The following is a 288,358-nucleotide window of genomic DNA, read 5'->3' as shown; positions in this document are numbered from 1 at the left end:
CTCCCACCCTGGGAATCTGCCCCCAAAGAAATGAGAGGACATTCCATAAATCCAGCAAAAGAAAACAGGTTAGGTAACCAATGCCGAACTACTCAAAGGCCTATTACATAGCCACAGTTAGGAAGACTATTAGCAACAATGAAATAACTATTTAAGGAAAAAAATGCTACATTATAGCTATATTGACTACAACTATGGGAAACACAAAAGAGACTAGAGGGAAATACCATGGTCCCAGCGGTGGGGCAGGGCACCATTCCACAACACTTAGGTCTGGGGCTGGGTCCCCCCACTGGAACCTGCATGACCAAGAGCAAGTGATCTGGGGCCTCGTTCTCTCTTCAGTGAGATGAGATGATTTACTAGTGCCAGTCTCGTGGGGCTATTGTACAGACAAATGATATGTAAAGCACTCAAAATAGCATTTTACACACATACACACACACACACACACGGTAATATGCAAGGATTGGTTATTATAAGAGAATTACTAAGAGTTTTTTCCCTATTTTAAGTACAGACACATATGAAAATTGAAATCCCAGCTTCATCAACTTACTATGTGTATGACGTCGGCAGGCCATTTGACCTCTCTGTACCTTGGTTTGCTCCTTTTTTTAAATATGTATGTATCTATGTATGTATGTATTTATATTTTTTACCTTGTTTGAAACTAGCCCACATGCTACAGAGCTTTGAGGCCAGCTTCAGTATTACTTTCCCTCCTTTTATGACCACCAAGACTGGGGTTCAGATCCGATAGGAAAGGGAACCGGGGGGTGGTTTGCTCCTTTATGAAGTGGCAATAGGAACGGGACTGTTCTGAGCCACAGAGCCCTCGTGCCGGTGACTGCCCTAGCCATAGCTGTCCACGTGACACCAAGTTTTAAACTCTCATCCAGTGTAACGCTGAGAAGACTCATCTAAGGTTCTATTTCCATAGGATTTAGGGTGCCTTATGAAATGAGCTGCTCTCTCAAACACTAGAAACAATCAGTATACAAGCAATTTATCATCATGTACTCAGATGTCATATCTGAATTTAAGGGATCTTTTAGAAACAGCTTTTCAAAAAGTTTGTATAAATTACACATCTGTTTTCTACCCATCTGTGTCTTAAAACTAGACTAGAATCAACTTGGGGGCAAGGACAGTGTTTTATATTTCTTTTGGCTCTCACTAAACATAGCACAGTGCTAACCAACATTTTAAAGTTCACCTGATGCATCAGCACAGAACTGAAGCTAAAGAAGCTTCAGTTATGATACCTTCTAACATCTGCCTTACCCAGAAAACACTTCTTAAACCACTTCCGAGTCTTTCGGTGAAGTCCGAGGTCCCAAACGCCAGGGTGTTTGACTCTTGTTTTCCCATCAGTTGCTACTTGTAAGGTCACACTTAGCAATTCTAGTTTATTCTTCCCATCCCAACACTCTCCTCTTGAAGTGTGTGAGCGCGCCTGCAGATGACAGAAAACCCACCTTCTTAGACATGCGGGAACCAGGAGTTTTCTAAGACTCATCGGGAAGTCCTGTTTCTGCCTTTTATATAGTTAGATTGTCCCACTCATCATTCCACCAGAACACATCATGTTTCAAACTGGATCATTCCCTTAAAATACTGGGTTACCTGCTTGGGGGCGTGTGAGAGGCAACCAATCGATGTTTCTCTCCCTCTCTTTCTCCCTCCCTCCCCTTCTGTCTAAAATAAATAAATAAAATCTTTTTTAAAAATACTGGATTATGTTCTGGTAGTAAAAGCAAAAATAGTGAATTCTACTGGATATTTTGCATTGCTTTACTGGAATACTAGTTAAAACACCAGTTTATAATTTTTTACACATTTAACAGTTCAACGAATGCATGATTCTTGGACTGCAGTTGTAAGTCGACTCTTCACTGGAGAGTGAAAACATTATGAAATCGCAGCATTAATTTCTGAAGCGAAGGACTGAAACTCCTCTTTCCAACTTCCTTCAATGCCTCCCTACTCCGCATGCTCCTGCTCTTGTCCTGGAATTAGCCGCCGAATGTTCTCAGTTCGAATGGTAGCATACATAATAAAACTAGTTAAAAAGAACAAGGAAAATACAAGCAGCCAGTCCACGTTTTTTGTCGTCGTGCTGGGAAGAGGGCCCACTTGGTCAGCTTGAGTTACCACCACATTTTTCTTGGCTTCTATACCTGCAATAGAAATCACTTGTTTCCAATCAGATAGAAAACACACCCGCTGCAGACCTTTCTGAAGTACTCTGCATGACACCCAAAATGACGTGCAGTCTTAAATGCCACACTGATCTATCCGGGATGGGTCTCGCTCGCCTATCGGTGGAGTCTGTAATTCGCCTTCTCTCCCTGTCAAAGGAACAGGAATCCATGCAGCTGCTCTAAACTAAAACACTAGAATTTCTGTGAGCTCATAAGATGTTAAGAGCTGTCTTTTGTTCTCTTTTTATTTGTTAATTTTTAGAGGGAGAGGAAGTGGGGTGAGAGAGAAACATCAATTTGTTGGTCCACTTATCTATGCATTCATTTGTTGCTTCTCGTACGTGTCCTCACCAGGTCAGGTTTTCTTTTTTTTAAATGAATTTACTAAAAGAATTGTTAGCACAAGTAACAATTGGGATCGGTGATTACCGATTTTATTTGTATCCTATGTTTTCTTTAGAACATTGAACAAAATAGCTCCCCCTCTCCATATCAACCTGAATGGCAAGACCTGAAATAGCTAACCACCTGGTACAAAGCCTTCTCCTATGAGGCCACTCAGCTCTTTGTTCTTTAGTGTTAGATATAAGTAATTACATGCAACTTCATATATATGGAAGGTATGTTATAATTTGTGTTTATTTCCAGGGAATATACTTCAGGAAGAAGATGGATGTTCATTATTGAGGTGTTAAAGCTTTTGAGGAGCAGACTTTCCTAATGAAGGAAATTTCTTCAATATACAATGCTCAAACTTTTACAGAGTAAAAAATAAGGCCATCTGGTTTGGCAAATATTAAGGAATTAAAACAGCATCTACAAATGGATTAATAAATGGAATGCTATCCAGGAACAAAAAACATAACACAGCCATACACAACAGTGCAGATGGATCCCACAGATACAATGGGGAGTGAAATAAGCCAAACAATCCATACTTTGTCTCCATTGATATAAAGTTCAAAAACAGGCCACACTAGTCTATGATGTCAGGAGTCAAGACAGTGGTTCCCCCTGAGGAGGGCAGGAGCAGCAATGCTGGGGGCGGGGGGGGAGGGTGAGGCTGGTAGTGTTCTCTTTCTGGATCTGAGTACTGGTTACCCAAGGTGTTCACTTTGTGAAAGTTCATCACCCAGTTCACTGCTGACTGATGTGTATTTCTGTGTAAATATTATACTCGAATGAAAAATGGGTTTAAAAAGGTATCTACAGGTGCATGTTATGAGAATTTTGTCTGAATAAAGCACTCCATTTTTTTAAAGGCGTCTTTAAGCATACGAAAATTACCGACTCGTGGCATGCGGGTTGGGAGCCGTTCAGCAGGCTCACGACAGAGCACTGGAAGAGGAGTCTCGCCTTTGACAGCAATCTTGACCCCTTCACTCAGGGTGACAGCGGATCAGAACTCACAGAAGGCTCGTCCCCCAGCAATAAAATGTCTTCGTCTACAGCACATCACTTCTACGTACCTGTCTGATTAAAAATGAAGATCTTCAGTGTCTCCAGTGTTCGGTCTGTGTGATTAAATCTAGCCATCGGTTTAGCTCCTTGAAATAACAAGATGTTAGGAACAGCTACAGTGCCAAACCTGGTAGACAGGCTATGAGAGAAAGTCAGAAAACCCAAATTAACAGCGGGCATTCTCACACAGTGACCATATGAGAATCGATGGCAATAAACGAGACAGGATCTGATATTGCAGAGAGGTTTCTGACCTCCACGCAACATCAGAATAGACTTTCTGATATTTAAACTTTAGACTTGCCACTTCTGGCCTCTTTCCTCAGGGGTCACGGTTGGAGGCATAAGTCCCTAACTTCCAGATCAAAAATTTCTAACTCAGAGACAAAGCACAGTGTCAATTCACTTGACAGAAGGCATTTCAAACTCTCCAGAATGCCCACCTCCACCCCTCATAAAAGATTCAACTTATGGGAAACACTTAGTCTGGTAAGCTGGCAATAAGGGATCTATAATCTAACAAACATACCAGCAGCTCACAACTAGGGCGGATGACTGAGAAGCAATGTGACCTGCGTGGCTCCGCTCTGTCCACCTTTTCGTAACACAGTGCAGCGTGGAGCTCTGAGTCAGAACCCTGGGGTCAGCCTCAGTTCTGCCTCTGGACCAGGTAATCTGTGTAACCTGCAGATCACCTTTCCTCTTCAAGCCTCATCTGCCCCCATTGTAAAATGGCGATGTTGGACAATCAGGGTTTTTCTTTCGTAGACATGCTTTAACTTAAATATTAATAGGAGACAATCTCGCGTCCCACACCGTCCATCTGAGAACAAGTATCCTGTCTTCTCCATAATTAAGGCACCATACTAGACGCGGAGAAGGATACGTGCACATGAGAGAACAAAGCAGGTGCAGGGAATGGGGGACGGTAGTGGGGGGTCAAAGTACCAGACCCCAAACCAAAAAGTTCTGAGCAGGTGCTGGAGCTCCCCTGACGGCCTGGAGACAGTGGGGAGGCCCAGTCAAAGCTGGACATTGAGCTGGACCATCCTTCCCATCAACCTGTTATCTTAGGCCAGGCCACTTAGATCTACTTCCCTGATGCCCTGGTGAAAATGACTAATTTGTCGGGCAGTTTTCTTCTTCGTGAGCCATTTCAGGTCAACACTGGCAGTCACCCACACCAAAAGTCCCCAGAGCACAGGTCATCAGGTCTTACTCCATTTCTACCACGAACCCGACCCTCGCCCGACTTCCTGCATTTGCTCACACACAGCACTCTGCTGTGAGCGGCTGAGGGGCGTCTGCTCTAGAGCATGAGGACCACATGCCGCCGGTAACCCAGGCACCGGCAGAGGCTGAGGGAAACGTGTCCCATCTCACCAGAGTCCTCAGGAACTGACCTTACCGAGCACTTACAAAAGTCAAGAGTCCACTCGACAATATAAAACAAATATAAAACGGGTAAATGTCACTTTAAAAGACTAAATTAATTCACTGAATTAATTTATTGAATGTCTAGTAAGGAATATTCATGCAAAAATAAATGTAAGAAAGGAAAAGGAAGAAAAGGAAGAGAGAGAAGAAAAAGAAATCGTAAATAAACATAGAACTGGGGTGCCAAGAGTTGGGCTGTCAGGGCTGGGGACCTACACTGTAGATGAAAGTCACAAAGGAAGATCCTACTTGTGATCTGATTCTGCTAACTGATTCTGGCCAAGATCCTAGAAAGTCCTTGGGCCCCTCCCCTGGCATCAGGCAGAGCCACCTCCACCTCACGGAAACAGCCCTCCCTCCTCAAAAGGGGCCCCCAGAACGGCAGCCATCCGCTTCCTCAGTCAGTCGACACCCCTCACTCCTCACTCACACATGCCTTCCCTCTGCAAAGCTCACGCCTACCTCCTCTGCTTTTCACTGAACTAATTACCACCTCCAAGTAACCGCCACTGTCATCCCAAAGGATGAGTCGGACACCAACAAAGGGAAGATACCTGCTATGCTGAGATGCATCCAGGGCCAAAAAATGAAGAGCTGGAAATGCCCGGGGCAGAGCGTTAAAATGAGGAGCCAAACTGGCAGAAAATCGGCACCAAGGCGTGTAAAACAGGACTAGCGTGCAATCACTGCCGTTGGGGTCTAGAAAATCCATAAGGTCCTGCGGTAAAAGAAACAAGAGTTAAAGTCGGCAGTCAGTGTACCTGTTCTGGAAGGACACGCAGGAAACAGGAAACACCGCTGCCTCCGGGGAAAGGAGGTAGGAGCAGGGGTGGGAGGGGGACTGTAGTGCACCCCGTACAACCTTCTGTATTTTGAACCATTGCATCCACATCAATCAACAAAAAAGTACTATCAAATGACAAGTTACAAACTTTCCTCTAAGCTTTCTTAATATTACTATGCAGCCTTTTAACTATTTTTCATAATTTCTCCATTCAAATACTCGCAGGGTACAGGCCACCGTCCCAGCCCTGAATTCTGCATTTCACACAATCTGATAGCACTATGAAAGCACTGTGATCTCAGGCCCAAACGATCATCTCAGTACATCCAAGTCTATACTAAGCAGTTGGATCAATGTATTTGGCCAAAGGTGGGTTCAAGTCAAAAGTGCACCATCCCTGTCCAGGCTGGTGTGGCTCAGTGGATTGAGTGCTGGCCTGCGAATCAAAAGGTCTCAGGTTCAATTCCCAGTCAGGGCACATGCCTGGGTTGCAGGCCAGGTCCCCAGTTGGGGGAGTGCAAGAACCAAATGATTGACGTTTCTCTCACACACTGAAGTTTCTCTCCCTTTCTTCCCTCCTTTCCCTCTCTCTAAAAATAAATTTTAAAAATCTGAAAATAAACAAAAAAACTTTCATCCACCACCCTCAGACTGCTTATATTAAAGCACTCTCTCCTTCATGCCACTCCTGGTCATGTGTGTGACACCTGCCCCACCTGTGAGACAGGTCCCACAGAGCTTGGCACGGTGCTGACCAGGCCCTGAGGGCAGGATGTGAGGCCAGGGCTGACCCTGCTCTTAGAGGAGTTATGTGTGCTCGACACACCTTACCTGCCCTCATCTAAAAGAAGCAGTCACAGCTTTCAGATCTCGGACTTCCCTGTATTCCTGTGCTATCTGACATAAGTATCTAACAGGAAACTGCCAGTCCTCATCACCTGAGCATTCTCTGGGGAGTCACTGTCTACCCAACATGGCTTGGTTTGGGACAACTGTCTCAGCAGTCTCTCAAGAATAAACACTGGATTCACAATCCAGATTGTTTAAGTGGTTTCTGTTACGATTCTGATGTCCACCTGGACTTCTGTCATGGGGCTTGGTGGTGAGACTACCCCCAAAAGCGTAACAGACACTAGTTATTTCTCCCCCTTTCCCTATGAAGATCGCAGGGAGCCAAGTCCATCTTCACTGATTCAGCCACTGAACACCATCCTACTTACAACATGATCAAGATCACCACCCCCTTTTGAAAGCTGATCGAGAATCCTGAATCATGAAATCAATGTGCTAAAAAGGAGAAAAGCACTAAGTCATTTTTTTCTTACTTGTGACATATTTAAAATTTTCAGGGTGAAATTTTCTATTCCAGTGACGTTTCTTTCCTCGCAGTTGACCTTGGGGGATTTCTGGCTGTCGGTGTGATTGGAGTCCTCGACAGGGGCCGGGTCGGCTTCGGCTGCTTCTGGCTCCGGGTAATCCTCCTCTTCCCTGTCCGGGAAGTTGGCTCCAGCGCTGTCCAGAGAAAAGAGGTGCTCCCGGAGGCTGCACCGAGAGTCCTCGTTCCCTCCAGCCCTGCAGGTGCCGTCGCTGGGCTCCGAGCTCCGTTTGCCTTCGGCTTCCCCAGGAACCACAGACAGCATCACCACGTGGTCGCCTTCAGTGTCCAGCCCCGGCACTGCCCCGGCCTCTTCTGCTGACGTGTCCGGGCCCATCAGGCCATGCGAAGGCTCCTCTTCACTCAAGTACACTGCCCCCACATGGAACGGGGGAGCCTGCTGCTCCTCTGACCATAAGTCACCATGTTTCTTCTCTGCAACCGAAACATGCCAGCATGTTCAGTCATATTCGGATTCCAAACATGTAAACCCAAAAGATTTACAGTTCTCCTCAAATACGACATTCTCCCTACAGAAAAAAAAGCTACCCTTCCCATTAAACTACCAGAGAGCCCCCCACCATTCTCCAGGCCCTGAAGAAAGCCTCAAGGAAGAGCTAGACTAATGAACGCCAAATATGTAAGAGGACAAGCCCTGGGCAGGTAGCTCAGTGAGTTAGAGCAGCCTCCCGACACACTGAGGCTGCAGACTGTCTCTCTCTCTGGCCAGGTCCCCAATTAGGGGTGTGTGAGAGGCAACCGATCAGTGTCTCCCTTGCACATGTTGCTCTCCCTCTCTTTCTCCCTCCCTCCACCTCTCTCTAAAAATAAATAAAAGTTTGGACTTCCAGCCAAGATGGAGGTGTAGGTAGAAAAATATGTCTCCTCACACAACCCAAGAAGGACAATAACAAATTTAAAATCAACCAGAACTGACAGAAAATCAAACTGTATGGAAGTCCGACAACCAAGGAGTTAAAGAAGAACTATCCATCCAGACCAGTAGGAGGGGCAGAGATGCACAGGCAGGCAGAGAGGACTCGCAGTGAGGTGGCAGCTGGCAGACCCAGCACAGTGGCAGATTGCGGAGCGAACGGTCCCACATTCATGGGCAGATATACCAGGAGGAACACCTGGGGAATGAGACAGACAATGCAACCAGGGCTCCAGCGCAGGGAAATAAAGCCTTAAACCACCGATTAAAAACAACCAGTGGGGGTTGTGGCAGCAGCGGGAGAAACTCCCAGCCTCACAGGAGAGGTCGTTGGAGAGACCCTGGAACGCACACAAACCCACCCACCTGGGAATCAGCACCAGAAGGGCCCAATTTGCTTGTGGGAAGTAGGGGAAGTGACTGAAAGCAGAGCAAGTGCCATTGTTCCTTCTCGGACCCCTGCCCCACATACAGTACAGCATCACAACACAGTGTTGTGAGTTGCCCACCCTGGTGAATACCTAAGGTTCCACCCCTCACTACGTAAGGTGCAAAAAAAATGGCCCAAATGAAAGAACAGATCAAAGCTCCAGAAAAAATACAACTAAGTGAGAAAGGGATAGCCAACCTATTAGATGCACAGTTCAAAACACTGGTAATCAGGATGCTCCAGGAACTCACTGGGTACTTCAACAGCATAAAAACACCCAGGCAGCAATAAAGGTTGCATTATGTGAAATGAAAAATCTACAGGGAACCAACAGTGACAGGAAGGAAACCAGGACTTGAATCAACAGTCTGGAGCAAAAGGAAGAAAGAAACATTCAACCAAAACAGAACGAAGAAACAAAAATTCAAAAAAATGAGGCAAGACTTAGGAACCTCTGGGACATCTCTAAACATTCCAACATCTGAATTATAGGGGTACCAGAAGGGGAAGAGGAAGAGCAACAAATTGAAAACTTATTTGAACAAATAATGAAGGAAAAATTCCCCATCTGGCAATGGAAATAGACTTCCAGGAAGTCCAGGAAGCTCAGAAAATCCCAAAGAAGTTGGACCCAAGGAGGAACACTCCAAGGCACATCATAATTACATTACCCAACATTAAAGATAAGGAGAGAATCTTAAAAGCAGCAAGACAACAGGAGATAGTTACCTACAAAGGAGTTCCCATAAGACTATCAGCTGATTTCTGAAAAGAGACCTTACAGGCAAGAAGGGGCTGGAAAGAAGTATTCCAAGTCATGAAAGGCAAGGACCTACATCCAAGATTACTCTATCCAGAAAAGCTTTCATTTAGAATTGAAGGGCAGATAAAGTGCTTCTCAGATAAGGTCAAGTTAAAGGAATTCATCATCACCAAGCCCTTATTATATGAAATGTTAAAGGGACTTATCTAAGAAAAGGAAGATAAAAAACACGTATAGTAAAATGACAGCAAACTCACAATTATTAACAACCACACCTAAAGCAAAACCAAAAGAAACTAAGCAAACAACTAGAACAGGGACAGAACCACAAAAATGGAGATCACATGGAGGGTTAGCTGTAGGGGAGTGGGGGGGGGAGATGGAGGGGAAAAGGTACAGAGAATAAGTAGCATAGATGGTAGGTAGAAAATAGACTGGGGGAGGTAAAGAATAGTATGGGAAATGTAGAAGCCAAAGAACTTATATGTACGACCCATGGACATGAACTAAAGTGGGGGAATGCAGGTGGGAGGGGGTGTGCAGGGTGGAGGGGAGTGAAGTGGGGAAAGTGGGACAAGTGTAATAGCATGATCAATAAAATATTTTTTAAAAAATAAATAAAAATAAATTTTAAATTAATTTTTAAAAATAATTTTTAAGTCAAAAATAAATAAGTGGACAAATACATACCTTCAAGCAAAACCTACCACTTGCCATGTGAATTATAAACAAAAGCATTTCAGTACATATATCCAATTGTGAAAATATTATACAAACATTTTAACATTTCGTTTGATGAAAATACCCAAGAAAATAATGACGGCTCTACAGAAGACTCTATTATGGCAAAGCATTGTTGCACACGTCATAACAGTTCTGTGAGATGGGCGGGACAAGGGCCATCACCCCCACTTAACAGATGGCCAAGCGAGGCGCAGAGAGGTACAGCACAGTGCCCCATGGCACGCAGCTAGCAAGCTGCAGAGCCGGGGTGGGAGCACAGGAGTGGCAGCAAGGAGAAAAGGAAAACCCTCCTCCCACTCTGGAGCCACTAGCTGGGGCCTAGGTAACATGCTCGGGTACGGGGAGAGTCCCGGGCAGGCCTGTATGTCCATGTAGCAAGCTGCACTCACCTCCATAACAAAGACTCCTCCTCTCCAACCCTCATTGACTCAACAACAGCTACCAGACCCCGTGCCAGACACCAACTAGAGCAAACCAATGAGCCCCTGCTGCACTCACATAGGCTCGCCTTGTGGCTGGGGAACCACCAGCTGGGGAATGAGCTCAGCCAAGCCAGCAGCATGTTGCCAGATTATAAATGACCAACTAGCTTCAGAGTTGGGTAGGGGTCTGGGAGCTTTCTAAGGTATGCACACTTGTACAGGGTCTTAAAGAATATTCCCATAGAGATTGGCAGGATCATTCAGTGATTCAAAAAAATCCTATTTCTGGCTAAGATGGAATATTGGGGACCAGATTTACCCTTCCTCCTAAAGTAACCCAAAAAACAGTCAAATGTGTGAAACAACAGTTTCAGAAGACTAGTCATCCAGCAAAAAGGCCAGTGATCCCAAGAAACAGTCAAGCGAATGAGAGCCCTGCAGCTGAAACAGCTTACTGCCTGAGGGCATCGCCACCGCTGCGTGGGGGAGGGGACATACGCGGAGCCCGGTGGACTCACTGAGGTGAGGAAATGGAGCTGAGGGGAGCAGACCAAGGAAGCTGGAGTTTGCAGGGGACAATTCTGAGGATGGAAGAGCTGCAGAGCAGGGACTCCAGAGATATGCACAGGGACCCCTCAGGTGTACTGGTCAGCGCCTGCATGTGACTAAACTCTCCAAAGCCAGGGGAAGAACCACCCCAAAGGATTAGAGGCAACAGTATCCAACATTCACACAGACCTGGAAACAGTACCTGTACCCAGCAGCTAGATGGAAAAACCTCCTATTTCATGGGGCACTGGGTGGAGTACACAAAAGGACTCACCTCGGTAGTGGAGCACAATTAACCCTGGAGTAAGTACAGCTCTGCTCCCATCTAACAGACTTTAAAAGCATGGATCGAATTGTTTTCAGCAGTTTAATTTTCAGAGGTTGACCTTAACTGTTCTGCAGAACAAGACTCTTGAACATTTATAGGGATACTAAAATATCCATCAAGGTAAAATTCATCTCTAGCATCCAGCCAATGATTTTCAGGCAAACAGAGAAGCAGGAAAATTACCCAGAATGACAAGAATAATCAACCAACTGAAAGTGGCCCAGAATTTTTACCAATATCGGATTAGACGAGGACCCTGACAAGTACAGCTCAGTTGGTTGGGTGTCATTCCACAAAGCAAAAGGTCCCCAGTTCGATTCCTGGTCAGGGCACATGCCTGGGTTGCAGGTTTGGTCCCTGGTCAGGAGTGTGCAAGGGGCACAACTGATTGATGTTTCTCTCTCACATCAATGATTCTTTCCTTCTCTCTTTCTTCCTCACTTCCTCTCTCTCTAAAAATACATACATACAATCTTAAAAAAAAGAATTATTAGACAAAGATATTAAAGCCATAATTATAACTGTATAACAGGAGTTCAAAAAGTTAAGTAGATATAAAGACATAAGATTTTTTTAAAACACCAAATTATACTTCTAGTGATGACAACTACAATGTCTCAAATGAAAACTGCACTGGATGGGATTAGTTGCAGATGAAACATTACAGAAGAAAAGGTAGTGAACGTGAAGGCATAGCAACAACAGAACCAATCCAAATGAAACATGCAATGGGAAAGTGTTCGGAAAAAAAAATAAGAGCATCAGTGAGCTGTGTGACAATTTCAAAATGGTCTTATGTACTGATAATTGGGGTATCTGAAAGAAAGTAAAAGGTGGGGGTGGGAGGAGGGACAGAAAAAGTATCTGAAAGAATGATAAGTATAAAGTACTGTAAAGAAAATAAAGTACCAGAAGGGAAAAAAAAAAACTACAAGCCTAGAATTCTAGAATCTTCTGATCCGTAGTCAGACGCGTTATCCATTGCGCCACTGGCCCGCACCTCAGCCTAGAATTCTATACCCAGTAAAAATACCTTTCAAAAAACAAAGGCAAATAAATATTTTTTCACACATACAGAAGATGAAAGAATTCATCACCAGCAGATCTCATGATGAGAATTTTAAAGGAACTCCTCCAAGCAGAAGAAAAATGGTAACATATGGAAATATGGGTCCACACAAAAGAATGAGGAACACCAGACATAGTAACTACGTGGATAAATACATGCAATTCTTTCTGAAAGTCTAGCAATGAAGGGGGAGAATAAAAACAGGGTGGTTGCTACCGGCAGACAAGGGGCTGAGGGAGGTTTCTGTTCTGGTTTTTACAACATAGGAGAAACTTAAGGATGTATAGAGCTGACGGGAGAGCATGTCAGGAGGGAGAGGGGACACTATAGGTTAGATACGACCAAGTACAGGACTTGGGCAGCAAAGAGGGGCTTTGACAGAAGAGGGTCAAGTACCTCTGTCACTATGACCTGGAGAAAGGGCTGGGGGCCAGTGCAGGGAGCTCTGAAATTTGGCGCGAATGGGAGCCACAATGGAGGTCTTTCTGTAGCCTTTGTTGGATGAACATGTGCTGCCTGAATAATCAGAAAAGCAAGCAAACAAACAAACAAATTAACGTGTTTGCTGCATCGCTCCACAAGACAAAGCAGGAAACGAAGCCAGAGAGGTGAGGAGTCTGGAGAAGGACAAAGGGTGAGCAACTGGAGAGCCAGCCCGACTCCCAAATGCCCCAGCTGTGCAGAGATCTGCTCTCTCTGAACCTAATCAACATTCCAGGGCCAATAAGTAAACAGAGAATGCCAATATCCTAGGAGAACCTCAGGAGAAAAAAAATCAGGGTACAAATTAGAATCTGGTTCTCCCTGATCAGCCTCAGCAAAAAAAACAGACAGCTGTCCCCCAGAGAAAAGCAAGAGGGGGTCTGAGTGATGCAGAGAGCTGGCATTTTAAATTTGGGACTGTAGTTTTCCCTCCCTGTGAAGACGTTTACATAGACAGTACAGACCAGGGAAAAAACCTTATGGCCTCAGGGACCGTTGTTTCCATTTAGGTATTGGGAGAAAGAAACTGCTGAATTGCTCCACACTGAGACAGAAATGGCCTACCACTCCAGAGCCACTGAACCATCCCAGGGTAATGCACTTTCAAAAGAGACTGCTTCCGACCCTAAACAAGCTGGGTTCAGCTTGATCTGCCCATAAGTGAAAAGTACTGCATTACTGGCAGCAAGGAAGAGGTCTGGAGAGCAAGGGTGGGGGCACCACGTCCACTCTGCCAGGGAGCCCGGGCCTAGGCCAGCTCCTTCACGCTGTGCAGCTTTTCTCAGAAGGCTCTCTACCAGCACCAGGGGTTTTGGGGTTTTGGGGTTTTTTTTACAATGGCTTCTGTGGCAGGGGAGCCACATGTGGGAGTACAAAAATACCACTGAAACACAGAAATTCACAGGGATACTGTGCAGATTAAATGAGAACAGATGTGCACGGTCCCTAGCACATAGTAGGACTCCATAAATGGCTGCAGTGATGATAGAGATGATGATGATGATATGATTGATGTTGACAATTCAAAGAGACAGAAGGGCACAGCAACTAAGTTGTATTAATTCCTCTGCTAAATACATTTTGGATGCACCCACTTCTCCCATCCCCACTGACACCCCTCAGCCCAGGCCACAGCCGTCTCTCACCCAGACAACTGCTGCGGTCACCTAACTAATCTCTGAGGCTGGCCCTCTATCTCCCCCTCCACACGCTGTTCCGCACGGTGGCCCACGTGGAACTGAAAGTCAGAGATCAATCTGACTGTGTCGCTCCTCTGCTGAAGCCTGTTCCGCACCCGCCTGCCGACACAGGAGTCTGAGCTCTGGAGCCTGGATACCAGGCCCCTCATGATGCGGCCTCTGCCCGCACACCCTGGGCTGGTGCCCCCGGCACTTCCAGCCCCTTCCTTCCTCAGAACTGCCCTGAGGGTGGTTTCTCTGCCAGGAAAGCCCTCTGCCCCCTCTTCTGGCCAATCCAACTCATCCTTCGGCTCTCACCCTGAACTTCTCCTTGTGAGGTGAACTTCACCTTCCCTTGCCCTCACACCAGAGGGGCCTCCCACTACAACATCGAGGAATGCCCCGGAACTCCCCTTGAAGCATTTCCACTCTTGTAATTGACTTAATTATTTATAATCATTTAACACCCACCTTCCCCATAAGACGGGAGGCCAGGCCTGCTTCTCCGTCTGGCTCAGTGTCATGCCCTCAGTGCCCAGCACAGCGTCTGGCACCTGAAGGCCACTCAGTGCGAATCTGCTCGCTGCCTGTCTAGCGAGGACAGGCCTGGGTGCACTGAAGCCAGGAGTCACCTCCTGTCCCTTGACGCCTGTACAGCACTGCTGCCTCCAGCTGTTAATCTGCCAGTGGTGTCCTTCATAGAAAAAAACCCTTGGAATCAACAGGGTGAAAAAGGTGAAGGGATTGGGACCTACACACTGGTCGTCACAGAATGGTCCCAGGGATGGAGAGCACTGCACAGGAAATAGAGTCCGTGATATTGTAATAACTCGGTACAGCGCCAGGAGGGCACCCCCTGACATACCAGGGGGACCTCTTTGTAAAGTATATGACTGTCTCACCACTCTGCTGTACACCTGAAACTAATACAAAATAACTGAATGTAAACACTAATTGAAAAATAAAATTTTGCCCTGGCTGGCGTAGCTCAGTGGATTGAGCGCAGGCTGCGAACCAAAGTGTCGCAGGTTCGATTCCCATTCAGGGTACATGTCTGAGTTGCAGGCCATGACCCCCAGGAACCACACATTGATGTTTCTTTCTCTCTCTCTCTCTCTCTCTCTCTTTCTCCCTCCCTTCCCTCAAAAAAATAAATAAATAAAATTTTTTAAAAAAGAAAAATAAAATTTTTTTAAAAAGCCTTGGACTTTCAGCCACCCTGAAAAAAAACCCAGCTGGTGAAGGTTCCTAGGTCGTCACCCCATTCGTGGTCCAGCCGTGGTGACCAATGACCGCCCCACCACCCACAGCTGGCGTTATCCTCAGATCTACGAGAATATGGCCCTGACTACCAAGCAGACTCACTGAATGCAACACTAAGTCAGTCCCCTGAATCAGCCAAGAAACAGAAAGCACACTCAACTTGGGCAATTTGAGGAAAGCTTAATAAAGGGACCACCAACATGGGGCTGGGTGTAGGGAAAACACAACCAATGGTAAGGAACTCCGGCACCAGTAACAGCAAACAGCAAGCCAGTTACCACTCAGGGGTCTTCCTTCTGAGGCCAGAGGCAGAAAGAGTCACAGAACCTTCAAACAGCAAGGACAGACTTCTAGAAGCTGTGACTTTCAGTGGAGGGACACAGCCTACCTGTGACAACCGCTGAGGGAGGGAGCTAAGCGAATCGGTACCCCAACCTCTCTTTCCCCTCATTCCAACCCAAGGGAAGACAGAAGGCAGGAGAGACCATACAGGACAGCCACTCCCGGTACAGAGCAGGATGGAGAAGACTTGAGAACGATCTGGGATCGTTCCCAGACGTAAGATATCCAGCACGTGCTGTCCCCTCTCTGAGGCTGGGGGTTAACTGTAGTGACAGACCTTTCACTGTGAAATCAGACAGGCCTGGGCTTGAATTGTGGCCCCTCAACTCTGGCTGTTTCATGTTGGCAAAAGTTTTATTGATGCTGAGTCTCAGCTTTCTCATCTATAAAATGGGGACGATAACAACATCTACTTCATATGCATTTAAAGATTACATAAGAGGCCCTGGCCAGGTAGCTCAATTGATTAGAGCATCCTCCCAATAGCCAAGGTCACAGGTCAGGGCACATACAAGAAACAACCAATGAATGCATAATAAGTGGAACAACAAATTGATGTTTCTCTTCTTCTCCCTTCCTCTCTCTCTCTAAAATCAATAAATTTTAAAAAATTAATAAAGATTAAATAAGATGATGTTTGTAAAGCACGAACGCAGCAGCTGCCACATAGTGAGTGCTTTCATTAATGGTAGTTATGTTACTATTCCTGAACCTTCTCTCCCTGCTTAGCAAGCCAGCAGCCCTGCCTCCACCAGGACACCCAGGCAAAGGAAAGACCTGCCCATTCCTGTTCTGAATGACAAGCAAGACCAAAGGGTGTGGACTTCAAGAGGCCTGCAAGGAGTGGAGTGAAGAGGCAATCAGAGGAAGGACTCCACTGCTGGAACCAGCAATGCCTCCAGGGTGGCTGCCCCGCCCCCCACCTGAGGGGCCCAGAGAGCAAGCAGCAGGTTACCCTGGGGTGGGGGCTAGGAGGGGTGGGACCTGAGCTAGAGTGGCCTTATTTATTTTTGAATCCTTACCTGAGGACATACGCATTAATTTTAGAGAGAGGGGAAGAGAGGGAGAGAAACACAGATGTGAGAAAACACCCATGGGTTGCCTCTCATGGACCCCGAACTGGAACCAACCCGCAACCCAGGCACGTGACGACCCTATCAAGAATAGAACCCTCAAGGGTGGGCGATGCTGGAGGGTTGAGGTGTGGAGGAGAGATAAAGGAGGAAAACTTGGGAAAACTATAATAGCATAATCAATAAAATATACTTTAAAAAATACAAAATTTTAGAAAGAATCGAACCCTCAACCCCTCGGTACGCGGGACGACACCCAACCCAGTGAACGGCCGGCCTGGGTAAGAGTGGCCCTCTTAAGAAGGTGGTAGAGCTGGGTGCAAAGTAACGCACGGGCTTTGCAAGTCAAAGTGACAGGTTGGGCCACTCTCCAGCAGTGCAAACCCGGGCAGAGGACCTGGCCTCCCTGAGCTCGACATCTCCTTCAGTAAAACCGATACACGAGCGAAGCCTGGCCCGTGGGGACGGTGGGCGACTACATGAGGCAGGGATGGAAAGCGCCAGCGCGGTTCGGGGCTCCCAGTAAGGGCGGCGCAAACGCCAGCTATTCGTTATGATTATTACCATAATAACAAAGCGCTCCCCAGAAAAACAAAGTGCTCCGATAAGCGCTTCTACATGGTCACTCCCGACCGCCAGTCTTCGGCTGAGGGGGCCTGAGAGTGGCCGGGTCACACCCGGGGATCCCCGCCCAGCCGTTGACCCCACTGAGGACCGCGCGTGCGCGCGCGTGGGAGGGGGCCACCAGGGGAGCGAGGTCGGGGCAACGCGGGGAGAAGAGTTCGCAAGAGGCGAGGCGAGGCACGCGCTGCGGGCCTTCGCGCAGGTAAAAGACCATCGGCCGGACAGTCCTCCGCTTGGCCCGGTCATTTTGCGAACGTCCACCTGACGGCCCTCAACCGCGGCCCCGGCTCGCACTCACCCTCCTGGCTGCGGGCGGGAGACTCCAGCAACCACAGCAGTACCAGCCACCAGCGGAGGAGCCCCATGGTGCCGGGCGGCGGCGGGGACCACCACCCAGACCGAAGGGAAAGCGGCGCGCAGCAACGCGAGACGCGCTCTCAGAGGCAGGAGGGCCGATGGGGTACAGTGCGCGAGCACGGGCGCGGTCCGCGCCGCCATATTGGAAGCTGGCAGCGCACGCCATCTTGGTGTCGGGCGACCTGCTTCTGGTTTGTGGCCTGCGGAATGGTCTCAGGGATCTTCGGGAGCCAAGCACCAGACGTTACAGGTCGTCTGGAACTTTTGTGGCCCCCATCTCCTGGGCGGGGTTCCAGCAAAGACCCGTGGCCCGCTTTCCTCAGGGTCTAGGTGGGGCCTGGCTGCTGGCAGCACACACTGCACCTGCTGGGTGCTTTATTGTTGGGCCAGGAAGGCAGGAGGCCTCCTCCTTCCAGTGCCCCACTGCAAACCCTCTAAGCTCCTGCTCTACTGGTGCTACCCTACTTGGGGTTGCTGGGTAGAGTACAGGATGCCCCGATAAGTTTGAATTTCACAGGAATAACGAATAGGTCTTTACTGTAAGAGACATAATGAATTTCAAGTGTAACTGAATGCCCCCTAATTTTATTTGCTACATCTGGCCGTCTTAACCCTACCTGTCTACTCAGGGCAGGAGGCTTTAATTGGTTTTGTGGTAAGAAACATCCAAACCAATAGAGAATTTTTATGAGTCTATTTGAGCTAAATTGACAACAATTGCCAGGAAGCAAAATCTCAACAGATTAAGAAAATGCTCTGCAGAATGGCAGTTTTGCAGCTTATGAGGGGGTGTACCCCTGAGAAACTGGAATTATCTTGTAGGGGTCGTGCGCCTTGTAGCACAGGCTTCTCCTGCTAGGTGAGCGCTCTGGTAACCCATCTGTGTCAGTGTACCAGCTAGTGGTGTTGTGAGAGGCTGCCTTTGGCTTCAGTGAATTGTTTTTTTTAAAGCCTCAGCACATTGGCCCATTTCATGATGGGTGATTTATAAGCGCACCTGGCCACACCATGCTGAGTGATCAGAAGTTTTTGACAAAAAAAAAAAAAAAGACACAACCCTCGTGCCCAATCTCCCCTATTCACTTAATCTTACCCCTGAAAACATTTTTCTTTTTTGTTTCCCCAGAGGAAAACAAGTCCTGGCAGGGAAACATTTTGCTCATGTGGAAGAGGTAAAACAAAACAAAACAAAAAACAGCAGAAGCACTAAAAGGTGTCAAAATCAATGAGTTCAAAAACTGTTTTGACTAGTGAGGAAACAAGTCTCAGTAGGTATATTGTGTCAAATGGCGAGTACTTTAAAGGTCATTGAATTTTAAACATGTAAGAATAAATGTACAATTTTTTGCAAATAAATCCTGGGTCTTGGGGGTCCCCCCTCATATTTTTACACATTAAAATAAAAGGAGAAAAGGTAAGTTGAGTTACATGAAATTCATTGGTGGTCGATTAGGGAGTCAGGAGAAAGCAAAGCCAAGAAATGTGAGACTGGATCAAGAGTGAAATGGAGACACATATTTTTGGTTAACGAGTAATACTCACCACGCTGAGATGGTACGTAGAAAACAAGGTACCATGAGGGGGTTCTGTGATCTCGTGCTCTGGTGCAGTGGGTGTGCCCCAAGGGGTCTTTTTCACTTAAGGTGAAGACTGACCTTTGTCAAGGAAGCTACAGGCCTAGAACGTGACTACTGTCCATGATCCACTTTTAGTTAGTAATTTTTATGTTCAGACCACCCTATGTGATTACAGTCTCTGAGTCTGTAGGGCCACCATGCTGGCCTTTCCTGAGCATTTCAGGTTTAGCGCGTGGGTCCTGCAGGAGATGAAGCCACCTGGAGCATACAGCTAGGACGGGGCCCAGAGTGGAGGAAGCATGGGTGCGGAGGAGAGATGTGCAGCCAAGGAACAGGGCTGTGCATCCCAGAGCAAAGTCACAGTGGGGGAATAAAGAGGATGACCCCCCTTGTCAGCAGATAGGGGGAAGGCCTCCTAGAAAAGAAGAAGGCAACTTTTAAATCAACGTGAAGAGTGTGGCTTTCAAACTTGCTTTAAGAGGTTGAAAAAACAAATAGATTTCGAAGATCTTTATATCAAAGCAATAGTAAGTATAACAATGTTAAGAACCTGGGTTGCCTGAGTAACCATAGTCCCCTTGCACCCATCCCAGATTGTTGGACCAGAAAGCTGCATCATCAACCTGCCCCCGTGGATGATTCTTATATTCTAAATAGGTTGGTCGGAGCATCATCCCTTAAGCTGAAAGGTGGCAGGTTCAATTCTCAATCAAGGCACATGCCTGGGTTGTGGGTTTGGTCCCCAGTCGGGGCATGTACAAGAGGCAACCAATTGATGTTTCTCTCTTGCATTGATGTTTCTTTCCCTCTCTCCAAAATCAGTGAGTATGTCCTTGGGTGAGGATTAAACGTACATAGATAGATAGATAGACAGACAGACAGCATGCTTTTGCTGTAATAAATTCTCAGGCAGGTCCAGGAGTATCCGAGATGATGGACAACACGGGTGACAGGGCCCACGGTTCTAGAGCTGATCACTACAGCCATCATTTCGCTACCTCCCTCCCTCGCACCCAACAGTGCAATTACAAATGTTTCCTTTGTTAACTTGCTCTCTCCCCGTTCCTCCTCCATGTCCAATTTGAAGGTGCACAAAAAGCCAATAGGACAGAGAAGTAAGGGGATTTAGGGTTAATGAAAAGGAGGCTGATTTGAGTTATCCAGACACTCCAACATGGATGTCCTACTGTTACTATGCCTTCCTCTTTTCCGAGTCCTTCCCCTCCCTGTGTTTGTCGGCTCTTTGGAGAGGTACACTTCCAGATGTTGAGATCGTCGTCGTTCAAGAACTTCCCAGTAAGTGCAGTCAACGGGAGAGAGTGCACGTTTGACTGTCCACCACCAGGTGCCACATGCACTTATTTTGGGGGAAAAAATTGCCTTCAAGCTTGTCTTGAAACTGATTTTATTTTCGAGCGTTTTTTTTTTTTGTGGGGGACAGGGGAGATGGGTAACAGTTGACATTATCCCTTTCCTTTGGCTGAAATGAGTTCTTTGCCCCAACACCATAGGGCCTGGGACTGTTCATACAAGAGGCTGGTAACAGTTGGGACTGTTAGGCACAGCCACACAGTTGCACTCCTGGTGTTTTTTGTCCCTCTCAATATGTTTGCCTAGATTATTTTTTTTTATTTTATTTTTTCTTACAGCATAGGACCTCACAGACTGAGGTTACCCTCCACAATTGATTTTTTTAGATTTTATTTATTTATTTTTAGAAGGGAAGAGAGGGAGAGAAACGTCAACGTGTAGTTGCCTCTCATGTGGCCCCTACTGGAGACCTGGTTTGCAACCCAAGCATATGCCCTGACTGGGAATGGAACCAGCAACCTTTTGCTTCACAGACCCATGCTCAATCCACTGAGCTACACCAGCCAGGGCTGCCTAGATTATTTTAATGTGGTAACTCATGAGGACCTCTCTTCTTTTTCTCTCTTCCTTCCTCTCATGTCAGTGGACAAGTATTTACTTTCGTTTTGATTACTGTGGCAAAGTGTATTTTCCAAAGATTGCAGCAATAGCATGCCCCATCCCACATACTGTTCTGCAAGTAAGTTTGTTACAGGGTGCAGCCAAGAGGGGGGACCCCAAATAGGCATTTGAAATGGGGTCCAGAACTTAAGGTGTCCAGGAGATTTTAAGATGTCTTCACCCCCATTCCCCAGGTGTGGGCTGGGGGAAGAGACACGTGGAGCAGGGTCTTTGAAAGCTGTTTCTCATAGCAACAGCCTTGCAGCTAACCTCTGGTGTGGTCATTTAACATATCTATAGCCTTTGGCTGGTCACTTAGATATGTTAAATAGGTGTGGCCAGGCTCAGAGCCAAGGGAATGGAAGTAACTTCCCCACCAAGACGTAACTTGCGGGGACAGGTCCCCCGAGTTACAGCGCCTGCGTGGGAGCTTGGAGATGATTGGCTCCAGGACATGGGGCCACACCTGCCCAGACTCATGATGGCAGTCGAGTAAAGCTGGAAGGGTATGAGTTCTGGCATGTGAAGCCGAGTGTGGGAGGAGTCGGAAATGGGGCTGCAGAGGAAGATTGGCGCGGGGATTTAAACCCAGATGCAGCAGCCATTGGAGAGAACCACTCGGCCTTGACAGAGTGGAGACTCCCGCAGCCCTGAGAGGGGGAGAACCATGCAGCTGTGGAAGGGCAGAGAGGATCACAGCCATTAGAGAGAGAGAACCACACAGCTTTGGCAGAGTGAAGACCCCCGTGGCCCCAAGAGAGAGAACCACACAGCCTTGACAGAGTGGAGACTCCCGCAGCCCTGGGAGGGAGAACCATACGGCTGTGGAAGTGCAGAGAGGATCACAGCCATTGAGCAGGGGGAGTACCATGCAGCTTTAGCAGAGTGAAGACTCCTGCAGCCCTACTTGAGAGAATCACCATGCGGCTTTAGCAGAGAACCGCCACTCAGCTTTGGCAGAGTGGCGACACCCCCCCTTGCAGCCATTGCGCAGGGGGAGAAGCACGCGGTTTTGGCTGAATGGGGACTCCCGTGGCCCTGGGAGAGAGGACCACGTGCCTTTGCCAGAGTGGGGACCCCCGCAGCTTTAGAAGGGGGAACCACCACCTGGTTTTAGCAGAGATCCCGGCAACTCAGCTAAGGGTGCCGGGAACCCAGGGAGGTCTCCCAGTCGAGATGGAGTACTAACTGGGAATAACCAGAGGATTGCCTGAGCCATAGACTTCTATTTCCTTTCCTGAGGTACGGTACTCTGGACTGGGCAAAGGGGGAAGGAGGGAAGGACTGTGTCTGTTTGTGGGTCTTTTAAGGGACTTTAGGATTTTTTGATAAAGACATTAGGTCACTACTTTAAGTTTGTATAGCATTAAATAAACATTTCCTTTTCACGAATCTCTGGCATTGAGAGACATCTTTCCTCGGGTGGCAGACATGACAGACCTGGGGGCTTTTTTTTTCAATAATAGTATATCGTCCCAGGCACCCCCCCTGTTTGTTCTGTAACAGTAGTTGCAGAAACTACCATTGCCTGAAACTAATACAAAATAGTGTTGAATGTAAACTGTAATTGAAAAAAAAATTTTAAGTATTACAATTTTAAAAAAGAAGACTGCTATCTAGTATAATAACAAGCTTAAACCTCAACTGTAATAGGAGACCTTTACATTCCCACTGTGGGTGCTAAGCCTTTGGCGTTTGTGTTGTCACTCACACGGTTTTCTCCCAAAGACGTATTTCCTGTTTGACTTGCTGGGAAACTGAAGCGCAGAGAAAATGGCTCGGTGTCACGTGACGGGGAGTTTCTGACAGAGCTGAGGTTAGAATGCCAGTTGGAATCCAAGCAAGACTTTTTATATTAGGGTGTATACAATCAGTACCTCATTTCAAGTGATATCATACTTCATCAATACTTTTGTAATAGCTTATGTAAATAAATATTAGATTTCAGGAAGTTAATTGTATTTAAAAGCTAATGAGAAGGACCCTTCTCAAAAGCTCATGAGGAGGGATACTCCTCAGGGATACTGGAGAGAGGACAATGTCTGAGAAGTGGGGAAAGGGATCCAGAGAGGAAAACATGGAGAGGGAACTAGCTCCTCCATTGGAGCAGGAGAACAGGTGAACGCAGATCAGCCATTTTCTCCGTAAAGAAGAAAGGAGAGCAAGCCTGGTGTAGTACACAAGTGTCTAAGGAGAGTGGAAATCTGAAATAACCGAAATGAAGGATGGCATGGGACCTAAGAATACGCAAGAGCTCCCTGGGAGCGTCGGGGGTGCAGCCGTGGTTGCAAAGCGATCACAGTGGCCAAGGGCACAGTCAGCGTTCTCCCCCAGCAGCAGGCAGCAGCACAGGAGTTCACGGTGGCCAGAATTAGCCCGAAGTTAGTATTTTGCCAGGCTTGTGTGATGGAAAGACTAGGGTCAAATTAGTTGAAAATTATGATACTTGCTAATGTTTGTCAGGATAGTCAAGTCTTACCATTATTCCTAAAGAGAAATTTCAAGAGTTGGCCATTTCTTAGGTTCATGAGTACTGGGTAGAACCTAACAATCATTATAGTCAGTGTATTCGTCAACTACTGTTGTGGAACAAATTACCCCAAAAGATTGTCTGGAAACAGTAACCATCATTTCTCATTGAGGTGGGCTAGGAATTCAGGAGCGGCCTGACTGGGGCTCCATCCACAGTCCAGATGGGGCCTAGGGCTCCAGTCAGCCGGAGGCTTCGTGGGGGCGAGGGTCTGCTTCCAAGACAGCAAGTTGACGCCGACCGGACCGTGGGCAGAAGCGCCAAGCTCATAACCACAGGGATCTCCCCGGAGGACTGTTTGCATGCTTGTGACGTAACAGCCGTCTTTCCCGGGACCAAGTGAGCCACGCAAACCCGCAGTATCTTGTACGGCCTAGCTTCAGAAATCACATGTCCTTATTTCTACAATATCCTGTTGGTTACATGATGTAGGAGCGGACTGCCTAAGGGACTACCCAGGTTTTTATGTCCTTGTATCACTACCAGGAAGTGAGGATCACCACGAGACGTATGGGAGGCTGGCTTACCACAGCTGAGTAGGAAGATTTGGATACCTATACTGTTAACATTTGATGATGTTATAAATAATATGACAATTAAAGAAACCCTATCCAAGCCATTACCTAATGGCTAATTACCTACTTATCTAATATGTTCTTCCTTCCCTTTTTAATTCACTGAATCTGATTTTTTTTTATTTTTTTGAGAGGTACTTGAGCTTAAAACAGGATTTCAGAAGTTGTTTAGAAAGCGCAGAATCCTAAAGTAATGAAGAAATTCCTAAATTATAATTCAGTTTACTGTTTGACACTGTATCCCATGTAGCATTTGAAGACACTGATTCACTAACCCTACCTTCAAAATATTAAAACTGACATCAAAATGATGACTACAAAAAGGGCAATAGACCACGTATCTTTTGTCCTAAAATTAGTGCATGCAATTCCCACGTAGGAAGATAAAATCATTCAAGTGCTGGAAGTACCCTTACAGCCAAGCTTTCCAAGTGAGCATGCCTGCATCAGCTGGTGGTCCTCTTCTCACCCTGCTCCAGCCCCACTCCAGGTAACCTTCGGGTCACTGGAAGGTTAATGGAGTGTCTCATGATACTGCCTGGCATTCTGCTACTACCAACACCGAAATGCCCTAATCAATGGGAAAATTTACAAGCTTAAAACTTGAGCATTTGTTTTGATTTTATTAAGATACTTTGTTAAAAGACCTTTTTAAAAAAATGTTTTATTTTTAGAGAGAGGGGAAGGGAGGGGGAGAGAGCAAGGGAGAGAAACAACCATGTGGGAAACATCCACCAGTTGCCTCTCATAAGGCCCCAAATGGGGGCCCAGCCTGCAACCCAGACGTGTGCCCTGGCTGGGAAATGAACCAGTGACCTCTTGGTTTGCAGGCCTGTGTTCAACCTACTGAGCCACACCAGCCAGGGCTAAAAGACCTTTTTGAGTGTATAACAAAAACTAAAATTATCATACTATCATATGCCAAGTGCTGGGTTAAATATTTTATTATATATCCCACAAAGTTCTTAAAATATCCTTGCCATAGATATGTTACACATTTTAAAAATAAAGAAAATAGCCCTGGCTGGTGTAACTTGGTTGGAGCATCATCTAGTCAAATGAAAGATTGTATGTTCAATTCCCAGTCAAGATACATATCCAGGTTGCAGGTTCAATCCCTGGTCAGGGTGCTTATGAGAAGGCAACCAATGTTTTTTTTTTTCTCTCTCAGAAATGAAAAAATGTCCTCAGATGAGAATAAATAAAAATATATAAAGCAAATAAAATACTAATTTGCCTAAGCTCTCACATTAAATGACATGTCCTGAATATGAACCCCAACTCAAACTCTGTCAGTATGCCCAATTACCCATAAGTAGTATTCTCATTTAATTATCACCACAAGCCCAAAGTTTTTTCTGAAACTTAGAAAAATTAAGCAACAACTTGAGAAAGGTCATAAGCTAGTGAGTGTGCAGGGACTCAAATCTAGGTCCACCTCTAAATCCAATGTATTTTGCTACAAACATAGAAAAGTGGCATATTACAGATATAAAATTAAGATGAACCCAACAGGCCATGGGAATAGGTGGGAAGTGCCCTGGAACAACACTTACCAGTATTCAACTTATCTATTCAAAATCAGGACTCAGACATAGGTCAACAATATCTGGTTTCATGTGAGCGACTGCAACAAAAATATTACTTCAACTACTGTTAAGAGAGTAAGCCTCTCTCCAAGTGCTGCTTGTTTGCGCTGGAAAGCCACTGCAGGGCGCCGCGGCAGGGGTGAGAGAGAGAAGGAGGCTGGGAGGATCCTCTGCCAGCACAGGGCACTGGGTGTAAGGAAGACGTCCATGTGCAGGAAGGACTGCAATCTGAAAACAAGAGGAATATGCTCAGTGGTATCTCACACTTCTGACGCCTGCTCAGAGGGATGCCCTGGAATTCCTTTACTAGAAACATCTCAGACTGAAACACAGCACCTCAAACCAGTGCCTTTCGATTTTCTTTGCTTTCCTTCCTGACCCCACCTCTCTTTCTTTAAGTATCCTTTGTTTACAAAAAAAATTTTAATGTGTCATCATAAGGATTCTTACAAATAGTTTCTGTATTTTGTAAGACAGCAATTTTTAAAAATAGAGGACATTTCTTCTAAATCACATACACTCTAAAATTCAAGACAGCTTCCCTAAATTGCCTTGCTGAGTCAGAAGACCTTTTTGTGAGTCTGGGACATTTTATCATACTAGGGGTATGTCAAAAAGATTAAGGAGCCAAACTGGTTTGTACTAGCCAAAGATGGAACAATTCGAGCATAAGAATAAATAGCAATAGCGAGAGATACTTCACATTAGAATCCATGAATTCATACTGACATAAAAAATGTTTTTTAGGACTTCCAGACAAGATGGAGGCATAGGTAGACACACTGTGCCTCCTCGCACAACCAAAAAAAGAACAAATTTAATTAATAACAAAAAACAACCAGAACTGCCAGAAAATCAAACTATGGGAGTCTGACAGCCAAGGAGTTAAAGAAGAAACATTCATACAGACCGGTAGGAGGGGTGGAGACGGGCAGCTAGGACAGAGAAGACTTGGGGCAAGCAGTGACTGGAGGACCAGGGTAGGTGGGTCTGGCTGTGGCTGGATGACCAGGTGAGGTGGCGGCTGGCAGATCAGGCGGTCCCACATTCACGTGCGGATAAACTGGGAGGAACAACTGGGGAGTGAGACAGACCTCATAACCCAGGACCCCAGTGGGGAAATAAAGCCTCAAACCTCTGACTGAAAACATCTGTGGGTGTTGTGACAGCGGGAGAAACTCCCAGCCTCACAGGAGAAGTCCATTGGAGAGACCCACAGGGTCCTAGAACATACACAAACCCATCCACCCAGGAATCAGCACCAGAAGGGCCCAGGTTGCTTGTGGGTAGCGGAGAAGATGACTGGGAGCCAGCAGAGAGCAGAGCAAGCACCATTGTTCCCTCTGGACCCCTCTCCCATGTACAGCACCAAGACACAGCATCATGGTTTGCCCTGCCCTAGCCAGTACCTAAGGCTCCACCCCTGACTACGTAGCAGGTGTGCCAACACACACACACAAAAATGGCCCAAATGAAAGAACATATCAAAGCTCCAGAAAAAATATGACTAAGTGGTAAAGAAATAGCCAACCTGTCAGACACATAGTTCAAAACATTGGTAATCAGGATGCTCACAGAATTGGTTGAGTATGGTCACAAAATAGAAGCAAGAGTGAAGGCTAGGCAAAGTGAATTAAAGGGAAATGCACAGGGAACCAACAGTGATGAGAAGGGAATCAAATCTCAAATGAATGGTTTGGAGCAGAAAAAAAAAAATCATTTGACCCTGGCTGGCGTAGCTCAGTGGATTGAGCGCAGGCTGGGAACCAAAGTGTCCCAGGTTCGATTCCCAGCCAGGGTACATGCCTGGGTTGCAGGCCATAACCCCCAGCAACCGCACATTGATGTTTCTCTCTCTCTCTCTCTATCTCCCTCCCTTCCCTCTCTGAAAATAAGTAAATAAAATCTTAAAAAAAAAAAAAAAAGAAAAGAAAAAATATTCAACCAGAACAGAATGAAGAAACAAGAATTCAAGAAAATGAGAAGAAACTTAGAACTTCTGGGACAACTTTAAATGCTCCAACATCTGAATCATAGGGGTGCCAGAAGGAGAAGAGGAAGAGCAAGAAATTAAAAACTTATCTGAAAGACTAATGAAGAACTTCCCTAATCTGGCAAAGGAAAAAGACTTCCGGGAAGTCCAGGAAGCTCAGAGAACCCCAAAGTTGGACCCAAGGAAGCACACACCAAGGCACATCATCATTACATTACCCAATGTTAAAGGTAAGGAATCTTAAAAGCATCAAGAGAAAAGGAGACAAAGGAGTTCCCATAAGACTGTCAGCTGATTTCTCAAAAGAAATCTTACAGGCAAGAAGGGGCTGGAAAGAAGTATTCCAAGTCATGAAGGGCAAAGACCTCCATCCAAGATTACTCTGTCCAGCAAAGCTTTCATTTAGAATGGAAGGGCAGATAAAGTGCTACCCAGATAAGGTCAAGTTAAAGAAGTTTCTAGGAAGGGTTTTTGTGACTGACCTATAGTTACTAAAATAAATCATGATGAGTTTCATTTTCAGCCATTCTAAGCATGGCATACTGAGGATGCTAACACGATGTAGTTACTGTTTTTCTTCATGCAACAGAGGAAGTACAACAGCCACATTGTGTAGCTCCCAACATGATTAAAAGCCAATGTTATCACAATAACATTGTGGGAAATTCATCTAAAAAGTAGTCTAAAGCTTAGGAATAGGCAGATGAACTGTAGCTTCACTGATTCTGTGCTAAAATTAATTAGCTAGTTTGAGAGATAAAGTATGCTAAAATGTCAACTCAGAATGAATAAAAACTGGCACCACATTGTTTAAGTTCTATGTGTTAAGGCATTTGTTTTCTACCAGGGATTACTTGAGGGTAGAGACCGTGCATTATTCAGTACGTGAGCTGCCACACTACAGTATGTGCTCAATAGTTACTGAAGTTTGTTGACTTTATTAGGCTAGCCGAAAGCTTGGGAAAATTACTATTTAAAATGGTTTTTTACTTAAAGCACAATCCAAGAAAAAAATATAAGATCCATGGTCATTAAAAAATGTGTAATATTTACCATTCCCATACTTAAATAAAGTAGTAAACAAGTTGGTTTTAAAGTAATGACTTTATTAATAAATATACATCCATATGATGATGTAGATACAAATCATGAACACTACTCCATTCCCATACACATAATTGCACACGAGTAGCTCAAGTTCATGGACATAAAAACATACACAGTATCTATTCAGACTTTTTACAGCAGAGGACAGCGTGCTTATATCAGTTAATTGGTAATTATTTTCTCCATAGTTATCTGTGGAAAAAGGAAACGGTGAAACTTAAAGAGTCAAAGTGGTCTGATTACTATAAATCACACGATTTACTACAGCATTAAATTTTCCAAAAATTAAATACATTGTATGTGAGAGCACAGATTTATCTATTTGGAGGTGAAGGGGGGAAAATAAAGATTTAGATACACCCTAGAGTTTAATAGGATATAGTTAAGCTATAATAAAAACAGAAACCTAATAGCATTAAAATATTTTATGTCCAAGGAAAAATGTTTTCAACAACTGCTGTGAATTCTTTTATTTTACTATAAAGGGATCATAAAATTTTACTGCATATAGAGACAATGACTGACAAAGTAGCAGTTATCGTCAACATCCCCTGAATTATCTTTTAAAGCTTCTTAGAATATAAAAGAGGTGTTGTTGTTTTTTTTTTCTTTAGCTCATACACTGGTTTTTCTTACACTGGATGTAGTAAGTGGATTCAGATATTTTTTCCTCCTTAATCTCTATTCTTATTTCATGAAAATATACATGTAAAATTTATACCAACATCAGTTTGGAATGAATATTGCTTTTATTACTCTAACAGATTTTTTAAAAATTAAATAAAAATATAAAGAATTTCTTAATTGAAACAATGATTTTAAAAAGTCCCAATATTAAAAATTAAGCCGGTATTTTTCTTCCAACACAACGTGCCAGTATTTTTTTAATATCCAGTGCAAAACTCCAAAGACAGTATCAAAATCATCCCATACTAAAGATTAGTTATGCAAGGTTATATTTGTCAAAAGATGAAAATTTCATCTGCATTATCTCATTGGTTAATATGAGAATAATAAATAAGGCATGTTAAAACATTTTTTAAAAGAAAAAAGTAAAGCAAATTTATTTGACCAGCAGATCATTTTCTGACCAACAGTTTTAATATAGCATAGTGAAACCTATTTTGTGAAGAGAATTATACAATATAAAAGTAGCAATTCACCTTTGAAGAATCATACTGTGGGAAGAAACGTCCAGTTCTCCCCAAGTGATTATATTAAAGTATAGGCATTTGTTTACATGCTATTTCAGTGTTTATCATGACGAGAGACAGTGTTACAAAAGATGCACAATGTAGTCTTTAGATTATAGAGAAGTAAAAATATTTTATATTTTAAGACTTCATGTTATTACTTAGATGTGTCTTTTTTAAAATTTAACCTTTATTGTATTTTTTATCTATTACCGTTTAGTCCCTTATACCCCCTCCCCCACAGAGGAGTTTTTCTCTTCAGCATGGCACCGATAAACTGTTCACAAGGAGAAAAGGAAGTAGGATCAGGAGATGCTCACCAGCACACAGATGTAATAAACAGTCCATGTAACTGACATGAACAGAAAATTCAGCTTTCTAAATGATAGTATCCATTCACTCCCTTTTTTTCCTGGGACACAGCTCCTGATTTTAATAAACACTGTTAGGAACATACTTCCTTGATTTCACCATTTCATTAAACATGTATAAAAAATTCAGTATACAATAACACACCTGCGTTACCTTCTGACACACAGCACAGCACCACTGATTGGATGTGCTGGAGGATGAGGAAAGGTGCAGGGAAATGAACGTAGGTAAGGGCAGGGAGAAAGGGAAGGTTATGTGTAACAAAATCAGGAATCAAAATAAACCGAAAGGACAACATCAAATGGACATTCTAAAAAACACAACATGCAACCAAATTTACAGTAGAACATTTAATCAAACAACTGTACTCGGGAACTCAAAGGAGGATTTCTAAGCAGTCAGCTGCTGAACATCACCTTGAAAAATGGCTAACTGACATCATAAAAGTGGATAAAACATATGAATAAAGATGTAAGCATTTGTGTGTGTCAGAAGTTATACTGCTTTGAGTAAATTATTAAAATTTTATATTTTAAGCTTCTGCAAGAAGAAACTCATGTAGCAATTTAGCTGCCAGAATGTAGCAACTGATTGCAGTCACCCAACATTGTTCTCTATGGTTTGTGCAAAGTTAAAACTGCTGAGGTCACTGTCTCAGATGCCAGTGCACATACAGTTCCCACATACAACGCAACACCTCTTACTGTAAAGAGCAGCACAAATGTCCTGCTCATTGTGTCAGGCATCCCTGGAACACCTGAAGGCTTGCTGCTTTTTTCCTGACAAAAAAGGTATGAAACATGACATCCATTTGCAATCAGAGTCTGCACTAACTGAGAGCAAGCCCAAACAACACAATATGCGCCTTTTTAAACTTTTAATTATTTTAAAAGTTTTGGGGTCCTGCAAATCTACTTTATAATCTCAGAAGCATTTTAAATTGCAAATATGTACATTGTAACTTTGAAGTTCAGTGGAATTTTTTTCAAATCCAAAATTTGTAATAGTTTATTTAGAACAAACAGAATAAATAAAATGTGTATTGATAATAAAGAATATTACTTTCAGAAAGAGGGCAAGAGAAATTTCCTCCTGTCCTTACTATACATATCTACCTGATATTTTTTTTCTTTTCTAACTACCTTGCTTCTAGAGCAAACACTGTTGGAAAAAAATTTGGGGTGGAGGGGTGAAGGGAGCCACAATTAGATTTTTAATAAAACTAACCAACATTATTTTTTACATGTTTCATGCATAGGTTGATTCCTATATTTCTTAATATTTGTGTTCTGACAGTCAGAAAACTGCTTGTTGTTTGTATCAGTTTTACAGCCTTCCATTCAGTTCGTGTCCAAACCTGAAACCATAGTAAGTGCTAATGCAACGGGATGATTTCTCAGAAAAAAACTAAAAACATTCTGAATATATGAGTAATAATAATAAATGTTTTAAGCATGTTTAGAAACTAAGTATATGAAAAACAAAATGTAGTGAATATAGCTCCATGCAAACCTTAAGAATGTTTCTTTTTCTATTATATTACATATGCTAGTCTCAGAATGCATCGTATTTCACCAATAATGTAATGTGCAGTTTTTATTAAAAAGCTTATTTTTTTTGTAAATATGAATTGTTTTGTAGTGTTCAGTATATATGATCTTAGGCAATTAAAAAATATACAACCTATCATTGCTGAAAAGCAAACACTAGATAATTCCTTTTGGAACAATGGTTAAATCAACTAATGCCATTTAGATCAATAAATAAGAAGCTGCGTAAACCTAGAACATTAAAAATAAAAATTTTAACATCTAAAGTCTATGTAAATGCCAAAGCATACAAATATCTGTGTCTTGTCTCATGAAAATACCTGTTACAAAATTTCACAGCCACACTGCTGTGGTTCAGTGGACTGAGCGCTGGACTGTGAACAAAATTTCACAGCCATACTTCAACCAATCCTGAATCATTAGTTTGTTTTGTTCCATCAACTAAAAATACCTTAGATATTACCTTTAGTATATTGTAGGCTTACTTCACAAACTAATAGATATAATGGTTTCAGTTGTTTAGCACATGAAGCATCTATTTAGAATAGTCCAAAAGTAGTAATGAAATATGAGATATAACCATACTCTAAAGAAAAAGCAAAAATGATTTAGTTAGGTGTTACACTTGAACCTATGTACAAATTCAAAGCCACTGCTCATGCCCTGAGTGCGTCGGTCAGCATATGGCGGTTTTTGAGCAAAAGCAGGGTAGGGGAGAAAACCACTCAAACAAACAAGAAAACAAATGTGGAAAGTCCAGGCCAAAAAATCATGTATGTCAAAATAAAACCAAGAAGCTTTGGGATTATTCACACTCTCCCTTTAAACCTGGCCCTCCTTTCCTGCCTCCTTCACTCATTGGGCGGCTTGACGTCGCTGCTGTTTTCCTCCACCCCGTGCACTGCTCTGCCATGCATCATAGGGTAAGGAAAAGCAGCAGTGCCACAGCCATAACTAAGATCGGCGAGACGGGACAGGGCTTTGATGCTACCTGGAGGTCTCCCTGGGCTGACTTTGTATCCCGCAGCTTTGGTTGTACCCAAAGGTCTGCCTGGACTTGTCTTAAATCCAGCTGCTTTGGTGGTTCCCAGGGGTCTGCCTGTGCTGGTCCGGTATCCTGCTGATTTGGTAGTTCCAGAAGGCCGGCCACGCTTACCAGACCGATTGAGATTTTTCTTTTTCTTTAGTTCATCTTTTATCTCTATGCTTCTGCCACTTGTAGTCTGCAAGTGTGTTTCATTTAATGGGTCTGGCCTCTGACAAGCCATTGGTTTGTGGCTGACTGTGTGGCTGTATTTGCTTTGCTGGGAGGAGTATATGTCAAACTGATCGGCAGCTCTCATGGCATCTTCACTGAGGCAAGAAGGCTTGCCGGGCCCACAGAAAGCCGGATTACTGCTGGCGACGGGATGCATCATCTTCTACCAAAAATAAAATACAAATATGCATAAACACACATATATAAATATGTATCTGTATGACAGCATTCAGTAGGAAAACAGTCTGTCTTCCAACAACTATGCAGGCTACCTAAAATTAGGCTGAACAGGCAGGACTCCAGACCACTTATAAACAAACACACATCAGCAGATTCAAAGATACTTGTTTTTCTCAGTTTAATCACAGGTAGAGACAAACGTCATACAAACTCAACGATAATACTGATATAGTAGCTATAATATTCTCTGCTTAGGAAATTAAAATGTGCATGGGTAGAAAATAAATCTGTTATATTCTGTAGGAATATATCCTATATTCCTATATAGTCTATATCCTCTTTTCTTTTAGACCACTAAACCCCAAAAGGATAACAGTAAAGACAAGAACTCTTATTAACATGATTCTTTCTTTCAGTTTGCCTAACGTTCTTAGAATGTCTGTCTTTGGCCTTTTATTGTATTTCTCACATGTACACTTCTGATCTGGCCAGTTTCCACAACTTACTCATCATTACTGCAATTTATTATTTATACAGAATCCTGAGTGTATGTTACACTTTACAAAAGATGGAATGTACCAAACAAGGAATACAATCTCTTGGCCTAATGTCTGGACTCCCTTCAAACTACTCTATTCAAACTGAAGGCAGTACCAATATAAAGGGTAACAAAGGTTTCCATTAGCTAAAATGAATGAACACTTACACAAACAATTGAGACTTATATTATAAAAATATGGGTAAAAACCATAACCAAATACTTTTTATTTTGAAGGTATGGTTATTAAGACAAAAAGCTGAATGTACAACACTGCTTTCTCCCTTGATCACAAATAGGATATGGATATGTTTCCCTCACAAGAGCCCCGTGACACATAGTCCAAAGTCTCTGTTTTGTCTGTGAGGGCAACCCTGTGATTTGTTTTCTCTTTATAAAGGCAGTATTACCACCACCACTGTAACAAGCCAGGCCTGACAGCCATATCATTAAAACACACAGAAAATGAAGAGTTTACAAAAAAGATAAATATATGGGTTCCAATTCAGATTTAGAAAAAGAGTCTCAAATGTACATGAAGGCCTAGCCCCAAGTTGTTAGGTATTTCCTTATACCCTTACTACATGCAAAACTGCACCAAAACCTCACAAAAGTAGTTACCTCCCAGAGGCAAAAAAAAAAAAACCCAGATAATTAATGTGAGTCAAAACTTCTGTAAATTTATTTCAATGTATAAAGGCCAAAGGAAATGGGGATCAAGTCACATAATTGAATTCTGTTAAACTACTGAGTATTTGCTGAAAATCATCAGATACAGAGCTGTTAGCCAGCTGGCCTAAAGTCTTAACTATCAAGGAAAAACAATGACAATGAGAAACCACTTGTTTATGACAGAAGCCTTATAGACTTCAGAATAATAATGAGCTAAACACAAATATAAAGGAGTAATTCTTCACTCATTCCCCAGGGATACAGTGAGAACTAGATTACTAATTATCACTAGCTCAAATTCTAATTTCAGATGAGAAATAAGGAGAGATCATCAAGATGTATTCAAAATGTATTAACATTAGCTGAAAGTTAACAGTTTTTGAGCATTTTCTACGTGTCAGGTAATAGGATTACACTTTGAACATTACCTGATTTAATCATCACCACAACTCTTATGAGGAACACACAATTACTAACTCTGTTTTACAGAAACTGAGGCAGACTGCAGACTTCAGCAACTTCCCAGAGTCACACATTAGGAAATGGTAAAGCCAAATACGAATCAAGATCACCTGCCTTCAGAACCAACAATATCAGTATAGTGTAAAACTATACCAGGGTTTCTCAACAGTAGCACTGTTATTTGGGTCAGGTAATTCCTCATTGTGGAGGGTTGCCCTGTGCATTGTAAGATACTAGCAGCATCCCTGGCTTCCATGCACAGATGTTAGTAACTACACCCTCTTCTTTCTCCTCCCAATTTCTAACAACCAACAATTTCCCCATACATTGCCAAATATTCCTTGCGGGACAAAATCCACCCCCTACAATGAGAATCCCTCAGCTATACTAAAATGAAAATACAGGAGTTAATTTAAAATACTCCTGTTTAAGTTTTTATCTACTTCTTTAGCCCCTACCTATTCACACATTCACAAAACCTTTCTGTTGATAAGATCTATAAAGTGAAACAGCTTTGCTTTCCAAACTGAAGAAAAGCCAATATTGGGATTTGTGCAGGGACCACCCACAATCTTCTTCCCTCCACATTATAAGCTAATTGAAGAATATGCACAGGCATTCGATAGGAATCAAAACACTAGTTTATTTCCAATAAAGATGGAATCAAGATCAATCACAAATACAAAGAAAAACATACTCAGACTTTTGAGCAGAATATTGTAGGAGAAAAGGTGACCCCTTTTTCAATTTTATTATTCAGAAACCACCCTTCTGGAAAGCTCTAGTGAAGAGGCAGAAAGGTCCAAATTCTCTTCCACAGGAAGCACTGCCAGTAAAGGGAGAAAATTTTTCCCCCTACAATCTGTTTCACTGTTTTATAGTTCATGCCTTTTAAGTTCCTATCACTCACTTACCAGTATCTTTCCTCTGGACCCTACTTAAACTTCATTTTGTCTTAATATATCAGAACATTTACAATCTATTAGCATTCAGGATATATAGAATCTCAACTTAACATTTATGTTAGAATTTTATTTTATTTGAAAACTCTTATGAGAATCTATTTGAGCCAAACTGATGACATAAGCTGGAAAGCAAGATCTCAAATGCTCCCACATGAACACCAGGCTTTTAGAGTCAAGATGCTGTTAGACGTCCTTTATTCAGAAACCAACCAACACTGGGAAAACAACAACAACAACAACAACACTGAAAAAGTAGTCCTGTCCTGACTGGTGTGGCTCAGGTGGTTGGGTGTCTTCCTGCAAAGTAAAAGGCCTCGGGCTGGATTCTGGGTCTGGGAACAGGCCTGGGTTGCAAACTCTACCCCCTTCTCCCCGAGGCCTGGGAGAGGCAACAGTTTGAGGTTTCTCTCCCTCTCTTCCCTTCTCTCTAAAAATAAATAAATAAAATCTTTTAAAAAAAACTTTCCCAATTAAAAAAATAAAGTAGTCGTTCAATTAAAAAAAAAGTACCCTTCCCCAATTCCTTTAGCCTTTTCCAGAAATGTATGCATTTGGTTTGTATTATGTTAATTTACCTCTGACAAAGCTCGCATTTACTGAGGACCAACCCCGTGAAAAACAATATTCTAAGCACTAATACAGAAACTAGGAGCAAAGCTGTTTATTCCAACAAAAAGACAATGACACACGGACTTAAAGTACATTTCCAAGGGCAGTTTTCTATATGTTCTGTATTTTCCTTCCCCGCTACTGCCAAGAAAGCAGTACAGTATTTTGCTTATTCCATAACTACGGAACAAACTGGGCCAGAAATTTATTTTAACAGTTACCCATGTAAACAGTTATCTCAAAAAGGAAACAGAGCTAAAGCCAATCTTTTTCTACTTTCAGATTTTGACCTGTTAAGATTGCACCATTAGATCCTTGTGTGTGTAAACTATTTACATGGGAAGTGTAAGTACGCCGTATTTGTATATACAGGCATTAATCCTACACTTAACAATCCTTCCCTACTCCCACTTCAGGGCTTGCCAGCTCACTGTTCTTTCTTGAAGGACTCTTCCCACACTACATACAGAGTTTACTGAAAGTGCCCAGAGCACATTTCATACGTCGGAATTAATACCACTTTTCTAGAAAGTTTGGACTTAATGAAAGACAAGCATTACAGAATACACTGTGTGTGGACTACCAACAGTTAATTATCTATTAAAATAGTTCACTGAATATAAGGGAGCCAACTAAGCGTCCACATATTTTAACTATGACTAAGTTAGAATTGTTAAAGCATACACTAAATTTTGCCATCCCTGGAGTTGTTCTGATGGTGTGTGTAGCCCCTAAAGTCTTCCCGTGAGCTGTTCTTTATGAAATAACTTCTTTCCCTCCGCTTGAGGGGTGGCGGTCAGTACTGCTAACGTGAAGAACTATATTTTTAGTAACTTTCAAAACATTCATGAGGCTTTCTAAACTCGGAGAAAACCTTCCTTTTGAGAATTCCAAGTTCTGCCCTCTTCCAAAGATCCAACGTCACATAATTCTCAGAGATTTATTTCAGATCATTTGGCTTTGTACAATTGTACAGGATCATACACGAATTTAAACCTCTAAATCAAAGTCCATTTGTGACTCACCCACCTCAATCACCCAGAAAGTCCACGCAGCAAAGACCAAACAAATGCCAATAGCTCCGCGTCCTGCCCACCACGGAAAGTTTTGACACTAGGGCAGAGCGTATAACGGCCTCCTTTGTCTTCTTTCCACTCCTTAATTGTGCCCCACGGCGCAGTTTCGCCGCTGCCAGAATCCTTAGCTGACAGCAGGCCTTTGGAAACGTAGTACCTGTTGTGCCTGAAAGTGATTATTACTGTATTAGCAATAACAACTTTGCAGACCATACACGCCCACGCTGAAAGAGAGAAAGGGCTGTGCGCCCTCCATAATCGAAACCTCCCGCCCGCCGAGTGAGCACTCAGAGTTGTGCAAGCTGCAGAAGTCCACAGGCCACTCCATCGCGACGTCCCAGTCGAAGAGGGCTGCTGATTTCGACCTCTGAGAGAAAAAAGGATGACCCTTCCCGCCCGCAGCAAAGGAATTTCCCCCCATTAATGGCTCCAAGCCCAGGGAAGGGGAGGCTACGGCCAGGGCCCCTCCTCTCTCTCCGGGCTAGGCCAGAGCTCCTCCTCAGGCGCGGGTCCGAGACCTCGCCTCACCAGCTGGCAGGGCCCCGTTCTCGCCACCGCCTAGACTCCTACTCGAGAGCCCGCGCCCGCGGCCCCGACTCTACTCCCAGCCGAGCTGACAACTCCCCGCACGTCCACCTACCTCAGCCGCTGGTAGCCCGGCCCCTCAGCGCGCCCAAGGGCTGCCCATCGGCCGCGAACCTCACGTTGCACTACTCCCTTCCAAGCCCGCCGCCTCTGCACTGCAGGAAGAGCCCAAGGCAGAGTAGCAGGCAGTTAGGGCGGTGGCGGCGCCGTGGAGGATGGCTCCAGACTCCGGCTGAGGCCACAGTTCAGGGTCCTGCCCGGACGCCAAAGAGGCCAATACAGCCCCTTACTGAGAGGGGGCGGGGTGGGGCGTGCGCGAGCTCGCGTGGACCACGCACGCGCACGCACATCGCGAGATCCAATCTCCCGCCGACTACCAGCACGCAAGCTCAGGGGAAGAGCTTGGGGGAAGTAACCGGGAAGCCAGGATGCGCTTGCGCGTCGCGGGGACAGGCAGGAGGCGGGGCTTAGGCTCTAGCGTCTCAGGGTCTGGCAGACAGGAGCTGCAGCCGGGTTGGAGGAACCCAGCAAAAGGGAAACAACTTCAGTGAGTTGTTTCACCCTAATTCTGTGATGCTAAACTACTACTGACCCATTCCTCAGATTACAGGATTAGTAAATAGTGTAGTCAAGATTTGAATCCAGCAGTCTTTCTGGCTTTTGAGTGCTGTTGGCACAGATTTATTTTCTTATTGCTAGGCGCTGCTCCAAGCATATTCAAGACTCGGCCTCTGCCCTGTAGCTGCTTATGTGTGGGTAGAGTGAGACGTCCACCTGCAAACAAAATAGAAGTACCAAATAATAGGTGGTGTTTGGATCCCTGGGGTCTAAGATTATGTGACAATGAAATGCCTGGTCTTGTGGGACACCCTATAAAGTTTTTACACCCATGACCTCCTCAGAATTGCCATATTCTTCATTTCATCATCAAAGGATGAGACAAAAAGTAGTTTGCTTACAAACTCGCCCATCCTTTTACATAGTTACGTATGTTGAGATCTCTGGCATATCAGTCACCCCATATAAATCACTTAGCAGAAGGGGTTAGTTTCCCCAGTTCTTCCTTCCATGAATTTGATTATGTCAGAGAGGCCAGTATCTAGAATTAGGAAGGCTGCTGAGAGGAAGACATTTGATTAGAAGTGCAAAGAGGCTAGAGGTGGGAGCCTGTCCTTTTTGCCCAATCAGTGTTTGAGGAGATGATTCTCAGCACCAAGCTCAAATATGACCGCAGAGCAAGTTCCTTGGCCAAGTTCTACTGTCAGTCGGAAAGAAAGGAGGAGCAACTTTTCTGGATGAACACACAAGCCAGGAGCCAAATCAAATTCAGTACATAAAACAGGCAGGCCCATTCATTTTCTGGCAGGCAGCGTTCCATAACTTGATTTTAAATCATTCTAACTACTATGAAATACCAGAAAACAAGACTGGTCATACTAGTATTACTTACATATAAAATGAAAATACCCATATGTAAAACAGCTAAAATGTGTACACATTAGTTTAGGGCATATTAAATATCCTTTCAACAAACTTCTTTAAAATGTTCTAAGCATGGCTTCTTTTTTAAATGGAATTTGAGAGTGCATTGTTGTTTCCCATACCACATCACTATTCCAGATCCATAACTCTTAACTTTTATCTGAAATAGCATTTGTATATAAAACCATGTAACAGAAACTTTTGTATTAACAAGGTCAAATGATTTACAAGCCCAGTGGAGAAGAAGCCAAAGTAACAGGGAGGTCAGATATTCCAGGGTTTGAATGCCATTTTGCCATTTGACTCCTTTGGTACCTTGGACAAATGACTGCTATGAAGATAATGCCCTCCTTGAAGAGGGCTGTGCAATTAAATGAGCTACTAGGTGAGTATAGCTGTGATTTTAAATTCTAGGTCTACCACTTCCTAGCTGTATCACTGTGGATAAGTGATTAATCAATTCAATGCAACAGGTATTTATTCAATGCAAGGAACCACATAATGCCATTTCAGATAAAAAAGAACTAAGGTTCAAAACATATACTAGGAATACAGGATAGACATGGTCCCTGACCTCAAGAGGTTTACATTTGGTGAGGTAGATGAAAACTCAATCAGTATAGCGTTAAAAGTGATCTGGTGTTTTCTGATAATTGTCTCAGGTTGGTCTTTTTTTTTTTTTTAATTTTAATCATCAGGTTGGTCTTAATGAGGCACACAATACGGATACAACGTGCCCCTAGTTCTGGAAGTAGAGGTTTTTTCGTGAGCATAGCCATTTATCATCACTTCAGTTGCAACAAGAGCACACTTTTCAATCTCACATTATGTGACTTACCTCCCATTTCTTCTTCAAAAGCATGCACACTTGCCTTGACCAGCGTGACTCAGGTGGTTGAGCTTTATCCCTCGAAGCGAAAGGTCACCAGTTGGGTTCCCAGTCAGAGCACATGCCTGGGATGCAGGCCCCGTCCTGTCTGAAGCTTGTGCAGGAGACAGCCAATCGATGTTGCTGTCAGACATCAAGGTTTCTCTCCCTCTTTTCTCCCTCCCTTCCCCCCTCTCTAAAAATAATAAGATCTTTAAACAAAAATAATATACACCCTTGTAATACAATTTGGACTCAAACTTTTTTTCCCTTCTCCAATAGCTTCAGCCTGGCCCAGGGCAGGCCAAGCCATAAAGACAAATCACCAGTTAGTAAGATTTCTGAGTAATAAACGGTCATTGTATATGTGCAAAAGGAAGGATAGAAAAAGAATTTGTCTGGAGCTGAGAGCTGGCTGCCTCTAAAGACCTTTCAAACGAGGCGACAAGTGTTCTTAAATACTTTAATTTCAAGTGAAAAATATACAGATAAAAAAAAGGAATCTCATTTTCTAGACTTTAGTGCACCACTGACTGTCCTTACCAGGTACATGGCTTGTAAAACAATTTTGAAAGTTACAGCAATATTGCAAGATATCATAGGAAAACCCACTCCCATTTACCCATTGCAGTGATAATAGTACCAATATTTACTGAATGCTTACCACATATATGCCAGACATTGTCCTTCTATGCTTTAAGACTTTCTATGTTATTATTTCACCTCATTTTCACAACTAAGAAACAGGTATAATACTCTCATTTTATATACGAAAAAACTGAGATGTTTCAAAGCACTTAAGCAACTTGCCTAAGGTTGTCCAAGTACCTCCCATACATGAAAATTGATTTTTAATTGTGTGTATGAACAGTTGTACCAGTACTGTAACAAAGTATTATACACGATATATTTTGTAACAACACATCATAAAACCTACTAAAAAAATGTAAAGGATGATTTTAAAATAAATACAAATAGATGCTCTGGTGTAGTGTTCCGGCTTTCCAATGGCTTGCTGTACGTGTGCCCCACTTTTGAGACCCCTGCTTTGTATCCGGGAAGTCAAAATCCAAGAGCAAAAGAAAGTGAAGATCATCAGTTGTTTTCAAACTTGAATGTGTATCACAGAATCATTACCACCCCAGACACACTAATAATAGCAACAGCAGACCAATAAACAGTTACAGAGGAACTTATGCTCTCTTTGAAGTTCCCAGGCATGCACTCTGCTGTTCTCTCCACCAAGCTTTCCGAATCTGAAACTTGGGCCTGGGATGGCTTTTGGGATAGAGAGGACTCTTTTCCAGAAATCCACAGTATAGTTCTGGGAATCTCAGCTCCCAGAAGGCTCTCTTAGTCAAAGGCATGGAGAAGGAATACTCCCTTCAAATACCTTTGCACTGGCTGGACCCAGGCACCTGAGAGCCTCCGAGGAATTCAGGAATAAAGACCAAGGACACGTGAACATCCAGCGCTGCTAGAAGTGCCTGGAATTGATAGGCTGCTAAAAATCCATCTACTACAAAGTGCCAAGTTCAAATGATGTGCTTTTTCTGTGGACAAAGAGCACATTTCTCATACTGAATTCTCACATGTTCTTTATTATATAAATAAGAAAAACTAAAAAGAAACTAAGATTTAAAACATGTATTACCAGGATCTTCCAAATATTAAAAATGATTAGGATTTTTAAAAATTCTAAACTCTTTTACCATAATACCAACAATGTATGAGAGAGTAACTCTGAATTACAGTTCTCCAAAGGGGTTCAAACTTTTCATTTCATAGTTTTCCCCTCCACAACAGAACAAGGTTAATAACAAAGTTAAAATTTCTTTTTGAAGGCTGGAGCTTCAAAAGCATGAACTCCTATAGGCTGATGCCATATTTGGAAGAGAACAAGCTCAAGACAAAGAACTGAAAGTAAATTCTTCACCAGTCATATGATTTACAGTAGGTACTTACCATACAAATATAAACTAAGCGATAAGGCATTAAAAAGGTGAAACCATTGATAATTGTGGCAATTTTGCAAAGAATACATTTGTTCACATTTTTTCTTCACATTTCTACTTGGATTCTTGCCTGAGGAAAATTATAAGTTGATACAGAACTTACAATCTTGTATCAAGTATCTGCAATTGGTAACATGTCAGGGAATTATTTACCTAGGGAGGGAACTGTAGCCACCAGACAGCTGGGCTAAGAGACTGTATTTTTTATTAGGCAGTGTGAACAAAGATGTTGGTTGCTAAACTCCAAGTTAAAAACCCCCCTCAACTGAGATTTTATTAAGGTGTTCTGATGGTTACACTTAAACAGAATATAAAGTTAAGATAGCCTGTCTACCCCTCCAGACATACTCATTTATTTGCATTCTCTTTATATTTATTCACACAACATTTTTAAACATTAACTTCCATTTTCAAGTAAACAAATACTTTCAGGGGGAAAGCTTTTCATGCCAGAAACATAAAGTATAAGAAAATGTCAATAAATTTCAATTCTTATTTAAAACTATGTACCAAAATGTGAAGAACTGGTTGCTCCAGATTCAAATTTAAGAGGAAGAGTATTCTCATGCACCACACTGGGCTAGCCTCACAGAGCCCCTGCCTACTCTGAACATGCAGCATCATCTACAAAGCACTGAAATGGAGCATTTTACTATAAATGAAGTGTAGCCTTTTACCCTCGAGTTCATTGCAACCACCATCCCTCCTCCCCAGCTCCTATCTAAAGCGAACACTGTGTTATCTGCCATTAAATGACTGTAGCAGATGGGTTTATAACACAAAACAGGCAGCACAGGGAAAAGAGTTCACACACAGCCAAGTTACACACCTGGAGGCTGGGCTCTCTAGCTTGGGATTCTTAAAATGCTACTGTGTTACTTAGGAAAGGGCCCCACTGCCGGCTTCATGGGAATTATATAATCTTAGGCATTCAAGAGCTGGCTCAACTCAGACAAACACCTCTGTATGTGGAGGGGCTGCCTGCTCGAAGGAACCATCACACTCACAGGTGCACTGTGCCTGCCAGCTGAACACCAATGTGCACCAACAAGGCTAGTAAGCCCTGAAATATAGCAAATGATAAAGTGTTCAAAGGGAGCTGGAGAGAACCTAGCCATTATCATTTAATTCTATACTTTCATATCCATGCTAAGAGTGTCACTGTGGGAAAACACCAACTGGCACATGAACCAATTACTTCCCCTATAGCTTATCTGTCTTATGCCAAATACAAATATCATCAAAGACTAAGAGATTCTTTAAGAACATATTTTTGAATAAAGCTGTATATTTAGGGTAGTAAGTTGCCAGAATTTGAAAACAAACACAGCCCTGACCGGTGTGGCTCAGTTGGTACAGCATCATTACGTAAAGCAAAAACCCTGCAAGTTCGATTCCTGAGCAGGGCATATGTCTGGGTTGTGGGTTCAGTCCTGGGTCGGGGCACATAGCAGAGGCTACCAATCGATGTTTCTCTCTCACATTAATGTTTAATTCCCTCTTTCTCCCCCTCCCCTCTAAAAATAAAATAAGTAAAATCTTTAAAATAAACATAGAATACAATACTTTGCTGCCATGACTACCAATATAAACAAATTCAGATAAACAGCAGAAAACATTTCAGCAAAGATAATTTTAGGAAAATACAGACTGAATCAACTTTATTTTATAAGGAATTTAGAAAATATGACCAAATACTCGTATTTTGTTAAAAACAAATTATATGTCATTCAAATTTTAAAAATCAAGGAGTTGATGTGACACTAAAAATGTAGTAACAGAGAAATGTGTTTCATTTTAGAACAAAATACTATCAATGGTTTATAACAACTAGATATACAAACATAAATTAGTAATGCTAAAACGATGTAAAACGCCAAATCTCAAAGTGATCCAGCAGGCTGAAGGAGCACCAATTGTCACCAAGGCAGGACTGCCACATGTTCTGCCAAAGAAAACAAACTAGCACGAGGGAATAAAAATAAGAAAATAAATAAGCTGTGGGGGAAAAGGAGCCCAAGATGCCTGGAATTTTAGAGTAAATGATTTATTTGGTTCTACTGACATGTTTTTTCTGTTTTCTTCCCCTAGAAGGACAGTGGATATGTGAGGCATCTAAGAATATTTCCCAGTTATATTGTAGTTTTTCAGTAATGATACTATATATTGCAGAAATAATGATCAATACTCGTCACTTTAACCACTTAATGTACTATTAAATTGATTTAACAGCAATACTATACTTTCATTCTTTTTATTTTCTTTTCTAAAAACTCCAAGTTAAGAGTATTCAAAGGAACCATCTCTTAAGAAATATGTCTATTTAACTCCTAAAAATTTTCTCTTCTTAAAAAAAAAGAAATGACAATAATATAAAGTTGTAATATACCAGGAGTCTTGAAAAGAATATTAGATAATCCAATTACAGCAATTTAAATTAGAATACTTCAGGGAATATATTTAAGGGCTCAAAATGTAGTTTATGATTTCTTGTGAACTTAATTTGACTGAGAGGTGCTTATGTCTAAGTCTAAAACATGAGATCGTGATGTTTGAAAATTTTAAAGAAAATTCACAACCTACACAATAATCCTAAAGAAAAACTATAGATTAAAATCAGCAGGGTGTTTATATGTACATATGTATAAACAAGTATTTTCAGGGGAAAAAAGGAATTATATTAGTATTTACAGACTCAAATCACTTTTAAAATGATTAGAAAGAGAGTTAGTAGCTAGGTATGGAACCAGAGGTTGTGAGGGGAACCTAAAAGTAGTAAATACTAAACTCTTTGCAATGTAAAGAAATGCAAAAGACTCTTATACTACAAATCTTTAATTTTACAAAACCAAAAAGCAATCCAACTATTGCCCATTTATGATGATAAAAATTGAAACAAAAACTCTGAACCCATTTTATAAAAATTCTATTATAACATTCTTAAATCCAGTTCATATTGTTCCACTGAGTTAAGTCAGATTTAAGCTCAAGGAGGACACAGAATTAGACAGAAGTTTGCTTTCCTGAAGGGATGATCACAATTTCAGCACAAGAGGATGAGATGAACAGCCCCTTAGCAACCTGTGTACTTTATTAACTTCAATAGAAAGTCCAAATAGTTCCCTTTTTTAAACTTCTGCAACACTACCCAGATATTTAAAATGTTAATATTTAGGCTTTACAATAAAGGACATCATACTCTGAAAACAGGCCTGCTTTAAATATAGTTTGATAATTCTAGGGGTACTTACTGCAAGAAGATTTCTTTAGCAAATACTGGTTTCTTGTATTTAAAAAATCAGCAAGGCGGAATTTTAAAAATCTTAATTTACAACACAGTGTAAACTGCAGACAACAGCTGCCACACATATCGTGACCAGCACAGGTACAGAGTTTTTCCAGGTGTTTTATAAGACTTTATATCTTCCCTTATTTGTTGGTTGGTATGAGTTTTGCTATAATAGAAATAAAAGATACATGGTGAGAAAACGTCCAAGAAAAAAGAAGCATACATTAGCCCTGGCTGGAGTAGCTCAGTGGATTGAGTGCGGGCTGGGAACCAAAGTGTCCCAGGTTCGATCCCCAGCCAGGGTACATTCCTGGGTTGCAGGCCAGAACCCCCAGCAACCGCACATTGATGTTTCTCTCTCTCTCTCTCCCCCCCTCCCTCCCTTCCCTCTCTAAAGATAAATAAATAAAATTAAAAAAAAAAAAAAAAAACTAAAAAAAAAAAAAAAAAAAGAAAGAAAAAAGAAGCATACATTAAGGAAATTTCCTTTACAAACTACCAGGTATTTAAAATAAAAACGTTACTATTATATTACACAGAGGCAGAAAGGACTGCTCAACCAACGAGTCAATTCTGAGTTCACACGATGACTCCTGGACAACGTTTTGAACTAAGAGTGGCGGCATTGGGTTCTTTTTCTACCACTCATTGATGGAACAGCCTTAAGCACTTGATTTAAAGGTTATTTTTCTTCTTCCTTCTTGTTTTGTATACTTCTATTCTTTAAACTTTTTACCCTCCCCCAAAGAATGTTCTATACAGAGAATTTAAGAAAAGGCCTCAAAAACACATTCTTAGAGAAAGGATAACATTTCCTTTCCAAGGGTCCTCATCCCAATATACAAACTGTACAGAGAGTTTATAAGCTTCAACCAACACTAAAGACACTAAAGGGATGTCCTGCCTCCTTTGGAAAGCTGGTCCATGAAAGGTGCCTTTCCAAAATAAAATAAAGTCCTTACCTAAGTGTAAAAACACTGACAACACCTGTACTGGCAAAAAAAGAAAATGTAGAGAAACTAAAATTTTCACACAGTGCTGGAAGGGGTGTAAATTAGCATAACCACTTTGGAAAATGATTCTGTAATACCAACTTAAAGCTTAAAGCTATAGGGTACTGCACATACTGTATAACTAGCAATTCTACTTCAAGGTTTTATAACCAAGAGAAAAGTATCCTGGTGTGTATCAGAGAGACATGGAATAAAATATTTATAGAAGCATTATTCATAAAAACCAAAACCTAAAATAACCCCAAATCCAATATACAAATAACTGTATGTTCACACAATTAAATACTATATAGCCACGAAAAAGGAGTCACTATGATTTCATGGAATAAGGACTGGTTTCCTAAAAGTAATGTAGAGTGAAAGAAATTAGATACTAAAGAGTACAAAGCATTTGATTCCACTTTACATGGAATTCAAAAATAGGCAAAACTAATCTATGATGTTAAAAGCAATTGTTGCCCTGGCTGGTATAGCTCAGTGGACTGAGCACAGGCTGCAAATTGAAGGGTCACTGGTTTGATTCCCACTCAGGGCACATGCCTGGGTTATAGGCCAGGTCCCCAGTGGGGGCCACACGAGAGGCAACCATACATTGATATTTCCCTCTCTCCTTCCCTTCCCCCTTCTCTAAAAATAAATGAATAAAATCTTAAAAAAATAAGTGAGAACACTGTTATGGGGGAGATGAACAGTGAAGAGGGGCCTGAGGAGGGATTCTGGGACACTAGTAGATATTCTACATATTTTGGTATGGATAGTGACCACAGCAGTGTGCTTATTACTTTGTGAAAATTCATCAAGTTATGTTTATGATTTGCATACCTTTCTCTATGTTATAGTCTAATAAAACATTTATTAAGCGTAGCTCAGTGGATTGAGAGCAGGCTGCGAACCAAAGTGTCGCAGGTTCGATTCCCAGTCAGGGTACATGCCTGGGTTGTAGGCCATGGCCCCCAGGAACCGCACATTGATGTTTCTCTCTCTCTTTCTCCCTCCCTTCCCTCTCTAAAAATAAATAAAATCTTTAAAAAAAACCCACATTTATTAAAACAACAAAATAAGTCCTTGAGGTTTTCACTCACCAGCCGGATCAGCTCTTCTTTAATAAGCCTGGTGATCTCTGCCTTCGCTTTCTGCACAGCCAGTTCATTGGCACCTGGTAATCAAGTGGAAGCATTATTCGTTATCACTAGAATCACACCGGGAATTCATCCATGTCATGGAGAGCCACCAGGGATACTATAGATGACTTTCAGGACATTGTGCTGCCTGCCAAGATAGCCTTTCATTACCCGGAACAGCATTTACATTATATAATGGCTGCTTATAGTTCTCACCCCTTCTAGAGCTTCAAATGAAACCAATGAGGTCACAATCACATGCAGTCTTAAGAATTCTTGGTATGTTGATTAGGGAGAGTGAAGAAAAGATGATTAGTAATTTGTCCAAAGAAAATAAGAAAAGTTAAAGGGAAATATAACTTTCTTGGTTCATTTATTTAACAAATATTTATTGTACATTTTCACATTATATTCTTTAAAGTCAACAAATGTTTCAGAATGTGTCATCTGAGCAAAGTCTTAAAAATGAATAGAGAACCCACTAAATTAAAGGAGAAGAGATGGCATGGAGAATATTTTGCAAAGAGAATCACATGTGCAATGGCATGGATGGGGAAAGGCATGCTTAAATACTGCAGGTAAGAGAAGTATATCATGGCTGGAACAGAGTGGGAAAGGATGTGGCAAGGTAGCCAAGAGGCTGAGGCAAGCTGGAGACATTCATTCACACAGTTACTAATTCAAGAAACATTAAGTGCCCATCACGTATGACATGTTGTGAGAGAGTCATTATACAAAGAACTCTGCTCATTAGCCTTATAGACCACTAGAAAAACAACCTTGTAAAGGTATTACAACCAGACAAGTAGCTAGGAAGTAGTCTGCCAGAATAACTTTTAAGTATCACTTCTTCCAAGCAGCTTTCCCCAACTTCCACTGTTAGGTGTTTTCTCCTCAGTGCTCTCACAGGATTGTGTTCATACCACCATGAAAGTACATCTTTTTTTGGTTGAATGGACAAAATGTTTTTTTCTGACTAGATGTGAATAGTAAAGAAGAGCTACAAAGTAACATGCTGAAAGTTGAGCAGAAAGTAAAATAAGAATAAAGAAGATACTGAATCCAAGAGAAAGAACAGGTGTTATCAGCAGTAATGATGGACAAAATTCAATTCTGAGATCACTGTAGTTGAGGTGCTCCTGGGACATCAGCTGGAAAAGTCGGCGATGCCAATGGAAATACGGACCAGTAGTTCAGGAGAGCTGGAGATCAGGGAACCATCAAGGGGACGTGTGAAGGGATCTGGGGCCCAGGACAACGACACGAAGGAGGTACGTCTAGATGGACAGCACAGTGTACACTAAGAGGAAAAGACCTGGACCAAAGAAGTAGACTAGGGATTAAGAACTGGGAGTGGCATGTCGAAGAATAAAAGAGGCCCTGATGGGACTGGCTCAGTTGGTAAGGCATCCTGCAAAGCAAAGGGTCACCATCTGATTCCCGTTCAGGGAACGTGCCTGGGTTGCAGGTTCAGTCCCAGGTCAGGGTGGTGTACAAGAGGCAACCTATCAGTATTTCTGTCTCATATCAATGTTTCTTTCCCTCTCTTTCTCCCTCCCTCCCCTCTCTCTGAAAATAAGTAAATATTTAAAAAAAAAATAAAAGGAATACTGGGCTTGCAATGCATTGAACTGTTATTTTAATTATTCTATATAAGAAAAAATGAGGAAAATAATTCATGAGAAATGGGAAAAATTTCCAACTTACTATATGTGAATAACCTTGTTGACCCCAAAGAGAAGGAAGGAGGGGGGAGGGGAGAATGGGGAAGAAGAGGAGGAAGAAGAGGAGGAAGAGGGAGAAGAAACGATTTAACAACAGGAAGGAAAGGGCCATAAGTACAGCTGCGAAGTCACAGCAACGTATCTAAGTCCTCCAAGCTCCGCCAGCAACCAACCACGCCATTTTAAAGCTGTGGGCACTGGAAGGGAAGAGAGGGAGATGAGATTGAAGACCAAGGGTAGAATCAAGAGCCAAGCCAGACTGAAGATTACACCCAAAAAGAAATCAAGAGGAAAATATGCTGTTTGGCATGAGTTGGTGTGAAGCTTGCTGATATTCTGTGCTATTTTAAAAAGAAGGAAAGTGACTCTCAACTAGGCTCAAATGGAAGAATGACTTTTCTATTTTAGTTAAAGCCTGACCATTTGGACCAGTTTAAATTTCTGACTTACATAGCTTCTTTAGGTAATAGGTTACATATGTTTATAAGCTGCCATGAAAAAGAGGCATTTCCTTTCATTGGTCCTAAAACAACTCTGGCTGCTTTTAAGGGATTCTCCACTAATAAAAAGAGGGTCACAAAACAGGCTATAAATTATACAGGGTGGCTAGGCATGTAAGTCCTTCCTGTTCTCCTTCCCGCTGCCTGGTGGGAGGCCTGGAGCTGCCGAGCCTACAGAGCCTCTAAGGAGCCAGGCGGTGGGGTCCCTCCAATTACAGAACGAGAAACAGATGACACCAGGCTCCTTCCAACACCTGTTTTCACCCTATTAGTGTTCGGTTGATTTGGTTGGAGTTTCAAAATCTAAAAGATCCTTTAAATTCTAATCATCTATGAAAATCTGCACAGATTTAGATCATTTTAATTACTAATCCCCAGCTCCTATGCGGCATCTATGTCTGTAGAATTTTCAAGATTCATTTTTGACAAGGTTATCTTTATCCTGGGGAGGGGGTGCTTGGATTATAACAATTAGACGTTATTTCCTGAGTTGACAGCGAAGAGAAGTGACCAGAACCACTCTAACTGGATGGAAAGGTCCACAGAAGCTGTGGGCTTCTCGTATCATTTCACTTTGTAGTGTAGGAGGTGTGTTCTGATAAAGTTATATGTAAACTGAACTTTGATACATTAACTATACTACATTAAACAAGCATAATTACCTTTAAATTAACAAATTACATAGAGGATCCTTTTTCAGAGCAATCATGTTTCTGATTAACCTCTTAATAAGGCAGGAATTTAAAATATTGGTTTTGCTTAAATACCCATAATACTCAAGCAGAGGCCAAAGGCTGACTCCACGTATACCAACGATTTTGTCATCAGATTCCACTGCATGACACTTTGTTTCCGCCCTGCATGGGGCCTAGTGAACAGAGCGGTAAGGGCAACCTGTCCAGTTCCAAATGCAGAAACATCAGTGTCATTTTCTCTCCTTGAAAATCTGGGTGCCGGCAACCCCCCTATATTTCTACACAATAAAAAAGTGTCACATGATTTAGAAACACACTGAGTGACTAGGAGACTAAAAGTCTTTCCGGATACACAAAAAGGGTGCCATTTAAAAACATGACTTGACCCCTGGCTGGTGTGGCTCAGTGGATTGAGCACCGGCCTGAGAAACAAAGGGTCACAGACTCAATTCCTGGATCAGGGCACATGCCTGGGTTGGGGGCCAGGTCCCCAGTAGGGGGTGCGTGAGAGGCAACCACACCCTGATGTTTCCCTCTCTTCCTCTCTATCCAAAAAGAAATAAAATCTAGAAAAAAAAAGAGAGAGACTTGAAATAGATATGAGTCAGTTTATCAAAGTCACAATCATAAAATATTAAATATGCTGATTTCTCATTCCACTTCCTTTGTATACCATTTAAAAATTTGTATGAATCTTATTATGCAGTAATGGTAGAATGGCAAAAACATGGAAAACATAATGGCTGTGTTTGATTTACCTTGGCCACAATTCATCGTTATTAATTTTAAAAAGTACAACAATGAGAGTGACACTGGTGAAAACGGCAGAGCAGCCAACTCCAAAAGCCTGCTCCTCCACAAAAGCAGCAAATAAGCTTGCACAGACTATTAAAATAAACCTTATCAGAACTCTGGAAACTAATCACAAGTTTACAACAAGCAGGCAAGGACTTATTTAAAACAATAACAACAGATGAACCTTAGTAACCACTTTTCAGTGTTTTAACTTACTCTGGCCCCATCAGGCAATTCTGGCCAGGAAACCGTTTCTATTTAGAGGTAAACTGGATGAACACTGCACACGTCTTTATGCTAAGAAGCCACACAGAAACAATTTGAGATCACTAACTAAAAGCACAGTGACTAACTAGGCACAGTCCTAATTTGGTTTTTGTTAAATTCTCTTTGTTTTTGGCCAGAAAAGAATCAAACCCTAAAAATAATTCCTAATATATAATTAAGTCATTTTAGTTAGTATTTCTTTCCTTTACTTTCATTTACTTTAGGTAAAGTAAGAAACTTTACCTAAAGTTATGGTCTTCACAAAAACCAAATGAATCCCAAAATATAGTAAGAAAACAATTAACTAATGACAAATCTTTTTAACAATATACTTTCAATGGATCTAAATCAACTTCCATTGATCTTTCTAACAAAATTTAGAGCCGCGCTAACCAATACAGTAGCCACCAGCCATGGTGCTATTTACATTTAATTTTATGAAAACTAAATGACATTCAAAACTTCTGAGTCACATGGCCGTATTTCAAGTGCTCCGCAGCCATCACAGTGAATTCTATTGGACAGTGCTGCTGTAGAGAGATCAAATGGATAGATATGCCTGTCAAATAGTATTTTGTGTCCTGAAAACGAGTGCCTACAGGCCTTAATCAAACGCATTATTTGGAAAACTTACCGTGTGCTGGGCACTGGGAATACAGAAGGTAACAGTCACTGCACTCTGGGCAGACAGACACGACAAGCGTGAACACACTCTAATTTCCATGTGGTAAGCACAGCGAGGGAACACAAAGCAGGTGAAGAGTCACACAGAGTGTGAGGGGCACCCAAGCTGAGGCCTCCTTGTCAGAACTGACGTGTATGATTCAGAAGCACCGGCCTGGTGTCTGAGACCATTTAGGCAGTAGGTCTGCAGACCCCAGGCTCACAGGACCCCACTGTTCCAACAACAGTGCCCAACAAGAGGTAGTCCATTAGAAAGATAAAATGGACCTAGCCGGGCCACTTGAAGTTTTTGAGAAAAATGTGCAGATTAAGTAGAAATGAAGGGAGGCAGATTAATCTACTAGCGGAGGAATAACACATTAGGAAAATAAATCAAAATGAAAAGTATCTTTTAAATTTATACATGAATACATGAAATAAAGGTTAAAAAGCAAACCAGATCACTCTTAGTTAATGCATTATTTATATCCTTTCAGTTATGGTATTAATTGTCCTCTTGTTAGATTTTTAAAGGTCTGCACAAACTTTTATGGGCATAATTTCAGAGGCAATATTTGCTTAAACATTCATTAAGTGGACTATTAATATAGTTGATTTACTTTCTAACCTAAACTTTGGCCAGAATGTTCAACTTAATACAAGTATAAACAGATTAATCCTTAAAAGAAAAGCCCTTTTCATTTAGTTATTTTCAAATTTGACTTAAATTATCAAGACTGAAAGAGTCCCAAACACAGATCTTTCACCTTTGTATGTGTACTTAAACTTCTAAATAAAATACGAAACTTCTAAAATATTACTCCCTATTTTTTAGAACTGATTTCACATTCTCTCTATTACATGTAAGTCAACCTTGAAACAGAATCAATAGTACATACTTTCAATTGCCAAGTAAATTTTCCGCTCTCCTTCCTTGGGTTCCTTGCCAGGTGGGAAGTATGTTCCTCTGATTGTAATTGCAGCTTCAGAATATTCACTGATTCTCTGCAGAGCTTCCTTAGAGGTAACTTTCCACCTAGCAGTCTATAAAAGACAGGGTGGGGAGAAAAATCACTTCATAACAGGATTTAAAAACTGAGTGTACTGACAAAAACTGGGCTGTCTAAATCATAATATGGTCAATGTTACCATTATAATTAACACCTTTATCATAAACTAACTTATACCCTAATGTCCCTAGCCCTGGCTGGTGTGGCTCAGTGGCTTGAGCACTGACCGAGAGCTAAAAGGTTGCCAGTTTGGTTCCCAGTCAGGGCATTTGCCTGGGTTTCAGGCCAGGTCCCCAGTTAGGGGTGTGCAGGAGGCAACCAATCAGTGTATCTCTTCCACACTGCTGTTTCTCTCCTTATCTTTCTCCCTTCCCCTCTCTCTAATTAGTAAATAAAATCTTAAAAAAAAAATCCTAATGCATCCAGAACATAGTCATAAAAATGGAGTTTCTACTGCTGTCTTCCCCATCTAAATAAAAAAGTAAAGTAGCTATTTAAATGTTCATGGCACTTTGTAAAATACGATTTTCTAACCACTATGCTATAAACCTGAAACTAATACAATACAAATATTGACTATAAACTGTCATTTTTTCAATAAAAATAAATAAAATAAAATGTTCATGGGTTTTAAAGAAGGGACTTTCACTCTTTGAAGCAAAATTTTCTACTCTACAATTTTTAAACTTGTTACTTGCCTGTGGGAAGTCGTTGATCTCTAATTCTTCCTCATATCTCTTAAAAGATTCATTCTGTCCACCATCCTGTCTCTCCTCTTCCTGTTTCTCCAAAGGCACATAATTGAGCTTGGCATTGATCTTCTCAGCAAGTTGCTCTGCAATGGTTTTTGCAGACACAGTGGGAGCCAGGATGGTGCCACCTCTGAGAATTGCATTGGTGGCTTGTTGCATCACATCCTGCAATTAAAGGAGGCCTACTGTCAAATCTCAAGTGAGGGCAGAGACAAGATCAGGGACCCCACCAGTTACTCTCCGGAAAGCCATGAACTAAAAGCATCTTTTTAATGCAGGGTCCTCCTGTATGTACAGTTTAGTAGTACACACTTGCAAGTGACAGTCTGACATACCTCCTTTACTTTGATGAGAAAACTACAGAACACTCAACTCTTCTGTTAAATAAAGTTCTACTGGATCATAGATAATTAAGCAACACTTGCTATTTAACACAGTATATTTCTAAAATCATTTACATGTTTTGGGGCTCCCAAGAATTTTCTCTAAAATAGATTGTCCGCTACCACCAAGTTCCTTCTCTCCCCACAGCCCAACCCAACACTTAGTAAATTACAGTAAATGACTTACTCAGGACCTTTTTGGTTTTTAATTTGAACTTAATTTTGCTATACGCCTAACATGTTCAGAACGCTCCTGTGGGTAATACATGAATCATACCTCAAGATTTTCCAACAACGGTGAAAAGCTACAGCTATTTGATTTCTCCAGTAGAGTCATTAACAGTAATAATCCCAGAAAATTTAGGTCCTACCACCCCTGTTCTCAGGGGAGACATGGGCTTGGGTACAGTAAACACTTCATGATAAGTCAATGGTTAAACAAAAACAGATGCACAGACCAGAGGAACCAAGCCTGCTTGTGGCTGCCTCGCTCGGTCAGTGCACTAGCCTCCGGCTTGGTCATCCCAGCTTAGCTGCTACAGACCTCAACGTATACAGCCTGCTAGACAGAGGGCCTCGCAGGTTCCTAGACCCGAAAATCTTCAAAGTACTGTTAAAATTAACAAAATATTCTTTGGGAACACCGTGAAAATCTATCTTTAGTTAAAAATTTAAAAAGCTCCAAAGAGAAAGATAACATAAAATATTTAACACATTTTCTGCTGTTTAAATCCATGTTAGTTAAGTCGTGTAACTAACTTGGTGTTTGCACTTCCGAGGAATTGCTTGTGTGCCCTGAAACCACCCAGTAAAAACAGATTGAGAGAAAAAGAGAGTGATTTCTTTAGCTTCTGTTAAGAGCGATCAGAATCACACTTTAAAAACTCTCCATGGCTAACATACTCAACAATCAGGCTTTCAGAATAGGAATTAAGACCTTAGTTAACCAACTGGAGAAATCACTCAAATGCAATAATCAAAGAATTCTGTATTCAGAATCTTAAACTTTCATTCACTCATTGTCTAGTGGACTTGTTCACTTGTGCTAACCTTAATTCCTAAAAAGCACTTAAAATCAAAGAGCTTATGGAAAGTACTGACTAAATCTCAGAACAAAATACTTAATACCTGAGACTCAATGCCCAAATTTTTCTGAGCATTGATTCTAAGAGCCAATCTCTTGGCAATTTCTAATTTCTCAGCATTTCCTGCAGTTGGAGCAGGAACACTAGATGTTCCAGGAGCAGCCATATCCTTCACTCTCTTCTTTGAATTAAACATGCTTTCGATTTGCTCGTCAATCTAAAAACGAAAAGAAGTTAATAGAAATGAGATTAAAAATACCAATTTATGTATACCTACAGCAAATAATAAAAAGTATTTCTACCAAAAGTCTGGTTATATTTATGTTAATTCAACCACACAGATCAACAGGAAAATATACCAGCTGTTGATTAAGAGTAACAGGTTTCATTTAAAAAATCCATTGTCTATGGTGAAAAAAACAGAAAATAGATATAACGCTGCATGAACCACTTATGCAGACTCCTAAGTGGTCCAGAAAATACATCCCAGTTCAGCAAATAAGCAATGTGTGTTGTCAAAGCAGAGCAGCCAATATGATGCATCTAAGATGCTCCACAGCTTGGGCCTTGAAGGCAAATTACACTGCAATGAAAGAAAGGCAATAACTTGAGGCCAAAGATAATTAAAAAAAAAAAAAAAAAAAAAAAAAAAAAAGTCAATGACTCTCAGGGGGATTGGTACATGTTCCTACAACGAGGCTCCCAAAACTCTTCCCAACTCCTAAAATGCAACTAGATTTGCCTTAAAACTTGAGTAACAGAATTAGAAAAGAACGTTTTACTGCTTGATTCATTTGAACCAAGAAAGATAGAAAATGAGAGTTGATTTCCCCATCAAAGCAGAAGCAATGCAGAAAGCCTCCGCTCTCCAGGAATCACACGATTCCTACAGCGACTGAGCAATCCTCGGGCTTGCCACATCTACCAGGTAAACTGTTCACGTGTCCTTTTAAAGACGCCTTTCACCAACGATGATGACTGGCACTGCCAACCACAGAGACGTAAATCCCTTTATATACTCAGATTAGGCTAATAAAGCTTTATCTCCTAGATCACAAGTCAGAGGATATTTTGTTCAAGGTTTAAAGTTAACTAAATTTAGAAAGCCCTTTCACTGAAATAGCTTCTTTTTAAAAATATTTGTTATCTGCCCTGGTTGGTGTAGCTCAGTGGATCGAGTGTGTGGTCCAGCCAACCAAAGGGTCGCCGGTTCTATTCCCAGTAGGGGCACATGTCTGGGTTGCAGACCAGGCCCTGTATGGAGCACTCGAGAGGCAACAACACATTGATGTTTCTTCCCCCTCTTTCTCCTTCCCTTCCCCTCTCTTTAAAAATAAATAAATAAAAGTATTTTTAAACATTTGTTACCTAATAAGGGATTTTAGTTATCAACTACTTTCAAACTTACCATTTAACTGAGTAAAACAGCATACATAGCATTAAAATACAAAACAAATGCATAAAAGCAGGAATGGAGAATGTGTATGCTGTTAGCTGGTTGGGTTAACTTTACTTTGGACTTTATTCACTTCAGTATTGTTTTAATTTTTTAACAACAGTATATATCATTTTAATAATCAGAGAAATAAACATATTGCATTTTGAGGTTTTAAAAAATGTTCAAAGTGACAAAAAAATGAGGTGTAAAATCAAGGCCACAAATTCTTTAACACTCTTCCCTTCAAGAAGTGGAGCTTGTCCTGGAGTGTGGGCTGGACTGTGACTTGCTTCTAATGGATAGAATGAAGTGGCAGCGCTGGTGTGTGACTTCAGAGACTAGTCATAAAATGCACTCAGTCTTCCTCTTTGGTCTCTCAAAGGTTCACTGCTCTGGGGGAAGGCCTCTGCCACACTGTGAGGACATGCAGGTGGGGGGGGGGGGGGGTGGCAGTACAGAATGGAAGCATTCTGCCGACATCAAAGTGAGTGAGCCATCTTGGAAGAATATGGTCCCGCATCACTGCAGCTGGGACAGCAGCCTGATTGCCACCTACGCGACTCCCAGCCAGAACTACCTGGCTAAACTGCTCCTGGCTCGCTGACCCTCAGGAACTGAGACAATAAATGTTTATTGTTTTAGCCAACTAAGTTTTGGACTGGCCACTGCAGATGACTAAAACACTGACTTAACTGAACTTCAGTCAATCTGCCACACTAGAAAGAATGGCCTGGCGTTCATGCGAGACCTGGGTTCCAGTCCTGGCTGCACCAAACAGTCAGCGCAGTCGTGGACTAAATACTTTTCTGGGCCTCAATTTCCTCAAATGGCAAGAACAGACTGAATTTCTGATTTCCAAAAGTATGTTCTAAGCTGAAGTTTAACAGAGTATGTCAAAAAAATGTTGTATGATCAAAAGATCAAGTATATTGAAAAATTTCTGGGTTAACCAAAGTTAAATAAGCTTCTTTAAGGACTTTTCACATCCTTTGATATGCTGATGCCACTACTAGTGGTATATTTGAGGCAGATTTTCCAAAATTCTTCCATGATGAAAACATCTTCTTAGATACCCTTTCACTCTTTTTTATGAGTGAAACATAACAGTCTGACAAACTTGAAAAAAAAAATTTTTTTTCTACAGCTCAAGCTCCTGGGGAGTCAGGATTCCAAAGAAAATTCTCTGAAACCTTCAACCTGCTAAGTCCTCAATATCCCTCTTCGCTGATAACAAATAATTCCACAAGCTAAGAACATGGACTTGAAAGTAGAATGCAATGAGTACAGGTCCCGACTCATTACCATAACAGCTATAAATCTGAAAAGGTTATTATTTGTTCAAGCCTCAGCCCCCTCAATGATAAAATGGGACTACTCGAGTATCTACCTCTCGTAAGGAAGTAAATAAAATAATCCGTGGCACAGTGCATGGCATTTAGTAGCACTCAGTAAATGTTGACTATTATTATTAATAAGGATGTTCAATAACAATTTAAAAAGATAAACATTAGCACCAATGCTACTAATGGTATGGGGAGCCAGGCGCTCTGACACACCACCACAGCGTGTGCAAACTGGTCCACTCACCTTGCTGGAGGATAATCTGACAATGTTTTAAGGCCAAATTAGAAATACCTTTTAGACTAGTAATTCCTTTTATACACTCATCCTCAAGACTGAATCTGATGAATGTGCAAACTTAAATGTACAAGGATGAAACAATGAGGTATAGTTTATAAAGGACAGGAGATTCCAAATAATAAATACATAGAAATAGCCTATATATTAAAAAATAGGGGTTTGATTCATTAAATGGTAGAACATCCATAGAATAGAATAGTGTGTAGTCATCAAGAATAGTGTAAGAGTGAATGTGCTACAAAGGGGAGATTTCAACATAAGGCTGTTATGTAAAATAGGTCATAAAGCAGTATGACCTCATTTTTATGAAAATACAAGCACATGAATGTATATGCTCACATCAGAAAAGGCTGGGAAGAGTACAAATCAAGGTTCCCAGTAATTGGCTATCTCAATAAGCACATCATAAGACTGCCAGAGTGTGAGGAACAACTGTTTCAAAAGGCAAGGACGAGGTTTAGCACAACACTTACATCGACTGCAGCGTCCTCATCATCCGAATCTTGCAGACCCAGAGCTGCTTTCTGTAACTTCTTCCTCTCATTAGCCAAAGCTTGTTCTGTTTCATCAAACTTGAATCCCTTCCCAGAGAACCCACTGCTCTTTTTAATTATTTTCCCTTCCTTTCAAGAAAAAAAACAAAACAAAGTTAATGTCATAGTAAAAAAATTTAGTGTTCAGGAATTTACAGTAATTAAATATCCTTCAGGGAGTAGTAGTATGCCAATTTAACAAAAACACTTCATCTAGCATGTGAGAAAAAATAAGATCCTTAGGTAAGCTACTCAAAATACTAAGATGAAGCAAAAGGACTTTGTTTTCACTTTTTTCCTTTTTTAAAAAGATAAATTAAAATAATTCTTTCAAGATTTATGAGTGTTAAATATTCAATATTTAGGACACAATAACGATTTGCATTAAAATGGGAGTTCAAAAACTCACAGCTTTCTGCTGGTCTTTGAAATCACTCCAAAGCTTCTCTAGGTCGGGAGGCACCGCAGTCCCTGACAATTCAAGAGCTTTAATGATGTCACCAGCATAACGAGCCTGATCTTCTGTGATAAAAGTATACGCGTAACCCTAACGGACAGGGACAGTGAAACTATTAGGCACCAGCGAGGTGAATCCTACTTAGATCACAGATAAATCTAAATCACCCAATAAATCTTTTTAAGACTGACTCCTTACTAAAGAATTTTAAAAACCATAAAAAGTCCTATTAAATTCTTTAATGTTTGAAAGTGGAATATCTAAGTTTAATATTTAAAAATGAAGTAAGCAAAACCAGAAAATCTCTAGTTTCTTATGCACAAGTAGAAATGTTATTTTACATAAATGTACAATTGCATTGTCATAGATAATTTTCTTTAGTATGGTATTTTCTTTCCCGTCTTTGCTTACAGTCCCTTCCTCCACCACTGCACCACTCTACCTCAGCTACCATACCAACCTCCTAGAATGTAGCTGTCCATATAGTTTATAAAGTTTATTTTTAGAGAGAGGAGAAAGGAGGGACAAGAAAAGGGAAACATTGATGCAAGAGACAAACATTGATCAGCGGCCTCTCATACGCACCCCAATGAGGGGCCAAATCCAAACCTGCAACCCAGGCATGTGCCCTAACCAGCATCAAACCAGCAGCCTTTCGCTTTGCGGGATGATGCCCAACCAACTGAGCTACACCTGTCAGGGGCCCAAATTTTTAAAGACAAATAAAATGTACACAAGCATATGTGTGCCCTGGCTGTTGTGGCTAAGTGGACTGAGAGTCAGCGAGCAAACCAAAGGTCACCAGTTGGATTCCCAGTCAGAGCAACATGCCTGGGTTTCGACGCCGGCCACCTCCTCAGCTGCCCTGCAATGCCGTGTGCTCTCCCCTTTGTGCTCTCTGGTCTGGGCTGTGCCTGAGGCTTCTCAAATAAAGTCATGTATAAAAAAACCACACACAAAAAAGAAGCATATGTGTGTGTGTATATGGTGTATAATGGTTTTATATAAAAAAGTGAGTGATTTTTAAAAATTTATTTTGTAACCATCTTGCAAAAATGAGTCAGCTACATCATCTCCTTGGGGTCCTCTAAAACCTAAGGCTTCACATGTCCCCAGCAGCTTTTGGTTCAGGCAAAAAAAGACTGGAGTTAAAGTACAAGACTTACAAACCACAGATTGCCATCTTTACAAAATACTCTGTCTCTACCACCAAATTGTTATAAATTTCAAAACATGGTTTATTATTTCAGCAATATCTAGTCACCAAATTTGACCCATGGTCTGCTTCTATACTGCCCAAGAGATAAGAATGGCATTACATTTGTTTAAGTTTGTACACACCTGCACACACATATATGACAAAAAACATACATGACCTCAAAAGGCTACAATTTTTTAAAAAGAATTTTTAACATTTTAATACAGTTCATATCAGCACGTGTGGTTCATTTCAGGTCCTTTACTGCCCAACCTGGGGCAGGGACTACTTCAGTTTCTCTGCCTTCTCATCATCTATGACAACCAAGGTATAAAGGGATCTGCTGCATCAAACTTTGAACTTCACATTATCCTCACTTTTTCTTGATCTTGACAGACCTGGCATCCTTTCACCTAGCTTGGGAGCAAATAGTCCTTGATCTCCTTAACTTTGTGAGGCATGGCTATGAAGGGTGGAAAGCACATGGCCAGAACCTCATATGACCCCCTACTCCCCACATACTCCCCTCAAGAGTATCAAGCCCTGGCCGGATGGCTCAGCTGATTTTCCCATAAACCAATGTTACGGGCTTGATCCTCAGTCAAGGCACATACCTAAGTTGCGGGTTTGACCCCCAGGTTGGGATACATACCGAAGGCAACTGATCAATGTTTCTTTCTCTCTCCCTCCCTTCCTCTCTCTCTAAAATCAATAAACATATCTTCAGGTGACAATTTAAAAAAAAGTGTAAAAAGACGCTTAAAATGCTACAGTTTTTACTATCTGGCCATTTACACAAAAAGTTTCCCAAATCCATAGAATAACTCAGGTTAAAAGAATAAATGCCATCATTACTTATTAGCTGTGTAACTTTGGGCAAGTAATTTGACCTTTATGTGCCTCAACTTTTCACAACTATTAAAAGAGATAGTATTATCAAACCTCCAAGGGAAGCTGTGAAGATGAAATGATAAACATAAATAAAGCACTTCTGTCGGGGCACTTAATCAGCACTCCATATACAGACCCTAGTACTATCAATGCCATTATTGCTTCCGCGTGCAGAAATGACTAGGGTAGGGATACCAACTATATCATCATCAATGTTTCCAACAGCAGAATATTCTGCTCCTTCAAAAAGAATCAATTAGCTTCCCCCGTCCTTCCCTTCCTCCCTCCCTCCCTCCCTTCCTCTCTCCCTCCCTCTTTTCTTTCCTGCCTTCTCACCCTATCTCACCCACCTGCCCATAGCTCTCTTCCCTCCCCTTTCCCCCACTGGGGGAAGGGGGGGGGGATGAATTAGACCTATATACTTAACCAGAATACATGAGTCAAAAAAACAAGTGATATGTATGTATGTATGACAAGAGGGGAGATTAGTGTGGGTGTGAGTCTATTTTATGATTCCACATTTTTTTAAAAAAGCAATGAAATATTCTGATTTATATACATGAATGTATATAAAAACTTTCAGGCAGGTAAAAAATCCTAAAAGGGGACACAAACAGTTAACACCATCTAACTATAGACAACAGCAAGGTATCCGGTAATTTTCAAGATATTTAGACATTATAATATTAACAATACTTAGACAAATATATGTACATAAATGATGAACACCTCAACTAATCCTCATACTTCGATGACTGAGGATTTTCAAAATGTTCCCATAACTGATTAATTACTCCTTAAAATAATAAACACTTATACTTTAATATAATAAAAATCCATCTAAATTTTTTTTTTACTTTGTTGCCTGCTCTTCCAGTCCGTCCTGCTCTGTGCACATAATCTTCATAATGGTTGGGGCAGCTGTAATTTACTACAAGAATCAGATGTTTCACATCTAGACCTCGGGCAGCAACAGAAGTGGCAACAAGAAGCTTGCAGGTCCCATTCTTAAAGTCATTTATGATGCTATCTCTGTCATATTGATCAATACCTGCAAGTAAGTTATACATAAAGAGTTGTAAAGTCTCATGTTCAAATTAAACTTTCCACTTTCTCTGACACCCAGAAAAAGGATTTAAACAGGAAGTAAAGGACAAATCCAACTTATAATGACTGCACATCCAACAACTATATGTAGAAAAAACACTAGAGTACTGGCAAGATCAAAGGCTACTGCTATTAACTCATTTATGAATCTTCTAAATCTGCCCCTGCTTGCCTGCTTTCGTGTATATAAGGCTTATAGTTGCAGAAGCCCAATCTCAGATTCACTACCTTATATCTTGTTTGGGGAGCAGCTGAAGTAAAGGCAGGCAGACTGAGCCTATATTGACAGGATTTAGATCTTTTTCCTTCTGCAGGTTTTATAGAGACTTGTCACTCAGTTTTGTCCAAGGACCAGAAGCAGAATCACATGGGGGCTTGTTAAAAATGCAGAATGACAGATTCTGCCCCAAATTACTGAAATCAGATTCTGCATTTTAACAAGATATTTGGGTGACTACATATGCACATTAAAGTTTGAGGTATACTGGTAAAATTTACCCAATAGGATTTCTCTTAAACATGTTATCTCAAGAGCCTCAAACTAAGACGATATGCTCTGCTCAAGTTTATAGAATTCTATTTTGTTTATTTATTTTAAACTTGGTGGAGGGTGGGAAGGGCCTGGGTGGGCAGTCAGGTAGGGAAGTCAAAACTTGAGCAGAAATACAGTCTTACTAACAAGAAACAGAAGAAAGAATTCAGGACAAACTCAGGACTAGAAGAGAGGATAAACCCCAGAAAAAACAGAGTGGCCACACTCAATTATGTATAAAAATGCTGTCCAAATATCTGATCCCTAAACTACATATTCATGAAACAGAAACCAAGTAGCCCAGTTACGGCTAAAAAAATTAATAAAGATTTCTGATACCGCCCATTACAAAAAAGATTTGAGTTTGGAATATGGGTCCAACCAAGTTGATTTCCTGTTTAAAAAAACACAATTCCCACTCACATAAATCCCAATATATTTAATAATGGTGGTATTACAAAGAAATTAAAATGTTACTTTAAAATTTCAATTAAATCTCTAACATGAATGATGAAAACCTCTAGGTAACATGATACAATGAAAAAAAAACGTAATTTTAATTTCAATTCCTCCTCAGCTGATTAATGGCTATGAAATTGGGCCAAACCAATGTATTGTCTTATTTTACTTGAAAATAGAGTAATAATAATAGTACTGCTATAAATAAAACTGAGACAGATGATATAAAATTTAGTTCTAAATTAAGAATACAAACTAATTATCATTCAGTACACAAAACAGTACCTGGCCAAGTTAGGTATTTCATGAAACATTACCTCCATGAAGAGACATGCAAGGGTAAGATGCTCTCATTAAGTCTTTCAGAAGACCATCAGCATGCTCCTGCTTATCCACAAATATAATGACAGATCCAGATTCTTGATAATGGCCCAGAAGCTCAAGTAACTTCAAGAATTTCTTTTCTTCTTCAATCACAATCTGAAAACACCAAATTAAAGTTAATGGAATAAAAATGCAAATAAATCTCTTGAACAAAAATACTCATTTTATTTGTGGCAAACGGATAAATGACAACACTTTGCTAAATACCAGAAAGAATTAGAAAATTTTTTATCTGATTTAGTAAATCAACAGGACAAAAAAAATTCTAACTTTCAGAGAAGCAGCAGCTTGCTAATGTGGACAAATGGTCCTTTGTTCTCTAACTTCACACACTTTTAACCAAAGAATTAGACACCTATGTGACATTGGTAACTACCAGCCCACCACTTCTGGTGGGAGAAACTACAGGAGTATTTTAAACAGTCAGTGTCTTAAATAGCAAATATTCAAGTGTATCTGGTAAATGATGAAAAGGCTGCAGCTGATGTACACAATTTAATTTTGAAATGATCTGCCTGCATCACAAAGAGTGATCTCAAAAGGATCACACACTGCCTAATCATCGGGGGAACTGAGGATATTCTAAGGATTGTACCCACCACTTGTTGCTCCACATCCGAGCAAACCACACTCCTGCCTCCAACCTGCACTTCAATGGGTTTACTCAGGATTCTGCGAGCCAAAGCCTCCATAGCTCTGGGGAAAGTAGCTGAAAACATAACGGTCTGTCGATCAGGACGGACATTATCCACAATGCGCATGACCTGAGGAAACATTATAAATCAATATGGTGAGTGTGGTCTCTAAAAATCAAATGATGTTAAAACCAAGCAGAAGAAACTTTTGAAAAGATCTGTTCAGTGATTTAATTTGCTCCTCTCAGTTTTCCTCTCCCAAGAAATGACAATTCTATCCCTGGCTGGTGTGGCTCAGAAGACTGAGTTCCAGTCTATGAACCAAAAGGTCGCTGGTTCGATTCCCAGTCAGGGCACAGACCTGGGTTGCAGGCCAGGTTCCCAGCAGGGGGCACACGAGAAGCAACCACACATTGGTGTTTCTCTCTCTCTTTCTCCCTCCCTTCCCCTCTGTCTAAAAATAAATTAATAAAATCTTTAAAAAAAAGAAAGAAAAAGAAATGATAATTTTAGTTATCCACGTGTTTAGGACAAAAATCTAGGTGCCATCTTTGACTCCTTCTCTCCTATTTGTCACACACCCAACCCATCAACAAATTCAGTAGTCTCGATCTTCAAACTGTATCTAGGATGCAACCATTCTCCATTCAGTACCACTGTTTACCTTCATTTATTCAAAACATTTTCAATGAGCAACCATTATGTGCCAGGCATTTTTCTAAGTGCTTGAAATAGGCTATAAAAACAGACAAAAACTTGTGTTTGTGGAGTTTATATTCTAATAAGGAACAAAGATCAATATATTAAGCGTCAAATGGTGACAAGAGGTACAGAAACAAAACAATGAACTTGGACATACTGTTGAGGGGATGGGATACAGGCACCTAAGGCCTCAGTGCTTACAGAGCCCTGGAGGAATCAAAGTCCTGGGATTCCCTTCATGACTGGTATAAATGAGAAAAAAAAGACCTAATGAGAGTTTCAGGCAGGTAATACTGAGTGGTCAGAAACTGGGAAGGGTGAAGGCCTTGCCAAGAATATAAAGAATTTTAGGATCATATTTTCACTCTAATCCAAGATGATACAAAATCTGAGAAAAGGACAGTCCTACCCACACACTTGGAAATCCTGGGTTCCTGGCTAAACCTCGACCGGCTCTCACCTCACCTGTCCCCTAACAGGTCTCCCTGCCTTCACCCGACCCAACCTGAAATCTCTTCCCCATCCATACTCCAGTGCTTTCAGTTAAAACTATTGGTTGACCACAGACATTTACTTTTCTTCCCTTGAAAAACTCTGTAAAAACAATACAGGGGATTTTTTAAAAAAATTAAACAAATGAAGACAGAGAAGACAGGAAATGGTAACGACATTTTGATTAAATGGAATCTGACTTAGCCAACCCAAGAATTCTGAATACCAAAATGAGAAAGGACTCGACTTTTTGAGAAGCAGTTCCCTCACATCCAGCCTACCATGTTCCTCTTCTTCCAGAGGGTCACACTTCACCACCTAATCCACCTAATTTTTGCATAAATCTGAGTCACCTTAAATCTTCTTTAATGCATTACAGAAGTTCCATAATTTTCTCCAGGTATATCTTACATAACTTTTATCAGGTTTATTTTTCATTGCCTTTGTAAAATACATTTTCTAACTTCCTGGGAAAATAATGTAAATGATTTTGTTTACTGACTTTGTATCCAGAAACTTTACTGTTTTCTTATCAATTCTAATTATTTATCCATAGATTAGTCTGAATCTTCTACAAGGGTGGTGTACCTCTACTTTCCAAACATTAGATTCTTTTACTTACTTGCTAGGACCTTCTCCAAAACGTTGACTGTTAAGTATTTTACATTGATATTTATCTCCCTCCCTTCCACCCTCTCCAAAAAGAAATACAAAAAATTAAAAATAAAAATTTTAAAAATGCCTTTTCTACATTGAGATAATGGTATGCTTTTTCCTCTATTCTGATAATAGGGTGGACCATGTTACTTGATTTTTCTAATATTAAATTGACCTTGCATCCAAGATACTGACTTCAATATGCTATATAGTTTCCTAATATATTTTTTAGGGTCTTTGTGTCATTGTACATGAAACTTATATGATGTTATCAATATTACACTGTCCTAATTTAAAAGATTGGCCATTATAAAAAGTTTGTGTTTCTTAAAAAGTTAACTTTCTTAAAATATATTTTATTGACTATGCTATTACAGTTGTCCCATCCCCCCCTTAGTCCTCTCTGCCCTGCACACCCCCTCCCACCCGCATTCGCCTCCTTTAGTTCATTGTCCATGGGTCATACATGTAAGTCCTTTGGCTTCTACATTTCCTATACTATTCTTAACCTCTCCCTATTTTCTACCTATTATTTATACTACTTATTCTCTGTACCCTTTCCCTCTCCATGACCCACCCCCGCCACTGATAACCCTCCATGTGATCTCCATTTCTGTGATTCTGTTCCTGTTCTAGTTGTTTACTTAGTTTTGTTTTGTTTTTTTCTGTTTAGGTTCAGTTGTTAATAGCTGTTTGTTGAGTTAAACATAAATTTTCAGGGAACCCAGCAATTCTACTCTTGGATATCTACCCAATAGAAATGAGGAAATAAATCTCCACAAAGACATGTATGTGCATGCTGATGGTAGTAATATTCGTAACAGCCAAAATGCAGAAACACAAATGTTCATCAGCTGGCTAATGGCTAAATGAAATACGACATAGACCCAAACAAAAGTAACGAAGTACTGACACATGCTATGACGTAGATGAGCCTCGAACACAGTATACTAAGGGAAAGAAGCTAGATGAATATGCTATGATCCCATTTATGAAATGTCCAGAAAAGGCAGATCTATAATGACAGAAAGCAGACCAGTGTCTGCCTCGGGCTGGGGGTGCAGACGGAAAGTAACTGAAAGTGGGCAGGAGCCAGCATCCCAGTGAAGAACATGCTCTGCCACGGGCCTGTGGTGACGGCTGCACAGATCTGTGTGCACGCTAGAACTGCCACACTATACACGCATACACAGGTACACTTTATGGTATATAATTAGACTTTAATAGACCTCTTTTAAAAATAAAAGATTACAATGATGTTATTAATTAGTGAGCATTCCCTCTTTTTCATACTTTAAAATAAAGTATAATTAGGAATATAATTATTCATTCCATGAATGTCTGGAAGAATTTGCTAGTAAAAAATAATCAGGCACTGGTATTTTCCTTGTGGGAAAACTAAAAGTTTATTTCTTTAATAAATGTTAAGACTACTTCAGTGTTCTTGTTCTTGAATCTGTTTAAAGTTTTCAAATACACTGGCATACACACACACACACAAGCCAACATGGAGAAAATACATTTGCAAGGAGAAGAAAATTCTAAAAAACCTAGTTCTACCTTCCATCTGATTCTTCAATTTCCTCTACTCACTTTCTAAAACTGGACCTTTGGCTCTACTCAAACACATGTAAGAAAAGCATATTTAGTATCTGCCCCCTCCCACAAACTAACCTGTTTCATCTCCAAATGTTTATCTAGTCTTTTGTCACATTACACTCAGATCAAGTTCTCCACAGCTTCCCTGAAGAATAAATTCAGTATTCCTTTCTCTTTTTAAAAAGATTTATTTATCTACCTATTTATTTATTTATTTAGATTGAGGGGAAAGGAGGGAAAAAGAGAGGGAGAAACATCAGTGTAAGAGAGAAACACTGACAGGCTGCCTCTCGCACGTGCCCCAACAGAGGACCGAACCCACAACGCAGGCATGCGCCCTGACGGAATCGAAACGTCAGCCTTTCACTCTGCAGGAAGACATCCAACCGACTGAGCCACACCACAATGATTCTCTCACGTGACAGACTTTTTCCAAAGCATTAAAGGATGCCATTAAGTTCTCTACTCCAAGTTAAACATTCCTCACGTGGCTCAAGTGTCACCATACCCTGTTTACTCTCTTTTGCACTCCTCTGTATCTCACTTAGAATGTGGCCCTTAAACTGAAACACAGTGCATGCACTCTCACGTGACAAGTAATACATTTTTGGAGCATACATAAATAACTGAAAAGACTGAACACAATTTTAATCTTATCCCTTTCCAATATCCCATTTCTATTACTGCAGTTTGTGATTTAAAACAATTTTTGGCAATTCATATTGCTCTTAACAAAAATTTCTAGCATCTTTTAACATGTATGTCTCTAAGTTTATAGCACTAACATTTTGTGTTTGAGCAAAGAGCATGTGTGAGGAAAATGCAAGTCAGGCAAATGCTTCAGGCCTGAGACTCTGCATCTGGAGAACACAAACACGTGCTGACTAGATCATGAGGTAGTTGAAAGCATAAATTAAAGCAATTTATTTGGGAGTACAATAAAACTACAAAATACAAAATTTGAAAACTTAAGCTTCTTTTATTAGCATTCTAATTTTACTGATGGTTTTGATTTTTTAATTTATTGATTTAGAGAGAATGGAGGATAGGGAGAAAAGGGGGCGGGGAGAGAAACATCAATTTGTTCTTCCACTTAATGCTTTCACTGGTTGATTCTTATATGTGTCCTGACTGGGGAATCAAACCCACAACCTCAGTACATTGGAACGATGCCCTGAACAACTGAGCTGTCCAGCTGGGGGCCCATGATGGTTTTAGATGGCTAAGGAAAGCCTGCACAAGTACCTCCTAATGAGTTTTATGGACAATTAAAAACATAAACATCTATTTCAATTTCATATGCCCCCAACCTACTATATAACCACACAACAGAAATGTGTGTGAGAATTTTAGAGATCACATGAAAATTTCATTCTCATGGTTGTTTCATGGTTTATTTTACAGTTCAAAACAGTAAGGAATTTAATGATTACCTGTGGTTCAAAACCCATGTCAAACATTCTGTCTGCTTCGTCTAAAACAACATACGTCACTCTTCGAAGATTTGTGACCCGACCTAAGACAAGGGGGAAATAAAGACAAAAGGAAAACTAAAAATCAGTCACAATTCATTTTACTGCTACCAAGAACATTAAAAAACTGTAAAGGGAACTAAAATGCCTGACATAACCAGAGGGGCAGGTTAGGTATCTTTAAACAGTGAAAAGAAATTCTGGTCTAAAATGTCTTAATCTAATGGCAAGTACTTTCTGACAATGGGTATATGAGGCCCTTTAGTTTGTCAAACTCGTCTCTTGCATACCATCATAGGGCCTGAAGAACCTGTAAAATTCAGAAAACAGCCCTCTCCAAAACACATCATAAAACTAAGACTGAGATGAAGCATCGAGCCACATCAGCCATTATCTGACAGCACCACCTAGGAAAAAACATATTAGAGATTACAGCGTATGTGTGGAAAGCAAGTTCCAGTGCCAACTATTTCAGAAGCAGAAAACCTTTCTTTATATTACCTCATAACCTACTTCGATATAGTCAGAAACTTCTAACGGGCATGTGAAAAATTAACAAGAAGCTATGCAACACATTAGGTAGCTAACATATCGCACAAAAACTAAATACCAAAATGTATCACATAGATAAATTTTTCTACACAAAGATACAAATTCAATTTTATTAAGTACTCCCACTGGTTTAAATACATGTGACAGGCTTCTTAGCCAGTGAAAATTAAATACATAGACAGAAAACCCTTTCCAAATAATTAACACAGGCACTTCTATCAATTGTTGGATGAATCACCTAGCAAATAGATATTAAATATAACCAAAAGGACAAATAAGGGAAAAGGGTAAAATTAATCAAGATGAATTTCAGGAGGAGACTGAATCAATGCAGCATTGAGAAAAAATAAGGGATTATTTCATCAACATTCAACCCAAAACTTTTCTTATGCTGTCCAAGCACGATGACTTATCAAACAGTTTTGCTGTCACTCTGCCAACTTCACACAGAACTAGAATTAAATACATACAGAAACTCCAGCAGAATGCTGTCAGATACATGCACTACTCGGTTTGTAAAACTCTATTGTGTATTTACTAACTACTGCAAAAAAACCTTTGGAAGCATTTTCTCTGAAAAACAGAACTAAGCCCCAATAAATGCTTTCTAATATTTAAGTATTCCATACTACCATTTGCAGCCCCAAGTAATTTTGCAAGGTTGGGAACAGCATTAAATTACCTACCTTTGATGGTTTAAGTCTCGGAAGCCCAGTTCTATAAATCTTGAAGGGCCTTTCTCCACAGAAGTTAAATAATGTCAACAGTTTAGTAACAGTTTTGATAGGGAATAATTTAACAAATCACAACATTTGAGCTAAAAACATGCAGTATTTACAAAAGATATAATTTCTTGAAGCTGCAATATCTTAATTTATCCAGTATTGCAAGAAAATACTAGCACCTGCATAGAAAGTCTAAACTTGACAACGAAAGAAAAGATAGGCCCCCACCCTTCTGAAAGGAAAGTTAGGCTAAACTTGGATAAAGAATCCATGGTAAGTGCTATAAAAAGGTCAGATGGAGTTAGTTTTCAAAACAAATTTTCATTTAATTTGTAAACGTATTATGAACACTTACAACAATTAGCTTGTTACAATACAAATTTTAAGATATTACAGCTTTAAGAAGAAATGTAGAAACCTTTAGATGGTTTCTTCTATCTGTTGTGATTTAACAAAAATGTATAGAATTCAAAAAGGAGAAATGAGAAAAAAAATTCCCAACTTACCACTGTTAGCTGCTAACATGTCAATCATTCGACCAGGTGTACAAACAATAATTTCAGCACCTCTTTTCAGTTCAGCAATCTAATTAAAAAAATAAAAGAACTTTTATAATCTATTTATCGCTAGTGCTTGTTTAAAGAGATTTGAAAATATTTCCAGGGTCTTTGCACAGCTCCATGAATTAAGAAACTGAGGTCTGATGAGAAGCTTCCAAAGCTTCCGATTTACTGTATCAGAAGGCTGAAGTACTACTAACATGTAGTGGCAACATGACCACATGATGTTGTAACTTTGAAATCAATGAAAATCAGAGCTTTTCACCAATTTTAATTTGACAATCCCTCAAAACCAAGAAGGAACTTGAGATAGCAGTAAATAAAGCAATTATAAGGTTGATATTTTTCTTTTTTAAAAAGAGATTTCTTTTTTTAGAGAGAAGGTAAGGGAGGGAGAAACGGAGAGAAACATCAACCAGCTGCCTCTTGCACATGCTGCAACAGGGGACCCAACCCACAAAGCAGGTGTGTGCTGTGACCGGGAATTGAACCGGCGACCTTCCCTCTGCAGAACAACACCCAAGCAAGTGAACCACACCAGTTAGAGCTATAAGATCAATGTTTTTCAAAATGAGAATTGTTTCCATCAGTGATTCATGAAATCCACTAAGTCCAACCAGTATTTTAAAAATGAAATAGAATGAAAAATATCAGTGTGTTAAGAGTATAAAACTTCTGTGTGACTTCTTTATAAATATACTAATCATGCATGTCCCAGGTTACTTTGTAAATGAAGTTCTTACAATAGGCTGTGGTCAAAAACACTGACAAAGATAAACTTAGAAAACTAAGATCGGGTGTTTAAAATAGCACTGGGCTAAGAGAAGCACACTTTCTTAAGGTGTGTTCTAGAGCCTGAGAACCCAAGTCCTCAGAAAAGGTTTTGTGGTTAACTAAATTCAGAAAGTGCCATCTAATTTAACCATTTTTCTAGCAATACAATATATTGTACATAAGCACATTAAAGAGGAAGAAGTCTTGCGAGAAAGAAACTTGTTTTAATTTTGTATAATCCACCATTTCCAAAACTTATTTGATCACAGAATGAACCCAGTTTCTTTCTTCTAGTTAAAGCAAAATATCCAAGGACTATAATTTTTAATTTATTGGTTTTAGACAGACAGAGGAAGGGACAGAGATAGAAACATCCATTCGTTGCTCCACTTGTTTATGCATTCATTGATTGATTCTAGTATGTGCCCCTGACCGGGGATCGAACCTTCAACCTTGGTGTATCAAGACAAGGCTTTAATCGATGATGGTCATTCTTTAGAACACACTTGGAGAAATGCCATATTAAACAGTGAGTGAAGGTATGTTTAAATAATTCTTCCTGAAATCATTTAAGAATTCAGCTGAAACTCTGATATTAATGCATGCCGCTCATCACCACCTTTCAAAGATGTCACATAAATTAGAGAAAACACATGGCATCCAGAAATCAGAAGACCTAGGTTCCTAGACAAACTACACCTTGTTAACCTAAAGACTCTGGTCAAAGTACTTAACCTTCCTGAACATTTCCTTACTTATAAAATGGAAAAACTATCTGCCTTCCTTGAGCGAAGACAAAGAGAAATGAGAAAGCTAAGGTATTAGGAATACTAAAAAATTCCAATATATAACCTATTCATAATTCATTCTTAGTGTTACTTTCATATCTCATTGTTTAAGATTTCAGAAGCAATCACTGTACAAAACACTAAAGCGAAACATCACATTATTAAATCATTCAATTTAAGAATAAAAAAAGTGAATGTCCCTTTCATAGCTACCTGCTCACTGATTCCTGTTCCTCCATAAACACAGACCACTCTCAGCCCCAAGGTCTTGGAAAACTTCTTGCACTCCTTCGTAATCTGTAAAGCCAGTTCTCGAGTTGGCGTCATGATGACAGCTGAAAAGAGAAACATGTCCAACTGCCTAACCACCAAAATTCTTGAGAGGCCATGTTTTAAAGTGTTAAATTTAACTCCTGCAATAAAATTTACATCTATTGGTCTAATTTTTCTTTTTGTTTTGTTTTATGCACCTCTGAAAACCCTGTTTCAAAAGCTTTACCATAGTAGAGATTGTGGTGAAGGATAGTTTTAAGTAGATTTAAGAACATGCTATAGGAAGATAAATTAGTTGAATGCCTCCTCAACCATCAAGAAAATACTTGGCTGAAAGAATGCAAGTCATTCTCAACTGCAAACCACAGAGCAAAGAGAATCAAGCAACTCACTGTGCTGCAGAGCCACTCCCGGTTTCTGGAAACAACCTTGGTCTGAGGGGCACAGACAGAGGAGAAATATACTGTGCCCTAAATTTCCAAGAGAGAAGCTGGTAACAACCTTCCAAACCCTACTCAGATTTGCAAAAGAGATCTTTGCCAAATGAATCAAGAAATCTGAATTGGAAGACCAAATATTGAATGTAATGCTGGCACTATAGCCTTTAAGGCCAAAAAAAAAAGAGAGAGAGAAAGAAAGAGTAAATACACTTCCCTACAATCTTCTATGTTGAGTTTATAAATCCACTGATATTGGGCTAAAAACAAACCTCAACATAAATAAACAGATAGATGCACAAGGAGTCTACCTGCCGAGTCAGAGTTTAAAAACTGAGCTGTGCCAGGAGAGGCTGTTTTTGTACTTCTGAGATGTCACTCCAGAGCTCTGAAGATTCTCACTCCACCTGCTGGTAAGGGGAAATCAGCCCCGAAGTGCCAAATTTATAAAGGAAAGGTATACATAAAGATATCTTTATTGTTTAATTAAGAACAATATAATGTGTCAGGTCTTTCTGATTAACCGACAACAAAATTGTTATCTGAAAAAAATTTAATGGAAGAAATTGTACCTATTGGCCCCTCTCCTTCTTCTAATGACCTCTGATCCATGATATGTCTAAACATGGGCAACAGGAAAGCAATAGTCTTTCCACTTCCGGTCTTGGCAATACCAATCAGGTCTCGTCCAGACATTATAGCAGGAATCGCCTGAGATTGGATTGGTGTGGGCTTTTCATAGCCATGCCTTAAAAAGAAAACCAGAGGAAAACAAGGTAAAAATTGAGATCTCTTCAGCTATCAAAGTTCCCTAACAATAAGGTTTTCCAAAAATGTGGTATATCCATGCAATAAAATATTATCTGGCAAAAAGGAATGAAGTCCTAAGACACTGTATGTACATCCTGGCCGCCCTTGGAAACAATTATGCTGAGTAAAAGAGGTCAGTTACGAAAGACTACACTGGTATGCTCGCATTTATACGAAAGGTCCAGAGTGGACAAATCTAATGAGACAACAGGGTCGTGGTTGCCTAGGGAGGGAAAAAGGAAGACGATGGACTACTAATGTAATGGACACAGGTCTCTTTAGGGGATGATAAAAATGTCTAAATTAGTTAATGGTGAGAACTGCATAACTCCACAAATACATTAAAGAATCACTGAATTGTATACTTTTAAGGATAAATTTTGAAATGTAATCAATTATCTCAATAAAACTGTTTAAGAAAAGATGTATTTTTCTATTAAGAGTAAAAATATAACCAAGGAGTATTTGTGTGAAAGGATACTTTTAAGTAGCGAGACTTTATAAAACGAAAACAGCCACTACACACTTACTTTTTCAGAGAATTTAAGATCTTCATGGAAATGCCACACTGGACCCAAGACTTAATTGGCTTGGGGCAACCTTTTCCCTTGACAGTGATGCCCTCCATTTCCAACCGGAAGACATTCACCTCTACAAAACAAAATCCAGACGAAAAATTCTTAATTATAGTTCTATTATTAGTGTCTCCTACTTTCAATGAGGCATGATAACATTAAGAATCCACTTTTTTTTTTCCTTAGTGCTACCACAGATTATTCCACAGAAAAGCACTGAACAGCTCAGAGAGGCAGTTAAAGCAATTACTGTTGCAACCAACTAAAGATGAAAAGAAGTATTCCTATTTCTACAATTGGGTTTTTCTTTTATCTTAAATTCCAACAGCAATAAAAGAATAATCATTGACAAATAATATAATCGTCTTCTTCTCCAAGCAAGAGTTGCCTGGATTATCCTTATTCTACCAGTATTAGAGATTCACATTGGTTCCTAACCCCCCAATCCCAGAAGGAAAAGCCTAACGATATGCTGTTTGCTAACTTCCCATGAAAAGTATTTTCAACCCTAAAATTCTCAATTATATGAGCCAAATTTTTCATTTTTTTAATACTTTCAGAAATACACGGATTCCTCACAGCTCTGAATTTTTACAGATGATTTTTCCACTCTCTAGAATGAATTCTTGCCTTCTGATTTCCCCTCTCAATTCCCCAAGTGCATGAGGCAATTCCCCCAACTCAGGTATCAACTCACAGGTCTATCCACATCCCTCCCAGACAAAAAAAAAAAAAAAAAAAAGAATATTCTCTTCTGTTCCCACAATAACCAATATATGAATAAAAGAATTTTACCCTCTTGAGACATTTTTGCCAGTTCTGGAACTTCAACATAAAAGTTTTTCCTGAATGGTTCATATTCAATCTTTCCATGATCTACCGGTTCCAGAAGCTTTCTCTGTTTTGTCTGATAGCCTGTGAGGGCTGTCTGCAGGTCAACTTCTTCCTCTTCTGAAGAATACTGTAATATAAAAAAAGTAAAGCACTAAATCCATTTCTATTTTCTCCTTATTGCAATCAACATCCCATAAAGCTTTTAAAATCCTCCTCTCCTACAAAATGTTCTTTGGCTTTTACTTTTTTAATTCTGAATTTTTTAAACTTAGTATCTCTTTTCTTTCCCCTTGTTGAAAGTTGCATGAAAAGATAAAGCTAAATAATAAGATAATCTCACACACAGCTTTAATCAAGTTTTGCTATAGTTCCCTATATAAATCTTAACAACACAGGTTAACAGGAAGAAATTTCACTGTCACTTCATTTCTTCTCTCCCTATCATGTGTCTGAGGTGAGCTGATGAACCTCAAGATAGTGAACATACTATCAAAAAGTGAATCAAAAGTGAACATACAGCAAGAGGTCAAGGTGTCAGAATGTTCTACAGCTGGATATTCAGCCACTGGTAAGAATGGCAAGAATTCTTGATAGTTGTCTGCATAACTGAAAAGCCCATCTCCATCTCCAGTACCTCCTAGTAAATATCCACACTTCCAGGGCAGTATCATGAACAAAGTCAAAATTAACCAAAAATTACCTCCATGGCATCCTGGTCATTCTCCATCAGCTCACCTTTCTTCTTATCAGCGTCTACAACTGCTTTTTTGGTTGTCACAACAGTGACAACTTTTGTCACCGTTGGCCCAGACTTCTAAAATAAAAAAGGAATGTAAGATATTTTGCAAAGCTGAAACAGAAATCATACACCAACGGAAATAACTGTCACAATTTATAATTTGAATTAACTTAATTATTAGAGGCCATTAAATAAAAAAACAAAAAATAGTCTGTTTTCTCCTTATTTGTCTAAATTTTACAGTGTAATACATCACATTGTATTTTATAATATGTTAAAACAGGGTAGGCAAAAAGGTGTAGACAGTTGTTTGTATGGAAAAAGTACACTGGTTATGATTATTACAATAGCTTTATTAACTGTGTTTCATGTGCTCACAACTGTACATTTACTTCTGTCAACCCTATATATATGTAGTTTATTGTACTTGTAATTTATATATTACGTAATATAATTTATTTTAAAAATACTACTAAATGGTACTTTTCACTTATTTGACAAGCAAGACACTATTCTAGGAGCTTAGGATAAATCAATAAACAGGAAAAGGTCACTGCTCCTGAGGGGCTTTCATTTTAGAAGAGAAAAGGGACAAATAGTAAACATGATGAAAAATTAAATTATATAATTTGTCAAATGGTAATAACTGGTATTTAAGAAAGAAAAAGACTCGGGTAAAGGGGAGAGGAGTGTAAAAGGTGCACATGCTGGAGGCCCGGAGAGGACCTACTGAGAAGGCGACAAGTGAGCAAAGGTGCTAAACAAAGACAAGATGATGAAACGTTTACACTGGAAATTCACCAGTATCTCTGGTACTTAGAAAAAGTACTAGCATTTCTGAGATGGGAGGAGGACACAAAAATATTATAAAGCCACTGAAGTCACTGAGGTCAATGCAACAATCAAAATCAAGTTATCCAATCAACAAGGAATATAAATCTTCAAAAATAAAATAAAATTCCGTACCTTTTCATTTCCCCCACCACCTTTTACACTTCTCATATTAAACTTTTTTACTTCCTCTTTCACTTCTTCCATGTAAGCATCTAATGGATCTAACTCCTCACCCTCCATTTCATTTCCTTCCTTTTCAGCTTCCGCAGGATCATCTTCATCATCTAAAATATTAGAAAACATTTTCTTTGCACATGTTTCCAAAGCAAACACATTACAGTCAGACCGTACCCCGCCATTCTCTCACTACCTAAACACCCTCCTTCCCAGGTAACTCTGGCACACTGTAGTTCAAATACACTTGAAAGTCTTTAAACCAAGCATGCATTAGTTCTGAATAATAAAAGAAATAAATTATAATAAATTACAAATTATTAAATTGAAGCAAAAGAGTATACCTAAAAACATGAATCTCTTAAGGGAATGCTCTTTTCTGTTACCTGTACACACTATTCAGGAACTTACAGCATATGGCACTGTTTCCAACCAGCAAAGCAAACAAAGCCCTAAATGATTCCACATAGCTCATCTCAAAGGACTTAATTATATTTTTACTGGGCACAACTGGAGGTGTTTAATTGCAATAAGAAGTATCAAATTTCAAAAAAAAGTCCTAAGTGAGCAAAACGTAAAAATGAATTTCCATAATGTAATATAGAATTGTACACCTGAAACCTATATAGTTTTATTAATGTCACCTCAATAAATTCAATTTAAAAAATGAATCTCCAGTATTAAATCTTTTTAAAAAATGTATTTTTTTCAGATTTCTAGCGAAGATGGAGGCATAGGTAGATACCTTTGTCTCCCTACATAACCAAAAGAAGGACAAAAACAAATTTAAAATAAAAAAATAACCAAAACTGCCAGAAAAGCAAACTGTATGGAAGTCTGACAGCCAAGGAGTTAAAGAAGAAATATGTATCCAGATGGGTAGGAGAGGCAGAGAACAGAAGTTAGGGCAGAGACAATTGGCAGCAAAGCAGCACCTCTTGGACTGAGCAGGTGGCAAGGTGGTGGCTTACAGACTGGGCAGGTGGCAGCTGGCAGAATAGGTGGTCCCACTCTTGTGTGCAGATAAAATGGGAAGAACAACTGCGTAGTGAGACAGATTGCACAACCCAGGGTTCCAGCACAGAGGAAATTTAGCCTCAAACCTCTGATTGAAAACACCTGTGGACGTTCTGGCAGCAGGAGAAAATCCCAGTCTCATAGGAAAGTTTCTTGGACAGACCCACAGGGTCCTAGAATGTACACAAACCCACCCACCAAGGAATGAGCACCAGAAGGGCCCAATTTGCTTTTGGGTAGCGGAGGAAGTGACTGGGAGCAGGCAGAAAGCAGAGCAAGTGGCCTTGTTCCTCTTTGGACCCCTCCCCTACATACAGCACTGCAATACCAGTGACGTGGGTTTCCCTGCCCTGGTGACCACCTAAGGCTCCACCCCTTATTAGTAACAGGGGCACAGAGACAAAAAAGCAAGGCCCAAATGAAGAACAGATCAAAGACCCAGAAAAAATACAACTAAGCCGTGAAGAGACAGCAATCTATCAGATGCACAGTTCAAACCACTGGTCATCAGGAAGCTCACAGAATTGGTTGAATATGTTCGCACATTAGAGGAAAGAGTAAAGACTATGAAAAGTGAAATAAAGGGAAATGTACAGGGAACCAACAGTGACAGGAGGGAAACTGGAACTCAAATCAACAATATGGACCAGAAGGAAGAAATAAAGATTCAATCAGAAAAGAATGAAGAAACAAGAATTTTAAAAAACGAAGAGAGGCTTAGGAACCTCAAGGACAAATTTAAATGTTCCGACATCTCAATCATAGGGCTGCCAGAAGGAAAAGAGGAAAGGCAAGAAACTGAAAACTTACCTGAAAAAATAATAAAGGAAAACTTCCCCAATCTGGCAAAGGAAAGAGACTGACAGGAAGTCCAGGAAGCTCAGAGAAGTTGAACCCAAGGAAGCACACACCAAATCACATCATCATTACATTACCCAAGGTTAAAGATAAGGAGAGAACCTTGAAAGCAGCAAGGGAAAATGAGACAGTTACCTACAAAGGAGTTCCCATAAGACTATCAGCTGATTTCTCCAAAGAAAACTTACAGACAAGAAGGGGCTGGAAAGATGTATTACAAGTCATGAAAGGCAAGGACCTACATCCAAGATTACTCTATCCAGCAAAGCTTTCATTTAGAATGGAAGGGCAGTAAAGTGCTTCCCAGATAAGGTAAAAAATCAAGAGTTTACCATCACCAAGCCCTTATTATATGAAATGTTAAAGAGATTTATCTAAGAAAAATAAGATTAAAAAAATGAACAGTAAAATGACAACAAACTTGTAACTATCAACAACTGAACCTAAAAAAACAAAAACTAAGCAAACAACTAAAACAGGAAAAGATTTACAGAAATATAGATTACATGGAGGGTATCAGTGGGGAGGGAAGAATGGAGGAAAAGGTACAGGGAATAAGAAGCATAAATGGTAGCTTCAAAATAGACAGGGGTAGGTTAAGAATAGTATGGGAAATGTAGAACCCAAAGAACGTACATGTATGACCCATGGACACGAACTAAGGTAGGGGAGTGATGGTGGCAGTAGGGGTACACGGTGGAGGGGAATAAAGGAGAGAAAAAATTGGACAACTGTAATAGCATAATCAATAAAATATATTAAAAAGAAATGTATTCTTTTTATTTACTGACTTTATTTTTAGAGAGAGAGAGAAATATCATTTGTTGCTCCACTTACTTATGACTTCATTGGTTGATTCTTGTATGTGCCCTGACTGGGAACCAAACCCACAACAATGGCATTTCAGGACGATGCTTAAAACAACTAAGCTACTTGGCCAGGACCCCCATATTAAATCTTACAATTACATTACTAGATATCAAACTAAAAACTGTGTCTGCTAAATATGTTTAACTGTTTTATTTTTTTAAAGATTTTATTATTTTTAGAAAGAGGGCAAAGGAGTGAGAGAGGGAGGGAAACATACTGATCATGCGCCTCTCATACTCCCTCGGCTGGAACCTGGCGCCACAATCCAGGCACATGCCCTGACTGGGAATCAAACCAGTGACCTTTTGGTTTGTAGGCCAGTGTTCAAACCACTGAGTCAGAGCAGCCAGCGCTAATTACTTTCTTTCAATTACCTTTCTTTAAAGCACAGAAAGAAAAACTAGTAACACATTCTTTATTCAAGACAATCTAATCATCTTTTTATATAAAACATCATCACCACTTAAAGATACAACCCATTCGTCCATGTAATCCACTCATAGTGAACTTTTAGAGGAAATGAAAAATTCACACGAATTTTCTCAGAAAATGAGGCAAAATTCCACTTTCCCAGAAAATTCCACATTCTTCCTTTCACTAACAAGTCACAATCAGATATGGAGGGGAAATGTTTCTGTTTTAAGTCATAAAAATTCAGAGGAGAGACCTGAAAACATGCCCTTCCTTTACCCTCATTACTAACATTCCTATTTGTAGTAAAAACTAAAAAGCTATTTACTGCAGTGCTTGCCCTCTTGGGAGCAGGCCCACGCCTGTCCCCCTCCTGCCCCTGGTGTCTTACCCCTGCCTTTCTCTCTCCTGAGCTCCAAGGGCCCTTCTCCTGCCCCTGAAACTTGTTTCCTGAGCCCACACAGCCCAGCTTGCTCACTTCTACCACCACTGTAGTAACTTTCTCAATAAACTCTCTCTTATAATTTGGAAAAAAAGCTATTTACTGACTATGCCTGTAAGTGCCCAACTCTCCACTCTGAAGTAAAATCAGTTATCCTTTATAAACACTACTTTACAATTTTAAATGTAACTTATGTATTAAAAAGGGGTATCGAAAACCTCCATATGAACCAAGCAATTCCAGTTCTAGGAAGACACCCAGAAGAACTGAAAGCAGGGACGCAAACAGACCCTTGCACACCAATAGGCACAGCAGCATTATTCACAACAGCCGAAAGGGTAAGTGACCCATGTGTAACAGATGAACAGGAAAAGAAAGTGTGATATGTACCGTGTGTGTGTGTGTGTGTGTGTATACAAAACATACGTAAGTGTTGTTGAGCCATAAAAAGGAATGGAATTCTGATACATGCTACAACATGGATGACCCCTGAAGACATGATGCTAAGAGCAACGGAAGGAAAACTACTGTACGATTCCACTTTTATGAGGTACCTAGAATAGGCAAATTCACAGAGGAAGAAAGCAGAATAGAGGTTACCAGGAATGGGGGCCAGAGGCAAGGCAGGGAATTATTGTTTAACAGGTATGGAATCTGTTTGGGATGAAAAAACAATTCTGGAAATGAACAGTGGTGATGGCTGTACTGTGAATGTACTTAATGCCATGAACTATACACTTAAAAATGGTTAAAATCGTAAACATTATATTGTATATGTTTTTCCACAATAAAAGAAAAATTACTTTAAAAATACCAATATTAAAATTACTCATAATTCTAGAATATTCTACATGAATAGAGGTAGGTTATTAGTCTAACGAGTGAACATACCATCATCATCTTCTAAACTCCATTTTTTCCCCTGTTTCATCTCTTCAATTTCTTTTTTCAGTTCCCCTATGTTTTCCATGGCCTTTTTGCGTTGCTCTTCTCGCCATTTTTCTACCCTTTCTTTCCGCTTTCTCATTTCTTCTTCCAGCTTGTTTTGGTCAAAGTTCTTTGGGGGAAAAAAAGAGACAGAGGAGAGCAAGGATTAACAATTTTACTCTAAGTGATATTCCAAATATTTTCTCCAAAGTATAAAAAAAGGAAAAATATAGATGTATATACAAACTCCTATGTTTAGACCAGATTAAGACAACATATCTTTTAAATATATCCATGAGTACACCAGCAAAAGGAAACCAGAAAAAAAGCATCTTCGACTGAGAAAGCAGACAGACTTCAAACATCATAAATTAAGCTCATTTTAGTTGCAAGCCATATGCACACATGAATTCAATTTCTTGCTCAAAGTAGAAACTACCTGACTTATCAAGCCAAGTACTGTAGTTATTGGTTATCCTCAACTTTAAATCTCTGCCAGGGGTGTCCAACCTACAGCCCAGAATGGCTATGAATGGGGCCCAACACAAAATTGTCAATTTATAATAAAAGCTATGAAATTATTTTGTGATTATGTGTGACAATGTATTTCATGCATGGCCCAAGACAACTCTTCCTCCAGTGTGTCCCAGAGATCCCAATAGGTTGGACACCCCTCGCTTCCAAGACTGCCTACATAAAAAGCAATTTTCTATTAGTGGGTAAATAGGACTTACTAGTCAACATGATTAAGAATTTTGCCTGGCTGGCATAGCTCAGTGGATTGAGTGCGGGCTGCGAACCAAAGTGTCGCAGGTTCGATTCCCAGTCAGGGTACATGCCTGGGTTGCAGGCCATGACCCCCAGCAACCGCACATTGATATCTCTCTCTCTCTCTCTCTCTCTCTCCCCCTCCCCTCCTCCCTCCCTCCTTTCCCTCTCTAAAAATAAGTAAATAAAATCTTAAAAAAGGAGCATATTTATAAAAAAAAAAAAAAAGAAAGAAAGAATTTTGAGGGACTTCTGGCCAAGATGGAGGCATAAGTAGATACAGTGTGCCTCCTTGCACAACCAAAAGAAGGACAACAACAATTTAAAAATCAGAAACAACCAGAACTGACAGAAAATCAAACAGTATGAAAGTCTGACAACACATCCATTCAGACCGGTAGGAGGCTAGAGTCAGGCAGGTGAGCAGAGAGGACTCAGGGCAAAGCACAGGTGGAAGAATGCAGCTGGCAGCTGGCTGGGGGGGGGGGGGGGAGGCCACCTTCACATGCGGATAAACCGGGAGGAACAACTAGGGAGAGAGACAGACCTCACACCCGATGGCCCCAGTGGGGAAATAAAGCCTCAAACCTCTGACTGAAGACACCTGTGGGCATTGTGACAGCAGGAGAAACTCCCAGCCTCACAGGAGAGTCCATTGGAGAGACCCACAGGGTCCTAGAACATACACAAACCCACCCACCCAGGAATCAGCACCAGAAGGGCCCAGTTTGCTTGTGGGAAGCAGGGGAAGTGACTGAAATCCCACGGAGTGCAGAGCAAGAGGCACTGTTCCCTCTTGATCCCACATACAGCGTCACAACACAGAGACGTGGGCTGCTCTGCCCGGTGAACACCTAAGGCTCCGCCCCTTATATATAGCAGGCAAGCCCAGACCACTGCCCCCCCCCACAAAAAACAGGCCCAAAGGAACAGGTCAAAGCTCCAGAAAAAATAAAACTAAGCGACAAGGAAATAGCCAACCTACTGGATGCACAGTTCAAAACACCAGGATGCTCATAGAATTGGTTGAATTTGGTCACAAATTAGATGAAAAAATGAGGGCAATACTAAATGAAATAAAGGAAAATGTACAGGGAACCAATAGTGATGGGAAGGAAACTGGAACTCTAGTTTCCAGAAGGAAGAAATAAACATTCAACCAGAAAAGAATGAAAAAAACAAGAATTCAAAAAAAATGAACAGAAGCTTACAAACCCCCAGGACAACTTTAAATGTTCCAACATGCAAATTATAGGGGTGCCAGAAGAAGAAGAGGAAGAGCAACAAATTGAAAACTCATTTGAACAAACAATAAAGGAGAACTTCCCCATTCTGGCAAAGGAAATAGACTGCCAGGAAGTCCAGGAAGCTCAGAGAGTCCCAAAGAAGTTGGACCCAAGGAGGAACACACCAAGGCATATCACAATTACATTAGCCAAAGTAAAAATGAAGGAGAGAATCCTAGAAGCAGCAAGAGATAAGGAGACAGTAACCTACAAAGGAGTTCCCATCAGTCTGTCAGCTGATTTCTCAAAAGAGACCTTACAGGCAAGAAGGGGCTGGAAAGAAGTATTCCAAGTCATGAAAGGCAAGGACCTACATCCAAGATTGCTCTATCCAGCAAAGCTTTCATTTAGAATGCAAGGGCAGATCAAGTGCTTCTCAGATAAGGTCAAGTTCAAGGAGTTCATCATCACCAAGCCCTTATTGTATGAAATGTTAAAGGAACTTATCTAAGAAAAGTAGATTAAAAAAAAAACATGTATAATAAAATGACAGCAAACTCACAATTATTAACAACTACACCTAAAACAAAAACAAAAGAAACTAAGCAAACAACTAGAACAGGAACAGAATCACAGAAATGGAGATCACATGGAGGGTTAGCAACAGTGGAGTAGGAGGAGGAGAGAGGAGGAAAAGGTATAGAGAATAAGTAGCATAGATGGTAGGTAGAAAATAGACAGGAGGAGGGCAAGAATAGTATGGGAAATGTAGAAGCTAAAGAACTTATGACACATGGACATGAACTAAAGGGGGGGAATGTGGGTGGGAGAAGGTGTACAGGGTAGAGGGGAGTGAAGGGGGAAAATGGGACAACTGTAATAACATAATCAATAAAATATATTAAAAAAAGATTAATACTCTTAGGAGATAGCAAATCATTGTCATGGCCATAGTCAGAGACTTAATTAAGGATTAAGCACTATATAAATCAAAACTTACCATGTTACAATTATAGACAGGTATGTAAATATACATGTAAGAAACAGGCAAAGACATTTCAAAATAGTATTGGTGATGGTGTTTTGGGCACCTGGGATTATAGAGAATTACTTCGGACTTTCCACTTATCTTATAGTATGGTTATTTAATGCACATATTTTAAAAATAAATTTAGCACTGATCAGCATGCTTCCAGCCAGCTGAGTGCCATCACACAAAGCAAAAGGTCACTAGCTGCATACCCAGTCAAAGCATATGCCTGGGTTGCAGCCCAGTCCCCCATTGGGGCACATGCGAGAGGCAATCCATAAATGTTTCTCTCACACATCAATGTGTCTCTCTCTCTCTTTTTTCCCCTCCTTTCCCCACCCTCTAAAAATAAACAAACAAAATCTTTTTAAAAAAGATTTTATTTATTTATTTTTAGAGAAGGAAGGGAGGGAGAAAGAGAGAGAAACATCAATGTGCGGTTGCCAGGGGCCATGGCCTGCAACCCAGGCATGTACCCTGACTGGGAATTGAACCTGCAATGCTTTGGTTCGAAGCCTGAGCTCAATCCACTGAGCTATGCCAGCCAAGGCAACAAACAAAATCTTTAAAAATAAAAACAAAAAGACACACAACTTGAAATAATAGCAATTACCTCCAATTAAAATGGTAAAAATTTGGGAGTAAAAAGGAGAAAACTGTATTTGAACAATGATTAAAATAAAATAAAGAAAAAATAGAAAAAAATGGTAAAAATTAAAATTTTCAATTCTCAGTTGGCAAAGAAGGAAACAGACATTTTTCATATGTCTAGATCTTAAGAAAATGACAAGTTTTTTAAAAAAGATTTATTTATTTTTAGAGAGAGAGAGAGGGAGAAAGAGAAGGAGAGAAACATCAGTGTGTGGTTGCCTCTTTTATGCCCCCAATTGGGGACCTGCCCCGCAACCCAGACATGTGCCCTCACTGGGAATGGAACCAGTGACCCTTTGGTTCACAGACCAGTACTCAATCTACTCAGCCACATCAGCCAGGGATATACAACTTTTTTTTAAATGGTAATTTGATACCACTTTACCTATGCTATATTAACAAAAGACGTGTACAAGAATTAATGAACCATTGTTTATAACTTCAGACTAGAAACAACCGAAATATCAAAGGTAATCTTTCTACCTTTTTCAATAAAACACTATAAAAGCATTAAAAACAATTTTTTAAATAATAATAATGGGAGCACTGGCTGGTGCGGCTTGAGCGCAGAATGTGAACCAAAGTGTTGCCAGTTTGATTACCAGTTACAGCACAAGCCTGGGTTGTGAGCCAGGTCCCCCAGTAGGGGGCGCTCGAGAGGCAACCACACGCTGATGTTTATCTCCCTCCTTCTTCACTACCTCTCTCTAAAAATAAACAAATAAAATCTTTAAAAATAATAATAATAATGAGCTATATCTATACATGCAGTTACAGAAAGATGTCTAATTCACAAGCAACTGAAAGCAGCAAGGTATTCTATTTATAAGTAAGATGATGGGTATATACTGTTGCTTATTAAGGCTTTATATGGTGATAAAGTAATTTACATTTTAAAAATAAACAAAAGCAAGATATAAAATGGTGTATATGGTATAATCATAGTTTGTAAAATGTGTATAGATATGCAATTTTTTTCAGAAAAAATTTCATGGAAACTATTAATTTTGTCCTTTTACCTTATGTATGTTACATATTTAAAAATAAACATATAACATTAAACAGTAAGAATTTGTCATTGCAGAAACAAATTTGAATGATACAATTATTTATGTTAGTAAACATACACCAGCATCTTTTTCTTTTTCATCCTCCTTGTCATCTTTGTCTTTTTTCTTCTCTTTCGAACCTTCTCCACTATCTGTTTTCTCTCTGGACCGAGACCTTCTATAAAAGAGAGGAGGACACATTATCTATTTGTGCTTGGAAACATTCATTTTAAAATAATGTTACAGACTTCTACTTTACTTTTTAAGTAAGAAATAAACTTTCAATAGTCAACTGCACTGTTATACTCTATTAATACACACCTTGGAAATATAATGATAAATTAATGCTATGACTGTAATTACAAGTATTATTAAATATTTAGAAATTCACCCAAGAAAAATCGGACATATATAAAAACTACAAAATTTAAATAGGAGGGGTAAAATTTAACAAGTGAAAACACATACCAAGATATTAATATTCTACAAGATATTTTTATATGTAATATTTTAAATTCCAGTAGGTTTGTATGTTGACCCTACTTACGGTATCTTAAAATGAATAAAATTTGATTTTAATATTATCAAACTGGTTGAACCCCCCCACCCATTATTATTAGTGCTGTTTAAAGTACCTAAACTCGGCAGTAAAAAAGGAAATTTTATCCTTTGCAGCAGCATGGGTGGACCTGGAAAGTATTATACTAAGTGAAGTAAGCCAGTCAGAAAAAGACAAATAACATATGATTTCACTCATATGTGGAATCTAATGAACAAACTGAAGTAACAAGCAAAATAGAGACAGACTCAGAGAGCAGGATGACAGCTGTTGCGGGTGAGGGGGGACTTGAGGGGAGTGAGAAGATGAGGAAAGAAAAAAGGAAAAGGAAGAAAGGGAGGCAGAGAGAAGAAAAGAATAGGAAAGGAAAGAGAGAGAACGACTTCCGGCAAGATGGAGGAATAGGTGGACGCACCGTACCTCCTCCGACAACCAAGATTAGAACAACAATAATTTACAGACAGAATAACACTCAGAACTGACGGGATTTATCTGAATGGAAGTCGGACAGCCAAGAAGTTGAAGTAGACCCGTTCATCCAGACTGGTAGGAGAAGATGAGCCCGGCAGGCGCAGGGCTGGCGCCGGTCCGGCAGGGCGCGTAAGTCGGGGAAAATTTTGCGCGAAATCGGCGCGATAGCCACCCGGGGCGCAAGAACGCAGCGGTGATCCCTGAGCACGCAAGCTGCGGCTGGTGGACCCAGTAAGGCAGTGATTGTGGACCAGGGCAGAGCTCGCAGCCCAGGATCCCAGAGAAGGGTCTGAGCCCAGGAGAACGGAACTACTGCCATTGTTCCCTCCCGTCCCCGCTCCCGCTCCCACCCCTGCCCCCACATATAATGTCACAATCTAGCGACTGGGGTGCCCAGCCCTGGTGAACACCTAAGGCCCCGCCCCCCCACCGTAACAAGAGCGACCAGACCGGAAAAAAAAAAAAAAAGGAGAGAGAGAGAGAGATATGTCTCCAACAGAAGAACAGATCAGTCCCCCAGGACTCATCCTTTTGAGCAACCAAGAAATAGCCAATCTATCAGATGCACAGTTCAAAACACTGGTGATCAGAAAGCTCACGGAATTGGTTGATTTTGGGCGCAAATTAGATGAAAGGATGCAGGTTACCATAAAAGAGATGCAGGAAGATACACGGAGGAGAGCCAACAGTGAAAGGAAGGAGTCTGAGTCTCAAAACAATACAGTGGACCAGAAGGAAGATAGAATCAACCAAGCAGGAAAGCATGATGAAATAAGAATTCAAAAAAATGAGGAAAAGCTTAAGAGCATCCAGGACACCTTTAAACATTCCAACATCCGAATTATAGGGGTACCAGAATGGGAAGGGGAAAAGCAGCAAATTGAGCACATATTTGAACAAATAATAAAGGAAAACTTCCCCAATCTGGCAAAGGGAGCAGTCTTCCAAGAAATCCAAGAAGCTCAGAGAGCCCCAAAGAAGTTGGACCCAAGAAGAAACACACCAAGGCACATCATAATTACATTAGCCAAGGTAAAAACGAAGGAGAGAATCTTAGAAGCAGCAAGAGATAAGGAGACAGTAACCTACAAAGGAGTTCCCATCAGACTGTCAGCTGATTTCTCCAAAGAGACCTTACAGGCAAGAAGGGGCTGGAAAGAAATATTCCAAGTCATGAAAGACAAGGACCTACATCCCAGATTGCTCTATCCAGCAAAGCTCTCATTTAGAATGGAAGGGCAGATAAAGTGCTTTTCAGATAAGGTCAAGTTCAAGGAGTTCATCATCACCAAGCCCTTATTTTATGAAATGCTAAAGGGACTTATCTAAGAAAAGAAGATAAAGAAAAAACATGTATAGTAAAAGGACAGCAAACTCACAATTATTAACAACCACACCTAAAGCAAAACCGAAAGAAACTAAGTAAACAACTGGAACAGGAACAGAATCACAGAAATGGAGATCACATGGAGGGTTAGCAGCAGGGGGGTGGGAGGAGGAGAAAGGGGGAAAAGGTACAGGGAATAAGTAGCATAGAATGTAGGTTGAAAATAGATAGGGGGAGGGCAAGAATAGTACGGGAAATGTAGAAGCTAAAGAACTCATAAGTATGACACATGGACATGAACTAAAGGAGGGAACGTGGGTGGGAGAGGGGGTAAAGGGTGGAGGGGAGAGAAGGGGGAAATGGGACAACTGTAATAGCATAATCAATAAAATATATTTAAAAAAAAGAAAGGAAAGAGAAAGCAAAAGCAGGAGAGAAAGAACAAACTCACGGACATGGCCAACAATATGGGGCCTCCTGGGAGGATGGATGGGGCAGGCGGAGGAGTGTTATGGCAGGATGAACGGTAACGGAAGAGACAGACTTGGGATGGTGAACACACAATATGGTGTGCAGATGATGTGTTGTGAGATTGTGCACCTGAAACCTGTGTAATTTTGCTAACCAGTGTCACTCCAATCAGCTCAATAAAATGGAAAACAATAAAGTACCTAGAAATCTCTACAGATTTGATGAAAATACCCAGAAATAAGTAAGATATTCTCTCGTACAAACTTTTAAAAGGTTTATAATTTTGGCCTTTGTCCTTGATCTGCATGGAAATGCTTTTTGTGTGCAGAATGAGGCAGGCAGTCCTATTTCATTACAGGATACCAAACATCCCTAGCGCCACTTACTGAAAACCTTTTTCTGCCTGATCACATTACCACCATGATGTATCAAACAACCAGGTATGTGTGGATCTGCTTCTGGGCTCTTTGTATGGTCCCACTAATCTATTCATCTATCCCTACACTGTAACCACACTATCGTAATTTCTACAACTTTATGACAAGTTTTGGTATCTTACCTTCAGGAGTGTTAATGCCCTTTGCATTTCCAATTTTATAATCAGTTTGTCAAACACTTTTCTATTCATGTCTGCTAATAACTTTTAACCATGAACACATGTTGGAAGTTAATACAACACTTTTCCTGAATCTCCTGAGACAACCATGACTTTTCTCCTTTCATCTTATTACTACAGAATGTCACTCTGATTTTCTAATGGTAAACCAACCTTCCATTCCTAGGATAAATCCATCTGGTTTATGATTGTTATCTGTTTTAGAGGATTCAGGATGCTAATCTGTATGTTAGGTTGAATACAGACTAATTTTCTCTTCTCATACTGACCTTTTCAAATTTAAATATCCATGTTCTCAATTCATAAAATAACTTTTTCTTAAATATTTGTTTATTAAAACTATCATTACAGAGTAAAGCGACACACCAGAGTAAGAAAATATATTTGCCACTCATATAACGGACAAAAAACAACTACCCAGGATATTTAAAAACAAAACGAAAATTCTCCTATGAATCCATGTTTACAGAGAGAACCCAACAGGAAAAGAAGCAAAAGATGTGAACAGGTACTTCAGAAAAGAGGACAGCCATGTGACTGATAAACATATGCAAGTTCGACCTCATGAGTAATCAGGGAAATGCAAATTAAAACCACAGTGATATTGGTTTTACATGTCTATTCAATTGACAAAAATGTAAAGCACTGACAATACCAGATATTGTCAAGGGTATGGAGCAACACAATTCTCATACACTGTTTGTGGGAGTGTAATTAGCAATACTCTTTAGAAAGCATTTGGGATTACCTAGTGAAAATAAAGCTATGTTTATTCTACAACCACACAATTTCACTCTTAGACATACACCCTAGGAAAACTCATGCATATGTCTACTAGTATCATATACACAAGAATTTTCATAATAGCTCACAAGTTAAAACAATCCAAATTTCAGGAGAATGGATAAACAGTAGTATAGCAGCACTAGTATTCAGCAATGAAAATGTACTACTGTTACAAGCAACAAAGATGAGTCTCAACGCTGAGCAGACACAAAAGAATACACGACGCATTCATGTAAAGATGAAAAACATGTAAGTCTAAACTGCTTTTTACAGATACAAATGCAGGTGGTAAAACTATAAAGAAATAGAGGGCAATTACTAGCACAAAAGTCACAACTGGTTTTATCCAAGGAAGCAGAGAGCTGGGTTACAGAAGGGATGTAGAGGGCCTTCCAGGGTTACTGACAATGTTCTATTTCTTGACCTTAGTGTTGGTTACATGGATGCTGCTTTATAATTATTTAATAAACTGCATGTTTATATATTTTTTCATTTTTGTGAATTTATATTTATATAAACACACACATACACTTTTTAAAATTTAAAATAAGCCCTAGCTGGTATGACTCAGTGGACTGAGTGCCAGCCTGTGAAGCAAGGGATTGCTGGTTTGATTCCTAGTCAGTGCATATGCCTGGGTTGCAGGCCAGGTCCCCAGTAGGGGGTGCACAAGAGGCAACCACACAGTTTCTCTCCCTTTCTCCCTCACTTCCACTCTAAAAATAAATAAAAACTTGAAAAAAAATATTTAAATAACCCCAATGGGTTTTATCACACTGACAATGTTAAATAAAAATATAATTTATAAAATAAAATAAGACAGGAAAAATACTTACAACTGATATAAATACTAAACAGAAAAGAGATACAAGACCATTTATAAACTATCCTATAAAACTTTAGAAACAATAGGGAGAGAACAGACCACTGGCAAGAGAAATATAGAGTAAACATAGTATGTCTAACAGACCTAATATCTCAAATTGAAGCACGTACATTTAAATTATACAAAGTTCACCCAACAGCAATTCAGCAATGCACACCTTGAGTTCAAGTTATTTCTCAATGTCAGAAAAATTAAGAAAATAATTTCAAAGGAAAATACATAGTTTCAACAGAGGCATTTATCAAATACATTTCTGACAGTTATTAAATAAGGGAGCAATTGCATTATGGGCGAAGGAACAGGGAAGACAGTTCCCACCTGCATGACAGACACAGCCCAGTGAAACATTACCTATTCTCAGCTTTCTTGCTTTTGTTGCCAGGACTGGAGGATCGGGATCGCCGGCCCCGGCTTCTACTCTTTGAGCGTCTCCTGTCTCGACTTCGGGATCTTCTTCGCTCTCGACTCCTGTCTCTCTCTCTACTTCTGGAACGCCTGAAAAAGGGACATTTTCCATATATTTTCTGATTGGCTGGAAGCTATTTCAATTAACTATCAAGCCAGCTAAACAGGGAACAATAATGCCAATTCTTAAAAGTGGCCATTTAAAAAATGAAGACAATAATTTCAAAATGAAATTTACTGAAAAACATAGCTAATCTATAATAATAGTCTAGTAATAATCTGTAATAATATAGAAAACCTAATTTCAAAGATAACCTAAACCAAAGTATAAGGATAGACAAAAAAAGAACTATGGGAGATCACAAAAATGAAGATGAGGAGATAAGAATATCTATCCTCATGCTGCTGCTAATTAGTGACATGACAGAGCAGATCAACTCTCTGGGCTCAGTTTCCTCATCTGTAAAATATGAAGACTTCACGAAATAATCTCAGTATCTTTTTCTCTAAAATCTTGTGATTCAACTTTCACACCAAAAAAGTCAAGGACCAAATCTTAAATGAACAATTTCCCACGACAAGTTCTTGACTGAACTGTACAAAACTGCTCCAGGGACCACATAATATAAAACTGAGTGGGTTAGCACTATCTGCATCGTCAACGGGTGTATTTTCCCTGAGTATTATGTAATACCTTTGCATTCTCTCCTTCCAATGTTTGAAAAAGACAAAGTCAAAGTTCTTTCTGTGATCAGTTCACAGCAACTGTACAACCTTGTCTTCTTTCCTATTTCAATGAGAAACTGTATTAGAAAACTCTTCTTTGGTGTGGGGAGATTACTTTTATTTAAAGACTGTTTTTCATCCCCAGAAAGTGCAAGGTAAAAGGTGCAAGAAATGGCTGCTTGACTGGATACGTACTCAAGTAAAATAAAAAATTCTGATGTTTTTATTTATTTATTTAATTTATTGACCATATAGAAACAGAAAGGGAGGGTGAGACACAGAGAGAGAACCATAAATTTGTTGTTCCATTTATTTATGCATTCACTGGGTGATTTCTGTTATGTGCGGTAACCAGGAATCGAAACCACAACCTTGGTGTATGAGGACAACGCTCTAACCAACTTAGCTTTGGGGCCAGAGCCAGATGTTCTCTTATTTAAATCTAAAACAGCCCTGCCCTGGCTGGTGTTATTTGTTGGGAGCATCTTCCTGCACATCAAAGGGAAGTGGGTTCAACTCCTGGTCAGGACACATACCTCAGTTTCCAGTTTGATCCCCAGTTAGGGCACCTATAAGAGACAACTAGTTGATATCGCTCTGTCACACAGATGTTTCTGTTTCTTTCTCTTTCTCTCTCTCTCTCTATCCCTCTCACTCTCTCTCACCCCCGCCTCCCTACCCCTCTCCTTAAAACCAATGAACATGTCCTCGGGTGAAGATTTAAAAAACATCTAAGACAGTTCCTTCCCCGAAATTGGGACACATATAAGATTCAACCAATGAGTTCATGGACAAGTAGAACAACAAATCATTGTTTCTCCATTTCTCTTTCTCTCCATCCCTCCCTTCCTTTTTTCTCTTTCTCTCCCTCCGCCCACCCCCTTCTCTCTTTCTCTACATCTCTGTTTACCCTCCATGTATAGTATAAGGCCCTGGAACATTCCGACAGAATGTCAACCACCTGGATCAAGCAGTCAACAAACACACATTGCCCTGGCTGGGTAGCTCAGCGGGTCAGATCTGTTCCCGATACACCAGGGCTGCAGGATCGATCTTCAGTCAGAGCACTTGCGAGAACCAACCAATGAAAGCATAAATAATTAGTGGAAAAAACTGATGTCTCAATCTCAATCTCCCCTTCATCCCTCTCTCTGGAATCAATTTTAAAAATTAAATCAATAACAAAAAAACAGTTCTTTACGTCTCAAAAAGCCCTAGCCAGCAGGGCTCAACTGGTGGAGCGCCATCCCGCAAAGCAAAGGGTCACCAGGTCAATTCCCAGTCAAGGCACATGCCTGGGCCATAGGCCCAGCCCTCTCACCCTCTCTTTCTCCTTCCTTTCCCCTCTCTCTAAAAATAAATAAATAAAATCCTTAAAAAATAAAAATATAAATTAAAAAACTTTTAAATAAAAGAGTCTCAAAAAGCAAGCAGAACCAGCAGATGGCTCTGTCCTGTTTCTTTCTGTCAGCTTTAGTGGCTTCTCTGAACACAACGGTCAGCTTTCTTGGGATGGAATTAGAATTGAACCCCATTGATAGTCTATTGTTACCTTACCTGTTGCTTCTTCTTTTAACCTATCTCAAGGGGGCTTCCAGGGTTCTCTTTGAAATGCAGAAAATACAACCTAAGTTTCCAAACTTAATATACTGTTTGAGGGTCTTTGTTCTGGATCAACAATTTTCAACCAGTGTGCCACAAGAATTTTTAACACATGCAACACCTATTTTAGTCAGGGGCACTAACCACTTTTCCCTTAGATTGTTCTGTCTTGAACCATAAATATGCATAAAAACCGTAAATATGCAGCTAATATAACAGAGTTGCATCTTATTGGTCATATCACATAACAAGGTTTAGTCTGAATGATTAATTCTCAGTACCAGAAATCCTTGTAAGCACCTGATTTTTTAAAGTCTCTTTGGCCCTGGCTGGTGCAGCACAGCAGACTGGGTGCCAACCTCTGAACTGAAAGAGTGTTGGTTCAATTCCTGGTCAGGGCATAAGCCTGGTTTGCAGGCCAGGCAGGCCCCTGGTTGCGGGCATGCAAGAGGCAACTGATGTTTCACACATCAATGTTTCTCTCCCTCTCTTTCTCTCTCCCTTCCCCTCTCTGAAAATAAATAAAATCTTTTAAACAATAAAATGTCACTTTGAAGCAAAACAGGTAATTACTATTTTTATTGTAAATCAATCAAAATTGTACCTATTTTGTCAGATTGCCAAAAGACATATTTTTAGGTGTGCTGCAGAATTTTAGTATTAGTTTGTATATGCCACAAGAAGAAAAAAGTTGAAAAACCACTGTTCTAGGCAAATCACTTCTGGACCTAACCAAGTAAGCTGAAATTAAAACAATGGGGCTGCAAAGGTGCCACTAAATTCTAGTCCAAAACACAGTTTTGAAGAAACCTGATTTAACCGAGAAGGCTCAATTTATCACGGGTCCTTTGGAGACTAATGTCCTTACCTCAGACGCTTCCTGTCCCTTGACCGAGACCTTCTTTTATCCCTGCTGCGAGACCTCTCTCTCCTTCTGTCTCGATCTCTGCTCCTAGACCGTCTGTCATCCCCACGTTTACTTCTTTTGTCTGAGGGTGAGCGACTTCTAGATCGACTTCCAGAGCGTCCCCGTGATGCTGATCGCTTCCGGTAGTGGCTAGAACATCAAGTTAAAGATTAAGTTTAGCTGACACAGTTACCTTCTACTATCTTATTTATTATATTTTTCCAAAAAATTCTCAGTAGATAAACTAAACACTGAAACGGCTTTTTGCTCAAAATTTTTTTAATTGGGGGGAAAGACTAAATGAACCTTTTTGCTACAGCACATATGGAAGGGAAAGTACTATCTTAAAAGGGCAGGGCAGCAAAGAGAATAAACAAACCAAACCCCAAGCAGCTTACATTCTACAAAGGAGGACATAACAGTCCTGGCCAGGTAGTTCAGTTCGGTAGAGCACAGTCCCAATACTGCAAGGTTGTGGGTTCAAAACCCAGGTCAGGACAAATACAAGAATCAACCAATCAGTGCATAACTAGGCGGAAGAACAAACTGATGTTTCTCACTCCCTCTCTCTCCTTCCCTTTCTCCCCTTCCTCTCTCTAAAGTCAATCTAAAAAAATTTTTTAAAGCAAGACATGACAAGTAGAAAACCAAATATACAAAACACTATGTGGTGCTATGGAGAAAAATAGATCAAAGAAAAAGAGAACAGGAAACAGATTTGCTACTTTATACAAGGGCAGTAAGAGAAATGAAAATTATAGTCTATACTTAGTCTGAACATAAAGACTAGCCTACCGAATGCAATAATGTAAGAAAAAAGATAATACAGTCATGAACCAGTTCAGAGGCTCGAACAGGCCGATGGTAGTGCGGGGGAACCCTGTGCGCGTCGCAGGCCAAAATACACCCACTCCCTCAACCAAGGGCCCCCAGCCCCTCCAGTAGCCTCCGGCAGAGCTGGGCACACGTGGGGCCACGCTGGGCCAGGCCTGGCCCCGCGGCCACCTCAACTCCCGCCTCCTGCCCTCACCCCAAGGAAGCCGCTCGCCCGCCCGCAGCGCTGCCTCACCGTGACTCCCGGCCCATGCCGCAGGCCGCGGGCAAGAGGCGCCCTTTGGGACGGCGTGCAGGAAGACCGGACAGAGGAGAACGCCACGCTACACTCCACCCGCAGGGAGAGAAGCAGCACTAACTGGAGGCAGCAGCTACAGCGGTGGAAGCCATCCGAACGCAGCCAACGAAAACAGGACGTGTTGGCGCCGGCGGCAGAAGGAAGGAAAGGCTCGCCGGAAGCGGCTGCCTCCGGACAGCGCCACCTATAGTCTGGAGGCCGCACAGAGCTCATCGCGCTGAAAGAAGATGCCTTGGCTGGGTTTTTCCTGCACCGCGTTAGAAGGCCCCTGGCTGAGTCTGGGAGAGTCTTTCCTGCAGGAGCCAGCGGGGTGCCGATTGCATCCCTGCTCTGCTAGGACTGGTGCTCACATCCGCCTTAATCTGCACTGAGTGATGCTACAAACATCTCCATTCACTCTTATTCATTTATACATTCATTCATTAGCATATTGTTATGTATCGAGGGTGTGCTGAATCCCGGGGAGTTTACAGTCTACTGGGCATTGCATTACTAAAACACAAGCAGATGTAATACAACAAGAAAGAGATTCCAACATAGGAGACAGAGTCAGAAAACGAGCTCCCTGAGGACGTGACCTTTAAGGCGGGGAGACTTGAAGACTGAATAAGGAGCTAACTTGATGGAGAAAAGGAGGAAGAGCTTTAAAAAATTTTGTCCTGGCTGGTATGGCTCAGTGGATTGAGCGCAGGCTGCGAACCAGAGCATCGCAGTTTCTATTCCCAGTCGGGGCGCGTGCCTAGGTTGCAGGCCACGGCCCCCAGCAACCGCACATTGATGTTTCTCTCTCTCTCTCTCTTTCTCCCTCCCTTCCCTATCTAAAAATAAATAAATAAAACCTTAAAGAAAAATTCGCAAAATTATAATGGCTCTCAACTGGAAAGTTTAAAAAAAAAAAAAAAGCAAAAACGGACGCGTGTATGCCACCCCCATATCGATTTCATTGGTCTAGAGTGCTTCCTGTGCATTGGGTATTTTCAGGTTTCTCAGGTGATTCTTATGTACAGTCAAGGTGAGGAGACTTGCCCCATGGGAGGCATATTGATATGTTAGTTTAGCAGAAAGCTGTAATGGAGTTGGGGAGAGGCCCTCCTATTTCCATACATCTATACTGTTTTACTTTCTTACACCTAAGGATGGTAGAAAAGATGGTATGTCTTGCCCTGCCTGGTGTGGCTCCGTGGATTGAGTGCTGGCCTGTGAACCAAAGGAATACCGGTTCAATTCCCAGTCAGGGCACATGTCTGAGTTGCTGGCTGGTCCCCAGTTGGGGGCATGTGAGTGGCAACCACCCATTGATGTTTCTCTCCCTCTCTTTCTCTCTCTTTTCCCCTCTCGCTAAAAATAAATAAATAAAATCTTTAAAAAAAAAGGGTCTGTCTTGATTGTTGCCAGTTGTGGAGTGAATGTATACATTTATCAAAATTCACTGAACGGTTCAAAAGTAGATGCATTTTACTGTATGTAAATTTTACCTCAATGCATTTGATTTTGAGAAAAATGCAACCAAGTTAAGGCTCCAAAACCAATTTTGCACTTCCTCTATGGCTTACTACCCCCCTGTAGCGACAGTACAATCTATGCCAAGGATAAGGAAGGCTTGTGCTGGTATGTGACAAGAACAGAGACCAGTGTGGGTCAGGTATCAAAGCCACTCTAAACTGTTTGAGTTGAACCTAAGGCATGTGGGTTTCAGAGAAAAAGAAATAGGAAACCACCAGTGACATATAGTGGCAATACTAAGGAGTGTTCAAATTCTAGATATGCTATTCCAGAGGCATCTCTCCAAACACTGTTAAATTAGGTGTAAACTGTGAGGGAAAAGGAGAAATAAAGATACTCCCTGGTTTTGAACAGAACTACTGTGGATTGTAGTGAATTTGTGGAGATGAGAAATGCACAAAAGCAGCAGATTTGGTGGGGAAAGGAGAGAAAATTAGTGGTTTTGTTTCGGTGACGTAGTTTGAGATGCCCAATAGATACCCAGAAGGAGGTAACGGCTACAGGTGGGAATGTATGAACTTGGAGTTCAGGGAGAAGTAGAGGTTGGAGAGATAAGGGTCACAAGCATTTTCCACAATGCATAGTAATGCATGATATTTGAAGCAACGACTGGATGAGGCCATGCAGATGTCAATGTAATAACTTAAAACAGGTTTTTAAAATCACGTATCAATTTTAAGTGAAAAAACTAAGACTTGGGAAACAAATTTAATCCCAGATCACTAATCTTTTTTTAATCTAAACTGATACCAGAGCCCAGGTCTTCTAACACCATGACCAGAGCTTTTACTTCCCTTTAAGAGAACTATGCTCCCAATATATTTATGGAAAGTTTGCAGCATGTCTATATCCCAAAAGAGGCAGCTTTTATTTATTAGCACACACGAAAAAAGTATAGGCGGATGTTGTTTTATTGTGCTTTGTTTTGCCCTACTGCACTTCACAGTTTTTTATAAATTGAAGGTTTGTGGCAGCACTGTGTCAAGCAAGTCTATTGGTGGCACTTTCCAAGACTCAAATGGTTTGCATTTTTTAGCTGTAACTTTTTTTTAAAGAATGAACAGGATTTCACTTTTTTTTTAAAGATTTTATTTACTTTTAGAGAGGGAAGGGAGGGAGATAAAGAGAAACATCAACGTGCGGTTGCTGGGCGTTATGGCCTGCAACCCAGGCGTGTACCCTGGCTGGGAATCAAACCTGCGACACTTTGGTTCGCAGCCTGCGCTCAATCCACTGAGCTACACCAGCCAGGTAGCTGTAACTTTTTTTATTGGTCTTCTCCTGCCTTTGGACTCAAAATGAAACAGTTGGCTCTTCTTGGGTCTCCAGCCTGCTAGCTTTCGGACCGGGATTTACACCACCAGCTCTTCTGAGAGTCGCCCACTGCGGATCTGGAGTCTTCTCAGCTCCATAATCTCAAGAGCCTATTCCTTATAATAAATCTATCATCCACCTAAAATAAATGTTTATACCTCAACAGTGTCAACTGATGGTGATTGGTGCCAACTCAATGCCAACAGGAATCCCCAATTTGGGGTGCAGTGAAGGAAACTTAGTGCCAACAGTTCAACAGCCAGAGTGTGGCTGTGAAAACAGCACCGCGGCAGAACAGCCCAATAGTGCTGTACAACAGCATGGCCATGAGGCTGCCAGGCCTGCTCTGCCTTGCTCCGCCCCACTTGCACTGGTTCACACGGCTCTGCTCCAGTGGGGGAAATGCAGTCTTCAGTCTTTGGTAGAAAGTGTGTGTACTCCTGTATTTTTTAACTAAGGTATGTACAGTGTTTTGTAGATGCAATGCTACTGCACACTTTAATAGATTAGTGTAATCATAGCTTGTATGTTCACTGGGAAACTAAAAAATTCACGTGATCCACTTTACAGATATTCACTTCATCATGGTAGTCTGGAACCAGACAGACACACTGTATCTCCAGGGCAGGCCTATAATTATATTCCATTGTGTCTCCAATGCATCACTTTTAGCAAACTACCCTGGCTCCCAAAGCAGACTTTTATTCTAATTAACCCAGTTCTGAGTATCTCACAACCTTCTTGCTACTTTTAGGGCCAAGTGTGATGCACATGTCCATTTATACAACTAGCAAGGTTAAAAAGCTACTGATCAAAGACGTTGCCTTTCAACAACCATCCTACTCAATCTAGTTTTAACCCCCACACACTTAAAGTCCCCAAAATTTCCAAAGAAAATTTTCTTTTCAATTATTCCAAACACTGAGAAATATTTATTTGTTTGATTCTACTCAACACAAAGTGGCATGAATAGACACAAGTACTTACAGCTTTTGCTTTTGAAATAAATTTGATAAGGACCTGTAGTTACTAAACCTTTGCATGTGTCAATTGGCTAAATGGAGCCTTTTTAAAAAAGAGACAAGAAAAGTAAAAACGTGCAATTGAAGACTACTAGTGTTCCCAGAGGCTGGAGGGTGGGCGAGATGTGACAAATCAAGGATGCTTTCCAATCAAGAATAGATTCCTCACGGGATCAGAAAAAGCGCGTGCTTGTAATCTTATCCTAAGTCAGAGGCCTAGACCTCACTTACATTTACTCTGCATTATTCTGATTCAAAATAAAGTGACAAAAATCAAGACTTTGTGAGTAATTAAAAAAAAGGATGTATGTTTTTAATATCACAAGGATTAATCAAATAGACCATACAAAAATCTGTAAGAAAACGTAATACCAAGCAATATAACACTTAGGTTTCATACTCTTTTAATACAAACCTTCCAAATATAATAGTATTACCAAGTTAAAGGGATATTTATGCTATTGAGTTGTATACCTCAGTCAGTTCTTCACATCCCATTTTTATATCTAATCATTATAGTCTAGTTTGCTTAAAATACATACTTCTGAAAGCTAAAAACTCAAAAGTGAAAAATTCCAATTCTGAGATGGGTAATAAGACATTTTTCATAAATAAAAATTCAAAATTTCACAAATACCTTCCAATTTTACATGTATGAATCTTAATCCTTTCTCCCATTACAATATTTGCACTGGAGTAAGAATTAAGATATTGATTCAACAAGAAAAGAGACAAATGGCTATCTTATTGAGCAATTATAAATTAAAATGTGCAGATTTAACATTAGACAATGTAGTTTCTTTCATTTTATTTTTAAGATGGCTCCATTTCTCAGAACAGAACATAAATACAAGATGCAGTCCCTGATTACAAGGGGCTGGCTGAGACCACCTTCCTCTGCTCCCCTCAAAGCACTAGCTCAGCCTGCAAGGGAATTACAAATCTGAGAACCCAGGGAATGGTGTAGACTAGGGATTCTAACTAAAGAAAGATCAGTTGATGACACTGGTACTCTATTCTTCACATCAGTATTAATACAAACTCAACCCTTTCAAATCAAGGAAACTGCCATTCCATTCCTAATGAAGTAGTTCACAACTCCTACAAAGTGAGAGTTACATAAAGGTGTAAACCGGTTTGCCGCCTTTAGAGACTTGGCAGTACGGAAGAGAAACTGGTTTTCTGTAAGTTTCTCCTTCTGAGTTCTGCGGGCTTCATGGTACATCAGAGCCCCAGTACTCAAGCAGTTCATGGCAAAAGATAAAAGTGAAAAAGTAGACACAGAGATCAGTGAAAACTTCGCCCATTTTGCTGTAGGTATCCATCGATCGATTTATCACTTCAGCAGGAATCCCAGATAACAGAAGGGCAGCTGTTAGCACTGTTGTCTTTACCTTCTTTTCACCCTGTACAGAGAAAGACAAAGAAATCTTACAGCTTTCAGATGGTAACTCAAACTCTATAAAAATGTTATCAGTGCTATTTTTGCCTGGTTTCAAAACCGTTAATGAAGTTTCAAAACATCAATCAATAATACTATCAATAAACATTTACTGAACACATAATATATAAAGTAGAAAACGCTAAGCAGTAGGGAAAAAGACACCATTTTTGCTATCAAAAATTATATATGTAGCCCTGGCTGGTGTTGCTAAGCAGAATGAGTGCCAGCCTGCAAACCAAAGGGTCATGGGTTCAATTCCCAATCAGAGCACATACCTGGATTGCAGGCTAGGTCCCCAGTGAGGGGCATGTGAGATGCAACCACACATTGATGCTTCTCTCCCTCTTTCTCCCTCCCTTGTCCTCTGTCTAAAATAAATCAAATCTTTAAAAGAAAATGGATAATGTGTGGCACGGTGGCTCAAAGGAAACAGAAATCACTCCAGGGTCTTATATATACATAAAGCACAGGGAAGGATTTCAGGAGAAAGTAAAATTAAAACAGGCCTTCAAGTATGAGCAAGATTTAGGTGGGCAGAAGTGAGAGGAGAAATCTTAATGAAAATTAAGTCCCATGACAAAAACCATCAGAAGAGTGACAGGTGTGCTGCAGGACAGTGAGTTATTCTGTGACGGAACCATAGGAACATTCTGTAGAGCCCTAATTACCATGCAAAGCAATTCACATTTGATTGCACATGCAGTAGGATATCAACAAACATTTATTTCCTAATTTTCTAGTTTCATTTTTTTAGGAGATTCAAGGCTAAATTTTCATTTACTTTATTGATTTGATAAAGTCACCAAGTCCAGTCACATGATTCAAAAATTTTAATAATATAAAAAGCTATAGTTACCAAGAGAAATCAAAGCCTATGTCCACAAAAAGATTCACACAAGGAAATTCTTAGCTGCTCTAGTCATAATGACCATAAATTGGACAACCAAGTCCATCAACAGATTAGACAAATAAAAGATACATTTACACAATAAACTATTACTCAGCAAAAAAAGGGGGGAATAAACTACTAATATACCCAATAACATGGATGATCAAAAATACTATGCAGAATAAAAGAGGCCTTGTGCAAAAATGTATGTACAAGAACGATGCCATTTATATGAAGAACTGAAACAAAAAAAAAACAAATCTAGGATGGGGAAAAGAAAATCTGACCTTCGGAGTATAGAAGCTAGGGCTGCCTGGAAAAGGCATGATGGAATTCTCTGAGAGTCAAGTTCTAAACCTTTGAAGAATTTGGGTTTCACAGGCTAGACAAAAGTCATTAAATGGTACACTAAAGACTTGAGCAATTCACCTTATGAAACTTTTACCAAAAAGAGAAAGAACCATAATGACACACTAAATTATAATGATATGTAAGCCAAAACGTGCAGGGGTAAAATATATTGATGTCTACATCTACAATATATATACTTTGTAATGCATAAAGAAAAAAAAGATGTATTAAAAATGGATAGATCTGGCTAGTGTGGCTCAGTGGACTGAGTGCCAGACTGCAAACCAAAGGTTCAATTCCCAGTCAGGACACAGGCCTGGGTTGCGGGCCAGATCCCCAGTAGGAGGCATTAGAGAGGCAACCACACACTGATTTTTCTCTCTTACTCCCTCCCTTCCCCTCTCTCTAAAAATAAATAAAATCTTTAAAATGATAGATAGAAAATTGGATAGATACATGATAAAGATAATGAAATGTTAATTATAGAATCTAGGTCATTAAGTATAAATGGGTGTTCCTGCAGAATTCTTTCAACTTTTCTGTGTTTAAAAACTGTTTGGGAGGGGAGCATAATGGGGATAAATGGTAATGGAAGAAAATATGATAAAAAATTTTTTAAAAACTGTTGCAACATGTTTTGAGAGAAAAGTATAAGCAGTCTCCCTTCTTTCTCTGTCCTCCACTCACCCAGTAACCTGTATACTCGGGCACTGTTGTTCAAAGTTTCGTGTAATAGTCTTCCAGTTTCTTTACACATCCGTAAGCAAAATCAAGTATCTATATTTTCTTCCTTTTTATAAAAAAGAAGTGTGATGTAGATCCTATTCTGTATTTTGATTTCTTCTCTTAATATTTCTGGGCAAGGTTACCTTTATCAGTACATGAAGAGCTTCTGAATGAATAGGCAATAATTTTTTTCAAATTTAATCTTTATTATATATTTTTTCCATTACCATTTGATCCCCTTATACCCCCCCTACCCCCAGCCATAATTTTTTAACTAGTCACTTACTAATAATCATTTAGGTTGTTTCCAAACTCCTGCTATTGCAAAACTACAATCAATGTCTCAAGGGTAAATTTCTAAACAAATGCTTTTATTAAATTATACTTTTGGAGCATCTGAGACCTTGCTCAGCTCCCTGGTATATGTTGTCAGTTTGCCTAAAATAAGCTCTTTTTTCTTTTTAAACAATTTTTTAAAAGATTGCATTTATTTATTTTTAGAAAAAGGGGAAGGGAGGGAGAAAGAGAGGAAGAGAAACATCAATGTGTGGTTGCCTCTTTTATGCCCCTAACTGGGGACCTGGCTGGCAACCCAGACATGTGCCCTGACTGGGAATAGAACCATTGACCCTTTGGTTCGCAGACCAGCACTCAATCCTTTGAGTCACACCAGCCAGGGTTCAAATAAGCTCTTATAAAAATTTTTTGTTTAATTTATACTTTTGGAGAATGTCAATAAATATACATTTGGACCTGACCAGTGTGGCTCAGTTGGCTGAGTGTCATTCCACAGAGTGAAAGGTCACAGGTTCGAATCCCAGTCAGGGCACATGCCTGGGCTGCATGTTCAGTCCTGGTTGGAGTGCATACGAGAGGCAATCAATTGATGATTCTCTCTCACACTGATGTTTCTCTCCTTCTTTTTCTCCCTCCCTTCTCTTTTCTCTAAAAATAAATAAATAATCTTTTTAAAAAAACCTTTAAAATAAATAAACATACATCTGTATCATCAAACAATGTGTAATTAAAAATAACACTTCTTTCTTTTACTTTTACTTTGTGTATTTGACCTATTTGGCCCCTTGAAAATATAAATGCTTCAAATCCATAAAAACATACAAGGTCTATCAATGCCATACAAATCACTAAGCAAATAACCAAGTAGCCACTTCTCAGCAAAAAACGCACACAAAACTCAATTACACAAGCAGAATTCTCTCCCATGCCAGAAAGCCAAGTCCCATATACTACACATAATCTGTAGTCAAGCAGACCAGGTGAACACTGAGACCCCCCATGATTCTGTTCTGCAGTTATGGCCAAATGTTTCTGGCAAATATCAGGCCCTTGGCATTACAGATCAAGTGCACTGTTAAGTGTCCACCAAGGAGCACAGTAAGATAACTAAACCCACTTAACAATTAATTTCCTTTATCACAAACAAAATGAATTACTAAATCTTTACTAAGTAATTAAATTGAACACTTTTATACACATTTTTTTTCTCCCAATCCATGGTGTACCTACATTTTTTAAAAACACGATACAAATGTGATGGCAATGTACAGTTGCTATAAAAGTGTCTCATCACTCGCTTTCTGAACTTAACTCATTACAAACAGAACAAAAAGTCTGATTGGCGGCCAACTGACTCAGATCAAAAGTACGACAAATTTTTGAAAAGTTCTTAAGATTGTCTAGTCATTAATCAATCTATATTCATCACCATAATTTAAGAAAAATGTAATTTACCTTGGGAAAATATTTGTATAGTCCCATGTATGCAAGTTGTAAAGTAAGAAATGGAGCAAATATGGACTGTGAAGATAGAAGATACAATTATACATTTCCAACACAATCATTCAAATAACAATGAATCAAATTAACAGCAGCTATAAATTTAAGCAAAAAAAAAACTGTAAAAAATATTTAATTTTAGCAGTTGAAAACAGTCTTATTTCTGTAGAAGAGTGAAGAAAATAAAGGGATTTGATTTATTAACATAAACATGTTTTTCAAGTCAAGTCACACTCTTTAATGTCCTTAAAAATGTCTTCCCTCATAAAAACTTACCTTTTAAACAACTTGAAAAGTATTCTATGGTGATAGATGTATAATAAATACATCACGCAGTAACATCTCTCTCATCTGGAGATAATTTACTGATAATTTGGAAGTACACAGAAAAGGCCCAGTACTCAAAGGAGATGCCCATACATTCCTCAGACTTTGAGGCAAGAAAGTAACGCATGTACTTCATTTGGCTCTCAAATGGCGAGCTACTCTTACTAACGATAAAACAGCTTGGTTATCTTCCTTCTCACACAATAAAACAAAAAAGATAAAAATATCTGATTTACATTTATTTCTAAAATTAAAGCTATTATGAAGGGAATGAAAGAGCAAACATTATTAGATGGAAATACAGTGAGAGCCGTGAGAAGTAACAGTTGAAAATCTGACAGCTCCCTGGCTGGTGTGGGTCAGTGGACTGAGCATCAGCTTGCACACCAAAGGGTTGCTGGTTGGATGATCTGATGCCTGGTCAGGGCACACACCTGGGTTGCCCACAGGTCCCCAGTTGGGGGCAGGCAGGAGGTAAGTGATGCATGCTTCTCTCCCTCTTTTTCTCCCTCCCTTCCTCTCTCCGGAAATAAACAGATAAAAAACATTTTTTGAAGTATTGAAAAATAAGAAAATCTGATAGCAAAGAAAACCAGAAAGCCAACAAACTCATGCAAAAACGAGGCACGAAAATAGAACAACTTTAAACCATGAAAGCACAGTGTTTGCAGATAAGAGGAAAAAAAAGCTTCATATCTCACTAAATACTGAAAGCTATGAAAAAAGTCACATTTGTTCAACAGATTCTCTTTAAGTTTACATAGACACATTTTTAAAATTGTTGTGTAATAACATAAACTATAATTATCTAAAAATTTTATTATCTGCCTAAACTATTATTACCTATGCTTTTCTTCCTTCTTCCCGCAAGCTCTAAAACAAAAGGACCTATACATTCCTGCCTTCAATGAATAGCCACTGGCATATGAAGGTACAGCCAAAATGGACGGCATTCCTATAATACTATATTATAGAATGCTGAAATGCCTTCTGAACCATAAAAAACTTTATAGTACATCATGATCAGGATCACATGAACTGCATTTTAATGCTTAAAATTATTTGAGAAGTGGTAATTAACATGCGCTGTGTGTACAGACTTTACCCTTTGGGTTCAGAACACACTGCCTGGGTTTAATCCCAGCTGTCACTTAGTAGCAGTGTGACCTTGGGCAAATGATTTAACCTTTGTGAGTCTTCATTCCGTCATCTATAAAACAAAGATTCAAACAATACTTAGTTCATAGGGATGAAGTTAAATGAATCAATGTGTGCAAATCACTTAAAATGGTACCTACGTGCAGAAGGAATTTATCAATTTTTATTAGGCTCTGTACTTAACCAGAATGCCTCCTATAACTAAGGTGAGTAGCAGTTTATAGCACATATCCAAATAGTCCTGTGAGTCTGGCAAATATGAAGCTAATACTGACAATGAATTCTATGGGTTCATTATTGTAACTATTAACACTCATTATTATAATCAATTTTCATTTCCCATTATGTTTCTTACCAAATATTTGCAAACAAAAGCTCTGACTCCAAAGGCGAGAAGAGCACAGCCCACCAATCTAAATATTCGGAAAGAGTCAAATTCGTCCACTGTGTTTCCATCCTCTTGACTGGGTTTCTCACTGATCAGCTGTTTCCTTAGCTTCATTGCTTCTTCAAATCTGGAGAGGTACTGTTCTAAGCCGTGGCGAGACCCCCTCTGGACAGAGTCTGCTGTCAGGTCCCCTCTGTTCCGCTGCCGGAGCTCCAGGCTCCCGTCGTTACTGCCCTCAGGCGGTTTAATGAAAGAGTCCAGTTTGTCTCCCAGCTCAGTCCCCTTTCCCTCTGCCACACCACTCTGCTGGTCAGCTGTTCCTGTACTGACCGAATCACCCAGCACTACTCGCTTTGACACTGAAGGAATGGTGAGGGAGTTCAGTTTATCACTGTCCTGTTGCTTTGCTTTTGTTTGACTTTCTTCTTCTGAGAAAAGAAATTTGGAAGTCTTATGTATAATATACAGGCAAACATCCTTCATAGTAATATTAAAAAATATGCCACTGAGCTAGAACTCTGAATCTAAATTAATTGATTCTGCATAAAATGTAAGTTAATTCCTTCCTCTGCATCCTCAAAATATACAACTCAAAAAAGAGTATCCCTGCAGAGACTACAAATCAAACTTTGGGGGTAAAGGCCAGGTAAGCAAATCGGGAAAGACAGGTAGGGAGGGAGCAAGCTGCAAGGACAAGTTTTCCGGCATAATCCACCCCTGTAGTATGGCTGTTGCATTGTCTGTTCCAGCGTGTTTGGATAAAAGCAGAAAACCATTAAAGCTTTTTAAAATCTGTCTTTTAATACTGTATTTCTGAATCCCGAGTTTTATCAGCACAGGGTGTGGCAAATCCTACCGCCACCGCTTACGTAATCCTTCTGGAGTCAGGGAGCCATTAGCAGGGACACAGGCGGTTTAGGATGCTGTTGTCGTTTAAAACAAAACAAAACCTCAGCGACAGAAAACGTTTTCGAAGCAACATGACAAACTATGGAAAGTCCCTCGAGAACGACAGTAAATACTTTGGGAAAGAGTGAACGTTCAGTAGTCATTAAGGGCAAAGAACCCGAAACAGTCCAGTCGCCTCCCTCGGCAGTTTGCGACGGCGGACCTGTGACCCGTCAGTAAGTTTAGAACTAAGTTTATGGACCTAAAGCCCCACGGAAAAGAAGTCACAGGGACCTAAGGAGCTGGCCGCCAGAGACTGAAGGCAACGCTCAATGGGATCACCAGCACATCCTAGGGGTTCGATAAAGACTCACAAAAAATACGTAAGACAGTCACGTAAAAAGTTTTAAAGGACCTCATTCTACATGCCAGCGGGGGAGAAATGCGGAACCGCGCGAGGAGTATAGGCCTCGCTCGCCACCAATCACGGCAATCCCGGCGCCCCCGGGGAAGGAGAGACCTCGGGCGAGCGCGTCCCACTTGTTGGGTCTGTAGAAACGGCTGCTCCGAGTTTCAGACCTGCAGGGGACAATGCTGAGGGCACTCAACACCGGCCGCAGGAGCCCCTGACCCACGCAGAAAGGACGAGGGGGCAGTTCAGTAAAGACGAGTTCCCGTGGGCCGGCAGTTGCAGCCAAAGGCAAAGGAAGGCGGACGCTGGGGAAGGCGCCGGGAGGGGGACGGCATCTGGCCCAACAGGCACAGTAGCACGCCGGGCAGACCACGCGCGCGCGCCCTTCCACGGCGACGGCGTGGGGGAGGGAGGAGGGGTCGTCTCGGCAAGCGGGGCAGAGGACACCACCGCGGGGTTGAAGGTGAGGGGAGTGATCCTGGAGCTAGGGCTTCGCAGCCGGCGGTGGAGGGGCTACAACCGCTGAGCCAAGCCCCCCGAAAACTCAGGAGAGCGACTAGACCTTCCGGGGGTCGAGGGAGAACTTGGCCCCGAGCAGGGCTTGGTCAAAACGGTCAGCGGGGCGGAGGAGGGAGAGAATGCTCTTGGGGACTGAGCAGGGTGGGCGAGACACCGGGGAAAGCGGAGGACCTCACCCGCGCCACTCCCGGGCCTGTGGAAGCCCATGATCCGGTTGATGCGCTGTTCGGAGTTCATGAGGAGCTTTCTGCGCCGCAGCTCCGCTCGACGCTGGGAGGCCGACAGGCCTGCGCCCACCGGGGCCCCCGGCCGCTCCCCGCTGTCAGTAGCAGCGGTCACCGGCTCCATCTTCCCTTCCACTATCTGGGGTGTAGCGACGGTGGTACTGGCAGCTTCAGCGGCGCAGCCGATGACTTCAGGCCCCGCCGCAGGCTGCGTCGCCCCTCCTCACCGTAGACCCGCCCCGAGCACCGCCCTGCAGATTGCAGAATAAACTCGCGCGCCGCCGACCAGCCCAAGAGGAGGCTAGAGTCGCCATTTTGAATAAGGGCAGCGGAGGGTGCCCCAACTTTTGCCCCCTCGGCTTGCCTTCGCCATTCCCCTCTCCTGCCATCGGGCCCCTCTGCTGCCCACGCGGAGTTGAAGAAAATCGGCACCCCGCCTGACCAGCGGGAAAAGAAGGGAGAGCTACAAGTATGCAGGTGAGTGCCAGGAAGCAAAATGGAGGTTGCAGCGATAGGCACTTGTTTCCACTGACGACCTGTCGCGTCGCTTATAGGCCGCGGAAATACGGAACTCCGTGAGCGTCCCTGCAGGGAGCGTAGCGTCTGGGAATTTTTCTTGGTGCCGATACCTCATCCTCAACCACTCTTGCTCCAAGTGTGCCTGGTTTCTTCCAGGCTTCCTCGCGTCTTTGTTCAAGTCTTTCCCAGGGCAGCCCTCCCAGTCCATTCTATTTAAATTCCCCTTAACACTTCCTATTTTTTAAATTTAAGTGTATATTTTGTCTAAGATTACAACCTACGATGCTATAATCTTTTAAAAAAGATTGTATTTATTTTTAGGGTGAAGGGAGAGAGAAAGAGGGAGAGAAGTACCCATTCGTTGCCTGTCATGCAGTCCCCCAAGGGACTGAACCCAGAACCCAGGCACCTGCCCTTACTGGGAACTGAACCCGCCACCTTTTGTTGGGAACAAGGAAATTAGGAACTAAATGTGACCTTAGTAAACAGGGATCACATTGTAGCTAAAAGGAACTAATAAGGGAGACAGAATGCAGGATGCAGTTAAAGCAATGCTTTGTTTATATGTCGGGCAGATGCTTTCCCCTGGGTAGGCTAGATAAGCAATGCTTTGTTTAGTTTTAAAAATATGAATTTTACCCTGTTTCCGTGCGTGGTCTCTGTAAGCAAATAGCTAACTGCCACATCAGCTTCTGTGATAACGCTTGCTTGCTTGCTCGTGCCAAAAACCCTATATAAGGACCTAACTATAAGCGCTCAGGGCGACTCTTGTCTGCAGCCCTTGTGGGTACTGTGTCTCCGGACACTCAGAGTTCGCCCCTGCGCAGGTTAAAACTTGGCCAATAAAATAACATCTTTGAAACCCTGAAAGTCTCCAAAATTTGTTCTCGCGTTCGCTGGATGCTACACTTTCACTTTGCAGGACTACACCCAAGCAACTAAGCCACACTGGTCACGGCGAATTTTTTATTTCCTAATTAGTTCACATACAATATTACATGCTTCCAGTGTTTGTAGTTATTAATATTTACGTGATTTATGAAGTGATCATCCCATGAGTCTAGCACTGATAGGGGACTTAAGAGTTGGAAAATTCTAGTTTCAGTAATAGCCAATAAGCTTAGTAATCAATGCATGTAAAAGTTTTTGTTCCAGGAACTGAAGATATGACCCACCCTGATTTCAGGAGACCATAAGCAGTTCCACCTTTGTTCCACAGGAGGACTGCAAGCAGCTCAAGATGGTATCTGAGCCATTGTCCTCCAGGGTGAGATGACCACCACCCAGGACACAAGTAAAGACCACTGCCTGGGGCACAGCTTAAGACCACTGCCCAGGACAAGAATGCTGAAGGGGTTTTTTTTTTTAAATCCAATTAACTCCTCCCTGAATTTCAAAACCCCTCACCGCACCTTGTTTATTCTCTGCTGTAAAATCCTTGGCCAGGAAAGGAAAGACTAGCTGGTCTGTTAGGATATGAACCTGTTATCCTCCCAGAACGCCGGCCATCTGAATAAAGTGCCCATAAAGATTCAATCCCTGTCTCTGCTTATTGGGTTTGGTAGTGACAGGCAGCCCGAACTCCGGTGTCTTTTCTGGTTTCAGTACCTTTTCTCTTATCTGCTTTTTTCTGCTCAACACTTACAGCCCACTCCCAAACTCAATTTCTGTATGTATTTTCCAGACTATAAAACACGCCCCCCCCAAATTTGGGAGGAATAATGGTTGTTAATGCTACTATTGAGTTCTGTTTACATTTACATTGGTGAAATATTACGTTGTTTGTTATTAAACATTTTACCACATTTTTTGCTTCAAAGTCTTTTTTCCTCTAAAACCTAGATGCGTCTTATTGTCCGAAAAACACCATACTTATTTTGTTTACTGTCTGTTTCTCCATGAAGATAAGCCTCGTGGGGTTTTTTTTGTTCATGACTGAAACTCAGATCAGCGTGAGTGCTCAGCAGGGTCTTATGCAGTGTTGAGGGCCCACGATAGTCTTAGGAACCAAGGAAAACGTTTTAAAATTTTTTTTAATGTATTTATTGATAGTGATTTGAGAGAGAGAAAAAAGGAGGAGAGAAACAGTGATTTATTGTTCCACTTATTGATGCATTCATTGGTTGGTTGCTTCTTGTATGTGCCCCACCAGAGATGGAGATCTAATCTTCAGCGTTTAACCACAAACCTTGGCAGGCGGGGTCACACTCTAACCAAGTGAGCCACCTGGCCAGGGCTGTTTTTAATGGATCCAGCCTGGATTATGGTCCTTATTCCAACACAGTCGTAACAAACAGTTTTGAGCATGAGTTTTATGGAGGCAGGAGGCCACGAAAACAAACTGCCTAGGGCCTACCAACGCAGCCCTGGAGTTCAGTATTGGCTAAGTGAATGAGTGAATGAAGGAATTGAATTCCCTGTCAACTTGTTACAGAACAGACAGAGGCGGGTGCAACTATTGGCCCACCCAGGGACACCAAAAACTGTTACAGAACATACCCACACACAAGGCCAAGGGGGGACGATATTACCAAAAGGACCCCCCACTAGGTTCGATTGTCTGTCACATTAGGAAGGCATCTCTCAATGCTAGAGATTTGTGAGAAGGAAAGGAAATGTTTATTTAAAGCTATACAGACTTAAAGTGGTGACCTAATGTCTTCATTAAAATATCAAAGTCTTTTTGGATACCCACAAATGCCCACAGTGCTTCCTTCTCCCCCTGCCCTAATTTGGGGTACCATATCTCAGAAAAAGAAGCAAACATCAGTGATTCAGGCTTCTGACACCATCAGCTGTGTCGCCATCCAGGCAGGATCTCTAATTAATCCAAAACCATGTGGCACCTTCTCATGGCCTACTGGCAAGAGTTCTTTGTACGCATTTTCCAGGCAAAATCTCTCCTGTTTCCCAGGCCACATGGCCAAAGGGAGCACCCGAAAGCTGCAGCAGTACCCACTCTGACCAAAACTGCAAAGTTGCTAGGTTCTTCTCCGTAAGGCTACAGGGAGCCAAGGAAGGGGGATGTTACCACTCTGCCAAAGCCAAGTGGCAGTTCTCTGCTAAAGCCACATAGTGATTCTCCCTGACAGGCCTGTGGGGGTCTGCACTCTGGTGAAGCTGCGTGGATCTCCCCCACCCAAGCTGTGGGAGTCCCCACTCTGGTCAAAACCGCATGGTTCTGTTTAATGGCTGCCGAGTCTCAGTTTAAACCCTGAGCTAATCTTTCTCTACAGCCCCATTTCCGACTCCTCCCACAATCGGCTACACTTGCCAGCACTCCCACATCCTTCCAGCTTTACTGGGTTGCCATAATGGGTCTGGGCAGGCATGGCCCCATGGTGTGGAGCCAATCACCTCCAAGCTCTCACGCAGGCACTATAATCAGGGGGACCTGCCTCCCCACTTACATCTTAGGTGGAAGTCACTCCCTTCTCCCTGGCTCAAAGCAAGGCCACAGCTATTTAACATATCTATGCAACCAGTTAAAGGTTATACATGTGTTAAATGACTATGCCATGGATTAGCTGCAAAGCTGTTGCTGTACAAAACAGCCCTGCATGTTCCTGCTCCACGTGTCCCTTCCCCTAACTCACACCCGTACAGGAAGGGGTGAGGACATCCTAATATGTCCTGGACACCTTGAGTTCTGGACCCTATTCCAAATCCCTATTTGGGGTACCCTTCTTGGCTGTACCCTGTAACAAACTTGCTGGCAAACTGCAAAGGTTGAAGCAGCCTAGTGTGCTCCTGCAGTGAAGCCAGCTGCACAATCACACTCAAAAGTAGCAAGCAGGTGAAATTCCTTTTAGAAGGTAATAAAATGATATATCAACTGTCAGTCCTATCTAACCCTGCTCCAGACCAAAAAGGGGTTTGAGAAAAAAGTGTAAAAAAACAAACAAAATTTACCTTCTGGACTCAATCATATAAGGAGCTCAAGTATAAGCACAACTTTCCCCCTTGATTGCATAAAGCTATTAACAACCCTAGTTTATAATTTTAAAGCATTAAAAGAGGTTCCCATGCATAGCTGAACATACCTACCTCTCTGACACTCAGACTGTGTCTTTTAAAAATTCTACAATTGAACAAATTGTTAAGGAGTAACAAATGGGCAAAACTCGAAGTTCAATCCTTATGAGTCAAGACCAAGTAACAGTTCCAGGATAAAAGATTTTTTCATTTCAAAAAAATTTTTTTAATTTGGGAGAGCCTATAGAAGCCAAATTAAAAATTAAAAATTAGTTTTAGTGAATGATTGATTTGAGAGAGAAAGACATCAATTGATTTGTTGTTGCACTTATTTGTGCATGCTCTGATTGGTTCCTGTATGTACCCTCATCAGGGATGAGTTTGCAGAAACAGAGTCATGGACACAGAACATTTTGATGGTTGCCAGATAAGAGCAGGGTAAGAGAGAATGGATGAAGAGGTGAGGGGATTAAGAATTACAAGTGGGTAGTTCTTAGGAACTGTCCTGCCTGGTTTCAGGAGCTGTAACTTCACCACAGGCGAGAAGGTCCCATGGCTAGGGCTGAGACCTTGGGACAATAAGCCACTAAGGAAACAAAACTTACCCTCCTGACAGGGGCACAGCCTCTGTCCCCTTTACTTTACCCTGCTTGGCCCCTGGACGATAGCTGGATGGCCAATTATGGGTGAGATTCCTCAAGGAAGAACAACCTAAGGCACAGTCTCAGGGGCCATCAGGGAAAGATTTAGGGGACTATAGAGAAGGGGCAAAAGACCCTCACCCCTTGACTTTGTCATAGCCTGAGTCCTCATTCTGTCTGTAAAAAGTCTCTTAATCTCTTGGCTGCCTTGCTTCCCCTGCCTGACTCAGGCCTGAAACAATGCCGGAGGCACGTGCAGCTCTATGCAGGAAAGGGCAGTTTCTGCAGGCAATCAGGCCTGAGAAAGAATGCATGAAATCCAGTGAAACCTGCTTTGTTAAGAATGCCCTGAAGTTAATGTATACTGAATGTTTATGGTCCAAGCACAAAATGAGTTTGTTTCCCCAGGTTTCATGGCCAGTTGGCATCACTCTGTCTTCCAGACTCTGACTCAAAAGGACCCTCTGATCCCAGAAATGTTTTCTGTAAATCATACCTACTTTCTTTGATATGTATCCCCATGCAAGCTAAACTCAATAAAAGCCCAAGGAAAGATGCTCAGGGCTCTTCTCTGAGATTAGCCAGCCTTTTCTCCCCAAACAGATCGTTTTGGTAGCCTCATTCCATCCGAAAGCCTGGGGGACACTGTGGAACGGGGTTCCCGCAGGGAGTCACAGAATAGTCACGGGGATGTAAAGTACATTATAGAATGGAGTGGCCAAAGGACTCATGTGTACAACCCATGGACATGAACAATGGTGGGGGATTGCCTGAGGGAGTGGGAGGTGCTGGCTGGAGGGGGGCAAAGGGAAAAGGACAGCTGTGATAGCATAATAAAAATATAACTAAAAGTATTTAAAGTAAAGTAGCTGAGAATATTCCAGAATTGAAGACAGACACGAGGATTGCTGAATTAAAGTGTGCTCTGAAAAACAAGAGGATAAATAATAAACTCAAAGCAGTAAAACTATAGATTATTAAGGATAAAAGAAAAATCTTAAAAGCTATCATTATTCTCAAATAAACAATTAGACTGACAGTAGGTATTTTATCAGTAACAAAGGGTTCTAGAAGTCAATGTAGTACCTTAAACATATTTAGAATTTAAAAAAAAATTTCAGTATAGAATTTTAAACCCAGCTAACCTTGAGGAGTAACATCAAGAATTTGGTTCACAACCTCCCAGACAGCAACTCAGATTTAAAGCACCTTCAGTAACAGTTTTGTACTAACTGGGATGCATGACATAGCACTACTCAACAACTGGCAAACCACTGAAATCACTTTGCCCCGACTGCCATGGCTCAGTTGGTTGGGTGTCATCCTGCAAAGCAGAAGGTCGCCAGTTTGATTCCTGGTCAGAGAATGTATAAGAGGCAACCAATACATGTTTCTCTCTCACATCAATTTATCTCTCCCTTCTCTTTCTCCCTCCCTTCCCCTCTCTCTAAAAATAAATAAAATTTTCAAAAAATTATTCATATCACTTTAAACAACTAGTCACTGTATGTAAACTCTTTCAATTAACTTTATTGAATAGGCAAATTGATTAAATTAGCACAGTTCAAATGATTGTTTGCATGGGTTACAAATGATTTTTTTTTACAGGAATAAAATTGTGAAAATTACAAACTGTAAAAAGAAAGACAAATCTTGTCTCTGCCATTTCAGAGGAGCAAGATTTAACACAGCACATTGAAGATCAATACATATTTGAATTTGAGAACAAGAACTTAATGTTACAATATTATACACTACTTTACAAAATTAAAATTTCTATATAAGGATTATATTTGTAATAGTTAACAAAATCTTGAAATCACATTTGGTGGTCCCCTAGATAATAGCTGTTATGAATCTTTGATTAGAAGAAATAAATCTTTTATTCTAATTATTGTAAAACAGTCTATTAGACTCAATACATTACATTAAAGCAAAATAGTGCCAACTAAAATAAATGGTACAGCTTAAGTGAATATTAATATGTCAGACTTACAGAAATGTTATTTTAAAAATCCTAGAAATTAGAAAAATAGAGTACTTTTTACGGTCGAACTGCCATACTCTGATTTAAATACCAAGATTGCCCTTGTCTGTTACTTTAGTAGTTGTAGATCTATAGAAAATTCAAGGATCTTTCATAATTTACAACTACAATAAAAAAAATATGGCATAGGGGAAATTAGTTGCTTTGCATAAAAAAGTAATACAAGATGACATAAGTGCCCTTCTGCAAAAACAAAAGACAAAAAACAAAAAAAAACCCTAACCAAAAAGCACTTCAATATTGCAAAAAATAATTGCTTAATATCAGTATCTCCGAAAGGTTCATTTGTTCCCTCATTATCTAGAGAACAAATATTGTGAATCCTAACTGAAGTCATGGTTTTTAATGACCTGGCTATTATAAAATTATTCTAGATTGCACATGTTACACAATATCTAAAATAAATTTTTAAAGTAAAATTTTAAAAGTAAATTTGTGAAATATACTAACAAAGCATGTAGCAATAACAAGAGCCATACCCACACAGGGATGAAGTGAGGCACAAGGAAGATTATTGTCCCTAGAAGCACAAACTTTTCCCTCTGGACATTCTTTACTACAATTAAGAAAGGACCTACAAATATCAACATTCAAAATTCACATTAAGAAGAGAATTTTAGTTAAGAAACATCAGTGCATAATAATGACTGTTTCTTTCGAAGAGGGGAAATATAAATTTTGATTTGCTACAGTTTGAAAACTGCTCCCTAATAAATGAAGAAGCTTTCAAGAATATTTCCAGTTCAATGTACAACTTGCATACTGAAAATTAATCATAACACTGCTTAAGGGAGATGATATCTTTATAAAACACAATTAATTATTCTTGTCCTGCTAATAAATAGTAGTGTATACTCTAGTGGGACCTGCTTTTTCCCTATCCCAAACAACTCATTTAAGTCAGCTCCTATTGCTGTAAACCTGATAGTTATTTCATTGGTGATCATATGAGACCAAGATTGTAAACACATTTTTCTAACCCATGAAAACAAACAAAAATCTTTTCATCAAGTATTACACATGAACATCTTTAATAAGTTCATATTCAAGATATATCTGTGAAAACTGGGCCAAACTCTTTTAAAGATATTCCCTCACAGCACTTTAAATATACAGATGTATAATTTACCTATTTGTAAACAAAATTCACTTTAATGGTTTTGACTATAATATTTCTCTGGCTGAATCAAAAAAGCAGTCTCTTGAGCATGTTCAGAAATCAAGTTTCTTTCATAACTTCAATCTACTGAATTTGTGTAATCTTAATACCCATCAAATCAAACAGCAGTATTCATGCTTTAAGAAGTTTTACTATCCAAGAATAAACATCTTATGAGCGGCTTTCAATTTCATTATTAAAACTCCTCAGAAAAATGTTACTGATGTATTTTAGACAGCATTTAAGAAAACTTTTAATTTCTCTCATTCATATTCATTTCACCAATATAACACTTTTATTATATATCACAGAGCAGACAACAATACCCACTCAAAGGATCAAGGAAACTAAGGTTTCTCATCTCCCTTATGTCATTGCCAGTCCCAGCACATACACTGAAGACAGCTCACGTTCTTTTCACTGCAGAGTAAGATAGTGTCTCCAACTCTTCTGCAGTCAAATCAGAAAACCACTGACTTAGTTTTCACATCAAATCAAGGTGATTTTGTTCAAGTATTGAGAATGCTGACAAATTTTAAAGCTTGACTGTTATTTCATAATCTTTTCAAGTTAGACCAGAGTTAGTTTACTCTAGTTTTAGTTCAGTTAACATGATGATCCTTTTTCTTCCTTAATTAAGAATAAAACAGGTATGGGGAAATAGATTCTAGTTTTTCTATATACTATTTACTTCTGACAATTTTTTTTTTACTTTAGAAAGATCATTATCACTTGATTTGTAACTTCCCTGCAACATGTAGTCTTGTGAGGTTTTAAATGCAGCAGCCAAAAATTGAGAAAATAAAAGAGAGAGAGAGAGCAAGAGAGAGAGAGAGAGAAATATACATTTGGAACACATAAGTCTTTATTTTACAAAATGCTCTTTGCCTCTGCAATATTGTCTCATCTTATTTCAATCCTTAACAACTCAAACATAATTGGCAGCAAAGAAAAAAGGTATCCAATCGTATTTAGGGATATTCTGATTTGGAGTACAGTATTTCAGAGTTGCATGTTGTAGTCCTGCACTCTGTTGTAGTCCTGTATTTGCTATAGTTTGTTGAAATCACAGTGAGAACATGTAATCATTACATCAGTCCACAAACCTCAAAGAAGAGGAAGGTATTTCCTTAGAAATAACTAAGCCAAATACCTTCACTTGTTCATTTATTCACTTGCTGTTGTATATGCAAGAGGAATTCATAATATGATAATGCAGATTCTGTTCTGTCTTCTACCATGTTTTGGAGGAAGTTTGCTTTCATTGGACTCTCATCCCTTAGGAATAAAAGGAAAATATTTATATACATTAGATAAAATATAATAGTAAAATAAATATAGGATTTGTCACACTGTTTACTTAACAACTGGATATAAAGCATAATTCAGTAATGTTTGAACAGTCTTTTTATTTTTTTCTATATTCTTCTAAAGGGTTTATTTAAGCAATAGGTCACATATATCTATGACTCAAAACAAGTATGTGCAAAGTCAAACAAACTGTTTTACTATTAGCAAATGAAAATTCAACTTACCTTATTACATAAAGTATTGGGAAAAATGGTCTTTGTTCTCGAAGCCAAGAGATGAAAGCTATTGTTCTGGCAGATTCTGGTGTATCAAGTTCTGGAAGGTCTGTCTATTAAACAGAAACCAGCAACATTCAGCTCACTCTAATCATATGTATCACCTACAGTAACTCTCAAATTTTATCATGTACAGTAGTACCCCGTTATCCATGGGAGATGCATTCCAAGACCCCCAGCTGATGTCAGAAATCACGGATAGTACTGAACCCTATGTTTTTCCCATACACACATACATACCTTTTCACTTAAAGGAAGGAAGCACTTTACAGCTTCTTTTTGGCAGATCCAAATTGCCAGCAGCACTACTCTTGCACTTTGAGGCCATTAGTAAGTAAAATAATGGGCTCCTTGAAAACAAGCACTCTGATGCCCTGACAGTCGATCTGATAACTGAAATGGCTACAAAGTGACTACTGGGCAGGTGGTGCATACAGCGTGGGTACATCGGAAAAGGGATGATTCACATCCCAGGCAATGAAGAGAGATGGTGTGGGATTTCATCATGCAATTCAGAACAGCACACAACTTAAAACTTATAAATTGTTTTAAATTTATTTCTGGAATTTCCCATTTAATATTTTCAGACCATGGTTGGCTGTGGGTAACTGAAACCGTGGACAGCAAAACCACAGATAAACGGGGGACTACTGTATCGAAGTACCTGGGGATCTTACTGAAATTACAGATACGGATTTAGGAGGTCTGGGGAGGAGCTTGAGGTTCTGCATACCACAATTTTCTAGTAAGGGGTAGACAAACTTCTTGAAGACCCAGATGGTAAACACTTTAGGTCTGCAGGTCGTTTAGTCTCTGTTGCAACTACTCAGCCCTGCCATTGTTCCACTAAAGCAGCCACAGACAATATACATGTGAATGAACATGGCTATGTTCCAAGAAAACTTTATTTACCAAAACAGGGCCCTGGCTGGGTAGCTCAGTTGGTTAGAGCATCACCCTGAAAGCCGAAGTGTGGGTTCAATCCCAAGTCAGGACACATACGAGAATCAACCACTGAATGCATAAATAAGTGTAGTAACAAATCAGTGTTTCTCTCTCTCCCCTCCTTCCTCTCTCTCTCAAAAATCAATAAATTAAAAAAACAAAAAACAGGTGGCAGGCCCTCTTGGGCATAGTTTGCTGAGCCCTCATCTAGAAGAACATCCTAACTCTTCTCTTCATTTTATTATGACATTTAGAACTAACTGGTTTCTTTGGGCAGCTGTTACAAATACGACAATATCTTATTTCCTCATTAAAATGTCTAGTCATTCAGGCCACTAGTTTTACTCAAAGCCCAAAGCTCCTGCTAATCCTAGCTATAATCCTGACATATTTTTTAATTTAATTTTTTTAATTTATTGATTTCAGAGAGAGAGAAAGAGAAACATCGACTTATTGTCCTACTCATTTATGCATTCATTGGTTGTTTCTTGTATGTGCCCTGACTGGGCATTAAGCCCGCAACCTTGGTGTATCGGGATGATGCTCCAACCAACTGAGGTATCTGGCCAAGGCCTGACATTTTTTTAAGTACAAGAATCTCCTTATGACTTCTCTGAATGGAATTAAACCCATAAAAATGAAAAAATGCTGACATAAAACACATACTCCAAAGTTGCTGACAAATTAGTAGGAACTAAAAAAATACAACACTAAATAAGACCATGTTATAATTAATTCTCACTTTTCAATTTAAAACTATCCAAATGCAATATAATTTAACAAATGACTTCTCATAGACTATTTCAATTACTCTTCTCTAAGCAACAACATTCTTAATTTACAAATGAGACCATTAGTTACTTGTCCAAGGTCACAGAGCTAGTGATAGAGTCCATTATTACTTTCTTCAATAATCAATAGTGATCCAATTGACATTGATCACAAGTCATTTGCTTATGTGGCAATTATCTTAGTTCTCACTCCAAAGCAGCAGTTGAAAGAACCCTGTCGAAGAACAATGAAATCTCATGCCCGAAACACGCACAACAAAAAAAAACAACAAAAAAAGCCATGAACTGATGCTAATAGCAGCAAGCTATTTCTTTTTCTTTTTGCCATCAATGAAATCCATTACTTTCTCTGAAGAAATAGTGTACTACCAGACACATAACAGCAGATAAGTCATCAGGATGATCACTTCATAAATTAGGTAAATGTCTAATCACTATGTTGTACACCTGAAACTAATATAATACTGTATGTCAACTATAACTGAAAAAATTTTAAAAATTGAAAAAAGATAAGTCAATGATCAAAATAACCTATAAAATGCCTTTAAAACATAAAATGAGTATTTTCAATTGAAAAAGAATCTGTGAGGATATTTTCTTTTTTTGAAAAACTTTAGTATTATGCTATGATTTCGAAATGGACTATTTGAGTTTTTTTGCCACGTTTGAAATGCCCTTTAAGTGCATTACAATCACTCTAAGACAGTCTTACCATAGTATGTGGAATTGATGCATAGCTTTGAACTCCCAGAACTTGGCTGAGAAAATTCTGTCCACAATTTTTTCCAACCCAAAGCATCAGCACCTGGGGACAGGAAGAAAATCATTTTGAGATGTAGATTAAGGGTGAGTTGTTGACTCATCTTTCCCACCGATAATGTTTTAAAAGATCAAAATGATTAGTAAGTTTAGTGATAATGTGGAGCCTTCATCTGAACTAATTAACAACTATTGACCAAGATGAGACATTTTATGCTTGGTATGACAGGAGGCTATGGAGGGAGAAGGTGGCTAATACAAAAAATATATAGATTAAGCAGCATATAATCTGTTCAGGAAGACAGATATCAAGGGTCATGAAGGCACAGCAGAGTACAGACCGAAGGCTCAGAATCAGACGGGCTACTCACAGAGCTGGCGTCCATGAGAAAAGCTCCATCCCTGCTCAGCTTCTCCACTGAAAGCTGAAGAATAGGTGGCTGAGGTATAGTTCGGTCATTGATGTTGAGTGCTCCCTGAGGAATGAAACAGAATGAAAGCTTTTAGATTCAATTGTAATATGGAGTCACAATTAACCAAAAAATGTTTACACAATCATTCATACTTAAATATTAAAAAAGGTGAGGAAGATAGTTATCACTTATTGAAACAAAGCCACTGTGAAACCCCAATAAAGCCAATACGACAGCTTCTGATCTATTATTTTAAAAACTAATACAATAAATGCAATCGATATCCATGTGTCTTGGGCAGGATAATCATTTTCCTGAAAGAAAATGATTGGTGAGATTCCCAGAAAGCCTGGAATTTAGTTAGTGATCACGGCGGACGACCGGGCCTGGGGATGTGCACATCCTGTGGGAAGATAAGAGCGTAACACAATCAAGAGTTTAATAGTCTACTATCTATTGAGGCCAGAAATGGAAGTTTCTCATTTATAATACTGTTATCTGAAAACACACATGCACTTTTAAATATTCATAGCTATCTATATGTCAGACCTCTGGCTGCAGGACGTGTGGGGAGCAGGAGAGACTGTGAACCAAATATGGCCCATCAGAAATTCCCCCTAGGTTTTCTAACATGAACTAAGAAAAGAGGGCATTTTCTCTCGCTGGTGGTAGAGAAGGGAACACATCAGTGGCTGTTTTCTAGTCATGTAGAGAGAGGGCTGACTTGAAAGAACGAGGTAACAGAGAGAGAGACTGAGTGGGAGCCAACCCTGAGACCAGCTCCACCCTGCCGGCTCCCGCGGTTTGTGTCTGAGCGCCGCCGGCCGCTCTCCTCCAGAAGCTTGCCCGGACACACTCGCTGACATGCTAATGGTGCTTGTCCCTGAATGCAGCTACCGGGTGTTTTTCTCCTCCTTCCTTCTGGTGGCTTCCATGTTATAGACATACAATATATCGCATTTATATTTTTATGTTAATTTGCCATTTCTAATGTGAAAAAAAGTAGACCCAACTATTTGAACTTGTCAAACACAGGATTAATCTTGAGTTACTATTCTGTAATACAAACTAATAGTGTTTTCAACAGCTCTCATTTGTTAAAAGTTACCACAAGTTTCATAGGCAATTTTTCCCTTCTATATGCAAGACATTTTAAATTCTTTAAATTTTGAAAGGTTTTAACCAAAATATTACTTGCAACATCCTAATTTTATCACAATTCTAAAAAGAAAGTTTATGACTTAATATTTTTGTGCTTGGGATTTTAACTCAGGTAAATTTCCTACTGCGGACAAACAATGTCACAACTTAGATAAGAAAATTTTCTGTAATTTAAGAACACTGTTACACTGAACATTGACCTGGGGTGTTTAGATGTATTTGGATTCTCAGGATGCTCCTTTTAGATAAATCTGTTTACAGAAATGAATCCTAGGTTGTTCTGGTCAATCTGACAATCCCTTTATTTATTTAGATCTGGCTCTAGAGATAAATAAAGGCACCATTTTCAGGAGTTTCCCAAAACCAAAATTTCTTTTCATAGACCTAGTAAAGGAATAAAATAAACAGCTTAAAAACACTTTGCTCATTTCTGCATTGGACTGAATATAATTAGGTTCATAAGCCTTCAAGGCCACTAAAAAATGAATTAATCTTACCTCATCTGAAAGATTGTCAACTCTGTACAAATTGGGGTGAGTTGTGAGCATCAGGTGAACCAAGGGCTGGTTTTTCACTTGACACATAGCAAAAATGCGTTCATCTAGACGTGCATTTGTCCCAGTCTGGAATGATTTCTGTAACAAAAAAAACCACCCAACCAAAAAATAGGTATTTAAAAAATACTTGTAAAACATTGCAAATATCAGTTGTTAAAAAAAAGATCTTCAGACAAAATCAGCAAATTTGCTGTAATCATTCTTTGAAATATATCTTTTGAGAAGATGCACACAGGTACTAAATTGTGGGTCTGTTCCCACCTAAAAGTCTTGAGAAATTAATGACCTAACATGGTAGTCATTTGATCTCTCTGGTGTCTGTTTCCTAATCACAGTGAAATAGATCTAAATACTCTATCTACCATGTAATGATAGTGATATAAAAACAAACACAAGAAGGGTAACGTTGCACTACAGATGACAAACTAAATACACCTATGGGAAAATAAAATAAAATAAAATAAATACATATATGAAAAACCAAAGATCTACGTGGTCTATAAATGCAGGGTGAAAACCAATGGTGGTTAACTTCCCTTGTTTCTCTCACAGTTAGAGAAATTAAACAATGCACAAAGTTTACATACAAACCAGGAAAAATAATAATACACATAAGAACAATTGCTTATCAGAATAGAATTTAATAGGTAATTGTAAGTTTTAATTGATAGATTAGCTTCATGGAGAATAATGAAGGTTTTTTTGGTAAAGATTTTATTTGTTTTTTAGAGAAAAGGGAAGAGAAGGAGAAAGAGGGAGAGAAACACAGATGTGCAGGAGAAACACTGATCTGCTGCCTCTCGCAAGCCCACAACTGGGGACCTGGCCCACATCCCAGGCATGTGCCCTGAGTGGGAATCAAACTGCAGTCTTTCAGTTTGCAGAACGGCGTCCAACCCACGGAGCCACACCAGGCAGGGCAGAGAATAATGAAGTTTTGAGGTAAGGTTTTAAGCATTCCTAGTGATGGAAAGGAATAAAAAGAGGCGGAGAGGTAACAATAATGAAATTGTGCCTTAAAACAAGCACATTAACTATGAATAAAGGGAGACTTTAAAGGCTCTTAGGATATTTTAAATTGGTATGTGGATAGACACTGACAAAAAAGAAAGAGTACTATGGAAAATGGAAGAAGGAGAGTTTCATTTATACATTCAAAAAATATTTACTTAGTGCCTACCATGTACTAGGAACTGTTCTAAGTGCTGGGACAAAGCGATGAATGAAAAAGATAAAAACCCTGTGTTCATGGACAAAAACCCTAGTAGGGGAGAAGTAAGTAACAAAACGCAGTGTGTCAGGTGTTAGTGCATGTTAGGGTCCTTGCCCTCAGAAACCTTAGCTGCAAAAAGTTATATGTGCAATGTTTATGGGGCTCAGTGGATAAATATTTTGCCTTTTGACATTTTCACTGCGTTAATTTCCAATTTTGATTTTCTTACTTGTTTAAGGAGAGCCAACACAAAGAGTGGAAAGAGCCGCAAAGAAAAAGGAACCATGAGCCCAGGCTGGTGGCCACCGAGGACGGAAGAGCGGTAGGCTGAGAGGGAGTCGATGACCGCATTCACGAGGGCGTCCCGCGCGTCGCTCAGACTGGCAGTCAGGGACCTGTCCACAGCTAGGAGAGGCGGGGCAGGAACAAGAGAAAAGTGAAACAGCAGTTTAACTCCCCCACAAAACAGAAAAACCAGTTTTCAATTATACAAATTCTCTCTTCAATTTATCACGTATGCGAGGAGCCAAAGGTAGCAGTGAAAAGCAGATACTTTGGAGAATCTAGCCAAAGTCTGTAGAAATGCTGCTCTGCTATTTCCTAGCTGTATGACAATTTGGCAAGTAACTTAACCTTCATAAGCCTCAGTTGTTTTATCTGTAAAGTAGGAAAACTGCACTTCATAGATTCTAAGATGTTATTCATTGTAATCCACTATTTTATTTACCACTGAGAAAGAAAAACTCCGCAATTAAATATACATGCATTTTTATTTTTTACTTCTTCTTCTTATTATTTGGAGAGACAGAGCAACACCAACTTGTCCCACTTCCCCGTGCAATCATTCATTCATGCTTGTATGCGCTCTGACCAGAACCACAACTTTGGCATGTTGGGACAATGCTCCAACCAACTGACCCATCCAGCCAGGGCCAAATATACATGCTTTTTCAATATAGAGAATTTTTCTTACATTTATTGAAAGAACTCTTCAAGGGTTACTTGTGTTCATCATCTGTCACGCTATTCTATATATACGCTTTCTGCACACTCAAAAGTTTTTCTCAACACGAAAAACACTACACTTGTTTGGAAAACCTCTCATACTACTACTAAACTCAATTCATGTGGTACCAAAAATATACCCAATTAAATGATATTATTAACTACTAAGACCAAGTTTGTACACAGCGTAAGAAAGAGTGAAGACTACTGTTACCTGTCAACAATAACTCTAAGACTTCATCCATTTAAGACAACCTGATTTTGATAAAATGTGAAAAATGTGCATGTTGGAGTCAACCAAATTTAGTAACAGTGAAGAAAAATGTTATGAAGATTTTTTTAAAAATCCATAATACTGTCTGATAATATATTATAGTTGTTGGTGATAATAATAAAGATACTTATAATGATAATACTGTTACCGAAAAGTATTTGTTAAAAAATAAATGCAGTGACTCTCAAATTCCTTCAGTCAGAATCTTTAACTTTTAACAATATATGAGAATACTAACATTGGTTTGGACCCTTTACCCAGGCTCCATTAAAGAAAAAAATTTCCTGGTAAGAAATGAAAACAAAATGGGTTAATATCCCAATTATAGGCAGATTTAAGTTTGAAGCAAATGTATTCACTGACTTGCCTGAAGGAGAAAAAGAGCAAGAACTAAAATGATTTTAAGCTCTGTGTGTTTGAGAAAGGGACCAGAAAAAAGTCAGGAAGGTAACCACTGTGAAGATATGAACAAATTTCCTGCGGGCCCACAGGGTCTGGCCACAGCCGCACACTCATGTGGAACAGTGGCGGGGGTGCAGCTCGGGTGCCACGGCTCCAGCCTGGTGACCTTCACAATGCCATCTCTGTAACCTGTTATGGAGCTCATTAAAAAAGCTACTAGCTGCTAATACCAGACATGATGTGAAAAATGGTTACTTTAAGTCCACAGTAGGCAGATTATGAGGCAGAAGGCAGTTCAGTGCTGCCTAAGGCCGATGGGGGAAGGAGGAGGAAGTGGGCTGTCAATACACACAAGGCTCTTTGGGGGGCTGATAGAAATATTTTTAAATTAGATTGAGGTGATGGCCACACAACTCTGTAAACATACTAAAAAAATGGATTTGTACACTTAAAATGGGTTAAATGATAAATTATATAAATTGTATCCCAATAAAGCTGTTTAAATTTATCTGCAAAACATTTACAATAGGTGACAACAATTCTTACCCATATTGGCCAATAACCCTGAAATTGCTTGAACGTCAGCTCCAAGAAAAACCTCGTTCAGAGTTGAAACTACTGGCAGACACAAAGTATGAACACGAATTCTCCTTTCACCTTTGGGAAAACACAAAAATGATAGTAAGAGGCAGCTATATTTAAAAAGTTTGTATTAAAGTCACTTCTTTTCGATCCAAAACCAAATAGGGATAAATAGTAAGTACAGATAGTATCAAAACTTTAATGTGAAGACTAAAGTTTGATTTACTTCTTACTATGAAATTCTTTTTGTTTAATGTATTGCTGAAAAGACAACAGAGATGGTATTCAAATGATGGTAACATGCTAGCTTTCAAAAAATCTCTTCTGAGCTTTTTTTGTTAATTTATCTACTTTGTAATAAAAATTGAGTGTGTATATATCTACACACACATACACACACATGCAAATATATATGACAACACTACTCCAAAATGTGCTCTGTGTCTTTTTTAGCTGTTGTTTTATTTATTTTTAGAGAGAAATATCAATTTATTATTACACTTTATGCATTCATTGGTAGATTTTTTTTTAAGATTTTATTTATTTATTTTTAGAGAGAGGGGAAGGGAAGGAGAAAAGAGCATGTGCGGTTGCCTCTTGCCTCACTGGGGACCTGGCCAGCAACCCACGCATGTCCCCTGACTGGGAATCGAACCGGTGACCCTGCCTGGCCAAGACTTGAGTCTGTGTTTTGATATTCAAAGTCCAGAAATAAATCTTACACTTTCTCTTTAATCACAGAAGAAAAAAATTTAAAATTGACTAATAGTCATAATACTTTCTCTCTGGTAATTTAACCATAACAAAAATCAGTAAATATAAGAAACAGAAATGAAAAACTTTTGACAACCATCAAATATAAAACATTATGTCAATCTTTAAAAACTTTCTGATCAGCAAGACCTTGAACACCAGAGAAAAGAACAAAAACCTAGAGATGAAAATTATAACCTAAGACTAATGAAAATATACATATGAGAAACTCATATAAATCACTTTTAAAGAGAAGAAATGTCTGCATAAAAGAGTAACACTGTTTAGAGCTCCTATTCTAGATAAAGGCTGAAATGAAATGGGCACTTGAGGGAGATACAAATCAGTAAAATCTTTCTTAATAGCAATCAGACAATACCAAGATTTTTTAGACAGTTCATCTCTACATTCTGCATTTCCAATTCTAGGAGTCCATCTTAGGGAAATTGTTACAAACAACAGATCTGTGTACATACATATAAATCATAATCACACTTTCATAAAACAACCTAAGCCTCTAACAATAAGTATATGAAAAGATACCTAACAGTAGTTATTAGGGAAACACAAAATAAAACTAAAAGAGATACTATACTTTATTTAAATGATTAAAACAAAAACCTCAAATTAAAAAAAAAAAAAGAAAGCCTGAACACTGAAAACAGCAAATCCTGGTGAGGATGCAGAGCAGCTGCAGCTCTCACATGCTGCCGCCGGTGGGAATGCAAAATAGTGCAGCCACTTTGGGATCAGTTTGGCAGGTTCTCAGAGTTAAACATACACTTACCACACAACCCAGCAATCTGTCCCCTAGCTATTTAGCCAAGTGAAATAAAAACTCATGCTCACACAAAATCTGTACATATGTATTTAGAGGGGCTACATCTGAAATTGCCCAAAACTCAAAACATCCCAAATGGACCTCAACTGGAAAGTGAACAAACAAACTGGGTACAATGGAATACTCCTTAGGAATAACAAGTAACAAACCACTAGTTGGTGAATAACACAGAGGAACCTTGGATACACTATGCTACGTGAAAGAAGCCAGGTATAAAAAAATGCCTGCTGTAGGACTCCATTCGTATGACATTCTTGCAAAGACCAAACTACAGGGTCAGAAAACCGATCAATGATTGCCAGGAGGTGGGGGTGGGAGAGAGGCTGACTATGAAAACATGAGGAGGGTTGTCTGAGTTCTTATATTCTGGAGAATCCATAGGCAGAAAAGGGACTGGGATGTCCTTATCTTATATAAACATGATATCAAGAGATAGAAATCTATCTTTTATATTTATGGTGTGCTGTTTTGATTTTAGAGGGGATGTAAATGTGAGTATAGCTATAGCAAGAAAATACTCCTGAAACTTTAAGGAGGTAAAACAGTAGGTGAGAGTGGTAAATCTTTAACATAAAAAATTAAATTTAGCCAGCCTTCACATCATTTTTAGGACAAAACACATTAACTTGCTTTCTAGTTCTCCTTACTTAACATCACTATATAACATACTATTACCTCCGAAAAAGGGAGAGTTTACACAAGCCATAGAATACAGGACCAAATCAAAAAACTTACCTCTGTCACAACATCGTTCTTACAGTGAACAATGCTGGACTGTACACTTAAAAATCTGTTACAAAGGTAGATCTCATGGTGGGTGTTTTTTGGTACAATGAAAAGCCCAACAACGCACCTTTGCTGGACGTATACAAGAGCGCCGACTGAAAGGACACCAACTGAGTGTCCGTAAGGCTCTCTTCCACAGACATCTGCACTGCATACCCAGCATCGGGGTTTACGTTGGGCAAGGAGAGTAAGTCTGTTGACCGAACAAAGAAGTTCCCGTGGAAAGTGTGAATGGAAAGACCTAGAAGAAAAAAATATCAAAATGATTTATATACACTACACATGGGTATTTACATTTTACTTTGGTCACTTATCAAACCGGCAGACAATAAATAAAAAAAGTTTAGATATGACATTGTGGTTTATAATAAGAAATAGATATTTGGTCTTTGCCCATTTCTGGCACAGAGCTCCTAAAACCCTTAGAATTTCCCAAGTAATGAGAGTCATAAAAGCGTTTTTTGCTATGTTAATGAGGTGACATTTAGAAAGCACCCAGATCATCTAAGGTGGGAGGGCTGGTTGCCAAAACTTTCAGTGGACCCCCTTTGCTCAACACACATCCAAAGGAGGGTAAAGAGGCTGGAGGTTGAATCAATCACCAATAGCCAATAATTTTCTAGCAAATTAATGGAACCCAAGTAGGGATTCATTGAAACTTCCAATCTATTACCAGACAATCAGAAGCACAGGCAACAACCTGGATTCAAAATTAGCTTCTGAAGTGTATGTGTGTATTTGGGTGAGGGAGTTCAAGGGCCTTAACCTTTGGGATCTGATGCTATTTCCAGGGAGATGGTATCAGAACTGAGGCAATTGCTTGGTGGTATGGGAAGAAGCAACCCACACATTGGAACTGGGAGCAGAATGGTATTAGGAATACACAGTATTTAGTGAGAGTGAGGGAAGGGTAAGAGATATCTTCTTAAATGAAGGCAAGGATTCAAATTTTCAAAAAACTTTTTGGAAGGGTAAGTTGGCAATATCTACCAAAATTCTAAATGAATACTTACTTTAACCCTAGTAATTCCATACCTAAGAATTTACCCTAAAGATACATTCATTCAAGTGCCAAATTATACATTTAAAAAAATTAAGCAGTACTATTTTATGTTATAATGAAAAAATCAGAAATATCCTCAGTGCCAATCAATAGTAAAATACTAAACTGTGATTTGTACATTCTACTGAATACTAGTAGAAATTTAACAAAATGAGAGAAATCTATATACATGAGTATTAATGGATCTTCAAGATTTGCTGAAAACATGAACAACGTCACATAAAAGTCGGGAGTGATATCTCAGGAGCAAGAGGTCCCAGCCCCACACCAGGCCCCCCAGACCAGGGTTCCAGTGCCAGGAATGTAAGTCTACATAACTTCTGGCTGTAAAAACTAGTGGGGAATGAGGCTCTGGAAGACAGAAACTTCCAGAATCTCAGGCAGTTCCTCTTAAAGGGCCCACGCACAGACTTACTTAGACCCATTCCCTGTGGGCCCCAGTGCTGGGGCAGCAGACTGAAAGACATTAGAGACACATGGGGAAGGAACTAAAGGGTCCAGCATCACAGTGCGAGCTGGGGGGCAGCTGTCACCCAGACAGAAGTGCTGGCAGAGGCCAATGTTCCTGTTCTGAGCCCTGCTGCTACAGAGCCACAGAGCTGATGGGTGGGCACCGTATCTGAGATTCCACCAAACTGGCTCACACCGTTTGCCTCATGCTGGTGATTCTCTGAGGCCCTGCTCCGCCCAACTTAAGGCCCAGCAGAGCTGTTTCCAGGGGCAGGCATGTGCCCAGAGAGTCCCAAACAAGCCCACCCCAAGACACATCATTATTAAAATGCCAAGGTTAAAAACAAGGAGAGAATCTTAAAAGCAGCAAGAAAAAAGCGGTTAGTTACCTACAAGGGAGTTCCCCTGAGACTATCTGCTGGTTTCTCAAAAGAAACTTTACAGGCTAGAAGGGATTGGCAAGAAATATTCAAAGTCATGAAAAACAGGGACCTGCAGCCAAGATTGCTATCATCAAAGGGAAGATAAAGAGCTTCCCACACATGAAAAAGCTAAAGGAGTACATGACCACAAAACTAGCATTATATGAAATTTTAAAGGATCCTCTTTAAGAAGATCATCAAAAGTGAACAATAAAATGGCAACAAATACATCTATCAACAATTGAATCTAAAAAACAAAATAAACAAAAAAGCAGAAGAGAAACAGAATCACAGATATATTTTGATAGTTGCCAGATGGGAGTGGTCTGGGGAAACAGGCAAAAGAGGTAAAGGGATTAAGTATAAATTGGTAGTCACAGAACAGTCATGGGTATGTAAAATACAGCACAGGGAACAGAGTAGCAAAAGAAAATATATGCATGACCTACGGACACAGACAGTGGTGTGGGGATTGCCTGAGGAAGTGTGAGGGGGACGCTGAGTGGAGGGAGACAAAAGTGAAAAAATTGGGACAACTGTAATAGCATGAACAATAAAATATGATTTAAAAAAGTAAAATGATAAACGTAATGTAACACATTAACAAAACAAAGGGAAAAGCCACATGATCATCTCAAAAGAAAGTACATACATACACAAGCTAATGCGAGAGAACTTCAGCTTTAACAATGATGTTATTACTCTACAAAAGGAAGTTACTACTTTTTACAAGAACAGATGCACAAGATAGAGGCATGGGTAAGCATATCTTGCCTCCTTGCACAAGCACAGCAAAAATTACAATTAGACTACAAACCAAACATCACCCAGAATCACCAGAATATCGGGCTGTATGGAAGTCTGACGACAAAGGAATTAAAGAAGCTACTACATTCATCCAGATGGGTAGGAGGGGCCAAGACAAGGAACATGCAGTCACACACCCATGTATGGTGCATAAAAATTGGGAGGGATACCTTGGGAATGAGGGACCCCAGTTCCACACCAGAGCACCCAGCCCAGGATTCCAGCACCAGGCAGATAAGTCCCCATAACTTCTAGCTGTAAAAACCTGTGGGGGTTGGGGTGGCAGAAGAAACTTCGGGATTCTCAGGAGTCTCCACTTAAATGGCCCGCAATAGACTTAAGACTTATGCAGAGTCACTGCCTCTGGGCTTTAGCACCAGGGCAGCAGCTGGCAGGGCACCAGAAGCATATGGGGAGAAACTGAAGTGACTGGCATCAGGGAGAGAGCTGGGAGATATCTTTCTCCCGGGCAAAACTTCAGAGGCTAGGCAGTGGCACTGTCCCCTCTGTGAGCCCTCCCCCACACAGACCCACAGAGCGATAACACAGGTTGCCCCACCCCAGTGATTTCCTAAGGCTCCACCACATCAATTTACTGGTGTGCTTTCTACAGTAAGCCACACTACTAAGACAGGGAGTCAAAGCAGCTCTACCTAATACATAGAAAAAAACACAGGGAGGCTACAAAAATGAGGAGACAATGAAATATGGCCCAAATAGAACAAAGGCAAAACCTAATAAGCAAGTGACCACAAAGATGTATTAAATTAAGCACTCTGGCAAGAAGGCAAACCGTTGGTATGCTGGCCTACTCTCAAGCTCTTTATGCAAAATTAGGTACATGTAAAATAACTCATGTCTCACAAACAGAAAACGTTTTAAAAGCACCCTTAGGATATACATTTCCAGGAATGTATAGCCAGTACCTGTAGAAATAAATCATTTTTGAGATCCACCAATCTTGAATGAATGGAATACAACAAATGGGCCCTTTAAAACATAAACACTAAAAACTATTCAAATTATTAAACAAGTTCAGCAAGGCTACAGGATACAAGATCAGTATACAAAGTATTAATTTTCTTTATATAAAGTAGCAATGAAATTTTAAAAATAATGCCACTTATAATACCATCAAAAATATTCAGGAATAAATTTAAAGGAACGTAAAACTTATACTCCAAGAACTATGAAACATTGTTAAAAGAAATTAAAGAAGACATAGATAAATGGAAAGACATACCACAATTGTGGACGGGAAGACTTAATACTGTTAAGATGGCAATATTCTCCAAACTGATCTACCTATTAAATGCAATGCCTACCAAAATCCCAGCTAGCTATTTTGCAGAAGTTGACAAACTGAACCTAAAATTAATATGGAAATACAAGAGATCCAGAATACCATAATAATCTTGGGACAAAATTTAAAAGTTAATAGGACTCATACTTCCCAATCTGAAACTGACTAGAAAGCTACAATAATTGAGACAGTTTGAAATTGGGTATAAACAGGCATATAAATTAAGAGAATGAAAGTCAGAACCCAGAAATAAACCCTCACATTTATGATCAACTGAATTCAACAAGGGGACAGGGTTCACAAGATAATTCAATGTGGGAAAAATAGTCTTTTCAATAAATGATACTGCAAGAATTATATATCCACATGCAAAAGAATGAAGTCAAATACCTACCTCAAATAAAATACAAAAATTAACCCAAAGCAGCCCTGACTGGTGCAACTCAGGGGATTGATTGCCAGCCTGCAAACCAAAAGGTCGCTGGTTCATCTCCCAATCAGACACATGCCTGGGTTGTGGGCCAGGTCCCCAGTTGAGGGTGTGCAAGACAGAACCAACTGATGTTTCTCTTGCAAATGGATGTTTCCCTCCATCTCTTCCTCTCTCCCTTTCCCTCTCTCTAAAAATAAATAAATACAATCTTTTAAAGAGCCCTAGCTACTGTGGTTCAGTAGATTGAGCGCTGGCCCGAAAACCAAAGGGTCACTGGTTCTATTCCCAGTCAGGGCACATGACTGAGTTGAGGACCAGGTCCCCAGATGAGAGCATGTGAGAGGCAACCACTTTGATGTTTCTCTCATCCTCTTTCTCCCTCCCTTCCCCCCTCTCTCTCTTAAAAAAAAAAAATTAACCCAAAGTAAATCAAAGACTTAGAATACAAGAAGAGACTTCCGGCAAGATGGAGGAATAGGTGGACCCACCGTGCCTCCTCGCACAACCAAGATTAGAAAACCAATAATTTACAACAATAATTTACTATCAGAATAACACCCAGATCCGGCAGAGGATTTATCTGAATGGAAGTCAGGCAGCCAAGAAGTTGAAGTAGACGAGTTCATCCGGACCGGTAGGAGAAGACGAGCCGGGTGGGCGCGGGGCTGGCTCGGGTTGGTGGCGCGCGGAGGTCGGGGGAAGGTTTGGCACGAAATCGGCGCAAAAGCCATCTGGCCCGCAAGAAGGCAGCGGTGATCCCTGAGTACGCAAGCTGCGGCTGGCAGACCCAGAGGGGTAGCGATTGTGGACCAGGGCAGAACTCGAGGCCCAGAAGCCCAGACAAGGGTCTGAGTCCAGGGGAACGGAACTACCGCCATTGTTTTCCCCCGCCCACCCCGCCCCCACAAATAACGTCACAATCTAGCGACTGGGGTTCCCAGCCCCGGTGAGCACCTAAGGCTCCGCCCCCCACGGTAACAAGAGCAACCAGACCGGAAAAAAAAAAAGGAGAGACAGGGGGAAAAAACAAAAAACAAAAAACTATGTTTTCAACAGAGCAGATCAGTCCCCCAGGACTCATCCTTTTGAGCGACCAAGAATTAGCCAATCTATCAGATGCGCAGTTCAAAACACTGGTGATCAGAAAGCTCACGGAACTGGTTGATTTTGGACGAAATTTAGATGAAAGAATGCAGATTACCATAAAACAGATGCAGGAAGACACGCGGAGGAGAGCCAATAGTGAAAGGAAGGAATATGAGTCTCAAAACAATACAGTGGACCAGAAGGAAGATAGAATCAACCAAGCAGGAAAGCATGATGAAATAAGAATTCAAAAAATTGAGGAAAAGATTAAGAGCATCCAAGACACCTTTAAACGTTCCAATATCCGAATTATAGGGGTACCAGAATCGGACGGGGAAAAGCAACAGATTGAGCACGTATTTGAACAAATAGTAAAGGAGAATTTCCCCAATCTGGCAAAGGGAACAGTCTTCCAAGAAATCCAAGAAGCTCAGAGAGCCCCAAAGAAGTTGGACCCAAGAAGAAACACACCAAGGCACATCATAATTACATTAGCCAAGGTAAAAACGAAGGAGAGAATCCTAGAAGCAGCAAGAGGTAAGGGGACAGTAACCTACAAAGGAGTTCCCATCAGACTGTCAGCTGATTTCTCCAAAGAGACCTTACAGGCAAGAAGGGGCTGGAAAGAAGTATTCCAAGTCATGAAAGACAAGGACCTACAACCCAGATTGCTCTATCCAGCAAAGCTTTCATTTAGAATGGAAGGGCAGATAAAGTGCTTCTCAGATAAGGTCAAGTTAAAGGAGTTCATCATCACCAAGCCCTTATTTTATGAAATGCTAAAGGGACTTATCTAAGAAAAGAAGATAAAGAAAAGACATGTATAGTAAAAGGACAGCAAACTCACAAATATCAACAACCACACCTAAAGCAAAACCAAAAGAAACTAAGTAAACAATTAGAACAGGAACAGAACCACAGAAATGGAGGGCACATGGAGGGTTAGCAGCAGGGGGGTGGGAGGAGGAAAGAGGGGGAAAAGGTATAGAGAATAAGTAGCATAGAATGTAGGTTGAAAATAGATAGGGGGAGGGCAAGAACAGTATGGGAAATGTAGAAACTAAAGAACTCATAAGTATGACACATGGACATGAACTAAAGGGGGAAATGTGGGTGGGAGGGGGGTACAGTGTGGAGGGGAGAGAAGGGGGGAAATGGGACAACTGTGATAGCATAATCAATAAAATATATTAAAAAAAAAGAATACAAGAAGTATAACTATAAAGCTCTTAGGAGATGACAAAAATATAAAATGTTCATGATCTTGAATTTAGCAGTGCTTTAATGCCATAACACCAAAAACATAAAAAAAAGGGGGGGGGGGAATTGATGGGACATCAAATTAAAAACAACTGTGCTGCAAAGAGTACCATTAAGAAAGTGAAAAGGCAACCTACCAAATGGAAAAAAAATTTTTGCAAATCATGTATCTGATAGAAGCCTTCTATCTAAAAATATATAAAGAACTCCTACAACTCAGTAATAAAAAGACAAACCAAATTTTAAAATGGGAAATTAACCTGGATAGATAGTTCTCCATAGAAGACATACAAGTAACCAATAATCCTAGGAAAAGATGTTCAACATCATTCATCACTAGGGAAATATAAATAAAAACCTCAGTGAGTGTTGGGAACCGCCCTGCCTGGTTTCAGAAACTGTAACCCCCCCATGGCTAAGGCTGAGTAAAAAGACCTTGGGACCATAAGCCACTAAGAAACAAAGCTTATCTCCTCAGCAGGGGCACCACCTCTGCCCCCTTTACTTCATCCTGCTTGGCCCTGGGTGGATGACTGGTTAGACAATAATGGATAAGATTCCTCAAGGGAGGCATGACCTAAGACAGGCTTGGTCATGAAGGGGCCATCAGGGAAGGACTTGGGAGACTATAAAAAAGGGGTGATGGACCCTTGCCCCTTGGCTTGGCTTTGACATAGTCTGAGTCCTCATTCTGTCTGCAAGAAGTCTCCTAATCTCTTGGTTGCCTTACTTCCCCTTCCTGACTTAGGCCTGAAACAATGCTGGAGGCGGGTGGGGCCCTGTGCTGGAAAGGGTAGGTTTCTGGTTAATAAGGCCAAGAAAGGAATGCATAAAATCCTGTGAAACCCTGAGAATGCCCTCAATTTAAATGATATGGGTCCAAGCATAAAATGAGTTTGTTTCCCAAAGTTTTATGGCCCTCTAACTATCTGACCCTAACTCAGAATAGACCCTCAGAGTTCTTTGAATGTTATCTATTGTTTGATCATTACTCCCTGACAATGATTGACGAGCTTTACTTATATACCCCATATTCCTACACAAATTAAACCCAATAAAAGCCCATCGAGGGACAGGCTCAAGGCCCTTCTCCTTTGAGAGACTGGCCACCTTTCCTCCCTGAGCAGATCATGTCTTGGTAGAATTATTCTCAGCTATGTTTGGGAGAGGAGCTCTGTTGGACAAAGCTCCAACACAAATGAGATACCACATCAAATCCACTACGATGGTTAAAATAAAAAATACATCCCTGGCTGGTGTGGCTCAGTGGATTAAGTGCTGGACCGCAGACCGAAAAGTTACCAGTTCAATTCCTGGTCAGGGCATATGCCTGGGATGTGGTCCAGGTCCCCACTTTGGGGCATGAGAGGGGCTACTGATCAATGTTTCTCTCCCTTTCTTTCTCCCTCCTTTTGGTATCTATTTTTAATGCATATTTCATATAATCTTTCCACTTTAAAAAAATTATTGCTTCATACCTTCTTCTAAGCAATATTTTAAAATCTGAATAAAAGATTAGGACCATGTTGAAAATGTGGAAAAGTGAAGTATCAAGAATTATAATTTCCTACTTTAATAATAAAACAGTTATCATTTAGCAGCCACCAAGTATTTATGAGAAAGAAACCAGACACAGACATTCTGAAACTGTCACACTACTCCAAAACAACACTGTGAAACCATGTCAGTGGCAGGTGCAGGGTGAGAAGGGCACACGTGAAAAGGTCTCCTACTGATGGAAATGGGTGATGGTGGTGGATGTCCAACTATGAGAATGGACTCGATGCCACTCAATTGTATACTTAAAAATGGTTAAATGGTATAACTTTTATGTTATGTATGTTTCACCACAATTTAAAAAATAATTGTTTAAGTGGAACAAAAATCCATCAGTAATGTTTTATTTCCTTTGGGGACATGATCTTTTTTCATTGAGATATAATTCATATACAGTAAAAATCACCTTTTCAAGTATACGATCCAGTGGTTTTTAGTATATTCAAAACATTCCCTTTTAAAATATATATTTCTTCTTATTTATTTTAAGCATCATTGTGTGGTTGCCTCTTGTGTGCCCCCAACCAGAGTCCTGGCCAGCAACCCAGGCATGTCCCCTAACAGAACTGAACTGGCAACCCTTTGGTTCACAGGACAGTGCTAAATCCACTGAGTCACACCAGTCAGGGCTATTTCTTCTTATTTCTAATTGCATATTCTATCAGAGAAAAATATCTTAGAAGAGCAAATTTTGAGATAAGACTAGGTAAAAGTATGTATATTTACTGGTGGTATCAAAAGCAATTTACTCTATGTAAATGCAAAAAATAGTGCTCCCACCTTTGGTGCATCGAATCCTCATGACTGCCTCAAAGCCAATCTTCCGAGTGAGGTATCTCTGTAGCTCCTTCTGTAATTTCTGTACTTGGACTGGGTTGTGCTGATGGTGGTAAGAGGGATAGTAATAGACACTGCCTGCTGAATACCGAGAAATACAACCTGGAAGAGAACACACACTCCTTTGAAATTCTGCCATTAACTACTATTACTACACCAAAGTAACTACAGACATTTGAATCAATCTTTCTTTAACTTCCCCAGGCACTGTCAAATAGAATATTTCATTTCTTTAAACAGCAGCACAGAGCCCTGGATGGTGTGGCTCAGTAGATTGAGCATGGGCTGGGAGCCAAAGGGCAGTTGGTTCAGTTCCCAGTCAGGGCACATGCCTGGGTTGCAGGCCAGGTCTCCAGTGGGGGCCATGTGAAAGGCAACCACATATTGATGTTTCTCTCCCTTTCTTTCTCCCTCCTTTCCCCTCTCTCTAAAATAAATAAATAAACTATTTTAAAAAATAAAAATAAACTGTAGTACAGAAATCTCTCTACCATAAATTCTTAAAGTAGAAGACTATAGGGTTTATATCAAACTAAATTGACTAACTCTCCCAAGGAAATAAAATTTCTTTCACTTTGTCTTCTATTTAGACTACCATTATACAAACAGCATTTTGACACTCAATTGAAAGAAATAAGCATTAGGAGAAACTTACCCAGAGAAGCCAAATCGGAATACTGTCCACTGAGAAGAAATAAGTCAACGGCCACCTGCTGACCAGAACAGTCCAAGGCTAATTTCTTATAGAAGTCAGTGGATGGTGTCAAGTGAATTTCCTATTAATGATAAATTAAAAAGAGAAAAAATTTAAATCATTATATTGTCATAAAATTTAAATTTCTATCTATACATACCCAAGTGTTAACAATTATCCTTGGGAATTCTACAAAATACTTTTGCTTTGTAATATTTTTGGGTTTTTGGTAAGAAACATACGGCTTAAGAATTTTTTCTTTTGATTGACTTTTAAAAAGAAATAAATCTATTTTACTAATTTCAATAATCTATTAAATTCTTAGTATGCTGAAAATGTTCTAAACAATTCACAGGTAATATCTATTTAGTCCTTTTAACTACCATTAATAGGTGGGAACTATCCCTATTTTCACATTATAAATATAAGGAAACAGAGGGGCGATTTAAGTAATTATTCAAGCTCATACATCTAAAAAGCAGTAGAACTGGAGCAGACTGACTCTAAGACCAACACAACAATCATTATAATGTGTGGCCTCTCATAATCTTTTGAGAAATACACATCTCAAACTAAGCTTACAGACACGAGGTGCTCAAAAGCAATCCATGGCAGTCAATATACCAAACTATGAGTACTTTGTAGTGGTCACCCAGGTTCCACTTGGTCCCTACTAAGCTTATTCTCTCAGCCTACCTTTCTCATCCAAGGCAGGCTGCATTGCTAATGGCCTGCTAAAGATCTACAAATAAGGCAAGAGTGAATAAGGTAGAAAATAATGTAATAAAATAAAAAAGTCTACATAAAAAAGAAATGTTTTATCTATTTCCTCATATTCCCTCCTCTCCGCAGCTGAAATATAAATAAAAAAACAAGCCGTTTGGTCAAAGAGACAGAGCGCCAGCATAAATTTTAACGTGGATTTGATGACCTTCTAACCTTAGCAGATGACCTATGGTTGGGTTCCTCTCGTGGTTTCAGGGCTCCCACACCTAGAGTTGGGAGTTGTGTTTGAAAGACAGACATTCGACCACCAGTTGGGGACATCAGCTTAAAGGCAGCCTGAAGCGCAGGACCCAAGGCACTCTGGGTCTCCAGGGTCTTGGTGAACATTTGTGGCAAAGTTTTCAGCAAATCTTGGACAAGCTTGTGAAATAAAGCAAGAAAATGCAAGAGAGTTACAATTAAAAAAATTTTTTACAACAACTAATATAATAGACAGGACATTGAGTCATGATGATGGTCAGAGAATGTACGGACAGTACAGTAAACAATGAGGTTGGTCAAATGACAAGAAAGCTATTTCAAATAAACATTATCAATTGGCAAGCAAGACAAAAATTGGGGCCTTATAGTTCTTGCACATGCAGTAGTCCAGCAAGACTATAAGTCCAAAATGTATCTAAAAGAACCATCACAGATTAGAGATTTATTTTAATGCCATGAAATATGGCCTTCTCAATCACCTCTACACACTGTATTCTTTTGAGTTCCAAAGAGAGTTTAACTCTTCCCTATTACAAAATCTAAGACATCCAGTAAATTTGCCAACTAGTAATAATCACAACAAAAGAAAAACAAAACGAAAAACAACTACCTATTCAGGTTAGGTCGTACAAATAAAGAGAGTTAATGGGAAAAAAATACATCGCACCATGGCGAAGTCACCATTGCCAACAGCTGAGACCATAGACTTGCTAGTTAAAATGTTACCCCTACGGCATATATGCATGTACAGGGTAGACAACATCCCCCCTTCAGACACATTCTGTTCACCTCTCACTGTATTATGTCATGGCAATTTCCAGGCAGGTAATAAGAGTTTCTTCTGAACTGACCCCAATGACACTCTGTGAATCAGAAAAGCAAAGGGCACTGAAAGCAGCCTAGCTAAAGTGCTTCTATGCAGCGAGCAGAAGCTATCTCAGCAACCCTCCCAATTTCCCAAATGGCTGGCAAGGCAGGTTTCCTTCAGGTTTTCCTCCTTAATGGAGTAGGCTCATCTTCTACCCTACTACAAATAACTTGCTACATTAGACTTAAAAGCAATCAGTTCAAGGGCAAACTCAAGAGCGGCTCTTCTGATGAGTTTTAATTAACAGCAAAATATAAAATACTACACATCTTAGAAATGTCACAGAAAAGCAAAATTTTACTTAATGTCATTGCAAAAATACATTCCTTCAATACTGCAATTTAACATGTCAGATAGGAAAACATGCCTTACCTCTTTACTTTCATTTAAGTTTACTAATAAGTTCTCTGGCATAGGTATAAAAACATCTGAAAGAAGAAACAAAATTTTTTTAAACAAAACTTAATTGTTAAAGGTGTTCCAAATATGTAAGACTGATATAAGTAACCATGCCCATACTTACAGAAAAGCCCTTCCTCCACTATAATAGCACTGTCTACATATCTTCAAAGAGACTACCAAAGCACTGATTTAACTGTCACTGTGTAAAAGGTAAATAGCCTCCCAATCAGAAAATACTGATCTGTAAGCACTCCATAAGGGTTTGCACACGCTGCTTATTAGGTTAAAGACAACAAATCAGAATCCTGCTCTGTTCTTGCTTAGCCCTGGAAGCCATTCAAAAAAAACATTCATTTAAAAAAAAAAAAAACAGGGTTGACTCAGAGAACATACAAGAATACTATGTCTTTATATAAACATAACATAGTCCACTGGCAGACTGTCACTCAAAAAGCAGGTGCCTTCTCATAAAGAAGGCCCCCACCATTGCCTCTATTTGTGGAACCACAAAATCAAGTGAATCAGAAGTATGCTGACCGGCCACCACATCATGGGCTGCTCAGGATTCAAATCTATTCTTGCTTAGGAATTAAATTCCTTTCCTGAGAAGGAAGCGAACTGGAAAGGAAATGTGGTGGTGGTGGAGGATTATGAGGGCTCTCAATCTGCATCAGTGTACTGTTTGTTTTTTATTACAAATAATTAAGGTTTACTATAATGTTTATAAAAAATAGACCAATGAATAATTTGAATCTTTAAATACTGACTTTAGCTGTCATACAAAAATTCTACTGTTTAGATTTCTCCCCTTCTTGAAAATTAAAAATAAGTTTTATTGAGATATACTTCACCCTTATAGAAGACATAATTAGCAGTTTTTAACATATTCAGAGTTGTACAACCATCAGCATTACCTAATTCCAGATCCTTTTCATCATCTACAAAAGAAAACCCTCTCTGATCAGCAGTCACTCCTCGTTTCCCTGCCAACTCCCAAAGCTCTAAGCAGCCTCCAGTCTTTCTGTCTCTGGATTCACCTATTCTGCACATTTCGTATCAATGGAGTCACAATATGAGGTCCTTTTGACTGATTTCTTACACTTAGCATATTGTTTTCAAGGTTCCTCCATGTTGAAGTATTTACCAGTACTTTATTCTTTTTATTCTGTAGATATGCTACATTTTGTTTATCCATTCATCAAAAGGTGGGCATTTGGGTTGTTTCTACTTCTTGGCTACTTTGCTATGAACATTCATGTATACATTTTGGAGTAGACGGTATTTAATTGTCCTGAGTATATACCTACTGAATGGAATTGCTGAGTCACACAGTGACTCTATCTTTAACTTTGGAAGATCTAACAGACCATTTCCCATAGAGGCTGAATGGTTTTCCATTCCCACTTAGCGGTGTATGAGAATTCCAATTTTTCTGTATCTTTGCAATACTTGTTATTATCCTTTTTACCCCTATTTTAAAATCATTTTTATTTTTCAATTACAGTTGACATATATAATTATATTAGTTTCAGGTGTACAGCCCAGTGATTAGACATTACATAGCTTACTAAGAGATCATCCCAAAAATCTCACACCCATCTGACACCATAGATAGTTATTAGATTACTATGTTCCCTATGCTGTACTTTACATCCCCATGACTATTCTGTAACTACTTATTCTGTAAATTTGTCCTGCTTAATCCTTTCAACCTTTTTCACCCTTCCCCCAAAGTCCCCTCCCACCTAGCAAACATCAAAATGTTCTTTATACCGATGAATCTATTTCTATTCGGCTTTTTCATTTGTTTTTTTTTAGATTAAATTGATAGATACATATTATTTTTTAATATATTTTATTGATTATGCTATTACAGTTGTCCCATTTCCCCCCTTCTCTCCCCTCCACACTGTACCCCCTCTCCCACCCACATTCCCCCCCTTTAGTTCATGTCCATGTGTCATACTTATGAGTTCTTTAGCTTCTACATTTCCCATACTATTCTTGCCCTCCCCCTATCTATTTTCAACCTACATTCTATGCTACTTATTCTCTATACCTTTTCCCCCTCTCTCCTCCTCCCACCCCCCTGCTGCTAACCCTCCATATGCCCTCCATTTCTGTGGTTCTGTTCCTGTTCTAGTTGTTTACTTAGTTTCTTTCGGTTTTGCTTTAGGTGTGGTTGTTAATAATTGTGAGTTCGCTGTCCTTTTACTATACATGTCTTTTCTTTATCTTCTTTTCTTAGATAAGTCCCTTTAGCATTTCATAAAATAAGGGCTTGGTGATGATGAACTCCTTTAACTTGACCTTATCTGAAAAGCACTTTATCTGCCCTTCCATTCTAAATGAGAGCTTTGCTGGATAGAGCAATCTGGGATGTAGGTCCTTGTCTTTCATGACTTGGAATATTTCTTTCCAGCCCCTTCTTGCCTGTAAGGTCTCTTTGGAGAAATCAGCTGACAGTCTGATGGGGACTCCTTTGTAGGTTACTGTCCCCTTATCTCTTGCTGCTTCTAGGATTCTCTCCTTCATTTTTACCTTGGCTAATGTAATTATGATGTGCCTTGGTGTGTTTCTTCTTGGGTCCAACTTCTTTGGAGCTCTCTGAGCTTCCTGGATTTCTTGGAAGTCTATTTCCTTTGCCAGATTGGGGAAGTTCTCCTTTATTATTTGTTCAAATACGTGCTCAATTTGTTCCTTTTCCCCTTCCCATTCTGGTACCCCTATAATTCGGATGTTGGAACATTTAAAGGTGTCCTGGATGCTCTTAAGCTTTTCCTTGTTTTTTTGAATTCTTATTTCATCATGCTTTCCTGCTTGGTTGATTCTATCTTCCTTCTGGTCCACTGTACTGTTTTGAGACTCAGATTCCTTCCTTTCACTATTGGTTCTCCTCCGTATATCTCCCTGCATCTCTTTTATGGTAACCTGCATCCTTTCATTTAATTTGTGCCCAAGATCAACCAATTCCGTGAGCTTTCTAATCACCAATGTTTTGAATTGTGCATCTGAAAGATTGGCTATTTCCTGGTCGCTCAAAAGGATGAGTCCTGGGGGACTGATCTGTTCTGTTGGAAACATATCTTTCCCTGTCTCCCCCCCCCCCCCCCCCGCCCCAGGTCTGGTCGCTCTTGTTACGGTGGGGGGTGGAGCCTTAGGTGTTCACCAGGGCTGGGCACCCCGGTCGCTAGATTGTGACGTTATATGTGGGGGCGGGGGTGGGAGGGAACAATGGCGGTAGTTCCGTTCTCCTGGGGTCAGACCGTTCTCTGGAATCCTGGGCTGCGAGCTCTGCCCTGGTCCACAGTCGCTGCCTCACTGGGTCCACCAGCCGCAGCTTGCGTACTCAGGGATCGCCGCTGCGTTCTTGCGCCCCGGATGGCTGTTGCGCCAATTTCACACCAAATTTTCCCCTACCTCCGCGCACTGCTGACCCGCGCCAGCCCCACGCCCGCCCAGCTTGTCTTCTCCTACCAGTCTGGATGTACGGGTCTACTTCAACTTCTTGGCTGTCCGACTTCCATTCAGATAAATCCTCTGTCAGTTCTGGGTGTTATTCTGTCTGTAAGTTATTGTTGTAAATTATTGTTGTTCTAATCTTGGTTGTGCAAGGAGGTACAGTGCGTCCACCTATTCCTCCATCTTGCCGGAAGTCCCGATAGATACATATTATTTATTGCCATCTTCTTGTTCATATATTTAAAAAAAATATTTTATTAATTTTAGAGAGGAAAGGAGACAGACAGGTAGACAGAAAATGAGAGAGAAATACTGATTTGTTGTTCAATTTATTTATGCACCCAGTGGGTGGTTCTTGTATATGCTCTGACAGGGGTTCGAACCCACAATTTTGGCATATCGAGACAACACCCTAACTAACTGAGCAATCCTGTCAGGGCTCTTTTTTCTCTTCTTAAAGAAGGGTCTTCAACATTTCTCATAATACTGGTTTAATGGTGATGAACTCCTTTAGCTTCTCCTCATCTGGGAAGCTCTTTATCTGTCCTTTGATTCTAAACAATACCTTCGCTGGGTAGAGTAATCTTGGTCGTAGATCCTTGCTTTTCATCACTTTCAGTATTTCCTGCCAATTCCTTTTGGCCTGCAGAGTTTCTGTTGAGAGAAATCAGGTGACGATCTTATGGGAGCTCCTTTGTAGGTAGGTAACCTTTTCTCTTGCTGCTTTTAAGGTTCTCTGTCTTAACCTTTTGCAATTTAATTATGTGTGTTTTGGTGTGGGCCTCTTTGGGTTCATCTTGTTTGGGACTCTCGGGGCTTCCTGGACTTGAATGTCTATTTTCTTCACCAAGTTAGAGAAGTTTTCTGTCATTTTTCAAATAGGTTTTTAACTTCTTGTTCCCTCTCCTCTCCTTCCAGCATGCCCATGACAGAAAATTATACACATGACGTTGTCCCAGAGACTCCTTACACTATCCTCATTTGGGGGAAATTATTTTTTCTTTTTGTTCTTCTGCTTGGGTGCTTTTTGCTTCCTTTCATTTATTTTATTTTATTTTATTTTATTTATTTGTTGCTTCTTTACATTTTAAATCACTGATTTTATTCTCTGCTTCATCTGTTCTACTGTTGATTATTCTTCTTTTCTGACTGGTCTTTTTTATACTGTTGAGGTTCTCATTAAGTTCGCTGAGCATCCTTATAACCAGTGTTTTGAACTTAGTATCTAGAAAACTGCTTATCTCCATTTTGTTATTTTTCTGGAGTTTTGTTCTTTCATTTAGGACACTTTTGTCTCCTTATTTTGATGGCTTTCCTGTGTTTGTTTCTATGTATTAGGTTGAGCTACTACATCTCCCAGGCTTGGTAGGTGGCCTAATGTAGTTGTTGCTCTATAGGATTCAGTGGCACATCCTCCCCCATCACTCTAGCTGGGCACTCAAAGTGGGCTGGCTGTGTACACACTCCTCTTGTAGTTGAGCCTGGATTGCTATTGGCACAGCAACACGAGGGATTTACCCCCCCAGGGCAATCACCTGCAAAGACTGGCTTCAACCATTGACCACTGACCTCCAAACAACACGGAGAAATCAGCTGTGCTGGGGCCCACCACGCAGAGCAGGACCTAGTTCACTGGGGCACTGGTGCCTACTGAGTCCGTCCTTTGAGAGTGTTGGTAGGCATGGTTGGGTGGTATGTGATCTGAAGCTATCTACTGGGTGCAAAGGCTCTGGAGCCTCATGGGAGGTGCAGGCCAAGGTCAGCTGCCACCTGTGTTCTCTGCCTGGGACCACCTGGCACAAGCTACAAAGCAATCTGCAGATGGCTGCTACTTGTGCTACATTTGGAGGCACCCAGGCGAGGCCAAAGCCTGCTATTGCTAGCGCCAGGCCTGAAGTGACATAATGAGAGGTAAAGGGCACACAGAGGCCAGGTGCTGCTTGTTTGAGAGATTTAAGGAAAATCTGAAGCATGAGCCACGACAGGCATTTGTATGAAAAGGTGACTAGAAACAGCTTGGATGGGCCAGCTTTTTGGGTGGGGTAGGGCCTCAGGGAATCACCAGGAGGGAGCAAACAGTGTCAGCCAAGTAGATGGAGTCTCAGATATGAAGCCCACCTGCCGGATCTGTGGGGTGAGGACTCACCAAAAACACAACAGCCTCCGTCAGCACTTCTGTCTGAGAGAAAGCTACCCCTGCCCCCAGCTCTCGCCCTAATGCCAGACAACTCAGTTCCTCACTGTATGTCTCTGGTGCTTTTCAAGATGAGGTCCCAGCACTGCAGCTCTGAGGGAGAGTTCGAGTAAGTCCACACACAGGCCCCTTGAGAGGAACTAACAGGGTCTCCACAAGCCCTCTGTCTCTTCCAGCCTGAATTCCCACTGGTCTTTACAGTGAGAAGCTATGGGGATTTTTCTTCCCGGCACCAGAACCCTGGGCTGGGGGGCCTGGTGTGGGGCTGGGACCCTTTGTGCCTCAGGTGGGATCTCTGCAGCTGAGATATCCCTCCTGATTTTTATTTGCCACACATGGGTGTTGGTCTAGCCCATTCTGTGTCTCTGCCTCTTCTACCAGTCTTGATGTGTCTTCTTTTAATTTATTTAGTTTTAGAAAGAGGGGAAGGAGAGATAAAGGAGGGAAACATCAATGTGTGGTTGCTTCTCACCAGGCCCCCTATTGGGGAGCTGGCCCACAACTCAGGTATGTGCCCTGACTGGGAATCAAACTGGGGAACCTCTGGTTCCCAGGCTGGAGTTCAATCCATGAGCTGCCCCAGCCAGAGCTTGATGTGTCTTCTTTAATTCTCTAGTTGTAAGTCTTCCATTCAGTCCAATTTTGGGTGGTTCTGAATGATGGTTGTTCTGTAGTTTAGTTGTTATTTTGTGGTTGTCAGAGGAGGCAAGTATCATGTTTACCTACACCATCATCTGACCAGCAAGTCCTCCTTTTCCCCCACCATGTTTCATGGATCTGTTTCTGTTATGTTTAGTCATTTGCTTTGTTTTTTTAGATTCCACATATATATGAAATCACATTATTTGTCTTTCTCTGACTCACTTCACTTAGCCTGATACCCTCTTAGTTACTGCATGTTGTTGCAAATGGCCAGATTTCATTCTTTTTTTTGATGAGTAATATTTCATCATGTATGTATACACACACACACATTACATCTTCTTTATCTAGCTTGCTTTCCATATCTTGGTTATTATTAGTACTGACGCAATGAACAGAGAGGTGCATATGTGTTTTCAAATGAGTGTTTTGTTTTCTTCAGATAAATATCCAGAAGTGGAATTGCTAAGTCAGATGGCAGTTCCATTTTTGATTCATTGAGTACTCCCCAGACTGTTTTCCATAGTGGCTACACCAGCAGTGCCACGAGCAGTGCACAACAGTTCCTATGTCTCCACATCCTTGCCAACATTTGTCACTTTCAATTTTTGGATAACAGCCATACTAGAGGATGTGAAGTGGTATCTCATTGTGGTTTTGATATGCATTTCTCTAATGACTAATAATGTTAAGTACTTTTTCATTATTAGTCATTTGTATATATTCTTTAGAGAAATGTCTATTCAAGTCCTTTGCCTATTTTTGATGTGTTATTTTGTTGTTGAGTAGTTCTTTAGATGTTTGGGATATTAATCCTTCCTTAGATATATGATTTACATATATTTTCTCTCATTCTGTGAGTCATTTTTTTAATCTCTTGATAGTGTTCTTTGATGTACAATAGTTTTTAATATTAATGAAGTCCAATTTAGTTTTTTTTCTTGTTGCCTTTGCTTTGTCATATGCAGAAAATCATTGCCAAATCCAGTGTCATGAAGATTTTCCCCTATGTTTTCTTCTAAAAGTTTTATATTTTACAGTTTTAGCTCTTAAGTCTAGGTCTTTCAGCCATTGAGCTAATTCTTTTCATCTGGGTTTAAGGTAAGGGTCCAACTTCTTTAATTTGCACATCCATTATTCCCAGAACTACTTGTTGAAAAGACTGTCTTTTCCTATTGAATGTTTTTACATCCTTGTCAAAAATCGAATGACCATACATGTAATGGTTTATTTCTGGGTCCTCTATTCCACTGGGCTCTAAGGCCATCCTCAAATACTTTCTGAACGAATAAAGGAAAAGAGAAAAAGAGCTAACCTGAGTTTTAGCATAGATGTTTTCGTTGCCTTGTTCAGAATTCACTTTACTTCCCTATTTCCTTCTCTATTAAATGAGGGGCTGTACTGACTAAAAGACCCTTGCAATTCCACAGCCTTATGATTTCCCACTCAAGGTTATCCTCAATATAGTGGAATTATACCATATACTCCTAATTTGTCAAACAGCCATGAAATAGTTCTAGAATTGAAAACGACTAAGATAGTTCAATAATTCCAAGCATATAATATATACCTTCAATATCTGAAACTATTAGCATCTGAGGTTGAGAGAGACCTTCTTGAAGACTGTAGAAGTGGATTGTACTATCAAATGTTATGAAGCCAATTTTTGTCCTAGTGTTGCCAGGAAGCCTAAAAATAAATTTAGAAGTTTATTTTATCAAGTTTTCCCATATACATATATACATATTATTAAACATCTGCTAACAGTTACATGCAAACATCTACTTTCACATTATATGAATCACCTCAACATAAATGTCTAACCCACCCAATGTTTCATCACCATGAAAACATACCCAACTCAAAGTGAAAACATTACAATAAACCAATCAACAAAACCCAGCAATAATACTGCCATTCAAAACTCAATACATCTATACAAAATTATATAATCACTTGGGAAATGGCATACAAAAACATTGGAGAGCATATCCAAAACTTTGTAGATGATTTTAATTTATAAAACTACATGATCAAATTACTATACACCCACTCTAAAATGTAATATAAATTTAGGTACTGCTTATCTTTTAAAAATTTTACCCATGCCTGGGCGAATCAGTGGACTCTTCCTTAACAGACAAAACCCACGCACAACCTGCACCATGAAAGTGCAAGTGCTGGCAAGAACAAGGACACCCCTTATCAGCAAGGTGAGGGAGTTCTTCTGCTTCTGATGAGATTTGGTTTTCCACATTCTTCCACACAAGAACACTAATTCATTACACTAAAAGGTCGCACCAGCTTTTATAGGTTACATTATGTATCTAAGCACCATGTAAAGTACAGATATTTTAAGGGGCTTAAGAGATATGACAACCAAATTCAATGTGTGAACCCAGTTAGGTTCTTATTCCAACAAAGCTACAGTAGAAAAGCATTTCTGAGACAACCAGGAACAAAAACTGAACTGGTTTAAGTTCACATTATGAAATTACTGCTTATTTTGTTTGGCGTGATACTTGTATTTTAGTTAAGGCTAAAAATAGTCCCAAGTATTTATAAGTAAGATGGCAGGCTGATTGAGATTTACATTAAAATACTGGGGGGGGGGGGTATGTGTGTATGATTACATGAAGCAAGAATAGCTGATTGCTAAAAATGCTGAAGTTGAGGAATGGACATGTAGAAGAACTGTTACTATATGTTTAAACTTTTTCCATAATAAAAAGTTAAAATGAAGTTTCTCAGAGAAAGCAAGGCCTAAAGTTCACAACTGATTTATGTAGGCTTTTAGAACATAATCACATAGCTTTTGTTGTATTTTGAAACTACTTATCCATTTTGCAAACACTGTTTGTTTCAAATTTAAACCGAATTAAGATACTTACAAATCCAGATTGTTTAACAAACTCTGGCAAACTGAATTCAAGTATCCAGTTTCAACTGCATTGTGAGACACGTCAAATACAAAGAGGTACACTGGAGGCTGAGGTGGTCGTAACTGAAGAAAGGAAGGATCTCATTAAATACATTTAATAGGATTAAGTTTAAATTTAACATTTGTCATGTCCACATACAGCAAAACAATAAAATAAGCATTATTTACAGGCTGAGTGGAGACTATAATAAACAACTGATAAAGAAAATAACATAAAAAGAACATAAGTTTTAAAAACACAGAAAAAATTAAAAAACAGGCAGAACTATATTATATTGCTTTCAGATGCACACTTAGAAAAAATGAGGATGTGAATGCTGGAAATGAAAAGAACGTTTTCTCTAAGACAGAAGGGGCAGAAATGTACTCAGTGGGGCTTTGGGGGAATTAGCAACGTTCAATTTCTTGACCTGGGTGGTGCTAACGGAGCATTTATAATTATTTGGTATCCTATATATTTATGTTTTATAGACTTCTCTGTATATGCATTATATTTCAGAATTTAAGGGAATTACAGTTCTGAAAGGTATAAATTACTACATTGTCTCAGCTGGTTACTTAACCAACATATTTCAGCTAAGTTTCATAAAAATGTACAACTATATTTTTAAACTTCCGAATTCAAAGATCTGTATTCAGTTCAACTAAGAGCATCAAATAACCACAACCAGAACTGGGCATATAGTGTACTATACTAACTTTTATTTTTTTTTTTGCATACTTCATTTGTGGAATAATAGAATTTGTTGGCCAAGAGGTAAGTCAGGAAGAAGCAAAACCTCTTGCTACAGGCAAGTCCCAAAATTAAACAAAGCCATTTTTGCAAAACCTGGAAGATAAAAGAAAAGAAACGCAGAAAGGAGAATTCAAAAGGACAAATGCTTCTGCATCTTTTGGGTTTCATTCAGCCAAGGGATAGCTACACTGCAGAAAGCTATTACCAACCATGTAAGCGTCACAACAAGGTTTTCTACGCTGAAATTTCTCTGTGGTGAAAACATATGGAACCCTCATAATTTCTATACTAAAATGGCCCCAATTGCTCAGGTACAGAAAGACTACTTCACAAAAACATACTAAAATAAAACATTAAAAGTTGGTGTTAAGGCCTATCTTCATACTCCCCTTTCCTTACAGGCAATTATGGCATGGCGAAAGAATAATCAAATCAAAAGACCTGGAATTTAATGCAAGCTCTACTACTTATTAAATGCTATTTAGCAAGTCACTTAAAATAGGACTAACTGTATTTCCTTAGCTTAGTTCAGAGAGTTGTTTGTGATAAAGAAATATAGTGCTCTGTGAGATGTGAAATGCTAATTAAACATTAGGCATTATTATTTTTAAAATGCAAGACCTCAGACACTTACACAAGTATATAAAAGTACTTGCAACAGGATGTTCATCATACCATTATTTGTAATAAGCCCTGGCTGGTGTGGCTCAGTGGACTGAGCACCAGCCTGCGAGCCAAAGGATCATTGGTTTGATTCTCAGATCAGGGCTCATGCCTGGGTTGTGGGCCAGATCCCCAGTAGGGGGTGCGTGAGAGGCAACCACACATTGATGTTTCCCTCTCTCTTTCTCCCTTCCTTCCCCTCTGTGTAAAAATAAATAAAATCTTCAAAAAAAAATTGGAAGTGACTTACAAGTAAATATGGTCTCAATATGATATTGTAAATTTCTGGATGAACACACAAGAAACATAAGTGGAACTTTACACACACTTTTCAGACTTACCCTCATATACTAATTAACTATTTTTATAACAAACAAGTATAACTTTTATGATTTTTTTTTGCATTTTGAGAGTACGTGTATCAAAGCTGGGGCCACTGGCACAAGGAAGGGCTTAGGATAGAAGCAACAGGAAAGCACAGGCAAGGCTGCTTTGACTCCCTAGAGAGTCAGAGGAAAGGGGCCTTGGAAACAGGTTAGGGGGTTGCCTGGGAAGAGCTACCGCTACCCACTGCTCCCCTAGTTGCAAGTCTCATGGAGATGCACACCTGAGGGGAAAAAGAGGGGGAAGGAAAAGGGGCAAGCGTGCTACTTTTATAAATTTAAAACCATAAAATTTTGTTAAAGGACACTACATTGTTTCATTTAAAATTCAGTATTATCAGATGAATAAGCCGTATTAAAAACTGAAAACTTACCATGTATTCTGAAGGAGCCATAAACTCAATTGTAGCATTTTGAACTTCAGGTCTTTTGAGAGATTCTCCATAGACTCTGGTCAAAGGGTTGTACATGAATTCTTCAGGAACTATGTAAGTAAACACCATATAATGATAAAATTAAAAGATTAAGTTTATTAAACACTGCATTTGGCTTTTGTCTTCATTTATTAATTCATAAATACTTCAATATAAACTAAATATTAAGGGGTAACACATACACCTTGTTTTGAAGATTCATTCAAATTCTGCATATACTGAATGGCCCTATGTTTATCTTGTTTTTTAACTAAATCACTTTCTAAGTGTCTTCCAGTATCCTCGTCTTAATTCTTGCTATAGTAACTTTTCTAAAATAGCTTGAAAAAATGATAAAAACTCATTAAATGCCAATTATTTTCTTAAATGCAAGACTAAACTTTGTCTTAAATTTCAACGGTACAAGGCCATTCACATTTGACATATAATATTCATGTATGCAGACTCTAACTGCTCCTATAAAGTCTAAGGGTTTGTTGAATTTCACCAATTAGTGAGACCACTGTGGAATGTCAGCTGCCCATCACTTATTATGATAGAGCTCAGATAGTATCTTCTAAATGAATTATCATAACATCTGTCTTCCCACTATTTAGAAATTCAAATTCCTATGTAAGCCATAAATGGTCTGGGCTACATATAAGAGTGATATCGACCTTTATTACAATTTCATTTCATATACTGAAACACATACACATAAGGTTTTAAAGGTGTATTAAACACTTATACATATTTTCTGAATTATTATAGAGAAAAATGAATGCTCAATCTATTCTCACTTTCCTCTATTCTTTTTTCTTTTTTTAAAGAGAGGGGGAAGGAATGGAGAGGGGGAAACATTGATGTGCAAAAGAAGTATCAACTGGTTGCCTTTTATAAGGGCCTTGACCAGGGACCAAACCCACAACCCAGGCACATGCCCTAACCAGGAATCGAACCAGAGACCTTTGTGTTTGTGGGACAACACCCAACCAACTGAGCCACACCGGCCAGGGCACTTTCCTCTACTCTTAAAAAATACAAATAATAAAATTGGCTTTTAAAAATATCTTAAATTCCTTTATTCCCCAATGCTTAATGAAATTTCCTTCCAAGCAGAAACTTAATTTTCTTTTTCTTTTTTTTTAGTGATTTTATTTATTTTTAGAGCAAGGGGAAGGGAGAGACAAAGTGAGGGAGAGAAACATCAATTGGGTGCCTCTCATACACGCTCCAAACAGGGACCTGGCCTGCACCCCAGGCATATGCCTTGCCCTGAATGGGAATCCAACCAGTGACCTTTTACTTTGCAGGACAATGCTTAAACCAACTAAGCCATGCAGGTCAGGGCAGAAACTTAATTTGCAGGGGATATCAGCATACCTTTCTCTTTCATAATGCTATTAAAGTGCTGTTGGTTAGATGATATTCCTCAAAAATAAATTATGTGACTTCCGGCCAAGATGGAGGCATAGGTAGACACACTGTGCCTCCTCGCACAACCAAGATAGGGACAACAACAATTTAGAAACAGAATAACAACCAGAACTGACAGAAAATTGAACTGTATGGAAGTCGGACAACCAAGGAGTTAAAATAGACACATTTATCCAGACCAGTAGGAGGGGCGGAGTTGGGCAGCCAGGCAGAGAGGTCTGGGCACAAAGAGCAGTGGGACTGGATGCGTAAGGCATCTCAGGTGTGCAAGACCGCAGTGGGTGGACCCTGGGCATGTAGGCGGTGGCTGACAGACCCAGGAAGGTGGCGACTGTGAAGCAAGGCACTTCAAGCAACCCAGGGTCCCAGCGCTGGGAAATACAGCCTGGGGACACTGATTGAAAACACCTGTTAGCTAAGGTGCAGGGAAAGACTCCCAGCCTCACAGGAGAGTTTGTTGGAGAGACCCACAGGGTCCTAGAATGTACACAAGCCCACCCACGTGGGAATTAGCACCAGAAAGGCCCAGTTTGCTTGGGGGAAGTGGCAGAAGGGACTGAAATCTGACAGAGAGTAGAGCAAGCGCCATTGTTCTCTCTCGGACGCCACCCCCATATACAGTGTCATGACCCAGCAACTGGGTTGACCCACCTGGTGAACACCTAAGGCTCCACCCCTCATATGTAACAGGCACAACCAGACCAAAAAAAAAAAAAAAAAAGGCCCAAATGGAAGAACAGAATCAAAGCTCCACAGCAAAATACAACTAAGCAACCAAGAGATAGCCAACCTATCAGATGCACAGTTCAAAGCACTGGCAATCAGGATGCTCAACAGAATTGGTCACAAATTAGATTAAAAAATGAAGGCTACGCCAAGTGAAATGACGGAAAATGCACAGGGACCAATAGTGATGGGAAGGAAACTGGGACCTCCAATCAATGGAGTGGACCAGAAGGAAGAAAGAAACAACCACCCAGAACTGAAGAAACAAGAATTCCAAAAAATGAGGAGAGGCTTGGAACATCTCTAAACGTTCACATCCAAATTATAGGGGTGCCAGAAGAAGAGAGGAAGAGCAACAAATTGAAAACTCATTTGAACAAATAATAAAGGAGAACTTCCCCAATCTGGCAAAGGAAATAGACTTCAGAAGTCCAGGAAGCTCAGAGAGTCCCAAAGAAGTTGGACCCAAGGAGGAACACACCAAGGCATATCACATTACATTGCCAAGGGTAAAAATGAAGGAGAGAATCCTAGAAGCAGCAAGAGATAAGGGGGACAGTACCTACAAAGGAGTCCCATCAGACTGTCAGCTGATTCTCAAAAGAAACTTTTAGGCAATAAGGGGTCTGGAAAGAAGTATTCCAAGTCATGAAAGGCAAGGACCTACATCCAGATTGCTCTATCCAGCAAGCTTTCATTTAGAATGGAAGGGCAGATAAAGTGCTTCTCAGATAAGCTCAAGTTAAGGAAAGTTCATCATCACCAAGCACTTATTTATGAAATGTTAAAGGGACTTATCTAAGAAAAAGAAGATAAAAAACACGTATAGTAAAATGACAGCAAACTCACAATTATTAACAACCACACCGAAAGCAAAACCAAAAAGAAACTAAGTAAACAAACTAGAACAGGAACAAACCACAGAAATGGAGATCACATGGAGGGTTAGCAACAGGGGAATGGGGGAGGAGAGAGGGGGAAAAAGTAGGCAGCATAAGTAGCATAGATGGTAGGTAGAAAACAGATAGGGGAAGGGCAAAAATAGTATGGGAAATGTAGAAGCTAAAGAACTTATGACACATGGACATGAACTAAGGGGGGGAATGTGGGTGGGAGAGGGTGTGGAGGGGAATGAAGAGGGGGTAATGGGACAACTTTAACAGCATAATCAATAAAATATATTTTAAAAATAAATAAATTATGAGTTACTAAAAGAGATCTCTCCTCCCCAATTACTGAGAAAACTGCATTCAACTAACCTTCTAACACTGCCCACACTTCCCTTCATACAGCAACAAATGAAGCTAATGGCAGCTATTCTGTGAATTTATTTTCTTTTACTCTAGAGCACCAATTTTCAACCTTTTTCATCTCATGGCACACATAAACTAATTCCTAAAATTCTACAGCACATCAAAAATATATATATATTGAGGGTTTAATTAAAAAATAGGTGTAATTTTGATTAATTCACACCAAACAGCTATTGTTATGTTGGCTGCTGTCATTTATTTTTGACAGTTTGGAAAAAGAGGTCAGTGCCCCTGATTAAATAGTTAGGTGCTGCTTGTTTTAAAAATTCTTGTGGCACACCTGTTGAAAATCACTGCCCTAGAGTAAAGGCATTGGATAATTTCTAAATAAAAATTTCTTTTCTTTTTTTTTTAATTATTTTATTGTTGCTCAATTACAGTTGTCTGCATTTTCCCCACGTCACTCTCCCCTATCCCAGTCAACCCCACTCCCTCCCTTGCTTCCACCCTTCGCCTTGGTTTTTGTCCATGTGTCCTTTATAGTAGTTCCTGAAAACCCTCACCCCCGCTTTCTGGTTATTGTTAGTTGTTCTTAATTTCAATGTCTCTGGTTATATTTTATTTGCTTTCTTCTTTTGTTGATTATGTTCCAGTTAAAGATGAGATCATATGGTATTTGTCCCTCACCACTTGGCTTATTTCACTTAGCATACTAAATAAAATTTCTTAAATCATGGCTTAATTAATACCATAAAATATGTCACTTATTATATACCATATATAATAAACTTAAAAAGTGGTATCAAAGTAATATTACCATTGTTTTGCTTAAAAAGCATATAATTATTTATATGTAAGTATAAGTGCATAGAAAAAAGTTAACAGAAGCTAACTCTAAGTGGAATAATTATAGGTAAACAAAACAGGGTGTTTTTTTGTTTGTTTGTTTTTCGTTTTAATTCACATCTGTATTATCTGAGCGCAAGTAGAAACTTTTAAATGTTTTAAAAAAACATACCATCATTGATTTGGTAACATAAGTTACACTTCCATCTTCTCTGATCGAGAAAGCTGACAAAAGGGTTGATGTACGTCCTGCACATACGGCATCTCACAATTGTGCTGGAGGTGACCACAGGCACCTGCTGGTGAAACAGAGTTAATTGTTTAGCAGCAGCGATCATCACAGCTAAAGGTGAAGCATTAATCATATGTTCCAAATTATGGTTGGGATATTACAATTTTTTGAGAAAAAACCTAAGGTAAGAAGATATGTCCAAATTGCCACACACAAAAATTACATAGCAGAAATGTAATAATTTAAAACCCTATTGTGGCCCTGGCTGGCGTAGCTCAGTGGATTGAGCGCAGGCTGTGAACCAAAGGGTCACAAGTTTGATTCCCAGTTAGGGTACATGCCTGGGTTGCAGACCATGACCCCCAGCAACCGCACATTGATGTTTCTCTCTCTCTCTCTTCTCTCCTCCCTCCCTCTCCCTCCCTCTCTAAAATAATAAATAAAATCTTAAAAAAAAAACCTATTGCTTTTCTTCAGGACTTGTCTGTTAAAGTCTACCTTTTATTTACTTATTTTTAATATATATATATTTTAAAACTGATTTTAGAGAGAGAGACGAAGGGAGAGAGGGAGGAGAGAAACATTGATTTGTTGTTCCACTTGTTTGTGCAATTCATTGGTTGCCTCTTTATGTGCTGACCAGGGATCGAACCCGTGTGTATCAGAATGACACTCTAACCAACTACCCGTGTGTATCAAATGACACTCAACCACTGAGCCACCTGGCCAGGGTTTAAATCTACCTTTTAATAAGTATTTACTTCTTATTAAACATTTACATTGCAAAACCAGCATACTAAATTTTTTAAAAGATTTTACTTATTTACTTTTAGAGAGAGTGGGAGGGAATGAGAAAGAAGGAGAGAAACATCAATGTGCGAGAGAACATTGATTGGTTGCTTCTCACACTCCCTCAAACTGGGGACCTGAACCCCAACCCAGGCATGTGCCCTGACTGGGAATCAAACCAGTGACCTCTCAGTTCACAGGCCAGTGCTCAGTCCACTGATCCACACCAGCCAGGGCAGTAAACTTACAATGTATTTTTGAGATGGGTGGCAAAGGAATGATCAACATTCTAAAACAAAGAACCAATGCAATTATTTGGAAGTTTCTTCTTGTTACATTACGAGGCTAAGTTCTCATGAAAGAAGAGTCATATTTAAATATTCAATTAAATTTTGCAATTATGTTCCTATTTAAAGTTTATCCTACATATTAAAAGTTGTAAATTCTTCATATAAAAAAGTCAGTAAAAGCAATACCATCAAAAGTGGATTTGTTTGGGGAAAATCAATTTACTTATGCACTGATCCTCTCAAGAATATGTGGCCATATGTCAAAGTACCAGAGCTTTAGGTCAAAGTGAAAGGGTTTGCCCTGGCCTATGTGGCTTGGTTAGAGCATTGTCCTATAAACTGAAAGGCTGCCGGTTTGATCCCCAATCAGGGAACATACCTAGGTTGCAGGTTCAATCCCCAGTCAGGGCACGAGCCAGGAAGCCACTGATGGTTTCCCTCTCTCAGCAATGAAAAAATGCCCAGATGAGGATTTGAAAAACAGCCCTTTAATTAACAGCTTCTTTTTTAAAAAATATTTTATTTATTTTAGAGACAGGAAGGGAGGGAGAAAGAGAGAAAGAAACATCAATGTGTGGTTGCTTCTCATTTGGCCCCCAACCAGGGACCTGGCCCGCAACCCAGGCATGTGCCCTGTCTGGGAATCGAACCTGTGATGCTTTGGTTCGCAGCCTGCACTCAACCCACTGAACTCACCAGCCAGGGCTTAATTAACAGCTTCTTAAACCAACAAATTTTACTCCGAGAATGGGTAAAGTATATTAATAGGTAAATAATTATAGCTTTTTTCAATGATATGGTTCATTTATTTATTTTCTTTTAGTATTCTTATTCTATTCAGTATGCTTATTTTACCATACTTCAAAAGAGTTTGGCTATAAACTCTTTTTATAGAGTTTAAGGCATGTACCCTGGCGTGTACCCTGACTGGGAATTGAACCTGCGACACTTTGGTTCACAGCCCGCAGTCAATCCACTGAGCTATGCCAGCCAGGGCTGGATTTGAACAAATTCTATATGTGATTCTTGCGCTACTACAGCAAACTCCTCATCACCAAGACAATTTTCTATAAGACATGTACTTTTAGTAGTGAAACATACCACTGGGTCTTTGAAAGGATGAAGCAGCAGTCCCAAAGGAAGCTTGGCTTTATTCAGTAAGGCCTGAGTCTGGGGGATGTTAGTCAGTGTGCATCGAAATAACCTACATTGAAGTAAAAATGATGTGTCAGTTGTTGCTATGATCATTTTTGAACAACAGAAAAAAGATTTAAAAGGTACATATTTTAACACTGGATCAGATTACAGAGAAAATATTTCAACAGGCCTCTCCAAATTTTATCCCAGTTAAACATTTAAGTCCTATTCAGAAAGAAAGGATAGATGGTTACAATGCTATTATATTAAGGAATGTCTCTTCTCTGCTGTGTGTAAGAGAGTCTAGACTATCAAATGACCTTTTTATTTATACAAATCTAGATTACCTTGAAATAACAAGGTGATAATCCAAATATGTACATGCAAGTTAAGTTTATTAATGAAAAGTTCAGCTCTACTGAAGGTTCTAAAAACTATTACAATTTATTACTATTTATTCAATTTATCAGAACATCTTCACTACACACATTTAAACCTACATGGTCAACTTTAGGGGAGAAAAGAGTATTATAATTATATGTGTTAAGAAAACAATTTAAAATGAGAGCAAATAAAGGATTATATAGAATCAAATCTCCGTACTTTGTGCTGAAAAAATGATACAGCTACCGTAATGACGGTGAACCACTCCCATTAGAGCTGATAAAGGTGGCAATCACCTCAAGGCTACAAACCTATTTCTGGACTTAGGACATTTCAAAGGTCCATTAAGTAAGCAACTAACAGAGTTGCTCTATGCATGCAGAACCACTTTAATAAATTACTGTATTTGTACAACTTGTTCATAATATATGAGCCCAAAAAATCTAGGAAATTTTTAAATGAGTAAAAAGTCATATTTAGCAGAACACACCTGAAACCTTACTCTGGGTTACAGTTGAGCCTCTGGATATCTTCATGTAAATTTGGAACTGGAGGCTGCAAAGGTGTTGATGGAAGCATGTTTCTTTCTTGAAGAAGGTTAATAACTCTTAGCCCCTCTGGATGTAGACTTAATCCACTCATGCTTGCAGTTAAATGATTAGCACCTAAGGGAGGCTAAAGATATATAATTTCAAAGTAAGCAGCCTTTATAATGTCTTCCGCTAAAAAGAGAAGTCTATAAGGACTTACTTAATCTCTCTCTAAATAAAACCATAATCTAGACTTTCTGGTCAACCTTTTGGTTCTAGAGATATGTAACAGAACAAAAGTCTTATGAAATACCTTATAACAATATGTCTTATGAAAAGTCTTATAACAATTATCATTATTATTCTAATTGGTTAAAAATGTTCATTATACACTTCCTAAAACTTTTTCACGTATGTACAGTTTAAACCAAAAGATGAAAAATAAGTAACAAAACAAAAGCAAAGAGTTTACCTGAGTAAAGGCCTGTGGCCCACTTGGGTAACTCAGGGAAGAAGGCGGTATTCCGGTTGTGCCAGGTAGCGCGGTGTTCTGGTAACCAGGTGGTAAGGCGGGATATGAATATCCAACACTTCGGCTCACAGTGGTATTCTTATTAGTAAGCTGTGGTGTTGCTAGAAACAAGGTAACTTTTAAGTTCTATTTTATACTCCAGAATAGTTGAAATCAACACATAGAGCCATTGAATTATAACTCCAAAATCCTTTGGATAATATAGTACTTTCACTTACTAGTTTTGTAAAATAAGACAAATGATAATATAAGACTTTCACTTACTAGTTTTGTAAAATGAGACAAACACTAGTCACAAAGTAACAGCAATGACTACATTCTATTTAATGTAGATTACAGCTATAAACAAAAATAAGTTTGGTACAGTTAATTTTTTTATATGTATTAAACCTTGAATTCAGAAGAAAATTCTAATTCAAAACAACTTCAATGGAAACATATTTCCCTGGCTGGTGTGGGCTCAGTAGATTGAGCGCTAGCCTGAGAACCAAAGGGTCACCGGTTTGATTCCCAGTCTAGGGCACACGCCTCTGTTGTGGGTCAGGTCCCTGGTAGGAGGCATTAAGAGGCAACCACACACTGATGTTTCTCTCCCTCTCTTCCTCCTCTCCCTCCCTCTCCTCTCGCTAAAAATAAATAAATAAAAATCTTAAAAAAACACTCAACGTTCAATTGCTTAAATAAATTTTAATAGCTATAATGATAAAAATATCCTATAGTCATAATATAATAAAGCCCACAATCCCAATTCTAAGGGGAAAAACTAACATAAAAATCTATATGCATGGAGATAAAGAATGCTAAGAGTAGGTATTGCTGTGGAACATGATTATGAAGATTTCTTCTGTTTCCAAGAACGAACACATACTTAGGGGGGAAAAAAACTTTCATAGCATCTCACCCAAGAAGCCACCGCCTTCAATTTCATCATAACTATTGTGAACCACCATAGATCCATTATTGGTACTTGATGTAATACCTAAGAAGTAAGTTTACCAATATTTACATTAGAACATTGTTACAATATCTGCAAGACTGAAGCTAATTTCAGATAACTTTATGAATGACAAATAAGGTTTAAACCATAGCCAAGAAAAATGTCAAATGTTGAAATAAAAATTTCAAACGATGACAGTTTTTAAATATACAATATGAAGTATCAAATAACTTGATAAACTTCTAAAAAGGATGGTCCTTTGTGCAGTTTATAAAAGACTATCTAAAAGATTTCAGCATTTCTGAGAGCAGCATTAAAAACCTCTGAAGAGCCCTGGCTAGTGTGGCTCAGTGGATTGACACCGCCCTGAGAACTGAAAGGTCATTGGTTCCAGGTCAGGGCATGTGCCTAGGTTGTGGGTGTGTTACAGAGGCAACTGATGTTTCTCTTGCACAAGGACGTTTCTCTCTTTTCTCCCTCCCTTCTCTCTCTCTCTCAAAAAAAGAAATAAAATCTTTAAAAAAAAAACTCTAAAAAGCAGTACAACAGAAAAAAATCAGAAACAATCCAAATCAATACTAAATAAAATAATGAGGATAAAAATAACATGTTTTCAAATATGAAACAAAGTAATATTTAGAATTAATTTGAGGTGACATAAACTAATTAGAACAACTGATTTAATCTACAGAACTGCTTAAAAAAACTCTTGGCCTCACAGCCCTGGCTGGCGTAGCTCAGTGGATTGAGCGTGGGCTGTGAACCAAAGTGTCGCAGGTTCGATTCCCAGTCAGGGTACATGCCTGGGTTGCAGGCCATGACCCCCAGCAACCGCACATTGATGTTTCTTTCTCTCTCTCTCTCTCTCCTCCCCTCCTCCCTCTCTAAAAATAAATAAATAAAAATCTTTAAAAAAAAATAAAAAATAAATAAAATAAAAAAACGCTTGGCCTCGCCCAGGTATTCAGTTAGTTAGAGTGTCATCCTGATACGCCAAGGTTGCAGGTGTGCTTCCTAGTCAGGGCAATACAAGAATCAACCAATGAATGAATAATTGCAACAATAAATTGATCTCTCTCTCTTCCCCACGCCCCTTCCTGTCTCTCAAATCAATTTAAAAATATTTTGTCTTCACCCCATTTTTAAAGACTTCAAGTTAAGTGTCAAAAACATCTGCTCATGAAGAGTAAACATTTATTCCTAGGTATGTATGCTATTTATGAGCTCTACTTCAGGTACAGAAGAATCTAAAATCAGTGAACATCATCAACCTCTAGCACCTAAGCACAAAGGTGCTAACGTTAACAATCACTTTAACACCAAATACATAAATTTAACGGTTTCAATAAAGACAGTAACTGCTTTCCAGTTCTCAGAACCACCATCATTTTAGCCATGAGTTGATAAAAGAAAAACTTTAGTAAACTGCAGAACAAACAAAACACTTGTGTATATTTTTAGTTGGTTAAAATTTTAAATAATTGTGGCAATCAGTGGGACATTGTTTTATCCTTTTGGTATTTATTATTAATACCATTCCTTTCAAACTATTCCCAAGTCTTTTTTTATCCCCCTATTACAATTCCTAAAAAAAGGAAATACCAGAGGAAAAAATGAATATTTATTGTATTTAGTAGTAGGATATGGACAATGGATTTCCCCTCCTTTTCTGTTTTCCTATTTCCCATCTTGCTGCAATGGTTATATTACTGCTAAAATCAAATTTCTTACTTTACAAAATATTTTTTAACTAATAAACATTTTGAAAGTTACATCTTAAGACAATGCTTAAAATCTTTATTTAGCCCTGGCTGGTGTGGCTTAGTGGATTGACTTCTGGCCTGCAAACCAAAGGGTTGCTGGTTCAACTCCTAGTAAAAGCATGTACTCGGGTTGCAGGCCAGGTCCCCAGTTAGGGACATACAAGAGGCAATTGAGTGATGTATCAGTGATGTATCTCTCACACATTGATGTTTATCTCCCTCTCTTTCTCCTCTTTTTCCCTTCTTTATAAAAATAAATAAATAAAATCTTTTAAAAAAAATTTCTGAAGGCCAACCCTAACTAAAACAACTAAATTTTCTGGAAAAATATGATATGGATGCACAGATTTCAGATAACATTCATCCTCCTAACCTAAGTCAAACTCTAGGACTTGACTTGGTTTTGCCATGCTTACCTTCTTGGCTGACAGCTGAACTGAATGAGGACTGGGGCCCGGCCCCCTGTGATGATTTCTGAGTAGTGAGAGCCCTCACCGGAGGTGGTCCTCCCATTGGAGGGGGCCCAAGAGGGGCTCCTGGTTGAAAAGTGGTAGGCAGAGGTGAATTCACTAAGGGGGGTGCAGAACCTATGGAAACATCAGTTTTCACACATTACTTAAGAATTTCAGACAAAGGCCAAGACAGCCCTTTACCAAATCTAAGTAACTTCAAAATTTACATTTTAATTATAATCACCAACAAATTACCAGAAATATGTTAAACCTCCTAGGTTTATGACTTAATTTATATGCGTATTTTACACATTTGAAACTCTTTCCTACAATGCTTCTTACCTCTCAATTATTAAAGCAGTGTGACTATGAACTCAGCATCAAATCACTTATAGGGCAGGTATAGTGTCCATCAGTAGATTCGTGGATTAAAAAACTATGGCTGCCCTGGCTGGTGTGGCTCAGTGGACTGAGTGCCAGTCTGTGAACTAAAACGTCACCGGTTTCATTCCCAATCACAGCACATGCCTGGGTTGCATGAGGATCAGGTCCCCAGTTGGGGGTGTGTGAAAGGCAACCAATCCATGTATCTCTCACCCACTGATGTTTCTCTCCCTCTCTTTTTCCCTCCCTCCACCTAGTCCTTAAGAAAAAAAAAGCTAGGGTACATTAACACTGTGGAATACTGCTAAACCATAAAAAAAAGAATACTTTGCCCTTTGGGACAGCAGGTAATGACCTGGAGAGCATAGGCTAAGTGAGATAAGCCAGTCAGAGAAAGATGAATACCACGTGATTTCACTTGTATGTGAAATCTAATAAAATGAACTAAAATGCAAAATAAAGACAGACTCATAGATAGAGAACAGGCTAACAGTTGGAGGGGGTGTGGTTACTGAACAAAAAAGGGAAAAAAAGAACTCACGGACATGGACAACAGCTTGGTGATTGCCAGAGGGAGAGGGGATAAATGGTGATGGATGGAGACTTGACTTGGGGTAGTAAACACACAATACAGGGTATAGATGTCTTAGATTTGTGTCTTAGATTTGTGTACCTGAAACCTACATAATTGTTAACCAGTGTTACCCAATAAATTCGATAAAAAGGAAACGAAAAAGCAGTTTACTTTCAATAATAGTTTAAATACTATATTAAGAACACTCCATTCTGGCTGGTGTGGCTCAGTGGACTGAATGCCAGCCTGAGAACCAAGGGGTTGGTGGCTTGATTGCTAGTCAGGGCACATGTCTGGGTTGCCGGTCAGGTCCCCAGTAGGGGGCACACAAGAGGCAACCACACATTGATGCTTCTCTCCCTCTCTCTTTCCCTTCCTCTCTAAAAATAAATAAATGTTTTTCAAAAAAAAGATAAAATAAATATAAAAACTTAAAAAAGAATGAAGAAGCATTAAAAATATATATATTGCTTCCAAATTCTCATTTGCCAAAGAGGAGAAACAAAGTCTACAAAATAGATTAAATACTATTGATAAGTATGTGATTTAATTTTCATCCCAAGATTTTTTTATCCTCTCAATTTGTAAATGAAACAGATAGTAAATTTTACTTATAATATATTCTATAGTTAATTCTGTATTTTGCAAAACTAAAGGAATAAAGACAGGCAAATACAAAAATTTTCAATATGCTTCTTCAATAGTGTTCAATTCTCCAGGGCCGAATTGAAAAACTATCACATTACTAAACCTTAGAGCTCCTAACAAGACTAATCAGTGCCCTGTTGACAGAAGTGAAGACAAAGATTACTACCATGTAACTCCCTTATCAGGGAAGCACCCACACAGATCTGTGGCAATACAGACAAGTCAAAGGAACAAAAGGTCAAGGTACATTACCAACTCAACACGAACAAGAATGTATGATACATCTGGCCATAAATATGTAACAACCTAATGTTTAACAGCATGTAAGTGCACTTACAGAGATTTCTCAAGCTTTGAAAAGAGTATTTTTGAATCCAAATATATGCTACATTTAATAAAATAGACATTATTTTTTCAAGCTGCATAAATCTTATTTATAACACTAATAACTAGTGTTTTAGAACCTGCCTTCTGAGATCCCTACAGCTAAAGTAAGGATGGGGGAAAAAAAGAATTTTAATATGAGAACTAGAAATTTAGTGTAACTTAGATACACAGTTTTAAAATCAATCAGGCACCTACTATCAATGATTGGTTAAAAAAACAGAGGTTAAAAATGAGGACTTTTTTTAGAGGTCTCATAATGAAAAAGGGTAGTCATACATTTATTTTAGGTTCATTTTATTAGTTTATATATCTGTCTCCTTCTTTTACATGGAAACCTTCGTAAAGAAGTTTGACACTTATGTCTCTCTCACCACACCTGTGCTGCAGTCAGGGTGCTCTCCCTGAGAGTTTCTGTCACAGCCAAAAATATTTCAGATTATCGGTCATATGCATTTATACAAGAAGCTATACCTACTCTTAAGTAGTTTTTAGAGAGTACCTGTTCCCAAATTACTTTCTTGTGGCTTTGGGTAAATTGTTCAAGCCTCAGATTTCTTGCTTGTAAAAGAGACTGTTGTGAAAATTAAGTAACATAATACATATAAAAGGTTGGTAAAGTGCTGGAAAATAATAAATATTCAATAAATGTTACCTTTAATTATTAATAAGGAAGTGAATATTCATTAATTTTAAGTGATTGATGCTCACTCATGGTGTCAAATGAATAAGAATAAAAGTAACCAGAAGAATCTGGTGCTAACAATTGTGGGTCAAAAGATTTCTACAAAGAAACTAAATTTCTAGAATTAGCCTTGATCTTTACAAGGCCAAAATACATTTACCAGGGTCAATGGTTGGTCAGGAAGCTAAGAGTTAAAAAAAAATAAGTAGTTCAGCAGTTAACAAACTAAAAGCCTGATGAAGGGTATATAGTATATAGATGCAGAAATACACATGAGTATAAAAAGGTAACTATTTATATTACTATTTAACTTGGATGCTTGCACTAGTTCATTTTCTCAAGGATGTCTGCTGAGCAGAATCAACATGCAAATCCCAATACAGGATTTTAAATGCTTTTCAAAGTAACACTACTAATGTTGGTAAGTGTATAAGACAAATTTTAATAGTTAAATAAACCTACTTTTGAATGAGATATGACCAAATACTGAGGTTAAAAATAAAAAGATCAAAGTCAATCCAAGAATATACAGATTCTTCCCAAACTGATACAGTTTCAACATATTTCCTTGTCAAAATCCCAGTTGGCTTTTTTTTTTTCCAAAAATGGACAAGTTGATTCTAAAGTTTTTATGGAGAAAAGCAAGGAACCCAGAACAGCCAAATCAATCTTGAAGAAGAAAAAACAAGTTGGTAGAGTCACACTTCCCAAATTCAAAGCTTACTACCAAGCCTCAATCATAAAGATGTTTAGTACTGGTATGAAAATAGACATGTAGATCAATAAAACAGAATTCAGAGTCCAGAAATAAACCCGTACATTTAGGATCAAGGGATTTTCAACAAGAGTGCCCAGATAATTCTATGGGAGAAAGAATGGCCTGTCACATAGTCCTGGAACAACTATATATTCACATGCACAAGATGAACCCCTGCCTAACAATATACACAAAAATTAACTCCAAACTGATCAAAGAGCCCTGACTAGCATATCTCAGTTGGTTGAGCAATGTCTTACAAAGCAAACAGTTGTCTGTTCGATTCCAGGTCAAGGCACATGCCTGGGTTGTGGGCCTGGGCCTTGTTGGGACACGTCGGAGAGGCAACCAGCTGATGTTTCTCTCCCTCTCTTTCTCCCTTCCTTCCCCTCTCTCTAAAAATAAATAAAATTTCTTTAAAAATTGATTGAAGACTTTAATGTAGGAGCTAAAACTAATGGGCTGACCCAAAAGTTCCTTCAGTTTTTTCTGTACAATGGCTCTACTAGTGCTTAGTTGTCTTCAATTTCATTCAAAATTATTTTGTTAGACTGTATTGTTACAGCTGTCATATGAGCGTGCATTAAAAAAAAACTTATCAAAATTGGTGAATTTGTGTGCAGACATTTTAATATTGAAGATGGAAGAAGATATACAACATCTGAGTATATTATGCTTTATTATTTTATGAAAGGTAAAAATGCAACTGAAACACAAAAAAAGATTGGTTTTCTTTTTGGAGAAGGTGCTGTGACTGATCAAACATGTCAAAAGTGGTTTGTGAAGTTTCTTGGTACTTGCGACATTCTGACCAAATAATTCTTTGCTGTGCAGCTGTAGTATGCACTAGAAAATGTTTGGTAGCACCCCTGGCCTCGACCAACTACAAGCTAATAGTGGGAGATAGCTGACATAGTCAAAATATCCAAATCAATAAAGTTACTGGTGAAAATGAAAAATGTCTTTTTATTTTACAGAAAAAACTAAGTGGACTTTTTGGCCAACCTGATATAAAACTCTTAGAAGAAAACACAGACACAAGTCTCTGTCCTCAATAACACTTCTCACTTTGAAAGTATTACCTGTTTTGACATCCATGATCCTACAGTTTCTAGGGCCAAAAACTGTCTATGCCATAATGAAAAGATAACCCAAGCCTCAGATCAAGACGAAAGAGAGACCACAGGGATTGAGCTTCCCTGGAATATAAGACAGAACCCAGCTGTGAAAAGTGATGACTAGTCCTTAAGGAAGTAGTTCTGCATGCATACCTCAATCCCTGAAATATCGAAAGTGACTCAAAGAAACAGAGTAAGCAAAGCAGGAATAACTCATAATTTTAAGTTAACTTAAAGGTTAGAGAAATAATTTATTTAAACGTTAACACTGGTTTAAAAAAATCAATAGTCTTCCATACGGTTTTAAGGCTTGAAGTATTAATTCAAATATCTGAATAAGAAAAAGTTTCCCATTTCTATATTTTTGAAAACTCTTACCTGATTTTATAAAGTTGTTTTGAAGGGAAGGATCTCTAGAAGAAACATATTGATGACTTGTCAAATTTGTATTCCCAGGCATAGCTGGTCCAGATGATACAAGAGGGCCGTGGTTTGTCTGTGATCCTGTGGATGGGTAGTTATATTGCCAATTTGAAGGTGGTGATACAATGGCTCCAGGATGAAAGCTACCAGAAGGCACTGGGGTAGCAGCTGGATTTTGAGATGCATGTTGTGGCATCCGGGGAACAGGACCACTATGGAGTGAAGGTGTTACGGGATTAGAAGCCACAGGTGGTCTATGAAGAGTCTGCCCAGGTCCCTGATAATTACTTAATGGAGAAACAGTCTGAGAACCACTATATTTAGATTGTCCAGAGATTGGATTCAAAGTCTTTGCTGGTATTAGATGAGAGTAAGATCCTGGAGGCTGAGAATTATATCCTTGTGAAGACATCAGTTCATTTTGGATGGGACCTTCCAATTAGAAGAGAAAAAACCTCATTTTTGCAAACATAAAATGATACTTTAAAAATACAATAAAACATGGTATTCTTACAACAATAAAAAAATAAGCTAATTTTAAAATGAACAAAGTATTTAAATAGACAAACACATTTCCAAAGACATATACAATTATATAGCCAGTAAACACATGCAAAAAAACGCTCAATATTAGTCATTAGAGAAATGCAAATCAAAACCACAATGAGGGGGGAGAGGGGTACAAGGGGACCAAATGGTAATGGAAAAATAACATAATATAGATTATATGTTTAGAGAAAAAAAAACACAATTAGAGCTCTGGCCAGGTAGGTCAGTTGGTTGGACTGCTGTCCTCATGCGACAAGGTTGTCGGTTTGATCTTGGGTCAGAGCACATACAAGAATCAACCAATGAATGAATAAGTGGAACAACAAATGGATGTGTCTCAGTCCATGCAACCAATGTACAAATGTCATCAGACTAGTCCCAATGCTTTCATAACTATACAATGCTTACAAAAACATACACAAGCCTATGTATATGTAGCGAGAGATAACTTAGGAGGCCCACGAAAACATATGTAGATATATAGTGCAAGATGGAGACAGAGAGTTAGTCTATATACATCGCTTGCTTGCTCGCTTTCTCTCTCTCTCTCTCTCTCTCAAAAAAAGGCATCCTTCCAGGACAAAAGAAAGAGATCCAAATATGTTAGCTGCAGCATTATTTATAATGATGAAAAACTGGAAACAAATGAAATATCCATCAACAGTAGATTAAATTGTAGATCAGTCACACAAAATAGACTCTTTGTCAATAAAATGAATAAACAAGATGTACATCTACCAAAGGGATAAGTTACAAAAAGAATATTAAGAGAAAAGAGAAAGTTACAGAGATAATTATGATACCTTTCTTATAAACCTTATTAGGAAAAATTTCAGATACACACGAAAGTATAAGATCACTTAAAAGAATCTCCCACAAAAAAATTGAAATGTTGAATGAAACTGAATTTGATTTATATATTAATTTTGGATTATTGACATTTTTATGATAGAATACATTTAGAAACATGGTATAGTTCTTCATTTATTAGAAACATACCTTCTAATTATATTTCATGCTTTTTTATAAAGATGTCATACTTTATTTAAATTAAATTTCATCAATTTCTTGGTATTTTGTTGCTTGTGAATAGTATGAACAGAATACTTAATTTCACTTCTAATTAAAAGAAAAAACTATTAATTATTCAAAGTACCATAAATGTCCAACTATAAGGTAAGATTTTCCTCAAAAATTATTTCTCAAAAAAGAAGTCATAATATATATGTCTGCACAAAGATTTTCATTATATAAGAATGCTTTGTCACAGGGGATTAACACTTTGTCAAACAGTAGGCAGCAATCCATTAACAGGTTATGAAATTAATGACTTACAAACTATTTGTTTTGCAGTGAGACAGAAGATAGTTAAGAATGAAAATTATCATGGCCCATTACATGTAACAAGAGCAAATATTGTATAGTTTCATCTATAAAAATATATATGAATATATTCACTAGGTCACAATTTTAAAATATTTTTATTATAGATTACACAGTCTTTCTATAGAAAACCACATGACCACTGAGACCTTGAGTCCTCCCTTACCGCTCTATGATTTATTCCCTTTGCATCTTTTTACACATTATCTTTTTAAAAAGTATTATTATTGATTTTAGAGAGGGGGACGGGGGAGTGGGGAGAAACATGGGTTTGTTGCTCTGCCCATCCATGCATTCATTGGTTGAGTCCTGTATGTGCCCTGAACTGGACTGAATCTGCAACCTTGGTGTGGCCCATTGGGAGGATGCTCCAACCAACTGAGCAACCCAGGGCTACACTTTACCAGATACTTTTTAAGGTTTTATTTATTTATTTTTAGAGAGAGGAGATGGAAGGAAGAAAGAGGGAGAGAAATATTAATGTGCAAGAGAAATATCAACTGGTTGCCTCTCACACACCCACAACCCAGGACCTGGCCCACAACACTAGAGTTTTCCCTGACCTGGAATCCAACTGGGGACCTTCCCATTTCCAGGATGACACCCAACTCCCTGATCCAGAGGGTAAGGGCTACACTTTACTTTTATTTATTTATTTTTTAATATATTTTATTGATTATACTATCACAGTTGTCCCATTTCCCCCCTTCTCTCCCCTCCACCCTGTACACCCTCTCCCACCCATATCCCCTCCTTTAGTCATGTCCATGTGTCATACTTATAAGTTCTTTAGCTTCTACATTTCCCATACTATTCTTACCCTCCCCCTATCTATTTTCAACCTACATTCTATGCTACTTATTTTCTGTACCTTTTCCCCCTCTCTCCTCCTCCCACTCCCCTGCTGCTAACCCTCCATGTGATCTCCCTTTCTGTGGTTCTGTTCCTGTTCTAGTTGTTTGCTTAGTTTCTTTTGGTTTTGCTTTAGGTGTGGTTGTTAATAATTGTGAGTTTGCTGTCCTTTTACTATACATGTTTTTTCTTTATCTTCTTTTCTTAGATAAGAACATTTAACATTTATACATTTCATAATGTATAACATTTCATAAAATAAGGGCTTGGTGATGATGAACTCCTTTAACTTGACCTTATCTGAGAAGCACTTTCTCTGCCCTTCCATTCTATGAGAGCTTTGCTGGTTAGAGCAATCTGAGATGTAGGTCCTTGTCTTTCATGACTTGGAATATTTCTTTCCAGCCCCTTCTTGCCTGTAAGGTTTCTTTTGAGAAATCAGCTGACAGTCTGATGGGAACTCCTTTGTAGGTTATTATCCCTTTATCTCTTGCTGCTTCTAGGATTCTCTCCTTCATTTTTACCTTGGCTAATGTAATTATGATGTGCCTTGGTGTGTTTCTTCTTGGGTCCAACTTCTTTGGGGCTCTCTGAGTTTCCTGGATTTCTTGGAAGTCTATTTCCTTTGCCAGAGTGGGGAAGTTCTCCTTTATTATTTGTTCAAATATGTGCTCAATCTGTTGCTTTTCCTCTTCCCCTTCTGGTGCCCCTATAATTTGGATGTTGGAACGTTTAAAGATGTCCTGGAGGTTCCTAAGCTTCTCCTCATGTTTTTGAATTCTTATTCTTCATTCTTTCCTGCTTGGTTGTTTTTTTCTTCCTTCTGGTCCACTCTATTGTTTTGAGTCCCAGTTTCCTTCCCTTCACTATTGGTTCTCCATGCATCTTCCTTCATCTCTTTTATGGTAACCTGCATTTTTTCATGTAATTTGTGCCCTAAATCAACCAATTCTGTGAGCTTCCTGATCACCAGTGTTTTGAACTGTGCATCTGATAGATTGGCTATTTCTTGGTTGCTCAAAAGGATGAGTCCTGGGGGACTGATCTGTTCTGTTGGAGACTTGTCTCTCTCTCTGTCTCTCTCTTGCTCTCTCCTCCCCCCGCCCCCACCCCCCGCCCCGGTCTGGTCGCTCTTGTTACAGTGAGGGGCGGAGCCTTAGGTGTTCACCTGGGCTGGGCACCCCAGTCACTAGATTGTGACGTTGTATGTGGGGGCGGGGACAGGGGTGAGAGGAAACAATGGCGGTATCTCTGTTCTCCTGGGATCTCAGTCCTTTCTCTGGGATCCTGGGTTGCATGCTCTGCCCTGGTCCACAGTGCCGCCTCACCGGTCCACTAGCTGCCGCTTGTGTACTCAGGGACCACCGCTGCATCCCGGAAGGCTTACACGCTCGGTTGCCTTAAGCACCCAGTTCTCCCCGATCTCCAAGCGCCGAGACCTGCGCCCGCTCCTCCTCTCAGCCCCTCCTACCGGCCTGGATGAACAGGTCTACTTCAACTTCTTGGCTGTCCGACTTCCATTCAGATAAATTCTGTCAGTTCTGGGTGTTATTTTGCCTCTAAATTGTTGTTTTTCTAATCTTGGTTGTGCATGGAGGTACGGTGCGTCCACCTATGCCTCCATCTTGCCGTAAGTCCCCCACTTTACTTTTAAAACACAGATCATGCCCTCACAGGCCTGAGTCATTGGGTTGAGCATAGTTCTACAAAGTGGAAGGTCACTGGTTCAATTCCCAGTCTAGGGCATGTGCCTGAGTTGCAGGCACAGCAGGGGACATATGAGAGGCAATCACACACTGATGTTTTTCTTCCTCTCTTTCTCCTTCCCCTCCTCGATCTAAAAATAAATAAATAAAACCTTAAAATTAAAAAAAAAAAAACAAAAACAAAGCCATGTATCAACCTGGCCATGTGGCTCAGTTGGTTAGAGCATCATCCTGATACATCAAGGTGGTACGTTCAATCCTTGGTCAGGGCACATACAAGAATCAAGCAATGAACACATAAATAAGTAGAATAACAAAGCGATGCCCCTCTCTCTCTCTCCCTTTTCCTCTTATTCTCTAAAATCAATCAGTCGATTTTTAAAAAATCGTATTAATTCCCTTATTCAAAAATTCCAAAGTCCCTGGCTGGTGTGGCTCAGTGGACTGAGTGCCAGCCTGAGAACCAAAAGGTTGCCAGTTCAATTGCTGGTCAGGGCACGTGCCTGGGTTGCGGGTCAGGTCCCCACTGGGGGGCGCTTGAGAGGAAACCACACACTGATGTTTCTCTTCCTCTCTTTCTCCCTTCCTTCCCCTCCCTCTAAAAATAAATAAATGGAATCTTAAAAAAAAAAAAAAAAAAAATCCAAGTCCTTATCTTAGTTTAAACAACCCTCTATGCCCTTGGCTGCTTTTCTGGTCTCATCTCCTACTTTCTTTTTTTAAATATTCATTTTATTTTAATAGTGCCAGGATAGTATTTAATAGCATTAAATAGTGTCAGAATAATACATACGTTCCTTCTGATCTGGAAGTAAGTATACTATATTCTTCTGATTCTATTTGTTTGTTACTCTCTGGGAAATTTTAGCGTGAAGTTCAATTTTTCTGTAAGGTTAGGTTTAACATAGCGCATGTCAACTCAGACAAGAAAGTGGCCAATGTTTTAAACCACAGAGTCCCTCAACCTATCTTTGTTATACTAATCAACATGGCTTTTCTCTTATTAGGCTCCTCCAGTTCCAATCTGATTTTATTATCAGTTAATATTTGTTCATCTGTATAGACCATGGAGTTCTTTTTCGAATCTCTAGTTCTAGAGCAGTGGCTATGCTGCTGTGTTAAAGGATAAACCCAGTGCCATTTGTTACTGTGGCACCATTTGCCTAGCAAACCCCTGACCTTGTTGAACAGGGCTGCCATTTTACTCTTTGGAGCTTGTGTCCCCAAGCCTGGAAATCACTGGGAAGCAAGAACAGAATGGGACTAACCAACTCTCCCTACTTCCCACAGCCAGAGGCAGAAGATAACATTGGAGAAAAGTATAGCTTATGCAAAACAAACTGATACCTCTTGTGTTACATTGCCCCCAACAGCCCAGGAGCCACACAACAGCACCCTCCCCCCACTTTTATAATCCAATAAAAGCTCAAAGCTGGTGTCGCTCTCCATACCATGCTCCTTTCCACTCTTGGAAAGTGAATAAAAAACTTTGCTCTCTGCGTCACAGCCCGCATCATTGGCCACCTTGACACTTAAGCCAACTTGGAGCAAATTTGCAGTTCCAAACAAATATACGCCTTTACAATTCTACCTTTTAAGTTTGCAACACAACATAAAATAGCTTAGTAAAATACTTTCTACCAAAGACTGAAAGTCCCTTTTAAATATGAATGTATGATGGAAGCCTTCTTCTTTGAGTTCAGTAAATGCCTACGGTAAGATCACTGTGTCAACTGACATCAATTACTCCATTTAATGACTAAAAGCCTTTACTAGCAAGGTACTCAAAGAAGTTCCTACTCCCCTTTCTCTCTGCTCAGCTCCAGCCACACTCACCTTCTTATAGTTCTTTCAAGAAGCTTAAATATAGGGGTGGACTGGGATGGGAGTAAAAGACAGAAAACTATACTTGAACAACAATTAAAATATAATAAAATAAAAACAGTAAAAAAAAAGAAGCTTAAATATGCTCCCACCTTAGGACTCTTTTATTCTGCCAAGAACACTCTTCCCCTAGATACCATCACTCTACCCATTCAAGTCCCTCTCAGAAATAACCTCCTCAAAGAGGCATTGCCTTAAATATCTAAAATAGCACCGTGTTCATTCTCTTCCCCTCTGACCCTGCCCTATTTTTCTTTCCAGTGTTTATCTGACTACATTATTTATTTATAGTATGTCTACCCCACTATTACATAAGCCCCATGAAGGAAGGGACTTTTTTATTCATTACTCAGTGTCTAAAACGTGCCTATCACAGAGTTGGTGCTCAATAAATGTTTGTTGAATGAGTCAAGGAATAAAGACTATAGAGCAGTCTCTCATGTTGAACAATAGAGTACTAGCTGGGGAAAAGGCAGAATCGGCTTGAATAAGGGCTCGTTTCAACCGCTACAGCAATCACCTAATGCGATTCCTTAACATGATTTTGCAGTACGGAACCATAATGTTGGATATTTCTGTAAGCAGGACTTTTAAATAAACTAAAAGAGCAAAACAGTCTCTTATCTGAAAAATTCAGTCCTGAAGACATGAGATGGGACAAGCATCTACCAATAAACTGGGGGAAGCTGGAGTCGGGTAAAGGGGGCAGCACCAGCAATGGGAGAATGGTTACATGCAGGGGAGCTGACCAAACAAATATACACAGGACAATGGAAACAAGTGCTCTCCCTCTCAGAGAAGAGTGTTACAAACATGGAAAGAAGAAAAAAAACAGAATGAACCTAGTGGTGGTGGGCCTGCATTAGGGGTTACAATCAAAACTCATGGATTTCCATATAAATAGGTAGATTCCCAAACTCTGTCTGCTGAGACTGCGAGCAGAGACATGCTGATAGCACTCATCATACGTAGTACAGAAATCTTGGTTTCTGAATACTGTGTTCCATTAAAAGGGATCATGGCTAATTCCTAAGCTCAGAAAGTACAAGATGAGCCTGCAACACCTTATGGTGCCAGAAAGTAAGGAAGTGCCCAAAAATGATGATACATGACAGGAGGACACAGAAGGCAGCTAGAAGGGGCACCCACAGGCCCCATCTGGGACACAAGCATCAAAACACACAATGAATTATAACCCAATGAATACAGGGTCTATACCAATGTAAATAAATGAATAAAAGTCTAACAAGAAATAAGATTTTTACGTGGTCTGAAGGTACACCCCCATAACATATTTATTAATTACAAAGGGAAAACAAATTTTCCTGTGGAGAAGCTTGGCAGATACCGCCTTGATCAAGTGATTAATGCGAACATAATCAATAACGGAAAAAAGACGAAACCAGGCACCACTGGAGAGGATGCAATGAGAACTGAGCACCTCTTCTGCAGCAGTCCTGCTGCATGGCATGGCTTAATCACGACGGAATGTCCACAATCAGAATAGAGGAACACACTACAAAGTAACTGGCTTATAACTTTCGAAAGTTAAAGAAAGACTGGGGAACTGTTCCAAACTGAAGGACACTGAAGAGGCATGGCAATTAAACGTTAAATGTGACTCTGGACTGGATTCTTTTGCTACAAAGGAGTATATTAGGACAACTGGTGAGACCTGAATGGGGGTCTGAGGATTGGTATTAATGTTAGATTTCTATTTTGCTAGTTGTGATGTGGTTATTTTTAAAAAACATTCTCATCCATAGGAAATACAAACAAACTAAAGTATCTGGAAGTGATGAAATATCCTGTGAGCAACTTACTCTAATAAATGGTTCAAAAACATTTCATTGTAATATACTTGCAACTTGTCTATAAATCTGGGATTATTCCAAAATAAAATGTTTAAAGCAATGCTAAGTAGTTATATCGTAGAGACTACAAACCACACCTACTTAATAAGTGAGAAAAGCTACTAACAACTTAGTGGCTTAGGGCAAAATTTCCAAAGACAGCAGCTTACCCAAACTCAAACTGTGGTATATCAAACAACTTTATTTCTTATTTATTTAGATTGTTTAAGCTGTTACAGCTGTTCCCACTTCTCTCCCCTCCCCCTCCCTCACCCAGCCCGCACTGTCCCCAGCCCACACCAACCCCTACACTGTAGTCCGTGTCATGGCTTGCGCGAAAGTGTTCTTTGGTTAACCCCTCACCATCTTTCATCACCCTCCCCTCCTCCTCATTTCAGACAGTGGTCAGACTGTTCTATGTATGTAAGCGTCTGTTACTATCTTGTTTGTCAGGTTATTGTGTTCATCGGATTTCAAACGACTTTAAAGCAAGGGAAAATGATATACTCTGGAAAGCTGTTCTAGTAGTACTGACAATACTGATGTCAAAGGTCAATGTGAAAAACCATAATGAAATGCCAACTCACACCTATTAGGATGGCTGTCATCAAAGGCTGACAATACACAAGTGTTGACCAGGATGTAAAGAAACTGGACACTAATACATCACTAGTAAGGAGATGTAGCCACTTTGGAAAAGTTTGCCATTTCTCAAAATGTTAAACATAAATATACATACATGCTCCATCAATTCCACTCCTAGCTATATATATCCAAGAGAACTGAAAATGGTAAAAACTGCCCTGGCTGGTATAGCTCAGTGGATTGAGCGGGGGCTGTGAACCAAAGTGTCGCAGGTTCGATTCCCAGTCAGGGTACATGCCTGTGTTGCAGGCCATGACCCCCAGCAACCACACATTGATGTTTCTCTCTCTCTCTCTTTCTCCCTTCCTTCCCTCTCTAAAAAATAAATAAATAAATTCTTTTTTAAAAAAGCCTTAAAAAAAAGAAAATGGTAAAAACTACCCCAAATATCTATCAACTGATGAATGAATAAACAAATGTGGTATATCCATACAATGGAGTATTAATTTGGTCATGAAAGGGAAGTACTGATACAGAAAAAAATATATTTAGGGGATTACAGAAGGTCAGAAAATCAAAGACTGGCAGAATCACAGTCATCTGTCCAAATAAGAGGGAAAAAAACCCACTGGGACCAAAAGGAACAGTTAAAGTCATTCAGTTCTGGCTCCTGGCAAATGCATTGTCTCTACTAAGGACATTTCAGGTTAATTTCTTAATCTTTCTATTTCAATTAGGTTTTCTTTTTCCTCACCCAAGGAAATGTTTTTATTGCTTTTAGAAAGAGAAGAAAGTAGAGAGGCATCGATGTGAGAGAGAAATATCGACGGGTTGATTCCTGCATGCACCCTGACTGGAAACCCCAAATCCAGAACCCAGACCCCAGGTATTTGCCTGACTGGAATAGAACCCGTAACCTTTCGGTGTGTAAGGGACAATGCCCCCACCAAATGAACCACGTGGCCAGGGCTTAACTGGGTTTTTTCCTAAACCTAATTAGGTTTGTCTAAAGACTCTGAAGAAAACAACATATTTATAAAATGTGAATGGTGACATAATAATCCAATGGAAAAGTGTTCAAAGTATTTAAATAGTAACCCTAGGCCTGGAATCATTTTATGATAAGCAGTCTAGAAGACTGGCTAGAGAGAAAGAGACTACTATTCAATGGTACCACCAATGAAAATGCTAAATCTGTACTGTATTTTATTATTATTTTTAATAACTTTATTTTTTAAATCCTCACCTGAGGATACGTTCATTGATTTTTAGAGAGTGAGAAAAGGGGAGAAACATCAATGTGAAAGAGAACCATCAATCAGCTGCCCCTTGGACATACTCCAACCAGGGATTGAACCCACAACCTAGGTATGTGTCCACACTAGGGCAAATTATCTTATAACCTTTTGTTGTAAGATACTGCTCCAACCAACAGGTATGTGCCCACACTAGGGCACATTATCTTACAACCTTTTGTTGTAAGATAATGCTCCAACCAACTGAGCCGCCTGACCAGTGTCTAAAACTGTACATAGAAACAAGGGAGCATTCTGGGTACCATTAGACTGACCCTACTCTTCAATATAATCAGAAAGCAGCTAAACAATGTGACTATCTTACCATATACACAGGTTTAAAAAGGTTTCACTTTCCCTAAATTTTACCCCCTCGATGTTGACATAACATTTATACAGTCATCTTGAATCCTTGGAACACACTGAGTAGGGAAGGAGAGAGAAACCATAAATAAACTGTATTTCACTGATCTACAAAACATCAAATCAGAGGTATATATATGTTCTGGGAAATTAACTACTTAGGTTTTCTAAGAATACTTTGCTTATATATGTATGATTTATCAAACACTAATAAATGAAATACAGCATCTAAAGATTCTGGCACCCTGAGAAACCAGAGGCTTAAGCAGCTAAGCAACTTGTTCCCCGTCACACAAATCAATGTAGTTCTCTGAACTCAGTCATTTTCTATATAGTCAAATGCCATAGTGTGGTGCATATTTGATTTCTGAGACTTAACTATAGAACACTATCTTTAAAAATGTCATTGCCCTGGCTGGTGTGTCCCAGTATATTGAGTGCTGGCCTGTGAAATGAAAGGTCACCGGTTCGATTCCCAGTCAGGGCACATGCCTGGGTTGCAAGCAAGGTCCTGGGTTGGAGGCGTGTGACAGGTAGCTGATGAATGTTTCTCTCTCGCACATTTCTCTCTCAAACATTGATGTTTCTCTCCCTCTCTTCCCCCCTCCCTTCCCTTCTTTCTAAAAATAAATAAATAAATAAAATCTAAAAAGAAAAGACATAAATCCTACACAATAAACTTCTTGATAGTAAAAGGTCACTCTATATCAGGGATTTTTAATAGGTATGCTACAAGAATTTTTAAAACATGCAATATCTGACTAGTCAGGGGCACTGACCTCTTTTCCCTTGGACTGTCAAATAAAAAAATAACAACACAAAATGGCTGTAAGGTGTGAATGAATCAAAATTATACCCATTTTTTGTCAAGCTAGAAAAAACATATTTTTTGGTGTGCTGCAGATTTTTGGTAATTAGTTTATTGTGCTATGAGATGAAAAAGGTTGAAAATCACTGCTGTCTATGAAATGTTTATAGAAAGAGGCATTATAAACATGTGATTAAGAGCACAGACTGGAACAACTGAGATCTAATTCTGGCCTCGAAATTTAGTAACTATTTGTCCTTGAGCAAGATATTTAACCTTTATAGACCTCAGCTTCATCTACAGAATGGGAATAATAATAGGACCTATACTACAGTGCCAATGTGTATGATAGGCAGAAAAATGATGCCCCTAAATATGTCCATGTCCTAACTGCTGGAACTTGTATCTGTTAGTTTACAGGGCAAAAAAGGAATTAAGGTTGCAGACGGAATTAAGGTTGCTCATCAACTGACCTTGAGAGGGGAAGTCAGGGTGAGACCAATGTGATTGCAAAGGCAGAAGAGGAAAGCAGGACAGTCAGGGTCAAAGTGATGCCAGGTGAGAAAAACTTCACAAGGGACTGCTGGCTTTGAAGATGGTGGGGGTCCAGGAGCCAAGGAACAAATACAGCCTCCAGGAGGTGGAAAAGGCAAAAGCATATTCTCTGCTAGAGCCTCCAACAGGGAAAGCAGCCCTGATGACCCATTTCAGACTTCTGACCTCATAACTATACGATGATAAATGTGTTGTTTTAAGTCATTAAGTTCATGGTAATTTGTTATAGCAGCAATAGGAAACTAATACAATGTGACAATGAAATTTAGTGAAATGTTTATAATGGTATTTCTCTTACTGTTAGTACGCAATAAGTGTTTGCTACCATCATCACCTAAAAAACACGTATTTGTGTTCTTAAACAATTACAGCATTTACCAATTTTTCCATTATCAGTAAACCAAATAATTTCATCAGAACTAATGTTTTTTTTCTTAGTCTTTCATTTAATTAAAGATGAATCCTAGCCCTGGTTGGTGTGGCTCAATGGATTGAGCACTGGCCTGTGAACCAAAGGGTCACTGGTTCGATTCCCAGTCAGTGCACATGCCTGGGTTGCAGACCAGGTCCCCAGTAGGGGGTGCTCGAGAGGCAACCACACATTGATGCTTCTCTCCCTCTCTTTCTCCCTCCCTTCTCCTCTCTTAAAAAAAAAAAAAAAAAAGACTGATCCTATATTTAGGCTAATTGTTCGTTTTTTTCCAAATGGTTAAAAACATTCTATTTTTCCCTGATTAAAAAGACAAATTTTACTAAATATCTCCTGAAACACAAAGGTGAGATAAATCCACTCTATCCCTCCTCACAGTCCAGATGGGAAGACAAAATTTCGATTTAGGGAGCGCACCCTTCTAGTCAGTTGCTAGAGGGCATGCTTTCAATTCATGAATCACTTAATAAACCCAATTAGGAAAAAAAATTTTGCTTTAACACCTCATTTCACACATCAAAATCTCTGATCTCTTAAAGAGATCACACTCTGATCTCTTAAAGAATTGAACTAAAACTATAAATACAACAAATGGATGCCATTGCATGAGTACAATTTGTGACTCAGTCACTAAAAATAAAGGCTTTAAGAAAGCAATGGCCCTGGCTGGTATGGCTCAGCTGGTTGGAGTGCCAACCTGTAACCAAAAGGTTGTAGGTTCAATTCCTGGTGGAGGCACAAGCCTAAATTACAGCTCAATCCCCAGGCCAGGTTCGATTAATCCCTGGTCTAGGCACATACGGAAGACAACCAATCAATGCTTCTCTCTTGCATTGATGTTTCGCTTTCTCCTTGTGTCTCACTCTAAAAGCCCCCCCCCCCCCCAACAAAAAGTCCTCCCCTGGCTGGTGTGGCTCAGTGGATTGAGACCACTGGTTCGATTCCCGGCCAGGACACATGCCTGTGTTGTGGGTCAGGTCCCCAGTTGGGAGCGTGCAAGGGGCAACCAGTCGCTGTTTCTCTCCCTTTCTTTATCCCTCCCTCCCCTCTCTCTAAAAATAAATAAGCAAAATCTTTTTTTTTTAACATCCTCAGGTGAGGATAAAAAAAAACATGGAAGGAAAGTAGAGTTAAGAGGCAATTTCAGGATCTACAAGACATTTACGAAATGTGATGCTGAAACAGTAAAGAAATGGACTAAATATTAAGAAAAATTAGGGTCATGTATTAATTATAATCCAAATAAGCTAGGTGACAATTTCAAAAAATACCAACCAACATTTTCTGTAATTATATGTATCCACATAAAGAAACCAAAGAACCCTGGCCGGCATAGCTCAGTGGATTGAGCTTGGGCTGAGAACCAAAGCATCGCAGGTTCGATTCCCAGCCAGGGAACATTCCTGGGTTGCAGGCCAGGTCCCCAGTGGGGGCCACATGAGAAGCAACCACACATTGGTGTTGCTCTCTCTCTCTCTCTTTCCCCCTCCCTTCCCCTCTCAAATAAATACATACATACATAAATAAAATCTTTAAAAAGAAACAACAACAACAACAACAAAAGAAACCAAAGAGACCCTTGATTCAGGCACTCATTCAAGGAGCTAAGTCCTGGGATTGAGAGATAACCACTAGATATATTGGGTTTAGGTTTAAATCTAGGTTCCACAAATCTCGGTTATTAGCTGTGTGACCTTGAGTAGCTGCTTGACCACTCATCTCAGTATTCTTCTCAGTAAACATAACAGTTCTTTTTTTAAAAATTTTATTAATTTATTTTAGAGAGAAGGGAAGGGAGGGAAAAGGGGAAAGAAACATCAATCAGACGGATGCCTCTCCCACACCCCCAACTGGGGTCATGGCCTGAAACCCAGGCAAGTGCCCTGATGGGAATCAAACCGGCAACCTCTCAGTTGGCAGGCCAGCACTCAAGCCACTGAGACACACCAGCCAGGGTCATAACAGTTCTAACCTCAGAGGGCTGTTGTGAGGATTAAATGAGATGACACATATAATGCAGCCTAGAACAGCAACTGGCCATAGAGTAAGTAAACAGTAAATGTTGGTTCTTATTGCTACCATTCCTCTTTCAGGAGCTCCCAGTGTACCAGCAGAGACAAAAGAGAAGCTCAGTGCAGGAAGTTCTAACATTACAGATGGTATTAAGGTTGGGAGTCCAAAGTTACTTGTCCCACTGAAAACAGTCACAACAATCAGTGTTACAGACCACACGCCAATTTTATTCACAGCCTGCTTTGATCTTAACTAAAGATTTCCTATATTAAATATACATTCATAAACATGGTTTACATCACAATGAAACTAAGAGAGCTATACTTCTACCATGCCTAGAACACACGTATGAGTACAAGTCTAGCATTTAAACTGATGACTAAGCCCCGTCGCACACATATTCTGTTGAGTTTCTGCTGACAGTATTATTCAAAAATTCACAGAAATATTCACCAGAAAAAAAAAGTTGGAAGGTCCAATCTTACAATGAATAAATCAATACATGTTTAGTGACCTAAATTACAAAATACCCAAATCTAAAACTTACATTCAATAAAACTAGTAGCTCCTAAAAGACACCATGGGGGGAACTAGGGAGAGGATGATGTGCAAAAGCAAATATTCTTGCCCTCGAAGAATTATAGTCTAGAGGAAAATCAAATATTATTATATAAGATTACAATATAATGAGAATCGGGGAAGAAGAGAGGGTTGAGAATATTCTTCTCACCCCTAATCTACATGGGAAAGTGAGTATTACATAAATATTACCAAAATAAACTTATTAAAACTGCAGTTTCTAACTGCCTTGGCAAATGGATTCAAACAGTCAAAATAAAGCAGCTAATTAACAGTAGGAATTATGATTTGCTTTAGCCACATTACATGGTAGTCAGATGAAGATCTGCCAGTTTAAATAAGTCTTAGTTTCACTATCAATTTTTACAAAGGAAATATGTGTACACAAATCTACACAGGAACTTAGAAAAACCTGTCTTGACAATTTTGTTTTTTCTTTCTTTTTTTTTTACTTTTTTTGTTTCAACAATTTAAAATTATAATGCAATGTAACAATCTACCACAGAAAGAAACGTCTCCGTATGTGAGGAATTTTGTAATATAAAGACACCATACAACACCATACGAAAGCAAGTTACAGAAAAGTGAAAAAGGTGATTACAGTAGTCCCCCTCATTCAGTTTCGTTGTCTGCAGTTTCAGGTACTTTTGGTCAACCACGACCCAAAAATATTAAGTGGAAAATTCCAGAAATAAAAAATTTGTAAGTTTTAAATTCCGTGCTGTTCAGAATACCTCACTTCATCTTCTGTGAGCACTGTATCATCTCTCATCATCACAGAAAGAAGGGTGAGTATGTATAAGATATTTTGAGACCATATTCATGTAACTTATTACAGTATATTGTTTAACTATCCTACTTTATTACTAGTTATTATTGTTAACCTCTTACTGTGCCTAACTTATAAATTAAACTGTCTCATAGGTACATGTGTGTAAGATAAAACATGGCATACACAGGGTTCAGTGCTATCCATAGCTTCCTGGGTCCACTGAAAGGCACGCCCCATGAATAAGGGGGACTACTGTATTTGGTGTTTTGATTACAATCTAAAAATACCTGAAGATCCAACTGAACTATAATATGTCATTTAAGCAAGCTACATTACATCTAAAGCTTAAGAGTATTTGCCCTGGCTCGTATGGTTCAGGGGACTGAGTGCCAGCCTGCAAACCTGAGAGTCACAGGTTCAATTCCCAGTCAGGGTGCATTCCTGGGTTGTGAGCCAGGTCTCCAGTTGGGGGCATGTGAGAGGCAACCACACATTGATGTCCCCCCTCTCTTGCTCCTTTCCTTCCCCTCTCTCTAAAAATAAATAAATAAGTAAAAACTTTAAAAAAGAGTATTTAATAGGCTATTTAAGGAGCAATAACTGCCTTGAAAGAGTTAACAAAAAGAAAACAACTACATTACAGCATTGAACTTCTTTTCACCTTCTAGAAAAATACCTTCCCTTCCAATTCTCCACATCAGTATTCTCTTTATTATTACCAGGATGTACAAAAAAGGAATCCAATCTAGGACATTAGCCATTTTACTGAGACTACCACTACAAAAAACTTTAGAAATGCGATGTATAAAAAGACTGTCAGTTATAGCTTTTAAAAGGTATGTATTCATGCAGTTCTATGATTTCCTTCCCTGTATGAATTCCCATTAGTCTCTGGGCAGCCTGTGTACAAGGAGTGGGCTGTACCCTGGGTTTTATTTTCCCAAGGACAGAACTTAGAAGGTGTGCAACAAATGTCTGTCGGACTGTATCTCCAATACACATATCAGTGGCTACATTCCTTTGACATTTCAAAATTAACAGACCTACACTTTCATATCAGCTTACAAGCATACTTGCAGTATTTGCCATTTAAAGTGCATGTAAAATTGTAATTTATAGATAAAAAAAGCCACAGTCATGGTATCTTGTTTAAGTTATTTTTTACCTTAAAGGAAATTTCTTAAAATGATTTTATCCTCAGTATAAATGTTAGTGAATAGTCTAAAATAAATGTAGTTTTACACAATGTTACCATAAATTTGAGAACAACTGATTCAATTTAATGCCATTTCAATGCTTACCCCTACTTATTCTTGCTTCTGCCCACTCACACGCATTTTTAAAAGTCTTTTAGAGCCTTCTTTGTCAAAAAGACAGCAATCTTCCCTAAAAATAATGTAAATTAGCTATTGTAGTCATTGGCTATATTCTTGAACTTCACAGCAATTTTAGATTTCCAAGGGCAATTTAAGTATTTTAGTATTACTCTACTTTTGTTTCCATGAACTAAAAATTTATAGGTAAATTGGTAATTTGGAAAGATGTCGGCAGACAGTCCGTCTTTATTATAACAATTATAATAAAATCGCAAAACAGGACAATTTTTAAAATCCTAGAAGAGGTAACAAATGACACCAAATGACAAATTATAGTGCACACGCACTATACTTGCACACTCGTCAGAAGTTCGGAAAGTTGTGCCCAACCACTCTCCAAGTGCCTGCCGTCAAGACCTCTGGAAATCAAACAGGAGGTACTCCCCTCTACGTGGTTCTTCCAAAGCAGAACTACTGAACAGGTGGCCCAAGTACAATTCCAGGGAAGTTCTAGGAAAGGTGAGCGGGCCCTAAAAGGATCTCCAGAAAGCACATTCATTCATCTCCGTAAATTCAGACTGAGTATGACCCCCCTCTCAGTGCAGGCCCTGCAGGATCGAAATGAATCAGACTCCAAATTCTGATCTCTAGAAGACAGACGAGGTGGCGAGGAGTGGGAAGGTACATAAACAACTATGAGCTTTGTCTGAGAGTTTTGCAGTATGGACCGAATCTATTTTTCACCCAGATATATACAGGGCATTGCTTACAGCAAGTGCTGTCTGCTAAACAAATGAATAAATAAACAAACAAATATGAAACGCTAAGACGAGCCAGGGGTTGAGGGTGCATATTCGCCTGGGTCTCCGTGGCCCAGCGACCCACCGCCACTGGCCCCAGGTCGGAAGGTTACCCTCTCCTCCTCTCGCTTCAGGCAGTGGCAGCAGCCAAGATTCAGCTTGAGCTGGCCCCAGGCTGCGCCCTCCCCGCGCCCCCAAGCGGCACCTACCATTGGTGTAGGGAGACCCGGAGGCCGAGGCGGCCCCGTTCTGAGCCTGGAGGCCGGTTAGGGCGCCGCCAGGGGCTGGTATCCCCGGCTGGGACATGACGACGGTGGTTATCGGGTTGGAAGGGGATGGTCGGGATCTGCCGACAGCTCCAAATAAAAAGGTGAAAGACGACTGCTAGAAGCGAAGGGAAAGAACTAAGGACTTAGTACTGAAGGCCGGGGAGAGAGACCGGGGTGCATCAAGCCCTAGGCCTGGCGCCACATTGTCCCCAGCCCACCGGCGGCCACTGGTTGGCCTGGGAGCTGAGGGTAGAGAGTTGGACTTAGGGCCGGAACGCCGGGCTGGAAGGAAGCAGCCAAGCTGAGAGAGGGGAGAGGCCCCCACCGGAAGCGCCTGTCAGCCGCTGGCTGCGCAGGCGCAGTCAGGACACGTGGCACTTCCGGCTCCGGGCTGGTGACTGCAGCCGCATTCAGGGCTCTCCCAGTGGGGCTGCCCTGGGGCCACCTGACTGCACGGGGTGTCGTAGCCCTAAGGATTGTGCTTAGCCTTGCCTGCCACGTCACTGACTCTTCCCACCGGCCGGAAGTAGCGTGTGTCACGGCTACAGAAATCCCCACCTTAAACGTCATCTTGCCGACAGGGTCAGGATCTTAGCGCAGTCAGGGCTTCACTGGCTGCTTTCGTGGACTGGGACTGACGTTTCTCTCCTGGGGTTTTTGTGAAGATTACCCGAGATTGTAGATGTCATCGTCCTCTGTTGAGAGTATATCTCCGGTAGCTGCAATGTTCATCGCAGTTTTCATTACACATTTAGTCATCATATTCCAGATGTAAGTTGTAAGGGAATTTTTAGAAAGAGGTAGTTAATTATGTACATGTCCTAAATGTGTATTCATCGTGGAGAAACCTTTGCTTTTTGACCTGAGAACTCAGAAGTAATTTTAATTGTGAAACTCGCTGATTCATAGCATAGTCACGCTAAAGTTCATTAATAGCACACTAATCAGCACGTTTAAATGGCAGTTTTATTTCCTCATCTAAGAGTTTACAGTAAGGTAAAACATTCAAACTTCCTTTCTGGGCGAGTAGACTTTTTTTTCCCCCTCCAGCCAAAGTGAGATAGAAACTGGAATGATGAGTCAATATACTTTACGGATGATCTCAATAATCAACTTAGCTATCTCCATTCTAGGTAGGTTTTACCTGCTCTGTGCTAACAATAAAGTCCTTTAAACTACAGATTTGTACTGTTGATTAAAATGCAATGTCAAAGTTTTTGCAATACCTGAAATACATCTCACTTACTTTAATATCAAATGCCTGCTATAAAATGTTAGATTACATACATAATGAGTAAGCCCTAAACCGCTGTACAGGTCTGAAAAGCAAACAGTATGAATTCAAACATATTAACTTTTATCCTAACCCTATTCAATCATTTGCCTGAGAACCTTACTAAAAATGTGTGTGCTCTGTGAGCCATTCCACAACTCCTTTGTGCAAGTTACAAAGTCTTAAGTCTTCTTCGGGATGAAGGTGACACTTTCTGTCACACTGTGCTGATCATACGGCCCCATCACAAACTCCCAAATCATACAGCCTGAGAACACTTAAAAAGATGCACAAACTCAAACGTCTCAGTCTTTTAAAGAGAAAACAGACTTCAAAGAGAAACAACCTTCCTGAGGTCAGACAGAAAATCAAGTGCCTCTTCAAATGGGCATATGCTTAATTCTGGTCTCAAATTTGCATTAGTTTTTTTCTCTTTTTTATGTAACTCCTTAATGATCTTGGTTTTTTGACCTTGGCACAGGAGTTTGATTTAACTAAATCAAGCTTCTTTGAACTTTGTTCTGTTTAAGCAGTATCTGTGTTCAGAGGGGGAAAAAAAAAACCTGATGGAGAGGATTAGCCATTTTAAAAAGTAAATAACCTCATTGGTTAAATCAGGTTAAATCTACAAATAATTTGCTAATAATTAAACAATGTTTTTTTTCTAAAATTTGTTCTACCCATGTTGCTATTACTCCTCCCAAAATTATAGTTAAGTTCCTTAATTTTTTGGTTTACATTTTTAGTAACAAACTATAGAAATGATCCCTGAAAGTATAGTCTTGTTGTTTACATTTTTAATGTAGTCAGCTTTAAAATACTGAGAAGAAAAGCAGCATTTGTCATCCTCAGGGACAATAGGAAGTTAAGTTTAAGGAACTGAGGTAAGACAGCTTATTTTTAAAGTTTAGTATTGTCTACACATTGTCAAATCCTTCTCTGACTTCTAAAATGTGGTCACACAAATATCAATAAAAAATTGTAGTGCTATTACCAGTTGCTAAGGGTACTGATGTTTCTTTGGTCAACTACCTATTCTACCCCACACCACCATACACTTTTCTAAACTGATGTCAGTAATACATTCAACTTTTTTATCCTGTTTTCCAGAACAACAGAACCATTCTGCCACATCTGCACACTTCATATATATCATATGTGTCAGATTTTCTGTACATTATTTTCAGAGCCTTCAACTCTGGCTGGATAGCTCAGTTAGTTAGCATGCTACCCTATGCCAAAGTTGTGGATTCGATCCTCAGGGTACATGCAATAATTAACCAATGGCCCTAACAAGGTGGCTTACTTGGTTGGAGTGTCACCCCATACACCAAAAGGTTGGGAGTTCCATCCCAGGTCAGGGCACATACCTAGGTTACAGGTTGGATCCCTGGTCCAGGCAGGGTACATATGGGAGTCAACTGATCACTCATGGATGTTTCTCTATCACATCAATGTTTTTCTCTCTCAAATCAGTAAGTACATACCCTCAGGTAGGAATTTAAAAAAGGAATCAATCAATGAATGCATAAATAAGTGGAACAACAAATCAGTGTTTCTCTCCCCATCTCTCTCTCTCTCTCTCTCTCTCTCTCAAATCAATAAAAAAAGAAAATAAACAATAAAGTGACATCCAAGTGTTTGAGTCAGGAGACAGCACTATGCAAAGAACATTCCATTAAAGGTGATTCTTTATTTAGATGAGAGAGAGAGAGAGAGAGGTCACTGATACCTGGAAGTGGACTTAGGCTCACAGCAGGGCCCCTTTGCCTGCCCACTCATGACTGTTGAATTGTCAGCTGATAAACAGAGTGGGAAAATTGTTTTAAAGCCTTTAATTATTTTATTTTGTTAAAAAAGATTTTATTTATTTTTAGAGATGGAAAGGGAGAGAGAAAGAGAAGAGAAACATTGATGTGCAAGAGATACACTGAGCAGCTGCCTCTTGTCCCTGCTACAACTGGGGATGGAACCTGCAACCTAGGCGTGTGCTCTGACCAGGAATCCAACTAGCGACCCTTTCTTTGCAGGACAGTGCCCAACCAACTAAGCCACACTGGTCAGGGATGGTTTTAATTACTTTTAAACATTTGTTCCATTTCAAACAAGCAAACAATGAGTTCAATTACAAACAAGTTTGTTCTGAAACTCCTGTGGCTCTGTTTTAAGAACAGTTCTTTTAGCTTCATTTGCCCCTGACAGGACATCTGTTTGTATCTGAAGTCAGTAGTTCCAAAGCTGCAGGACAAGTACACTCATCTCACACCATGCCAGTCAATCCTATTGCTTTCTTTGAAAACCTCAACTTTGTGTAGTTTTCGCCTTTCTCTCTGCCCACTGATTGCTTTCATCTTGCACTTGAACTGTTGGGATAGCCTTTCTGGTTTCCCTCTCTTGATGTATCTTACATGTTGATTGAACTCCTAAATACTGATTCTGTTTATTTTCCTGTACCCCAAAATCTGTTGCTCCATGTGCCTCCTCCATCAAGTTAAAGGTTGTCTGCATGGCCTTTCTCATCTCATTCTAAGGAAAATCAAAGTCCTACCCATGGCCTTCAAGGCCCCACATGATCTGGTCTTGCTACTCCTCTGTGCCCATCTTTTTCTACCCTACCTCTCACTCACTCCACTCCAGACACACTTGCTATTTCTCTTGCCACTCAAGCCTGCTTTTTATTTTTTTAGGTATTTTTAAACTATATTTTATTGATTATGTTATTACAGTTGTCCTGATTTTTCCCTTTCCCCCCCCTCCACCCAGCACCCCTTAGGCAATCCCCCAACCATTTTGCATGTTCATGGGTCATGTGTATAAGTTCTTTGGTGACTCCATTTCCTATACTGTATTTTACATCCCCATGGCTATTCTGTAACTACCTATTGTATTTCTTAATCCCATTACCTCTTCACTCATTCTCCTCCTCACCCCTCCCATCTGGCAACCTTCCAGTAACTAACTTTTCTCTTGCTTTTAAGAATCTCTCTTTATCTTTAACTTTTGACCTTTTAATAATGATGTGTCTTGGAGTGGGCTTCTTTGCATCCATCATAATTGGGATTCTCTGTGCTTCCTGGACTTGCATGTCTATTTCCTTCACCAACTTAGGGAAGTTTTCTTTCACTATTTTTTTTCAGATAGATTTCCAATTTCTTGCTCTTTCTCTTCTTCTGGCACCCCTATGAGGCAAATGTTGGACCTCTTAAAGTTGTACCAGAGGCTATTTATACTACCCTCATTTTTTTTTTACTCTCTTTTCTTCTCATTGTTCTGCATGGTTGTTTTTTGCCTCCTTATGTTCCAAATTATTGATTTGATTCTTGGCTTCATCCATTCTACTGCTGTTTCCCTGTAAACTGTTCTTTATTTCAATTAGTGTATCCTTTGTTTCTGACTGAGTCTTCTTTATGCTGCTGAGGCCCTCACTAAGTTCTTGGATCATCCTTATAACCAATGTTTTAAACTCTGCACCTGATAGATTGCTTATCTCCACTTTGTTTTGTTCTTTTTCTAGAGCTTCTTTCTGTTCTTTCATTTGAGCCATGTTTCTTTGTCCCCTCATTTTGTCAGCCTCCCTGTGTTTGTTCCTATGTATTAGGTAGAGCTGCTTTGACTTTATGTCTTGGTAGTGTGGTCTCATATAGTATATGTTCTGTAGAGTCCAGTGGCACAGCCTCCCCTATCACCCAAGCTGAGTACTTGAGGTGCGCCCTTTGTGTGGGCTGAGTACACCCTCCTCTTGTAGTTGAGCCTTGGTTGCTGTTGGCAGATCAATCAGAAGGATTTATCCAGACCAGTCAGCTGCAAGGAGTAGCTGTGAACAGTAACCACCAACCTCTGCCCTCTGTGGAGGATCAGCTGTGCAGGGGCAGGGTGGTGGTGTTCCAACATGGTCGGTAACTGTCCATTGGGTGCATTGGCCCTGGGGTTTGTCGGGTGGTTCAGGCCAAGGTCAACCTCCATCTGTGTTTTGTCTGGGTTGTAAAGCAATCTGAGATTGCGGCTACTTGTGCAGGGCTTGGAGATTCCCAGGTGAAGCCAAGCTGTGACTCTACTCTGGCTGACACTAGGGCTCACTGAAGCCAGCTGTTGCTTGTTTGATAGGATTTAGGAACCAAGGCCAGCCATTCATATAGAAAAGCAGTTTGGGTGGGCAGGTAAATTGGGTGGATTAGAACCTCCGTGGATTTCCAAGCTGGATCACACAGCGTTAGCCAGGTTGATTGAGTCTCAGATATGGCACCAGCCTACTGGCTCTGTCCGTGGGGAGGGCTCAGCAAAGCAATAATGTCCTCTGCTCACCCTGATGCCAGACACTTCAGTCTCTCCTTGTATATCATTGGTGCTCTTCAAGTTGCCACCCTGGGGCTGCTGGGTCTGTGTATGGGTTCCCCAAGAGGAACTGCTTAGGGCTCCAGTGGCCTCCTCCACCGACTCAATCCCACTGGTTTTCAAAGCTATACATTGTGGGGACTTATCTTCTTGGCACTGGAATCCTGGGCTGGGAAGCCTGGTGTGGGTCTAGGACTCCTTGCTCCTGAGATATTTCTTTCGAATTTTTATCCATGTTGGTGTGGGACCAGCCCATTTCATGTCTGCACCCCTCCTACTGGTCTGGATGGATGTAGTTTCTTCAATTTCTTAGTTGTCAGACTTCCATTCAACTCAATTTCTGACATTCCTGAGTGATGGCGGTTCTATATTTTAGTTGTAATTTTGATGTGGTTGTATGAAGAGGTGAGCCATGTCTGCCTATGCTGCCATCTTGATCGGAAGCCCCTGACTTTTACATTTACTTCCATTATTTGGGATCCCTCTTCCCCAAGACACCCATGTAATTCAATCTCTCAACTCCTCTGCCTTTATTCAAATATCACCTTATCGAAAAGGTCTTCTCTGAACACCCTAGACAACAGCATACCCTCCCTGCTCACTCTCTATTCCCCTTATCTTGCTTCCCCCCATAGCACTTCTAGTTATTGTTATATATTTGAATCTCTGTTTATCTTTCTTCAGCAGAATACAATTATATACATATCCTGTCAATTCTACAGGAATCATTGTGGTTTCACATCTGCCTCCTTGTTTAGATGTTACAGAGTAGAGGCCGGAGACTGTGTCATCTTTACCTCTGTGTTCTCAGCGCTTGGTTTGGGGTCTCAAACTTCACAGGTGTTCTATGAACACTTTTAAATGAATAAATTTAAAGTGTGATTTCTTCTAATCTTCCATTCTGACTATTTTGACCTTCATTCATTAACTACTATAAGGTCGTATTGCACTTAGAGCCTAAACCACATCACCAGCACTTGTTACTAAACTATGTTAGTCTCTTATTCTTTTAGGTTCTTAATTATTATGCTACCTGGTGTCCCATCTGATGCAAACCTAGTAGTGTAATTGAAATAGTGTCAACCTCTGGTCAGGCCCGTCTACCCTGGGAGGCACAGGATGTACAATATCAAAAGCCGATCCTTTTTCTCCCTTAACCCCAGATTCATCCTTTTGCCCCCACCTCCTCTATGAGCACCCTGGCTCCCTAATAGCAGAGATCTGAGATGCAGCTTCCCCTCTAAACCTACCTTTCACCATATTTTCTGCTGAATGTCCTCACCAGCTCTTTCTTTCATTCATTGATTAACTAATTCATTCAACAAATATTGACTAAATGCCTTCTATATGCCAGGCACTGTGCTAAATACCAAGCAAAATCAAAATAGAACATACAGAGTCTCTTCCTTCTATGGACTTTACACTGGAGGAAATGAAATTAAACTGTAAATTAATATATATCTTAAGTTTAAAATCGGTAAGTGCTAGTGAGGTATTTGGTACTAAGATAGAAACTAGCAAGCAGAAATCTGATTTGGATAAGATCGTTAGGACAGGAAGGGATATTTATTTAATTTTAAAATATTTTATTCAGAGCCCTGGGTGGTGTAGCTCAGTGGATTGAGCACGGGCTGTGAACCAAAGCATCAAAGGTTCGATTCCCAGTCAGGCCACATACCTGGGTTGCAGGCCACGGCCCCCAGCAACCGCACATTGATGTTTCTCTCTCTCTTTGTCTCTCTCCCTCCCTCCCTTCCCTCTCTAAAAATAAATAAATAAATAAATAAATAAATAAATATCTTTAAAAAAATAAAAAATATTTTGTTCATAAATGTTTAGAGAGAGGGGAAAGGAGGGGGAAAGATAGGGAGAGAAACATCAATCACCAGCAATCTTTTAGTCCGCAGGCCAGCGCTCAATCCACTGATCCACACCAGCCAGGCCAGGAGAGGATATTTAAGTTACAATCTAAAGTAAGGGAAAGCTGAGCCCTGGCCAGGTAGCTCAGTTAGTTAGAGCATTGCCCTGATGCACCAAGGTTGTAGATTTCATCCCCAGTAAGGGCACATACAAGAAGCAACCAATGATGAATAAATAAGTGGAACAACAAATTGATGTCTCCCCCTCTCTCTCATTAATAAATTAAAATTTTTTTTAAATAAAAGAAAGGGAAGCTAGCTATCTATACAAAGAAGATGGGGAGAAGGAGGGATCTGGCAAACAGAACGGCATCTACAAAGGCCCAGAGGCAGCACTGAGCTTGCTGTGGTGAGCAAGGCAGAATGGCAGGAGATATGACTGAAGAAGTAGAGATGGGCGGAGCAGTGAGAGCCTTATAAGGCAGTGTAAGGGGAGTAATTGATCCAACTCATGCTCAAAGATGAATCCATTTTTCAAAACTTAGTCCACAGCTGTGAGAATAATTGATTGGGAGGCAAAGAATAGAGTTGTAACCCAGGTCAGAGCCAACAATGGTCTGTGGTAAAGTGCATAGTGGAGACAGTGGACTCTCTAATCCAAGTTAAAACTTTGACCTTTACTATCTCCTTTACTTTTTCTAGCAACATGCACTCCATCATAAAATCTTAGAGGTTCCAACCTTTACCCTTTCTCACACATGACTCCTTATGTCTCTGTTTCCACTGACCCAAAGCAAGTCTGTGTAACCTCTCACCTGCGTGACTAGCAGCCCCATTGCCAACCTCAGCTTTCAGTCTGGACTTGTTCCAATTCAACCCGCACGATGTTGCCAGAGCAAACTTTCAAAAACACAGCTCTGACCATGTTTCTGTTCTGCTCAAAATCCCTCAAAGGCTGAATAGTTTAGGAGTCAAGGTCCCTGAGAATTCAGCCCAAATCCAGTCAAACCTGGTGCTTTTTCCGTCTCTATTCCTTTCTGTGTGTTATTCTCTCATTAGAATACATCACCCTTTCTCCATATTAATTCCCATTTTACGTAAACAGGAACTGAAACCCTGAGTGCCTAGTAATGTTAGAACCAGAGTCTCAAGCTAGAGGTTGTACTCTTAACTATTATACTCTATTTAAAAATGCAGCCATTAACTTGGCTGGCATAGCTCAGTGGATTGAGCGTGGGCTGGGAACCAAAGTGTCCCAGGTTCGATTCCCAGCCAGGGTACATTCCTGGGTTGCAGGCCATAACCCCCAGCAACCACACATTGATGTTTCTCTCTCTCTCTCTATCTCCCTCCCTTCCCTCTCTAAAAAAAAAAAAAATGCAGCCATTAAAATTCATATTTAGAAGAATACTTAATTATATGGGGAAATGCCCATCTTAAATAATTAAAATTTAAATTTTAAATGTGTTGCAAAACTATGTATAATATAATTATAATCTTATAAAATTGATTATATTTGTGAGGTGTAACTGGGGGTGATTTTTGTTTCCATTTTATTTGTCTTGTTTTTCCAAACTTTTACAATTACCATATGCTACTTTTATAACGAACAATAATCATAAAAATGATTAGGGGAACATATCCCATGTATCCTTTAAGGCTTTCCTCAAGTACTGGCATCTCCTGCCTCTGCTCTCTCTCACCCCTACCCCCACTCAGTACTTTCTTACCTTTTCTCTCCCCCATCTTCTTTCATGATTGTGACCTAACACACCTCCCTGCCAAACCAAAGTGTCCTGGAGTGATGACACTATGTCTTGCTTATTGTCACATTCCTCTGTTCCCAGTTATTGTATGATATGTGGCTGAAGCCAGTATGAATCATAATTTATATTTTTTAAAGGCTGACTAAAATGCCAGAAATGTCAGGAAAGAAAGGCCATCTAGATAAGAGCTACAGGGTAATCTTGAGAAGCCCAGTGAAGTGCCTCAGGCCATCTATGAACCCAAACTGACTTTGAAAGTAGGTGAGGGAAGGCAGACTAGAACAACAGGATCCTGTAACTCAGATCATTGAACTCTCAGAAAATTCTTCTACTCCTTGAGGACAAAAATGTACCTAAGAGTCCTTCATGTTATGAAGAATCACTTGCTCATATGTACTGAGCACCTATTGTGTGCCAGACTCTGACAATAGGTTCAGGAGGGGGAAAGGCAGATGGGGTCCCTACTTCAAGAAGCTTACAGAATGTTTGCTGAGGGAGAGGTTTATATAAATAAACCTAGATACAGTGGTGCCTTGGTACTCATCGTTAATTCATTCTGGAACTAGTGACAAGTTCAGAACTAGTGACAAGTGCCAAAAGTGATGAGTACTGATTGATGAAGCATTTTCTCTGGCAGGGTGGTGTCATGACTCATACAAGTTCTAGCAAGTGCAATGACTCTCAAGCAAGCGCCAAGTACTGAAACCTCTTTCTTCTTGTCAAAATGCAATGAGTGGGGGTATGACTGTACTTAGATATACAATTATAAATTCAAGGATGAGGAAAGTTGTCCAGGTGCTAGGGAAATCTGTAAAATAAGACTTGACCAAGTCTGAGAGAGAGGTTTAGATGAGAGAGGACTGTCTGTGCTGAGAGCTGAATAGTGTTCAGGAGTTCGCTAGGTGGAGAGAAGCCTAGAGAAACCTTTCTGGCAGAAGGAATGGTGAGTGGGAAGGGAGGAGGCATAGAGTGAGGCATTTCCTGAGACGAGCAGAAAGGGGAAACTCCATCAGAGCCAGTTACAGGCCTTGTTGGCAATCTGTTGAATAATGTGATTTCGTCTCCAAACAGCTCTTCCCTCTGTTCTCATAACTTAGAATCTTAGGCTTGAAAGTTTGGATAAAAAAGGGGTTTTACTGAAAGTAATTTCATAGGGTGATGTAATCATAAATTCCTAACTGGGAAGGTCATGGGGGGTAGTCATGTCCCAGGCACATAACCTCTTTAGTATAAGGTTTACTCTTTGCCTTATGCAAGCAAAAGCATTTTGTTTGCTCTCCATTGTTCTTGTATATCTAGGTTAACACACTTTTAAAACGCCAGAGTAATCCTTTTTCTTTCAGACAACTAGGAGGCATAATCACCCTCAAGGGAGCACAGAATCTTGTTAACCACCCTGTAATCCAACCCCCACCTTGCTTTCTCCCACCTTCATTTAATCTTCCTTATGTTCCCTTCTTAATTCCAAATTCAGGAAAGAAACTCTGAACTGTCATTCTAGAAAGCATTTTTTCATCAGTCTGTTGAGAACTTGCTTCTGGTTGTATCCTGTTTGGCTCAAATAAATTTATATAAAGATACAAGTTTGGACCTTGTCACAAGATCAATCTTAGGAGCGCTGTCATCTCACCTTCCATGCAAGGCACCCAAATATTCCCATTTTACACACATTCAAGGAAGGTACCAGAACACTAATCTATAGGCAATGAACTGCAGAGCCAAGACAGTCTTGTTAAAGCCCTATATCCAGCATCCAATGTATTGCCTGGCACTTAGCTACATTTTGTAAATCACTTGTGGATTCAAGAAACAGGTATACTTTAAAAGTGTATTCTTTAAAAATGATGTCATGGATCATTTCCCCAAGTTAGAGACTGGTATTTCCCTCTCTGCTTAGGCCCATTGGCCCTTGCAGCCCCTTTGGCCCAGTGTGGGGAGGCCAGGCTGCAGGGAGGCACTCCCCCATCCACAGGGGCGTGCTCAGCCTGGGGTTTGGCGGCGGAACCCTTTCGAGGCGGAACTTCGGCGGGGCGGTGCCGCAGGCCAGCGGACAATCACGAGTGAAGCACCCTGCCGGTCGGGAAGGAGCTGACGCGAGCTGGGCCCTGGCAGCCATCAGCCACCGCGCTTTGAGGTTCGGTTTCGAAGCCAAACTAAGGAATTGCATTCTCTCCAGTCGAAGGTGAGTGACGGCCTCTCCTCCCGGGAGAACCGGCGGGCAGCAGCTGTAGATCTCTAGGCAGGCGCACTTTTGGGGGGCCTGGGCCCATCCAGCCTCGCCGCCCACGGAGGGGCGCCCCTTTTCCGCCCCGGAATCAGGCGGCGCGAGGCAGGATGGGTTCCTTTTCTGATGTGCGGGGCCACTGTGATGGTCCTCTGGGCAGGACACGGCTGCTGTCCATCGGCGGGTTATTTCAGGAAGAACGAGGTGACTCTAAACTGCAGGCAAGCCCTTTCTTCCCCTCGGCCTCAGTTTCCTCTCCAGGCGAGGTGAGGGCGGTGGGAACCTTTGACAGCTCGAGAGTCTGTGACATGGTGTGTTGTTTTCAGGTCCCCCAGTTGGTGTCTTCCCATAGCCAACTTCCATTTTAGCAGGGAAAAGATACACTACCGGGGAAAGCTGTAATGATTTGTAAATTGTTCCAAGATTTTACAACAAGACAGAAATTTGTTTTGACAGCAGCGAAAACTCTGACACCGTTGGCTAAAAGAACCACACTCGTCAGAAATTTACGGTATTTGGTACATGGGGCAAAATCAGGTGAAGATCGAAATCCTTTTATCTTGAAAAATTAAGACCAGTATCATTGGCATGTTTTTATATCAAGATTTGTATTACTACATGTCTTACTCTGAAGAATGTTCTGTGTCCAGTGTTAAGTATGAGTTAAGAGTAAGTCACATTGAAACAAATGAAAGAAAAAGAAAGGAACACTGACTGTGTGTAAGGCCCTACACATACAACAATCCACTAAGGAAGGTGGTAGTATCACTTCTATTTCACAGATGAGGAGTAAAGGAAGACTTACAGTTTGTCAATGATTAATGGTGATTATCAAAGCAATTTGTAATATATGTAATATTGCTCAGTGGATTTGCATTTGTCACCAAAATATTTTGAACTTTAAAAACTTTAAGATTATGTAGTTCATGGGCATTTCTTGAGTTTGCAGAAAAGGAAGGTATTGTCTTTATTTTAGAAATGTTAAAAGAGTGTTTTCAATAATTGTGAAGATTAGCAGTTTAAATAAGGTACATTTAACTTTCTTTTCCCTGCATTTCAAGCAAGAATTGAGTCAAAAGATTAGGCTATCAGAAATAAAAGTCACTGCCATGTCATTGGAAGCTTACAAATCAAAATTCTATAGTAATGATTCATTATTTCTCCACCCTCTTCTCTTGGCTGAAACTCATTTAGATTATTTCTGCAAAACATTACTAAGCAAATCATTTTCAAATCGCAGTGTTGAAAAGTTTCTATTCCTTGTGCATAGCTTTTAAAGCTTCAATTAAAAGTATTTAAAGGATCGAATTTGTCGTTGCTTATGTCAATTTTCATTTTGTTAATTTAGTATAAGCAAGTTCAGTACTCAGACTCACAGCTTTTTTCATAACATAGTTTTTTTTCCCTCTTAAAAAAATCCTACTATTTCTTTTTGTCAACGGTTTAACCATTTTTCAATGGAGTGCCATTTTCCCCATTGGAAACTTGAGTACTTGTTGTTAATTGTTAACTATGTGAGCCAAAAGGTCTTGTTCCATTATTGTGAGTACTATGCATTCAGTACTAAAATGTTTTCTTGAGTTTATGTTCATCACTGCTTCAAAGCTTTAAAGGCCGTAGGAAGGAAATCTAACAATTTTAGGGGAGAATATAAAGCAGCAGTGTCTTGAGACATTGAACATGGTTACCATCTGCACAGGGCCTTGCTGAAATTCTGCAAAACATGGTCAGGGAGAGTTTTTGGCCTCTTTTTAAAAACATTTTTATTTACTGATTTTTTTTTTTTTTTTTTTTAGAGAGAGAGAAAGGGAGAGGGAGACAGAGAAACATCAGTTTGTTGTTCCATTTATTTATGCATTTGTTGGTTAATTCTCTCATGTGCTCTGACCTGGGATTGAACCTGCAACCTTGGAGTATAGGAAGGACACTCTAACCAACTGAGCTGCCCAGCCAGGGCCAGATTTTGGCCTTCTTTATATTTCTAGTATTTCAGTTCAAGAGAGAGATGTGTATAATTCCTAAATTAGCTTACAGATAGTATACCCATCTTACAGATTTTGTACATGTTTTAGTCGTAAATCTGATACAGTTATGTAGAAAATTATGATTAATCTCTTCTAGTGAAACTTTTTTTTTTTAACTTGGAGTGTAAAGAAACTAGTCTAGTGCCTATTCTGGAGCCAGTCAATGACAGTGTTGTTTAAAGTAAAATCAGAATATCATTGCAAATTTTTTCATACTAAAAGTTGTTAATGTTGAAGTTAATTTGAAAATTTACATTTAAAGTTTTGTTCATTGAATGTAGTCTGAATGAGTTAAACTACCTTATATTGTATACTATTCAAGGTGTTTTCAAGTGCACTATCATATTTAATCCTTCTTACCACTCTGTAAAGCAGATGGTGTTCTTATTATATGTAGGAGGAAACTGGGGCCCAAGGGGAGTGATTTTCCAAGAATGAAATAATAGTATTGATACTTCAAAAGACACACATTAAATCTATATTTTTTAAATTCTAGAATTTGTACTGTATCCATTTTACCTCAGCTCTACCGTTATTTACTTTCCAACTTATTATCAATTGTATAATCCACTCTGATATCGTATCCATTGTATTTAGACTACCCTAACTTTTAGTTTCCCCCAGCTGTGCTTTCTGGAGTATCTGTATCCTGTTGTGTTATGTGTATTTTTTCCCTTAAAGTACATACCTAACTGGTTCTGCCTAATTACTTATATACACTTGTTGTAAATATTAAAAGGTCATGTAAATGTGTAAATTTGACTTTGATTTTTTTATAATGGCTTTACTGAGATCATGTGTCATAAATTCACCCTATAACCCCAGTGCAGGGCCCTCCGTGCACTCACAGTGTTGTGCGGCCACCACCACCGTGTGACCCCAGAACATGTATTTCATCACCCTTAGAAGAGACCTGGACTCAGTAGCAGTCACTGCTGGCTGCCCCTTCCCCTCCTGAAAAACACTCATCTATTCACTGTAAGGATTTGCCCTTTGTGGACATTTCACACCAATGGAATTATCCATATAAGCTTAATGGAACGAGGCTTTGAGAAGTTATTTTTAACCCGAGAGGCTCTGTGCCATTACACCCTTAGCACTGATTTTCATGTTACTTGAGCAGATCACTTTTCTAACCTGCATAGGGCCTTTTCCTGTTTGGTGTCCATGCAATAAATAAATCTGCTGACGTGTATGTGTTTCCTTGTTCTTGACCTTTGCTCTTCACATGTCTTAATAGGGTGTTCATGGTGTTGTGTAACCTGTTCTCAGGGCTCAGGTATCTGTTTGTGGCTAAGTAACTTTTATTCTTAGTTGGGCATTTTTACCTCTATTTTAAAATGACTAATGAAAGCTCCTAGCTTGTTTTAATGTTCTTGGAAACCACAAGTTTATAGAAATATAAGTATCTCATTATCTTTTAAAGCAGAGTTTCCCAATATAGGTTATCACATTATTTCTCCGGGGACAAATTTTACAGCAGCAAATAGCCACCATCCTTATGGAAAAACAAAAAACCCTTTTTCCTTCGAGTTTTACCCCATTCTACCCTCCTTATAGCTCCCATCTACCAAAGCCCTCTTTAGTGAGAACTTGGCTACTTGATTCAGTCTTGGGTTCTGTAGCAGAGCCCTCTCTTCTTCTAGGTGATCCCACTGCCCATCAGCGTGGACAGCGAATCCTATGGTTTGGCTTCTCCATCTTTCCCCCCAGCTCTCCTCAGCTCTCTATGCCAGCACCAGGCCTTGGAGCTTGCCACTACCTGGACTTCATCCTCTCTTGAATTCTCGAACCCCACCTTCTCCCCCACTTTGCTAGCACAGCTGTGGCCCACCTTTCACTTCCCTCACTCTTCTACTGCATCTGGGCCTGCTTTCCCACTAAAGGCCTCCCCAGTTCTGTGCTGTGAGAACCCCACTGTTGATCCCCGTCCCATGCACCGTCTGCCTTATACCTTTGTCCACCCAGCCTGAACTCGGATCAGATCATATTCTCACATCTCACTCATACTTTCAAATTCCTGTTGTCTTTTTTTTTCTTTTAAGATTTTATTTAGTTATTAGAGAGAAGGGAAAGCAGAGAGAAAGAGAGGGAGAGAAACATCGATGTGTAGTTGCTTCTCACTCACCCTCAACTGGGGACCTGGCCCACAACCCAGGCCTTAACTGGGAATCGAACCAGCGACCCTTTGGTTTACAGGTCAGTGCTCAGTCCACTGAGCCACACCAGCCAGGCCTTTTCTCTCTCTCTTTTTTTTAAGTTTCTATTCTGAAAGTCCCTAATTCTCTTTTACTCAGTGTTCTCTAAAGTTAGGCATTGCTGGAGAGTGAGGGTGGGGAGGAGTGGGGCAGGGATTGGAAATCAGTGCAGGTTGGCACTGCTCTGGCGGTTTTAATTTCTCTACACCCCTTCTTCCCTCTGGGAGTCAGCTTCCTGCCAGCTCCACTGTACATTCCCTGCCCCTTCCTGTAATCTTGGAGGAAGCGCTGTGCTCTCAGTCCAGGCTCTTGAAACTTTGCCCTTTTTGGTTAACTCCTTCCTTCTCCTTCTCTCCCATCTTTAACCTCTTCCCTTCAGTTTATCAACATACTTGAGCCTCACCCTTCCTTAAGAAGAAAATCTCATCTCCCTCATTTCACTTAGACCATTCTGAAAGAGAAATCTCTCCTCACTGCCTGTATCTATTAACCTCCATCTCATCCATTTCTTAAAAACAGCAACCAAGTATTAAATACTGACTTTGTGCATTGTATCTCATGTGGTCTTTACAACAGCCCGAGAGATTTTGCAGAAGAAACTTGTAACTGGTTCAGGGTCACATAGTTAATGAATTGTGGAGATAGGCTCTCCTGTCCTGCAGCACCACCTTGGGCTGTTCATGTTCTCAACAGTTGTCTCCTTGTCACCAAAGCCAGCCATGACATCTCTGCAGCTGTATATGATGGTATTCACTTAATTCCTTTCCAGTTTGCCACTGCCTCTTGTAGTTCAACCCTTCAGGGGTTCCGCTGGCTCTTCCACCCCATCTGTCCTTTAGAGACCATCTTGGGTGATGGCTCACTTCTGTAGCCTTTGAGTGGTGCTTAAAGGCAGGAGGGCTTTAGGCAGAGGTGGTGGGAGAATATTCTGATGTTGGGAAGGACAATGCATAGAGGCTTTAAGGTGGTAAAATATAGGTCACCAGCGGTGAGTAGCAAGTGGTTTACTTTGGCCCAGGAAAAGCTACAAGTAGGGAAGTAATATGTACTAAGCTTGGAAGGAAGACGGTGGCAGTTCTGGAATAATGGACTAGGAGTTTGACTGAATCATTTTTCAGCTTACAACTCTCCAGTGGCTCTCTATCCACATGTATGGGGTGACCACATAATTTTACACCAAAATCAGGACCAATTTTGATAGTGAAAAGAGGCGGTATTAATAATTACACTGAGATAGCTGCTGAGACTGTCCTCAGCAAACGGGGAGTTAGAGCCACCCTGACTGTGCAAAAAGTCAAGTCCAAGATGACTTTTCTTTTTAATCCCCACCCAAGGACGCTTTTTAGGGAGAGGGGAAGGGAGAGAGACTAACATCGATTTGAGAGAGAGAAACACTAATTGGTTGCCCCCCACATGCAGCCAGACCAAGGGTCACGAGTGCCCAGACCGGGGACTGAACCACAGCCTAGGCGTGTGCCCTGACATGGAATCAAATTTGTAGCCCTTGGTTACGGCGCTGCAAACAACTGAACCACACTGGCCCGTTCCAAGATGACTTTTTTTAAAACCCTCACCCGAGGACATGCTTATTGATGTTAGAGAGAGGGGAGGGAGAGAGGAAGGGAGAGAAACACTGACTGGCTGCCTCTCATGCACCCCTCAACCGGGTACCGAACCTGCAACACAGGCATGTGCTCTGACCAGGAATCAAACCCCTCGAAACCTTTCGGTTTATGGGATAGTACTCCAACCAACTGAGCCATACCGGTCTGGGCCCAAGATGACATTTTGTTGAAGCCATTCTTGAGGGTGTATACAAATGGGTAGAAACAAATTTTGAGGTTAAGATAGCAGTTTAGGAATGTGATGTAAGGCTCTCAACTCAGAGACTCCTGTGGGAATCAAAGAAAGTTTGAGACTCCTCCACAGAAGTTGGTACCTGGGTGTGGAATGGGAGGGAGAAGAAGGGTTACGTGTCAGTCAGAGTCGTGAGCTGAAGAGATTAAAAAATGGTACATAATACTTTAAGCAAATTTGACCTTTAAATCTATTTGTTGTAAGTTTTAGTGTTGCTACATGGGCAAGGGTATGGACTTGGAAGTCAGAAAGACCCAGGTTTGAAACTGTGATGTGTCAATCATTAACAGTTGAATTTTTGTTTTGCTTGTTTCCTTTTCTGTAAAATGGGAATAGTAATGTGTTTACTTTGAAAGGTTGTTGGGGTGGTTAGTGGTGACACATGTATATAAAGTACCTAGCACTGTGGGCCACGTAGTAGAAGAAATAACAGTAACAGCAGCTAATAGTGAATGCTTACTCCATGCCGGATGTGTAACAGTAATTTATTTAATCTTCATAACAACCGTCCTTAGGTAGCTACTCTTTTCCCCACTTTACAGGTGAAGAAAGTGAAGTAACTTGCCTCGGGCAGACAGTAAGTGGTGACGTCTTGACTCCAGGGCCCCTGCTCATAGCCTCTAGGCCACAGGTGCAAACACAAGGCCTGTGGGCTAAATCTGGCCTCCACCTTGTTTTATTCGGCCTGGCACCTTGTTTCTACAGGGCGGCAGTGCTGAGCTCCTTGTCCCTAGTTAAGGAGCAGTTACATTTATACAGTCCTAAATTACATTCGCCCTTTGAAGGCAACAGAGAGGCTGATGTGGCCCCCGGTGAAAATGAGTTTGACACTCCTGAATTAGACTATAATTCTTATGGGGTTTCAATAAGGGGTAGCTGTTTTTTGTCTGTTTTGCTTTGTGATATTAAATGAAAGATTGATTTTGTATCCTTTTGTTTATTTTGTTTTCAGATTCTATTTATTTATTTTAAGAGAGAGGGAAAGGGAGGGAGGGAGGGAGGGAGAGAAACATCGTTGTGGTATTTCTTCCAACTGGGACCGGACCCGCAACCCAGGCATGTGCCCTGACCAGAAATCAAACCAGTGACCTTTTGCTTTATGGGATGACGTCCAACCCACTGAGCCACACCAGTCAGGGATTCTGTATTGTTTCGTGTGTGTGTGTGTGTATGGCAAACATGAAGACCAAATACCTAGATTTGTCTCACATTTGTTTATCACTTTGGCTTCTGCCTCACTAATTAGGACCCATTGATTTTTATTCTCAGTTTTCAGGTTTAACCTCAATCATATTGTCTAATGATACCTGACTTTTTGCTGCCCCCATTTAATTTTGCACCTCTGCACATGATATAACCTTCACAAACTTTTAGCAAACTCTTACTCAGTCTTCAGGATTTGGGCCAAACATCATGCAAGAAACTTTTCCTTAGTTGCTCCTTGTCGCCATAGAACCATGGGAACGGACTGTGGAGATTTAGAGACAAGAAAGACTTGTGAGCATACGTATGTCCAGAAGGTACCCAGCCATGTACTATGAAAAACAGAGGCATTTACCGAAGAAGATACAAGAGACATTGTACACAGGACAATGATGCCTCAGTCCTCTTCCAAGTAGGCACCTTGGGACCTCACACAGTTCTCCCAGTTGCCATCAGCTACCCCATTGTATTTTCCTGAATCTCACTGATGGTCTGAAATCTCTTCCTTGTCAAAGGTGACTTTAATTTTGGGAAAATCCAGAAGTCACAGGGTGCCAATTCTGGTCTGTAGTGGGGCTAAGTCACCTAGGTGATTTGATGTTTCTCCAAAAAACACTGTATGAACATGATGCATGAGCAGGTGTGTTGTGAAGAAGCTACTGGTCACCAGTTACCCATAGCTACGGTCTTCTGAATCATCCAAATAGTTTGGGTGGAGGAATGTTCAAGCTTAACACAAAATTTGATGCCGATTTGTTGCTCTACTCACTCAGTCATTTTGAATGTTCCAGCCACACGGTACACAGTGGCATGTACCATCCCCACTGCCTAGTACAGTGAAGTCATCATTGTTCAGGCATGCACATTCCAGTCTACTCTCCTTGGCTGCTAGGTTACGTCGCTGTCTCGCCAACCGTTCTTGTTATATTAACAATGGCTGGACTTTTTCCGACAGACAACCACCTACAATTTTCGATTTCTACGTGTAGAATAATAGTAAAAGGAGGTATAATTTCAACTGGAGTAAAACAAGAACTATTAGACTTTTGTATATGTAAGTTGCTGTTGTAGATCTCATTCTTGTGATCCTGACACATGAAACTTCATAATTTACCAGTCACTGTCTTAACCAGGAGCCATCTTGCTGCAGGAACAAAATTCTGCTCATGCTGGTTCAAGTGAGGGTGAGAGGCTGTTTCCAGGACCCAGAGCATCTCCTGGTCAACACTGCTAGGCCTGCACAGAATGGGGGGAGGCTGTCTCTGTTCTCTGTCTCCTACTCTCAGGTGATGCAGTCTCTTAACGCCATACCCTCTAGGAATTCTGGTTTGTTGGCCCGGCCGTGTCTAACTGGCAGCCCGCGGGAATGAGAAGCGGGCAGAGAGAAGCAGTGCTGTGTGCCACGCTCTGTCCAAAGAACGTCAGTGGTAGTGCAGCCCGTTGGCTTTTTGGATTTGGTCCAAGTTTTGGGCCTGATTTTTTTTTGTTTGGCTATAGAAAATGAACTTTATTGGCCTGAAAGTATACTTTTATATACAGTACGTGATCTTTTCTCAAGAGGCTTTTTTCTCTTAATTTCCATATTAGCACTATTAGTTTATCAAGCACAATGTCAATCAAATGCTGAGTTGAACTACACACTGCATTTTCTACTGTGATTTAAGATCTTTTTAAGCATTCAGTGATATAACTAAAATTTGAAGCATGCAAAAAGATAAAGCCAGAAGTTAACCACTTCGTTCCAGCTGCTCCAAAAGACCAAAAGAAATCGAAAAAGGGGTTTTACTCCTTTAGGTATAACTAGCCTTTGAAACTTCGTTATCCATTTTATCATCCATTTTCTTCTCTTCTTTTTCTTCTTCCTGCTCTTCCTCCCCGACTCCATCATTTTGGTAAATATTCCATAGGTCATACATATGACAATTAACTTAATTTGAACTAGATTATCTCCAAAATTTTCTTATGTAACACTTTGATACACATCTTTATATGTAAAGCTTTTCCATATCTAGGACAATTTGTAAAAGTAGAACTCTTGGGTCAAATGGTATCAACAGATATATTATTGCCAAATTGGTTTTGAGAAATATTTGTAGAAATTTATACTGTCTCTAATGATGCCTCTTTCACCACACCTTTTATCGTCCTGGCCATTATAGTTCTTCTTCATGTTCGTTCCTCGGAAGGACAAAAAGTGGTCTCTCCTTGGTATTTTAATGGCATTTTGGTTTTTATGCATCAGTGTAGATGAGGTTAGACCAGCCTGGATAAGAGTGTTTAATTCTTTGCAGTAAGGTTGTTATAGGGTTACTTACTTAGTGTTGGTATTTAGTATATATTGGCATGTAATGCTGATTACTGAATTCGAACACTTTTGTTTTCCAGACCCTGTAAGATTTGGATATGTCCTTTATATTTGACTGGATTTACAGCGGTTTCAGCAGTGTGCTACAGTTTTTAGGTAATGTTGGCCCATTTCTATTATCCATTTAAGCCTACTTGTATAAAAATACTGATTTGTCTAGAGCCACTTTATAATATACCCAGTAGTTACGAGTGTGGGCTTTGCAGTTGTACAAACATGTTTAATGATCTATTGTATCTCTTTCTTCCTCTCCATAAAAATATGGAATAAAAATCTTTTTTTTTTTTAAGAAAGAAATGGGCTATTAAGCCACGAAAAGACATGAAGGACTCTTAAGTGCATGTTACTAAGTGAAAGAAGCCAGTCTGAAAGGACTACATACTATGAGATTTCAACTACATGACATGCTAGGAAAGGCAAAAGCATGGAGACAAAAACAGTCAGAGGTTGCCGGACAGCGGGGGTGGGGTTGGGGCAGGGTGAACAGGCAGAGCACAGATGATTTTCAGGGGATTGAAAGTTCTTTGTATCATATTATAGTGACATTATAGAGGTGTAATGACAAAGGTGTGCCATCATACCTTTGTCCAAACACAGAGTGTACACCACCAAGAGTGAGCCCTCAGGTAAACTTTGGATGATTATGATACATCAGTAGAGGTTCATCCTTGGTTGAAAAGATATCACTTTGGTGAGTGACATTGATAATATGTGGGGACAGGGGGTATATGGGGAGTTTTTGCCTTTCTGTCGATTTTGTTGTAAACCTAAAACTGCTCTTAAAAACAAAAAGTCTTTGAAGAAAAATTATAAAAGTCAATGTGGAATTTTGCAGTAAATGCCCATCTACTACAATTGGGTCACTGCTGTCTTTTTTATCACTTTATCAATGCTTAGTTGTTACATCTGAAATTATGTGCTTTTTTGTTGTTTTTTCTTAGTTTTATGAAATCATGTGAATGGTTTAACCTTATTCTAAGGAAAATTTGACAATGAACCAAACTTTCACTGAAATACTCACTGATTTTTGTCAAAATACCTAATTTCATCCATCAAATTTGCTTTAATTTTTCTTTTGATCTAACTTCACAAGTACATGATTTCAACTACTTTATGAATGTTTCTCTAGTAGAAGACACATATATTTTCCCCCAAATTGTCAAAGGGATGCCATTTTGGCACTACAGATAAGTTTAGTTTTATAATTATTTGAATTCCCAAATTATAATACATTTAAAATAGCTCTTCAAAACTAAAACTAGGTCACAAATCCAAGCTTATTCATGCCAGTTTATAAAGTCTTAAAAGTTCAAAAGGTGTTTCTTATTTTTCTTTTTTAAAAAAACACTTTGCTTAATTTTAGAGAGAGGGGAAAGGAGGGAGAAAGAAAAGGGAGAGAAACATTAATTGGTTGTCTCTTGCACATGCCCCAACTGGGGACCTAACCTGCAACCTAGGCGTGTGCCCTGACCAGAATCAAACCAGTGACCGTTCTTCCCACAGAACAAGGCCCAGCCAACTGAGCCATACCAGTCAGGGCTAAAAAGGTGTTTCTTTATCAAAAATCTAGAGTAATTAGGGAAAGTATCTAAATAACTAAACTGGTAATGTACTTTTACTGAAGGTCATTTTATTTGGACAACTTGTGTCAGATGTTACTTTGACTAATCATAGCTCTCTCTGCAGGATTATATAAGAAAACTGGTAAATTGGTATTTCTCGGACTGGATAATGCGGGAAAAACAACCTTGCTGCACATGCTAAAAGATGACAGACTCGGCCAGCACGTCCCAACACTACATCCCAGTAAGCACCCTCTCCCATGCAGTGGGATACTTGTCTGTGATACTGATTCATAGATGCCAACCAAAACTGTTTTTGTTTTGGGGGTTTTTTTGGTGGATAAATTATAATCAGGTTATTTGACCTGTTTTTAAATAGTAAATAGTAGGTGACCCAATTCCCAGGGAATATATTTAAATCTTGAAACAATACTCATATGTTCTTATCAGTTAGTACATCCTTCTTCGGCTAGAGGAATGAAAAAGTTATTGTCTCAGGGACTGTGATGTAATTGAGGCCTGTCCAACCAGATGTCTCTGAGGCTGCATAAGTCACCATAGCCTTGTTTGCATGAATAATGACTTAACACATACCATCCTGTATATGAGGTTGTGTAATAGGCACCTTTTGAAAAAGTAAAGTTAAACTGACAAAGTTATTCCGAAGAAACTTATCAATAACTGGAATCTCACTTTGTTGAAAAGACTATGAGTCAAGTAGACGCTGAGTTTAAAGACAATTTAATCCACAGATTGATTATAGAATAATGAGTGTGGTGTTAATAATGAGTGTAACATTGAGAACTGGACCAAAAAATAGATAATATGATAATTATATGGTTCAGTAAATAATCAAAGAATAAGGAGTGAGAACAGGATAGAACAAAGTACCATTTTATGTATAAAACTATTAGTGAAGTTGGGAAAGGAAGATTTCATAAAATTTACAAATCTTTTTTTATATTAGGAGGAGAGAGTGGGGCTTGGCAAATAAGATTGTGATACAAGCACAGTACTGTTCAAGGAAATCGATCATGGTGAAATTGATCATGGTGAAATTGAGTTTGTAAAATTGTCTGCAAAACAGCAGCATTGGAAGAGACTATCTTAGGTGTAAGTCACATTTTAGTTTTTTGATGTTGCTCTCTCGTGTCTATTCGACAAACACCTACCGAGCACCTGCTTTATGTCAGACGTCGCTCTGAGTGCCAGGGGTGAAAGCAGGGGCACGAAACAGTTGCTGTCTCAGCCTTCCTGCGCTCACGTTTGCTTCAGTTCATATCTCTCAGTTAACCAAAAGTATACGTGAATAAAGTAACATATATCTGCCTTGTGATCTGGCAGTTCCCCTACTAGGTATTTATTTGAGAGAAGTGAAAACACATGTTCACCAGAATCCTTGTACAAGAATGTTTATACTAGCTTTATTTGTTATAGCCAGAAACTGGAAACAGCTCAGAAGTTCATCAAAAAAGAATGGGTAAACAGTGGAATTCTAGTCAATATGAAAGAGGAATAAACCACTGATGCACATTATACTGCATGGAAGAAGCTGGTTACAAGAAAATTACATACTCTATGGTCCTATTTATATGAAATTAGAGAACAGGCCAAACTAACCTGTGGTGACTGAATTCAGATCAGTAGTTGTATCTGGGAGTGGAGGCAGGGACTGCCTGGGAAGGGGCTAGAGGAAGCCTCCTGGGATGTTAACAGTGTTCCGTATCTTAGTTAATCACACTGGGACTTTTTAAATAAAGCAGGGAGTATAACCATAGAGGAAGTTTGAAAACCACATCCAAGCATTATCTTTTCCTTATGGAAAGGAACACACTTTGCCCACAAATGCATTAACTATTTATTCAGTTGGCACACTATGTGCAGAATTTTTAACAAGATAAACTACTCTGGGGCCTCAGCAGTTACTGAGTAGTAAACAATTACACTGAACCTTTCATTGTATTGTAGGAGACTTCTGCTTTTGGCCATGAGGGAGTAACAGAGTCTGGAATTACCTTCCCACTGTAAACAACTAGGAAACTGGACAAAAATCTATACTACAGCTGTTTTCAGATGTGGGACAACAGCGAGCATATGTGACTCCCGAGAGAAGGAAAGCAAACCCTTCTTTAGTCAAGCTTTACCACAGGAGATCATTTCAGACCACGGTGCAGGGAGTGGACACCCAAACATAACCCAGAAGTCTTGCCAAGTTGAGGAGACAGAGACCAGCATTTGGAGAGGCAGAGGTGACTAGCATTTGCTGGGCAAGAGTGCCAGAGAGGAAGGAGCTCTGTAAAGAAAGAACTCCAGGACTTTTTGTGGCTGAACACCAATCTGTGCGTGCATAGGGGTAAAACTCCACGTGGCCAAAGAACAGTTTCTGGAGGAAAGGTTAAATGGAGATGTTAGCCAAATAGTTCCTAGTGCTCACACAGCCCCAGGAGTCATTCGTGTTCCCATCAGCCAGAATGGAGAGATCTGGTTGAATGCACAGGACATTTGGTAGAAACTCCAAAAGGATCAGACCTTAGTAATGGGTTAAAGTAGCCTCAAAGTAAAGGCTACTTTGGATCTGCCCTAACAAAGCTTAAAAACTGATCTGCGGTCAGTTTAACTGCCTGTCAGAATGAAGGCCACTTTCTTCAACAGAATATAACAAAATCCACCATCCAATCAAAAAATTACTAGACATGCAAAAAAGCAGAAAAGTATAATCCATACCCAGGAGAAAAATTAATCAGTAGAAACAGATCCAGAAGTGACAAAAATGATGGAATTTGCAGATAAGAAAGTTAAAAGAGCTGTTCTGAATGTGCTCAAGTATTTAAGGAAAACATGAACATAATGAGAGAAATGAAAGATATAAAAGAACCAAATGGAACGTCCAGAAATAAAAAAATAGAATATCTGAAATGGAATTTTCCCTGGATGGGATTAACAGCAAACTAGTGCCAGAACTGCAGAAGGAAAGGCCAGTGAACTTAAGTCAGTGCAATAGAAACAGAAGATGAAGCACAGAGGGAAAAATGACTGACAAACAAATGAACAGAGCCTCGGTCACTGTGGGACAATACCAAGCCATCTAGCAGACCCATTCTTGAAGTCCCAGGAGGAGAAGGTAGGGAGCGGAAAAAATATTTGAAGAAATAATGGCCAACTGTCTTTTGTTATCCTTGTGTTTGTCATTAAAGACTGTCCCCTGTAAAATTTGACAGCCATGAGAGAACACCGTGTATTTTACCTGTATCGTTTAAGCCAACTCGACTTGCAGGAAAAGCTGTTAGGTTGGAAGAGTCACTTGAATTCACAAAAAATAATTGTCTGAATAGATGAAGGTTTCCAACAGGAGAAACGGGGAAGGAAAGATACGTGAGTGGTGGATCTGTGGTAGGCAGTGAGCGCTAGCACTAAACGTCCCCTTCACTGGTGGCACGGGGTCACTGTGAACTGGAGTACACCTAAGTCCGACAAGAATTCCTTTATTAGTTCCTGAATGTTTGGTTTGACCTTAATTGCCATTAAAATAAATCAAACATTAAGCAATATATGCCATGAATGGATTTCTGATTTTTGTGTTATAAAAATATATTTTTTTATTATTTAGCTTCAGAAGAATTAACCATTGCTGGCATGACCTTTACAACTTTTGATTTGGGAGGACATGTTCAAGGTAAGATTCTATTCCTCTTACAGTGGCTTTATTTTAACTAATGAAAAGGTGACCGTGATGTTCCAGTGCATGAAGTCTCCTTCTGCTCAAACAAGGCCAAAGTAGACTTAACATTTAGGAATTATTACCCCCAGATAAATGTTTTAAAGGTAAAGGGTGATTTTTCATGAAACTCCGTGTCAGTTTAAGTTGGAGGTGCTCTTGGTGTGAAGCAAGCGAGTCAAACAGCCTCCATTCTCTCTCTGCGCTAACCCGCCTCTCACTCACTGTCCCAGCACGCAGTGACTGTCACTGCTCTGTATGAAAAACCTTCACTGGCTAAGTCTTCACCTACAAATTAAAGGCCAGACTCAGATCTGGCATTTGGGATCTCTACGATCCAATTCCAGTTTACTTTTCATGTCTTTATTTCCTACTGTTCCCCTTTCCATTCTCTTTACTCCAGCCAAACCGAACCCTCCCAGTGTTCTCCCACCTCTGTGCTTTTGCTCATGCCACCCCATCTGCACATGAGTGACCCGTCTTAGGGCCAAGGGCGAGGGCTGCTACCTTCCCCGACGAGCTGCATGCAGCTGGGAGCGCTCCCTTCTACACTTCCACAGCTCCGAGGGCGCCTGTGTGCATGTCTACAAGTTTGGGATAACTGTCTTATCTCCTCTCCCAAACTTGCTGGGACTGAAACCCTATTCATTTTTTCTATCTGCAAAAGGATTTGGTGGTATCCAGCACATAGTAATTCACAAATGAAGAATGGTACAAAGTTGGTGGGCCTTCTAAAAACCTCGTGAGAAATAGTGGAAAAGATTTTAAGTGATGTGGTTAATGAAAGCACATCTGAGATATAATGATTGTTTGAAATACGCATAAAGTAATTTCATAAAGTAATTTATGAAATACACATAAAGTAATTTCTGGAATATAATACTTAGAGGGAATTAGATCCTATTGGAGCTCATCTGAGACTTCGTTTCTATATTGTTTTTAAGATATGTCATAATACTGAAGTCAGAGAAAAAAGGTCTTTTCCTCTCTGAGGTATCCCAAAAACTCTTTTCTCCTCTAGAAAAGAATGCCATGGAAATAACTACCCTAATGGTGCTATAGACTTTAAGTTCTGTTATGAATGGAACAGTTTGTTTTTATTATTTTAACTTAAGTCTACACCTGGTACTAATTTCCTTCTGCCACTGACTCCAAATTTACCATTGGCAAAAACAAAAAAACTGATAAGCTAGAAATGTCAAAAAACGAATATGCAAAGGAAAATAGTAGCAGTTCTCCAATGAACTTAACAAGCATCGTTGTCCATTGGTAACAGATGGGATATGGGGCAGAGTAAAGTGTTGAGTTGCCCACAGTCAAGGAAAGCCTGACATTTCTCCTTCCGGAGAGAACTTGACAACACTGGGTAAAAGACTAACTCGAGTAGATAGTGAAGGAGCAGCAGCTAAGGGGTGTTACACTTGGTATCTTATCGGACTTGCATCAGACCACCTGCTAGCTTTGACCAGCAAATGAAATCTAACTCCTGATTGTTTTTGTTAGCTCGAAGAGTGTGGAAAAACTACCTTCCTGCTATCAATGGCATTGTATTTCTGGTGGATTGTGCAGACCATGAAAGGCTGTTAGAATCAAAAGAAGAACTTGATGTAAGTTAAATGATTATAATGAAACACAGTCGAATGGCTAGGAAGCCTGAGAAAATAGGTTGGCAATCTCGGTGTCAGGGCGCAGCTTTTCTGCGGTCTCCAGTGTACCTCCTGGCAGTCGGTGGAGCTCGGTGACTACTTAGGATGCAGAGGGAGCAGCTGCTGAGGAAGTGCCGACGCAGACTTCCTTCTTGAAGGCTTGCACTCCCTCTGTGCAGTGTGCCCCCGGAGTGCATGTCATGTCGTTCCATTCCTGGAGTGGCTTGATCTTGAGTCCTGGTCATACTAGGATGCCAGCTTCTTAAGGAGTTGGCTAGAACTTGGAAATGGTGTAACAGACTGTCTTAGTCACCTCTGCCAGGAATGAGCAGGGCTGTGTGTAGCTACTTCCCCTGGATCAGATGCTTCTAAAAGGGGCTCAGGAGCAGCAGGCAAGGCTAGTGCTACTTCTAGGGCCTCAGAGAGAGTAGGCCCATGATTTGACTGAAGGTTGGCCTACCCACGCCTCTGCCCAGAACAGGCACACAGATTCTTGTTCGTGTAAAAAGTCCAGGTAGGCTCTGTGGTCATGAAACAGGGTCAGGGAGTTGCTGAGTTGCCACCTGATGCCATACACAACGTATAGCACCTCATTTAATCCTAATTCTCAAAGCACCTCCATAACGTAGGTGCTGCTACTCTAAACTCTGTTTGAATCTCAGAGAGACCTACTTGTCCAAGATCTCCCAGCTTGGAAGCAGCAGAACTAGAAATGAAACCAGTCTGCCCATTTTCAAGGCCTTGGCTCTGGTCCCTGTACCTCCCGATGCACAGAGCAAGCAATGCGAGCATCTACAGAAGGAGCCTTAGAGAGACGGAAAAATGGAGCTGGTGGTTCACCGAGCTCACTTTCAACAGAGGAAGAGTTTGCCAAAGAAAGTTGGCAAAACTGGCACATTGTGACGGGGAACGAGTCCTTCGTGCCCATTTGTTGTCTTGTCAGAACAGTCCTTGGGAGGGTTTCATGCTGACATTTTGTGTTTCTTTCTGTGTTGATTGTTTCCAGTCACTAATGACAGATGAGACCATTGCTAATGTGCCTATACTGATCTTTGGGAATAAGATCGACAGACCTGAAGCCATCAGTGAAGAGCGGTTACGAGAGATGTTTGGTTTATACGGTCAGACGACAGGAAAGGTAAAAAAAAAGTTTGACAAGTATGAATATTTCATTCAACAGTATATTTTTATCTTCTGCAATAGTTTATTTCAACCCCTAACAGTAATCATGTTATTAGTCTAATTGGTACAGCCTGCCTTCATTTTTTTTTAAATTAAGGTATAATTGACATATAACATTATATTAGTTTCATGTGTACAACAAAATGTGTTTATACATTGCTATTGTCCAACTACAAAAGCCCATTATCTTTTTTCTTAAAAACTATAATTTACTGAACATAACTAATCATTAGGGAAATGCACATCAAAACCACACGCATACCAGTCAAAATGGCTGGCATACCAGCCATTTTGACAATGGCTTATTATCAAAAAGTTAACAAATAGCCCTGGCTGGTGTGGCTCAGTGGATTGAGTACCAGCCTGCAAACCAAAGGGCTGCTGGTTCGATTCCCAGTCAGGGCACATGCCTGTGTTGCAGGCCAGGTTACTAGTAGGGGGCATGCAATAGGCAACCACACGTTGATGTTTCCCTCTCTTTCTCCCTTCCTTCCACTCTCTAAAAATAAATAAAATCTTTTTTTTTTAATTTTAAGAAAAAGTTAATAACATGTGTTGGCAAGGATGTGGAGAAAAGGGAACCCTTGAGCACTGCTGATGGTGCAGCCTCTGTGGAAAGCAGTATGGAGGTTCCTCAAAAAATTAAAAGTAGAACTACAGTATGACCCAGCAAGTCCACTTCTGGGTATTTATCTGAATTAGTTGAAAACACTAATTAGGAAAGATATATACACTCCTGTTTTCAGTGTGTGTGTGTGTTAGGTAGAAATTAGAAAAGAAATTTCGCCATTTGCAAAAACATGAACCTAGAGGCCACTGTGCCAAGTGAATCAGAGTGAGACAAATACTCCTATGTGGAATCTAAAAAACAAAACAAAACGAACAAACAAAACAAAGCAAAAACAGTCACAGAAACAGACACCAAAGGGATGGTTGCTGAGGGCGAGGGGCAGGGGATTGGGTGAAAAAGGTGAAGAGGAACAAGCCAATAATATTGTGATAAGTTTACATGGTGACAGATGATGACTAGAATTAGTGGGGGGACCACATTGTGAGGTATACAAATGTTGAATTACTATATTGTACACCTGACATTAGTAGAACTAATATAACATTGTATACCACCCACATTTAAGTAAAAATGCCTGTCATTGAAATGTTTTGGCCTTTTTTAATGTCCTCACTTGCTTTCTTTCTACCACTGAATGAGACCTTCTCTTGGTGATAAAAATGTCAAAGCATATGTTTATAGGAAACTAAATGAAAGCTTTCAAATTTTTTTAAAAATAAATTTTCAAGCCCTGGCTGGCGTAGCTCAGTGGATTGAGCGCAGGCTGCGAACCAAAGTGTCGCAGGTTCAATTCCCAGTCAGGGTACATGCCTGGGTTGCAGGCCATGACCCCCAGCAACCGCACACTGATGTTTCTCTCTCTCTCTCTCTTTCTCCCTCCCTTCCCTCTCTAAAAATAAATTAATTTAATAAATTTTCAGAATTCACTACCAAATAACATGCTTGAATGCTTAAACATACCAGTAGTGTATTTAGGCCCCCAGTTCAGTGTTAAGGCCCTGAACTCACTAGAGACAAAAATAGAACATAAGTAAACTTGGGCAGAGGAGTGTGTTAGTGTTTTCTGAATGTATGCTTTAAAAAGATGCATTTTTTGCATTCATTTCTACTAGTATTTGTTTGGGAGAGGGACTTTTAGTAACTCAGTTCCATATTAATTTTAGGAAATACCTTGTTTTGTCATAAAACCTTGACTCAGAGAATATTCATCCTTAATATTTGTGAAGCTGGTTTGAGTAACTTGAACTTTTTCCAAGCCAGTCAAAGTGTTTGCATTCTGTGTGCCTCACAGGCCGACCTCTGTCCCATCTGTCCTAAAGCAAAACGAGAGGACGCAGGTACCAGCCACGGCTTCATCTCCGTCACCTGTTGTTCTGAGACATGCGAACTGCCCCTCTCCTGGGGAACGGAGCTTTTGTTTCATGAGGGGTCTCCAGCATGACGTCTGTCTTCTCTTCCAGGGCAACGTGCCTCTGAAAGAACTGAACGCCCGGCCCTTAGAAGTCTTCATGTGCAGTGTGCTCAAACGGCAAGGCTACGGAGAAGGCTTCCGCTGGATGGCCCAGTACATCGATTAACGGCCCCCGCCGCAGCCCCGGTCCAGCCTCACCGCCACACAGGCCTGCTCTGAGATTTGATTGCTGACCATGCATAACTTGAATTCAATAGACTTTCATTGGTTAGAAAACAGATATTTTTTAGATTATTAATATTATATCGACTTAATTTGAATGAGAATTGAAATCCAATTCAAATAAGTTTGACTATCACAATGTTAGCTTTCTAATTCCACGAAGATACTTAGTTTTTACTCTTTGTAATCTGACATGCCCCCCAGCACCATTTATAAAGAGCAGTTTCCCAGCAGGACATTTGAAGCAGTTTTTAACAATATGAAACTACAAATATAAACCACAATTAAAAGCTCATCATGTTAAATTTTTATGTACTTTTTGGAACTAGTTTTTCAATTTTAGATTATATACACTCACCTACCTGGAGTGTACAGTTAATAATTAGCTTATTGATGATTGCATGATGCCTTACAGGTTTCGGTATTTTTTCTTATGCAAACGTCATGCAATAAAACAGACCCTCATGTTTGGCATCGCTGCTGGACAGATGTTCCGTTTTAGTGTCTTACCTAGCCAGCATGCTCCGAAACTTGGAGTATTTACATCATACATGTGAGGAGGTTGTCGAGAAAGAGCTCTGCTTCAGGATGCTTAGAGCAGTGTTCCAGCCCTGGAGACGTCCGCACTTGCCAGGAGACGGGCTGTGCTTGGTTGTCCCTCACACCACATTTCTCTCTGATCCGGTACATTTTTGCAGCAACACTACCGTCCCCAGCACCACGGGGGTCCATGGCCCAGCCCCCATGGGACTGCTTCTGGAGGAAAACACCGCGCCTGCTGCAGCAGAGGCCCCTGTCGCTGCGTTCCTGTTGTCTCTTTCTGAAGTGCGCTGGTCCTCTGTGCCTCGTCACCAAACGTGGTGACAGGCACCAGACTCCCCACGTTCACAGTTCATGGCACTTTCCAGGGCAAGTGACCGTGGGTCCTCGTGTGGCCTGTGGACCCGAGGGGAAGCGGAGCCTGTCCTGCTGCAGCAGTCCTGCAGGTTGCAGGGGTTTGCTCCTGCCCTAAACCACGTTTGCATCCTTCGCCATATTTTACTTGTTGGAAAGAAAACGAATGCTTGTGTTTCATTGTCCTTTTCCTCAGTCGCTCTCAGCCAGCTGCTCACAGTGTGGCACAAAGGCTTTTATTTTTAGAGGTGACACTGGTCATGTGATCGTGTTCGCGAGCCTCGCTGACAGCCTCACCAACAAAAGTGTGGCCAGCTTTTTAATGCATTCTAATTTCCTAAGACACTGAGTCCTTTTTCCATTTAAGATCCCCCTAATTAGTAAAATCAGATGAAAGATAAGTGCCAAGTATGTATCTTTAAAGACTCTCAAGCTTAAGATTTCTCTGTTGGTTATAGGCCAAGATTTTACAGTGTATTTAACCAATTACATTGAGGATATATTGTTCCAATGCCATCAAGGATAATTTAAATATTAAAATTAGTGTTTTCTGTAGCCGTTGTCCAGATCAGTTTCTCGTGTCCTCTCGTCAGCGATGGGAGGTAGGAGCGGACAAGGACTGAGGGTCCTGACCAGAAGGGACTTTCTGAACGTGATCCGTGGGTGTAGTACTTTGGCTATTCTATTTTACTTTCAGCTTCCTTCCAAGAGAAAATAAAAGCTTCCTCCCTGCTTAGAAACATTAGTAGCACCATGGGAGAAGTAGGTTGGGTTTATTTGGCCTGATATGGTTAAGGTCCTCACTTCTGATGCCCTGACCACACAAAACTAGACCTTACTGAAGGTGACTGCCTCTTGTTGACGGTATGTTTCTTCAGTTCAAGTATTATTTCCTAAGATCTATTGTGATGCTTCAGAAGTCAACTGTTTGTCTCGTAAATTGGTATAAAGGCAGAAGCTTACTGGTTTCCCCAGGGGGGGAGCAATGCTTTCTGGTACAAACCACCTTGCTCCAGAATTTTCTTTCTGGTTCTGACTCTGGGATCAAAGAAATTCAGAGCCACTTTGTGGGCCATACCTAAACTGTGGGTGTTTTCCCGTTGATGTGTGGCCTGAACCCCTAGAAAAAGAGCTGCATGTAGCAGCCACATCTGTCCTTCGAACGCCAGGGACACAGACCTGCAGCGTCCCAGCCAGGGGCCGCGCTCCAGCTCCGAGGCTCCTCGGGCACTCACCCCGAGCCCTGGTGCTCAGGAGGGCGGCAGGGAGTGGTGCAGCACCTGGGGGACTGGGGAAGGCACTCTGCGTGGGCCTGTGCGCGTGTGCGCGCCGAGGGGGGGGGGCCTTGTGGGAAGATGGATGGCCCTGTTGGGGGTGCAGATTAATGTTGTGCCTCCGCTGCAAGGTGGGAAAATGGGCTTGTTAACACTCGTACGCAGGGGAAGGTTTGGTTCCTTATACACTGGGCGCCGTCCAAAAGATGTTTTAAAATCTTAATTCCAAAACTAAAAGTACAAAGTCTTAGTCCACTTTTGTATTTCTAAAGAGATTCTTAACCCCACACCTATTTCAATGACTACTGTTAATTTTATTTTGGGGTAACTGGTTAAACTGATAGATTCCAGTTGTCTTTACCTCAGTCTTTTTAGAATGGAGAGTACAGCACTTTCTGAATCAGGGCACAGACACTTCTTAAAGCACAGTCATGCCCCTGACCCCACAGAGACAAGTTCCGAGACCGCCGGGTGCTTGCAACCCCAGACGGTGCTGAGCCCTCTGTGCTGTGTTTGTTTTGTTTTCGCAATACAGACACAGCATTTCGCTTTAAGGAAGCACTCTGTGGCCCTCTTTGGCATATCCACATGCCAGCACCGTTACTCCGGTGCTCCGGGGCCGTTGTTAAATAAAAGAGGGTCAGTGGGGCCCGGGCGCTGACCCTCACTTGTGCCAGCTGCTGAGTGACCAACAGGCAGGTGGTGTGTACAGAGTGGACTCGCTGGACGGAGGGACGACTCACGTCTCGGGTGCAACGGAGCGGGCGGCGTGAGGGTTCATCACGGTGCTGTCCTCAGAGTGGAGTGCAGTTTAAAATTTGTGGATTTTTTATTTTTGGAGTTTTCTATATAATATTTTTAGATCATGGTTGACCACTGGTAACTGAAACCTCAGAAAGTGAAGCTGCGGATACGAGCGGGGGGGCCACTGTGTATGAAAAACATTCTTTACCGCAGCTCAGTTAACCCAGTGTCCTTGAGCGCCAAACACGCGTGAATTCAGACACTGCCGCACAGATCTAAATTCCAGTTCCGTGTGCCTGTGCACCCCGCACCTGTGCTGTGGTTCACAACATCTGAGCAGAACGTTGTCTCTTCGGCTTAGTTTTCAGCCGGCTCACACTTCTCTACAGTGCTTTCCAGGATGTAGCGCCTCGTGAGTCACTACGACAGGGTCCTCGCTGTGCTGATGATGGTGCTGCTTGCCTTCTGCAAAAATAGTTTGACCAACCACATTCAAAATCCAGCATCTTCCTGAGTCCCGCCATTAAAAACTATACTTTTACATCAGTGTTTTCTCTCTCTCTCTCTAAAACAAATAAACATATCCTCTGGTGAGGATTAAAACAAACAGTATACTTCTTACTTGACATGATTTGAGAGATTTGGGAGAAAAGTTCACATTTTGTAGACTGTAAGTGGTGTGTGGCAGTGTGGCGTTTCAGCCTTGTCAGTCACATACATGACTGAAGTTTGCAAGAATTCATTGCCAAATAACTTTTTACTGTAGTGCACTGATACTAGCTAATATAAAGGAAGTCTCTCAAAAGGTCTTGTGTTCATTTTCTTTAGTGGATAATGTTTGGATCATCTTAAACATATTTAAAAGTTGGTGAAGATCCAAAAAAAAAAAAATCTCCAAGAAAGCATGAAAAGTAGTGAGTAGCAAATATAAATTCCTTAATTTAAAGTGAATAGGAAATTAGAGGTTTTCTCTAAGCCTTTGCTATATTTTGATGTAAGTATGGATTCAGAAAACAATAAATCTTCAGTGAAAGACTAAATTCTCAAAGCTCCCTGTTGATGCTTCTGGTTATTTCTGTCATTGCCCTTCTTTCGAAAGGCAGATTAGGGCGTTGTAACCAAATAGTGAAAAAGAACAAGTCCTTGTAATGCGGGACTGTCCCTCCGTGCAAAGTGCAAAGTGACAGGGATTTTGTCAAAACCACGTCTCCAGTCCTGAACCCTCACACTCCCCCCTACCCCACACCGGGACACAACGATCCCTGCGTGGGAAGGGCATCTCCAGTCTATCGAAGATGCAGTTCTGAAACAACTAATTCGTGTCCTTGTAATTTAGAACATCGAGCAGCTGGTACATGTAAGACCACTGGTGGTTCGGGGCTTTGACCACACTTTCGAATAGAGTCCGAAGTAACCAGTCAAGCAAGCAAGTTTATGCGAAGCCCACTTTGTCTCAGGGGTGTTCTCACCCCAAACTGATTAGGCAGAAATGGGAAAGGCTTTTGTGTGATTTTACACAGAACTGTTTTTGGAAACCTCTACTGGAGTGGATGAATTCTTCAGCATGTACTTCAATAGGGGAGGGAGTATTAGGTTTAATGTTTAAAAAAATTGGAGGTAAGACCTTGGCTGGCGTGGCTCAGTTGGTTGGAGTATCATCCTGTAAACCAAAGGTTGCGGGCTCGATTCCTGCATTGGGGCACATGCCTGGGTTGTGGGTTTGCCCCCAGTCAGCGTAGGTTCAAGAAGCAACCAATCCATGTTTCTCTCTCTCTCCGTTCCTCTCTCTAAATATCAATGACTGTGTCCTCAGGTGAGGATAAAAAAAATTTCTTCGGAGGTAAAAAAAAAAAAGTCTAAAAAAATGGATGGAGGAAAAAGGGGTGCCAGTTCTACAGTGTCTGCCATCCGAGTTGTCTTTGGGACCTTTTCGCTAGCAAGCGTGAGGGTTCACACTGGAACGGCCAGCCAGCCCTGCACGGGTTCCCGGCTGCAGTCCCTGGTGCTGCTCCTCACCCGAACCCAGGCAGCTGCCACATGCCACACTGAGGCTGCAGCACATGGGCAGATGTAGCCAAGAGACTCCTAAGTGATCAGTGTTTCCCACAGTAAGGCCTCCAGGGCCTGGCTAAATGCAGAATGTGCTGCCGTGGTGAGGTGGTGATACGCTCTTCATCACTGACCCTGTCTGCACTTTGTACGCTGCTTGCACGAGCATCTTAGTGTGGTTCCAACAGTTGTTTTACAGTGTATACAGATTGTTAAGCATAATTTATAGAAAGATGTTTCTGTTTACCTTTATGTATTTTACAAAGAACTGTCAATACAATAGATAGTAAATGTTCTTGGATTGTGTTTGTATGTTATTTTATTATGTTCTATTATAACCCCTTCACCCCCCACCTACAGATTTGACTGTCAGGAGTAGACAAATAAAACTCCATCCTGGACTCTGAAAAACTCTAGTATCAAGTGCCATTTTAACCGTCCAATTGTAATTTTCATTTTACTCATTAGACTTTGAATCTGGGAAGATGATGGAACTTTCCCTGTGTACAAGGCTCCCACGGGACCTTTGCTGCAGCACCGAGGGTTACGCTGCCTTGTGGGACTGGCGACGACTGGTGGCACACCGACACCAGACCTCCATGACGCTGCCTCTGTCAAAACGTGGAAAATAAGACGACCAATTGGTTTTCCCTCCATCAGGGTTCCGTTAGCGTGCATCAGTCTCCTGGGGCACTTTAACACACGCGTGCGTGTGCTAAACACACACACACACACAGGAAAAACCCCACCAAAGCCTGACTCAGCAGATATGGGGGCAGGGCAGCGATCTGAACCTGTGACGAGCGCCACACCTTTTCTGGGGCTAGGGTGGGTTTTTCATTTAGGAGAAGCAGTGACGTAACAGTACTGAAGACTAACAACACTAAGCAATCATTAGCCAATCAGAGAAGAAAAAAACCATTTTGGTAATGATGATCAAAAGCTCCTTTTGAGACTTAAATGCAGATATAAAACCTTTCGACAGCCTCCCCTTCAGCCTTCCCTCGAACCACGTGCAGAATGGCGACGAGCTAGCTCCCTGATGGAACCCATCCTGCCGCTCTGTTACAGCTGGTCCATCAGATCGAGGTTTACCTGTGGACTCAGGTTGTTTGTTGAATTGAAACTAAGGAGACAGAAATAGTAACTGCACTGAAGGAACAAATGCTAAGGAAGTCCAGTTTACTTGGCTCTTTTTTTTAATTGAGCTCCATAATCATCAAGTAGAATATCTGATACTTGTACCAAAGGTACCAGTAATGCAAGCGAAAGCCCCCAGCAGGGTATGAGTAGCACCTTGTGGGGAATGGGGAAATGTCCTAGGAAACGATGCAAACTCAGCCCTCTGGGTGCTGGCCACCCTCCTCCTCTTTGCAAGGTGAGAACAGCAGCACAGAATCCTGGTGAGTGAAGACCGAAGTCCTCGAACCAGACAAAACGAAGGTCCTCACACGAGGCTGATGGTTCTTCTGGGGGTTCGATTCATTCACAAAGGTTGGGGCCCCTGCTTAGAAAGCCTCTTATCTGTTTATTTAAAATTAGACGCCAAGTTCAATTCTGTCTGTTACCTAGTAAACAAAGTAAGGCTTGCTTTGGAACGTGGAGTTGGGTTTGGGACATTGTGGTGAACAGCAGAAGATGTTTCTTCTATATCACTACAGACAAGCTGATAGTGGTGCAGAAAGCAACTGAAGCCCTCCCCTCCCTCTGCCATCCGCAGTGACAGGGCTCCGGCTGACGGGACCGCAGCCCTGCAGTCAGAAAGCGAGACGGGATGGGAATAAGGGAAGGTGAGGTGCCGGTGGATGGGCAGAGAAACACCTGGGGTCAAAACGGAAATTTTCTATGCTGCTTTCTTGAGCTAAGAAGAACTGCAAGTGAAATTCCACAGTGGAATCGTAGTCCCATTTCATCTGGAATCAGCAAAATCTCAGACATGAGAGAGATCACAAATAGTTATCAAGCACCATTTTGAGGTTCGCTCCCAGGAAGGGCAAGGGTTTCAGCGGAAGCCTCTCTGGACCCACCTCGTAGTTGGCGAGTCACACCAGGTTGACTTGCCTCCATCCTAGGGATGCCCCTTTTGAGACCCGAGTGGCCAAGAGCTCCTCTTTGGGTAATGGACACACCAGGAGCGCCCCAGCCCTGCTCTGGGCAGCAGCTTGTTTGTGAGGAGGGGAGCGGTGGCAGGGCCGAGGTTGCGCTGGTGCCCGAAGGAAGCCTGCCATGCTGCCGTCTTTCCTGACCACCGGGCAGCTGACGGCAGGGCACAGAGCCGTGGGGGGAATTGTCTGAGTGTTTCTCCAGCTCAGCTTCTGTCTGGGGCCAGGCTCAATCTCCAGTCCTCTGGCAGTCGGGGGCCGTGGGCCCCTTCTGGATTCCCTGTGGCAGTGCCCTAAGGCTTCCAGTGACCCGATGCCTTTGCTCGCCTCCCCAAGGGCCGAGCCGGGCTGGGCACAGCAGGGGCAAGGCCCGCACTTATCAGGTTCTCTGTTTCTCTCTCCCACACACAGCCTTACCCACACCGGAGACCATTAATTATCACTGAGTGTTTACCGAGGGTTGTGCTGGTGCTGGATTCAGGCCGGGGCACCCGGCCTCTCTCTCTGCCTGCCTGCCCGCCTGCCTGCCCCTCCCCTCCGGCTGGGCAGTTGCCAGACATTCCCTCAACACCTGCCTGCCGGGGCCAGCATCGCATGATGAAACCTGGGCAGAGATCTGCTGAAGGCACTGTGGGAGGCCACAAGAAAAAGCCCCAAACTCTTGAGGAGGTTTCTAGAAAGGAGCTGAATCTTTAAGGATCATGAACTGGTTAAGTGGAGAAGGGGAGAGAGAGGGTATCCAAGAAGTGGGAGCAGCAGACAGAGGCGCAGCGGAAGGGGCCCGGTGCGACCACGCCGGCGGGCCGGCAGAGCCCAGGGCCCGCGGGGGTCGCAGGTGTGGCAGAAGGGGCGTGAGAGCGGGGAGCGCCTGCGGAGCACCGGGCCTGAACCGGGGAGCAGGCCGAGAGCCCGGCCGCTCTTCCCCGCCATTGAGCCTGCTTCTCCCCTGCAGTGCTCCTACCGGCTCCAAAACCAACATTTCGTGACTCACGGCCATTTCCCAAGGCCAGGCGGGAGCCGGGGAGCCAGAGCCGCGGGGCAGCCCGCTTGCGGGGCTGCTGCCGTGGGAGGGCAGGACCCCGCGTTCTTCTCTGAAGGCCCCACCCACCATGCAGCCGGTGCTCGGGACCGCGTGCCACTGACGGAGGGAACGGCCAACCCAAACCAACCACAAAAACACCCAGGTGTCCTCAACCACAGTGACGCCAGCCACGGGCTGGAAGGCAGAGACAGGAGAGGTTGGTATGTCCACGACTGAGGGGCACAACCGACCACAGGCCGCTCATACTCCTGCGGGCGCGCGACTGTGTGTGTGTGTGTGTGTGAGAGAGAGAGAGAACTTGGAACGACCTCCAGGCGTCTACTCCTGTGACTCTCTAAAGGAGAAGAACCCAGGAGCCGACCTCGGGGAGGTCACAGACCACCAGGCTCCTCCAACCAGCCTTGTGGCCCCGACCTTTCCAGACGGCTGTCCCCAGCAGCTGCCCAGCGGCCGACGCGCCTCCCCCAGAGCTCACCCTGCTTCCCCTTCTCCCACCCCCTTTATCTGCAGCCAGATCTTCCCAGCAACTTACACCTTTCTCCCTCAGACTTGGGGTGCGAGCAGCCCATCATCCCCAGGATGGCGGCCACGGTGTCTCCTCCACCGGGGCCTGCAGCTGCCGGCCCAGTCCAAGGACCTCTGGGCCAGTTTCGTTTGCTGGCTAGCATGTGCCTTAATAAACCCTTTCATGGAGGAAAGCTTTCAGCTGTGAAGGCTTTTACTTTGTTGTTTAACAGGGAAGATTCTGTTAAAATTGGAACACGTGCCGAAGCTATTGAAGCAGCTGGAACTGCCAACCTTCCTGTCACCTGGCTGAGGCTGGGGTGGGGTGGGGGGCTCTCTGTGGACCCTGCTGGGACAGAGGGCAGCTGTCCCCCCTTCAACCTTTCTCTCGGCAAACCTCTGACCCGGGGCTGGCTCTGCCGGCACAGGGTGGGGACCTGGCGGTGCCCTCCAGCAAGCAGGAGAAGTGCAGCCGGGACAGAGGACTCAGCTCCCGGGAAAACATTGAGTTCGCCAAGTCCTGAGGGCAGGGTGTCGAACTCATCCAATAGCCCCCAGCTGCTTGGATGAGATCTCTGTGGCCCCAGGGCTCAGGACCGCTAGGAAGGAAAATCTCAAGTTTCAAGGAGACGGCTGCAGTTGAATTTAAGGAAAATTCTTTTGTTTTTCTTGAGCACAGATGGCATAGCACGGGGTTGCTTTCAAAAGGACAGGCTCTCTGTCGCTGGAATTCAGAGGCTGCCCTAGAGAAGGTAGTTAGTTGGGCACAAGCTTTCCTGCCTGCCCCCCCACCCTGAGGACCCAGGACTGAAGAGGCGCAGGCCCAGGCGCCCCGTACCCTTTCTGGACTGGAAGGAAGTGCTCCGGAGGGGGGTGGGGTCCTGAAGATTCAAGCATGTCCTCCGACTCCCCGTCCATTACCCTCCCTTTGACAGGAGCCCACCTGGGAGTCTTGCACCAGAGGAGGCAGCAGTCGGGCCACCCACCGGACCTCCCTGCCAAGCCTCCCCAGCTTCCGTCTGCAAACTAGGGGCTGAATATTACAGCTGGCACATGGGAGTGAGGCTTTGTACACCACGCACCTGTCACCAGAACCAGGCACTCACCCAGAGCCCCAAAATAGCAGCTCAAAAGCTTGCTTTTGCTGAGTCACCCTTTCCCCTTGGCTTCTCCTGCAAATCCTGGCTGTTCTGAATTTCCTGCAGATCACAACATTCAATACCTAGCAAGGGAACACTCCTTCTTTGCAAAACGGGGTAGGGGATGGGGACAGGAGAGAGGTGCTCTTCAGCTACCCCCAGGCTCTGGGGTTACAAGGGTTCAGGTGTACAGGCTGGCCGCAAAGAACCCAGGGCGGGGAAGATGGGTGTTCTGGGGTCCAGGCAGCTGACAGTCAGAGGCATCATGTGAGCTGCTTCCCAGCAGAGCACCAGCTGTTTACAAGCAGGGCAGGAAGGCACAGGAGAACTTGTCAACAACAGGGCTCACGGACTCAGCTTCCAGGAAGTGTGGGCACCCGGGTTCCTCCGCCTCCTGCTTTGGGCTGCTGCCTCGCTTACCAACACTCTGTTTTTTGGGGCCTCTGACACCTTCCCTGGCTCCTCATTCTGCCCACTTCACACCCCTGCCTGCTTAGCGCCTTCAGCCACCCTGCGTGGTGGGCCCAGCAGCACCTCGCATCCTCATTTCACGAGTGAGGACGCTGAGGCCCAGAGAGGGCCAGAACACAGGCCGAGAATTCCCATTATCACCCCCAGGCCCCAGAGCTTTCAGTCCCAGTCGTTTCCCCTTCCCGGTGCATTCCCGGATACGGCCTCTAGACCTGCATGGCCACATGTAGCTTGTGTTAGCTGAGGATGGAGGGAAGCCGGGGTCACCCACCAAACACAAACCCCTAAGACCCAGAGCGAGCCCACCTGGAATGGCTGTGAACCGTGGCACAGAGGCCCCCAGCCCCACCCCTGGAGGACACGCACCTCCCCTTTCTTCCAGGGCCTTCGGCCCTGCTGCGTGCTGAACCCCATCACTGCCCCAGCCAGACCTGGACTCTTGTCCCATGGCCCCACCCACAGCTACCACTAGGCGCCTCCTGCCCCTGCATCTGGTGACAGATGCATCCTCGAGATGGCATGCCCTTGGGTGTCGAGTCAGTAAAGCTTCTTCCTGCTCTCCCTCCGCCCAAGTCCAGCCTGGGGCTCACCTAGCCAATCCGCCAACCACCTGGCCTCACCCAGGGGCCCTTAACTTAAAAGGCCCGCAGGCTCTCACTTTGATCCTCACTAACTGCATCCTCTGACCATGGAGCCTCCCCCCAGGACCTGGACTTCAGAGATTCCCAGTATCCCCAACCTCTTCTCCCATTGTTCAGATGGGAAAACGGAGGGACATTAAGTCAGTGGCAGAGAGAAGAGTCAAACCCTGGTCTCCTCACTCCTGGGTCAGCGGTATTTCTCAACTGCACGGTGTGAAAAGCTTTGAGGAGGGAGCAACAATAATGAAAGGAAGCCTGAACTTGAGTTTGAGTTGGGGACGTAGGGGAGTCCCCTGAGCCCCAGGACAGGCAGGGGCCCAACGTGTGAACTCTTTTTTCTCTTTAATATTTTGGAGTAGCACCTTTTGCTTAATATTATGTTTGCTGCTGCAACAAAGTAGTTGTATGTTACTGAATGTAGCAGAGGTTTTTTTTTTCCTGTATAGTATTCTTTAAAAAAAATGGTGGCAGAAAAATACAAAACAAAATTTACCCTCCCAACAATTTCCAAGTGCACAGCATGGCACCGTCCACAACAAGCACACTGCTGTGCCCCAGATTCCCAGCACCCCACACCCTGCTGCTGCACCCACGGAGTAACTCATACCACCTCTGCCCCAGCCCCTGCCAGTCACCACCCTACTTCCTGTGTCTATGAGTTTGATACCTTGTAGGAACTGTACATGGCTCATGGAAGTAGAGTTGTGCAGTATGTGTCTTTTTGTGACTGGCTGATTTCACTCAGCAGAGTGTGTTCAATGTCATGCATGTTGCAGTTTGTGTCAGAATCTCCTTCCCTTTCCAGACTGAATACTATTCTGTTGTGTGCATCTGCCAGGTTTTCTTTATCCATTTATCTATGGTTGGATACTTGGGTTGCTCCCACCTCTTGGCTCTAGTGAACAGTGCTGCAGCCAAAGTGAGCACTTTCCGAGGCTGACCTGAGTCAGCAAATAAATGGGCTATGGGGCTCACAGAGCTGCAGGGAGCTGAGTCCCTTGCAGGACTGTCCGAATTGGGAAGTGAGACTTGGCGTGCACTGTAGCACACACAGTGAGACAGGTGCGGGCTGGGCTCTATCTGTTCTGGCCTCCGCTGTAGCTTCCTTTCCACTGCTCTCACGCTGCAGGGGTGAGCATTTTCTGGGGCTGTGGGAACAGTCTTGTGTCGGCTGCCGTTTGTACACGATGGTAAACCCCATGCCAGCACCAGCCCTCTGCCAGGACCCAGGGTAGTAGAGGACACGAGGCCTCCCACTGGGATTGCCAGGAAAAATAGAGGATGTGGTGTTTGGAACATATTTGTACTGAAGCATTCTTCGTGTGTGTCCTGTATTTTTATTTGCTAAATCAGGCCACCCTACCGTCTAGCCCCTTGGAGGCCTCCGTGACCAGCCAGCACCAGAACCTCTGTCTCCCGACCCGGATTCCCTCGGAATGGATGGTGTGGGCGCTTCTGAACTCCAGGCCTGGCTCGGAGTGCTGGGGATGGAGCAGCCCCCCCTCCATCCAGCTTGCCCTTAAGTCACATGCTTGATGAATCCCTCATCCTTTCCTCTTTTCCTTTGACTCCTGGCAATGAGTCTGCCTGAATCCCCAAGGCTGCCCTAAAATTCATATTTTGAAAGATTTTGTTTATTTTTAGAGATAGGGGAAAGGAGGCAGAAAGAGAGGGAGAGAACATTGATGTTTGAGAGAAACATCAATCAGTTGCCTCTCATGTGCCCGCAACTGGGGACCTGGCCCCAACCCAGGCATGTGCTCTGACTGGGAATCGAACCGGCAACATTTCAGTTTGTAGGATGATGCTCAACCCACTGAGCCACATCTGTCAGGGCTAAAATTCTTATTTTTGAAAAGATTTTATTGATTGAGAGAGAGAGAGAGAGAGAGAGAGATGGATTTGTTATTCCACTTATTTATGCATTTCATGGGTTGATTCTTGTATGTGCCCTGACAGGCAATTGAACTCAAAGCCTTGGTGTATCAGGGCGATGCTCCAACCAACTGAACTACCTGGCCAGGGCTCAAATTTATATTTTATGATCTCTCTCTTTTTTTGATTGGGCAACACCACCTGGTGATCACGAAGCCTCATGTGCCTCTGCCTGAGCCCCTCTCTCATCCGGGGGATGAAGAGCGGGTGGCTGGGGCAGACACACACAGGGGGAGGTGGGGGGACTGGATCGGCCGTCATAGTGCTCAGGAGTTGGCCCTCGTGGATGCCCTTAAGATCCTGGCCAGGTGAGGCTGAAGCGTGCGGGTCTCCTGTGAGATCACTGTGAGCAACCTGCTGTTCTACCGACAGGAGTCCTGAGACGGCTCCAAGAAAGGGGGCCTTTGCTGCCCCCCTCTGGCAGCTCTGGGCACAGACACAGGTGCAATAAAGGGACCGAGGCCGACTCTGAGGGCCGGGAGCTCTCCCTCTCCAGCCCGCTGCGGACTTCCTGCCTTTCTTTGCCAGCTGCGAGAAGTCAGGGCCTGGGGCTCCTTGGCCTACCCACTCCACCCAGGGTGGGCACCCAACAGGCCTCAGTCAACGCCTTGTTCTCTCAAGGGCCTCCTGTCCGTGAACTGCCTCCCTGTTCCAGAAGCTGATAGGGAAGACCCTCCTCTGCACTGGGAGGCGCTGGCGTGCAGGGGACCAGACGAGGGGGCTGGAGTTCTGAGACGGGGGATGCGGGGCTGGCCCTGTGGGCCTCGGCGCTGGGAGCTGGAGGCATCCGGGCTGTGGCCTGGCGGGCGGTAGATGGCGCCCCAGAACCTACTTATCGGAGTTTAGGAGAACTGGGGAAGGTCAGGGGGGCAGAGATCCCCACCCCCCACCCCTGGCCTTACGCTCACTTGCAGTACAGTCTCAGTGAGTAATTGCAGAGCCTTGGGATGCTCTGGTTCGTCTGCTCCCACACTGGCCTGGTTTCTGCACGGGCGCCCGTGGTGATCCTAAGGGCTCAGGTACTCGGAGGGCTGAATCAGTGCAGCGCGCCTGCAGTGTGGCATCATGGGCGGACAGTCCCTTCCGGGGAGGTGCTGGCAGAGAACCGGCCCTCCGCAGGGTAGGGGTAAGGGGAGCTGCCTCAACCAGGTCAGCCTACACTTGTGCCATCCTGGGGTCTCACCGGCGCAGGGACAGCAGAGGCAGTGACAGAAGTGAAGGCCCAGGAGCACGATCAGATATGAGACCAAGGTAATCCAGGGGATAGCTGAGCACACCTAGGGCCGTGCTGCCCAATGGAGAGCTATTAAGTACATGGCTGTTGACCTTGAGATGTGACTAGTCTGAATCAAGGTGTGCTGTGAGTGTGAGACACACACTCAGTGCAAAGAATAATGTAAAGTAGTTCATTATTTTATATTACACATTTAAGTGATCACAATGGATTTAAATGGATTAAATACAATTATTAAAATCACTTTTCTGAGCCCTGGCTGGTGTAGCTCAGTGGATTGAGCGTGGGCTGCGAACGAAAGGGTTCGCACCAGTTCAATTCCCACTCAGGGCACATGCCTGGGTTGCAGGCCAGGTCCCCAGTGGGGGCCACGTGAGAGGCAACCACACACAGATGTTCCTCTCGCTTTCTCCCTCCCTTCCTCTCTCTCTAAAAAACAAATAAAAAGATTTTTTAAAAATCATTTTTCCTGTACTTTTTACTCTTTAAATGTGTGTCTACCAGAATCATTCACTGTGCTTCTGTTGAATGTTGCTGCCTCAGATGCACAGCTGGGCCCGCTGTCAGGCGCAGGTCCCTCAGCAGGCTGGGGGGACTCTGCCTCACTCCTCTGACCACTAGGGCCTTGGGCTGGCCAGGGGAGGAGGGGGAGGCTGGGGTGCTGAGCCAGGGCAGCTGGCCAGAGCTGCTCCACACGCCGGCGGGATGGGCTGGCTCCCAGGATCACCAGGTTTACTCCCAATGCTTTCCACATTGTGGAGTCACAGAATTTTGGCTCTAGAGGTGCCTCTGGGGACTTGCCACTTACTGCACTGGTGAGGAAATGGGGCAATTCTCTGCCTTAAAGGACTCAGTGGGTCCACAAACTAGATTCCCTGTTCAACCCTTTCCACACAGCCTCCACTTGGGCTCTGAGGTTTAAGACCCCTCCATGCATAGCCTGGCTGGCCTTTACCTGAGCCACGCCCTCTACCAGGAATGCTTCTAGTCTCTTCCTTACACCCAGCTCCCCTAGGACAAGCAACTGCTTCTTCAGGGCCCATTGCCTGGGAGCTCTGAGAGCAGGGTCCTGGTGCAGCGCACAGCAAGCGAGCCAACACACTGCTAGAACCAGGTGTATGGCCAATAGATTCCTTGTTGAGTGAATGGATGAATGAATGAATGAACGAACGGTGTTGCATCCTGAGTGTCCCCCCACCCAGACCAGCACAATAACTCCCGGTTCCCTCCTGCCTGTGTCCCTGCTGGACCGGGAGTTGCTGTAGGCAGAGATAGTGAGTTTTCCCACACTTTCCAAAGCCTGGAGTAAAGTTCATTCTCAGAAAACTATGAATGAAAAACAACCCTGGGCAAAATTCTTCCCTGATGCAGGGACAGACGCCCAAGCTTGCCTACAAACCTTCCCACTGTCCCAGGCAGGTGGTGGTCTACGGGGGTGGCAAGAATCCCACAGTCCTGCCTGTGAAGCAGGGCTTCACTTTTTACCAGAGGTGTGGCTTCGGGGACATCCCTCATCTGCTCCGAGTTTGGGGGATGACAACAGTGGGGAGCCAGAGAAACCTGGCCCTTGAGCACAGCCCCTGGTGTGACTTGTACAGAGTGGTCGCTATGGCCATCACTCTCACGACTCCTCAGGAGGCAGCAGTGGGTCCTGCGGGACATGCGGGGAGCACGGCTGTTGCAGGGAGCCCACTGTCTGGTGGCTGCACAGGACCCACGAACCCTTTGCCCTACTCAGTGCAATGAAGAAGCCTCACGCCAGCCAGCACAGAAAACATTGCTTTATTAACTGCGTTTGCCAACACATTAGGAGTGCAAAGGGCTCCCCGAGACACAGGCCCTGGCAGGCGCCGGGTCAGGAAACCCCGGTGAGTGAGCAGGACAGGATGGGGCTGAAAGCTACGTAGCAGCAGCAACACGGAGTCATGCAGGGCACGGCAGGCGCCGGCCACCCCGGGGCGGCCATACATTCTATTGCTTGTTAGGGGGAGCGAACACGGACAATGTACAAAAAGGAGAAATAGGTTTTTGCATTAATGAAAAATACATTTTTTCTCTACAAAGGAATCTTTTCTAATACAAGAAAATAAATATTGCAACATAAGCCAAAAATAATTTAAAATTGCTCTTTTCAATATATTTTCAATATTTCTCTTGTATATTAACAAATGGCACATCACTTTCTTTGAAACAAAGACAGAAGGAGTCCCCTCCTGTGACATTCATATCGCCCCCCACCCCGAGCTGACGTGGAGCACAGTGCTGCGCATCTGAGGGACAAGGGGGCGGGAAGTGCCCTAAAGAACAACCCAGAGTCCCAGGCTCCAGCCCCGGCTCTTTGGCCAATGTGGCCAGATGGGCCAGGGGCGTGGGAAGGGGCCTCCTCAGGGGCCCTGCTGCAGGCAGCCAGGCCATTCTGCAGAGCTGGGCCCGGGCAGAGGTTGGCCACCCCGGCAGCGGGCACGGCAATGCCAAGTCTGGCCGCTGCCGGTGCCCAAGTCAAGCGGTTGATTCTCTAGGAATTGCCCCAGTGAGTCCCATAGTATGTTCACCCATGGCACAGTGACACACGTGCACTGGACACACGATACGTGCCCTGGCATGTACGCATGCACGCACGCACCCGCAGTCCAGCCCCACGTCTGGGAGCCGGGGTGGCTTTTCCAAGGAAACCGAGCCCCTCACAGATGCTCACACACCGTCACCAGGTCAGAGCTCATTTAATAAAATAAACCCTTCTACCTCTCTTCTCCTTACTTGTAAAATACATCTATGATCCACAAAAATACTTTCCTTGCACATTATCCTTTCTTACTGTGATGGGGGTGAAGGTGGTGGTGGGCAGCTGGGGTCGGGAAAATGGGGATGACAGCCAGAATGAGTCTCAGAGCAGCTTCACCCTCCCTGAGGGCTGGTGTGGTCAAGTGCGAGGTCTTCTGCCCCAGCCTCTGGCCTGGAAAAGCCTCTCCTGTCTCCTTCCCGCCTTTACCTTGGGGGCGGCAGAGCCGTGAACACAGTGGGCAGCGGGCCAGAAAAAGAGTGAGGGGCTGTGGCTGATGGTGGAAGGGAGTGCAAACCAGCGTCCTGTCCTCCTGGCAGCCTGGTGGACACCCTACAGGTGGACAGGTGCCTGCTGAGGCAGGGTTAGGGCCTGTCCCAGGGACAACCTGGCGCAAACAGAGCGAGAGCCCAGAGAAGAGGATCAGAATCCAGAGGCCACCTTGAGCAGAGGCCCCCCAGAGAGGGCTGGCTGCCCTGCCCACACCAGGCCCACCGTACCCCCGCCCTGGTCTCTCCCACCCCAGGGAGCCCAGACTGTGCCTCTGGGTGGAGGAAGGGGTTGGGGGGAGGGGACGTGCTGAGCCTGTTGGACCCAAGCCATCCCTGGCCCCGCCACCCTCATGCCCCGGGGAGTTTGGTTGTTCTTTAAGCTCTTCCCTTTTCTCCCTGTGAGGTCAGGCTGGGCGTCCAGCACAGACAAGGCTGTGCCCCGAAGCACGGGGAGGAAGGAGGTCTGTTCAAAGGCAGTAAACAGAGAACGGGGTTGGGACGCTGCTGCCAACGCTGCAGCTGCACGGGCCACGACTATATGAGGCGGCAGGCAGGCTCGGCTCCACCTGGCGGCTCGGGCCATCCCAGCGCCCAGAATGCTTGCAGCCCGCCGGGTCCACTCCCGTCGGACACATCTGTCCGATCCCCTGAACTTAGTCCTTATCTTTGTTTCCTATTTTGCTAAAATTCACATGAAACTGAGTATCGATGACAACGCCACTGTCGTACCTTGATAGTTTTGAAGTCGGGGGTGAGTGTGTCTGCAAGGGGAACCTCGTGGCCGAGACCCTGGCCATGCTGGTTTCGCCGCCAATGTTCCTCCCCCCATGAGTCTGAGTTTTGGAAAGCTCGCGGTGGGCCCGGTCCGGGACCTGGAACTCAGCACCCGGTTCCCGGTTCCCACGGTCGAGCGGCAGAACCGCATCCTCTTCCAAGAGCTCGGGCTTGTCTCCTCGGTGTGTGCGGCGAACGTGGTTCTGTACTTGGTTGCTAAAGAACTCCATTAAAAAAAAAGTCCAAGTGACAAGTTGTTAGGTCCAGGCTGTGCTGTATTATGGTCAAAATATTCTTTGGCATCCACAGAATGATTCGACTGATTCACTGGACTTTTGCAAGGTTCTTGTTGGAGAATTTCTGGCGTATGACCAGTGGCGGAAGTGACCCAGGAGTAATTCACAAAAGAAAAAAAGACACGTTTTCACTGAATTCCTTTTTTGTTTGTTCCCTGAGCTATCACCCTGGGGCCACTCCACTAAACCTCTTCAGAGCGACTACCTGGGACCTGGGGCTGGGAGGCTGGGGGATGGTGGGGGGTGGGGCGGTGGTGAGTAGGAAAGGCAGGTGGGTGGTGGGGAGGGCACAGCTGGGAAAGGGGGTTAAGGCTCGGAGGGAGAGGAACCAGGAGCCTCCAGCAAGACTCAACTGCCCCAGCAGCCAACACGGCTGCCTGGGCCCCGGGATCCCACTGCTAGTTGGAAGGAGGAGTTCCCAAAAGGAAACCAAGGAAGCAGCTCATCTCTTAGCCGGACTGGGAAACTTGAAAAGGCAACCGGTCTGGTCTGGGCAGCTGTCTGGGAGTGACCAGACTTCAGCCGGGACTGGCCGCTAAGGAAGGAAGGAAGTCAGAGCCCCAGAGCGACCCTCTGCAGTGGGCGAGTCGGAGCCCATGCTCTGGTCTGGGCCCTGGCCCTCCCTGGCAGCCCTCCACTGGCACTGGTGGCTGGCTGCTTGGGAGTCCCCTGAGTAAGTGGCACAGCGCGGGAAGGATTCTGGAAACCCCTTCCCAGAGCTGCAGGGCTGGGCGCTGGCAGGGGCAGAGCAGCAAGGGAGTGGAGGGTCTCGGGGTGGGCGGGCAGGCCTTAGACGTGGGTCGACAGGAACGGCTGTGGTTCCCCTGGAACCGGCGGGGCCCTCTGCGCCCTCAGTGCTTTCTCGTATAAGCTCGTTGTGCTTGTGACAGTGAGTAGACTCTGCTGGGTGCCGCTTACATGTACACTTCCTTGGGGGTCAGTGGAATGCAGCAGGACCCCCCAAATGGACTCCAGTGGGATTCGAGGACAAGGTGGGCAGGCCCTGGCCTGACCCATCTGCCATGAAATAATGCCCAAACGACAGTCTGTGTTACCCAGTGGCGGCGGGCTGGCGTCCTGCACTTCCTTCACCTTGCCTGCATCTAGCTAGGAGCCCGGCAGGGCCACAAGGGCCGGGTGGGGACGCCACAGCAGCAGCAGGGGTGCTGCCGGGACCTGGCCCAGCCCTTGCAGCCGGAGCCACGGAAGGAGTCCTAAGGTCCTCGGCCAGCACAGAGGAAAGACAACGGTGTGGGATTTGAAACTCTCTCTATATTAAAAATAAAACCGCCACAGAGTGGCAGCTTCGAGGGTCCGGGACACTCAGCAGGTTGGAAATGGCAGTTGTGTCTGGGCTGAGGCCTCCTCGGGGGACCAGGGCAGGGCCTGAGATGGGGCAGGGCGGACTTAGGAGGCCAAAACTCCCATGCGGACCACCTCCTCAGCCCCTGCTTCCCGGGGACCCCGCTGCACCCCGCTGTCCTGGGCTTCTGTGTCGGAGCCGCTCATCTCCCCATCAGAGAAGAAGCCATCTGTCTCAGCGTCAAAGCGCAGGCTGACCTTTGGCCTCTCAGCCGCAGTAGAGGGCGGTCCTGTCCCAGCATCAGGCCTGGCGCCTGACGATCTCCGGGTTCCCTTGCTCTCTCGGGACGGCCGCAGCCGGCCAGAGGGCTTGGGGCTCGCCGTCGGGCCAGGCACTTGGACATTCGAGTCGGCAGCCTTAGGGGCTGCCTCATCGGGGGTGTCAGGGGCCAGCAGCAGTGGGCTCTTGGGGGCTGCTGGGATGGGACAGTCCCCAGCTGTAGGACTGGATGGCAGGTGAGAAGGCATTCGCCGTGGTGGTTTCCTGGCAAGTGGTCCTTGACCTTGACCCCCCGCATCCTGGCCCCAGGGCTTCTTGGGGGGTTTGTCTGGAGTCGTCCGTGAACCAAGCCCGTCCTGTGGCGGTTTCTTCTTGGCAGGCAGGCGGGTGGTGCGGCCACGGGCCTTCCTGGCAGGGTCGCCGGGCCGCAGCGAGGGGTCCCGCATGAAGCTCAGCAGCGTCTCCTCATCTTGCAGCAGCTCCTCTGACAGCAGCCCCGGAGCGGGGTCCTCCCGGTGCCCGTTATTCAGGGACCACTCGCTCATGGCCATGTTCTCCGCTGTGATCTGCACCGACTGCGCCAGCCAGCTGTTGAAGAAGGTGCCATCGATGGGGAAGGAGGTGGACAGGCCTGGCGGCAGGGAGAGAGGGGGACGGTGAGGTGCCAGCAGGTGCATGTCCCATCCTCTTTCAGGAAGCCCTGTCTGACCCAGCATGCCACCGGGTACCTTCCTCCCTGCAGGCTCCCTGCTCAGAAGTTACTAAGAATTTCAAGGTGGCCACAGTAGAACATTAAACCAAGCAAGGGCCTTTGATACTGCACAGGTGCACACTCATGAGGTGGGCCCTGTCCACCACCCCCATCGTGGGGTGAGGTGGGGTGAGGGGAATGGGTGGTGGAGGAAAATGCCCTCCAGCCACCAGGGGGCGCTAGGCTTCTATGAGCATTGCCTCTCTCAGCTTCCAAAGCAAGGAACTGGGATAAAGGTGTCGGGCATGAAAAGGGTGGCAAGGTATCAGGGTACAAGGTCCCTCCCGGATGTCAGGGCCTGCTCCAGCCCTGGGCCATCCCTCTCTACTCAGGTCTTGGGACAGCTGGTGAGACTGGGCCTCCCATGAGACACACAAGCAGTCCCCCCCCCTCCAGGGACTGAGGACAATGAAGACGACCTGGCGCTTCTGTGCTATGAGTGAGGGCTAGAAGAGTGCTCCCCTGGGTTCCTGAGAAGTGCCCTAGGGGATGCATCCTGGGAGATAAAGCCCACTTCCGGGGTCCCCTCGAGGGCTGCTTGGCGTAACGGGGTAGCGGAAAGGAGGTCTGTGACAGGGAAGGTAGGTTGGGCCAGTCTTTGGCCACTCCTTTGGGCCTCACTGGGTGGCCCCATGAAGGCCCCTGGTACTGGAAAGTGGCCCATTCGGAAAGGTTCTGGCAGACTGGGACAAGGGTGGAGAATTCTGGGGCCCTTACTTCCAAGCACGGGGCTCCTAGAAGGGCCCAGATGGCCTGGAGGTCCCTTTAGGGCCTCTGGGGAAATCTCCTACCCCAGACCCTGGCCAGTGGGAGGGGCAAGTCATCTCCTGAGCTCTGGGGCACAGCCTCCAGTCTACAGGATGGGAATTTCTCAGGGTGGCCACTGGGCTCTGAAACCCTAGTCACCTTTGTGCCTGGAAGGTGTGAGTCCCCGGGCAAAGAAGAGCCTATTCACCCTCCTGGAGCTCCCATTCTGTGTAGCGGGGGCACTGTGGTCCCTGCTGGCCTGACACGGGGCAGGGCTGCAAGAGGAGTGACACTGTGAGCCAGGCCGGTGGGCCAGGCCACGTGGCCACCTACTCACCCAGCTGCCCCAGGACAGAGTCAGGCCCCGCCTTCATCTTCTCTTTCTTCTCGGGGCTGCCCTTTGGGCCCTCATGACCTTTCCTTTTCGAGTCGCTCTTCTTGCCCTTTGTTCTCCTCCCAGACCGCTCTGCACCAGGGGAGAGAGCAGGTGGTTATCCCGAACTGCCCCAGCCAGAACCACGATCACGGCATGCCACCCCAGAAGCGTCCCCTCACCTGGCACCTCACCACCCAGCTCACCTTGCCCTACCTCCATACCCCGGGCTCAGAGCCTCGGGGGCCCCGAGGTAACTGGGGCTCCAGGGAGTCAAGGGGCACCCAGTGTGGGGGAGAGTGGTAACCGCTGCTCTGGCAGGGCCTGGGGAGGGCACAGGCCATGAGGGTGGAGGACCGCTCGGCAGGGTCTGCGCGGCAGCCCAACCTAACGTCCCACAGGTCCTGGGAGAGCCCCGGGGGTTGGTGGGATGGATGGAGGTGAGTGGGCAGGACAGGGCCTTGAAGTCCAGGCCAAGAAGCTGACGTGAAGGTGGACAGAACACCATCAAGAGGCTTTGCTCACAGCCCCCTTTAGCCAGTCTCCTGCCTCGGCCTCCTGATCTGCTTTTGAGGCCAGACAGGACGTGGGAGCGCTGGGTGCACACGTGGCCGTCACATCCCTTCAGCACATGGCCACACAGGTCCAAGGGGCCACGGAGAACATGGGAGCAGGGAGGGGCTTGTGTGGGGGAGGCCCAGTGGCCAGGAATATTCTCCCAGCTTCTCAGCTGCTGGCTGGAGGGCTGTCTGAGTAAGGGTTTAAGAGTGTTGGGGGCGTGGCCCAGGCTCTGGAATCTTCTCAGCTCTGCTGTTGGTTGCCTGTGCAACCTCACACTGGGCCTCAGTCTCCACATCTGTAATACGGGGCCAGTGCAGATACTTTGGAGGTCCCCACTGTCCTCAGTATAGTCCGAACTCCTTCTGCGAGTCCCAAGACCTTGCACGGCCAACCCTGGCAGCCCCTCAGCCTCACTTTAGGTTTCTTCCATCTGCTCTAACTGCGCCTGCACTGGCCTCCTTCCCATTTTTCCAACAAAACAAGCTCCAAAAATGCTCCTTCCTTGTCCTGTCTTTTACTTGGTTCAGTTCACAGCTAAATATCACCACCACTGGGAAGCCCTCTCCAGCCCTCTGGCCAGACAAGCCTCAGCCATATGCCTGTTGCCCACGTCTCACCCCAGGGGTCAAGCACAAAAACATGGAGCCCTCAGCTTCGGGCAGAGGCAAACCAGTCTTCTGCTCAAGTGTCCTGCCTGCTGCAGCCACTCGGGCCCAGGAGCTGCCGGTGTCCCCAGACTCGATACGGGGCTGTGGGCCCCCCAGGCTCCTGAATGTGGTTCTGGAGTCCCGTGTGGCAGGGCGCTGCACACCTTGCCCTCTGCCGCCTCGACTGTGAGCCACAGACGCCACCCCTCACCCTCTGACCCCTCGCTACACCACTGTCTGTCGTCTTCCCAGACAGTGAGCCCGTCTAGGGCAAGGGCCCTTGGTCGTTGAGGCGACAGTAGTGCACCCCGCAGTGCCCAGCACGGGTCTGGCCTCCCATCCACGCTCGGTCAGTGCTAACCACGCATCAACAGGTGAGGGGAGCCTGGGAAAGCTCCCAAAGCCAGGAAGCCGCTCACCCTGGGCTTGGGGCGCATGCAGAACTCTGAGCTCTGCTGTGACCCACCCTGCCCACTGCCTGCACTTGGCATTCCTGGGGTTGTGGGCCTGGGTGGGTGGTGATCCCCAGGTGCAGACGAGGCAGCCTGGCTCTCAGGCAGGGGTGGGCAGAACCTGGGACTGCCATCTGCTCTGGCAGTGGCCTGGCAGCCCTCTTCCCTGTCCACTCCAGGCCTGGCCTGGCCCAGAGGCTGAGAGGGCAGGAGCAGCCCCTGGCTCAAATCTCTCTCCATTCAGCTCTTCCTGCTGCACGTAACTCAACATGAGAGCACCGCTGTTGGGGCCACACACTGCCCCCCTTAACATGGGAATGCTCCAGGAAGGGCCCCCGTGTCTGGCACCACACACAACAGATAAAAACAGTATCAGAGCTTCTTTGGCCTTTGATTTCCAGGACTGTTAAAGGCACATGATGCGAGAGAACATGAAGAAAACACAGGGAAAAACTGTTGGCGCAGGCCCGGATCCCAGATTTGGTCTGGAAGTGCGTGCATCGGGGGCTCTCTCCCCTCACCGTGGCGGCCGCCTTGCTCGAGATCCACACACAGGCTCACGGGGCGGGGACACTCGCGTTCTGGCCCTTCCTGTCCCAGCGCCAGCACTGAGCCACTGGGATGTCTAGTTTGCCTGTTCACGTGCAATTTACTCCCGGACCACCGTGTCCCCGGCACACCTGGGTGTCTCTGGCACTACCTGGGTGTCCCCACTGCACCAGACGGCTCTCTGAGGGCAGGCCTGATGCCCACGGTCCAAACTCTGACTCCTTGCCTAACAGTACATACCTGGGACCCCGGGGAGGTCCCCATCTTGGCCCAGTAACCGAATGATGAAGGGTAAGGGTGGGGGCCATGGCCCCGGGCCCCACGCACATGCCCCCAAACCACGCCCACAGACACGCCCTCCTCGGGAGCCAGCCCCTACACAGCGTGCACCCTGAGGTGGCGGATTCCAGCGGGGAAGGCGCCTACCTCGACACAGATCCTGTTCAATAAGTTTCATCTGCAGGTGGAATATCTGCTCCTGGAGTTTGCAGATGGTGTGTTTCGTCCTCTCGCGCCTCGTCACCATGTAGCACAGATTTCTAACCTGGGGAAACACAAGAGAGATTGCCCTTGCCCGCCTTACTCGAGGCTGACCACCCCTGCCTAGCCTGCCCAGACATCTGGGAATCCGTTCCCAGACCCAGAGTGTCTGGGACATGCTTCTCTGATCCAGCCAAGCCCAGCCCGGCCCTGTGCCTCAGCTGAGCCGGAGTGAGCAGAGTGCGCCAGGTGAGCTCAGGCTGGGGGCCCCTACCTTCCTGGCCAGGTCAGCCCTGCTGCTGCCCGAGGCCCTTCTAACACAGCTGCCCTCCCCTAGGGACCTTGTGAGGTCACCGAGTCTATCCCTCTGCCCTCCGTCCAAGGCCTCCTTCCCATCAGAGAAACTCTACAGCCACAGGGCGAAAACCACCTCCTATTCTGAGACACCAAAGGCCACATGCATGGAAGAGAGAGACCTCCAGGACAATAGCTTCAAGCAGACAGGCCACCGAGGGCTACCTCCTGCTCTGGGACCTGAGCCAGCCCACCCCTGCCCTCAGGGCCCCTGGGCCCCCAGGGCCACGTTCGCTCAGCCAGAGACAGAACTCCTCATAGGGAAAGGCAGGGGCTCTGACTCTGGGACACCAGCTGGGAAGTGTCTCTGAGGCCTAGGAGAGAGACATGCCCTGCAGCTGGCCTGGGAGCACCTGTGTGTGTGGCAGCTCTGCCCAGGATGCTCACCCCCACCGGCCGCCCCCTGGGCCAAGAGCAGGCCCCTCCCTGGAAATGCTTCCTGGTTCTGGTGTCATCTTTGGTTTAGGTCAGAACCTCCAGCAGCAGGGACAGCTGAACAGAAGCTGCTGAACTGGACCCCTGGGTGCCACCTTGGTCCTTCTAGCTGAAACCAGTTCCCTGTCTCCAGATGGGTTCCATCTTCAAGGGTGAGTTCAGACTTCCTGTCCCTGAGCTGCCTGGGAGTGGCCTCCAGCTTCAGAGCCCCAGCCTGTTGTCACAGCCCCACTTCTCCTGGCCTGGGGGGAGGGGAGAGGGGGGCTGTGATCAGAACCCTCCGAAGGTGCATCCTCATCTCCTTCCTGGGCCTGGTTGTGAAGGAGAGCCCAGAACGCCTGCTCCTGGCCTGGCCTTGCAGGATGGACTCTCAGCAGCTCTCACGTTGGCATGTGACCAGCAGGCCACCAGAGGGGCCAGCACCTCCCCTAGGGGGCAGCCCTGGCCGGGCCTGGGAGCCCTGCTCTGGCACACTGGGGGCTCTGCGAATTCCTGTGTGGGGCCCTGGGCTCGGCAATGAGTAGCGCCATCCGGGGCCCTTTCCCCTCAGGACCTGATGCCCAGCTGGGCAGAGAGGTGCTGACCATGTCCTGGCAGGACCAGGCAGCCCAGAACCGGACCTGGGGGATGAAGAAGGCTTCCTGAGAAAGGGGGCCACCAGGCTGAGAGGGAGTTGGTCACAGAGAGGGGACAGCCAGGCAGGGGCGAGGCCGTGTGCGGCCTTGCGGCCAGAGTGTCAGGCTCAGCCAGGCTCTCGCTGTGCAGACTCCTGATGGGGGTGTCTGAGTGCTGAGCGCCCCAAGTCACCCCTCACGACGCAGCTCCTCCTCCTCCTCCACCCCCACGGCCGATCCCCCAGCACGCCCACCAGTCCTTCCTGAGAACGTGAGTCCTAGCCATCTGCCCCACACCTCTCAGTCACCCCATCATCTTCAGCTGGACAGCCAGCCATTTGGACGGACCCCCTGCCGCCCCAGGGCAATCTTCCTGACATGCAAATGTAAGTCCTCCACCGCCAGCCTCCACACCGGGTTGAAGAGCGGCCCTGCCCATGTACATGTCCCTCTGGAGCCTCAGAGGTGATCAGTTAAGGGGTCACACTGGTGTGAGTGAGCCCCAAATCCACCAACTCATGTCCTTAAGAACGGCCCCGTGACGACATACAGGGAGGATGCTGCATGACCACAGGCAGAGCTAGAGTCACGGGCCCACTGGCCAAGGGCTGCCCAGGTGAAGCTGGGAGAGGCGGGGTGGACCCTCCCTCAGCCCCCAGAAGGAATCAACCTGGGTGACTTCGGCCTCCAGAACCGCAAGGAAGCCAGTCCTGGTGTTTAAAGCCACTGCATTTGCAGCACTTCCTTGTGGCAGCCCCAAGAAACAAAGACGGTGTCCTACCTGTCGCAGTGAAAAACCAAAACACAAAACGCAGCCACGGCCTGAAGCCTTGTTCCGTCAACCTGGCCCACTGTCACCTCCCAGCCCGTCCCAGCAGCCTCCAGGACGGCACTGCCCTGTCGCCTTCCCTCTGCCCCCAGCCCGCTTCTGCCTGGGAGCCTGGGTGTGTCTCCCACTCCTGGCCTGAGATGCTCTTCACCCCTCCCTTCCCAGGGCTGGCCCCCGTCCCTCGGGTCCTGGCCCGAGCATCCCCCCCCACTACCGTCACTGTCTCCCACAGCAGCTGCCCTGTGTCGCCCTCCCCGAGCCCTGGTCCGCGTCCTTCTCAGAAGCCATGGGGCCCGGTGTGCACAGGGTCCGTGGGGGTGAAGAGAAGAAGTAGGTGGGTTTGTGGCTACTTTGGAGGCTCTCAGAACAAACCAGCCAAAATGTCTAACTGAAAAATGGATCAGTCGAGGCCCAGCCTTTATTTTTAGTCATCTTCTCGTGCACCGTTCTTGGAAGTCCTGCAATACCAGATCACGCGTGGAGTGGACCGAGCAAGCTCCTATTCCATCTCCTCGTTCTAAAAGCCCTTTTAACATATTGTCCTCAGATAGAGGATGTATTGGATGCTAAACTGGTAAGAACAGAAACTGCACTTGATCTTAGCCAAAAGGCTGAGAAGCCATAGGTCCCAGCTTTTAAAACTTTCCTAGAACGTGCCACTGCGGAGTTTCTCACCCTAAACTTATCCTCTAACTGTGAGAAGCCAAATGAGGTGAGGCCAGAGTGGCAAATTTCTCCCCAAAAGAACAAAGAATTAGCCCTGGCTGGCATAGCTCAGTGGATTGAGCGCGGGCTGGGAACCAAAGTGTCCCAGGTTCGATTCCCAGCCAGGGTACATTCCTGGGTTGCAGGCCATAACCCTCAGCAACCACACATTGATGTTTCTCTCCCTCTCTCTCTCTCTCTCTCTCCCTCCCCTCTCTAAAAAATAAATAAATAAAATCTTTAAAAAAAAAAAAAGAAAAAGAACAAAGAATTATACTTAATTACTTCCTTTTAGAACCTGCGTGAAGCGGTTCCCTGGGTTCTGTCTTCCTGGTGAAACTGCAGAGGAAGGGTCCCTGAGGCACACCCAGATGGTTGCTGGCATCCAGGCCCCCTGGGTGGCTGATAAAAAACACAGATTCCCAGGCCTGGGGGCCTAGCAAACTCTCTCTAATACACACACATCACCTGCGACTGTGGAGTCAGAGCTCCTGCCCCAGGCAGGGGCCTCCAGAGTCAGCTGCCCAGGCTCCTGAGTGAGACAGCTCACCGCAGCCCAGCAAGGGAGTATTAGAACTTCTACTGGTATGTCCTTTGATCCTACTAGGAATTCTGAATATGTTTGTTTTATAATAAGCAGTGGCAATAGACATTAAAAATACAACACATTACAGATAAACGCTCCATTTTTTTTTTCCTGAGAAGGGCACCCTACACAACCGGGGATGCCTGGAGGTTGCTGCTCCAGAAGAGGAGCTCGCTTCCTGCTGAGAAATCCCCAGCGAGGCCAGCCTTCGGTCGGTCGGTGCCGCCCGGAGAGGCCAGCTGAGCTCGGCCCACGTGCACTTACCTAGAGAGGGAGAGAGAGCTGGGGTGTGTGTGGGGGGGGTTTGGTCAAAGCGCCAACAGGAAACGTTGCTCAGGAACAAGACACGGCCAACAGCCACTGCCGAGAGGGCTAGGAGACGGGGACCAGGATGCGGCCACTGGGCCCAGGGAGATGGAGGCTGTCCGCCCTGGTGGAAAGTTCTGGAATGTGGTGGTGGCAGAAGATTGGCCAGAGTCCAAGGCGAGGAAATGAGAGCAGTGAGGGATGACGGGGAAGGACAGTAGGGGATGGGAATGCAGAAACTCACGACCAGAGGGAGACGGGGAGGGAGGGGTCGCATCCAAAGACAGCAGAGGGTAAAAGAGATGGGACTACGGGTGGAAGCGTGGAGACCAAGAGCAGAGGAAGACACTCCCGTGCTGCAGGGCGGGGGCTGGGAAGGGACCCTCAGGGATGGGGGAGCCAGGAAAGCCAGGGAGTGGGCAGAGGGAGCTCCTGGCACGGAGTTGGAGGGTTCTGCTCTGAGGCACAGGATGGGAGCTGAGAGAGAGGGGGCCCTGGGGCAGGTGGGGGAGGCATGGAGAGAGGTGGGGGGTCATGGAGCCCAGAACCCTGCTGGCTTGGGTCCTGCCGAGGCTGGGGGCAGGCACCTAGGAAGGCCCCCCTCCTCACAGCTGTCAGACAGTTCCTGGTGGGCAGAGACTGGCTCCTCCTGGGGAGGGTCTGCCAAGGGCCCTGGGCCAGCTAATGCCAGTGAAGAAAATGAGGAACACGATGGGCAGGGAGTCTGGGGAGCGACTGAGCAGGGAGACCAGGAGGCTGTGGCTAAGGATTTGGGGATCAGGGCATGTAGAGATTGGAGCTTGCCAGCAGGGTTTGAATGGGTGGGGGGCCCCCGAGGGGTTTAGGAAAATCCCAGAGACGGGAGAGGCAGGGAGTGAGGAGCCAGAGTGCCGGGGGCCAAGGCTGCCCAGGGCAAGTCCGCTTTGGTGGGAGGCCAAGCGGGACACAGTCCAGGCACCGTGGACGCAGCAAACTGGGCGTGACCGACTGAGGAGGAGGCAGATGCTGGTTGGGGGTGGGGGGGGGAGGGGAGCAGCAGGGTCTCCCTCTTGGGAGAGTTAAGGGAAGGGAGGCCTGAGGGGTCCCTGTTACAGCCCTCTCCTCCGCCGTGTTGCGGTGCGTGCCGAGGGCCGCCTCTGCCCTGTCGCCCCGCTCAGGCCAGGCCAGGTTCTCAAATGAATTCCTGGTAACCAGATCCAGGGCCACAGGCAGGAAGCCCCACAGCGGCCTGAACTGCCTTCGCAGCCGGTTGCTAGGGGACACCAGCGCGCTCCCTGGGCTGCCGGTCAGCGCTGCAATTTTTCTGACAGCTGTGAATAACTCCGGGAGCTGCAGTGGCCACGCCTTCCCAAGCTGCCTACTGGGGCGGAGGCCCTACAGCCACACGTTAGAAAGGCACATCTCATCGGACCACGAAACGGGATTCCCTAGTGGCCGCTGCTCAGCCCCAGCTCTGCAAAACTCCTGCCTGGCCTGGGGGCAAATCCATCGGGCAGAATGCCCTGTGGTCCCAGGCACTGGGCCTGCCTTTCGATTCCCCGCAGAGCCCACCCTCTGGAGCGGGCCACCCTTCTACAAGCCAGGGCAGCAATGACAACCACCTCTAACAGCAGAGGGCGCTGTGCTAAGTTCTGTCCCCATCCTCACTGTGACCCCAAAGTTAGTCTGATCCTTGTTCCCATTCTACAGACAAGGAAAGTGAAACCGAGAGAAGCAGAAACTGAAAGTCAGAAGGCACAGAGCTGGGAAGGACTGGACTGGTGCCCAGCGATAGGCCGGATACTCCTGGCTGTCAGTCCTGGGCCATGGTCGGGGCCTGGAGCTCAGGCCACCGGCAGGGGCATAGTTCTGGGCTCTGTTCACTTACTCCAGTCGCCAGCACATGGTTGCGACAGGCCCTGAGGCTGGGCCTGGCAGGGCCGACCTGGCACGAGGCTGTGCACGCCCTCCCTGCACTCCCAGCTGGTGCTGCCACTGAAGCCTCACAGACTTAAAGCCGGCCCTGCCCCCTCTTCCTGGAGAAGAGTGGGCTGGCTCACATCGGGCTCTAAAGGACTCTGTCCCCCGAACAGAGGGGTCTCAGTGGGGCAGCTCTTGTTGCCCCAAAGCCAGCCTCAGCAGGCTCGCTGGCATCCTAGCCCTTGACAGCCTTGACCTTGGGCGCACCTGTACCAGCTAGCAAGGGGGTGAGAGGTTCAGGGACTGAGAAGAAAATGCTTTGCCCAGGATATGGACTGAATAGAGAATAAGGCAAGAACCCTCTTTCTGACAGGCCCTCCCTGCCATTCAATCTAAACCCAACTCTTGGAACACACATGGCTGCCTGTCACTTCACCTCCCTGAGCGCCAGGTTCCTCGCCCGCTCACTGAAACTGTGAGTGTCCACCTCTCACCTCTTCTTATAGGGTGATGATGGAAAAGAATCCGTGCCCCCTGCCTCCCCCTGCCCCCACACACATACACAGCCTGGGCAGGGCCAGACACAAGGGCTGATGGGCAGGGACCGGGTTGGAGCTGACGGAAACGGCGGGAGTAAAAGCAGGGTGCTTGCACCGGAGACCTGGGGGTGGCCTGAGGACAACTCCGGCAGTCGCTCTGGAAGGTTTGTACCCGAGGGTCCTGCCAAAGAGACAGGAGGCTGGGCTGCCCAGGAAGTGATGACTGCAATGTAGGTGGCCTGGTCCTTGGTCCTTGCTGGAGCCTGAGACATTTGGTGCCACCCCCTGCATACTCTTCCTGGGTGACAGACGCCAAGGCCGACACAGTCGTCTCCCCCTGACCGGGCGGAAGGGCAGAGGAGTGGGGTGAAGGAAGTCGAGTGGTCTCAGAGCCTCGCCCACGGCCCAGCGCCAGCCAAGTTACTCTGCTCACTGTGCAGATTTGCCAGCTGAGCCTCGAGAACCGAAAAGCCACCGCTTTAGGTCGCACATGCCCATGGGATGCTTCCACCCTGGGCTGTTTCCTAACATGGTCTGGGGAGAGGGGGCAGGTGTGCCTGCACTTACGGAGGACACTGACAGATCCCACAGGCTCTGGCGCCCGAGGACTGAATGTCCCCTAGAAGAGAGGCCAGACCAGCACCTGGGGTTCAGAGGATTGAACCAAGGACCCAGAACATCCTGTCTCCTCCTTGGGCTGCCCTCAACTCGGGGTGGTACTTTATCAGCCCGAGGTGGCAGGGGAGGGATGCCCAAAAAGCCAAGTTCGAGAGCACAGCCCACAGAAGGCAGGACCTCCTCACCTTTCTGGGGGCAGCAGGAGAGATTAGAAGTTTTGGAGGCCTCCTTGCTCCAGGAAAGCCACTCTTCCTGCTCCCCAGTCTCCACAGCTCACCCCTTCCTCACCTCATTCAGCCTCGAAGCTGCCACCTTGGACCAAGCCAACATCCCCTGTCTCTCAAGTCACAGCTAGGGGTTCTGGCCAACCTGCTGCCCTCTCCCCCCAGGCCCTGTGACTCCTTCTCTGGGGTGTGTCTGGAAGTGGCAGGCATGGCAGGACAGTCACAGGAAGCGGCAGTCACAGCAGTTTCTAGGCTGCTTTGGTCCACCCTCCCGGCCCCAGTTCTGGGAGCTTCTCTACACAGGCTGCTGTGGGTCTCCAGTCCCCCTTGCCCCTCTACCCATATCACTTCCTCTGACCGGCGCCCCGGGGAGCCAGATTCACACCAGTCTTCCCTGCCCAGGCCCAGCACACGCATGTCACGCTGATTCAGCTCGATGGTCATTCCCAGTCCCCCCCTGCCTCTGACTTAAAGCAGCAGCTTGTGTGTGGGGACCAGGCAGGGCCCACACAGACCCCCAGTGGGGCTGGAAGCCACGAGGAACTAGAAGCCTGGGCCCTGGCCCCAGCTCTGGTTATCTCTCAGCCTCACGACCCTGGCAAGGCCCCCATCCTTCACCCAGCCTTCAAAAGGGCTGGGTCTTGGACCTGAGAGCTGGATCCTTCCCTGCTCTGCGAAGTAGCAGTAACCTCTACCCTGTCTGAGACCTGGAGGCCCTCAGCCCTTGGCCCAGAGCTCACGAGAGTCCCAGTGAGCCACAGGGGCCCAAGCAGTGACGGCAGCGTGGAAGGCTTCCTGGGACGGCTGCCGGGGGGGCAGGGGTTGACGGGAGTACTCACCCTCTCCAAGTCCTGCCGCAGGTGGGTGAAGAGCTTCAGGCGGCGGTAGAGGACGTCCTGCTCCTGCTGCGCCAGGTTGTCCACCTCGTCCGTCTTCGGGGTCAGCAGCGGCTGGTTGGCATTGGCTTTCCTCTTCAGCTTCCAGTACTGATAGATGAAGTCGACCAGCGCCTCGGCCAAGTCCAGGCGCTCGGCCACCTCGGCTGGCTCCACCAGCTCGTAGAAGTCTTCCTCCAGCTGCTGCAGCCGCTGCTTGCGGAGGGTCACCTTCTCCAAGTCCTCAGCAGCTGGGCTGGGCTCCACTGGCTCGGATGTGGGCTCAACCCTTGGGCCCCCATCACTGTGCTCCTGGCAGAATGACTTGAACTTGACCTCATCATTGTCTGCTAATATAGTCCGCATTTCTAGGCCGTGGTCAAAGGCGCATGTGACATGAAATGCTGTGATACAGGAAGGCATGGAACACTGAGGGGACAGGAAGGGCAGTGTCAGGCGTGAAGGGAGTCCTGACGGGAGGTAAGGAGGTGGGCAAACCCCGGGGCCCCCCAGATACAACAGCATGGGCTCCTAACATCCTGCAGGGTATGTGGTGAGCTAGAGCAGGTAGGAAGAGGGCGCTGGAAAGGAAATAGGGTTCAGCACCTACTACTCTGGGGAGAAACTGCATGCCTGCGTGGGCAAAATGACTTTGGAATCAGAGGCACTGGAAGAGGCTGGTGATAGGTCACTGCCACCTCTGCCCCGCAACAGTATCTCAGACAGGGAGCTACCCCCCTCCTGTGTCCTCTGGGAAGGGAGTGCAGGACTCAGACCTCTTCCTTCTCCCCTTGCCTGGGTGGCTAGGGCCAACTTGGGGCCCGCCTCTCCCTCCCAGCCTCGGATGGTGGCTGTGGGCAGCTGATGACTGAGTCAGCAACAACCCACTCAACTAGTAGTGACCGTTTTTGCTGCGCTCTGTGCTTACAAGCCATTCTGCCAGCCTTACAAACAGGCGGAGGCAGAGCTGGTGTTTGCAGTGACAATCACTCCCAGAGAGCCAAGGGAGAGAAAGGGTACCCCCACCTCCCGCCTCCGGACCAGGAGCAGCAGTATCACCTGGGAACTTGCTAGAAATGCAAATTCTTGGCTCCACCCCCAAGATGCTGAATCAGGCCCCTGCGCAACAACGATCACTCTAGGATGTGGGAGCCATTGCCCTGGCAGCCCTGCCCTGTGCGGGGTGGAGAGCCTGTGCCCGGGGTTCCCTGGGCCTGTGCCCTGTGCTTAGAGGAACTGGGATGAAGGAATGCCCCCCAGGTGGCACTCTGACTCCAGTCCCAGGCATCTGGGGCCTACCAGTGGATTCATCCAAAGCACCACAAGGATGGGGTAGGGGTAAGGCACGCACAGAGGCAACACCTGGCTCTTGTCTGGGCTCCCCGGCAGCCTCGGGGTGAGGCGGCCACGCACCTGGATGCAGGTGCCTGTGCACTCCTTGCACAGGCTGCAGGACAGGGCCCAGCGGCTGGCGGGGATGTGCGAGATCTTGGTGATGGGCTCCATCTTCTCGGGGCAGCCGATGCTCACCTGGGCAGGGCACAGGGGGCTGCGTCAGGCCTCTTCTCCTCCAAATCCCCAAGTCCCCAAATGGAAGGCTGTCTGCTGAAACCGGGCGGGGGAGGGGCAGACAGGGCGGCGGGAGAGCCCCTGAATCCCGAGTCCTGCCAGTCTGTCCCAAGCTGACTGCTGGGTGAGCGCGGGCTCACCTGTGACAAGCCTGCCATTGTCTGTGATTGCATGGGACTACGCAAACCAGGTATAACTGAGTGGGTGTGCCTATGGCTGTGTGGCCCTCGAGACAGATGTTTCCGAGTGTGTGTGGGTCCAGATGAGTACATGCCAGGTCCCCTCCCTTCTGTATCTGAGGCCTTTGTCAATAGCTTCTTTAGAGTTCTTTTCGTAACTTGTATTTACTTTATTGATTTTTCTGGGCATCAAAATAATGCCCTCAGGGTAGCATCTCTTCTTGGAGGCCACCAGGGGCTTTCCTGGCCAATGGGGACGAGCCTTTGTTTAGCCCCTCCTGTCCCTCCTATGGGCACAGAGGCCTACGTCCACATCTCCTGGGCACGGCCTGTGCCTCTCCACAGTGCGTGCCTGGGATGGAAGAAGGGCTCCTGCAGGGGGGTCCTTGTTGGTCCTCTCTGTCCCTGCTGTGTCCAGCCTGGGGTACAGTCAGTGGGAGCCCCTGCCTTCCAGGTGCTGATCTAGGAGCAAGCAACAACTGCCAGGACAACCTCTATCGTTACAGAAACCTGTAACACGGGTCTCAGCAAAGAACTTCAGGCTGGGAGCCCAGGGCCACCCGCTGACAGGCCCACCTGGCTTGCTTCCGGCCACAGGCAGCACTGGGCTGAGGCTTCATTCTGGGTCCTGGCACACAGCAGGGCTGGGCTGACGCTTCAGTGAGTCCGCATTGCCCATTTCAAACAAAACAGGAGCCCAGGGCCTCTGCCACCTCACTGTGGGCCCAGCCTACAACCCATGGGCCCTCCCCACCTAGCCCCAGCCCTGGTAGCAGGCCCACCATCTGACTTTTAATTAGGCTTGCCACCCGATTTCCTGTCCAGTTAGCTTACTGACTTTTATTTTAAAAGGGCAACCTGACTTTGGCTGGAGCCACTGCCTAGACAGGGGTGGACCTACAACCTGCTTTTCCCCTGAGTCAGCTGGGGGATGTTCGTCCGGCTCTTGGACCTACCACTGGGTCTCCCAGGAGCCCACGATCCCATTTCCCTTTGGAGGCCACCACCTGAGTTCTGCCCAAGTCTGCAGCGAGGTTCCCCAGAGGCTGCTCCCCCAGGGTTTCCCAGACCTGACACCTACAGTCCCATCTCCTACAAGTGCCCCCCAACCCCAGTGCTCTGCTCCCTGAGCACTGAGTCCCATGCAGACCCACTTCCCCACGGCTGATGCCCAGAGACACCCACCCCCACGCCTGCCCACCTCAGGAATCCACAGGGCGCAGCTGACGTGCACCCACTTGGTCCCACTTCTGGTGGGCTTCAAGGCTCCTCCTCGCTTGGGGCAGAGCAGGCACTTTGGCTGGACACCCAGGGCACACGTCCGGCACAGCCAGCTGCCTGTGGGCACCTTGAGGATCCCGTAGCAGGCCTGGGAGGAGAGCAGGGCGGCCACCGTCAGAGGCGTTGCTCCGTGTGCATCTGGTCAGCAGCCAGCAGTGGGTGCTGCCAGCCCAGCCGGGCCGGGAGCTGCCAGGAGGCCTCCTGAGGGGCTGGAACACAGGACTCCTCCGAGCCCGCATCACAGACCTCTGTGAAAGAGCTCAGGTCTGCCCTCTGCCAAGAGGACACTCTAGCCAGAGGGTCCTGATTGGTGAGGGGCCTCAGAAGTGCCTCCAGCTGAAAGCCGTTTTCGGTGTGTCTACTGCCTGAGGGCAAGGAGTGACCTTTCACCTTTCCTCACAGGTACCTGTGGAGGGGGCTCCTCCCAGGCAGGCCGAAGAGCTGCCGGGTATAATGATAAGGATGAATACGGGGGTACTGAATCACCCCCCAGCCAGGTGAGCCCCTTGGAGCTCCCCAGGAGACATTCCAGCAGCAGTGTGGGGGTGCATCAAAGTCAGGGCCAGAGTGGGTGCACTGTGTCCAGTCAAGTCTTCTGAAAATGAGGCCCAGGGATGCCCGAGACCTAGAGTCCTGGGCCCAAGATCAAGGTTGGGGGCGTGGGCCTGGTCAGGTCAGGCCACGTTTATAATATCAACAATAGTAGCAAATACTTAGGGCTCTTATGATATTGTTCGAAGCAAATAACTCGGACCTTATAACTTACTTTACTGTGCAGTTGAGGAAAAAGAGGGCCAGAGAGGGTAAGAAACTTGCCCAAAGCCACAGAGCTCATAAAGGGCAGAACCACAGTTTGAGGCTTTGCTCTCCGTCACAACACTGTGTTGCCTCTTTGTGAGTTCAGGACAGTGAGGAGCAGAGGAGGAGGGCGGGGGGCCGGGTGTTCCGTGGGGAGGTGACAGGCGAGAACAGAAGGACCACCCAGGGGGTGTTTACTCAGGTCTGGCTGATGGTGCTGAGTCGAGGGGCCCTATGGGTCCCTGGCACCGAGGGGCACTCAGGCCGGTCCCTCCCTCCCACCCTGCCCTCCTCCTTGGGGGCCGGTGCCTGCAGCGCTGCTGCGGTCCCCCAGCAGGGAGCCCCGCCCAGGCAGGGGCCCGGTGGGCCGAGGGCGAGGGCACCGTGTGGAAGAGGGCACTCGGGGGGCTGGCCACCTGGTGCACACAGACGTTGCACTTGTCACAGAACACCATCTCGTTGCCGTCTTCGCCCTCGGGGGAGCGACACACGTCACAGACGACGTCCTCGTCGTACTCGATGCCCAGCCCCTCCTGTGTCTCGATGGCCCTCGCCATGTTCTGGTGGCACAGCGTCTCCATCTCCTCCAGCACGCGCTCCAGCGTGAGCTCGTCCAGCTCTGGCCTGTCTGTGAGCACAACAGGGGGCGTGTGAGCAGCCCGGCTTGTGGGGGCAGATGGGTGGCAGGGTTTCCACTCATCTGCCGTGACCTGGGAACCCAGGCCGACTGTCGCAGGCTTCAGCTCCACTGTCTGAAAACCGAATGGGCTGGGCCGTCCGACCCCAAAGGCCCCGAGGCCCGTCGCTGTGCCCCGACACTGGACGGCCTGCCTGTGACTACACACGCATTACGTGTATGTGCTGATAACTGGGACGTGGCTCTGGGACTCGGTGAGCCCTATGGGGAATCCTGCCGGCGGGGGGGGTGCCTCTGAAGGGGCTTGAGTACGACAGAGCTGGCCCTCCTGCGACAGATCAGTGCACTCCGGCTGGAGGCCCATGCCCTCCCACGCCGGGCGCATGTGTCGTCCTCCACCCGCCTGTGTGCGCCCTCACTCCTCACAGGATGGTCTTGCTCACCGGCCTACCCCCAAGGACAGTCAGTCACGTGCTGTCACTGCTCGTGCCTGACAACCACAGAAACCGAGGCACGGCAATGCTGCAGGGACTGACACCCCAGGGCCGCTCGGTGCCAAAGCCTGGTCGTGGCTGCCGTCTGAGCGTGAGGATGCTAAAGTTCCGAAGGACACCCTGCCTGGCTTGCCCCTGACCCCATTCTCAGCCTGGCAGGTCACCTACCCATCTCCTTGAGCTCCGAGTTGATGAGCTCCAGCCAGTAGGCGTCAATCTCGTCCAGGTCATAGCGGCTGCCCCCTGGCCAATCAGGCTGGGAGCCCTCGCCAAGTTCGGAGTTGCTGGGGGACACCTGGGTAGGGGGGCCTTCCAGAGGCGGGAGGATCCTAGGAAATCAAGAGGGGGTGTCATGAGGGGAGAGACCCTCAGCCTGCTACCCTTGCTGGGTCTGGGGTCATCCAGTGAGTTGGCCGGCCCAGCTGAAGACCTAGTGGGCAAGTGAAGCGTGAGACTCTGACCCGTGCAGGGCCCACCTCCTTTCACTGTCTTCTTGTACTCCACTCCCCACACCTGCCCGCCCTGCAGTCTCACATGACTATGAGCACACAGGGCAGGGGAGCAAAGGGCTGTGGGGCAGCGTGGCGGATGGGAGTGGGGCTGACCCACAGCCCTCCAACATCCATCCACAAACACCCATTTCTGCTCAGAGCACACCTTACCTCCCCCCACCCCCCCACAATCAGGGCACGCGGGCCTTGGCCAAAGCCTCGGGGCCTGGATCTGCTCGGCCTGCAGGGGGTGTTCCAAGTTCTGTCCTAGGCAGTTTCCAGTACCAGCCACTCCGGACAAGTGGCACAGAGCCAGGTGGGCTCCCTTCAGCACACCCCTCAAGGCTGGGGATTGTCTCCGTGCTCTTGCAGGCCCTGGCCCCTCCTTACCAACAGCCCGAGAAGAACTGAGGCCAGGTCTCCTCTGGGGTGAGAGGAGTCCTCCCCAGCTACAGCACTGCAGCCCAGGGTGGCCCTTTCCACATAAAGAAGGTCTACTGTCACAGAGACCATTGTTGTCCACATGCTTTGTCCCTTTCCCAGAAAGAATGCTACCCGAGCAGGGAGTCTGTCTACAGCGCTCCCCCCACCCCGAGATGGAAACCGCCTCCCCTAGAAACGAAGGAGCACCCACTGTCGTCCCAGGATGGCAGGCCAGGAACACCCTCCCTCAGGCCATGGCTCTGCCTTCGAGGCAGCTGGAAGGGCCGAGGCTGCGGGATGAGGCCTCAGAGCCCGGCTCCACACTGAGTATGCCTCTGGGCAGGCCACCGAACTTCTCCATGTCCCAGTGGGCTCAGGAGACAGGGCTCACCTTCTACGGTTGACATGAGGAGGAAGCGCAAACTCTCAGGACAGTGCCTGGCACATGACACACCCTGTATGTGTGAGTGTGTACTGTGAGACCTCTGGGTGTCATTCTGCTCCCTTTGACACGGAATACGAGTGCTCGTGGCCCTGGGAGGCCAGTTTCCCCTCTCGGTTCAGCGGTGTGCTGCCCCTCAGTTCCTGATACCAGTTCAAAATGCCAGCTCCCCCCCCCCACTGGTTGCCATGGTTATTGCTGTGGAGCCTGGCCTCCATCTGGCCAGCCCTGCTGGGGCTGAGAGGCCCCTCACTGGCCCGAGAGGCCTCCTGGGGTCGGAGGCAGGGCTGCCAGGGGCTGTGACTCAGCCAGACTGGGGAGAGGAGGGCAGAGCCCTGGACTCCAGGAAATGCCCCGGGCGTCAGCAAGAGAGGCAGGAAGGATGGAGGAGACAGAATGGCCTCCAGGCGGGGAGGGAGGCCCAGAGGCAGTTTTGGGGGGGGGGGGCAAGGAGAAAGGGAAAGATGCCCAGGTTAAGGAAGACCTGAGGTAATGCCAATGATAACGGGCTCCTCGCATTTCCTCAGGTCATTTCCAATAGAAGCAACACCAACACGCTTACTCCTACAAAATCCTGCCTTTCCTCACAAGGCTCTTATTTGAATATGTTCTTTTAAAGACACAGACTAATTTTTGCAACGACCCTGCTCTGCCTGTGCCCCCAGTGTGTGCTTAGTCAGGGTTCTGGATGACCTTGTCCGCGTGCCCCCCACCTACTGGCCTAGCTACCCTGGCCTGCATGCTCAGGCAGCTGCTACCTGGCCGGAGCCGGAGCTCTCGGGGCCCATACCACATTCCTTTCTCTGGGAGCCTGGGGCCAAGGGCTCACACCAGAAAAGGCACTTCCTGGGCTTCCGGGGCCTCTCCCCTTCAGCCGTCTGGCCTCTCTGGCTCTGGCTGCCGAGAAAGCTCTCGCACCAGGCAGGGACCACCGTGACCCTTGGCCAAGGCCTCAGTCTCAGTGGCAGCCAGCTGTGCTGAAGTCAGCTGGGAGGAGGCAGGTGGCTGGCCTGGGAGCTGGGGGAGCTGAGGGGTCTCTACTCCAAAAGACCAGACAGACACCAGAGGCTGGCTCAGTTGTGGGCTGAGTCTTCTGGCCTCACTGAGGGAGCAATGCAGGGCCTCGCTCAATTCACAATCTCGGGGCAAGACACATTCTCATTACCTAGATAAATTTCAGACCATGAGGTAGGGGACCTGTCCAGGGCCAGGGCGGCAGGGCAGGGCAGCCAGAGCCAACACTGGGTGAGGAGGGCACCGGGCTCTCTCTGGGCCTCACTGGGGTGAACCAGGGGTGTTCCCAGGGCCTGTGATTTCCTGGCCTTGCCCACTAGGCCCCGCCAGTGGGTAGTGAAGGGAATTCCCCAGAACTTCCCAACTTCCTCATCTATACAATGTGGGCAGTAATATGTGCTCATGTTATAGGGCAAACAGGGTCACGAAAGGAGAAGATGAACGTAACAGCTGAGCACAGCGAGTTCTCAGGAAGAGAGTTCCTGTCACAGCGCAGACTGCAGTGGCCACCGCTCTGGCTCCAGGCGAGGGCCGTGGGAGCACTGAGGACAGAGAGGCTGGGTGGGACAGGGGAGGGGCATGCAGATCTCTCCAAGAGAGCGCCCCACCCACCTGCAGCCTCTCCTCGCCTCTCCTCTCCTCTCCTCTCCCAGGAGCTGGCTGGCCAGGCTGCCTGGCTCCCACCAGCTCCCAGCAGCCGCGCACATGCAGGGAACGCACCTAGCAGAGCCAGAGCAGTCTGAACACGTGCCCTCCTTCTGATGTCAACAGATAAAGCTGACCGAAGCCAAGCTACTGGTGTGGAAGCATCTGCAATCAATTGCCCAGGCCAGTGGATGTTTCTGGAACCACCTGACATTGACATCAACGAGAGGGGGCAGACTGCTGGGCCAGGCTTAATTAGGACTCACCTCTCTCTGCCCAGCTGGCGGCCAGACCCTCCCCTCCATCACTCTGGGCCCTCGGCCCATGTTTTGTCACTCAGTCCTCAGCACCACGCCATCAGGCAGGTACCGTTCTTAGGGGGGAAACAGGCTCCAAGAGGACAGACAATGCCTCAGTCTGCAGCGGCGAGGGTGTGAAGCTGGCTAGGAGCCTGACTCTCACGTCTGGCCCTGCACAGGGGGTGCGGAGTATAAATTCCTTCTCCAAATGCCACATGTGCTCCCTTCCAGAAATCTGGAGCTCCCGGGTTCTCACAAGGCCTACAACCAGCACTGGTGGGTGCTCAGCCCTCAGCAGCTGAGGAAGGATGAGCCCTGCCCAGCACCCAGTCCTGACAGAGAACCCGAGCAGGGATTAGCCTGCTTTGCCTCTGTAATCCCAGGCCCAGCCCAGGCCTGGCACCAAGGGGGCCCCGGGTGTCTGTGAGCCAGTCACGGTGGCTGCCAGGAAGCAACAGTGCCAACGTCACGGGAGGTAACGGTTGTGATCTCTGCCCCAGGCCTGGTCCTATGGGCCTAAGCGAGAGCCATGGGGCTGCCAAGGACAGGAGTGGGCTGTCAATAACACGGGCTGCTCAGCCCTAGCAGGCTGGTGGGCAGGGGCAGCCAGGACAGCAGGCCCCTCTGCCCCAGACGTGACTTGGACAGTTTCCCAGGATGCAGAGACAAGCACTTGGCTGAACTCTGCTGCTGGAGGCGAGGCCCCTGGCCACGAGGCCACCTCCTGTTGAGAGCACCAGGGGTCTCTCTCTGACCCGCAATCCCAGAGGGGACCCGGCCCTGACCCGGCCCTGGCAGGGGGCCCCCTAGGAGGCCAGTCACAGCAGCCGCTTCCTGAGTACCTGTTGTGTGTACATGACTCCCTCCCACTAAGAACTCCTTAAAAAGGTTTAAGAAGTCAAGAGCATGGCTTATCCCTGTCTTAAGGACTCGGTAAAAGTCTGAAGACTTCCCCGATTAAGATGGGCTTGTGGGACCCAGTCTGGATGACACCAAACCTAATCCACGGCCAGTTTCCACTGAACACTCGAGCGCCAGGCCCCGTGCCCAGTGCCCGTCACACACCATTTCCCTACGTCATCTGGACTGCCATAGGAGGGAGGTGTCATTGTCATCATTCCCACTTCACAGACAAGGCAACTGAGGCCCAAGGAGATTACACTTCTGGCCCAAAGTCACAGTGAATGTGAGTAGCCATTGGAGTCCAGGCTACTTGGTCAATCGCTGAGCCCGAGACCAAGGGCTTCACCTCAAAGGTAAACTGCCAGTATTTCTGGAACATCTCAATGGTTTATGGGCCAAAAAATCAAACAAAAGAAAGCTAGGCTAGAGAGGAATCCCAGGGCTGGAAGGTCCCCTGCTGTGTCTTGGCCTCCCCGCACCCCCCAGCCTGGGCCCCTAGCCTGGGCTGCCCAGCTCACCTCACCACGGGCTCCGGGATGGCCTCTGCCCCAGCGGGTACCTGCACACCTTTCTCCCATTCCTGTCGCCACGGGTCGGCCAGGATGTAGTAGTCATCCGGGCTGAGCTGGTGTGAGTCTGGGATCTTCATGGCTGTGATCAAGTCTGTCCGGAAAACCTGTCGGGAGCAAGGGCGGGGAGGGTGGCTTCAGACCACCTCTGCGGGGGTGGTCTGCTCCACAGGCTGGGGGAGGGCACGGCAGGTGCAACTTGGGTGGGCTTTCTACCCCTCAAAATCAGATGCCCATGCAAATGCAGTAAGCACAATAACGCATCTTCTCTGAACCCCGCACAGTGTTTTTTGCACATAGCAGATGTTCAGTAAACGTGCTGAACTGAATTCACATGTGCTCTGACTTGTTACAGGCCAGAGTGACGGATGGGGGTGGACCTCGGAAGGAAGAAGAAAGGCTGGGAAAGGCACAGAAGAAACAGGTCAGACAGCAGAAAGGCCTCTGTGAACACAACACCACCACTAAGTGACCGTTTGGGCAATTTCCGTCGAAGGCTTCAAATTGTATTCAGTAGTCTCAACAGAGCGCTGCAGGCCCAGTGGCAAGGTAAAGAGGGCAGGGCAACCACCCCAGGCGCAAGAACTTCAGGGGCCTCGTGCAGACTGCGGAGGGGGGCGGGGCTTAGGGCAGCCTGGAGGAAGGCTTCCCCACAGGTCCAGGTCTGCAAGGCCTGCTCAGCAGGGGTCTCGCTGCCCTGCCCTCTGTGTGTGATGGGTAGGAGGGTTGGGTGGAGTTCCCTCTCAATCAAGCCCATCCAAGTGCCCCCAGAGCTGGGCCCGGGAATGGGCGCACCCTAGAGCTTGGTGTTCTTCTGGTCACTCAGGAAACTGTTCTTCCCAACGTTCTGTCTGTGGCCCCCCCAGGCTCCCCCCAGAACCACCTCCAAGCCCAGTCCCTGGGCCACCATCAGTGACTCTTGTGCCCTGTTGCCTGACCCCACTGTGGCCTCCCAGGAAGGGCCACTGGGGGACTCGGTGGCAGCTACAGACGACATCCCTTGCTTAGGTATCAACGTCCCCAGTGATGCCCCGTGAGAATCACAAGGTAAAGACAAGGCAGCATCACTGAGACCGGAGAAACCAGTTCAAGGAGCGCTCTAGACTCGGAGCAAACTCCAAACCCGCCCCTCTCTGGAAAAGCCGGCATCTGCCGCCTTCCAGAGGCCCGCGACACACTCACTCACGGCAACCTGGGCCTGACGGGGGCCCAGCGCACTGGCTGTGCCTGTCTCGTTTGAATCTAGTGCCAGGACAGCAAGAAAATGGCTGCACCAAGGGGGTTGGGGGCAGCATCTTGCAGAAATCTAATTAACAGCTGCACCTAGCTAGAGAGAACCCTGGCTTGAAAAAGGTCAAGTTCCTTGAAGACTGTATTTGCCAATATAATTTAAGCGTTAAGACGAATACCCTAACATTTAATTAGGGTGCCAGTGTGAAAAAATTAAAATGAGATTACAATTAAATGCTAATTAAACAGAAGATGGAATGTGGTAGAGATTTTACAGCCCCAATAATTTGCATATCTTATTAGCAAGCAGTGAGCCGCAGACATAAGAACACAAACTCAGGCACTCAGTGCTTTTGTGTGGGCCTTTCCCGGCTGTGGCCTGGGCCAAGCCCAGCAGGCGATCGCAGCCCACAGGGGACTCAGCACTGCCTCCAAGTTCCCCCAGCCCAGGCAGGCCAAGGGGCATGCCCCTCAAGCCCCGGGGCTCCGCCACTATGGGGAGCCACCCATCCTGTCAGCCCATCTCCCCACCCCAGGAGTCAACCCTTCAAGAGCCCAGTGTCACTCTGCACCCCTCCAGGGAGGCATGGGTGAGTGTGAAACCTCTCACTGTTCCCTCACCCTGGGCTGCAGCTTCAATTCCACCTCCTCCAGGATTCTTTCCCTGATCACCAAACCCAGGGAGCACCGACTGCCAGATGGAGCCACTTCCCATCCCATCATCCTGCCTCACCTCCGGGCACTCTCACTTCTGACGATTAACTGGTGTCCCCATGCTGCTCATGTCACATCCTCTCCCTGCCACACCTGTCCTGTTCTCTGCTGCATGCTCAGTGAACAGGGACTGGCACATAGTAGGTGCTCAGTAAACAGTGGCTGAGCAGCGAATGAGTGAAAGGGCTCCGGTGATGAACTTGAGGCCCCCAGCCGGCTCTTGGGAGTACTTTCTGAACGCCCGTCAACAGGACAAGACACCTCGTAGATACACCCAAAGCTGAAATCCCCAAGCACATGGACCCAAAACAAGCAACATGCAGCATCTGGCGTGCAGGGTTCAAAGCCTAAGGACCAGGGTGCTGTCCATGCTGGAGTTGGAGAGAGCAGAGTGCCAACCACACCAGCTTGGAGAAGTGGCCCTGACCTAGGGACAGGCTTGGCACAGAGGACTCAGAGCAGGAAGGGTCTCTGGGCTCAACTTGGCCAGGGGGATCCAGGAGTGAAAAGTGTGGTCTCAGGACAGTTCCAAGTTTCATCCTAGGCCGCTGAGGGAACAGGTGGCAGATGGGACACCAGCACCCTCTCGAGTGGGGACTCACAGAAGCACAGTAGGGCAGCACTATCGCATGGTGCCAGGCAACACTTCATGCCCAGTACCAACTGCTCTTGGGTTAACTTATTATTAGTCTCTCTACACCAGCTCTGAGGGAGGGGCTGCCATATCCCTATGTTACCGTTGAAAACCCTGGGACTCAGTTGGGTTAAATAACCTACACAAGGTCCCACATGTCGGAAGTGGCAAAGGAACCCAGGCTGCGACCACCCCATAGCCCCTTTGCCCCTTTTGGCAACAGGGCTCACTGTCACTTCTGTCAATTCCCTTGAGTTAACCCGAAGTCAAATCAGGTGGCTTCTGCAAGAGCTGTACTATGCAAATCAGACAGAGGCTTTGCAAGTTGCAACTGCCCTCAAGCAGAGCTGCAGGGGAGCTGCACAGTGTACCTCGCCAGCCCCGAGCCCTCTCCCGTGCAATATTCAGAGCACTTTTCTCTGCTGGCACAGGGAAGGGGCCTGCTGGGACACTGCACCTTGCCAAAGCGGAGCCGGCCTGCCTCAGCCTCAAGGTCTCAGTCCAGCCCACATCTGCTCTGGGGAGACTTCCCCAATGCCAGGATGGGTCCCGGGTTTCCTCGGAACTCCCACAGCCCCGGTGTGGGATCTCCTGGTTTCTGGCCACATCTCCCCAGGAGAAGGCCATCTCAGTGAGGTCTGGCCCGGCAGCAGGCTGGAGCGCAGCGGTGTGCACAGGGCCTGGCAGGTGCTAGGTGCCAACACAGGCTGAGGGACTCAGGAGCCTCCAGGGATCTGCGCCGCCTTCCTGGGGTGCAGCGGGGCCACTGCCGGGCATGCCACCTTTCAGAGGAGCCTCTGTCCATCCACGTCAAACCTGCCCACAGATCTGGCAACTCACTGTAACCCAGATGTCTCTGTTTTGAGTTGCCAGAGGTTAGGCTGGGAAAAAAGGCTCGATTATTCTTCTAATATGTCTCTAAATGATTTATGAAAACTAAATAAAGAATAAAATGGACACCGACGAACTGGAGGCCTCGCTGTGGCAAGAAAGTTAGAAGCTGGAAAACAAGCAATTTTCTAAGAATGTGAGTGTTTACTATTTTTCTCTTTTTGGCAGAAATGGACAAATTGTCGTTAAAGGCCTGTTGCCTAGCAACCAAGTTCTGCTGAGCTGCTTAGGAGATGTTAATTGTAGCTTCTTCAAACGGTGTGAAGAACGTTCAAAGGTCTAAAATTCTAATGTAATAACCCATCTGAGTGCCAGAGGGGCTGGCGCAGCTCTGGTGGGAGCTGTGGACCCTGTTCTGCCTGGAGTGAGGACACAGTTCACGGCCTGGCCCTTCACAACCACCAGAGTCTGTCTAGCTTTCTGCCCCCATTTCTGCAGGGAGAACCCAAAGCAGACTCTGGGTTCTCCCTGCTAACCCAAAGCAGACTCTGCCCGAAAATACCACTGGAGTCTGACATGACCTCCAAAAGCAAATATAGACAATGACAATGGGCAGCGTTCACCGTGCCATGTAGTGAGCTCTCAACTATGACCACAAGACATGTGGATATTATTTGAATACTTCATCCCGGGACCTTGGACTCTGCTTCCTTTTCTCCAGGGTGAATTACTTACTATATCACAGTATTCAGACCAAGAGGAAGTCAGTTACTTATGGGAAGGCCCTGGCACTTGCCACAATCACTAAATATGATTGTGTCAGTATTTGTTTGGTGTCTGTCTGCTCTGATGACCGAGTTGGGAGAGGCAGAGCCTCCACCTGTACTCGGTTTATCAGGGCGCCGTGGTGGCGCGAGCCGGGCATGCTGCAGGGGTTCAAGAAATGCCTGCGTCGCAAGTGAGAGGATCCGCGGATGAGCCTGGATCCACCTGAAGTGTGGCTACACTCGGAAACTCCCTGTCCTGCCTGGCAGGTGGGCTGTCCCGAGGACTCTTCAGTGGGCTTCAGGAACGGGTCTTGGTCACTGTCCCCAAGCCAAGGGAAATGGAGCCCCAGTACAGAGCTGGGAGTGGCACCCTCCCCCATGCCCTCCCTGAAGATGTCTGAGGGTCTGTCCTGAAAAGTCGAGCGAAATTCCTACCAGATACCTCATTTTGATCCATTTTTTCCTGAGCACCTCGTCTCACGAGAAACAATAGTTAGTGGCGAGGAGTGGCCGCCCTGCGGTGACAGAGCAAGCCCTATGCCCCGTGCCTTGCCGGCGATCTCACCTAACTCACAGTGCCCCTCCCACAGACATGTGCACTGAGACTCACAGAGGGAGGTTAATGCTGGTTCCAGGTCTGCACTGTGCTTTGGCCACTGTGATGCTACCTGCAAACCTGCCAGGTATTCACTCTTTAAAAAAAACCTCCTTTCTGGGCTGGAGCCTGATAATAAGTATCTCGGCCAAGAGCAAAGTTAAGATACTTAAAAATTAGGCATAAAACACCAGCAGAAGAAAGGCTCAGTCTCATCCAAGGTACCACATTTGGTCACACACTAAAAACACACAGACACAAATACACATTCTCTCTCTCTCAACATCTCTCTCTCTCACAAGGGTAACAGCACTTCCTGCTCTTAAAAGAGAATTTATTACACACATTTCTTTTGCGAGACAAGTCCCAGAGGCCAGGAGGCCTTTCCAGCTGGCGGGAGCAGCACCGTTTCTGACTACACGAGACCCAGAGGAAGGCAGCGGGAGGCTCGGAGCAGGCACTGAGCTTGGCGGCGGGGCTCTCCCCTCACCGGCGCCTGCTCCGGGCAACACAGGGGCTGCAGCTGCAAACAGAGCTCGAAACCATGGGGGAAGCCCAGAACCTTTCTGGGCATTCTCCTGTTTTCTCTCCCAAGTTGGTGGGCACCTGGCGTGTCAGCACAACATACACCGTCATTGTTTTAACATGAAATAGGTTACGCCCAGCATCTGGACACCAACTCTGCTCCTCCGGGAAAGCATCGTACTGATCCTGTGGTCTTGTGCCCCAACACCATCGGGCCACCCCTGCCTTCCCTCAAGCCAGGAGGGTCTCATTTGAAAAGCAAAGGTCAAGCTAATGACCTGCATTTTCACCCTTCACTTGCTGAACTCTCCCCAATACTGGGGGTCTTGGGGATACCCCAGTGTGGGCAGAGGCTGTCCATAAGGATCACCTCTTTCTCCCAGGCTTGGCCCCCAGGGGCAGAGGCTGAGTGCTGGTGAACATTCAAAGAGGTCCCATTCCCTTGTTCAGAGATGTACTAGTTTGTCACCAGGGCCTACAGAGGAACTGATAAGACACTTCTCCAAGGAGGACATACAGATGGCCAGTAGACACACGAAAAGACGCTCAACCTCCCTCATCATCAGAGAAATGCAAATTAAAACCACAGTGAGATACCACCTCACACCTGTCAGACTGGCCATCATCAATAAATCAACAAAAAACAAGCGCTGGCCAGGATGTGGAGGAAGGGGAACCCTTGTGCCCTGTTGGTGGGAATGCAGACTGGTGCAGCCACTGTGGAAAGCAGTATGGAGATACCTCAAAAAAATTAAAAACGGATCTGCCTTTTGACCTAGCGATTCATTCCACTTCCAGGAATATATCCGAAGGAAACCAAAACACTAATTTGAGAGAACATAAGCATCCTTGTGTTCATTGCAGTGTTATTTACAATCGTTAAGATATGGAAGCAGCCCAAGTGTCCATCAGCAGATGAGTGGATAAAACAACCATAGGACACTTACACGACACTTACACAATGGAATACTACTCAGCTATAAAAAAAGAAAATTTTACCCTTTGTGACAGCATGGGTGGACCTGGAGAACATTATGCTAAGTGAAATAAGCCAGTCAGAGAAAAACACCATATGATTTCACCCATATGTGGAATCTAATGAACAAACTCAACTAATAAGCAAAACAGAGACAGACTCATAGATGGAGAGCAGATGACAGCCAGTGGGGCAGGGAGGAGGTTAGGAGGTGGAGGGATTGAGCAAAAAGGAAAAAGGGCTCATGGACACAGACAACAGTGTGGTGATTGTGAGGTGGGCAGGAAGTACAAGAGGGTTAAATGGTAATGGAAAAATACAATAAAAATATATATAAAAAATAAGATCAACTTTAAAAAAAAACAACAACACAGGAGCTGAGAGTTGGATCCCAGCTCCCACCCACCCTGCTCTAGGACCGCCCAGGTCTGTGTCCCAGGAAGGCCAGTGTCACCTCCGCTCACTCCTGGATCGCCCCCACCCACAGCTCCGCGGGTCCCAGGGAAGGACTGTCACATCTACAGACCAGAAAGTCCATGCAGGCTGCAGGGCAGGACTCTACTGATGACAGTGCTGAGGCTCAGAAAGAAACAGTCATTCGCCCAAGGTCACGGAGTTCCTCAGTGGCCAAGCTGGCTGCACCCCTCATAACGGGCACTTTCCTGTGTGGACACCTGCATCCTGCTGCAGCTGGAGCACGAGCTCCCTGGGGACAGGGCCAGCTGCCTCGGCCCCTGGCGCTAGGCAGGGTCTGTGAGATGCCCCTGCGCGCGTGCTGAGTTTAAGCAACACCAGGAGCCCTTGGGCCCTGAAGATCCATGCGCCTGCACATGGGATGAGTTCTGAGCCTCTGACTTCCTGAAGACACAGCCTTCTACTTCGAGCAGACTCCCCGGAGGAGACCTCCACCGTGTGGCTGGCCCCCCACCTGCCGCTCTGCCCTAGCCCTAGGGAGACAGCCTCACAGCTGCTTCCAGGTCTCTCTCTCTCTCTTTTTAAAAAGATTTTATTTATTTACTTTGAGAGAGAGGGGGTAGGAGGGAGAAACAGAGGGAGAGAAACATCAATGTGTGGTTGCCTCTTGTGCATCCCACACCAGGGACCTGGCCTGCAACCCAGGTATGTGCCCTGACCGGGAATTGAACCAGCGACCCTCTGGTCGGCAGACTGGCGCTCAATCCACTGAGCCACACCAGCCAGGGCTGCAGGTCTCTTCTTGAACTGCCCTGCCAGTAGGAGGGCTTGGCAGCAACCCGTCAGCCTCCAGGGGCGTGGGGCTGAGGTGGGAGACTGCCCCACCCACACTCTCTGCCTTTGTTTAGGTCACTGCAACAGGCTAGAAAGCCTCCCCTCCTCCCTGCAACCTCAGGGTCTTCCAGGAAGGCCCAACCAGGCTGCAACTCCTGTCTTAGAAAATTAAGGAGAAACTTCTATGGCAGTAGTTCTTAATCCTGGCTTCTAGAGGGAAGGCTTTTAAAAAGCACAGGTACCTGAGCCCCACTCCAGACCGTTTAAACCAGAATCCCTGGGGGTGGTCTGTGATCTCCATCAGATTCAGACAGATGTGACCCACAAAGTGTTAAGCACCAACAACAAATGGTGACGCCATTTGGTGAGACATGTCAAGCCAGAAACCCAAGGCCTCGGCACGATTTCTACGGCATGATTTCTACACCGACGCCTCTCCAGGCCAGGCTAATAATCCCGTTTCCTCCTTCAGGCCTGGCCTGGCCGACTTAATCCCGAGCAAGAGAGCTCGGCTTTGTTGGGATGCTGCTGGCAGGCAAAGCAGAGGAAGGCAGCTGCCTGTGTCCTCGGGGTCGGCCTCAAACTCGGTGGACTGCCATCAGAAACCCTGGCCCAGGTTCCCAGGCCCCCAGGGCCCGTCCCGACAGCCCCCGGGGCCTGAGGCCTGCACCTCCCTTTCACTCGGGCTGAGGAAGGCCACCCACTGGGGCTAAGGGTGGATGAGATTCTGGGCCTCAAGGCCTCAGCCCTGTCCAGGGTCCTGACTCCTGGTCCGAGCACTTTGTCCCGTCTGGTCCCCTTGCTCTGGTGTGGAGGGTGTCCCTTGATCTGCACCCTCGGGGTGCACTGGGAAAGGAGGGCCTTGGCAGGTCACCACCACAGGGACAGCCCCTTAGGTCTCAAGGAAACCCAGCCCCAGCCTTCTCCGTAGCTCCTGACTTCACTGTGGGCCATGGCACTGCTGCGCTGAGTTCTGTGATCCTCAGACAGCCCACCCCTCCCCATTCAGAGGTGAAGAGAGGAAGTGAACCATGTGGCTACCAGGGAGGGGGTCCTGCACCACCCACATTACTCTGCAAACATTTTGGCTGGGAACTTGGGCCAGACTGGGAGCAGACCCCGTGACCAGCCTGATGGCCACCCCATCCACAGGCCTCTCACTCTCTTGGGGACAGGGCCCTCAGCCCCCAGGCCCTGCAGACTGGAAAGGCCCTCCTCTCCACACCAGTCACAGAAGGAGAAGGTTACAGCCCAGCGAGATTTAGTGCAAACATTCTCTGCCGCCAAATCCTCGCTTTCATCTCCGCCTTCTCGTGAGCCAAATAATTTGGAAGCTTTCATTGACGGTTTCCTCTCCGCCCTGAGATAGCTTGGAATTTATGGTGGTGATGGCTCAGCCTCCTCACTTAGGGGACGAGGGAAACCTCGAAGGCTGCTCTCCAGCCTCTGTGGGAGGGAAGCTTGTCCTTGGCCATCATTCAAGGCGGGGAGGGCTTCCTCGGCCCTCCCTCCCGGGGCCCAGGACCTGAGGGCGGGGCCTCCTGTGCTCCAACGCAGGGCCACGTGTAGCCAGCCCCCAGAAAGGGCCAGCACCAACACCCTAACGACGGCCTGGATCTATTTTTAGGTGGAGAAAGGTTCAAAGGCTCTGAGCTGGAAAACCCGAGAGGCAGGGGAATTTTCAGCCCCATGCAAATCACTCTTTCTCCTCGACCTGCATTGACACCTGTTTCCTCCCCGCCACCAGCCCGTCCTGGGTGTCAGCGACAACCCAGCCCCCGGGATTTCTGCCCGGACAGCCGGCCCCTCCTCCCACTGGTGCTGGAGGGAGGATGGAGCTCCCCAGAACTTCTCCGCCTTTCTCCAACCTGAATAGCCACGGAAAGCAGCGGGCAGATTCTTCTTCTCCAAAAAGGGCACGACAGCCACTGCCTCCCAGGGCCAGCGGGGTACACAAAGGTAGACATTGTTTTACTGTTTCAATCATAACAATAGGGGAGCCCCTGCAGGTCTCCAGATGGGGGGGCAGGAGGAAGAGGGGTCCTCCCAGGGGGCTAGTCCAGGAGGACACTAAGCCTCAAGAACAGAACCCTCCTCCCAGCTTCCGGTCCAGTCCTGACTGCATTCCTAGAGGTACCTCCTTCCATCTCCACCCCTCCTCCTCCACCGGGCCAACAGGACAGCAGGTTGGGGGATGGGTGTGGGAGGCATCAGGTCTCAAAGGCTCCCCACTCCCCACAAAGGAAGAGTCCCAGGGTCCACCAACCCCAGGAGGTGGGAAGTCCTTTTTCAAATGCAAGTTGCTGCGGAAGACCCTCCCCCGCCCAGAGGCTGGCTAATGACCCTTCGCACCAAGACCGCTCCTGGGGTGGAGGGAGGGGAGAGGAGGGCCCAGGCTCAGAATACAGATACCTCGCCCCCGCCCCCAAGGACCTTCCCACCCTGGGCACTGTTGGCCCCCCAAACTTCAGGTCTTGGCTATATAATTTTGGAAACCTCAGTTTCCCCATTATAACAGGACTGAGAACTCTGGGCCGGCACCTTTAAGGATTGAAAAACTAAAGCCTCCAGCCCAGTGCCTGGCTACCCTGCATGTAGGCTGCAGACAATGACTCTCTGAGGCCCCATTCAAAACCCCCACCTTCTCAGAGACTCAGTGCTCCCGCGGCCTCTTCTGTGCCCAAAGAAAGAAAGACACTGAAGACCTAGGAGGGAGCGATGAGGCCCTAGGTGGAATTCTAGGAGCCCCACCCCCACCCCCACGGCTCAGCAGCTCCCGAAGCCACTCGACCTGCCACAGGTCCGAGTAAGGAAGGCTTGAAATGCAAACGCATGTGAACTGGGCCCAATTAAGAAGCAAATAACTGGGTGATTCTGAGGATCCATCCTTCTGCCCTTCATCCGCAATCCCATCACCCTTGATCAGCCTCCAAAGTGTCCTGACTCCTACTGCTTCTTACTCCATGGCCCCTGCTGGGCTCGAAGCCACTGTCGTCCAACTGCTGGTCAACTGCAACAGAAACCTTTCTGCTGCCACCCATGTCCCCAGAAACCCTTCTCCCGGCAGCCACTGGGACTTAACTTTCATTAAAACATCAGACTATGTCATTACCCTGCTGATGATCCTGGAAAAGCTTCGTCTCTTGTTCAGATCAATAGAAACATCTTTACAACTTACAAGGTACCACACTCCCCCCATTCATTCCACTCAGCCACACTGACCTGGCCCATTGATGGCCGTGCCCTCTGCCAGGAGTGCTTCCCCCCCTCGTCTGAGGAGCTCGCTCCCCTCAGGTCTCGGCTCCTTAGCCTCCCCATCCCTGCTTCACCTTTCTCTAGGACCCTGGTCGCTACCTACCTCCGAGGGCTTCTTCTCGTTCTGCCGGGACCAGCCCGGCTTGGTGCTGCTGGGCAGTTTGGAGCATCTTGAGGCTGATGTAGTGTGACCTGCAGAGAGAACATAGCCCATTAGGGGCCCCAGGAAGGCCAGGAACACCACCCACCCATCCCCAAGGCCAGCAAGCCTGTCCCTGAAGGTGCAGGAGGTGGCATCGCTGTGAGCATCTGGTGGCCTGTCCCCACCCTGGGCCTCTCCGATGATCCATGAGGATGTAACCTCCCTTCCACTCGCCAACCAGAAGGGGCTAGGGAAATAAAAGGCAGTGACTGGCACTCAGTATTAGCTTCCTGTGTGACCCACGACAAGTCCCTCGCCCTCTCAGGTCCTCGGCCTCCTCCTGGGTGTGACACCCGGTGGACAGACAGAGGCAGTGTGGAGCCGCAGACCCACAGACCAGGCCTGAGCCTTGGCTCAGCCACCTATTAGCTTGTCGCCCTGGGCAAATAATAGCTTCTCTGAGCCTCAGTGTGCTCTTCTATAAAATGGGGGGCAGAAGACTGACCGCCTGCCTTCGAAGGGTGGTCGTGAGAAGCAGAGGCTACCATGCCTGCAGTCTCAGTACGCAGTGCTGCATCCGCTACTGTCCCGAGGGCCTAAGGCCCTCGCTGAACGACAGGGCTGTGGCCTCCATCCTGTGGGTCAAAGGAGCAGCAGCCATGGGTGGGCACAGTGGTGGGGGGCTGCTGAGAAGAGAGTGTGCACCAGCCTGGCCCGGATCTAATGTGGCTACAGGGCTCAGTGGCCCAGACGCCCACCCCTTGCTTGTGCGCGGCCCTCAAGGGTTCCTTTGCAGGCAGTGACGTTGAGAGGATGCCGCTCTTCTTGGCTCTGCTGAGCCAGGCCACAGGCAGTGTGGTCACAGCCACAGACGGCGGGATACTGCGATCTCCCGCCACAGGGAGGAAGGGCTGGCCAGGTTTGACACCAGAGCCAAGCTGAGCCAACAGTCCCCAGAGGACAGTGAGTGAGACCTGGGCAGGGGGCAGGGACTGAGACCACACCTGACAAACTAGTGCACCTGCCTGAGGCCTTGGGGGAAGGTGTGGATCTTGGGAGCTCTGAGGGTCCTCGGAGGTCTCCTTAATCCTGGGTGCTCACTGCGTATGTCAACAAACTGAGGTCTGGGGCGGTGGGGCTCCAGGCCTCGCCTCCCTGGCCACACAGCCTCTTCCTCAGCCTGGGTTTCCACTGGTTTCCACCACCCCCCACCGCTAGGCGGGTCCTCCTGGCAGCGAGTCTCTCCTACACAGGGCGGTGTGGAACTCCTCGCTCCCGGGGCAGCTGAGAAGAACTGCCTGCTACTACTAGAGAAAAGCTCTCACCTTATACTGCTCCTGCAAGTCTCAGAAGAGGCAGCCCTATTTTCTCCCTGACAATGTCCCCCCACCCCTAGACATCCCAAGGACACCCTCAGCCCATACACTAGCCTACCTCGGAGAGCCTATCACAGAGACCCCGTGAAGGTCCAACCCCTTCACTCATCTCTTCAGCAAACACTCACTGGGCACCTGCAACGCGCCAGATCGAGCTGGGAACGAGGAGCGAGCAAGACTTGACCCGTCTGAAAAAGGAGCTTACCAGTTGTTAGGTAACCGTACTTATCAGGGAATTATGACAGAGACGGGTTTTCTGTGGGCCATGCAGAGGCCTCCTCTAGGGCTCCGACTCGACAGGGGGGCCACAGGGAGGGGACGTGCCCTGGGAGCCAGAGCCACAGAGGCAGAGTCCCAGAGGGGGCAGGTCTGTCCCCACCAGAGCCAAGCAGGTGTGGCTGAGACCGCCAGGGCAGAGGGAGTGGAGTGGAGAGGACCATGAGGCCCCGGGGGCCAGGGCAGCGTGGGCACTTTCCCAGGAGCAGAGGGGCCTGCTCCGATGTGCGCCTCCATCCCCACAGAGACCGCAGCAGCCTCTCCTCATTCGGGCTGTGGGCCCGGTGACTGCTCACAGGCTTTCCCTGGAGGAGCCCCAAATGGCAGGCCTTACTGTCAGTGGTGTCAGAGTTGTCACTGCTGATGGAGTATTTTCGCCTCTTCTCTTCCATCTGTAACGAAAGGCAGACCCCATTGTTCTCACAGGCAGCTCGGGAAACCCTCGATCCTCCTGAAAATCACCAGAAACCTACCTTCCCACACTCACCCTGCCCCAGCCAGCCCCACCGCCTCCCCATCTCCCTGGGTAGGGAGGGGAGAGGAGGCTGCACCTCCCATCTCCTGAGCCCATAGCCTCAGAGGAGCAGGAGTCTAGGACGAGGGGGCTTGCCCAGAACCAGCTTCCTTTCAAGGAAACCCAGGCCCATCAGAGAACCCACCCCCGTCCAAAAGCTGCAACTGGTGCCTTGCTGGGTGCCGAAGAGGGAAGGGCAGAGGAAACAAGATGGACTCTTCCAGGAGGACCACGCTGCCTGCGTTTATGGACAAGCCATCCCAGTCAGCACCGAGGACACGTCCTGAAAGGGGTGACCCGGAGGGTGGAGATGGGGGTGGGGACCAGGAGGCTCCAAACTGAGTCCCTGAGACACACCAGGCCCAGGGGTGACTGGTCCTGGGCACCCGCTCCCCCCCAGGGCCCTTCTCCTGGTAAAAGTACAAACCAACTGTATGGCGACTGCGGTATTTAACTTCAGGCTAAGAAGGGCAGCTCTCCCACACTCAGCTCACTCCTCTCCCTTCGCTGCCTCCAGTCTCTAGCAACCTGCTGAGCTGTGAGCTATTAGCTCCGTTTACTGGGGAGGCTCAGTGCCTTGTCCTGCTAGTAACTGGCTGAACTCAGATTTGAATCCACTTGGCCTGATCCCTAAAAGCCTGCATCAAGCTGCCCTCATCAGCTCCCACCTACTGGCAGTGCACCCCCTCCCGGCTCCCCTTCCCTCCCCCGCTATTTCCTCTAATCCTGCAGAGACCTGGGTGGCTGAGCCTGCTCCTGTGCCCTCTCGGAGGGGAGCACCCCGAGTGGCTGGTTAACCTGCCCTGGGTCTCAAGCCCAGAGCACTTTCCACCCCGTTCCAGTCTGGAACCCTGGCCACCTCCTTGCTCATAGCAAATGACAAGGAGCCGGTGTCAGCAGGGAAAAGCCCTACTGCCCCGCCCAGCCGAGGGCCTATCAGGCTCCCGGTCCCACCTATGATCCTATCTGCTACCTGCCAACACCCCAAGTCTGTCCGTGCCAGGCCTGGGGTTCCCCTCCACCTACTGCATGCAGCCATGCAGACCTCTGAGCTGACCGGGAGGCCCACCTGCCTTGGACTAAACCTGCCACCATGTCGCCCAACAGTGAGATCGGGACGACAGGAAGGTTCCCTGGGGCTGTGTGTGGCCCTGCTCTGAAGGTACAGACAAGGGCTCTGCAGAAGGGATGCAGGTACGGAGGGATGCCCGGCAGCATGAGCTGTACAGGTGGCCGGGAGGTGGGGACAACTGTGCCCCGGGTGGGGGACACCGTGGTACACGGGGACCTCACGAAGCCCCCAGAACAGACCCTGGGTACAGGTGGGCATGAGGGCTGCTTCCCTTTTGCAGATGAGGAAAACGAAGCAAAGAGGTGAAGTGACTTGCCCAAGATCGCAGTGCTTTTAAGAAATCTGATTTGAGAGGCCACGCTCTTGCCCTCTATTCCTCTCCCTGCCTCCGTGCAGTGGAGCGCATGCAGGCAGTGATGCCCTACCACCCACAGCCGCCTGTCCTTGGTGTCCTCTGGGGTCTGAGAATGAGTATACACAAAGCCCTGACTCTAACCTACACCTTGTCTATCCTACTGGTCAGGCAGGAGTCAGGGAGAGGTGCTACCAATGCACCCACCCGCTTTCCCCTGCAGCGGGCTGTCCAGGAATTGCATTTCTCTTCATTTCTAGCAAAGAGGGCACTTCCAAGCCTGGCTCTAACATAGCATACAAGCCACCACCCCTCACCAGACCAGAGACCACGGGAAAGGCATACCTCCCCGAGGACACACACTGGATCTGGATTTTTACATAAATCTCCTGAACTTAAAATGTTGGCAACTGATTCAGAACTTTAAAAACACTTGGAGAGGGCCAAACTAAACACATCTCTGGGCCAGAATCAGCTGGTGAGAGTCAATGAGAGCAGCAGAAAGCCCTGAGCACAGTGGTTGGCTCTCCACATAGGTGTCGGTTATGAATACCATGGCGGCCCTGGGCCAGGTAGAGACCTCCTACCGGTGCCCACCTGGGGGGCTCCTCAGAGGCAGCAGCACGCTGCATAGTAGGGCAGGTCCTCTAGACGAGGACTTCTGACGGCCAGCACTCTTCCCGTAATGCTGTGTCCTGCTGCCCAGGACCTGCCAGGGTGCAGACCTGCACCCCACCCTCCGCCAGTGCCCGTCCACCCTGCCCTCTGTCACACAGCCCAGAGTCCTCCTGGGCCGGAGTTATTAAGGGCGCAGATCTGGTAGTGGCCTGATTGAAACAATAACTAGGCTTCAGAAGAAAGTTACTGTCGGTGAGTGAAGCTTCTAGCCTTTGAACCAAGTCTGTTCCAAAGGCCTCCCCTGCCTCAGGTGAGCCTCCGCAGTCGGTGGCTAATGAAGCCCCAGAGGAGGCCTGGGCCCCACTGCGGGACAGCCTTTTGCCCCATGAACCCCCCACCATCCATCCTGGCAAGGGGGACAGGGAGGACTCCTTCACCAAAGCAGAAGTCTGAGACTGCAAATACGGGTGGGGGCTGGGGATGCTGAGACTTGACCTTGGCCTCTGGGTTTTCCCTCTCCACTGGTCCCTCCAAGTTCTCCCCAAGCCAGGTCTGCTCCAGGAGGTGTGTCACAAGGCACGTTCCTCCCACCTACAAGGGAGACTCAAGGAAGGAAAGCCCCCTTTCCTTCCGTTTGCACCTCCCACACTGTCCCCAGCACGGAGACACAGATAGGAAGCTCTCCTTTGGGAGTGTGGGTGTCAAAAGGTCACCCCAAAGCAGCAGCACCCCCACAGCCTCTCTGTGCGTCCCCTACCCCATAGTCACCCCCTGGCCAGTTCAGCGGGCTCTCCCTGCAGACACACTGTGAACCCACCCACCTGCCCCCACTTCTCCTGCCAAGAAGCGGGTCCAAGCCCTCTCATCTCCCGCCTGGACTCCTCATTGACCCCCCAGCTTCTACTATTGCTCCCTCACAATCCAGGACCCATGCAGCAGCCAGAACGATCTTCAAAAAGTATAAATCGGACCATGTGATGCCCCTACTTAAAATCTTTCAAAGGCTTTCTGCTGACCAAAGGGTAACACTCAAGCTCCTGACCCCGAGACCGCCCCTAACCTTCACAAGTGCACGCTGGGACCCCTACACAGCCCGTGTGCCCTCTGCCTGTAATGGTCTCGGCAGCCAGGGTACGTCCGACTTTCCATTTCTCAGGCTTCCGCTGAAATGTCACGGGCTCTACGCAGAGTGCCCGTTATTCGGTGTCTTTGGGGCACCCACCCAGTTTGTTTGCTGATCTACTTGTTAAACCTCCTCCTCCTCCAGAACGGACGGTCCACGGGAGTGAGCCCTCCTCGCACGGCACCCAGCACGGGACAGGGGCTCGATGCATGCAGAGTGCCAAGGGTATTCTCATCCCCTCCCTCTAGAGGTGCAGGGACCACACAGCCCAGCGGGCCTGCCTGGAGCTCGCAGGAACAAACACGCCGGCCCGGGATTTCGCCCTGTTTTCACAGCCCTCTTCCCCATCCTAACCTCACACATTTTCCAGGGCTCTTTATTTGGTCGGGCTCTTGGCTAATGATCAGTGCCAACTCAGTAATGGGGCAGCAATTTGGTGGCAGATGTTTTCTTGGCAGCCCTGGTCACTGGTCTTAGTGGGGGCCCCGGGTCTGGACTTGAAACACCAATGCCCAGTGCCAGCCCCCTTTAAAGACCTCTCTGCAAATAAACTCAAATAAACACCCCGGGCCTCCATTAACGCCCTTCCAGCTGACCCTGGGAACAGTGGGCCTTTCAGGCTTGCTACTGCAGCCGCTCCCCGGGCAGTTAAAACACCCCAACCTGGCCTCCGGCCGCTCCTCTCTGGGGGCCACCAGGCCTGCCCTGACCGCCACCACACACAGCAGGATTTCGTCTTCCTCCTTCAAAAAAGGGGAGTGGGGGAGGCTCTCAGGCAGGCAATTTACCATTCCAGACACAATCTTTCAAAGAGAAACAAAAACTCTCCCTGTCTGAGGCAGACCACTAAGGCGTGTGTGTAATAAGATGCTAATACAATTTAATGATATTTCGGCTGGAAAACCTGTCCTCAGAGCCTCCTTGTGTCGGGAAGGCCAGACATTCAGAAAACAAGAACTGCTAGTCTTAAACGGCTTTAAACTGGGGTCAGGGCCCCGCTCCTTCCTATCTCTCATTAATGTTAATGCCTTCTCGGGGGCAGTAACTGCCACTGCAGAAATGATTGTGTACACACAGACCCTCACACTTGCTTCTCCGGGCACAGGGGAGACCAACCTCTCCTCCGACACCCATCATCTCCCACCTGCAGTTCCAAGTGTCCCACAGTGCACCCAGCTCCCCTGGAGCATGCGGCCCGCGCCCCCCCTCCAGGCCCAGTTCTGGGGACATACCAAGGGGATCCTGGGAGAGTGAAAGGGGCTTTGTCTACTTTGTCCTTCGGCACCTCTCACCCTACTCTCCACCTCAGAGAGGGCAGAGCTCAGTCCGCTTGCTCCCACAGATGACTGCCCACTGGCAACTGCAGGGTCCTTCTGACCCCTTCTTCAGAGAAGGGGGTTGGCTCTTCGGCCAAGCCTAAAGGGGAGAGATCAAAGGTCAAAGCTGCATTTGGACCCTCTCCAAGTCATTAATAATAGTAGTTAGAATGACTAATACTAATCAAGCGCTTACCACATGCCTGGCTTTGGGTTTAGTCTTCTTTATGGTAGGTACTGTTATTAACCCTATCTGCAGATGAAGAAACTGAGGCACGGATTAACTGGCATTCTGGTGACTGCACAGCTAGTGTTCAAAGCTAAGCGATCTGATCCCAGATGGGGTACCCCACCCACTGGGCGGCCGTGCACAGGATGACCCTTCCTGAGTGCGGCCGCTACTCCAGGCTCCCCTGGATTGTCTGAGAACCCTCCTGGAGTCCTCGGCTTTGAGCCACTCGGGAAGGGTCCTAGGTAGGGAGCAGGGAAAGCGAGCTGTACTCCCCTCCTCACAGCTCTGACCTGGCCCTCCCTCAGAGAACCTAAAGGGAGCAGCGTGAGGCCCACCGGGAGCCTGCTGCATGAACTGGGGCGAATTTGGAGTGGAGGCCTCCGACCTGGGTCTCGGGCATAAGACAGCCATCACCCTGGTAACTGGAACATCAGTTAACCAGAACACCCTGCCCCCAACCTCCAGGATGTGGAAGTTGGTGTCAAAAGTGTCAAAGGCCTGACCTCCACTCCGGGTTGAGCCTGGGGCCTGGGGAACAGCCATCCCACCCCACCTGTCATAAAAGCTAAGTGAGATTTCTGACAGCCCCTTGGATCAGTGTTACTGGCTGTTCAGCTAGGCAATTTAGGGAAAGGAAAAGCCTGTTGGATGGGAAACGCTCTGGAAACATTTGCTGCATCTCAAGCCCAAACAACTTTATCCTTAAACACTTCATCTCCAAAAGTGCTGGGGAGACCCTTGGCCAAACAGTTTCACATCCAACATTCCCTGCAAGTCCTGCTTGCTGCCTGGGGCGAGGACTTCCCTCTGCGAGGCATTTGCTGTGGAACCAAATGCTTTTCCACTCTAAACAACGGCCAACAGCACTTCGGACAACTAAGAGGGCTCCAGATCAAACAAACAGCCCTTTTTTTCTACCATGCAAACTTTCTCAATAAATTATTCGCCCACTTCGGATCAAAGCCTGTTTTTGCAGCCTGTGACCTAAAAAGCAAATAGCATCTCTTAAACATGAAAGCCCTCCTCCCTGCCTGGGTAGGCTTCATTACTCATTCCTTCCCCTTACAGTTATTCTGTTGTTATTTCCCTCCTCTGCTGGCGGGTCCCAACCTGCCCCAGGAAGATAGGACAGGAGGGATGGATGGTGCGTTCACTTGGGGCCCTGAGGTGAGAGAGGAAGTCAGGGTAGGGGAGAAGCCAGCACCCTGAGAACCCAGGAAACAGGGCCAGCCCTGGTTGGCAGCTCCCTGTCAGGTCCTTTTGCCAAATGTCCTACTGGGAATTTTACCAGTGCAGGGAGTTAATACCACCCTGGGAAGAGGGGCCAGGTGGTCCTACCACCACCGGGGCCCGGGACTCAGTTTGCAAGCAGAACCGCGAAGGGGGCCTCCTGACAGCTTGCCCGGGCTCAAAGGTCAGGGATCCTCCCCTTTCAGCAAAGGTAAGAGGGGAAGCCAGGCACGCCTACTCAGCGCTTCCCCACCCCCTTCCGCAATGCTGAGTGCAAATATGATGCCCCCTGATGACCCCCCTGCAGAGTTTCAGCCTCTGGGTGAAACTGTCCCAGAATCCTGCACACGAGAAGGGGTTGGGGAGGGGGTGTGCTGAGTGCAGGGGCAAGGTTTGGAAATCTGCAGAGAACAGAGTTTCCGGCTGCAGCGTGCCCTTGGCACCGGGCAAAGGGAAACATGGCCCTTCCCGCCCCCACCAGCCCTGGGCACCAGACTTGCAGCGAGGATGGTAAGAAAAAAAAAAAAGAAAGATAAAAGAAAAAGAAAAGTCAACTGCCCCGGCGGGTGGCAGAGGCTGGAAGGGGGGGGCGGGGGGAAGGATGGCATGCGCCTCCAGCCTGCCCCTGGAGGCAGTCCTCGGGACGGCAGGCTGGAGGCGCGCCGGCGTGATTCCGACCGCGGGAGCCGGGAGGAGGAGCCGGAGGTGGCTGCGGGGGGCTCCGGCCCAGGCCAAGGAAGGGCAAGAGGCGGTTGGGGCCGAGGGCAGCGCCGGGAGGTGGACTGGACGCCTGGGGCAGGGGAAGGGGTTTAGGTGAAGCGGGTAAGGGCCCCGCGCCCCTTGGGGGGTGGACAGCTGTGTATGATAGGGAACTGGGTGTGTGTTTGGGGGGGGGGTGTTCTGGGCCTCTGGAAGGTACAGTGAAGCCTTCCTGCCTGCCTCACAGACATCCCCATCTTCAGACAGAACAGCTACTAATTGTCAGGCTGACCCCCCTCTCATCCCTTGGCCTGGAGAAGAGGGTGTGTTAGGGCTCAGGATGGGCGGGAAGGGACCGGAGGGAGCCACAAGTCTGCACACCAGCGGGAGGAGGCGGGCGGGAGCCGCTCCGCAGGCGCAGGCGAGTGGGTGGGAAGGAGGGAGGGAGAGGAAGAGAGGAAGGAGGTGAGGCCGGGAAGATGCCACTGCCGGGGGCGGGGCCGGGCCGGGGATCCGGGAGAGGGACTGCAGCGGTGCTTGGTGGGGGCGGGGGCTGCAGTGTCACTCATTTGGGGGTCGGGTGTGTTAAGTCCAGGCTGGGGCTGCCACTTGCCTACGTCTTCCCGGTACCACCCAGGGCGCAGGGGCGGAGGTGGAGGGCCAGGGACTGCAGAACCATCCCCGGAGCGGGACGCGAACCGGCTGAGTTGGGAGAAGGTAAACAAGGGCCACGCCCCCTGCCGTCGCCCCGCGGGCGCGCACCCGCCGCTCCGGCCGCCGCGGGTACATTTCCACTCTCCCAGCGCTTCTCCCCCGCCGGACTCCCGCGCAGCCCCGGAGGGGGGAGCTGCCCCTGACCCAGCCCGCATCCCCGGGGCCGGGGCTGCACACCCTACATACTTACCTGGAAAGGGCGTCCCCCACCCCTACAAAAAACTGTTTAATTTGTGCAGAGCCTCCGCGCCCGGGAGCTGAGCATGCTGCCCCCGCGTGCAGCGCCCGCGTGCACCCAGCCCAGAGAGGGGGCGACAGGGCGGAGGCGGTGGCCCCCGGAAGGTGTCTGGGACCCGGCCGGCTGCACGTGAGCCCAGCGCGGGTCATGTGCACCGGCTCAGCCCGGTTCGGCGCCCGGACGTGCTGCGTATCAACAAAATGAAACTCGGGGCGACAGGAGGGCAGTTGGCTCCGGTTCCTCCAAACCCTCGTCCCCGGCCGCGCGACCTCCCCTCAGCACTGGTCTCCCGCCGCAGCCCCTCTGCCCGGCTGGAGCCGCGGGGCAAGTTGCAGCCCCGGCGCGCCCCCGCCCGCTCGCGCCCCCTTGCCGGCCCGGGGGCGCTTTGCCGCAGTCATTAATAAAGAAGGTCGCCAAACTCACCCTTCCAAAAGTTGTTGTTGCATGCGCCCCTCTCAGCCTCCCCGCAATGTACTCTTTAAAACACGACTGACCAACATGCGCAATCTCTCTCTCCTGTGCTGTGCATCCCCCCTCCCCCCGCGCGCTGGCTTCCTAGAACAGGCAGCCAGCAGGAGAGAGAGGGAGCGAGCGAGCTAGAGAGAGAGAGCGCGAGCGAGCGCGAGAGAGAGAGAGAGAGAGAGCGAGAGCGAGGAGCGCTGGCAGATCTGTTGCAAAAACACAAAATAACGCTGTGGAGATGTGCAGGGCCCATAGCCGGGGGATGGATCTTACCTTGCTCCGTGGTGCCCTTCCGAGGGGCGCTGCCCTCGGCTACGCGCCGCGGCAGGGGCCGGCGCGGGAAGGATGCTCCCGAAATCCGGAGCTCCTGGGGCCGGTGCGGACGGGCGGGGGGCGCGCATCCATCCGGGGTCGCGGCGTCCCCGCTCCCGCACCCCTGCCGGGGACGGTTCAGCCCACGGGACCCAAGCCCTTGCCACCTAGGAGTGGGCGCAAAGTAACTCCATGGACGCTACTCACCCTCCCCCCCCAAATAGCCTCCAACTGCGATGGCCGCGGTCGGCACCATTCACCAAACCCCTGTGTATGTTTCTGTTTCTTTTTAAACCAAGACTTCCTTGTGATCTCTTTAGAAAAAAAAAAATGTGTTGGGGTGGGGGTGGGGGCAGGCGGGAGGAGCAAGGGAGGGGGAGTAGCCACTTTTTTCTTATTCAGTCGGATCTCCACTCCTGACAACCCTCGTCGCCCCCCCCCCCCCCCTCCCTGCGCCCAGTTGTTTGGCTTCAACGGCGGGTCCAGGTAGCGTTGCAGGCCTCGGGAGGGAGGGTGCCCTGCCGGGCCGCTCGTTTGCCTGCACCTCGAGCCCGGACTTCCCACGGGCTCTGGGGCGCCCCCAGCCCGCCCTGTCCCCAGGGCCGGGCCCGAGCGGCGGCTGAGCCCGTGCAAGTCCCATCAGGTCTGCTCACACTTCACACACTCACACACATACCCCGCCCCTCCACTCTCTCACTCACACTTTCTGCTCACACCCCGCCCCCTTCTCGCCTCAGACCCGGGCGGCGCCCCCCGCAACCCTAAAAAAAAAAAAGCAAGCTTATACTTAAAAAAATCTTTTGGCGCCATATTAATGACGTACTTAAAATTTGCCATTTTTTCCCTGCGTCAAAAAGACGTTTCTTTGCAAATAGCCCGAAGGCGACACTCGCGGAGGGAACGAGGTTTGCATTGAGCACCCGCCTCCCGGAGCTCCAGCGCTGGAAGACCCTCGCCCTAGGCCCTGCTCCTGAATCGCTGGTTTAAAAATGGGAATCGAATAAATCGCGTGGCGTTTTACAGCGCCAGAAGTGAGAAGAAAAGTGCTGGCAGGAGCGGAGGGGAGGGGCGCGCGCGAGTCTGGGGGAGGGGGGCGCGGCCCTCCCCCCTCCCCTCAAGCAGCTGGAAACTAACATCTCGGGCAAGGGAAACTCGAAATTGTGGGCGACCTCGAAAAAGGAGGGGCAGTTCATGGGGAGGGTCCCTCTCGGGTTCGTCGCCCCCTCCTCCCGCCCGGGTGCCTCCTGGCACCCAGCACTGCCCCGCATTTCCGGGGGGTGGGGAACGCAGTGATGGGTGGGTGGCTGGCTGGCTGCACGTCCTGGCCCCAGAGGAGCTTCTCCCTTGGTTGTCCTTCCCACTCCCCCTAAAGGGTTAAAAACCGAGGGGCAACTTCCAAAGGCTGGCATTAGGCGAGGAAGCGGGGCGCCCCTTTTCCCCACCCTTTGCCTCCTTGCCCCTCCTCCTCCAGCTCCACTTCCCGACTTGACCTTGTGGTGCACAAACAGTACGCTCGGATCCTTGCAGTTTCTGGAAGAAGAGCTTGCGCTCGCCCAGCAGGCGGACTGTGGGGCGGCTCGCGGGCGGTGGCGGGACCTTGGGTCTGTTCCCGGAGCCGCGGGCCACACCCACTCAACCCGTTGTGCCCGCCGCGCTCACCTTCTCTCGAGGAAGGAGCAGGACTGGCCTCCTGGATGGGGAGGTGTGAGAGGCAACTGCAGCCTTGTCTGGATGCTCCCAGCTGGGCAGGAGGTGGTCTGGCCTCAGGTGGGGTTTGGGGGTGGGGGAGACCTGGGAGCCTGGCCCAATGTCCCCAGGTGTCATTGCCAACTTTTTCTTCCCCTTACCTTTTGGCAGCCCTCAAAGATTATCCAATAATTTTTTCAGCTCACCTTTGACTCTGAAAGCACATTGGTTGAGTTATGAACTGGGCCAGCAACCACCTCCCCTCTCCAAGACTGAAGGTTGTTTATTCTTTCATTACCCTCCACCCTCTTTCATGGGAAGATAAATATTCCATTTACATAAGGTGACATTTATGTCACAGTTAAGAAGATTCCTGATGTCATGAACACATTTGCTTATAGGAGAAATAAATCTAATAATAAACTCAGAATAGCACACATCTTCTGATGGGGTTGATTGTCTACACAACAAAGAGGGCATGATGGGTCTGAAATAGCACTTTTTGCAACAAGAAAGAAATAGAAGCTCAAAGGATGTCAGTGCAACATTTCCTTGGCCTTCACTCACAAAGTCTGGGAAGGCTTGTCTGGCAAGAGGGAGGGGCTGAGCATCACCTCTGGGGTAGACCTCACTCTTGCTCTCCATAGCCAGTTGGCAGGATCTGCCCAGCCCCAAGCTCAGTGGCTAGAGACAGAGGTGGCAGGCATTGACTGAGTAACAAAATGGTTAAATACTTGGGTTCTAATCCTGACCCTTCAGTTCAGCAGCTGCTGATGTGGACATCAGTAGTAAATTCCTCTCTGGCTCCCTTTTTCCTCGTCTGTGGAACGGAGTGATGGCTGGGTTCCCCAGGCCATGTGCGTGTGCACACACGTATGTACCACATGTGCACATGCATGCTATATGTGTAAAACAAGGCCCAGCTCAGGGTGCACAGTGCACATTAGCACCTTCCCCAGTGCCCACATTTTGGAGGAGAGAATGTGCCAGCTCTTCACCTTGGAAAACTGGGGGTCAGTGATTTCTGTCTCACTGTCTCTGAGAACAAACACAAGATCTCCCAGTGTGGGCTAAAGGAAAATGTGGGAGAAGAAACTGACAGATGGTGGGCTTCTTGGTCATGGTCCAGACGTCAGCCTCAGCCACACATCTGAGATGGGAATGAGGGTACCAGTTTAGGGGGTGCAGTCCAAGGACACCACTCTGGTTAGGGCTAGTTGCAGAGCGTTTACGTGCAAGGAGCAGACTGGACAGGCTCCTCTTAGCCATCGGGATCCCACGAACCCTGGCAAGCAGTGAAAAGGTGTCCTAGAGAGACGGGAGTGGAGGGAACGCCGTTTGAAGAGCGCCTGCTCCGGCTGTGCCCTGTGCGAGCCGTCCCATTTCACCCTCTTACTATTCAGAGCAGTGTAGTAACTTACCCCCAGTCACACAGCTAGCCAGTGGTACAAAATTGGCACCTAGCCCAACTGACCTTGAAACCCAGGTGTTTTCCATTTTACCACACTGCCAGAAATAAAAAGTATCCGTATCGTTGGCTTGATTGAGGAGGGGAGCCTGCTTGCTGTTTAGGTAAGAAAGAATTTTATGGGCAGCACTTTGCTTCTGAGGTGCTTCCCTGCGTTCGGGTATGACCCATGTCCCCTAAAAAGTCCTTGGAAGATACTTCTTGTTTAGGACTGGAAGCTCCATCAAAATCCTTGGCTTTCTACAGCTCTCTGCTACTGTTTAAGGTTAACCTTGGAAATGTTAACAGAACGATAACCGTAAAGCTAATTATAACTCTTTAATGTTTATTAAAAGTCTCACAAATCATTAACTTTTCACAGAAAAAAAATGGAAAGCATAGAGTTCTTAGAGATATAATCAGTCTTTTTTTTTCCCACAAATATTTATTGAGCGCTTCCAGTGTGCCCGGGGTCATTCGTGTGCTGGGGACACGGCACACAGGTGCCACACGAAAGTGCCCGCTGTCATGCAGTCCACTTTCTAGTGCAGGGAGCTACACATTTTTTTAGAAAGTAAAAAAATATATTATATTTGGGGATAATTGCTATGCAGAAAAATGAAGTGGGAAAGGGCAATGAGGGACTGTGAGGATGCAATTTCAATACAGTCCTCGGGGAAGAGCTCACTGGGAAGGTGGCTTTTGAGTAAAGGACGTGAAGGGTGAGCTGTGAGGGCTGACGGGGAAGAGCATCCTAAGCCCAGGTTCTCAACCTGGAGTCCACACACACCCGCTTCAGGGATCTGTGGATAGAATGCAGGGGGTGGTGATCTTAGAAGGGAAAAAAATATTTTCACTAATGAAAATTCAGCATGTTCTTCGATTATAAATGCACACTGCAAATCACAGTGATGTTAGTAGCACCTGTGACATTGTTGCTAGCAGAAATCACAGATATTGTCATGTCACATTACAGTTGTTGAAAATATATTAAAATATCATTATACTCCTCACTGCTTCAAAGTGCTGCTGGCTCTTGTAATTTAATGAGTTAATAAGAAACATACATTGCTAATTACACATTTTAAAATATTTTGAGAGTTGTGTTTCAATATCATTTGTTTCCTTTATTATTTATATAAGTCATTTTTATGGGTTTGATGACATTATACTCAGGACAAGCCCATAAACACCCTGGACCGCCACAGGGCCCACGGCGCACAATGAGAGGCTGAGAGCCCCTGTGTCTACAGAGACCAGCAGGTGCAAAGGCCCTGAGGCAAGAAGGTCCTTCATATGTGCCTGTACAAGGAAGGGTGGTATAAGGCATTATCAGCCCAATGATTAGAAATTTGGCTTTTGCGTGGAGTAATATGGAGAG

At 44.0% G+C, this 288,358-nt stretch overlaps 7 protein-coding genes, 2 non-coding genes and 2 pseudogenes across 28 annotated transcripts; 1 reads left to right on the top strand and 10 right to left on the bottom strand.

Annotated features, from left to right (window-relative positions):
• Positions 1–661: 661 nt before the first annotated feature.
• On the bottom strand, positions 662–781 carry LOC114510483. The gene has a single exon (XR_003685661.1). It is a non-coding gene; the product is annotated as a small nucleolar RNA SNORA61 (small nucleolar RNA).
• Positions 782–1,141: 360 nt separating this feature from the next.
• Positions 1,142–18,090, bottom strand: TXNDC15 (thioredoxin domain containing 15). Of its 2 annotated transcripts, none has more exons than XM_036013777.1 (5): positions 17,765–18,090; positions 7,215–7,699; positions 5,660–5,823; positions 3,677–3,807; positions 1,142–1,459 (listed from the first exon to the last, which is right to left on the bottom strand). In XM_036013777.1, exons 1-5 carry the CDS (start codon positions 17,829–17,831, stop codon positions 1,413–1,415), a joined length of 894 nt encoding a protein of 297 aa, XP_035869670.1. In that variant the 5' UTR covers positions 17,832–18,090; the 3' UTR covers positions 1,142–1,412. The 2 variants fall into 2 exon arrangements, with proteins under 2 accessions (XP_035869670.1, XP_028383740.1); XM_028527939.2 differs by lacking the exon at positions 1,142–1,459 and adding an exon at positions 1,782–2,183 and having other exon boundaries at positions 17,765–18,082.
• A 14,744-nt stretch (positions 18,091–32,834) lies between these two features.
• On the bottom strand, positions 32,835–39,016 carry C13H5orf24 (chromosome 13 C5orf24 homolog). 2 transcript variants are annotated; one of them, XM_036013775.1, is made up of 3 exons: positions 38,681–38,767; positions 37,994–38,206; positions 32,835–33,701 (listed from the first exon to the last, which is right to left on the bottom strand). In XM_036013775.1, exon 3 carries the CDS (start codon positions 33,696–33,698, stop codon positions 33,132–33,134), a length of 567 nt encoding a protein of 188 aa, XP_035869668.1. In that variant the 5' UTR covers positions 33,699–33,701; positions 37,994–38,206; positions 38,681–38,767; the 3' UTR covers positions 32,835–33,131. The 2 variants fall into 2 exon arrangements, with proteins under 2 accessions (XP_035869668.1, XP_035869667.1); XM_036013774.1 differs by lacking the exon at positions 37,994–38,206 and having other exon boundaries at positions 38,681–39,016.
• A 6,793-nt stretch (positions 39,017–45,809) lies between these two features.
• Positions 45,810–97,834, bottom strand: DDX46 (DEAD-box helicase 46). 5 transcript variants are annotated; one of them, XM_028527353.2, is made up of 23 exons: positions 97,634–97,834; positions 96,526–96,714; positions 93,276–93,419; positions 87,887–87,983; positions 83,049–83,214; positions 78,518–78,669; positions 77,513–77,626; positions 76,774–76,939; positions 75,934–76,054; positions 75,166–75,341; positions 74,097–74,218; positions 72,268–72,346; positions 70,446–70,528; positions 65,527–65,691; positions 64,861–65,023; positions 63,303–63,496; positions 60,309–60,446; positions 59,840–59,989; positions 56,331–56,504; positions 54,766–54,984; positions 53,957–54,101; positions 48,375–48,448; positions 45,810–46,445 (listed from the first exon to the last, which is right to left on the bottom strand). In XM_028527353.2, exons 1-23 carry the CDS (start codon positions 97,648–97,650, stop codon positions 46,398–46,400), a joined length of 3,096 nt encoding a protein of 1,031 aa, XP_028383154.1. In that variant the 5' UTR covers positions 97,651–97,834; the 3' UTR covers positions 45,810–46,397. The 5 variants fall into 5 exon arrangements, with proteins under 5 accessions (XP_028383154.1, XP_035870341.1, XP_035870342.1 ...); XM_036014448.1 differs by having other exon boundaries at positions 56,328–56,504; positions 87,887–87,986; positions 97,634–97,833; XM_036014449.1 differs by having other exon boundaries at positions 87,887–87,986; positions 97,634–97,833.
• Positions 61,760–62,742, bottom strand: LOC118497993 (annotated as a pseudogene).
• Positions 97,835–101,588: 3,754 nt separating the features above from the next.
• On the bottom strand, positions 101,589–110,894 carry CAMLG (calcium modulating ligand). Of its 2 annotated transcripts, XM_028528822.2 has the most exons (4): positions 110,611–110,893; positions 108,583–109,043; positions 106,698–106,763; positions 101,589–102,941 (listed from the first exon to the last, which is right to left on the bottom strand). In XM_028528822.2, the coding sequence occupies exons 1-4, from the start codon at positions 110,780–110,782 to the stop codon at positions 102,750–102,752; spliced, it is 891 nt and encodes a 296-aa protein (XP_028384623.1). In that variant the 5' UTR covers positions 110,783–110,893; the 3' UTR covers positions 101,589–102,749. The 2 variants fall into 2 exon arrangements, with proteins under 2 accessions (XP_028384623.1, XP_035869905.1); XM_036014012.1 differs by lacking the exon at positions 106,698–106,763 and having other exon boundaries at positions 110,611–110,894.
• Positions 110,895–117,303: 6,409 nt separating this feature from the next.
• Positions 117,304–189,473, bottom strand: SEC24A (SEC24 homolog A, COPII coat complex component). 5 transcript variants are annotated; one of them, XM_036014011.1, is made up of 24 exons: positions 188,904–188,992; positions 187,880–187,964; positions 170,907–171,383; positions 165,943–166,113; positions 163,728–163,805; positions 162,767–162,927; positions 162,267–162,439; positions 161,345–161,447; positions 159,105–159,231; positions 154,632–154,741; positions 152,426–152,538; positions 151,105–151,223; positions 143,207–143,262; positions 141,919–142,125; positions 140,941–141,061; positions 140,229–140,387; positions 131,135–131,308; positions 128,652–128,762; positions 126,654–126,829; positions 125,152–125,289; positions 123,452–123,556; positions 123,034–123,126; positions 120,535–120,638; positions 117,304–120,277 (listed from the first exon to the last, which is right to left on the bottom strand). In XM_036014011.1, exons 3-24 carry the CDS (start codon positions 171,361–171,363, stop codon positions 120,163–120,165), a joined length of 3,171 nt encoding a protein of 1,056 aa, XP_035869904.1. In that variant the 5' UTR covers positions 171,364–171,383; positions 187,880–187,964; positions 188,904–188,992; the 3' UTR covers positions 117,304–120,162. The 5 variants fall into 5 exon arrangements, with proteins under 5 accessions (XP_035869904.1, XP_028383055.1, XP_028383054.1 ...); XM_028527254.2 differs by lacking the exon at positions 187,880–187,964 and having other exon boundaries at positions 159,105–159,228; positions 188,904–189,473; XM_028527253.2 differs by lacking the exon at positions 187,880–187,964 and having other exon boundaries at positions 188,904–189,356.
• Positions 189,474–190,911: 1,438 nt separating this feature from the next.
• LOC114510514 lies at positions 190,912–191,020 on the bottom strand (annotated as a pseudogene).
• A 9,198-nt stretch (positions 191,021–200,218) lies between these two features.
• SAR1B (secretion associated Ras related GTPase 1B) lies at positions 200,219–223,826 on the top strand. The gene is made up of 7 exons (XM_028528545.2): positions 200,219–200,375; positions 210,085–210,160; positions 211,751–211,870; positions 215,234–215,299; positions 216,845–216,948; positions 217,994–218,125; positions 220,201–223,826. Exons 2-7 carry the CDS (start codon positions 210,103–210,105, stop codon positions 220,315–220,317), a joined length of 597 nt encoding a protein of 198 aa, XP_028384346.1. The 5' UTR covers positions 200,219–200,375; positions 210,085–210,102; the 3' UTR covers positions 220,318–223,826.
• Positions 223,827–236,168: 12,342 nt separating this feature from the next.
• On the bottom strand, positions 236,169–285,450 carry JADE2 (jade family PHD finger 2). Of its 9 annotated transcripts, XM_036014166.1 has the most exons (14): positions 285,335–285,450; positions 283,806–284,011; positions 279,874–280,057; positions 275,297–275,354; positions 273,272–273,360; positions 262,343–262,500; positions 257,776–257,936; positions 256,893–257,104; positions 255,599–255,766; positions 254,063–254,179; positions 252,614–253,078; positions 244,612–244,729; positions 241,941–242,069; positions 236,169–240,736 (listed from the first exon to the last, which is right to left on the bottom strand). In XM_036014166.1, exons 4-14 carry the CDS (start codon positions 275,352–275,354, stop codon positions 239,931–239,933), a joined length of 2,481 nt encoding a protein of 826 aa, XP_035870059.1. In that variant the 5' UTR covers positions 279,874–280,057; positions 283,806–284,011; positions 285,335–285,450; the 3' UTR covers positions 236,169–239,930. The 9 variants fall into 9 exon arrangements, with proteins under 9 accessions (XP_035870059.1, XP_035870061.1, XP_035870058.1 ...); XM_036014168.1 differs by lacking the exon at positions 283,806–284,011 and having other exon boundaries at positions 285,335–285,429; XM_036014165.1 differs by lacking the exon at positions 285,335–285,450 and having other exon boundaries at positions 283,806–284,537.
• Positions 247,331–247,520, bottom strand: LOC114510500. Its single transcript, XR_003685675.1, has one exon. It is a non-coding gene; the product is annotated as a U2 spliceosomal RNA (small nuclear RNA).
• Positions 285,451–288,358: the final 2,908 nt, after the last annotated feature.

This window comes from Phyllostomus discolor, chromosome 13 (assembly GCF_004126475.2).
Source record: "Phyllostomus discolor isolate MPI-MPIP mPhyDis1 chromosome 13, mPhyDis1.pri.v3, whole genome shotgun sequence".
In the NCBI taxonomy this organism is placed as follows: Eukaryota; Metazoa; Chordata; class Mammalia; order Chiroptera; family Phyllostomidae; genus Phyllostomus; species Phyllostomus discolor.
The sequence above is the reverse complement of the archived record's forward strand: the minus strand, read 5'-3'. Positions and strand labels throughout refer to the sequence as shown.

What these genes read in the sequence shown, in the direction of transcription:
- TXNDC15 (XM_028527939.2), bottom strand. Translation starts at nt 17,831, where the DNA reads ATGGGGCTCCTCCGCTGGTGGCTGGTACTGCTGTGGTTGCTGGAGTCT. An exon ending in AAATTTTAAATATGTCACAA is followed by an intron (nt 5,824 to 7,214) that starts GTAAGAAAAAAA and finishes CTTTTACCGCAG; the next exon opens with GACCTTATGGATTTTCTAGA. An exon ending in GATGCATCTCAGCATAGCAG is followed by an intron (nt 3,808 to 5,659) that starts GTATCTTCCCTT and finishes TTTCTCTCATAG; the next exon opens with CCTGTCTACCAGGTTTGGCA.
- C13H5orf24 (XM_036013774.1), bottom strand. Translation starts at nt 33,698, where the DNA reads ATGATGCATCCCGTCGCCAGCAGTAATCCGGCTTTCTGTGGGCCCGGC.
- DDX46 (XM_036014448.1), bottom strand. An exon ending in AGATCAACGACTTCCCACAG is followed by an intron (nt 54,102 to 54,765) that starts GCAAGTAACAAG and finishes TGTCTTTTATAG; the next exon opens with ACTGCTAGGTGGAAAGTTAC. An exon ending in AATTTACTTGGCAATTGAAA is followed by an intron (nt 48,449 to 53,956) that starts GTATGTACTATT and finishes CTTGATTACCAG; the next exon opens with GTGCCAATGAACTGGCTGTG.
- CAMLG (XM_028528822.2), bottom strand. Translation starts at nt 110,782, where the DNA reads ATGGAGCCGGTGACCGCTGCTACTGACAGCGGGGAGCGGCCGGGGGCC. An exon ending in CAGGCCCGGGAGTGGCGCGG is followed by an intron (nt 109,044 to 110,610) that starts GTGAGGTCCTCC and finishes TTCTTTTCTCAG; the next exon opens with AAGAAGAAAGTCAAACAAAA. An exon ending in TATACAAATATTTTCCCAAG is followed by an intron (nt 102,942 to 106,697) that starts GTAAATTACATT and finishes TTCTCTGTACAG; the next exon opens with GGTGAAAAGAAGGTAAAGAC.
- SEC24A (XM_028527253.2), bottom strand. Translation starts at nt 189,000, where the DNA reads ATGTCCCAGCCGGGGATACCAGCCCCTGGCGGCGCCCTAACCGGCCTC. An exon ending in TTCCGATTTGGCTTCTCTGG is followed by an intron (nt 140,388 to 140,940) that starts GTAAGTTTCTCC and finishes GTTCTCTTCCAG; the next exon opens with GTTGTATTTCTCGGTATTCA. An exon ending in TGTTGGCTCTCCTTAAACAA is followed by an intron (nt 125,290 to 126,653) that starts GTAAGAAAATCA and finishes TTTTTGTTACAG; the next exon opens with AAATCATTCCAGACTGGGAC.
- SAR1B (XM_028528545.2), top strand. Translation starts at nt 210,103, where the DNA reads ATGTCCTTTATATTTGACTGGATTTACAGCGGTTTCAGCAGTGTGCTA. An exon ending in CGTCCCAACACTACATCCCA is followed by an intron (nt 211,871 to 215,233) that starts GTAAGCACCCTC and finishes TTTATTATTTAG; the next exon opens with CTTCAGAAGAATTAACCATT. An exon ending in ACGGTCAGACGACAGGAAAG is followed by an intron (nt 218,126 to 220,200) that starts GTAAAAAAAAAG and finishes CTTCTCTTCCAG; the next exon opens with GGCAACGTGCCTCTGAAAGA.
- JADE2 (XM_036014166.1), bottom strand. Translation starts at nt 275,354, where the DNA reads ATGGAAGAGAAGAGGCGAAAATACTCCATCAGCAGTGACAACTCTGAC. An exon ending in CTCGGAGCTCAAGGAGATGG is followed by an intron (nt 257,105 to 257,775) that starts GTAGGTGACCTG and finishes TTGTGCTCACAG; the next exon opens with ACAGGCCAGAGCTGGACGAG. An exon ending in TGAACAGGATCTGTGTCGAG is followed by an intron (nt 242,070 to 244,611) that starts GTAGGCGCCTTC and finishes CCCCTGGTGCAG; the next exon opens with AGCGGTCTGGGAGGAGAACA.